The 288,358-nt window shown below is 47.1% G+C and overlaps 2 protein-coding genes and 1 pseudogene across 4 annotated transcripts in view; 1 reads left to right on the top strand and 2 right to left on the bottom strand.

The window, feature by feature from the left end:
* Positions 1-99,288, top strand: part of Ark2c (arkadia (RNF111) C-terminal like ring finger ubiquitin ligase 2C) — a 100,174-nt gene extending 886 nt beyond the window's left edge. Inside the window, exons 2-8 of the mRNA XM_051163697.1 lie at positions 77,636-77,951; positions 82,794-82,904; positions 90,978-91,107; positions 92,626-92,730; positions 92,992-93,087; positions 98,056-98,162; positions 98,546-99,288. Of these exons, the coding sequence (XP_051019654.1) occupies positions 77,636-77,951; positions 82,794-82,904; positions 90,978-91,107; positions 92,626-92,730; positions 92,992-93,087; positions 98,056-98,162; positions 98,546-98,663 (983 nt within the window). The 3' untranslated portion in view covers positions 98,664-99,288. The remainder of the gene's footprint in view (positions 1-77,635; positions 77,952-82,793; positions 82,905-90,977; positions 91,108-92,625; positions 92,731-92,991; positions 93,088-98,055; positions 98,163-98,545) is intronic.
* Positions 99,289-110,610: 11,322 nt separating this feature from the next.
* Positions 110,611-110,716, bottom strand: LOC127204837 (uncharacterized; annotated as a pseudogene).
* Positions 110,717-115,670: 4,954 nt separating this feature from the next.
* On the bottom strand, positions 115,671-270,844 carry Loxhd1 (lipoxygenase homology PLAT domains 1). 3 transcript variants are annotated; one of them, XM_051163240.1, is made up of 41 exons: positions 270,715-270,844; positions 266,100-266,214; positions 259,074-259,154; positions 256,906-257,090; positions 236,715-236,813; positions 228,994-229,142; positions 226,826-226,949; positions 225,131-225,381; positions 220,921-221,056; positions 220,356-220,516; positions 219,278-219,364; positions 218,418-218,553; positions 202,785-202,939; positions 201,431-201,591; positions 197,940-198,016; positions 196,006-196,202; positions 193,147-193,339; positions 190,693-190,853; positions 187,389-187,863; positions 186,781-186,935; positions 184,142-184,275; positions 178,897-179,063; positions 178,052-178,156; positions 176,078-176,206; positions 174,727-174,891; positions 171,129-171,310; positions 168,036-168,152; positions 167,069-167,231; positions 163,522-163,676; positions 159,784-159,993; positions 159,520-159,655; positions 157,494-157,702; positions 156,520-156,705; positions 152,230-152,357; positions 149,183-149,300; positions 147,439-147,613; positions 146,640-146,825; positions 133,047-133,217; positions 128,319-128,451; positions 126,380-126,538; positions 115,671-116,151 (listed from the first exon to the last, which is right to left on the bottom strand). In XM_051163240.1, the coding sequence occupies exons 1-41, from the start codon at positions 270,842-270,844 to the stop codon at positions 115,671-115,673; spliced, it is 6,837 nt and encodes a 2,278-aa protein (XP_051019197.1). The 3 variants fall into 3 exon arrangements, with proteins under 3 accessions (XP_051019197.1, XP_051019198.1, XP_051019201.1); XM_051163241.1 differs by lacking the exon at positions 156,520-156,705; XM_051163244.1 differs by lacking the exons at positions 186,781-186,935; positions 187,389-187,863.
* Between the last annotated feature and the right edge of the window lie 17,514 nt (positions 270,845-288,358).

Here is a 288,358-nt window from a genome sequence, read left to right as displayed (position 1 = left end):
CATGTATACATGTGTGCGTGTGTGCTTACGCGCTTCGGAAATCAGACGTGCGCTGCCTTGCACCCCTGGGCCTATCCGGAGCGGGTTGTCTGTTCCTTGGGTGTTGAGCTGTGTGTGAGGACGAGGTAGGAAGCTGCCCGTTCGCCAGGCCTTTGCCCGGGGCAGGGGTTGACCAAGCAGCAGGCTGGCGTTTTCTTTGTTTTTAACTGTGGTAGATGGGGTGTGTTTGCATGGTCCCACTCTCCCCACACCCCCTTCTCCTTACATTCCCCTACAACAATAGCTTGTTTCCCCCTTTTCTTCCCTCACCACACATTTCTTCCATTTTCTTTTAATCAAAAATTCCCACTTCCCAAAGCAAATCTGAGATACATTTCATTTTTTTTTTTTTTTCTTTTTGTATTCTGCCTCTGGACTCACATTTCTCTTGGAAATGTTTCTGCTCTCCCACTCCACGGCTGCTTAAATCCCTACTGGCTAAGTACCCCGCCCCCACCCCACCCCACCCCCAAGAATGATGTCTTCCCTTTGCCGACCCGCTGGTCCTTCTAGTCAGAGCGGGGGTGGGGTCGCAGGGCCAGCGCTTTAGTGCGCCCCAGGGGCCAGACTGCACCAGGCCAGGAAAGCCCAGCCCTCCTTCAGCCAAACTGTCCCCAATCCCACACCTCTCCCCAGAAACCTAAAGGCAAGGTTGGCCCCTTAGGCCTGTTTGAACTGCAGTTTTTTTTGTGTGTGATGATAGATTGATGGCATTCTGCATTTATCAAATCTTTTTTTTTTCTTCATTGTGTAGCTCAGTGAATGGTCAACTCGCTGCTGTGTGCGCTGTGACCCTTCTGCCTCCGCATTTAGCTGTATTGTGACACCCCTCTTAACCATTTCCTGTCTCCATCCGAGGAAGGCATTGCTATTTAAGCGGCAGTATCCCCTATCTCAGGCCAGCTTTGGGGGGGGGGTTAGAGGGGAGGTCAGACTAGATCGTGAAATGCCACCTCCCTCCGCACTACACAATTATCTCTTATTACTTGGCATTTCCTCTTAAAACGGGTGTGGAACATTATACTAGGCAGAAATTCAAAAATGATTAAGAAGGATGTTGAGCCTGAAAGTATAATTATCCTGATTAAATCATTATCATCCTCATTAATACCACCACTCTCTAAATACCATTGCAGCATGCTGGTTCCACGTTTTGAAATTCAAATTTTTCAGCTGCCCTTAAATTTTATTTTTCATAACTCTCCCCTCCACCAACAAAAATCCAACCAAACCAATTCTGTCTGTCAGAATTGCAATGGCAAACTTTCATGGTAAAACACGCCCACAGGAATTTTTAGGGCCTGAGGGGTGAGTTAGGCTGTGGGTGAAGCGTGGTACAATGTGCTAAGAACTTATGACCTTTTGATAGAGGATACTAATGCTTAACTTAAAGGTCCTAAACCACAATTTTCTTGTAAAACTATTAGCTAGTCTGCTAGCTTAAGCCTGTTCTTTTAGTTTCCATTGTATAGTGTAGGATGTAGGGCCATTTCAGAATAGATATAGAGAAATAACCATTTTTGTATCTTCATCTTGTTTAGCTGAGTACATTGCACTGTAAATCCCTGTTAAGTGGATACCTTTTGCCTTGGCTTGGAGGCTGTAGCAGCCCACTCCCCCACTTGTCTGGGTGACCATCAGCTGGCCTCCTAGCACCACCCAAGAATAACATTGAGTTGGAGGCAAAATTTATTAAATAAATATATATATATATATATATCAGAAAGAAAATCCATAATGAAATGACAGTTGCTGCTGTTTCGGCCTCTGGAAAATTGGTGCGCCAAGGTCCCTGGCCTAAGGGGAGCTACTGAGGCCATAGGGCCCTAATTGCTTAATTCTACACCCTCAAAAGCATCTTTGGACATCTGCCCTGGCCCTCAGCTACCCCTTTAACAGCCGGCTCCCTTCTGCTGCCTGGCCAGCCGGACCTGCTCAAAAGCTGACACAAAACAGCAATAATCACTAAAGACTAAAGCGCCTACTTTGAGGGACCCTCTGACATAGTCCCAAATAGCTGCCTCAGAGTGCCTTTGGCAATCTGAAAAGAAGAAGAAAAACGCAAAAACAAAACAAAACAGAAAAAAAAAAATCCTAAAATCAAACACCTCAGCAAAATGGTTTTCCACTCAACAGGGGTAGCGTGTTCTGCCGTGCTGAATTATTCCCTGTTCTTATTTTGTGGGTAATTTTTTATGTATCAAATATCTTTTTGGTTGTGTATCTTTTCACCTTTTCTTGTACTAAAACTAAAGCATGATCTGTATTTTTTTACATTTCCCCAGTTGACAATGTACAGCGCTCGGTTAGAGATGTTACCCTGCTGATCTGCACTGTGGTCGTGTAGCCCGGGCCATCTGCTCATTGTACGCTGCTTTTGTTCTGTTCCCCTTCCGAAGCATGGTGGGCCCAGCCTTTTCTTTTCTTTATTATTTTTCTTTATTTTTCTCCCCCCTTTTTTTGTATCGTGTGCATGATGACATTGTTACACACAGAATCCACTAATACTAATATACGATCTCAATAAAGAACTAGTTTTCCTATATTAACCTAGTGTGCTTTTTCTCTTGCTGTTTCCCCATTTATTGTCGTATCCTGCTGTTTAGAGCCTTTTTGCTTTTCTGTCCTCAACCTCACCCACCCACCACCCCCACCTCCCATTGTAAGATTTGAGTGAATGCCTTTTCTTTTCTTTTCCTTCTCTCTCTCTCTCTCTCTCTCTCTCTCTCTCTCTCTCTCTCTCTGTCTCTCTTTCTCTCTCTCTCTCTTTCTCTTCCCCTTTTGTGCTATAGATATGGTGACTCAAATCTCATGCAGTCCATATCTTATAACAATAGAAGCCTGGGGCCATGGGAAGGTCAGCTGTCCTGTCACACTGAAACAGCCCAACCGCATAGAGATCCTCTATCTTTGGCCACCTGTGTACTCAGCACCCTCCACGTTTCATTGTTGTATCCCCGCTGCAAGGCACTGAGAAGGAAGGAGAAATCACACTGAGGTTGAGAAAAGGGATACTGTACTTAAGCAGCAACCTTGTAGTGTCGACTCACCTGAAAAACCCATTTTGAGTTGTGTCTTAACTTTTTGTTCACTGTCTCATCGATTTACTGTCCTTATAAATCATGCTGGGGGGCGGGGGGTGACACGTGACAAGTAGCTGAAGCCATGATCCAAAGCGCTAAACCATCCTTTTCGATGTGTATGTTGAGATTCTGGAGGCCTACACTGTAAGTTTGTCATTTGGATCCTGGGTGAGGCAGATGCTTGGGATGGAAACCCCTGAGACCCACATCCCGTCCCCCCACCTCCAATCCCGGGGCTGGCAGCCCCACCTGGGACTGTAGGAATAAGAGTCTGTATTTTCTGTGGGCTGTGAGCCAGTTAAAGCTGATTATAGCCTGCTTGCCTGACAGCTGCTTCATCTGCGGCCCTAGGGCCTCTCTGGGGAGAAAGCAAACCAGATCTGGCCATTGTCTCAGAGTGTGTGTGCTTGGTGGGGGTGGGGGTGGGGAGGTCAGGCGGGAAGTCAGGACCTATGTCCAAATTGAATTGCAAGAACTCTTCCAAGTATCCACCATCCCTCCCCCCCCCCCCCCCCCGCCCCTAAGCCAACAGAGAAGTATGCCCCCCTATGGAACCCAAATTCAGGCATTTGTCAATTACATCTATTCAATTTCTGCCCAGAACAAGGCTTGTTAAATGAGGCGTTTTAGACACCAGAGGAAATCAGTTGATTAAAGAAATTCATGGTTCCTTCAAGGGGTCATCATTTTGAAGCTAATTCCCTCGGCAGCCTTGCTTAGTCCTGGTTCCTCTAGGCTGTCTTCTGGGCGGGGCCTCTGATGGTCCCCTCAGGGAGGATGGCCCTCCCACTTCACTGCTGCCTGACCACTGGGCTTCACTGCCTTCTTTGTGGCCTCAGGAGACACTCCCCACCCCCAAGGGCTGCTCTCTTTGCTCTGGTCCTTTGTTCGCCTCTTCCCAGCCTGGGTGGAAAAGCTGAACTGATTTACTGTGACACATGGACACACATGGATGTTCCTGGCGGAGGCTTGTGCTATGCTGTGTGCAAAGGAGATGTACAGGTCTACGAAGCCAGGCCCTTGAAGGCTTTCTGGCTTTTCTTTAATTTATTTTCCCTTCCGTTTATTTGAGGCCCAAGTTTGGTAAAGCAAAGTAACACTGTCATCTAACATCCACAACAATCAAAGGAAACCGAGTGACAACTCTCATTTCCCCCTGAAGACAGATCAGTGTAACCAACTCTAAGGTTTTATTCTTCTAAGTTTAAAGTCCAGTATTTCAGAATTCTCCAGCAATGCATTTCACGGATCGTTTTCTAACAAGCCAGTAATAGCACAGAATGCGATGGGCTCAGTGGCAACAATGCCTTAGTGACATAGTGAGCCTTGATTGTAGGTGATCTAGGTTATCAGAACTAAACAACGCGTTCAGGAGAATTCTCCCCTAACCTTACAATCCAACAACTCTGAAGCCATTGCACATCGTTTCCACGCTCTCTGCCATCTATCTGCTGTAGGAACCTTTGACTCCAGGATCTGGCAGCCCAGGGTCTCTGATGAGATAGATGGAACGCATCTCTTGTTCGAGTTTACTCTGGATTTCCCTCCTGACCAGCGGCAGATAAGCCCCACTTAATTAATGAGTTTTCTTAAGTAGGAATTTCCCACAAAACAGCAAATACAATTAAACTTTGGAGGTGAGGAGGAAAGGCCACCCAGACTCCTGATGCTCTTGTGTCCAGATGACAGGCCAGCTGCTCTTGCAGTTTTTTTTTTTTTTTTACCTTCTGCTCCACCCTTTCCCTTTGTCCCTTTGTTCTTTAAATAAGCATCCTGAAGTTTCTTTCTGGAAACCTGATGTCTTCCTAGGAAGGTGCAGCTCCAGCTTTGAGCTATATCTAGTGCTAAATGTAGTCTTCCTAGAGCTGGCCAAAGGACAATTGGCTCTTGACTGACCCGTGACAGTGGGTCTCTCAACTATACTAGACCACTGCTGCCCCAATGTACAGGACACTCTCACCTTAGTTTCTCTGTGGATGCAAACAGCTTTCAATTTTCCCTGGTTTAACATAGCGTGAAGCAAACGCGTGCCAGTTTTTGGTATGGCTTAGCCACAGAGCGGCTTTCTTTGGAGAGGCTCAGGTTCAGGGTAATGGATGAACCACTTGCAATGCCTGCCTCACGTGCTCACTCATTCGCTTACTTTCATTCGTTTTAGTTAATGAACTCATCAGATACATACGTGGACCAAACACTGAACTAAGGGGATGTGGAAGGGAGACCTCCTAAAGACGTGTGCTGAGGTGTAGAGTGACACTCAGAAAGCCAGAGGCTGCCTAAGACATCTGAGCAGAGGGCCCAAGTGGGTTGGCAGGGTGATCTAATCTGGAGCAGTCTAGGACTTGAGCCCTGGCTGTCTTGACCTGGGAGGAGGATACAGGAACTATTCTGTGCATCATCTGGATAATGACCATCATGCAACCCACTTCACAGGGTGTGTTTCAGCTATTCAAAGGCACCTGGCACACAGCAGGTGTCAAGGACAGGCTACATAGCTGTTCCTCTCCTTCACAACTGTAGGTATTTACTGATCCAAGGGGATCAGGATCACATAAAGTCAGGGATGGTGATGCCGGGAAGCACTGTTGTGTGTGTCTCAGAGGTGGCATATACGCTGAAGTGGTGTGGAAGACAGGACATGCATATGGTATGTGCACATTGGTAGTTGTGGAGAGGCATGTGTAGAATTGTTGCTTTCTGCAGCTGCAGGGGTAGCAGTAGGGTTATTGGTCCTGTGTTTGAATAAGTCTCCCTAAGTTGTAACTCCAGGGTCACACAGCACGAGGTCGATAGTTTGTGTAGACAAGTCTGGAAGAAATTTCGAGGCCAGCTTCTGAGTCTTTGGGGTAGTTTGGACATGCTTCTTTGGCCACTGATTTTTCCATTAAACAAGGGTGCTGTGTTCTGCTGTGCCCAGATCCCAGGTCTAAGGGGTGAGATGAAGGTTTATGTCACAGGCCTTGCCATGAAGAAGGAATGACCAGGATCAAGTTGATGTGGAGAACTGAGAGACAGTAAGTCTTTGGTGTGCCTTGGACATCTTAAGATCATAAAAACAAATGGAGATGAGGGGGAACAGTCAGCTTTGGGGAGCTTGAGCCCAGGATGTAGATAAACATGGGATTTGATAGAGAGGAGGGGACCTATAGGACTTTTCTGCACTTTTAGTGGGAACAGGACACAGACTTCAGTAGTAGCAATTGCTCTGTCATCATGACGCTTTCTTTCTGTTACCCCTCCTGGGCTGTTCACATGTATCTTCAGCTCCTAGGCTCTCCCTGGGAGCTGCTTGCCTCCAAACCTCAGCTCCTCTGGCAACTGGACCACTCTGTTCAAATGTCACAGTCTGAAGTTTTATTAAATTTCAGCCCTTGAGAAAAGAGACTACAAGGCATTTGAGTGTCAGGGTCCTAGGTGGTGGGGGATGGGGGGGGGAGAGAGAGAGAGAGAGAGAGAGAGAGAGAGAGACACCTATATCCATGGGGACGGAGAAGCTAGAAAGAAGCAATTATTTTGGGGACCAAAGTTGGAGCCCAAAGGCATGGGTGTGGCAATGAGAGCAAGGGAGGTGGTGACAAGTGAGATGTGATCTTAGGGTTGGCGCATTATCATTTCCTCCAGGCATAACCATAGTCTGTGAGGATGTAATGGAGGACCTGGAAGGAAACTGAGGCCCAAAATGGCAAAACCCTTTGCCACCCTCTCCCTGTTAATCCAAGCGGCTGACCCAAGATGACTGGCCACCCAGTCTTGGTCCCTCATGTCTTCTGTAGTTTGCCGACTGTGAGGAACCCCCAACACCAAGCTAAGCACAGGAAAGCAATCTTTGCTTGCCATTTGTGTCTGGTGGGAGCAACTCAGAAGGCCAGGCTCCGTGTCCACATGGGGCTGTGAAGCTATGACGGGTTTATGTTCTCTGCGCTGAGCCTGAGTTCCCACGTGGGACCTGGTAACTTCTTTACCGTTAGATGCTTACCCAGAGGAAGCTGCCAGGTGTCTGGGGGTGCAGTCTGTGCCTCGATTCCCTCAGATAGAAAAGCTGTGCCCTCAGAGAGGCGGTGCCTCTTGTGTCTCTCTTGTTGTGAGTCTGTGTTGTGGTGTTTCTTAGATCACCTCGCTGACGTCACGGGCGACACACACTGCATCAAGGGGGATGACAGAGTCCTAACTTGGAAAGTTTAGAAAGCAAACCGAGGGCATTTGCCCTGGTGTGACCCACTGAACACATGCATGAAATGCCTTCCATGTTTTTGTATATGCATTTGGTGTGTGCTTGTATGTCAAGTTGACAAATGAGCATTTTATGCCTTTTGAGCACTAGAGGTGGGATCAGGGCCTTCTGTGTGCCAGGCAAATGCTCCACCATGGAGCTACATCCCAGGCCTTAATTTTTTATTTTATTATTTTTTTTTTTTGAGAGAGCCTTCCCAAGTTGTCTAGGCTGGCCTCGAACTTGCATCTTCCTGCCTCAGAGTGCTGAGTACCTGAGATTATAGACCTCCGACACCAGTCCCAGCTACATTTTCCACTTTTATTTAATGTTATGAGCAGTTTCATAGTTTGCTGTGATGCTCTCACAGGCAGTCCTTTTAGTAGCCATGAAGCATTTTCACTTGAACTACTCTAGGTGGTATCTGGCTCACTATAAGCGTCATGGGTTGCAGGCCTCTCTGTTGGTTACCCTGGCTAAGGTCTATTGTGATGGTTCCTGCCCTCTACCAGGCCTTTTCACCAACAGGCTCAGTGATGGTGCAGGTGAGGGTCTAGAGGAATGCATTTGAGATGGGTCTGCTCCTTCTGTCAGGAACTTCGACCTTGGTCTTCAGCAAGTATGTTTTACCATCAGTTCTGGTCCCCTGCCCATCAGATGGTGAGCCTGTAGTTTGTGCCTTCTGGGGCTTGTCACATGAAGCAACGTGCATGAACAAAGCCAGCCGAAGACAAGAGGAATAATAAGGGCGCTCTCAGAGCTCAGTGGAAATAGCCCTGGCTTCCATCCCGCTCTGTCACTAACCACCCTGTGAGGCTGGCCAAAGCCGAGGGCTCTCCGACTTCACTTCCTGTCTGCCAAGGGGATAATCGGCCTAATTACCCTGCCTGATCTAAAAAAACCCATGATTTCCTCTTGGTGTGAACTTGTGCTTCCTCTGCCCTTTGCCTTTTCTCTGGTAGGCAGGCACTCATGCCTTGGCACATGGTGGGTGAGTGGCCTTCTGTTGGCAGGTCACATGGTGTTGTCGGCAGGGAAGGAGCAGTGCTGGGCAGGAGGCCCCAATGAGGTATGCTGCCTTGGGATGGGTAGCCCCTCATCTAGAAAGAGATGGTGACATCACCCATACAGTGGCTGGGGTATGACAACACTTGCGTGTGCTCCCTAGCTCTTAGGGCTGGCCTCTCCAGCCCCAGAGAGGAAGTGTCAGAGATGAGGTGGAGGGCCAGGAACCTCAGGCTGGGGAGAGCAGGGCTCAGGTAGCACCTGTCTCAAGGATGGAAGAAACCTCAACAGCTGCTTCTCTCTGCTCCCCTCTAACGTGAGGCCTGAATGGGGGTGCCTTGCTCCCTGTCTCTCCAGACAGCTTAAGTCGCTCTAGCTTTCCTCCTCAGCTGCTAGAATCTCTTTCGCTCCCATCCTGAGAGCCTGAGAGCCCGGGTGTCCCTCTAAGCTGCCTGCTTCTTTGACCCGCCCCCATCTCAGAGCAACAGATCTGCTCCCGAGCTCTGTGGGAACGGATGGATTCATGTGGCCATTCCCTGCTTGTTAACCAAAGGATGCTCTTCCACAAATCCCAGCCTGCTTGCCAGGACTCATTCTCTGGAGTCAAAACCCACAGAGACTCTCACTAACTACCTCTTTATTACTGAGGCCTAGGCCCGCTGACCAGAGCTGAAGCTCCTGCTCTGCAGAAACAGGAAGGGAAGACTTAGGCCCGGGCATCTCTTCTCACAGCTTCCTGCACTACTGTCACCCCATAACCCAAAATGTACGCAACGTCTACAGAGAGTGACCACAGAGGTAGCTGGACAGTGCTCTGTCCTGGTCTGGTCAGTGTTTACCAGAGCCTTTTTGGATGCCAGAGCGAGCAAGCCACCGCCTTGGCCTCACCTCATCGTTAGAGGAGGAAGTCGGGCCAGGTCAGGAGGGAGACATCCCACTGTTCGGTAACTGAGGGGTGCTGCAGTTACCCCAGAGTAGGGTGTTGCCTGCCACGAAGGCTCCGAGGGCTGGCAGTAGGACACGATGCAAAGATGAAGCTATGACGTGGTGAGAAGATAAGCCGCCTGGAGTGAGGTGTCCTCAGAGGAGGTGAGCTGAGTACTAACCTGAGGTGGCATTTCTTCTGAACCGTCCTTGTCCCTTCCCAGAGAGATGTGGGAAAAAGAAAGATCAAGAAGGCAAGAGAGGTATCAGAGGCCAGCTCCATTGTCACTGCCCCCCTGCCCCCCTCAGCAGGGCCATTTGTCAGTCCCGTACATCCCAGGTCTGTGCCCATACCCGAGGGACCCCTGGGAAGTGGGTAACCATCCTCATGTAGCCTCTAGACTTCAGGAAAACTAGATACGTACTTTGAAAGAGTCCAGAACTTCAGGAAAACTAGATACGTACTTGAAAGACTCCAGAACTCTGAGTCTGGGGCCAGAAAAGGACCTGGACTTAAGATGGGGCAAACTGCAGTGTTCAGTTTTTACTTCTGAATTTGTAGGGGGGAAAAGTGAATTGTAGATACATTAAATAAGGGATCTGACTTTACACAAACTCTATGATGCACCCCACTCTAGGTCATGCCCCAAGTGTGGGGCGGCTTTACATCCCCTCCTAAGTGTGAGGACTTCAGGAGTGGGTGGGGGAGCACTTGGTTGGCCCAAGGCCTCCTCTTCCCAGTGCTGGGGACTTGAGCTATCTAGTGGCTGGCTGCAGTTGGGACTCAGTCTCCAAAGCTCCAGAGCCAGGGATTATGCTGAGGGCTAGTGTGGGCTCTTTGGTCTTGACCTAAGGCCAGGAAGAAGTGCCATGAGTCCCCTGCCTGCAGTCAAGGGGGCTTTGTAGAAAGTATGCCTGGGAGAGTGCTGAGGACAACAAGGATGTAACCAGTAAAAGGAGGTCAGGGCTCAGAGATGAATCCATGGCTGGGGCATGAGAGAGGCCTCTGGAAGGGACACTTAGCTGGATATGTCCCTGGTGCACCAAGATACCCCAAGGACTCTTCTTGTTGTGGTACAATACATAACACATAAAATATGCCTTTTAAGTCAGTGGTGTTAAGTATACCCACACACAGTGTTGTGCAGCCGCCACTATTTCCAAACCTTTCGAGTCACTTCAAACTAAGGCTCCCTTAGTTTACTCTGGTTCCCAGGTAGGGCCGGGGCTGCATTCACTGTGTGTCCTTCAGGAAAAGATAGGGGTAGTGGTGGTGGTGGTGGTGGTGGTGTGTGTGTGTAGGGGTAGGGAGAGAGAAGAAGAGAGGGGTACACACACATACAGAGTCACTCAGTCACTCACTCATTCACTCCCTCCCTCCCTCCCTCCCTTACTTCCTCCCTCACTCACAAAGTGATAGCAAAGATTTTGCCCTCTGTCAATCTGTTTTACCACCTACCAGCTGGGCAGCTTATTCTTCCCAGGACCTTAGTCTCCTCTTCTGGAAATATGGTGTAGTGTTGACGTAATACCAGCACCATGAGAAGGTAATAGAAGCCAATCATGATGCATATGGAATGTGAGATACACAAGGCCCTGAAAGTACTTAGCAAGGGACAGATATTTTCTGGACCCCACCCAGGAGCTCCCTGTCCTTCTGCAAGCATCTGCCTGACTGTCCAGGTCGGAAACAGCCTCGAGGGTATAGGGAGTGAGTGCATCAGGGATCTGGGCAGGCAGGAGAAGGCTAGGCATGTTGCATGTAGCCTAATTGTCTAAGCAGCCTCCATTTTGAGTGTGGACAGCAGAGACACAGATGGCCTCTAGCCACAGCCTCCCTGGCGACACCCCTGGACACTCCTGAAATGAATAAGAATGCACACACGGGCTCCAAATCCAGAAGCAAATCAGTAGTCCGTCTGGGCAGCACTGTGGACCATCATCTTGGATGGGGGAGGCCACTAAGACCCACAGAAGTCGGGGGGCCCTCTGGGGAAGGGAAATCTGGGCTCTGCAGCTGTCAGGCCAGTTCTGGCCTTTGTCCTGCCCACATAGGCCCAAAGTCCAATCCAAGAGGTAAATGTTAGAGTCCTGTGGCTGTCACCTTTGTCTGAATTTTCTTTTCTTTTTTTCTGGAGTATTGGGTCCTTTTGTCTCACTGCCATCCCAGCCATTCCATCCACTTTCTTCCTCCTGCCCTTCCCACTGGCCTGGCCATTTCCACTGCAGTTCTGTCCTTCTCCCTCTCACTGGGTCACTGCTGGGTCTGAACCTGCCTGAGCACTCCTGTGGGGGGTCTTCTATGTCCTCAAAAGAGTCACACGAGGGGTGACGGGATGTTTGAGGTCTCCTGCTGAAGTGGTCAACCCTTCTGGGCCATTGCTTCTGGCCTCTGACAATCGGGTTCTCACTCTTACCTGCCACGATGATGTAAGCTGTGGACACACCGCACCTGCCGTGACACCTGGTGCCCAGCAGGCTGTCCTCACTCTCACATGTGGCCGCCCGCTAGGAGTGGCCATGTGCAGAGATGCCCTCTGATGCTTCCTGCCACCTTGACACGATGGTAAGAGGAGGAAGACCTTTGTAAGCCTCAGCATTCTCATCTATGAAATGGGAACGATCATAGTGACCTCCCCACAGGGTTGTAAGGAGGCTCAGACTGAGTGAATGTGAGTTTGTTCAGCCCATTTAGCAGATGTACACTGAGCCTCTGCCTTTGGTCCGGGGTCCCATGCCGGTTCTGGGGGCAGAATGATGACATCAGCACAAGATATCCATGTACTGTGCCAGGCATGGCTCCAGTCCTTACCTGCCCTGAAGAAATTGAGCTCTTTGAGAAATGGATGGGTAGATAGACCCAAGGTATTTACTTGTTCTTAGCCTGGAGACAGATGTGCTCGGGGAGGATCAGTTATGGCTGAGCAAAGGTTAAAGGATGTGCACTGAACAAGATGGGGCATTGCAGGGTGCGGGGACTGTGCTACAGGTAAGAGGCCTTGTTGAGGGTGGGGTGACCTGGGGCACACGATAAGGCCTCACTATCAACCCTAACCATCAACAGAACAGTGCTTCCTGTTGCTCAGGAATCCAACACCCAAGTCTGCTCTGAGCCCAGCACTCATGGCTCGCCGTGAGCTGGGTGCTGTTCTAGAAGACCATGGAAACATGATTGGGTCCCACCATCCCCCAGAAGGCAATGATGGACGGTGCTCTCAGTAATGGGGTTAACATACTCAGTGATGGGACTTGGAGGAGAGGAAGAAGTTGGGGTCTGTCTGAGAGACTTCTAGAAGATGCAAGTGGGATTGATTTTGAACATAGGAGCATGGGGTGGCAATTCTCACACCTTTCAACTGGATGGCAGGGCCCTTTGCTACCAAAAGGATTTTTGTGGGAAAGTTACACGTGTGCACAATCCTGCAGTGTTGCACATAAGCCCGTTTTGAAGAGTTGTGCCCTGTGCTACCACACTCAGAGCTTGGCAAGGGGTGGCCATAAAATAGATCTTTTTGTTTCTTTTCACTAGCATATTTTCCTGAACTATCCAACCACAGACATTCGTGTTTTGTATGTTCACACATAAGTGCATGAGCATGTATGACTTCTGGAAACATCCATGAAACTTGATGCCTGGAACATGACAGGGGAATCGTAAGCCTAGAAACCTAGGCGGGTCAAAGGGAGCTCCCTCCACTCTGGGAAGTGGCATGTTGATGGGTAACTATCTGTCTCAAGGTCTCCTGAACCTTGGTCTTCCTCTTGGGGGTGGTACCACCCTTAGCCGCTGTCTGAGTCCATTCTGGTTGCAGCAAAACAAACAAACAAACACACAAAACAAAACAAACAAAACAATACAAAACAAAACAAAAACCAGAAGTCGATTTCTTATTCTTCTGGCACCTTGGAAGTCCAGGATCTAGGTGTCAACAGATTTCGTATATGGAGAGGGTCCTGTTCACTGACACTTGTCCCTTTGCTGTGAATGCACACGGAGGAAGCAGGAAAAACTCCTTCAAGGTCACTAACCTTGCTCATTTGGGCCCTGCACGTTTACCACTTACTACTTGTATGTGCACGCACACACACACACACACACACACACACACACACACACATCATTCACAGGAATCCAAGCTTCAGTTCTCGTCCCTGGGTCTTCTGCCTTCTTTTTCTCTCCTGTCCATTGTGCCCTGGGACACCTCACCCTGCCATCACCACGTTCCCAGCAGAGAGGCAGAGGCTATCAGCCAGGCACACCACCAGGCCTAGCCATGCTAACATGCCCAAGCCATCCTCAGAACCTGAGCCCACACACGTGTTTATCAATGTCACCATGAGCCCTTGTGAAGAGGTGCACAGGTGGAGAGGTGGGGGTGGGGTGCTACGGATGGTGGCCCAGCTGATCGTTGTGATCTCTCATACTATGGGTAAAGCAGACATCACAAGGCCCCCGAGAGATGGTGAGTGGCTTGGGAGGGCATCCAGGCGAAGGTGAATCTTGAGCTGGGACGGGGGAGGATGTGCTCCATGTCATCAGGGAGTGAGAGAAAGGGGGCACTGAGTATAGAGACCACATAAGGGGCATCAGGAAGAGTTATTGTGTCTAGCAGCCCCAGTCCTGAGGGCTGAACATCGGGTATGGCACAGCCTAAGGAGGTGGAAAGGTTGCTGATGGTCCTCCTGCTGCCGCAGGCAGTGGTCCTCACCCTTGCTGAGGTGGCCACTCACCTCTGCCACCCCAGCTTCGGAGCAGAAGAGACAGAATGATATTAATGTGGCTGCCTTGTTTTATGAAGTACCCTAACAAGCTGGCGAGCCAGACCCACTCAGTCTTTTTTATGGCCGCTATGATTTCTCCAACATCGAGATTAATTTGACGATAGCTGTTTATAAGCTCTTCCATCATCAGATACGCCCATTACCTGGGAGGAGAGGAGGCCTGGCTTTAATTTGTGAACAGCCCTCCAGATCTCTCTGGCCCAGAGCATGTGTGGGAGTCTCAGCCATAAATCATGGCAGACACTGGTACTGCTGAGGAGACCAGAGTATGGGAGCCCCAGCTAGGCAAGCTCCAGCACTCACATGCCAGGAAGTCCTGCGGGTGGAGCGCTCTTCAGATGAACAGGACAGGCAGGGATACGCAGCCATCCATGGTGGGAGAGATCCTGGGGAGGGTGTCATCTGGCTGGGAGATTTCACTTTCTTCAACCTCCACACTGTAGGAATCATCCAGAAGCCTGCTTTAAAAAAAAGTCCTCCCTTCTCTAGCCATGCCCTTGGCTTCAGAGTCAAGATCCTTTTCTAGGTATGCAGGTGCCTATATGTCTGCCTGTGAGGCTTGGCTTTGTTGGGTGACTGTAGAGCTGATTGAAATATAAGGTGGTGATCGGTACATGCCTAGCCCAGGACTGGTATAACCACACCCTTGTCTTGTTACATTTCTATTGCCATGAGAGACACCATGATCAAGACAGTTCATAAAAGAGTTTATTGGGGCTCATGGTGCTGGGGAGCTAGAGTCCATACTTATGGTAGACAGTGTGGCCACAGGTAAGCATGGCCCTGGGGCAGTAGTTTATCCACAGGTACAAGGCAGAGAGGGGGGAGGGCTAACAGGGAATGGTGGTGAGGGCTTTTGAAATGTCAAAACCCACCCCCAGTAACACACACACACACACACACACACACACACACACACACACACACACACACACACACACACACACCAACAAGGCCACACCTCCTAATCCTTCCCAAACAGTTCCACCAAGCGGGGCCCAAACATTCAAATATATGGGCCTGTGGGCCCATACCACCTCCAAATGCCTCAGTTTTCTCATGAGAGGAATGGAATAGTGACATTTCCCTTCGGTTGTTGGAGACATTCCTTGAAAGTCTATAGGAAGTTCCTGGTACAGTGTCTGGCCTCTGGGTCAGGCTCTTAGGTGAGTCAAGGTGTGAAACCTCCAAAATCAACTGTTGAGAGAATTAAATACAATCCACTTTGTTTTTTAGCTAGTTTTAGGGACTCAGTGTTAGCCTGTTCATGGCCCCATGGCTCACTGTCATTGTAATTGCACCCCATTTGTCTGCAGATGGAAGTTGAAGGGGGAACTGTTCTTTGAGCCAAAGAGCAAGAATGACAGGCCCAGGACACAGTGGCTGACTTGTGACCAACCACTATTCTTGCTTCTTAGGGTTGTGTCCACACTCTCCACTCCTGCCCAGGTCTTTTTTTTTTTTTTTTTGAGGGAATGAGACCAGTCTCCAGAAGAGACAAGCAGACAGCAGAGGTCCTTGGTGAGAGTCCCAACACCTGGGCTGGGGGTTAGAATAGCAGGGCCTCTGGGTGGAGTGGTTTTTTGGGGTTCCTGGCTTCCAGTTCCCCAGAACATAGATCTTAGGGTTTATAGACTGGGCAGCTTACCCTTCATTTCATAGGAGGGGAGGGGACTTGGTCAAGGTCACTCAGCAGAGACAGACCCAGGTCTTATGTGTCAGCCTCTGCATTCTAGGCTGAACCAGAAGAGCAGGAATCTCAATCACCTCGAACCCTGCATCTCTTCCTTTCCTTCTGCCCACAGCTATAGATGATTCTGTTTTGTTGTTTTCTCCCATGCTGTGGATCAGAGAGGGGCATGTACACCAGGAGGTGCCATCCTCTGGAGGGGATGGTATGGTGGTGGTGGTGGGGGTGAGATTTTCAGGGGGCCAGGGATTGAGAAACTGGGTTCAAAGGCCAGCTCCAAAGCTTACTGGTGCATGCTGAGTGTGGGCAAAATCAGACAGTTTCCAGGTAGGGTGGAGGAGCTGGTGTGACCTGCAAACTGTCTGGTACAATTCCCTCTTCCAGGTAACGAAGCTGAGGTTCATCACTGCAAGTTAGCTTTTTATCACTTGTGACGAATAGCCGAGAAACAGCCTAAAGGAAGGAAGATTTATGTTGCCTCCGTTTCCTTCCATGCTGAGCTGGCTCCCTTCTTCCAAGGCTACAAGGAAGCTAAACACCCTGGTGGAAGGGCATGGCTCACCTCAGAAGCAGACAGAGGATCAGGAAGGGGCTAAACAGCTTTCCAGCCAGGCCCCACCACCCTCACCAAAGTCAGCACTCTCACCACCCTCACTTCCCAGTAGCACCATCTAGGAGTCAAGTCTGCAACACGTGGGCTCTGTGGAATGGGGGTGGGGCACTTCATAGCCAAACCATAACACAGAACAAGCAGGAAGCATGGCAGGACATGCATAATTGCTCAAACCAATGGTGCTATTGGTAGGATGGTGGTGTGCTAATCTGTCTTATAAGCCCCGTGGGAAAAACCCTCATGAGAGACTTGGTTGATGTCAGTTAGACTACTTCCTGGGTCTCTAACTGATCCTCTTTGAGGCTTTCAAAGAACATTCCAGCCGGGCATGGTGGCACACGCCTTTAATCCCAGCACTCGGGAGGCAGAGGCAGGTGGATCACTGTGAGTTCCAGGCCAGTCTGATCTACAAAGTGAGGTCAGGATAGCCAAGGCTACACAGAGAAACCCTGTCTCGAAAAAAACAAAAAACAAAAGCAAATCAAAGAACTCCTGTTAGCCGCCACATGTGTACGATTCTAAAGTACATCCACTTTCACATTTCACACCTTAGAAACTAGACTGCTTTATAATGACAATGTACCCTGGTTTAATTGCCTCCTGAAAGTCTTTCAGTGGTCTCTAAAGAAATGGTGGAACTGAGGGCCTTGTATGGTCCATGCCATTCCATGTTCTTTTATTATGGACCCATCCATACAGAAAGTTTTGAGGATCACAAATCCATAGACCTCTCAAACAAACTTGGCCAAGTTTGTGAGTTTTAAGACACAGGTTTCTTTCTTACCTTAGTCAGCCTCATCCACCATGTTTGTGACATATGTAATTTGACTCAAGCATCCAGAAAGTGAACACATTAAAGTAGGCTGGAGGTCAGAAGGTTAGAAGGGAAAGTTCTGGAGTCCCCCTGAGGGCCAGCCTGGATCTCCTCTCTCATGGCCTAGAGGTTCTTTCCAGCCCATGGATGTACACTCTCTTCCTTCTTTGCTGTATAGTCCTTAAGGAGGATCCCAGAAGATACCTGCTGTTGAGAAGGCTTGGAGAGGATGCATGTGCCCCGCCCACCCCCCAGAGTTAATATTCCAGGAAAAGCATCAACTTCAATCTTCTTTCTCCCTACAAACTGGCTACCAAGTCCCCTTTCTGTGCCTAGATGAAGTCAGGAGACCAGTCTCCCCAATACAGAAGATCTAAAAAGGATGTTGTTCCTTTCTTTTTCTTGTTCCCCCAGCAACCATGAGCTCTAAGTATTTTGGGATGTCCCTTAGGTCCCTACTATCCCCCGGCTCCCTGTCCCCCTCCTCCATCTCTCTACACTTCAGGTGGTCAGTTTTCTCAGACCTTTCCCCAAACTCAGCTCTGCACACACGACCAAAGCCTTGCACAGCTCACTGTGCCTGCATGACACTTCCACCTTATCCAGATTGCCACCTTGGGTACACGGCCACCATGGATGATGTGTTAACAATGACCATGATGATGATCTAGGAGGGCTCTGCAGTGAGTTGAGTAACAGAGCTGCTGGGCCAGGCACCAGTCTGACTCTTCCTTGGCAGAGTTTCAATGGCCCTTAGCCCTGGGCCAGGATGAGCTTAAATACTGCTGGACCATGGTCCAAGTCTCCACCTCTCTTATTATTGCTTTTATTTATTACCATGGTGTTTGCTAAGGCCTTACTCTGCCAGGAACTGTGCAGAAGCTGAAAAGATATCACCTTGCAAACATTCATTCATTCGTTCATTCACATATCCTGTAATTATTGATTGCAGTCTCTGCCCCATTCTTAGCATGGTTTAATGCTGGGGATGTGGCAGCGAACAGTCCTAACTTTATGGACTTGCTACTAGAGAAGACACATAGCAGTAGACAGGTCAGTAGTGTGTTAGAGGTCACATGTGTCACCATACAAAATGGCACAGGGCAATGGGGATGTGTTACTGGTGAGTAGGTGGAGAGAGGTACTAGCCTTGTTTGACATTCAGGGCAGGTCTTATGCCTTGATGCTGTGTTCACCAGAGCCCTCAAGTTTTAGGCAGTGCAAGAGGGAGCCCTGTGGACATCAGACGTGAGCCTTGGGTCCTGTCAGAGTATGACATGATGTGATTAGACTGGACACTTTGGAGGGCAGTATACTCAGCTTTCCACACCAGGTGGTTCCACGGCCAACGACTCAACCACTCATTTCTGCTGACAGAAAAGAATTGGAAAATATATTGTTTCTGTACTGAACACAAACAGACTTTTATTTCTTGTCACTATTCTCTGAACAATGCAATTTGACAACTGCTTACATAGCAAATTTGGATTTATTGCTATTATGATCAAGAGGTGCATAGGAGGATTTGTCTGGGTTATATGCAAATACTATACCACTTTTTACAGGGACTTGAATATTGCTGGGGATGGGAATCTGAGGGGAATCCTAGAATTCAATGCCCAAGAAACAATGTGAAAAACAGCTGTGCTCACCCCGAGTGTACACACACACACACACACACACACACACACACACACACACACACACACACACGCGCGCGCGCGCGCGCACACACGAAAGAGAAAGAGACAGAGACAGAGAGAGAGAGAGACAGAGAGAGAGAGAGAGAGAGAGAGAGAGAGAGAGAGAGAGAGAGAGAGAGAGAGAGAGAGAGAGAGAGAGAGTTAAACCTCATGAAGCCTTCATGAGTCCAGGCCAAGGTGCTGGCCTCAGATGGCTAAGAGGCTTCTAGGCTTCCACATCCTCTTTGGGCCTCTTCTTCCCCACACCTTTCTCTAAGTCCTTGCCATGGGTTTTTCTCACCATGTGGCCTCTTCTCTATGACTTCCTGCCTTAGGTCTAGACCTGAGGTCTAATTTTGGTGCAGGTGACAGGCTTCACACCGAGGAAAAGCTGGGACTGCAAAGGGTGTAGAGGTGTCCTCCCGAGCAGAAGAGCCCCAGCTGCTTTGCTAGGGTCCAGGTGGGATAGTGGGCTTTTGCTAGCTCCCATGCCCTCCTACCCCCTTGCCCATGGGCCCCTTTCCCAGAGCTGACAATTGCCAGCATCCTTTCATCAAGTACCCAGCCCAGCATGAGGCATGGCACGAAGTTTAGCAGAGCTTAGTCTCATGGAATTGATGGTAAGCGCATGATCCACAGAGACATGCTCATGTGAGCACATTAGGATGACCTAATTTTAGAGGCTATGCTGGAAGACGCAATTTTCTGACCTTTCCAGAATTCCCTTTGATTGTGAAGGAACTTCGGAGGGCTCCTGAGGTACATGTGGGAGCAAGAATCCTCCTGATGATTGTGGGGCATCCCTATCGAACTGGGAAGAAAGGAATCTCTTATCCGTGGTAAAGACTGTCCTGGGTTTTTGTGGCCATTATAACAAAGTGCCACAAACTGTCCTCAAGACAACAGAAATTCTCTCCTGGCACTGAGGGTAGGATCAATGCTCAAGGGACCAGTAGGTCCTGTTGCTTTTTTAAGTTAAGGGGGACTCCTTCAGTGTCCCTCAGTCTGTCAATGCTGGCAGTCCTTGGGTCCCTGGGTTTGTGCACACAGCACTCCAGTGTCTACCTGTGCCACCACATGGAGAGGCACTCCCACTGCCTCTGCTGGTTGTGTAACACACTCCTTATGATCTCACCTGAAACGATTCTGTCTGCAAAGACTTTATTTCCAAAGATGTTGCCACTCGCAAGCTTCAGTGTACCAGTTCGGGACAATCCAGCTTAGCTCGCACAAGGATAAGTGGTGCAGACTCAGGTGTGAGATGGCACATGAGGACAGGGAGGGACAGGGAAAGAAAGGGGCAGTGAAGACTCAGCGGAGGGAGCATGGGCCCCCAGGAGGCTCCAGGAATGGGAACCTCCAGTGACACACAGAGGATGGTGAGGAAGGTGAATATGATGAACAAAACAGTAAAGTTAGGAATGCAGTGGGTTCACCCACCACAGGAGCAGCTCCTGACCCTCTCAGAGCTGCCTTCTAGAACTGTAAGGCAAGGTCGATGAGGCCATAGAACTGAGAAACTGCAGCCCATCCTGTATCCCACACATTTGCCCCTTCCTTGCAGGAGGCATCGTGTGTGTGTGTGTGTGTGTGTGTGTGTGTGTGTGTGTGTGTGTGTGTGTATGTGTGTGTGCATATATCTGTATGCACATGTGTTTGCTTCTGTGGTGTCTGTGGAGAAACTTGGGTGAACCTGACACCTATCATCACGACACTGATGGTCTCTGCTATAAGCATGGGCACAGAGCTCTACTTTTGACTTACAGACCACAACAAATTGAAATATTCTATCAGCCATCACACTCCCTGTCCTTGTCCCTGCGCAGCTCCCGTCTCTACCCGTACATCCATCTCACTGTGGGCTCCAGTCCCGCCACTGATCTTGAGCAAGTCCTATCCTTTTCTGGGTTTCAGTTATCCTCAGTGAAATGGAGGTAGGAAGAGCCACCCAAGGCTTGCATGACAGAAAAGACCAACAGCTATGGATCTTCCCAAAATGCATTGTGTAGTGTCTTTTTTTGTGCTACCATCTGAGTGTTGGCCCAGCAATTGAAATGTGATACCTGGGCCCAGGGACTGACTCAAGGTGGATGAGCCTGGCTGCTCCCTGCTTACTTGGGTTATGTCTAGCCTGCTGGGAAAGGTGAGTCTCTTAGGTAAGGTGTTTACAAAGTGATGGGGGGAAAAAAAAAAAAAAAAAAGGAGGGGAGGGGAGGAGTGTTGGCAGTGCTGGAGGACATAGCAGAGGGACATGTCAAGTCTTCCTGAGGAGAGGCCCCATACGAGGAAGATGAGGCAATATTAGCAGTCTAATGGTGGGAGAACAGTTTTCAGAAGAGGGCGTGTTACCTGGGTGATTGGAGTTTCTGGCCTCTTTGTCCATGGTTGGAAATGAGAGCAGACAAGATGGAAGTCTAGCGCAAGGACAATGTGAGAACTAAGATCAGAAAGCCTAGAAGTATTCCACGCAGAAGAATGTGAGCATCTAATAATTCTATTTGGCTGAAAGCTTAGTTTATTTTACTCATTTATTTAGGGAAAAGTTTGTAGGTGGCAATGTGGGACTGGTGTGGTTTTCCACATGGCCAGACTCTCATGGGTTTCTCCTTCTATGGTCAGCTCTGCTATTTGGAATAACCACTCCCAAAGCCACTCATGACCAAGATGGCTGTTAAGGCTGCAGCAAAGAGAAGAGAATATCTTCAGAAAGGAAGGCATTTCCTAGAAAGTGTAAGCACCATTTCCCCTTAAATCCTAATGGACAGGTCTCAGTCACAGAGAGCTGCAAGGAAAGCTGGGAATGCATCTTTACTTTAGATATTTGTGTGCCCATTATGGTGGAAGGAGAAGAAGAAATAAGTTGGGGGAAACCCAAAGCCTCTACTGCTGTCAGTGACTTAACACTTCAGTTGACAAAGGGTGTTAGGTCCACACTAGCTGGAGATGCCATCAGAAGTCCATCGACTCCTGGTTAGCTCCAGTCAGGATACCCTGCTCATGTGGATGATGCAAGAACAGCTGCCTCTCTGTGTGACTGAGGATGCTAGGACAGGAACAGGGGGACTGATGTGTTTGTGGCTACCTATCATGGAAGAACACAGAGGATAGTCTCTACAGGGGACGAAACTAGAGGTCAGAGAAAGTGGTGTTCTTTTGTCTGTAGACTGCCCCAGGGACTTAGGGATCCAAGGAGAATGCCATTGGAACCTGGAACCTCTCACAAACACACTCTGGAAACCCGAGGGGACTGTGCCTTTTCCGCAAAGACATTTCCACAGCAACCCCAGATTTTTGGCCCATCCCTCCTTTCTTCCTTCCTTGTTTGTTGAGGAGAGGGGTGAAGTGCAAGTCAACACCAGGAAAAGGTCCTTATCTTGCTAGGGAAATTGTCAATGTCACTGGAGGAAGGAGATTCAGCTTCTGTGGAAGACTCCCCTAGCCCAGGCCTACCTCACCATTGCTCCCACAAGCCTGTGTTCTTTGTCTCCCTTGAGCCCACAAACCAGGCATAGGCATCTCTGCAGGACTACCAAGGAAGAGTATGGGGCTCCCTCTGTAGGGGAAGGCCATCTGGCCTTGGACCGTTTCTACAAACACCCTGTACTGTAGAGCTTTGGGGGGAGCAGGGCCTTAGCTCCACAGCAGGCATCTTTGTTGTCATTTTCTAAGATGACTTCTGTGCAACCGTGCATCTGGAGATAGGATTAAGCCTTCAGTTGCCCTTTCAGGGACAGCAGGACAGATGGAACACTGTTGGGAGGAAGGTCAATTCACCCAAGTTCTTGTCATCAGCTGGTGACAAAGGTAGGGTGTGTCTTTTTCTTGATGTGAACTGTGAGGGTTTTTCTAACTCCCACATCCCATGGACTCTGGTCAGCTTGGATCGGGCATTGTATTCTGGGTGCCCTTAGAAGATCTGGATGCTTTGAACTGGACATTTCCCTTTCAGCGCCAGATGTTAAAAAACATCACTTAGCTATGCTCTTTAGGATGAAATTTCAGTCCAATCCCTGTACACTTGCTTTTCTAAAAAAGAACAAGAAATGTTTTATGGTTCTTAAATTTAAAATGGCACAGAAATCATTGTATATGTAAGTACATGTATATGCTCTGTATGTGCATATTAATATTTGACTTGGAATTATAGGCACCTAGCTCAATATTCTAAGGACAGGCACTGTGGACGAGCAACGCTTCTTCCTCCCCAGGGCTAGTTACTCGCCCCCCCCCCCAAGATTTCTTATGGAGTGTCCCAAATATTGTCATGCTTGTTCCAATTCAGCTCTTTTGATCTCTGTTAATGCTATTCTCAGTACTGGCATTAAGCATACACGATCATAGAATGAGGGTGAAAGAGCCAACAAGCTGGCCCTGTGTAGAAAAGCCTTTCTTCTACAGAGCCGGGATCACTTCCTCTTCAAGTACAAGCTAGAGACACCGGAGACCTCACCCTCTCCTCTGCTGTTCATGTGCTCTGGGGTGACACTCCCTGTCCCTCCCCACTCCTTAAACTTCTGCACTAGCAGGAGAGGGGGCTGGGTGATATGCTCTTGAGGTTCCCTTTAAGCTCAAATTTCCATGATCCTATTATCTACTTCATGCCCCGTTTCCCCACTTAAAGAAATTAGAAATAGAGCAGCAGTGAAGATAATAGCTCATTTGTGTCCCTGAAGGATTTCAAAGGCATTTCTAGATTGCAAGCAAAATGGGGCTCAAATTCAACTATGGTTGGTTTGCTAAAGGCAACCCCTCCTGCTCCCAGCTTCACTCATGAGTGGCGTGCCACAGGGATGCCCTGGGTTTGCTTGGGGGCAAGTCCAAGATAGGGAAACAGATCAGGGGCTGACAGTAGCTTCTCTCCAGAGGCTATGGCCTGGGCTCAGCAGACCCACGGGATGAATTCTTGGGAAAGCCAGTTTTTCTCATGAAGTTTTTACATGCAGGGTTTACATGCCAGCTGGATGCTCCTAAGAAACCTCTCTCAAGAGGCTTGACATACAGGAGTGGGTTGCAGAGTGCAAACACCATCCTCGTGGCCCAGGGTTTAGTGTTACTAGGAACCCTGAAGGGCAATATAGAAGTCACTCAAAAAGACAGTGGCTCAGCTGGGCCCTTCTTGTTGAACAAAGGAGAGCCTCAAAATGTTACCATTTGTAGACAGAGTATATAAGTCTTGGCCGATGAAGGTTGGGCAGCTTGTGTCTGGGAAATTCAGTCTCCACACCCAGTTCAACTCTATTCACCTATTCATCTGTTCACCTACCCAGTCACTTGGTTGCTCAGTACATGGCCAAGATGCCCACTCTGACTCCAGCATAGGGCCTCTGTGTCCGGCTGGAAATAAGAGATTTCCTAACACTGGCTTAGGGCCCAGTCCTCCTGTTGGACTTCTGGGATTCACACCAAGAGGGAGTTCACCATATACCTAACTTCCAAGAAAAAGGAAGTGAGTGACGAAGCAGAAGATTCTGAATCTTCTAAAGAAAACAGCAGGAAGACACAGGCTGAGTGGATGAAAGGCTCCTGCCAGGCTGCCTGTCTGCTGAGGGACATGAGTGTCTTTTTTTTACAGTTTATAGGGTTTGCCAAGGGCCTTTTAGGACCTTTTAGCTTCTCATTCATCTAGCTTAATCCTGCTTCTTTTTTACTGACTCCCATATCTGATTCCCAGATGTTGGGTAGACCAGATGACCCCTGATGTTTCTGTCTGTCTTGAAGTCAATCAATTTGGAGATTCCCGCCCCAGAAGACTCTGGGATCTGAGCTCCAGTCACAGGACTACATGCATGGGTTATGGGGACAGTTTGTTCATAGTAGTGACCTGGAGGGCAGCAGGCTTTTAGTTCTGGTCATTTGTCCTAAAGTCTTGACTGACAGTTGGTTACTAAATGGTAGATAAGTTTGTTAGGCCTATGGCCTGGTGTCAGATTGTTCAGTGAAAAAGGGTGCCCCCTATTCTATTAAGCCTTGTGTCATGGAATTTCATTATCCCCTATTCTATAAGCCTTGAGCCCATGCTGCATAAAACTTCTGATATGGAGAAAGTTGTATTTGTATGACCGTTGGCAATATTCTTTATCAAATTGGCTTAGATTACTCTACCTACAACTTATGGCTTTATACTGTAGTGAAGACCTACTCTAACCCCCCTGGATATGAGGTTAGAAGCTAGTTCTCAAACATTCTATTCAATGCTTAAAACAAAAAATCATGTGACTGCAGATGGTTTTGGCTAGGGACAGGTGTATATTTTCTTTTCCTACATATCTCCATCCTCTTCTCATATCCAGTTTCGCACAAGGCCAGTTACTTTTGCAAAATTTTGCCTTTCTATGAACTTGATGCTCTCTCTTTTACAGCCCCCTTCCAACTTTTCTACCAAGCAAATCCTTCATTTTTATTCTATACCCAGCTCAAATGTTAGCTCTTTGTGGAACTTCTTGGGAAAGGTATGTCGACTTGATTCCTACTGGGATAGCTATACCTTTAACCACTTTCTACATGGCTTTGATGCCCAGTTAGGTTTGATAACCACTATCTGAGACCATTGTGTTCCTAGATGTCACCTCCTAGGCAGCATTCCCACTTGTAAAGCTTGTCAAACAGATGGATTTCTGGGCTTTTCCTCTGAGCTACTGAATTAGGATATCTGAGATCACACTTGAGAATCTACATGGACATTCTGAAGTACGCTGATGGTGTCGAAACACTGGTTTAGACCTTGCTTGATTTTTTGAATCTCTACAGCCTGTGTATTTGATGACAGAAATCCTCTCTGTGCTAAGTCTATTAGAATTCACCAAGTGAGATTATCCTGAGAGAGAGAGGGAGAGAGGGAGGGAGGGAGGGAGGGAGGGAGGGAGGGAGAGAGAGAGAGAGAGAGAGAGAGAGAGAGAGAGAGAGAGAGAGAGAGAGAGAGAGAGAGAGAGAGAAGGTTTTGCCTGTATACTTCTGTTGGGTAAGATGGACATGGGTTCCAGAGACTTAAATAGAAAACAAAATATATTTTATGAAACATATAACTCTTTCCCCATGTCTTGATTGCTTTTCTATTGTTCTGATAAAACACCATGGCCAAGGCAACTTTTAAAAGACAACATTATATTTGGCTTATGGTTTCAGAGGGTTAGAGTCCATGATGGTGGAGGGAGAGAAAAGCTGAGAACTCGCATCTTGATCCTCAATTAATGATGAGGTGGGGAGAGACTTTGGGAATCACATGAGTCTTTTGAAACTTCAAAGCCTGCCCTTAGTCATGTACCTCCTCCAACAAGGCCATACCTTCTAATTATTCCAAAGTAGTCACATCAATTGAGGCCCAAGTGTTTAAGTCTATGCACCTATGGAGGCATTCTCATTCCAACCGTCACAGTTTCCTTCCTGGTCCCCATTGGCTTGTGCTATATCATACTGTACAATGCATTATGTCCAGCTTCAAAAGTCCCCATAGCCCTTTACAGGCTAAACACTGTTTAAAAGTCCAAAATCTCTTCTGAGACTCAAGGCAATCTCTTAACTGTAATCCCCTATGAAAAAGAAAGCAAATTATATACTTCCAATATACAATGACACAGAATATATATTACCATTTCAAAAGGGAGGAGTGGAAGCATAGTGGACCAAAGAGAGACTGAAACCCAGCAGGGTACACTCCTAAGCCTGTAGCTCCGTGTCTGATGTCAGAGGGCTTCAGCGGCTTTGCTGACTGTGACATCTCTCTCTTGGGCTGGCTCTACTCTCGGCTTGTAGATCTTCTTGGTAGATATCCCATGGCTCTGGCACCTCTAACATCGCGGGGTCTCTGATACATCCAGGCTTTGCTTCCACAGCTTCATAAAATGGCTTCTATGTGCGGACTGCTCGGCCACATGTTGTCTGGCCTTAGCAGCTCTCCTTAACTGCAGAGGGAGATTTCATGACCCCTTTACTTGTGTATTCATCAAGGCCTGAAAGCCCAAAGCACAAACACAGCACTGCCAAGTTCAGCTGCCCACTCGGGGTGGAGCCTGGTCCCCTTGAATCATATATAAAACAGCTGCCTTCTGTTGTTGCTTTTTAGGAGTAGAAAGTTCTTAGGCCTTTTCCTTTCACAAGTTGGACTCTTAGCTGGGTGGGTGTCTTTCCCTGAGGGCTCCCCTCTCTGTATTCTATTTAGGATTAATTCTGTTTTTATCTATTTCAGCAGAAGTCTTGGCTATTAAATTTCCTGGAGCTCTTTTTGTTTTCTTTTCTTTCTTTCTTTTTTTTTTTTTTTTTTTGGTTCTTCGAGACAGGCTTTCTCTGTGTAGCCTTTGCTGTCCTGGACTTGCTTTGTAGACCAGGCTGGCCTCGAACTCACAGTGATCCTCCTGCCCCTGCCTTCTGAGTGCTAGGATTACAGGTGTGCACCACCACTGCCCGGCTTCTTTTTCTTTTCAAACTGTACATTTTGTATTTATTTTTGCCTCATTTTCTCCCTTTCATTGCTAGCCTGCATAAGAGCGATTGGCAATAACCGTGAGCAAAGTCAATATTAGGTGGCATTGAAACCTACTCCACCAAAGAAACTAGTCCATTACTTTTCAATTCAGCCACGGGCAAGTTCTTAGGACAAGGAGTGAAAGCAGCCATATTCTCTGCGAATGTATCACAGAAATGGTCTCTAGCCCAGTTCTAATATTGCTCTCTTCTGCAACCTCCTGAGCGGGGTCCCATAATCCACGGGGCTCCCAGCACTACTGTCTTCCATGTTCCTAAAAGATGGAGCAAGCCCACTTCCAGCACTCCCTGGTACCTATTACCTCTTAGTTATTTTTCTGTTGCCGTGATAAAGCACAATACCCAGGCAAGTCATAAAGAGAAGGGTTTAATTTGGTTTCAGAGGGTTGGAGTCCATGATGGCAGGGCGACGGAACAGCTGAGCGCTCACATCTGCAGTCAGCCATAAGGGAGAGAGAGAGAGAGAGAGAAACTGGGAATGGCATGAGTCTTTTGAAGCCTCAAGCCTGGCCCCAGTGACACACTTTCTCTAAGAAGGCTATTCTTCCTAATCCTTCCCAATCAGTTCCACCAATTACAGACCAAGTATTCAAACATATGAGCCTTCAAGGGGCCATTGCCATTGAAAGCAGTACATTCCATTCCCCTCCCCTCCCCTCCCCTCCCCTCCCCCTTCCCTTTCCCCTCCCCTCCGCTCCCCCTCTCCCTCCCTCCCTCCTTCCCTTCTCCTTCTGACCATATCACCACCCTAAGTACCTGTGGTCACTGAGTGGGAACCCCAAATTCTCAGGTGAAGACTGGTTATGAGACACAAGAGAATGAAAATGCCCAAGAGTCCCCCCAGCTTTCTTATGAGCCAGGGGCACCCATGTTGCCGTCATGAAAACCTGGCCTGGCTTTGTTCACGTCTCCATTGGCTGTATAGGAGAAGGCCCATGAGCTTTGTTCTAAGGCAGTATAGGTCTGCTTTTATAAGGGAAACGCCACTGGATGAGCCTTGTTCTGTTTCAGGGAGTTTCAGGGATTAGTGTGTGTACTGTAGCTGCTTGTGAGGTCTGTGTGGTGGCTGGGAGGACGGTGTGGAAACAAAATGCACAGATTCAAACCTAAGGCTTCTGTGACTACAGAGGCCAAGTTTTTCCTTCTCTGTGTGTTTCTGGAAAACCAGGAAATGTGTCTTAAAATTGTATGTAGAGGCAGTATGTAGTTAAAGATTCCTGTGAGTCCATTAGAGAGCCACACAAGATGGCGTTCCTGTGGACTAAGTTGAGTGAGGGGCTGCCTGTATTAGCTCTAATGAAGAAGCAGGAGGCTAGGCTGAGAAGAGGGGCTTGTAGAGCCTGGTGTGTGTGTGTGTGTGTGTGTGTGCGTGCGTGCGCATGTGTACACGTGCACGTGCATTTGTATGTGTACACATGAACATGTGTGTGAGCTCCTAACAGGACTAGGATAAGAACAGCACCAGGAGAAAGTGGTGAGCAGAAGTGGGTGAGACAGGGAGGCCTCTGGGAATGCTTGAACACGTGTTGTGAGTGCCAAGGGAGGTGGCAGGTGAGGTCTTGCTTTAAGCGTGCAGGGAAGGATTCTCCTCCCCTAGTAACCAGTGCAAAACTCAGCCTCACTGTGGGTCTGGCAAGAGCTCTGTGTTAAGATGGGGGTGGTTTTCTAGTCAGCCTCACTGGGCCCTGCTTAGCTTCTCCCCAAGCGCTTCAGTTTCCAGTGGACAAAGGCAAGCTTCACCCCTGCATCTCATCAAGAGTCCCGGGAGCCTGTGTCTGCTTTCCTCCTGTTGCTATCAGGGCCCATCTGCTACGAACAACCCAGGTAATCCACCTGGGGGACAGCTGTTGGCAGCCCACATGCGCATGCAAGTGTGAACTCACATTCTGGGTCGGAGAGAGTTTGACAGTGCCTTTGGGGACAGGGTAGCTTCTTGCTGTTGTGCCACCTCTGCCCTCACTTAAGGGGAAGGAACTGGAAAAGGCCTTGCTGCTCCTGTCCCTTCAAAACACCTCCAGCATTGTCTGCCTGGTCCCTCCTTCCCTTCTGAAAAAAAAAATAATAATAATAAAACACAACAGGCTATAATGGCCAGTCTTGACTTATCTAGCGTGCTTCATGTCTATCCTTATAACGTCCTCCACGGAGAAGGCAGGAGACACAATTCATAACATTGTAGAGGAAATACATAATGTTGTAGAGGAGAGGGCTGAGGGATGGCTCATTGTGTTGTCCAAGATAAGGCAGCTAATAAAGAGTGGAGGCAGAATTTGCGTGAAGGAGATCAGTTTCGGAGGCCGTGGCCTGGGCTTATAGCCCAGGTTCTATGAACCGGATGGTGATGGCGACTGGTGGCTGGAAACGGTCACTCCCTTAGCTGGTCTCTTGCTGCTTTTTCTGCCCTTGGGTATGGAGAAAAACTATCCTGTTCACACTCAACATCTGGCCCCAGGTCACAGCCTCCCTAGCTCTACTTTTCCATCTCTGATCGTGGGCATTCCAGATGTGGGAGAAAAGCCTCTCCAGACCACGGTTCTCTGGAGCCACTTTCTAGGTGACAAGGATGGAGGGACAATTGCGATGAGACGGAGGTTACATGTTGCAGAAGGTCAACCTAGAAAACCTTGGAGCTCATGACACACAGTCAGCGGGGGCTCTGGTCAGAATTTGGTACAGGAAAGGGGAAGCCTGTGGGAGGAGGGGAGGCCAGCAAAGGCAGGAGTGGACCTAGCAAGTTCCTAGGCAACAGAAGAGACAGCTGCGGGGGAGGGACAGGTATGGAGTTCAGTGAGTGGGAAGGGTAACACAGCTGGGTTGGTGTGTGTGTGTGTGTGTGTGATAGAGTCTGACCATGAAACAATCTCAAGGATGACACAGCCCTTGCTGGATCCTCAATTACAAATATAAAGTGCAGCAACCCTCCCCCCCCCCAGCACCCTCCCCTGGGTAAGAGAAGTTTGAGGGAATTAGATATTTTGCAAAGATGTGTAAACAAAAAGGCTTGAAAGAAACAGTAGGTTTGGATGATGCTGTGGCCATGCAACCCCATCTGGTATCAGCTATTGCGCAGGCAGCAGAAGTAGTTTACTTATGTGGGAACTGAGAGCTGAAATCATACTTTGGGGACCCCTCCATGAAGTACTGGTGTTCACCTGAAAAGTGCACTCTGTCTTTACATGAAGTTTGTTCCCTGTGGTATAGGACAGATGAACGCAAGGTCCATATATACATATATACGTATATAAAGGTCTGCAGAACATATATATATTTCAGAGGTGGATGGGTCACCCTTTTCTTGATTGCTAACACATATCTACTTGTCCAGCAGCTGTATATTATAAATGGACACACAATGAGCTGGATTTGATCATGGGTCATTTTTGCAAGCTGAGGAAAGAGCCCTGAATGGGCCATGTCAGAAGGTGTTGCAGCCTTAGGGTAGACCAAAGACTGGTGTCTGCTCAGAGGTCTACCTGAGGGCAGGGCTGGTGGCTGGGGTTGCTTTGATAGCCATGGTGTAGCATGCCTCAGTGGTGCCCACTCGTAGGCACCCGGGCCATCACATGGGGCTCCTCAGAGGGCACGGACCAAAGTCACACTCCATCTGGTGCTAAGCTGTGTAATGCCACAGTCCACTCCCTGCATCCTTAGCCATTCATCCCACTCCTTCCTGCCTGGCTTCCATCATTCCTCAGCTGGGACAGACCTGCCACCACACCTCTAGAGCTCCAGGGACCCAAAGGAACAATGGTCATAGTGAAGCCTGAAAACACAGCTATGTGACATGAAGGACATCCTTGCCACTTGTTACTATCATGTGGGGCCACCTTACTAGGCTCATTCCCAGCTTCCTTCAGCTTATCAAAAAGAGGTTCACTGTTTATAGAACAAAGTCCTCATTACCATGGTAACAAGCAGGGGTATGGATGCTAACCTCTAGGGGTTTCATAAAGCATTAGTCTGAGCTGTCTCCTATTAGGCTTTGGGAGTGGGAGAGAGCAAAGACTCCTGCTCAGCTATGGAAACAGGTACCACTGCCCCGAGCCAGGCTCTTTTGTTCATACTGTTCAGGCTTGCACATTTGGAGAGACACAAATCTATTTCCCTTACCTGACCTTATACTGCAATGCTGTTCCATTATGACGGAATGGGGTCCAAAACCACCAGGACACAGGCAAGGGAAGCTTCACCACTGCATCCCCCTCCACTTCTCCTTTCTTTCCCCACAGCCTCCTAATGACACAAGTACAGCTGCAGTGATGGAGGGGACCCTCCTGCTCAGAATCTCAGAGGGGTGTGTGTGTGTGTGTGTGTGAGAGAGAGAACAAGAATGTGTTCACATATGTGTGAGTGTGTGTAGGATGTGCCAAACATCAGTGGTGACATGACAAGTGGACACAGGGCTCTTTCATTCTCCCATTACACACACTAAAATGGGCAGAAGAAATTCTTGTCCTGTTTATGAGGCACCTGGAAGTCTGTGTTCTCTTCTAAGGCCTCCTGGGACCTCCAGGCCTTGAGCTTGGCAGCGTAGCTCTTGCCTTTGCTCTTGTGTGGCTACAGTGCTTGCTAAGGTCTCATTTGTATCCTGGATGCCCAGTGTTCCAAGAAAGGTGACCAGCTCTCCAAGCACACGATGAGGCTCCAAGGGGACTTGGGGGCCTGAGCTAGAGGGGCCATGGACTAATGAGCTCTCTCCAGGCTTCCTGAATCCCAGTGCCCTCATATCCTGGGGAAGAGGGGCTGACTGATTTGGGTGTGTACTGGGGTGTGAGTGGCCTTTGCTATGGTGCCTCTGGCCATGGCTATCACATTGAAAATGACGTGGCAAAAGAGAAAACACAGTGGCAGTATGGCTCACTGTGGCAGTGAGCACTCACTTAACAAACCCTGAGAAGATAAACTCAGCTGAGGGCTGAGCACCCAGATACACGCCCTGGGCTCTGAGGACTGCTCACCACCAAGGTGGGTAGGCGTGGCTTCACAGGGCTCTTCCTGGGACTCAGCCCTCTGAGGATCTCCAAGGCAATAGAAGGAACTATTTTCTGCATCACAGGCAGGGATGCTGAGGGAGCGGAAGCTGGGGGCTTGCTGGGCTCCCAGACCTTGCCTGTGCCCCTGAGCACTCCTGCCAGCTGCCTGCTTTCCCAGAAGCAGATGGACGGAGGCTCCCACAAAGGGGCTGTGGCACCCCGTGCTGCAGTTCCCATGGTAAGTTCAGGCTCCTCGTGTTTCTAATTACTCCTGGTGTTCTTTTCTTCCCATGGTGTGAGCACAAGCTGGGCCAGGGCCATTGTTGTTACTCTTGTCCCCCATGTCCCCTCCTGACCCAAGACAGCCCTTCTCACAAGTGAGAACACCAGCTGCGGGAAGCTTGCGGGGGGTCAATAAGAGACTTGGGTATCAGCCAAATGACTTTTAATCCATTAAACTGGTTATATTTTTATTATGGTAAAATATGTAGGATGCGTATGTAGCTTTAAAAACCATGTTAAGGACCACAATTAGTGGCATTAACTACAGTCACAAGAGTTGTATAACTTTCCCTGATGTCCATCTCCAGAACCAAAGCAGCACCTGTTATTACACTCTTAATTACCCATCTCTCCTCAGGAGGCTTTATTTTATATGTTGCCTATGGATTTACCCACTCGAGGTCCCTCTTAGGCATAGATCCGTTTAAGAGTCTAAATGGTGTTGGCGTTATTTGTTTCATCATAATGCCTTCAAGGTTCATCTGTGTCATAGCAGGTGTTCCCCGGGCAGCTGGCTTAGTGCCTTTTCTTTTGCTCGGAGGCTCTGACATAGGGCCTATGAAAGCAGAGGGCCATTGTTGAACTGTGGTGTGTGAGGACTCCGCACCACAACCTTAGTATTTCTGGAGTCACCTGCTGGGGACGCCTGCATTTCTGTATTTAATAGTCCTGGAGAATGGAAGACAGGCTATTTGATTGACCTCAGGTCACGGAGGAGAATCTTCGATTACTTTACCTCTGTCCTCCCCCAGCGCTTTCCCTCTATGCCCTTTTCCAGTCTCAGGCTCCAGCCACATCCCCAGACCATTTTAACCTGAAAAAAGGTCCAGAGAGAAGTTCATGTCCATTCCCTGGGGGACCTGGGGTATTTCCATGCATATCTTATCCAGGCTGGCTTTCTCTGACCCTCCCACCCATCCACAGTACATCAGTGTCCCATGAATCCCCAAATCCTTGCTTATTCGTGGAGCCTACCATTCCTTTAAGGATGCCCAGATGCCATTCTCCTCAGCTCCCATCATCTCTCACACTTCTGCTCATCAGAAAATGCTTGCCGATGCGGTCTGTGTGCTTCATAACTGGTACCAACTGCACTGATAGGCATCCTGTGTTCATCAGCCAACTCTTGGGATCCCGATGTTTCTTGTGAAGGTCCAGATTACATATGGAATTTCAGACCCCATGATGGCAAGATAGGGGCAATGTTATGGGATAGGAGTAGCACAGAAGGCAGAGGATCTATTGAGACCTAAGTCCATCCCAGCAGCCAGACTGCTTACACTGAACAGTTGGATATTGAGGGCAGCTCCAGCCCTGTGTTCAGGGCACCGAAGAGCAGGCATGATCCTGGCTCCTGACAAGAGTCTGTAATTTCGGGCTACTTACTCCATCTTCATTCGTTTCCACTTGCTCGTCTGTAAAATTGGCTGATAGCACTTCACTGACTGTGTAGTCCGGGAATTACTGAGCTCACATTTTTCAGAGCTCAGAGCGAGGCAGGGGCCAATGCTAGCCACAGAGAGCATTGGCTGCCACAGTGTTTCCTACCTGAGGTTGAGGGCTGTCGGGCTCCCTATGCACCCATTGGTTCCTGACTTTGACCAGCCTAGTGGCAAAGCGGTTACCTGACAATTCAGTTCTCTCTAAACCATCCAATGCCATGGAGCCCACACAGAGCTGGGCACCTTATCTCTGTGCCAACATGCTTACTTTAAAGGCAAGGTGGAGCCTAGGACAACCCAGGCAGACCCAGACAAAGCTTTGCTCTAGGCTGGTGATAATGAGGAGTGTGGAAATAGAGGAACCAGAAAATGCAGCCTCCGGGGAACGTGTTTTCTGTTGCTGTGACACAATACCAAAGAGCAGTTAGCCCAAGGAAGGAAAGGCTTGTCTCCACTCATAGTTTCACTCCATGGTTGAGCCAGTTGCTTTGGGGACTAGATGAGGCAGCATCATGGTGGCAGGAATGTGGTGAAGGACGCTGCTCACTTCACGGTGGCTAGGAGGAGGGAGGGAGAGGGAGGAAGGGAGGGAGGGAGAGACAGAGACAGAGACAGAGACAGAGACAGAGACAGAGACAGAGACAGAGACAGAGAGAGACAGCTGGGGAGTGCTGGGAGCAAGTCAGACTTCTCACGATCTCTTCTCTCCCCTGAGCATCTGCCTCTGAACACAGCTGCACCGGACACCAGTCTTCATTCAATACCCGATCTCTTGCGGGGACACTTCAGATCCTAAGCATAACAGAGATGCAATTTCTAGTTTTTCTGCTCATTTGTTTGCTTTTTGAGGACCTTGATGGGACCATAGAACCAATGTTTGCACTGGATTGTTTGGACGGCCATGGTAGAGCGCTGCTAGACCATGCATGCCCTAATGATGGATAGGAGCATCTTTGGGGGTCTCCGTTCAGTTCAGTTGAGGTTCATTCAGCAAGCACCAGCTAAGGATCACTCACATGCAAAGCATGTGAGAGATTCTGAGTTGAAGCCAGCCCCTCCCCGGGGGGAGCCTACAGTCTACTGGGAGGGGGCAGCTAGCTGTCCTTGTCCTGTAGGCTGTTAGGTCCGAATGGCGCATGGCCTGACCATGGATTTTTTTCTGGAAGTCAACATGCCAGCTTAAGAAGGTAGAAGAAATGTCACATTTAAACTTGTTACATCAAAACTGGGCGTGAAGGTGCCTTGTGATTCCAGTATTCCAGCACTGTGGATATCGAGGCAGGAAATCATGATTTTGAGGCCAGTCTGGGCTATATAACAATCTCCTCTTAAAAAAACAAAACAAAACAAAACAAAAACAAAACAAACAATCGAACACACTGACCAGCCAACCTTGTAATGTCAATAGGTAGACTTTAAGGGACAGAATAGAATGTTTTATAAAACTAAGACTAGAAACTGGAGGCAGTATTAAAATATGCTTGCTTGCTTGCTCCTTCGTGGAACATGTTACGCCTCAGGCATTGTGCTGGACACAATAAATATGTTTTTTTAGTGAAGAGGTTGGTACAGGAAAGACAAAAGGCAAAGCCAACACAGTTCCAAAGTGACTTGACTAGCTAGAGATGTTTGTAAGCACTGTGGGAAAGGTGACAGAAAGAGTGGAGTTTACCAGGCAAGAGAGGGAGGGGGTTGTGGGTACAATGTGGACATGGGACTGGAGAGAGGTGATGTCTGAGAAAAAGGTACATTGTAGACAAGGCCTGGGAGGTCAGACAAGGCTGTAACTAGTTTTTCTCAAGGGCAGAGGCATTGAGGACAGACTTCCCCTAGAATTACCACTGGGACATGGTGGAATGAATAGGAATCCACCAAGCAAAGTTTGAAAAGATTTCAGACAGAGGAAGTGGTGTGAACCGATAAATGCATGATTTATTTAGACAACGAGGCAGATGTTGGTGCAAGTGGTACAAGTGGGTGGGGCTTGACATGAGCAAGCATTAGAGGTGGCTTCTGCAGAAGGAGGGTGCTGAATGGGGGCGGGGGGAGGTGTGAGCGAAAAGGTAGATTCAGGGAGATGAGGTGGGTATGCTGACAACTGAGTTGTTGCTCTAGTTGAGATGATGCCCATGAAAGCTGGCTTGGGGACTCTCATGCCAGCTCCTGGCAGATTTCATTCATGTCCCCAGAGGCCTCTTCCATCATTTGTCAGTTTGTACCTGGAAACAAATTTTGTGAACGTGGTGTTCAGAGCAAGATAAAGATGAGAAAAGCAAGGTAGATAACTGGGTAACTGAGTGGAGAGCAGGTCACACGGGGACAGCAGCTAGGGTCTAAGACTCCTAAGCCTGGAAAACAACTTCTATACCAGTGGTTTTCAGCCTGTGAGTCACGGCCCCTCTGGAGATCAAATGACCTTTTCACAGAGGTCACCTAAGACCATTGGAAAACACAGAGGTTTACATTATGGTTCATTACACTAGAAAAGCTAGTTATGAAGTAGCAATGAAATAATTTTATGGTTGGGGGGTCACCACAGCATGAGGGTTGCAGCATCTAGACCCTTCCTTCCTCTCAACACCATAGGAAGAGAAGACTTTGCCCCACTTTCTGTAATTTCTCATCCTATCTAGAAGGGCTTGGGGATCTTGTGGTCAGACTTAGTGTCTGTTGGGCATCTAGCCTCCCCTCGCTGTGTGGTCAGAGGAACAAGCACCTGAAACAACCTGTGTGTCAAAGGGATGGCCCCAGTGTCCAGGACTCAGGCAGAGAGATGAGGAGACGTCAGAGGCCTCAGCTGGATCTGGTACCAAGTATATGTGAGGATGCCTGATTGTGTCCCACCATAAAAGAGCTACTGGGGTACTGCTGTCCTAGCTGGTGACTCAGGCAAGGAGTCTTAAATACTTTTTGGTGCCTTCTAGCCTAGAGTTTTAAGTTCTTTGGCTTAACTTTGACAGACCCCAGAACCTCTTCTTGCACTCAACTTGAAATTTCAGAAAACAGGTCAATTCTGTAAGATAAAGTTCTGGGCTTGAAACCAATTTTTTTTTCAGCCTGTAGGAAACCCCACGTTTCCATATCTACTGCTCTTCCTCACGCTCTGCAGATGGGGAGGCAATCCTGGAAAGGCAAAGTGAGCTTCCAAACCCCCATTGTGGTTTGTCCAGCAGCACTGTCCTCAGCTCTGTCTGTGACCCTTTCTCTTTCAAAAGCCCTTGGGATTTCCTAGCCCCTTGGGGGAGCTAATGAACTTTCCTAATCTATAGGGATATGTGGCTTCTGAGCCTTTGAAGTGTTTGAAGCCAAGGATCGGGGAGGCACGTGGGGGCTACCCTCCGCATGTTCCTGTCACTAACCTCTTCCTGCAGGAATCCTCCCTGCTGCCCACTCCTGCCTTGGCCCACAGAGAGGGTCCGTCCCCCTCTAGTGGGTCCCCAAGTTGGGTGGAACTGTGTTGAGTCAGTGCCTAAGCCACCAGTCAAGGTTTTCTCTATCTTCACGTTCCTCCGCACCACTAGCCTCAATGTGCTAAACTGTTGCCTTAGCCACCCTCCTTCTCTGGGGCTTTTAAAACGCTGCTGACTCAAGGCACCTTGAAGTCATGCTCTCCTTGTAGACCCTTGCCCCTGCCTCAGTTTTTTCTGATGTGAAGTAGAAGGCCGGGGTTGAAAGGTCTCTGCCTTTCATATTAGCCCTATGTGTTTCTCTTCTGCTGCAGCCAGTCTGTCCCACTCTGGCTGGACCTGAGGCGGGCTTGAGGGGACAGTGCTCAGACTGACTGACATTCTTTGTCCTCTCTGGACAAGGGCAGTGTGTGCAGGGGCATCCCTTGTTCTGAAAGAGGCCCAGTGACGCTTGCTTAAGGTTTCACTGAGAAGTGAGAGTAATTAATGAGACTTCTGTCCTTCTCCTCAAAGGCCATAATTGCTAATGGTGAGGGCGGATGATGCTTGTGGGCTGTGTGAACCAGACCAGGAACTGTCTGCACTGCTTTACCTCTGTGAACTCCAGAGGACAGAGCCACAAGAGCAATTCCAGATCCAGGGGTCAATGATTTGGGCTAAGATCATTTTGTGTTTCTTTACCTTTTCCTCTTTCTTGCCCTGCTATCTCTGCAGTCAAAGAGCCCATATCCCTCCAAACAGATCCATCCCATCCTGGACCACCAGGTGTACCAGCCCAGTGCTCACTGTGTGGCCTGTGTCAGGGTCTCCCAGCAAGAACAATTCTCTAGCTGCAGGTGCCACCTGGAGAAGGTACAGAGATGCTCTGTGGCCCTGGCTCAGGCCAGATACCAGCAGAGTCTTTCCCCTGGCATTCCTTGGTCTTACCACTATGAGTGCCAGCTGTGTGACTGATGCAGAATCTCCTTTGATTGTCAGTCTGGGCATCCTGCCTAGGGGCTGGCTTTGGGGACATAGTTTTTAAATGACAGGTTATAAGGGCTCCCATATGGCAAGTTCTGGCCCTTGGGCAACTTGGCCTCGAGCAGCAGCGATCTTTGTTGCCCGCTTGTCTCCCCTCCCGCTGAGAAAGGCAGACCTGTGTAAGTAAGATGTATTCCGGTCAGCAGCCAGCAGGAATAGGGTGCGGCCCCATGAGGTTATGCTACTGTGAGTTCCTCTGCCTGCAGGGAAAGAGAGGTGGCAGAGCTTTCATGCTGGGGTGGGGGTGGGTGAGGTTGCATTTGTGGTGAAAAGGAGATGCAGCAGGGGAGGAGCCCGCAATCCTGAGATAAGCCAGCCCCGAGCCTGGAACTGTACATACACACCAGCCACTGTTGTCACAGCCAGAACCCACCCAGTGCTTCCTTTCCCCTCGAAGGGCTGAGCTAAGATCAGGCCTGAAGGATGCAGGTTACACAGCCAAACCATGATGCCTTTGAAGAAGATGATTTAGACTTCAACCAGCCAGGAAAGGCAGCGAGCCTGGGGTGGGGTGGGGGTGGGGGATGGGGGAGTGTGCTGAAGCCAGAATGTCAGGCATAACTAGCACCAAAGGAAAAGAAGTATAATTACTATATAATTATCTTACAAATAGGTAGGAGTTTATTAATTAGTAAAGAAAAGAGTCAGCAGGTTAATTGTCTTGGTGGAAAGTAAGATATATGTATAACGTATATATACAAATGCATCCACGCTAGGGAAAAGAATGCTGGAACACCACCATGAGATTGTGTATGAAATGGTTAATGTACAAGTTGATGATGGAACCATCCTCTTCAGTGTCACTGGACAGAAATGGCTGACGCCAGATCTGCTCTTCACTGATGCACTTAACTGTACAGTAATAAGTAAATGAAGTGATGTCGACCCTCAGGCGGGTCTGGGAGACCCTTTTCCAGCATGGCCTCGAAAGGATCCACGATCCTTTCTAAAACTTCCCTGTCTGGAGTTCCACTTTGGTCAGTAAAAAAACAGAGGTCACCTCCTGACGAACCCGAGTCTACCTTCACGTAGAGATGCCAACCGCCTCACTGAGGGGTCTCAGAGATGCCCCGTCTTCCCGAGGACCTGCTGGCTCTGTGTGGCTTTGTGTCTCAGTTGTGTGATTCCTCTTGTTACAGAGACTCTGGTAGCCTACCGGCTCCTGTTCCCTGGGTTTTATCGCTTTTTCCTTGAAATGTTATCATGGACACCCGCTTCAGTCCCAATCACAAAGGTACACTGATGACCCCTGCCATGAGTAACTTAGTTGTTCTGCGGCAGTAGGAGAAGAACACTGCTGGAAAGGTTCTCATTTGCCCCTTCTCCAGGGCCTGTGTCTGGCCTGTCCCTCTACCTTTGCACAAAGGAGGAAATGCCCTTTCCTGTCATAGAGGCGACCCTGAGCCAGGCCTTCATTCCCACCAGCTCCTTGCTGGATACCTCGGTGCACTGAGCGGGCAGCACATCTATAAATGGTGGCTTTGTCCCCTCCTCAGAGGTTCCTGGAGTCATCTCCAGGGACCCTTCAAATTCTCAGTTGGCGAACCTTTCTAATATAGTTTGGAAGATGGCCTAACCAACACTGGTGTGCATCCATCCCCAAGGGTCCTGTTCACTGCACTACTGGCAATAGTATCTTGCGGGCTGCGGAAGATGCTGTCCCAAAGAGAGATGTGTGATGTCAGGGGCCAGAGAAAGGCCATTCTTACTCGGAATTATAAGGTTGCTTTCTAGGCCCGAATCCAAGAGCACAGTAATGTGAGTCACTTTGTCAGTTCCCTCGGGGGAACAGATGTGGATGTTCACCGTCACAAGTGGCTGTAAAGACTGACAACACAGTGTCTTGTCTGGAGGGCTCTGGGCATGAGCCAGACTCTGTGTGTGTGTGTGTGTGTGTGTGTGTGTGTGTGCTCACAAGTGTATGCGTGCATCCATGTGTGTGTGTGTGTGTATGTGTGGGTGCACTCATGCGCCTATGTGTGTGTATGTGTGTGTGGTGTGCCTGTGCAGTGTACATGCAGGTGTGTGTGTGCATGTATGTGTACGTGTGTGAGTGTGTGCATGTGTGCGCAGGCAGGGACACTGAAGAGAGAGGAAGGTGATGTGTGTGTGGTTGAGGATGTCAGTTTTGAGAGGGGAAGATTTTCCATGGTGGCTCTGCTGACTTTCATGGGCATAGGCAGCCTCTCAACACTCCCAGTCTCCCCAGTTCTGATCTTCATTGGCAATGAGTGGCAGCAGGAGCAAGGCTTGCCTTTTCAAATGCACACGGAAGGAAAATCTCAGCAGGGCTGCAGCCCCTGATCTGGAACTGTCAGCTCTCACCTCTGGAGTGTGAGCCAAGTGCCCCACCTCCTCTAACAGCTTCTCCGTGCCCCCCAGCCCCATGCCTGCTCTTCTCCACCTGCGGCTCCGCAGGACCTCCCTGGAGGCAATTAATTAATAAACCAGTGTTTGCCTTCTTCCTGGAAAAGTAGTCGTTTTCCCACTGTAAGTGATAAGTGTTTCAGTGGAGCCTGGTGAGGTGCCTAGGGCTGAAGGAGTTGCTTTTATTAATCCATGCCAAGAAGACTGCAGTGTTGTCTCCATAAAATGAGATAGCAGGGCTTGACTGCCTCATGGTGGCATCTGCCTGTCCTGACACACTAGCTTCATGAGTCCCTTGTCTGTAGGAAAGTTGCTTCCATGGCATCTGAGTGTCTTCGGCGGTTGTTTGGCTAAAAGGGAGCTGCTGGGGTCCACTCACAGCTTCAGCAGCAAACATCTTGGCCCATGGGCTCAGACAGGGTGGTCTTGTGAGGGAGGGGCATGTGGTCAGCTACCCACCCAGGAGGGGCATGTGGTCGGGTAACCCACCTTCTGCAGCTTTCCCTTCTGGTTCCTGTGTTGAGCAGCGACATCTCTGTCCAGTATTGTGAACGCTGACACCCCGGCCACTCTGTTATCAGCACATTACCATCACCCTTGCCCAGACGTACAGTCTGATAGTTTACAGTCTGATAGATACTCTGCCATTCCACTTGAGATGATTTCTTTCTATGAGGGAGTTGGGGGAAATTATAATGGTCATTATTTTCATTAAAAAAAAAAAGCAGGTTCAGAAAGATTAATAACGGTTTTCCCTTTAGAGCAACAAGCTCTGGGGCCAGAGCTTGAATCCGTTTTCTTTCTAGATGCTTTATGTCTTGCTGTTCTTGTTGTTCTTTTGAGACAGAGTCTGACTGTGTAGCCCTGGTCAGCCTGGAACTTGCTGTTAGACCTGGTTGGCCTTGAACTCACAGATATCCCCTTGTTTCTGTCTTCAAAGTGCTGGGGTTAAGGGCATATGGATGGGGAGCCCTGGGATGAGCTTTCCAGCTTCCAGTTTCAAGACCATTCTGCATGGTGGGTGGGATTTGGGTGGAAGAGCACCTATACACCACAGATGGGATGAAGGATGCAGGTGGTTCTGGGTACAAGTGCCATGTCATACCCTTTGCAAACGTATCTTCTCTAGTTTAGTCCTCACAGTGGCTGGAGGGAGGTGACCTGGAAGAGTAGGCCGGTCAGGGGAAACAGCCTTATGGAAGTTTCATGGTAATGAATGCTGACAGGTTTGGCCATCCCAGGAGACAAGTTTCTTGAGGTCCTGTGGTCCTCAAATGTCAGTTTCCCACGGAGACAAAGGTAAAATGGGATGCTAGGCCCTGCCTGGTCCAGTGAGTTTCAATTCAGATCTGGGGGTTGGGATTTGCCTTAAAACAAACCCCTCCTTGTTGGGTACAACTAGTTGGGTACTACTCTGAAATAAGGAGAGCAACTTTTCCTCAGGATAGCGGAAGAGTTTGGGAGAATTCAGCATCAAGATGGAAATCAGCTCTGGGGACAGGGCATAGGGCAGGACATGCAGTAGTCCAGAGTTCCCAAGTGGCTGTGCAGGACATGGACACTCCTGTGCTACAGGTAGACATGGAAGATGGGAAACCAGGCTGGCGCCCTGAATTGGAGGGTTTAGGCTGTGCTAGCAGCTCGATTGAGGCTGCAGGCCAGTCAAGGAGAACACGGACTGACACAAACAGTCGCCAGTGCTGGGGACTTCTGAGATTGCAGGGACAGCTGGCACTGGGCACTTGGGCTGAGAGGCTGACTCTTGGGACTGCCAGAGCCTAACTGTTTATGCCATTTCCTACCCCGCACTGAAGTCAGAACTCTTCAGAACACAGCCACAACTTCCCCAAGTTCAAGGTGGTGTATGAAGCCTAGTTAAATCTCTTCGCCATTTCTTCTCTGGACTTCTACCTCCCTATCTGACATTGGAGGATTATAAACCTGGGAAGAGAGATGCTTCGCCCAAGATCACATGACTTACAAATTATAGCGGAGAGGGGAAAGGATGCAGCTACCCAGCAGGGTGGGATTTACAGGAGGAGCTTGGGGTCCCTTGCTGGGTAAGATGGAGAAACTGTTCGAAACAGCTACTTGGTTTAAAGCCTCATTGGAAAGCTGCCAGTAGGAACCTGGTAAATGCCTTACACTAGAGTAAGGGATAGACAAGGAAGACTGCAGAGATGTAATTGTGTGGGGAGGTGAGTTTGAATGGCACAGTGACACCCACTTACAGGCTACAAACACAGACCCAAGGGCTGGGAGGTCGCTCAGAGATAGAAGTCACAAAAAGCGAACACGTCAGATCAGACCCAAGAATACAGAGGTTAACAAGGAGAAGGCAGGGAATGCTGGCATGAAGGTCAAGCCCCCAGTCTTAGCTCTGGGACAGTTTATTGGATTTCCTTCGTAGTTTACTGATTTCCAGTTTATGGAGAGTTCTACCAGACCTAGAGTTGCCTCTTGCGTCAAAGTCCACAACAAATGGGAAACAACAGACTTAAGGACCCCAGGACTGACAACAAAGGACGACTCATGCCTACTTCCCCTGTGTCATAGCTCAACATTAGGTAATGAAGACTCCACAGAAACAAGTCCACCATGTTTATTTTCTGCCCAAGAAGCCAAGAGCCAGGGAGTGAGCATTTAGGAAGACTTCCTACACTAACTGAGCGTGTTTCTGCTACGAGGGGAAAATCTACTTATATGACTTTCCTAACAATGTTGACAGACACACTGCCACTTCCCATAAGTTCTTGATGCTTTAGGCACGCTCCCACTGGACAGATACGTGCTATAGAAAACAACACATGTCAGTTATTTAAATCAGCTCCTGTGCTCGTAGGCAAAGAAACATTGTGTAGGGCACAAAAGGAGATGTCCAGCCAAAGGTTCACACAGAGTCTCCCACTCATGATCTGGAGTATGCTGTTGTCCATGGTGACTGTGGTGGGGAGCTATGGCTATCACACCTGCCCCTGTCTACCCCTACAAATACGAGCTTCCCAGCTGTGCCAGTGTAGGCCCACCCAGGGGGCTTTCTTGCATTATCCTTACATTCTATTCAAGCCAGAACAGCCATCTCCAAGGGAAAAAAAAAAAAAGGCTATTTCCAACCAGTGACCACTCTCTTTTCTGCTTTGTCCCCATGCCCATCACCCCCGCTTGCACCAACCCTTCTGATGGTTTCTGCTGGACTGGGTCACACTGGTTGAGTCTGGGTAGGATGCGGGATGGCTCCTGCTCCAACCCTCACCCAGGATGCTGGCTTCTGCTTTCCCATCATTGTCTAAATAAGCAGGCCCAACTTTCCTTGCTGAAACAATTGCCCCGCTGCCTTCCTCACCATCTCCAGACCCCGGGGTTCTGCACTTCTTAGTCCCAAGGGGTGGCCCTGGCACAGGGAGAGGGCATCATGGAGACTGGTCTGGAGAACTGTCTTTCAAGGAATGTCAATGACCTCTACCAGCCATCAGTGGCCTCTCAGCCAGTGACAGTGACGGTGGTTTCCTGCTCGGGTGCTGTAGTGCTGGTTTCAACATCTCACAGAAACATAATCATGCATTGTGTTCAGTGGGACTCAAAGTTACACTTTTCTTTTTTTTAAGTTACACTTTTCAAAATCCCAGTGTTCTGTAAAAGGGACCCCTGGACCCCTTCCTGAGTGATGGATATAGTCTAGTTTCCTGTTTTTCCTTCCCTTCCTCCCTCTCCCTTTCTTTTTTCATTTATATTTATTTTGCTTTTTTCTTTTGTAGAGCAGTAAGCCTGTCAGCTCCCATTCACGGTCACGTTTCCTGTGTTAACAAAGTGATTGAGGAGCTATGAAGGAACATGGGGTCATGGTGACTCGCTTCTAGACTGGCCTGGGTTTGGATCTCTTTCCCACCTCTGTCTGGGTGCCCCGATCTTTGTATTTACTTTCTTTCACCCATAAACTGGGGATATGCTGCATAGAGGGGCGAGGAGCAGAGGAAGTGAGGCTCTCTGTCTACCCAGTGTGATGAGCTCATCCAGAGGTCATGCTTATGGGCTGAGCGCGGGAACTGACAGTGTTAGGCAGTTGCTCCACATGGGACGTTAGTTCATCTGTGTAGGAGACTCACTCTTGTGCCATGAGTCCTGAGGAGTCCTGGGCCCCAGGGGCCCCTTCAGGACTCAGCTTTTGAGGCAGGGCCAGTTTGAGCAGTAGGTTCTCTCTTCTTTTCTCAATGTGAGGTACTTTTTTTGGTGCGTGGATATTAGATAATTTTACACAACTGATTAATGGTCACCAGCCATTTTCCTGTTCTGTAACATGTGACCATCTTCCCTTTCTGGGGCTGGCTTCCTCACACAGCACCCCTATTCCACACACAGCTTTTTTTTTTTCACACACAGCTTTTACTTCTACCTCCATACTTGTTTTCACGTCACTGCCCTCTGTCTCAGCCTGCCACCTTCCCTAGCCTCCACCTTGAACCTTCATTTTCCCCCAACGGTAGGCCCCACTGGGTTATCTTCGGCACCATAGGAGGCAGATGAGGGTCTGAATTGGGTCAGCCACCTTCCCCACGAACTTCCTGCTGCCCCGAGAGAGTACATACATTGTTGAAGACCAGGCTACGGTTGATTTCCTGCTAAAGATGGTGAGACAAACAGACCCCATCCCCTGCAGAAGTGAGATGTCAAACATGGTGGACATGGGGTCCTGAAGAGATGGTGTGTTTCCTGATGTCATTGTGGCAGCATGATCTGTCTGCAACAGTAACAAGCACAGCCCTCACCTGGGGATCTGTAGTCCCGCCTAGCCAGTCATGCCTCCTGCCTAAGCCTGGAACATCGTCCTCTGTCTAGCCTGCCAGCTGTCCCTGAATGTCAACGTTACTGGGTTGAGTCCCGCCATGCTTCCCTCCCTCCCTCCCAAATAGTCTGCTTGCCTGATGCCCAAGTCATCCTTGGAGACTCTCCCTACTGTCCCGACTAAAATCAGCCTGGACTCACTGGACTCTGTCTTTCAGGCTCTGGGGTGGGTTGAATTAAGAGATGGAAGGTTTTGTAGCAACATATTTGTGTTAGTCTTCCTTGGGCCTCCCAGGAAGGATGCAAGGGTCCTGAACCCCACATTTCTTTGCTGTGCTCCAGGGACTGGACTTCATTATTTTGGTACCCCGGTGTCTTAGAGTTTTATTGCTGTGGAGAAACACTCCAGCCACTGAAACTCTTACAAAGAAAAACATGTAATTTCAGTCCGCTGACATCATGATGGTGAGCGTGATGGCGAGCATGGTGGCAAGCAGGCAGACACGGTGCTGGAGAAGGAGCTGAGATTTCTACGTCTTGATCTACAGGCAGCAGAAGGGGACTGTGTGCCACACTGGACATAGCTTAAGCTTAGACTTGAAAGCCTGCCCCCACAGTGACACACTTCCTCCACCATGGCCACACCCACCCCAACAAGGCCACACCTCCTATTAGTGCCACTCCCTGTGGGTCAAACATTCAAGCATATCAGTCTGTGGGGGGCCATACCTATATTCAAACCACCAGACCTGGACACTGGGACAGGACAATTCTTTGTTTGGGAGGTGTGTGATGTTCGTCACAGTGTTTTTAGCAGCATCTCTGGCTTCTCCCCACTACACACCAATAGTATATCTGCCTTGGTTTCAACAGCTGTAAATGTCCTTAGATATTCCCAGATGTTCTCTGGGGACTAAGTCCCGCCTACTGGAAATATGTTATCCCATCCTAGTTGAGTGTACAGTGTGGACATTGTCTGTCAGTCCTCATGGCAAGGCTTTGAGGCCTCAGCTCAGCTTCACCCCCCCCCCCCCCCCGCTATACAGATTAGTCAGCCAGGCCTGAGCCCCTTAGCTTGTTTCTCTGCAGTTAGTAAAGGACAGACCTAAGATTCAAACCTGCGTCTGCCCAATGCTGGTCTGTGGTGTGTGTGTGTGTGTGTGTGTGTGTGTGTGTGTAATATTCTTTATTTGCTATTATACACAACCACCCTAAAATGCCTTTCAGTAGTAAAAGGTGATGTCTTTTGATGTAGAGAGTTCAATTTAAACTGGCAGTCATGAAAAGTGGAGACATCTGCCTCCTTATCTTAGCTGTTGCTGTTTAAGGTAAATGATCACATATTGAAGCACAGGCCAGTCCTTTGCTTGGTTCTGACATAGTGAAGAGGTTCCCCCCAGTGTTTAAATACATGCGCATAAGCTCTACCTGAGTGTAAGTATAAAACCAATCTTCAGTAGATTTTGAGGTGGCATCTCCCATCTTTGTGGAAAGTCAAACATTACTAATTAAGTGCACTCCTATCTTTAGCATGGGATTAGAAGTAGTAGTATCTATGGAGCTGGAATTGCTATTTTTAAATGAAGATCATATTAACTTAGTACAGGTCAATTTTACTTAAATCAGGACTATCCAGCAAAATTATTGTTAGCATTCCATTCATGATCCTAACTCTTGTGTATGAGTTAAATTGTGGCACACATTACATTGCACCAAGCATTGTTTTATGATGAACCTGGCAGTATCTACGACTTGCTAGTAGACTTTTACTTAGGCCTGCCCTCTTCTCCTTTTAAATCCTCAGAAAGATCATTTTTGTTCTAGGATGTACTTTTTGGGATCCTCTAACTCTTTCATCAGCATCTCTTCTTCCCAGGTGATGCCTTTGTTCTTGTGGGCATCTGTGTGAGAGAATTCAGTGACCTAGCCCGTCTTCCATCTAAACACAGATTACATCCTGCCTCCTGTTCCACAGAGTGGCACTGGGCACATTGTTGAGCCAAACTCTTACATTTCCCAACATCACCATTTTCAACTTGCTCTCCTCTGGCTCACACCATGAATGTCATGACATAGAGCCCACCTCCTGCCCTCTACCGAAGGCAGATTTTAGCCAGGGTTCCTAGCTCTTTCCACACAATAAGTCTTCAGGGAGCAGAGGATCTTAATCGTGTGCACCAGAACAATGCTTAGGTTGTGGTACCCAGAGCAGGAGGCCCAAGTTCTGAACTCTCTTCTTCAGGGCTTTTCCAGGGCCAGGTGGTGATGGTAAAGCTGTTCTTCTGCAGTGGGTTGTCTGGCTTTGGATTCATATTGGTAACTATTGTCATGATAAAGCTATGCAACAGCCCACAGCTAAGAACGCACAGTATTATTGCGTATCCTCTCTGACTTGTTCAGTGGGCTCACTCGTGCAGGTATGTCTTGCCGGTCTTGGCTCCGCTCTCTCCTGTGTCTGTAGACTTGGGTGGGATGGCATGGCCAGCCTGGCTTTGTTCTATGTGACTTCCTTGGTGTGGTAGGAGAGCTCAGCCTCGCTCACTTGGCAGAAGTAGGAATCTCAAGGAGGAATGGTGGATGCAAGAGGCTGTGAGGCCAAGGCTCAGAAGTAATTTCTGCCCTTCTCTACTGGCCAGTAAGTTACCAAGCTATCCAAATGTCGTGATAAGGAAGAGCCCTTCTTCCTTGATCAGGAAGCTGAGAATCACATTACAGCCAGTGGACTGGGGATGAGATGTCTCATAAGCCGTGTTGTCCTGACCTAGTGCTCATCCGGCCATCTGGTTTAGGCACAGAAAGCTGAAGGTCCAACAGTGAGAGCAGAGGGTAATGTCAGGGGGCACAGGCAAATGTACAGAGTTTCTTGACACCTGGATACAAAACAGATCTCTGTCACCTCTCAGGATGCCAGCCCTGTGAGGGCATGGTCATTGTTCCCCCAACCTCCATCCCAACCATGTACATACTAAGGTCTAACATGTGCCTGGCTCACAGTAGGGTCTTTGTTAACAGTGCCTAAGTGTAAACTTAATCCCATTCGTTCCTCTCAGCTCACTTCAATGTAACTTGATTTCAGAGGTCCTTGTTAGTGCCCGCTGTCTATAGGACTCAGCTCAGTGCCCAGTCTGGCTGTCAAGACCATGTCCAAGTATAATCATGTTTGTTATGGGGCTGTATGGAAAGAATTTGAACAGCCTTGGTAATGCCGGCCTAGCATACTGCACACAGCCGGAAACAGCTTGAGGCATCAGAGGAAGCGTGTGGCAGAGCTTCACGTGTCTGGAGACTCTTCCCAAGGCCTTGGCATAATGTGGCTTGGGTGGACTTTCAGATGTCTTAGTTCCGCCAAACCCAGCAGGTGTCTGAAGCAGCCTGCTGGTTCTCCTTTTCTTTGAAAGCCTGAGAGCTCTGGAGGGGACATCTGAGAGTCACTACAATGCTGTCTGTGTGAAGGTGGCTATGGCTGCAACTGCCTTTCAAAGTCCCAGATTCTTAGAAACAGGAAGCAGCCCCTGCCAGGAGTCAATGAGCTCCACCTCCCCTGGGCCAGGCCTGGGCTCAGGCTTGGTGCTGGCCAGGAGATGTTACTTCTTCCTAATGCAGTGTGGAGGATGAGGGAATGGCAGTAACTAGATGCTGTTCCCATCTCACACCCCTGCCTACAGCTCTTTCTGGGCATAGAAATGGGGACTACCATTAGGAGTGGAGGAAGCTAGGTAAATTTGGGGTCACATTGCAGAGCCTCCCCCCGCCCCCACCCAACAACTAACATGATTACCCTTGGACATGACCTTACCAGCTAAATGATAGCTGCAGCTGAATCCCACAGGTAGTAGGCACTTAACCAAGATCACCGGAGTCAAGTCTGTCAGGTTCCCTGAGACTCTCCAAAAACTACGGATGGTCTAGAAGGGGCGTCTCAGACTCAGCTCCAGGTGCTTAGTGGTGGGAAAATGAGCCTGACTTGGCGAGGCTATTGCCAAGGGTGCTGGACGGTGTTCCTCGAAACATGCAGTGGTATAGTCAACAACGTCTTAGGTTCTGAGGAACTGCATCAAGTTTTATGATTGACAAAGCGCCTTCAACTGTAGGATGTTCCTCAGAACTCACTTGGCACCCTGTGGGATGGCACAGCTGTGCCCACTGTTAGATGAGGACAGGCAAGTGTCTGGCAGAAGGGTCAGCTCAGGGTCACACAGCAGGGATGGAACTGGGATGAGAGAAAACTCTTGACACCAGGGCAGTGGTCATAGGCTGCTGAGAGAGAACAGGCTAGGCAGGTACGGGTGGTGCTGTGCTGGGGCCCCTGGGCACAGGGACCACTACCCCTTTCTTCCATTAAATACCTCCTAGCCGACTATGACAGGACCGCTTGGGAATGTGTGCTCTGGAGCTGGAGGAAGGCATGTGACTTCCTGGGGAGTGCCTGTTTGGTCTGATGTCCTCATGTTGCTATGGTTACAGATGGTCATGAGCTGATCTCCAGGGTTCTGGGGCAAGAACAGGTAGGCTTTAAGAGGAGGGGCATGGGGAGACAATGGAGCAAGGGCCCAAGCTGTCTCCACTAGCCCTGGAGGACTGTATTGGTCTTTTCCCTTGGGAGGACCATCGGAGCTTCAGGGATGACGGGAGCTATTTCATTTAGCGAGTGAAGAAACCAAGGAGCCGAGAGACCTGCTCCAGGCCACAGCCTCCATTGTAGCTAGGGCTCCATTCACAGTTTGTTTCCCACTTTGTGACTTCTAGTCATAAAGCTTTGATTGTCCATGTCCCTCCCTGGCCACGCCTTCCCTTGCTCACGCTGCTTTCTGGGTGTTTTCCCAGGTTTTATTTTATTTTATTTTATTTTATTGTAGAAGTCACTTTCCTCACTTCCACTGGCATTTGCAGAGCACTTTAACACTCTCGCCTGTGGTCATACAACCTGGGAAGAGTTCTTTCTGTAACAGCAGCTTTCAGCAGTCCTATTACTGTGTCCCCCACAGCCAAATATTGATGTATCACCATTTGATTGTCCTCTTGGTCTTTCATTTGAATGGACGCCTGGCCAAGTCCTCATGGTTAGGCCTATACAACTTAGTCTCCTGAGGGTTTCTTAGTTCTTGGTCATGTGGAAGGACAGAGGGTGACTATGAAGCCCAGATGATCCCACTGGTAGACAGCTTCTCCCCAACTGAGCCTCATGCTGAAATGTTGTGGAAGATCTTCCCTGGAGGGAGCAAGGATCAATTCTGTGCTGCGCTGAATTCTCAGGGCCACAGACACATGCTTGGAACCTAAGGATACTATATGGTTGGTCCCCTGGGAACTGCTTGGTCCTATTTAGGTGAAAGGGCATGGCTGCTCCACATAAGCTCTGTCTGAGAACAAAGACCTGGGAGCTATAGACACCTGCCCCACCATCCCTCTAATCTCTGTGTCAGGTCTCACCAACAGTTGTCACAACTGTACTAGCTCCGCTAAGCCATGTCCCATGGCTCCTGCTGAATGCAGCACTCTTAAACCCCAGATTTACCCTTGCTGGGGTTGCGTTCAGGTTGGCCTCCCGAGCCTCTGAGAACCCCACAGGCTTGGCCTCTCCTGTGCCATGATAGCTTATCCTGTTGGTTTGGTCACACTTCCAGGCCACTAGAATGTCACCTAGCAAAATGTCCTGCTCTACCAGGATTGAATGTAGTCAAACTGGATCTAGCTGGCTTGTAGGTCTTCAGTCAATAATGGGTGGAAAACTGATCTGGCACAACAGCCCATGGGTGCTTGTCTCTCTCCCCCATTCTTCTCCCCTTCACCCCTCTTGGGGAACCTTAACCCGTGCCCATAGGGCAGCTGACCCAAGCTGCACCTGTTACCCAGACCACATTGCTCATTTCTATCCATAAACATTTCAGGCCAGTCGTCTTCAATTTTCTGATTCATTCATTTCAATGACTACATTGAAATCTTCCTTATGCAATGTGCCAGCTGTCTGATGAAAGTCAGATTCATTACAATTTAATGTCCCTCATCCACCAACCTAGGTGACCCCATCACAAAGGCACATACTTTAGGGGAGCTCCGCTGGCTGCTGGTAAGCATTGGTCCCTTCCTGCTCCTCTTCTTTTTAAACAATTGCAAACCATTTCAAATCCTATTTGTCAAGGTGCTTTATGTCCCCACAGCAAGCTCTGGATTTCATCATTTTTCCTTGTAAGACATTTTAAATACAGTTTATTATACTCTGCAGCCCCTGCAGGATTCTTGATGCCTCAGAATGGCCTGGTGGACCCAGGCACATCTGCAAGCTGGTTCCGGGCACTGAGCTGCAATGGCCCATGCTGGAAGGTGTGGGTACAGCCTGCTGCTGGATGGCTCCGTTTCTCCATCACTCAGTGAATGAATTCTCACTAGGGAATTGTGGGTAATGTAGGTCAAGGATGGAGGAAGGGTGACAAAAGCGCCCACAGGTGTAAGACACCAGAGACCGTTAGGATACACTACAGCACCTCATGCTCAGAACGCAACAGCCCCGACTGTTGGTCCCATTGTGGATCTGGAGAAAGTGAGGCCTAAAAAGTTCAGAGATGTTAGCTGAGTAGCTCCAGGCCACACAGTTGCATGGCTGTGCGGCAGATAGAGAACTCACCTGCAGCTCTGTTGGGTGCTTTCCCCTGCCCGCCCCCCCCCATGGTACCCACAGTGTAGAGCTTAACTTGAAGCGTGTTGTGTGTCTACCCTGTTCCTTGTTTTTGGATTAAATTCATTGTGTAATTTCTTTTAGGTAGGACTTTGTTCCTAAACCATAGCTTGTTAGGTCTGGACACATCTGTGGTGTGTTCTCTGGGACACGGGAGGCTCAGATGCTTTGTCAAGTGCCAGGAAGTTACTCGTCAGCTCTGAGGCTCTCCAGAATTTGCAGTGTGGGGTGGGGCTGGGGCCAGCGAGACCATCTGTGCAGCTGCTGGAAGCCAGGGAGGGCTGGCAGTTGGAAGGTGGACTGGCTGAGCATGCCAGTGTGATGAAGGGCGGGCGCCACTGAGGAAGCACACACAGCTGAGGCAGGGGGTGGGGAGGGGTGAAGTGCTCGACTGGGATGGTTACAGGAAGTGGAAGAAACCATAAAAGCTGCCGAGGAGTTGGCCAGAAAGAGAGAGAGAGAGGTCAAGACGGCAAAGCTAAAAAGCTAAGAAGGATCCAGGCCCCTGCATCCCAAGAGAGAACTGTGAGTTGGAGGCAAAGATGTTTGCTAATGTGAACAGGGCAGAGCTTCTTAAGATCTGGAGAGGGTGACAGTTTGGGGGTGCTGATGTAAGGGGAGCCCTTCTTGGAGGCGTTGATGTACACACCCTCTGATGTAGCCCTGCCGGTACAACTTCTCTGCGGAACCACCTTTACACACACACACACACACACACACACACACACACACACACTCACACACCACATGCTTCCTCCTTCTCCACATGTACTATTCCCACATACACATGTGCACATTGACAATGTATTGGCCTTTTATATTCCTGTACCCACTCCCAGACTTCCTTGTACACATTCACAGCCACATACACTCACAAGTCATACGCTCACACACATGCATACCACATACTTATGTGCCTTCTCACTTGGCACATACTACAGGCCCTAACCAGCTCTTCTTCCGTATATTCCTCTCTTCTCAGCCTCCTCGAGTGCCAGCCATCATTAGGGGACTGATGCTTTGAAGTGATGATATAGCCAGAGCCAAGTGGTCCACAGTGGCTTAGCTTAGCTCCTCACTGCCATTGACCTGTGAACACTGGCTGGGGATAGGAGCTGCAGAGGAGCATCTGCCATGCGTGAAGCACTCTAGTCTGCAGTTTCAGGCTTTTGGTATCCACTAGGCCAGGTGGCTTTGGAATAGAATTAATCTTAGAAGTGTAAGAATCTGAAGGGCTCTTTACTTGGTGTATTGATGAGGGGACCACAGTTCAGGAAAGGCCTGCCAGGCCGTGACATGCTGGGGCCTGCAACCCCAGATAGAAGTCCTCAGAGTACCAGGCTGATAAACTGGTAGGCTCAGCTTGTGAGGGCGAGGCACACGTCACACTATCCACTACAAGCCAGGCGCTGCTCTGTGGGACCACTTGTCGTTTGTGTCCCCCACCTGCCCTAAATTGAGCTGCCTGGGTATCCGGGGCAGGATGGCTGCTGGCTGATCTATCTGTTTAGCTATCTATCTATGTATTTATCTATTTATTTATTGATCTATCTATCATTGTTTCTAAATAGACAAACACTGTTTTTAGCTATATATTATCTGTTTAACCTTGAAAACAAGAGACTAAATAAAGCTTTTTTTGTAATTAATTAAACTAGACTCCAATTAGGATTTATAGGTGACTAACTATTAATTTGTATCACCAACCATCTTGAACAGTTTGCAATAGTTTTTATAAGATTAGAACTTTATATCATACTTTAAAACGAACTGTGTATGTACAATACATTAAGTAAAAGTTGAACAAATTAATCTTAAATTTTTATCAATATATAATATGTATAATAAGTTAAGCAAAAGTTGAACAAAATAATCTTAAACTTTTTTCAATATACAATACAAATGTAAAATATTTGAAGCAATAGATTTACAGGCTAATGCAAGGAAAGCAAGTGCTGTTCAGCTCTGGGCTCTGGCCTCTTCATCCTAGATTCCCGATCTGATGGAAATACACAAGGATGGAGTAGGTGAAGGATCTTTCCTGTCTTTCCTAACATCAGCTTGTCTTGTTGCCAGAGAGCAAATTTCCCTTTAAAAGTGACTACAGAATCCTTACTTGTGATTTACCTTAACTCCTACGGCCTTGACTTTTGTCCTCACCTCTACCAGTGCCTGGTAGGAGAGAAGTCTTAAAAGTTTTATTAAAAAAAAAAAAAAAGTTTTATTTTACCACAAAAAAACTGCTTGGCTTTCATTCAACGTGAAGTCCTGGGATTAGCGCCATAGGCTCATGCTTGTCTTTTCCAGTGCCACTGCAGTCCTTAACCAACAATGTGGGGGACCAGTCCTGGCCCAGAAGTCCCACTCCAACCTTTTGGAGGTGTTCCGTTTCCTCCTTTAGCAGGCCTCTAACATGGCTGCTGATGGCTGGCCTGGGATTGACTCTTGCTTGACCGTGTGTTTCTGCTCTCTGGAATAGACAGTGTATTGCTACTACTGTAGTTACAGGGCTTTACTTCTCCCCATTACAAAACCATGGATCAAGCTATAGGACAAACATCACTTCTAATCCCATCAACCAGCGGGGTCCACATTAGCTCTCCCATCTAGATTTTTCTCCCCAGGCAGATAAGGGCTTGTTTAGTTTAGCGTGGCTTGTTTTGGTTGGCTTCTTGATGCTGGAGGCTAATCCCCTCTAATGCTGAGGGCATTTTCAGACCTGAGGCTCCTGCAGTGGCTTGCATGGGAAGAAATGAGTCACAGCTGTTATTCATAGCTGGATTTTTAAAATTAAGAGCAAGGGAGCACTTGCTGGGAGCTGGCATAGGACTCCAAATTTTGAGGCATATCAAGTAACTCCTGCATCGAAGGAATTTGCATCCTACAAGATCCACCCATCTAAGAAGGCCAGGCATTACCTCATCACCAGTGTCACAAGGCCTCCTGGAGGCCTGCCTGGGTTTGTTGAGAAGCACTGGGGGAGGACAATGTCTCAGGGGTCCAGGGTGGCAAAGATCTAGTGAGGCAGAGAGGAAAATCTTCCTAGGGGGCGGGGGTCTCGGGACTGAGCTGTGACATCCAGGTGTCAGTTTGGAGAATGAACAGGAAGCATCTGATTCTGTTCCAAGGGACAATGACAGCCTCAAAGAAGGTGAGTGCGGTTTTTCTGGAAGATGCTCTGCCTGCCACTTCTTGTCCCCATAACCTTCTTCTCTGAGATAGAGCTAGCCTTGGACTAACCTGGCCTCCTGCTTATCTGACAGGTATCAGCTTGGCATGCCACCTAAGGTGACTGCCTGGAAGCACGAGAATGGGAAAAAAAAAAAAAAAGGAAAGAAAGAAAGAAAAGAAAAAAGAAACCACCTCTCCACACTTTGACCAGAAATCCATGATTCACATTCGCAGCCTGTTCTGTAGAGGCCATGGGCAAAGCCACTGGGAACACCCCTGCAGTCAGGCATTGTTGGGTACAGCCCTGAAGCACATGTGAGGCCCAGGGGTTTGATCCCTAGCACTGGGGAGAAACAAGAACATGGAAAGATAGCCTGGAGCTTTATCTTACCTTTTAAGGCTTAGGTTATAAAGAGGACATGCTAAGATCTGCCTTAACCAGGTCAGGACACTGATCTAGAGAAGCACCATTATGGAGGATGTTGTAACAAATCCTCATTTGGCTGACAGTGAGAGGAAGGGATGGAAAGGGATCTGAGGATACTGTGAGGATAATTGCCCAACTCAGGGATTCCTGGCATGGGAGAAGAGACTGTGGATCTGGGCTCCCACTCACTGCTGACTAGGACACACCTGTGAAGTGGAGGGCTGCTGGCACTGAGGACCAGGACCACACTGATGCTGGGTAGCAGAGGGTGGCTTTCTGACATTCATCTTTTACTCCTGGTCTGAGGCGCCCCGTAGGCTCAATTTTCTTAACCAATATATTTTATTATAATTTATTAACCGAGTGCACCCCATTTTTAACCTAACTAACCTAAACCATAGGAAATGAGGATTAAGGAACACAACAACAAAACTGTAAAGATGTCAGTTCCGAGGAGCAATTCTCCTGGTATAATCAGCAGGATTTCTTCTGCTGGAACCTGGAGTAACCAGGACCCGGAACCTCAGCAGGATCCAGAGCCCCGAAGCCTTCTCTCGAGTGGTTCTCTCTAGGAGCATCTGTAAGTGCAGTGATGAACAGCCAAAACTATCCCAAGTCTCCAAAAGCCCCGCCTCCAGTTCTGTGCTCATTTATATATTTCCTCCCAGAGTTTGTTCACAGGATCTTTTCAGCTGGCAACAATCAAGCTCCTGCATGAGGTGGTTGGTCTTCTAGTGGATTAACCTCACTTGGAATCCTAAAAAACAGGTTTATCTCTCCTTCAGCTCCCTAATTAGAAAATTGTAGACTCACAGTAAAAGACCCCTTTGGAACCTTGCCACCTTTGCTTTAAGGCATCCTGGAGGTCAGGGACATTGTGTGTCACAGTGGCATTGCAGTCCCTGATTTCTCTCCCTTTGCTGAAGGACCTGCTGGTCACACCTCCCAGCTGCAGTACGTACATGTGCTTAGCTTCATTAAGTTGTGGGCGATTGTGCCAAGTGGAATTGTCAGTTGCTGGGGTCGTGCTGTCCCATGGCTGTTGCCAAACTGCTGTTCTTGAAGTTCACGCCAAATTGCAGTACCACTGGCAAGCTGTGGGCATGGCTGGTTCATTTCTAGGGTGAGAAGTGGGCATCCTGTTGATGTTCTATCTCTGTTCTTCATGTGACATGGGCCTCAGGCCCTGCTCTGGCCCTAAGTGCTCAGCCAGGCTTGGTTTATCCTGCTCTCTGGCACCTCAAGCTCCAATACTTCCTTCTCTTGTGTTCTATAGCTATGGAGAGGGAGCAGAAGAGAGAGTTAGAGAGGGAGGGGTCCAGTCATCCCAGTGTAGAAGTTCCATGCCTGCCACTGTACCCAGCATCCATGCACACACATCTGGCTGCCCATGGTTGGAGGGCACATTTTTAGCCCACGTAGCATGGCAAAGGACAGAATCCCACTGTTCTCACTCTGAGGCAGTGTGTTTGAGGGGCACCCTGGGCTTTCTGTGGCCTTCAGCAGGTGTGTCACAACTTACACAAGGCTCCAGACACCTCATGGTGATTTCATACCAGGAAGCTGCTGGTGGGCCCCAGTTCTTACTGAGTTCTGAAGTCATGCCTTAAAACACCCAAAGCATGCAGCACAAGTCTCTGGGTGTTGATGGTGGAAGGGCATGTGATAATGACCAATGAAGAGATGAGAGAGTCCATGACAGAGGAGGTAGAAACGGAAGCCTGAACAGGCATGCAGCTTCTGCTGTCTTCAGTGTGGTTGGGTCACGGTACACTTGCTCACTATACTAGTTTCTCAGCTGCCCATGATGGTGACAGTGGCCTGCAACTGATCCCTGAATCCTTTATGTACGCCTGCGCTACCCCGACAAGATTCCCTCTACACTCCCACATTTATTTATTTTTAAAAATATTTTATTAATTTATTCATATTACATCTAAATTGTTAGGCCATCCCTTGTATCCTTCCATTCCTCCCTCCCTCCCGCTTTCCCCCTACTCCCCTCCCCTATGTTTGTGACTGAGGAGGACCTCCTCCCCCTGTGTATGTTCGTAGGGTATCAAGTCTCTTCTTGGTAACCTGCTATCCTTCCTCTGAGTGCCACCAGACCTCCCCAACAAGGGCACACGGTAAAAAATGGGGCACCAGAGTTCACATGAAAGTCAGACCCCACTCTCTGCTCAATGGTGGAGAATGTCCTGTCCATTGGCTAGATCTTGGTAGGGGTTCGAAGTTTATTGCCTATATTGTCCTTGGCTGGTGCCATAGTTTGAGCAGGACCCCTAGACCCAGATCCGCGTGTCATAATGGTCTTCTTGTATGTTTCTAGGACCCTCTGGATCCTTCTATTTCCCCATTCTCCCATGCTTCTCTCACCTAAAGTCCCAATAGGCTGCCCTCCCCTCTGACCCACTTTCCTGGTGAGTGAAGACTTTCACGGGATGTACCCCTTGGGCTAGTGTCTCGATATAAATGAGTATATACCATTTGACTCTTTTTGCTTCTGGGTGAACTCACTCATTATGACAATTTCTAGTTCAATCCATTTGTCCACAAATTTCAGGAATTCCTTGTTTTTAATAGCTGAGTAGTATTCCATAGTGTAAATGTACCACAGTTTCTTTATCCATTCTTCTACTGAGGGACACTTAGGCTGTTTCCATGTTCTGGCTATTATGAATAAGGCAGCTATGAACATGGTTGAACATATGTCCTTGTCTACATTTATTTTTTTAAATAAAGATTTATTTATTTATTATTAACGTACACAGTGTTCTGTCTGCATGTACACCCGCAAGGAGAAGAGGGCATCATATCACGTTATAGATTATTGTGAGCCACCATGTGGTTGCTGGGGATTGAATTCAGAACCTCTGGAAGAGCAATCAGTCCCATTAACCTCTGAGCCATCTCTCCAGCGCCCCCCCCCCTTTATTTATTATTCAAATGCTTTCCAGGCCAAGGTTGCAGATAACCAAGACCCTGTCTCCACCCTGGGGAGCTTTCTAAGACAAGGCTCCTTGTGGCAACGTGCAGTATGGAAAGTGACAAGTGTCACACCGAGGCAAGCAAGCACACCTGCTGGACTCTGGCACCTGCCGATGACAGCTCTGAGTGTGACCAAGTGCGAAACACTGGGTCTTAGAGGCATACCTTGAGAGACATGAGGCTCTCCCTGTCAGGGGCCTCCTATTTGGGGATGCTCACCAAATACAAGCCCAAGAAGCAAGGAAAAGAGGTTCTGGTGTACAGAGACTATAGTCTGTGGCTGGACATAAACTCCCTACCTCCCCGATCCCTCAGTCCAGGACCCTTGGAAGCTCAATGGAATACTGGGCACCATGGGAACCAGCACCCTGGTGTGGCACCGATGAGCCAAGCTCTCCAGACTAAAAGCCTCTTGTCAGCAGAGTAATAGGACATGACTTGCAGCAGGCAGGGTGCAGAGGTATTCAAGTCAGTCGGGGCTATTTTTAAAACACCCTCTCTCCCCAAGTGCATGCAGAGCTCTATCTCAGCGGGAGGGAAAGCTCATCTCGAAGCCTAGGGGATCAGAGGCCTTCTCCCATCCCACAGCTCTCCCACCCACCCTTCAGTATCAGATCTCGAATTGGGCAACTGCTCATGAACCCTGAATGACCTCAGGACTTGGTTTGTAGAAGGGTGGACTCTGGTGGGGGTCTTGAGGTCAGGGCTGTGGCACGTCTTGATGTGGCCTTGCTGCCTGGCTGGCTGGAGGCAAGCCATGGTCCTGGTGTCTTGGTTGACTGGCTGCCCAGAGGCTCACCCCGAAGCCTGCGAGCAGATGCTTCCATGCCTGTCTCTTTGTCTACAACTCTCGGTAGCAGCTCACAGCTGCCTGTCAGGCTCAAATGTCAGAGCAGAGAGCAGCCACCTTTCTGTCTGTCATTCCTGCAGGGAGCTAAGCTCTGTCCTGTCTCTGGCCAGGGAGGAGGTGAGGGCTCTGAGAATCAATGTGCTGTCTGGTATAACGAGGCTGCCGGTGGCTTTTTCCTCACTTGTCCTCCCTTTCTTCCAGCTCTACCTCAAGTGCCTTCTGTGAGCTGTTCCCAAGGGCCTGGGGGTAGAGAGGCAGGCAATTTCTGGTGGACCTTACTACCTCACCCCTCACCACTCTTAGATTAGACATGCCACCTCAGAGGGGGCCTTCCCAGAAGTGGAGTTGGGGCTTACAGTTGACACTGAGTGACTGCCTTCCATGCAGACAGAAGGCACACACACCCATAGGCCATATGCTGCAGCAGCAGTCTGTTACCACAGGTCAAAGAGGCCCAAAGGAGAAGCCTTTGGTCAAGGTCATTACAAGTCCTCCCTCTCCCTGAAGACGTACCAGAAGGCATGAGGCCTTTGGGTACAAAGAGTGACTCCAAAACCCATAGCCCATCCCTGAGGGCTTGCAGGTGACCAGGGTTCTTCTTGTTAGGGAACTCTGACTTATTTCAACTTTGTCACTTTGAATGACAGCTCTTAAAATTGAGTTGTTTGGTTAAATCAGGCAAGATCTCTTTTCTCTCAAGGGGATAAAGACCGACTCAAGACACTGAGTTCCATCTTTCTAAACGGTGTCATGACACCACAGCTCTGTCAGGGTGTGGACCATGATGACGGACCATGCACACGTGTCTGAACTCACACTCATGTGTGGTGACCTTTTGTTAGCTTTCTCATCAGCTCTGAAAGAGGCAGGACACTCTCAGTCTTTGGCATCCCCAAGCCCCTAGATCCGTGATCAATCCAGCATTGTGACCTGAGATGTCACAGAATGACATTTTCTCTCTTTGAACTACAGCATACCATATTTTTGTTATTGTTGGGTTTTTTTTTTTTTTTTGAGACAGGGTTTCTCTGTGTAGCCCTGGCTGTCCTGGAACTCACTCTGTAGACCAAGCTGGCCTTGAACTGAGAGATTCTCCTGCCTCTGCCTACTGAGTGCTGGAATTAAAGGTGTGCACCACCCCTGCTTGGCTAGCATATTATCTTTCTGTGTGTGTGTGTGTGTGTGTGTGTGTGTGTGTGTGTGTGTGTGTGTGAGAGAGAGAGAGAGAGAGAGAGAGAGAATGTGTGTGTGTGTGTGAGTTTGAGTGTGTGTAAGTGTGCTCAAGCCATGTGTGCACAGGTAGAAGTCAGAGGACAATTTGTGGGAGTAAAACCTTCTCCTTACATTGTGTGGGTTCCAGGAATCAAATTCAGTCTCTCAGGCTCAGCAGCAAGTGGAGCTGTTGTGGAATCTTAGGCTCACGGTTCGAGCCCTTGGACCTCAGTTTGTTTATCTCTGTTGGTGGGGGTGAGGTGGGAAGCTACAGTCTGGGGAAAGAATCGAGAGCTGTGGGAACCCTGGACACCTGAGGCCAGAGGGTGGGAACTCTGGACACTTGGGGTCAGAGGGTGGGGAACCCTGGACACCTGGGGCCAGAGGGTAGGAAACCCTGGACACCTGGGGTCAGAGGGTGGGGAACCCTGGACACCTGGGCCCAGAGGGTGGGGAACCCTGGACACCTGGGGCCAGAGGGTGGGGAACCCTGGACACCTGGGGCCAGAGGGTGGGAACCCTGGACACCTGGGGCCAGAGGGTGGGGAACCCTGGACACCTGGGGCCAGAGGGTGGGGAACCCTGGACACCTGGGGTCAGAGGGTGGGAACCCTGGACACCTGGGACCAAAGGATGGGGAACCCTGGACACCTGGGGCCAGGGGGTGGGGAACCCTGGACACCTGGGGCCAGGGGGTGGGGAACCCTGGACACCTGGGGCCAGAGGGTGGGGAACCCTGGACACCTGGGGTCAGAGGGTGGGAACCCTGGACACCTGGGACCAAAGGATGGGGAACCCTGGACACCTGGGGCCAGGGGGTGGGGAACCCTGGACACCTGGGGCCAGAGGGTCGGGAACCCGGACACCTGGGTCCAGGGGGTGGGGAGACAGGGAGGGGCAGGTGAGCACACTCTTTTCCATTTCTCTTGCCTGTTTTTTTTTTTTTTAAAGCAGAACTGCTCAGAGCATGTTAAAAACCAAATCATATATGCACACAATACAGAAACTGTAGTAGGAAAGGGCTCACATAAAAGCCCAGAGACACCCACTCTCCCCTCTCCCAGCCACGTGGGTTCTCAGTGCTCAGAGCTTATGGGTCTTTCTCATGTATCTACTCCACTACATACGTGCTTTGATTGGAATCACATAACTTCATCCAACTACTGCCACATTCCTGGGCCTAATTGTCCGCGGCGGCATCTGTAATATCAGGCCTCCTTTGTGTAAGTCACTTCAAATTCCAAAGCATTTTCCTGACTCCATTGTGGCCCTAGAGGTAGAGATGGTGGTCTGCTGTGTGTATTTTATAGGCCGGGAAGCTGAGGTGCAGCTAGGCTAAGGTATTGGCTAAAGTCACATGGTAAGTAAGACTAGACTTGAACATAGTCTAGTCTTCCTGGCTTCCCAGGCAGATGCAGCCCAGTGCTTCCTCAAGGAAGCCTCTATGTTGTGCTGGCACAGAGCAGTTGCTTAGGTAAAAAGTTATTGGAGCTAGGTACTGTTGGCACAGCCTGTCTCCTCAGGACTCAAGAGGCTGAGGCAGGATGATTGTGAGTACCATACCTGTGTGGGCTACACAATGAGATCTTGTCTAAAAACCCAAAAGTTCTTGGCCTATAAAACCCAGATTCTGTAGGCACTGCCAATGGGCAGGCTAACTTTCCTGTGGGATGGGCGGATGCTTGGCCACCCACTCTCTGTGCACACACTCATGCACACACACTTTCACTATTTTCTCTCTCGGTCTCTCTGTCTCTGTCTCTCTCTCTCTCTCTCTGACCTGAGACTCTCTCTAACTCCAGATGGTCAAACACAGCTTCTGGAATTGGGGTCCTCAGGGCTTATCCTGTCTCAGCAGAAGGCTGGGAAGATTGGAAGAAACGCCACTGGGTTGGCTGAGGTTCATTTTATGCTGTCACGTGTTATAATTTGGAAGCCAGGCCTGATGCCCAGGGCTGCCGGAGAAAGTGAGTGATCAGTGTGTCATCTAAGCCACACTTCCTGCTGGACCTTTATTCTAGGCTCACAGACATCCCATAGCTTCAGGTATCATCTGGAGCCTAAGCCCAAAGGATGGGGGCAGGGGATGGGGACAGAGCCGAATCACCCTACTGTGCTGGAGCAGTCTGGGGAGTCTCCCTGCTGGTGCCTGTCTGACCTTGGTCTATTAAGATGTCGACCACAGTCCCCCAGTGACTGACTCCAGGAGCCTCATCAGCAGTGTGCCTTTTGCACAGGACACATGTTTGACAGTGCTGAGTGAAAGGCAGACTTGGGATCAGAACCGCAGGCTTCAGGTCCCTGACCCAGTCACATCTCTGACCCACCTCAGCCCATATCTTGTCTCTGAAGTAGGGATAATCTGCCTCCAATAGTTGCAGGCAGAGCTGAGAAAGCTTTCTACGATGTCAAGTGACCCAGTGCCACCATGAGGCCACAGTAGAGGGACAGACAGACACAGAGTTTACAGGGAAGCTGGAGCACCGAGGTGGGAGGACTGGTGAATACGGAGGCAGGGAACAGCCCTGGAGCCCGGAGACCCAGAGTAACCATGGAAGGAAGTTAGGGAGCCCAGTGCTGTGCTGGCTGGCTACCCAGCCCTAGGGTTTGTCCTCAGCCTTCTTGACTTTGCTGCTGGCGTTTGTGCTGCTAATTAAAATGGCACGTGAATGGAGAGGGAGAAAAATTCAAAGCAATTGATTTGTCTGTTTGCTAGCACATCTGGGAGAGGCTGGGGGTGGGATGTCAAAGCAAGCTAAAAGCCAGTCCTTCATGTTCTAAGGAAAACTCATGGATCTGCAGGCTTTACTTTCTGTTGCTATCTCATGAGTTCCGTCCTAAAAGCTCTAGGAAATCAAGGGTTATCTTCAGATTCAAGAGGGCAGTGGGCAGGGAGAAAGATGCGCTAGCTCGTTCGACTTTGTCAGGAGAAGGGTGATGGGGCTCTAGCTTATGATTAGATATCCAGTTAATAAACCATCCTTCTCTCTACCCATCCATCCTCCCATCCATCCTTCAGCTCACCCACCATCCATCCATCATCCATCAGCTCATCTACCATCCTCCTACCCATCCATCCTCCCATCCATTCATCAACTCACCCACTCATCATCCATCCACACACCTATCCATTCATCAGCTCACCTACCATCCTTCCATCCATCCATTATCTATCCCTCATTTGTCCATCCATCCATCCATCCACCCATCCATCCATCCACCCATCAATCCTGTTCACCCATCTGCCATCTAGCTCCATCCTGAGGATTATCTGGGTGTTTAAGGGAGAGAAAATGAGTCACTTGTTAAGTCTTTAGATTAATGTAATGTTCAGACCAATTAGGACAGAACTCAAAACAGAGTCCTCCCTAACTAAATGGCAACATCATCAGAATGGGTAAGTTTGACCCAGAAACAACCACTATTTGTTCAGCTGATCTAGGAAGTCATTTCAGTCTTATCTGAGCCTACTTATGTCTCTGCACTCAACCGTTAAGCAGCAAGGATAGACTGGCTTAAGGTGGACAGTCCACTTCACCTGATCTCCATGCTGCAGAGGTTAGCCTTTGCTTATGCGCATGGTGGTGGCTGAGTAAGGAGTGTGTGGGGGGTGGGGGAAGACGACCAAGAGATACTGAAAGACAGAGAGAGCTTCACAGTCTTTTGAGGTCTAGGCTAAGAACTGACATGGGGGTCACTTCTGCTATATTTTCTTGGCCAAAGTCAGTCACATTACCAGAACAGCTTCAAGAGGTAGGAACCTGCGTTTGGTAGGAAGAACTGAGGTGGGTGACTATGGAGGAGAAGGAGGCCATGTTTGCAAATTACCAACCATACAATTGTTTTAGTTGCTTAAGAGATCAAGAATTCTCGTCCTCTGTCTCTCATGTTCCAGGTTGAATCCACATGAAAACCTGGCTCCCTCTACTTGGAACAGAAGATTATTTTGGACCTGGCCAGTCCTTGCTCCTTCTGCATCATTATTGCTCTGGCCCAGGAAACCATTATGTCCTGCTCAGCTACTGCTTTTTCATTGGAAACTGTCACATTCTATCGTTCTTGGTTCCTGATCGTGCAGTATGTATAATAACCAATGAGGCCCTGACTGATCCGATACCCCACTGCCAAGACTTGTCTCACCTAAATCCCACCTAGTATGCATCCAGATCCAGGCTTGCTCTCTCCACAGGGATTTTGCATGTACAGTTTATCTGCCTCTGCTTCCTTAGCATCCTGCTTAGTCATCTGCTCACTCTTTCTTTCTTTCTTTCTTTCTTTCTTTCTTTCTTTCTTTCTTTCTTTCTTTCTTTCGTGCAGAAGGTACTTTCCCAGTGAAGGCTTTGCTAGTCTACCTATTTACATTGCGACTTCCCTCACCTCATCCTGCAGGTTTCTGCATCCCTACCATCACCAGCATCATCATTAAGTGACTTATATTCTTCTGTAACCACTTAGTGTCCAGACAACATTCCATGAAGATACAATGCAGGATACTTTTTGTAATTTAAACTTTTCTAGCAACCACATTTTTAAAAAGGTAAAAAGGAAAGGTGAAATTAATTTTAATAATATGCACTACTTAATCCAATATATCTAAGATAGAATTTCAATATATAATTCATTTAAAGGTTTTTTTTAATGTAAGTTCATATTAAGTGTCTGGAGCCTGGCATATGCCTGGTTTATTAGTAGAACTGTCACCTTTCTCATGTGATAACCACCTGAGCACTGCAGAGGGAGCTCATGTTTCTGAGGGCCCAAGAGGTTCTGACTATTCTGCTTATGGCTGGACTCCTTGTACCTAGAAGATCACTTGCACACAGTAGGCAACCATATGCCTCCCTGTTCTTTATAACCTTATTATTCTGACTGAATACATCAAGTTCTGAGTGACATTTAATTTTGTGGCATGACGGTGTGACCTGGAGAGAGCTGCTTTGCACTTGGTTCAATCCCCAGCTGCTGGGGAGGAACTAGATTTGTGCCCTAGCCTTGCTACCTCACTTGGCATTGCCATGATTTCCCGCTCCCCTACCTCGCACAGTAGGGATTTAATGTATTACCCTCTTCCACACATCTCGACTCTGAAAACTGTCATTGGTTAATCCAAAGCAACAATCTCCTTCCTGGGTTTTGGCTCCAGCGGGAATGATTTTAGCCCTCCAAGGCTTCCCACAATGGAGTCCTTGGTTCTCCCTTAAGATGGTGCCCACTTGGGGTGCTGCTATAGGCAGACTGCCCTCTGCTGGACTGAAAGAGTTGGGGTTGACAGAGGGCCACAGGTACTCTCATAACCTGGGGGGGGGGGGCAGGCATCTGTAGTTCCCTGACTGCAGTTAGCTCTGGGCTACCTAGTAGATGCTGAAAACATTTCTACTTGTTGGGACATCCATCACAGCATCACCCTGCCACCTCAGACAACCGGTGTATCAGAGGCTCCTTCTGAAGACCAGAAGCTGGGATTGGAGGTAGAAAGCTATCTGCCACACTATTCTCCTGAGAGCTTTCCTGCACGGGAGCAGGAAGGCTGGACTATTGGAAAAGATGCTGGCTTGAGTTAACTATGTAGGATTCTAAGTGATTAGCAGAGATGGCAAGGTCCAGCTAACCCAGGTCTGCTTGGGGAGAGGTAAGACAGGGCTAGTCACAGGACAAACAAGAGACAGCCAAAGGGCTGATGGAGTTACACAGGAGGACCAGAGATGGGCCTGGCTGCAAGGCTGGCTACCAGGATCTGCCCAACTGCGAGAAACCTTCAGCTCTGTGGTTCCCAGGTGTCCTCTTCCCTCCCTGCCTCCCTCCCCCTCCCCTCTTGATTTTGTTATCTCCTTTCCTGTTCTTTACAGCCTTATCTCTCTCCCACCCTCCTTTTTCTCTTCTCCTTTATTTCTACAAACATTTCTCTGTCTGTCACACACACACACACACACACACACACACACACACACACACACACACACACACACACACACACACACACGCGCGCGAGTACTAGCTAGAGTATCCCAGGAAGGTACCGGTTGAGAATTGAACTGACTCTGGCTCCCTCCAAAGGCAAGTAGATACTTAGCCACCGCCCACCCTGTCCAGCTGCAGAGAGGGGAGCAGTAACCTGCTGTTGGAACTCTCTGGGAGCAAGAGAGGGGAGGCCAAAGGAGGATGCTGGAGCTTGTCCTGTCCTCATGGATCAGTTTGGTCTCTGTGTGTATAGTCCTCTGTGCTCTGCAGCCTTCATAGGGAGGACTGGTGTGTGTGTGTGTGTGTGTGTGTGTGTGTGTGTGTGTGTGTGTGTGTGTATGCTCTGGGAACCCAGTAAAATGATTAGTGTTTTTGTAAGGTGGACACTTTTCGGAAGATGCTGGGATTTGGAAGGGTTTGTTTATTCTCTTGTTTGTTTTTAGACAGAGTCTTACTATGTAGCTCTGGCTGTCTCAGAACTCACTATGTAGACCAGGCTGGCCTTGAACTTACAGAGATCAGCCTGCCTCTGTCTCCAGGGTACTGGGATTAAAGATGTGTGTCACCACATCCAGCCTTAACTTGAGTCTTTTTTACTAAGGGTGTAAGTTAGGAAATTCTCTGAACTCATGACCTGAGAAGACTTCCTGATTTATGTAAGTCACCCATGCTGGCTTCCCTTTGTGACAAATGTCTGAGAAAAACATCTTAAGGCAGGAAAAGCTTATTTTTGGCTCATGGTTTCAGAAGTTCCCATCTACAGTTGGTTGGCTTCATTGCTTTGGGCTTGCATTGAGACAAAACATCATAGACACACGAGCACGCGACAGAGGCTGTTCATCTCCTGTTAGCCAGGAGGCAGAGAGAGGGGGGTCCACAAGATATACCCTTCAAAGACCCCCAGCTTCCACCACCTCCAGATCATCCATCCAGTTATGAACCCACCCGTGGATACAGCCACTGATGAGGTTAGACACTCATGATCCAGTTGCTTCCTTAAAGACCCATCTCTGAACGTTGCCTTGGGAACCAAACCCTTGATGCATGAGGTTTGGGGTGATTCTTCATCTTTAAACCATAACACCAACAATACATTTGTTGCATAGCCTTCCAACCTTGGGCTTAAGTGGCAGCAGGGACTTCCTCTCTGCCCCTGAAGTCCCCTCTTTCTCTGGGCTAGTTAATGGCTACTCACTCTGACTGATGGTTCACGTTGGACTGGCCACATGACTCTATGCTCTTTGTGAAGAATGTGGCCTTTCTTTCTGTATGTCTTTAAGGCTGGTCTCCCTGCCTGTGTCTACTCGAGTTATCTTCATTCCCCTGACATCTGAAAATCTGCACATGGCTCAGATGCTGCGAGGCACTGACTTGAACTCTCCTGAAATTTGTAGCCCAATGCTGCTTTCTACTCACCCCTGTGTCCTTGCTCATCTCTTCATTTAGTGAGGCCTTTGTGTATATCAGTATCTGTTTCCAAGTGCAGGGATGGAGGTGAGCAAGGTAGACACAGTTCTATCCTCATGTCGCACCATCTTTGGACTCCAGCACTTTCCAGAAAAATGTGATCTTGTGTCTGCAGTGGGAATGACAGCTTGCAGACACCCTAATGGCATTAAATGGGCAAAGGGCATTTTCTTTTCTGTGATTACATCCTGGCCCTCACCATCCACCTCTCTAAACTCCTTTCACTGCCTTTTGCTACTAGCTGGAAGCTTGCTGCTTAATTGCCTCAAAACCATAGACAAATCAGCTCCCTCAGACTGCAGTCCTCTCCCTGCAGCGTTTTTCAGAGCAGGAATCCAGCTCCTTGGGAAAAGCTAAGCTTTTCATCAGAGATCAAAGACTGGCCCTGGGGAAGCATCACAAAGCTGCTCTGGGCTGTAAATGACCCCTGTGGGCATATCACTTCCTGTCTAAACCTCTATTGGACAGGGAACCAGAATATGGAGAAGCAGACCTCTGGCTGCGTGAGAGGCCCAGCCTAGAAACAGGCCTCTTAAGGCTGATCAGGGAAGAGCAAGAACTGAACAGAGGTACCTGGAGGAAGCGAGGAAAGCCGTGAGAGTGGCCTGGGCAGCCGGGTCTGGGCAAGTGGCCCACTTTCATTTTCTTCATCTCCGGTTTGCCTGGTTTGTGGTCAAGCACTCGCTTGGAAATGTACCCGTGACCCCCAGGCTGCCATTCGTGACTTTCTCTGCAGGGTATCCTTCCGTCTCTTTCCTGTGGCACTTCCCCAAACATCTACTTCTGAATGGACCACAAGGGATACATTCCCTAGTCCCAAGGAGTCCAAGTCTGAACGTCTCCCGGGATGCAGCGAGAATATAGGAAATAGGATTCCAAGTGATATTGTCCCGGAGAAAGGGGGCTCCTAAAATGCACGTTGAGCAGCTCCACCGAGGAGCTTCCATCTCCTTTGCACTGTGGCTCACGTGCCAGGCCTTCAATCCCCGAGGACCTCAGGCTGTTCTCCCTGCTGCTCAGCTCCTCCTGTACTCCCCCAGTGCTAAGGCCATCAGAGTTGCGGTTGACCAGTTGGCAACTTCACCTACGCTCAACCCACCATACTCAAAAACGGAGCAACGGGCAGATGTTGCATGGAATTTGTGTTATCTCATGGAAACCCCGAAAGGTCCTTCCCTGATGGCACCTACTCTCCTTCTCTGTGGCATCTTCAGTGATCAGGAATTTGGGGGAGGGACCTCAAACCTCCCTGTCAGAAGTGCTTCATCCCTTTGGTGATATCTGAGAGCTTCCCTGCTCACAACTTGATTTCCATTCATCCCTCATTCCAGTCACTTGAGTGGCTTCACAACCCCACTCCATCATCAGGGCCTCGCTCATCAACGTCCACCTCAATACAAGGTGTCTGTATGGTTCCCAGCACTCTAGACTTTTCTACCCTTCTTTCTATCAGTCAATGGCAAAGCCTCAAAGCCTTTTCTATGGGGATTTCTGGAGATGTGCTTCAATTTGTTTTGCTAGAGAGGGTCTCATTTTGGCATGTTCTTGGACTTGTAATTAATCTCAGGCCAGAGAGAATGAGGCTGGAGCTGTTTGCCAGCATTGTGTGAGCCATCTCGCTGCATGCCATCCCTTGGTACCTCTACGTCTTTCCGCATGGAGGTCAGAAGCGGATGATAGGCCAACTCCTAGCTACTTCCTGAGGACAGAAGAGGGGGCATTCCCAGGGAAGCTTGGGAGATGGGTGGAAATTCGAAGGGGAGGTGGGGCCACCAGGGCCAAGGCATGGCTTTCTTGTTCAGCAGCCAAGTCTGCAGGACTCATCTCTGGGATCACCATGTGTGGACATGGATGGGTGTATGTGAATCCTGCAGAGGGAGGAGGGATTCTGTCACAGGCAGGGCAGGGCAGTCACACTAGGACTCAGCGTGTCTGAAGTCTGATTCCAAGTGCCCAAGATATGTAGGGCACACCACCCCAGCTTCCATGGTTCTAAGGCCCTTCTTCATCTTAGGAGGGAAGGCTCACTGTTGTGACCCCATTTACTTAGAATATTTGACCATAAAGAATCAATTTCCTTACCAGCTGGTAACCTAATCTTTACCTTCTCTAAGATAATGCAGGGTTTTATTCTTCCTTCTCTCCTTTTCCTGCCTCCCTTTCTTTCCCCTTCCCTCCTTCTATTATTCTCTGGTCCTTCATGGAATACGTCTAAGGCCCTAAAAAGAAAGTACATGTGCCCAATGGTGTTTGCCCTGAAAATGCTCACTCCATGGCTTTGATTGGAGATAAAGTTCTCGTACAAACAGATGCCAAGTACAACAGGTGAACTCCCCAAGTCAAACACAGGAGTGATTTCATCATTTGAGGAGAGCTTGGGGGGGCTCCAAGGGCTCATTGTCATGTGCTCTGAGCAGTCAAGGGTGGACAGGATATGACAGCCTGTGAGGAAAGGTGGCACCGCTAGGGTTAGAGAGCAGCCATAGAGAGCCCAGGTGCAGGCAAGGACCCTGCGGGGACTGGAAAGGATGAGACAGGAACAGGGGGAGAGCTTGGTGGAGATACAATGCTCAGAACTGGGCTTCAGGAGGATGAACACGGGCTCTTCCTGCCTCTTGCTGTGTGTGACCACTTTGGATGCTCAGAGCCTCATCACAGTATCATATGCTCCTCTCAGCAGGTAGTGGTGGCATGGGCCGACCAGGTCCTGTCTGTCCAGCTATGGGGCCCGAGAGGCCACCATGTGTTTGGTTCATCAGAATCTTCCAGTACCTTCTACTTGGCTTTCCTGTGAATGAATGGAGAGGCCTGCTGAGAAGGGATTCATCTGATAGTAGTTTCTTGTCAGCAGGGTACACAGGCCACAAGCCAAAATGAGGCCCAGTCCACTGTGACTGGGAGGAGAGCTGCCCTGGCCTTTTAGATGCAGCCTTGGCACTGGATAGCTCTGCCTGTCCTTGGAAGTGACATGCCAAGAGGCCTCTGGGACAGACATCAGCTCTGTAGTGGACTTGGTCTCTGGGTGGACAGACATCAGCTCTGTCCCCATCTCTCGGTGGACAGACTTTGGCTCTGTAGAGGGCCTGGTCTCTCAGCTGCCTGTGTAAGCTTTACAAAAAGGAATACACAAAGCTCTATAAGTGAGGCTGGGCCCTTCTCTCCCTGCTGCTGGCCCTGGTCCCTCTCCATCCCAGCCTGGTCCCTCTGGGGAGGGAGGGGTCTCTTTGACCTTCTCATCCACCTGACTTTTCCTTGGGTTCTGCTCCAGTGCCCACTCCCTGTTCTGCCCCAGTGCTGATGGGAAGTGGCCTGGGTCACTGAGCTAGGAACAGCAGGAAACCAGACACCCTGAGAACCGGCCTGGGCAGGAGGGGACAGGCTGCCAGCTTCCCTTGAGGCCCTAGAGGGTCTGGTTCCCATCCTCTCCACTGCCCGCCCCCCCCACTGCCGCCAGGATCTTGCGCTTACTCCTGGGAGGAGTATGGGAAGTTTCATCCAGGACAGTGACAAGGCTTTAGACTGACCTGTGCCCAGTGTTACTTATCACCGGGACAGCTCCATCTTTGAGGACTTGAATGCAATGCGTCTCAGCCCTGAAGTTTTGTGGCGGCAAGTCATTGCCTGTCTGTCTGTCTGTCTGTGCCTTCCCTGGAGAAACATCTGCTGGTCTTAGCTAGGCTCTTCCGCTCCCTCCTAGTCCCAGTGCTGACTCCACTGCCCTCATGTACCGTTCAGGGAAGGCTTCAGTCAAAGCAAGGCATGCTCTAACATCCTGTTCCTGCCTCCGCGTCACCATTGGATTCGGTACACCATCTTGTTACTGCAGCAAAGCACGTGGCCAAGGCAGTGTTGGTTACTTGGGCTCATACTTCAACATGGGGGGAAGGCTGGCCACACGGTGTTCAGTCAGGAAACAGACAAAAGTCTGGCCTAGCTTACTTCTCTCCTTTTTATTCATTCTAGGACCGAAGACCATGGAATGGTAGCACCCACATTTAGGGCGGGTCTTTCCACCTCAATTAAAGCAATCTGATGAGCTTCTCACAGCCACGTCTAGAGAGTTATTGGCTCAGTGACTCTCAGTCGCCAATCAGTTGACAATAAAGATGGGCTGTCACAACTGTCCTCTGTGGGAGGCCCTATCCAGAAGCCCTTGGACAAAACACAGTAAACTGTGTAACTTGTAAAGAACAAACATTCATTGCTCACAGTCTTGGAGTCTGGAAGTCCAAGGTCAAGATACTGGTAGACACAATGTCTGGCCAGGACTCTCTTTTTCATAGATGGTGCCTTCCAGCTGTGTCCTTACTCTGTGAAGGGGCCTGCCTGCTCTCTGGGGTCTCTTTTCTAAAGATATTAATCCCTTTATGAGAGCTAATCACCTCCCAAGGGCCCTACATTCTAATACAACCACATTGGGGGTTGGAATTTGAACATACAAGCCTCTTCATTGCTAGTCTAGGCTCCTAGCTCTTTTGACTCTACCCTGTCTTCTCACCTTGACTTTTAAAAGGAGCTGGCTAGACTTAAATCTCCATCTGTTACTCACTCCGAGGGGGCGTATCTTATGCAAATCAGCAAACCTTTTAGACTTGAGAGTTCTGTTATCTCAGTGGACCTTCCCATGCCCTTGGCCCTGTGTTTTCCACATCTCCCTCCTCTCTCCCCGTGTGAATGGGGCTTTGCGGATTCTTCGGTTCTCAAATCTACCCTCTCTCCAGCTGCCTACTTCTCTGGGCTCCTTGCCTGAGAGGCCCGAGGCAGCCAGTTCCTAGGCATTTGTGGAGCACCTGTCATGTGTACCAGTGAGCAGCAGGTGAGCCACACACCTGTGGGCTTCCCTGGTCCCAGCCTTGCACTTGCACAGCCAGAGCCCAGCCCCTTACTGTCAAGCATTGCTCCTGGCCAAGTCTCAAGAGGTGGTGATTGTCAGCATCAATTTCCAGACTCCTAAGACACACATTTCCCCCTTCTGATAGTAATTTGTGTCTTATAATTGATGTGTTTATTTAATATGGCAGGGTTTATTTTGTTTATGTCCCCACTCACTGAAAATGTTGTTTAGCTTATGATGAATCTTCCAGTTGGTGGCATTTTAACCCTGGGGAAATATGACAAATGCATAGAATAATCAGGGACATCTGGAAATTATTTTTTAATGGGATGGAATGACTCTAATGGGAAAAAATGCGGGTTGTCTACTAAAGGGTGGTGGGGGTAGGGCTTGGGGTAGGGAGGTGGAGACAACTTGGAGATGTTAGGGTTGTTCAGACATAGCTGGCTGTTGGCTTGTCAAAGACTCCGCATTCTCCTGAGTTTCGCTGTTGGTTTTTAGAGACCGAACAGGGCAGCTGCTACATAGCACTGTTGCAAAAACTACCTACAGGACACAGGACTGAGCTGGGCTCTCCCCAGCTTCTGTGCTTCTGTATAGACGGTGAGGTCCAGGAACTCTCTGGAAAAAGAGGTGACTGGAAAAGTCCAGTCCACAGCAGAGGAGTGGTCTGCAGGCAGACCCTGCCTTTGGTGTTAGAAGGCAGGTGCTTTAGGTCACCGTCCTCCACTGCCCATGCTGGAGCCAGGCATTCCTTTCAGGTGCACCAAGTAGAGGCTGCAGGAGTGTGAGCCTTACCCACCCCCTCACCCCCCTCACCCCCACCCCACCCCCCCGCATGGAGCAGGAGGGGCTGTGGGAGGGGAAGGGCAGTGGCTGCTCCTGGCAGCAAGACAGGGTCCAGCAGGGCAGAGGTAGAAGACACTGGCCAGCTGGCCTCATCTGTGCCTGCTCTGCCATGTCAAACCCAGGGCTTATCTGGGACCTCCTCACCTTCTCTGTCTCCGTACATTTTGAGTCAGCTTGACTTTATCAACCTGAGCCCTTCTGTTACCCCTTCACTTCCTCCCATAAGCAGGCAGACACCCAGGCATGTATGGAGCGCCCACACCATCCCAAATTTAAGGAGACCAGGAGCTTTAATACCAAGCTATGGTGCTTGGATTTCACAGGTAGCAGGAGGAGAGCTCCCCATTGCATCTGAGGGAAGACCATGTGGGAAAGGCTGGAAGGCTGTGCTCCATGGGTGGTGTTGGCTTCTCCCTGCTAGCCGCAGGGTCCACAGGAAAGCCACACACCCCAGACTACACCCGGTAGAAAGTATGGGAAAGGCAAAAGCACAGCTGACCATGGACACTTGGATGAAAATAGAACAGAACCTAACTCTAAACATATATATTCTGAATAATTGTGAAAAGACCATTTTAGGTATATTGTTACATATTATTACAATTAAGTTCATCTGTCTCTATTGATGTGGAAATTTAAAATTATCTATGTCTCACATAGTTCTATGGCAGAGCTGGCTTTAGTTTCATTAATGTCCTTTAAACTAACAAACAAATGTCTCAATTTCTTCCTTTCCAGTGTGGCCCCAACCTGCTCCTGTATCTTTTCTGAGCAGGCTTCTCTTTCTTCTTCATGCCTTCTTTCCTTCTGCCTTGCTGATTTGCTCCTCCTCTTCCGTTGTGTGTGATGATGGGCCGTGGCTTGAGAAGGGAGGATCTAGTGTCTGCCCTCTCAGGCTCCAGTTCCTGGATGCCTTGATGCCACTATCCTCAAGGCTAAGGGACCTGACTTATCCAAATACTCGTGGGAACTGACGGTTTACTCAAACCTACTCTGACTGAACTGGAGTCAGGCAGGAATTGTTTTTTATTTGTGCATCACACTTCGGATATGCGTAACCTACACGAGGTGCGCCTTATTCACAAACCTCAACATGAGATAACTTTAGCCAAACAACTACTGCCTGCTTCTAACCCCCACATGCCCAGTCACATTCCTCAGGGCCCTGGCCCTATGCTTCCAAGTCTTTAGGGCTTGGCAATTACTTCCCGAATCATACACAGCATTATGTACATTTCAAACTAAACCATTAGATTGCAACTTGTTGATTTTAAAATTCCTGACCATCGTTTATGTTCCTCACACTATTTTTGTTCCAACAACTTTTTTGTTTTGTGGTTATTATTTGTTTTGTGGTTAGTATATATTGTTTATTGTTTAACCGAGTAGTGTATAGTTATTACACTTACTTGCACAACTTTTTATTTCCCTGGCGATGATCACCATCCCTTTATGGCTGTCTTGCTTCTTATAGTTTTTACATTCTTACCAAGTCTCTGTCAATGGGCAAAATTCCTTCAAATGCTATTTCTCACCCTCCACTTCCCCGGACAACCTTTCAGATACCCAGACCCGTTTGGAGTCCTGAGAAGCCTTGTGCTTGGGAACACCCCACCTCTTTAAGAGTATGGCCTTCTATTTTGTTGCTTTTCTTTCTTGGATTCTGCCCGCCCCCCCTCATATAAAAGTTGGTATGTTCTATCTCTTCACTGTGTAGCCTTCTTCAAAAGACCGGTCATCTCTGGGCTGCCTAACTAAGTCACAGTAGGCCACTAACAACTGTTTAGACGCTCTACACACAGATATGAGATGTAGCTTTCCAACCAGTGGGCTTCAGGATACAGTGGCAGTTGGGAACCTACACATTTTTTACAAATTTATTTATTTTTATTTTATGTGCATTGGTGTTTTGCCTGCATGTGTGCCTGTGTGAGGGTGTCAGAGTCCCCAGGCACTGGAGTTACAGACAGTTGTGAGCTGCTCTGTGGGTGCTGGGAATTGAACCCAGGTCCTTTGGAAGAACAGCTAGTGCTTTTGGCTACTGAGTCATCTCTCCAGCCCCAGGATAGGGGACCTATACATTTTATTGTGGTGTGTGTGTGTGTGTGTGTGTGTGTGTGTGTGTGTGTGTGTGTTGTGAACCATAAGAACCTGTAGTGCACTTCTGGGACCAATGACTTTCTTTGAAGAAGCACCCCCTCCAACTCCACTCCTGTTTCCAGCCCAGCGTACCTGTGTAGAGTGCAGAGCAATGTCACATACCTGGCAGCAGAAGAGAGAGTAGGGCTCCCAAAGTTCCATAGACTTTGGAATAAACTTTCTCCTGGCTCTGGTTGTCTTTATCTGTACCCCTGCATTCTGTGCCTAGTGTCCCTCCTCCACACACTGGGACACTTCTGGGAAGATGGGAAAGGGGAGGAGCTGTGTGTGTGTGTGTGTGTGTGTGTGTGTGTGTGTAGCTCCCAGTGGGCAAACCTAGCACCACTCTCCCTCTGCTTAGCCCCAAACTGTCTCTTGCCTTCCAAAGTAGCTGCTGCCTCCACTCCCGACCTTCCCAGCCTCACACCGTGGGCCTGTCCATTGCTTGTTGGCTGACCCATTGCTTGTTGGCTGACCCATTGCTGGGTGCTGGGTTTCTGATTTCTCAGCTTTACAAAATTCTCCATCTGCTTTCCAAACTCTGTTGACATCTGTTGCTTGCTGGCGTCATCTCTCCTGTTTCCTCTGCCCCTGTCTCTTTCTTATTCTTTTGCTCTTACGTTAGCGGGGATCTTTCTGGAGTGCCAAGTGTGCTGGCTGCTTCATGGGAGGACTCTTCCAAAGCTGACGTTGTGTTGTCCATCCTGGCATCTGCAAAGCTTTGATATTAAGCTCAATTCAATTCTATTCACAAAATACTGGAGCCTAAGCTAAATGTAACTGGAGTCTAGCTTATACCTGGATTTATTCGCTTTAAAGTAAATTCTAATCTTACAATAAATGGATTTGTGTTTTATTTTTTGACTAAGTATGTTTTGTTTTATTCCTCCCACCTGCCCCTCCCCTTTTGAGACACGTTCTCTCTATGTAGCCCTAGCTGTCCTGGAGCTCGATATGTAGGCCAGGCTGGTGTTGAACCCACAGATGTTCACTTGTCTCCTGAGTGCTGGGATTAACGGCCTGAGCCAACAATGCCAGGGTTGACTGGTATTTTAAAAGGTCATTTTTGTGATCCCTTCCTGCTTAAAATTGCAACACAAAATTTCTAGCTGCTTATGCTTGAATAGAACTTCCTCCATAAAGTTCAGGGCTTGGGTTAGATCTTCCTGAATTTTCTGTATGCGCCATAAGAAATTGACGGGATGAGTCTAATTCAAGAAGACCAGGTTGGCTTTAGGGGCCCTGAAACGCCTTTAACACGTGTGTTATTTATAAAAAGGCTGCTTTTCTGTACATTAAAACAAACACTTCTACTAACACACGCAGAAAGATGGTAGCATGCATATTAAAGCTGTAGATCTGCTGTGTTAGGAATGCTTTGACATGTACCAGTTCCAGGTTGTCCAGGGGTGACGCTCAGGTGGGATGGCTCTTTGCAGGTCCTCACTGACACCTCTGTCTTTCGTCTCTACAGGTGCCCCCTTTCAAAGGTCTCAGCATCCTCACGCTACCTCCTGCCGCCACTTCCACCTGGGTCCCCCGCAGCCGCAGCAGCTAGCCCCGGACTTCCCGCTGGCCCACCCCGTGCAGTCGCAGCCGGGCCTCAGCGCCCACATGGCCCCGGCCCACCAGCACAGCGGCGCGCTGCACCAGTCGCTGACCCCGCTGCCCACCCTGCAGTTCCAGGACGTCACAGGTCCCTCCTTCCTACCTCAGGCCCTGCACCAGCAATACCTGCTGCAGCAACAGCTCCTGGAAGCTCAGCACCGAAGGCTCGTCTCCCATCCCAGGTAGGCAGGGGCGGGCCGAGGCAGGCAAGAGGGCGGGACCGAGGAGGAGGCGGGGCGGGGCGGCGGGGGCAAGTGCTGGCTTCTGTCAGCCAGGATTGGCTGCAGTCACAGAGTGTCTCTGCAGGGGGTGGCTTTTGCCTGTTAGTGGCCTCCATTTCAGGTCAGAGCCTAGCAGGACCCCTCACATCACCCAGGTTCAGGCCCAGGGGCTGGGTAATCAGTAGTCAGGGCTACTCATGGTGGGCTTCTGTAGCTTGAGAGATTTGAGACCTCTCAAGTCCCCTCCAGCTCTCACGGTGGCCTAATTCTTATTTTCCCCAAACCAAGCCAGAGTTAATAAGGGAAATGACTGGTTCCAGCTCTAGCCTCCAAAGGACAAAGGTCTAGTTGGAGACTGTGGCTGTACGCCCGCGAAACCGAGTAAAATTAGCAGCCATCAAATATCGTGGCAAGTCATTACCTTTCTCTGAGCATCAGCTGTAAAGAAGAAATGGGTAAGCACAGCTGGGTGCTTCTCAGTCTTCTGGGATTCACCACTTGTTCACACTAAAAAGTTAATGACTACAAAGAATCTCTGCTTATATGGATTTACCACGTTAGAAATGTGAAAGTATCTATTAATTCGTTAAAAATACCAATAGTCTCCTTATGCTAAATTTATAAATTGTTCTTTTTAATTTTTAATTCTTTTCCTTTTAGTGAAAATAGGAATTTTATCACATATATACCTCACATAATAGCTCACATAATTATGGTTTCCCCTCCCTCTACTCCCGCCAACCTCCCGATCTCCCCTCCTATTGGGATCCACCCCCTTTCTGTCTCTCTTTAGAATAAACAAACAGGCTTCTACGGGAAAAATAAATTAGAATAAAATACAATACAACAACACAAAAATTAACAGTTGGAACTATACAAAACAAACCAACAGCAGGAAAAGAGCCCAAGAGAAGGCACAAGAATCTGAGACCCACTGCTTCACACCCTCAGGAGTCCCAAACAAACAGTAAAGTGGGAGCCATAATATTTGCAGAGGTCCTGCTGCAGACCAGTCCCGTGCAGGCCCTGTGCATGCTGCCTCAGTTCGGGAGTTTATATGAGCTTGTTCCTATTGACTTGGGAGGCCTGTTCTCCTGGTGTCCTCCATGTCCTCTGGCTCTTACACTTTCCTCTTCCTTGGAGGTCCCTGAGATCTGAGTGGAGGGATTTGATGAATAATGTCTGGCTGTGGTTCTCCGTATTTGTTCCCATCTGCTGATGCTGTTCCCATCTGTGATGATGGCGGAACAAGGCACCCATCTGTGAGTGTAGCAGAAAGTCATCAGGAGTCATTTTATTGCTCGGGTTTTGTTTTTTGTTTTTGTTTTGTTTGGTTGGTTTTTTGATTGTTGTTACTGCTTTTTAGAACAGCAGTATTTGAGTTTACCCTAGGTCCCAGGGCTATCTAGTCTCAGGTTCTTGGTCACCCAAGCAGTGCTCATGGACTGGGTCTTAAGTCAAACCAGATGTTGGCTGGTTACTCCCACAAGCTTTGTGCCTCCATTACCTTAGCAGATCTTGCAGGCAGGACAGTGTTATAGTTCAGAGGGTTGGTGTTTGCTTTTCACTTTTGATAGCATGTGGAGTACCTTCCTGTACCCAAAACACTAGAATAGAGGGTGAAGGCAGTGAGGCCTTGCTGTCAGTCTGTGGAGAGCAATCTATAGTCTTGGCAACAGCCTGGGTTCTTTGGGGGATTCCCCTGGGACACCCTTGGCCCACAACTCAGTTAAATGTAACCCAGTTCTGATACTGAAAACTTCATTTGGTGGCAAGAGATTTCCAGCTGGGGTCTCTCTTCCCCATTATTTGACAATGTCATTTAATTACCTTCATATATGTATATATTTTAGGAAGCTTCTGCTGCCTTAGGTTTCCATACGACTCCTCAAATGACCCTTAATTTTAGCTGATTCTCCCTGCATCCCCCCTTGTTCCCCCCTCCCCACAACTTGATCCTTCCCTTCTAGCCCCCTCCCCCACCGTACATAACTAACATTTTATTTATCTTTCCTAAGGAGACCTGTTCTACACACACACACACACACACACACACACACACACACACACAGAGAGAGAGAGAGAGAGAGAGAGAGAGAGAGAGAGAGAGAGAGAGAGAGAGAGAGAGTCCCTTACTCTATACCTAACCTTTCTGGTTCTGTGGATTGTAGAGCTTGGTTATCATTGAGTTAACTATTAATATCTACAAATAAGTGAATGCATACAATATTTGTCTTTCTGTTCTGGGATACATCGCCTAGGATGATATTCCTACTTCCATTCATTTACCTGCAAATTTCATGATTTAAAAACCACTTAGTAATACTCCATTGTGTAAATGTACCACATTTTATTTGTTGATTTTTCTCTTGAGGTACAGCTAGGTTGTTTCCAACATCTGGCTATTATAAATACAGCTGGTATGAACGTGGTTGATTGAACATGTGTCCTGTGGTGGGATGAAGCATCCTTTGAGTACACGCCCAAGTGGTATAGCTGGGTCTTGAGGGAGATTGAATCCCAGCTTCCTGAGGAGCTGTCACACTGATCATGGTAGATGATCATGTGGGTTCTTTTTTTTTTTTTTTTGCTTCTATTTTTTTATTTTCATTTTTTAAACATATACAGTTATTTTATTACACATGAGTAAAACAAAATACATATATGAGGGAGACCCATGAGACAATCATGAGTTATATAAATGTTACATTCATAAGGATTTGGCTATTTGTATTTGTCAAACTTGAAGTAAAATCTTTCCTGTCTTGTTGGGTCTAAATTTCTGAATGAAATTCAATATCTATCATATCTCATCTCTATTAGCTTGAATCCTTTATCTTGATCTAAAAAGATCTTATCCCCTAACCAACTAAAACTTGATTTTAAAACTAAATTATCTAGTCTTCAACCCCCCTCAGAGACTTGAGAAGGAATAAAACTTAAATGCCTGAGTGAACTGGTAGTGCAGGTTGGCAGCTTGCAAAATGAAAAATGACTGAGACAGTTTACTGCCTGAATAGTCACTCAATACTCTCTATAACGTTGAAGCCTCATCTTTGGCCTTCTAGCCCAATATCTCTGCCAGATTTATTCATGAGGCAGGAACTATTGAGGACTTACTTACCCTGTGTTGACAGAGTTTGGCTGTTGACTCTGCCTGCATTCAAGCTTGTGCATTTTTAGGCAGAATTCTGTCTGTGGCAGAAACGAGGACATTTTGCCCAGTGGCTGGTTTGCTACATTTGAAGCCAACTCCGTAAGGAGGTTCTTTGATGCTCATCATCTTCTTTGAAGTTGGCTGAGTGTTGTCAGAAGTTAACTTGTCTTGTTGTCAAAGAATCTTTAGAGTAATAAAAACATCTTTAAATGCCATATCCTGTGGGTCTCTGAGGCTTTTGAAGACTTTATTTAATTATTTTACCTGATATATCTATAGAATCATATCCATCTGTTAGACTTAGGATATATATTCTTGTGCTAAATCAGACTAGTATTTGAGATCACGTGGGTTCTTAGATTTAGTTTGCAAGTATTTTATTAAAAATTTGCATGAATGTTCATAAGAGAAACTGGTCTGTTATTGTCTTTCTTAGATCTTTATGCAATTTGGGTATCAGAGTAACTGTGATCTTGTAAAATAAATTTGACAGAACTTCTTCAGCTTCTATTTTGTGGAATAATGTGAGGAGTAGTGACACTAACTTTTCTTTGAAGGTCTGGTAGAATTCTGTCCTAAAACTATCTGACCCTGGGCTTTCTTTGGTTTGGAGACTTTTAATGACTGCTTCTATGTCACTCGGTATTATAGGCCTGCTTAAGTTGCTTATCTGATCTTGATTTGACTTTGGTAAGTGGTACCTATTGAGAAAAGTACCCATTTCTTTTGGATTTTCAAATTTTGGTGGCACACAGGCTTTTAAAGTATGCCTTTATTATTTTTTGGACTTCATTAGTGTCTGTTGTTATGGCTTTTTCTTTCTTTCTGTCTTTCACTTCTAATTTTGTAAATATGGATATTCTCTCTGCCTTTTAGTTAATTTGGATTAGAGTTTATCAATCTTAATGATTTTTATAAAGAACAAACTCTTCATTGTTTCTTTATATTGTGATTTTTGTTTTGCTCGTTTGTTTCTATTTTATTGATTTCAGTCACAAATCTGATTACTTACTTCTCTGTTCCTTTTGGGTATGACTTCTTTTTGTTCTGGAGCTTTCTGGTATGCTGTTGCTACTAGACACTCAGAATGTACTTGCAAGTCTCTGCAGCACACAGCTCGTGTCTGCTTCTGTACTAGACCTTGAAGAGTCTTGTGTCACAGAGTTTCTGGAAAGCTCCACAGTTTGCCTGCAAGAGAGTAAAGGATGAAAAGGAAAATAGTTTTTTTTTTCCTCTCAAGCTTCCTGAAATGGGCTTCAGGGTGCTTGGGAGAACTTAACAACTTCTGGGCTCAATGATAGAACAGGTTCCTTAGGCATTGGTGACTTGAGGGCTCGAGTGGCTGAGACAGGGTTGTGGGAAGTCAAGGGGAGAAGCCTCCATGACTGGGTGTGTTCAGAGAGGCCTTCCTGAAGGAGGCAAACTTTTGACCTGGGCCTTGAAAGTTGGAAAGAGTGTGGTGGCAAAAAGTGAGTGGTGGGAGCAGTTTCTGCTCACCCGGGACATTCCCAGGTATCTGGGAATGCTAGTTTCTGTTGGGACATGGGACATGTTCAATAGGTGGAGGGAGTGTCACTCAGAGCTTCTGGGAGCTTGGCTGGCCCAGGCAGCCCCTAACACAGTGGCCCTTCTCTCTTCCTGTACAGGCGGGGTCAGGATCGGGTGTCTGTCCACTCCCACCGCCTCCACCCCAGCTTTGACTTTGGCCACCAACTGCAGACACCTCAGCCCCGGTATCTGGCTGAGGGCACTGACTGGTAAGTCTCCAGACCCTGGGGAGCACTGGAGAGAGGGAGGGAGGAAGAGAGGGAGAGAGTGAGGGAGGGAGGTCAATCTTACCAGATCCATGGAGTTTTTGATGCAGGTTAGTCCTCAGTCTACTCAGTCTTGGAGTCTACTTCAGTCACCTACAGGGCCTGGCTACAGGAGTTAGCTCAGTGTAACTGGACACTATCCCATACCAAGTCTGAGGCTCAGTGTTCATGGTCCTGCCAGAAAGAGGGCTATGAAGCATGTCTCAAGTTCAGTAGTACTGTAAACCAATGGACTCCAGAGGCCAGTTTGGGGAGCAGGGAGAATTCAAAGTTGCTGTGGTGGTTAGGGAAGGCTTCCCAGAGGGGGTGGAGGGAAGAATCCACAGCGAAATCCATGATAGAGCATCTCAGCGAGGCAGTGTAGGGAGTGTGACTTGGAGCAGAGCTAAAGGTAAGCTTAGGACCGTGGATAGGAGCCAAGGAGAAAGATGCATGATGTTCTTGTGTCTTAGGGATAGGTGGCCCCTGTTATGCCTTTCCATTGCTTGCACTTTGGGGAACTTTGCAGCCCATCCAGGGACTCCTAGGGGTGCTTGGGAGAAGTTGACAACTGCTGAGGTTGGTGATAGACAGGTTCCCAGGCATTGGTGACTACCAGCTGTAGCCGAGGAAGGGTCTGGTCTTAATAGGAAAACACTAGGACCACCCACCAGGTACTTTAAAAATGCACGCAGTTCACTGAGCATTTGTAAGCAGAGGGTATCATTGCCTGCAGTGGATTTCTGAGTACTTGGCAGTGGTGTCTACCCTCTCCTTTCACGCTCCAAATGACAAATCAAAAGTTTGATTTAACCAAAGTTTACTCTTGAGAACCAGTGAGTTTATTGGGGTTCTGTATAGTGTACAGGCAAGGAGATGCTTACAGGGGCACGGGTGACCCCAAAGCAACTGCACTGGGAAATTCAATGACTCTCTCCATCCTTCTGCTGAGGGAATGTCCACGGTCCACAGCCCCTCTCCTGTCTGATGGGCAAGCAGGCACAGTGGGTCCCAGGGAGATGGAGGTAGTTTTGTCCAGAGTATAGTAGAATGTAGCAATAATTCGGTAAAGACATGTCACTCTAAGGAGGGATGCACATATCTACATACATGTGCCCATCTGTACATACACTTGCTATATATGCACATGGACTCATAACGGGGCACACAGAGAGAAACAGATAGGCTCTTGGTAGAATGTAGGTAAGTGGATTCTGGAATTCTTTATGCCTTTCTTGCAACTTTTACATAAAGAATACAAGGTAGCGGGGTGGCGGCGGCGGCGGCAGTATTCCTCAATGGAAAAAGAGGAACAAGATATTTTAAGGGCTGTCATTCTATTGTATCATCTCCAATACATTGGGCCAGGAAAGCTGCTTAGGTCACGGTGGCTTTGGGAACCCTTCCATGACAGCCGAGCACGATACACAGCATAGTTCTTATTGTCTGACCACGTCCTGTGCTCCTCGGTGCCAGAAAGAGTGCTCTGTCCTCTGCCAGCCTCTGTGCATTCTCAGGTTAGACTCAACAGTCTCTTAAAAGATGGGTCACACTACTGCCAACTTCAGCCCAGCCTTTTCCTAATTAGCAGATTCAAATTAGGAAGATTTAATTGCAGTCTGGATTAAATTCTGTCTCTCAAGCAGTCAAGTCGATTCAATTTGACTCAATTCAGCGCACGCGGAGCACTCAGAGCCCTTGTACACAGCTGACTGACTTAGACACAGACACAGGGTCCAAGAAGGTGTGCGGGAGGTGTGTCACACAGGTGACCAGGGAGGGTCATCCTTGTGAGGAGTCAGGAACAGTGCAGCACATCAGTCCCGTCCTTAGCATCCTTACCCATCCAAACCCGGTCTTCCTCATCCCGCCCTTTCTGCATCCCCAGGGCTCCCATTCCTTGTTGCCCTGAGAAACAAAGAATGAGGTCACTGTCCTGTGTGGACCCATCCCTGGGCTCATTCTGCTTGTCCTATCCCCGCTGTGGCAGCAGGTTCTTCTCTTCTGTAATGAGCTCTGTTTTGGCAAGGGTAGGCCCAGTGGTGAGAAGGTTTCCCCCCCTATTTTATTTTATTTTGTTTTATTTTATTTTTGATCATTATGCTAGCTGTATTCCCATTTTCTTCTATGAAGCATGCTTAACTGCCAGTAGACAATAGGAAATGCATTGTAGGAGAGGCTCCTCCAACCCCCTGCAGGGAGCTCCTGGAGGGAAGGGGTTGTCTGCAACAGTCACCCCCACCCCCCACCCAGTACGTTCCTTTCTACCATCAGAAGCCACTGGCTCCTGTTCTGGGTCATTCTAAGGCTTTGGTCTTAGGCCTGGCCCAACCCCAGGTTTAAGGCTATCCTGGTCTTACTTTGGGATGCCACACCCTTCCCAACCAGTTTTCCAGTTGCATGTCCTGGTCTAAGAGTGAGTGGGAGCATTAAGCCTTGGGGGATAAATCTCGGATACCCCTTCTTCACCATGTTTAAACCTTGCCCTGGACATGAGCCACAGGCCAGGTCTCCGTTTTTTCCCACGGGGCCTGCTCTGATTTTAGCTCTAGCATCTCAGATCCAGACTTATCAAGATGCTGACTTTGTAGATGTACCTACTGGGTCTGGCTTGACTATGCATTTTTATTGGTTGTAGTTTTCTGTCTCCATCTGTTGCAAAGAGGAGTTGCCTTGATGGGTGAAGACTACACATATCTGTGGGTATAATAACTGCTTATAGATTGTTGTTATGAGATATGCTGGCTTAGTAAATCAACGCAATAAAAATTTGGTGAAAAAAGAAACTGTGAGTTTAAGGAAAGTTTGGAAGATTTTTGAGGGAAGAAAGGGAAGGGAGAAATGCAATTATATTATAATCTCAAAAACTGAAAAGAAGAAATCTGTGAACTTCATCCTGGCTGAGTGAGCCTGGGCCCAGGGAGGATGTTTCTTATCATCCTCTCCTCTTCTTCTTCCTCTTCCTCTTCCTCTTCCTTTTCCTGTCTAGTAGCTTCTTAAAGTGGACCTTTAGGTCACGGTGGCTCATCCTTCTTTTTATTTCCACATAAGATTATAAAGTTGTGAATTTCTATTTAAGGACAGAATTTTGTTTCTGATTTTCATTATGATTAATTTTGTTAGCTTTTCTATGAGTTATAGAGGGAGGAGATTGAAGTCTATAATTATGCTTCTGTCTTTCTTTTTTACAAGATTGTTTTCTGTGTATGAATATTTTTGCTTGTGTGTAAGGGCACCATATGTGTGCAGGGTCCATGGTGCAGAAGAGGGTGTCAGATCCCCTAGCATTGGCAGGTCATAGGTTAATAGTTGATATGTGGGTGAGGCAGCTGAACGTGGATCCTCTGTAAGAGCACAAAGTACTCTTAGCCACTCTGTCCCTTGTTTGATTTGAGTTCTGCTAGCTTTAGCTTTCACTTGCTTTGATTTATAATATTACAACATATGTCTCTCATAAGACAAAATGAATTGACCACACAGTCTTATTTCTCTTTTTGCTATTTAGTTCAAAATTTGCTTTGTCTGATATTAATTTACATGGCCATTCTCACTTTCTTCCAGTGGTGCTTGCTTCTTTTTTCTTTTCCTTTTTTTTTTTTTTTTTTTTTTTTAAAAAAAAACTAGAATATGTTTTTAAGGTAGAGTTTTGTTGTGTAGCCCTGACTGGCCTAGGACTTTTTAGGTACACTTCAAACTCACAGAGATTGAGCAGGCTCTGCTCCTGAGTACTAGGATTAAAGACATATGTCACCACGCCCAGTTAGTTTTTTTTGTTTTTTACCTTTTTATGCCTTTGTTTTAAAAATAACAAACAGTTGGCTGTTGTTTTCCAGATGAAAATCTGTGTTAATGGAAATGTATAGAAGATTTACATTTATTGTAATTATCCATATAGTTAGAGCTGAACCTACAGTCTTGCCCTTTGTTTCTGTTTGCCTTGTCTTTTTGTCTATTGTGTGCCTTATTTTGGATTGATTGTTAGGAATAAATATTAGGCTCACAGTTGTGTCACTATTTTGTTTATTTATTAGTTTACAACAAGTACAGCGTCTGCCCTAACTATATCATGTTTCTTTGTGTGAAATGGAACCATATACTAATAATTGTATACTTACATTTCTCAGTTTATGTTCTTTGCTATTCATTCTATGGATGTATATATATTCATATGCATATGTATATATATCCTATAATTGACACAATACATTACAATAATTTTTGCTTTAAACCAGTAGCCCTGAAAACTACAGACTATATGTCAAATCTAACATAATCTATCAATTGTTTGTTTACTTTGTTTTTAAATAAATTGTTGTTAGAACACAGCCATACTAATTTGCTTACAAATGGTTTGTGGCTACTTTTGAATAGGATTTGTTGTGGCAGAGAATGGACGACTCTTGAAACCTAAACCATTCACTATGTGACTCTTCATGGAAAAATGTTTGCTAGTGTCTTCTTTTAATCAATAAAACCTCAAGGGAAAAAATTAATAGAGGAAAGAAGCTTGATTATCTTTTTATATAACCTGTTTCTCCAGAATGTTTTATTCCTTGGTGTAGACCTAAGTCTCTACCTGCCCTTTTTGTCTGTCTGCAGCAGGTCTTTTAGTATTTCTTGTCATGCCGGTCAGCTGCACTTTCAGTTTTGATTGTCCTAAAAGGTCTTATTTTACCTCGTTCTGAAAGACATTTTTGCTGGATACAGGCTTCTGTGTTGACAGGATTTTTTTTCTTCTCTAAGAATGTCATTCCACTGTTTCCTTGTTTGCTTTATGCCTGGTGGGAAATCTGAAATTTTTGTCTCCATTCATGGATCTTTTGTTTCCTTGGGCTTGTTTTAGAATTTTATCTTTTATTAGCATTTTTATGGGACTTTTCATATCCTTGGGTGATATTTCCTTTTTGTTTTGGCTCGTAGTATGCTGAGGGTTTTGAATCAGTGGCCTTTTGTTTTGTTTTGTAAACTTTTCTGCAACCTTCCTAACCAGGTTCCTTTCTTTGATCATCTTCCTTTGGCCCTTTGAGAGGCTGATGTGTTTACCTGTTCGGCATTGTCACCGGGGCTTAGTCCCGCTTCCTTTTTATCTACATATTTCATTTAGATTGTCTTTACTGGTGTGTGTCTCAATCTGCAGTTGACCCACTCCAGTGAAGTTTCCATCTCAGACACTGCATATTCCATGCCATTTAGGTTATTTTCTTAAGCCTTTTTCCTATGTTTATGTTTCTAGCCATATACTTGAATGTGGTTATAATAGCTATTTTGGCATTTTTATTTTATTAACTGTGTTGGAGTATTTCTGTTGTCTGATTTTCCCGGGACTGTTGGACATATTGTCCTTTTTTGAAATCATGACCAGTTATTTGCTTTTGAACAGTGAGCTATAGGTTTATGGAGTGTTGGCCTTTGCTTTGGTAAATGCACTCGCGGATCTGCATGACGGTTTGGAGGCTCGTCAAGTCTTATTACAGCTGATCTCAAATACCCCCTAAATCAGCCGGTACTGTGGATCTGCTCTAACAGAACTCAGAGAACAGCTTTAAAAAGGTAGTCCTGGAGTCAGCTGAATGCGCTTAGTGACCAACTACAAGTCTCGTTTCCAAAATTAGATCTGTCTGAACTTGGGGAACCACGCACTATTGCCATGGGTGCTTTTTGTTCAACCTGTGGGGCTGTCACTCTACACCAGTAACTCTCAACCCTCCCAATGCTGAGACCTCATGTGGTGGTGACCTCTAACCGTAAAATTATTGTTGTTGCTACCTCATTACTTACTGTTATGAATCATAATGTAAACGTCTGTGTTTTCTAATGGTCTTGGTGACCCTGTGAAAGGGTCATTTGACTCCCAAAGGGTCATGAGGCACAGATTGAGAAACGCTGCCCTACACACACATAATTTGTGATTCAGCAGAGACTTGAGGGGACACTGCAGAATTTCAGAGCTCTCATTTGATGCAGCTTCCTCCTCTTCAGAACACTGCACCACAAGTGGTCAGAGACCTGGGCTCCCTTGCAGTAAGAGGCCTGCAATATCCGAGTGAGTCCGCAACCCACGAGGAGTCTCTGCTTGAGGACCAGTGTGCGTCTCTTGTTTGGATGCATCTTCTTGGTCAGAGCCAGTGAGTTGTGGCGTCGCCCGGATCACAGCTTTGCACTGGTTCGTGTATGTGCGTGCATGCGTGTGTGTGACTTCGCTGAAGAAACTAGTGTGCTCCTGTAAAGTTCCTCTTATCTAGATTTTGCCGATATACCCTAATGATGCCACTTTAGATGGTCCTCAAAAGTGATACCATGGCAGCTCTTGCCTGCAATCCTAACATTTTGGAGGGTGAGGCAGGAGGATTATGAGTTCTCTTCTGGCTTCGGTGACAGAGTAAGACCCTGTCTTAAGAAACTCCCCACCTCTCCCTCTCTCTCTCCAGCCCCCTTCCACCTCTCTCTGTCTCTGTCTCCAGCTCTCTTTGTCCCCCTCTCTTCCTCCCTCTCTTCCTTTCTGATTTCTTAGCAGAAACACTTTGGAGATATCACTGTGTTTTTCTACCAGAAAGCACACTGTGTGGTTGTCTGTCCTTCTGTGATGTTGGCAGCAATTGATGAACTCTGTCTGGGTCTTTTATTTCTTTGGAGAATGCAAATTGGTGACAGGTAATTTAATAATTCCTTATTCATAAGCTTGATGGAAAACTTCAATATGAGAAATGACCCTCATCAACTATTTGGTTGCCCTGAAGTGCCTTAGTCATGGAAAGGCAAGGCAGCTGCTTGAGGCTTCCTTTTCTTCCCTTTATTTAGTCTTCCTGGTAAGGGGGTGGTCCCCTGGCATCCTCCAAAGAGGATGGTTTTGTTCAGCATCGTCTCAGCCCACATTTAAATGTGTGTCATCTTTTTGTAGTAATAGTTACCGAGGTGCGTTATCCAAGCCTGCTGGTGGAAGCCTCCGCTGGAGGGTCCTTCTGCCATGACCCTGGCACACATTAGTAGTGTTCCTGCTTTTGGTTATGACAGAATGTTCTGGTTTCTCTCTGTGCACTTTCTCCACAGACCTGAAATTATCTCCACTTCTCCTTAGCCACCAATTCCTCTTTGTATTCGTCAAGATTTTTACCTGGCACCATTTTCCTTCTGTCTGCAGACTTTTCTTTATTACTTCTTGCGGTGCTGGACCATTAGCACTACTTCCTCTCAGCCTTTGCTCATCTGAAAAAAAACCCATCACTTTATCTTCATTTGAAAATCATTTTTACTGGGTATAGACTTTGTGCTTGGTTGCTTCTTTTTTCTTCTTTTTCTTATTGGCGTCATCTTTTTCTCTCCTGGCAGCTTCATTTAAACAGCAAGTCTGTGATAGTTCATACCCATCTTCTCTATCTGAGGGTGCTTTCTCTTTAATCTTGGGTTCGTTTTAAGCTTTTGTCTTTATTCGTTTTTTTTTTTAATTTGCTTATTATGTACTTTGTATTCCTCTGTTGAAGTTTTTTGATAATTTTGGGCCAGCGGGTTTATAGTTTCTATCCAATTTGAAAATGTCTTAGTGAAACTTAGGTTTAAATGAAGTGAGTTTCCCCAGACTTTTAGGAAAGCGACTGGGTGGCCTAGCATAGCTTTCTAGCCTGTAGGACGAGCAGCGGAGGGGCCACTACCCTTCCTGTCGCAGTTTTATCTACTGGTGAAACTATGGCCACTTCCCATCCTCAGCTTGGTCCTTGCTTTTTTTTTTTTTTTTTTTTTTTGGCACCGTATCCCTGGCTGCTCCATTTAGACTCTCTCTTGGAGAGAGCTTAGTTGTCTAGGCTTCTCCAGGGGCCTCAGATGGAAAGGTCTTCGATGAGTGTTCAGGACAGACATGGAGACCGCTCGTCGCGTGCAAGCAGCTTGTTAGAAGGGCTATCGGTGCCGTTTTCTCTAGCTTAGAGGGGGGTGGGTTGGCAGTGTGTGCTCTGACATTGCCCTAAGGTGGTGCCTGAGGCCTCTTTCTGAAACCCGTTGGTACGTCCCCTACCCTGTTGCTCATGGGTGGCTGTGTCCCCACAGGGATCTCAGTGTGGACGCTGGCTTGAGTCCTGCCCAGTTCCAGGTGCGGCCCATCCCTCAGCACTATCAGCATTACCTAGCAACTCCTCGAATGCACCACTTCCCCAGAAACTCCTCGTCCACACAGATGGTGAGTGAGGGAGCCCTGAGGGGGTATGAACTTCCTGTCTGCCTGCTGCATCCTGGTGATGAGCTGAGGCCACACTTGGCTCTCCGCAGTGCCCAGGGTGCTGAGTCCGGGCAGCTCTTAGGCAAACCTGCCCTCCACTCTTAGCCCCAATTCTCATTCTATCTTAAGTAGGATGAAATGGAGGGAGTGGCTACTGAAGGGGGTCAAGGCATGGCAGGCTGTAGTCTTTGGGGAAATGCCCAGGGCTGAAAGACTCCATCCTGGGGCTGGGGAGGTGGCTCGGGAGGTAAAATGCTTGCTGTACAAGCATCAAGACCTGGGTTCGGCCCCCAGCACACACGTAAAAGTCCAGGCACGGTGGTGGTGTGTGCTTCTAAGACCAGGGCTGGGTAAGTTGGGGCGAGCAGATCCCCAGGGGCTTGCCAGTTGGCCAGCCTTGCCTGGTCAGTACTTCCTTATTTCCTATCTCGCTTCTGCCGGTAACCCCGTACAGTCAGGCATTTTGCCCACTCTGTGCAGCTGATGCTGAGAGAGGTTAAACAACTGGTCCCAGCGCATGCAGTGAGCAGCTGGACCAAAGCCGTGCTGACTCCTAGCCAGGGTTACAGAGGGCTGAATAAAACAGGCACGGACAAGTTAAGGACTACAGTCTGTGTCTCAGTCAGGGTTTCGTTGTTGTGTAGAGACACCACGACCATGGCAACTCTTATAAAGGAAAATGTTTAATTGGGGCTAGCTTACAGTTCCAGAGGTTTAGCCCATCGTCACCATGGCAGCGTGTGGGCAGACATGGTGCTGCTGGGGAAGGAGCTGAGAGTTCCACATCTTGATCCACAAGGCAGGAGACTATACCTGTTAACAGTTCCCTTCCCCATGGGCCAAGCATCCACACACACGAGTCTACAGGGAGCCGTTCCTATTCAAACCACCACAGTCTGTATATTTAAAATATTAATATTTTGTTCATTGTGAGTTTGTAAAAATTCATTTTTTTTTTACTTAGAGACGCTGCATTAAAATACTATTTACCTCAGTTATTGACTTGTCTTGTCCCAGGCCCTGACGCTGACCCTTAGGCATCCTGTTGCTCTTAGAGTAGGGGAGGCTTGTGCCATGCAGCTCCGGGTCTGAGTCTTAGCTCTGCCACCTGCATGCATGGCATAAGCTGATTAAATTTAATCTGCTTGTGCCTTATCCACCCCATCAGTAAAATGGGATCATAATTGCCCTGCAACTTCCATCAGGTGAGGCTGGGGACGCGCTCTGAACAGCGCTGCTGTGTATGTGGCTTTTCCTCAGTCAGGGTCAGCGTCATTGTGTTGACAGCTACCTCTTCCCGCAGCATCTCTGCACAAGCTTGGGTCTTTGTGAAGAGGGTAGAACGTAAGAACAGACGGGACATGTGACTGCAGTGGGTCACGGCTGTGCTGGCTGGTGGTTACGACAGGAGGAATTGCCCGTCTCGCAGAGGGGAAGCCTAGGATAGTCATGCTGTCCAAACTGCTTTTTCTGTCTCAGGTTGTCCATGAAATCCGAAACTACCCTTACCCGCAGCTTCACTTCCTCGCCCTCCAGGGACTCAATCCTAGCCGGCACACCTCGGCCGTTCGGGAGAGCTACGAGGTAGGTGGCCCTGGGTGGCACTGACCGGCTGGCAAGCCTCTGTCCTGCCACCGTTCTCTCCGCTTTTCCTTGCTGGTGGGTAGATGCAGGTGGTGGGAAGGCCGCAGGCTGAAAGGAAGAGAGAAAGAGAAATGACTGCCTTTGCCTGACGGCAGTGAGTCTGCTTCCTGTGCACGTCTCACTTGCTCTTCCTTATCACCGTGTGTTTATGTACAGTTGAACACGCTGAGCACACGTGAGCCCGTGTCTCCCTCTTCACAGGAGCTGCTGCAGCTTGAGGACAGGTTGGGAAACGTGACCCGAGGAGCTGTGCAGAACACCATCGAGAGGTTCACCTTCCCCCACAAGTACAAGAAGGTAAGGCTGCGGAGACAAGCTGCACCGTCAGCGGGTGGGAACGGAGTTGTCGGTTGTCTGCTTGCACTATCCTGGCTGTCTGTAGGGGACACCCACCCTGCAGGCCCAGAAGCCTTTGCTCGCGTTATACACTCTACAGCTGAGCAGGCACCTCAGGATTTCTCACTGGCCCACATCAGCTGTGGTCAGGAGGGAGCATGGGAGCCTTTTGACAGGGAAGGGACAAAGGCTGAGCGTGCAGATGCTGGCTAGAGCGCTCACGCATGTATCTGTGCACCTGTGGGTGAACATCAGTGTTTGTATCCCTTCTGTGGACAAAGGGGGCTCCTGCACACAAGGCTCACCGTAGAAAACCATTCCAAGTCCAATCGCATAAGAGCCAAAGGCAAGGAGACCTCTAAATTGCGTGCGACTGGGCTCTTCTGAGGACATTTGAAAGTTACAAAACCATGGGCTGTACCCACTGATATGACAAGTAGAACCTGCCTGTAGGACTATTACACAGAAATCTGAGCTTTTAAAACGTTATTTCAATGAAAACAAATGAATGCTTGGAAGAAACCAAATGTTCTTTAGTAGGTGAATAAGTAAACATTCACAGTGCATTACTATTTTACAACAAAAGAAAATAAGCTGTGCAAGGATGTGGAGGAACTGAAATCTGCACTATATAGTAGAAGAAGAGCGGTCCACAGGCTGTAAACTGTACACTGTGGACCATGTGATGCCCTGGAAAACAATACTACAGAAAAAGGTTTTGTTTCATTTTTTAAGTCAGTGATTGCCACTATAGAGGGAAGGAGAGGCAGAGTGTCAGGAATTTTTAGTGCAGAAAATTATTTTGTATGGCATCATAATGTAAACAGGTGACATTATGCATTTACCAAAGACACAAGGAGGGATCTCTGAGTTAGTTAGGTTGCCCATCACTGTGACAATCCCCGAGAAAAGCTACTTTAACGAGGGGAGATTCATTCGGGTTCGGAGTTTCAGAAGTTTGTCCATGGACCCTGTTCTCTGTTTCTGGGCCTGTGGTGAGACCTGGTAGTTAGGAAGCAGAGAGAGCACAGAGATGCTGGGAAGGAAACATCCCTGGTGACCCACTTCCTCCAATGAGGTCCTGCCTCCTGATTCCCTCCGCCTAACAATGCCACCAAATTAGGAATGCATCAGTGGATTAATTAATTAATAATTCCAACACCCCAAGGGTGCAGTCAAACCTTTAGCATTTCAGAGCCAAACCATAACTTGTGAAAACTAAGAGACTTAGGGACTTCAGCTAATATTGGTCAGTATTGGTCCATCATTTGTCACAAGTGTACCAGATAATGTGAGATATTCATATAAGGAGAAGCTGCAGGGTGGTGGTAGGGGGTGCACTCTGCTCATGGCTTGGGTTCCAGATTCCCTGGCTAGGGGCAATGAGGGATTGAAGAAAGGATGCACACAGAGTGAAGCTGGGTTCAGGTAGGGTCTCTAACATTATCACCGTAGCAACTTGGAAGGTCAATGTGTTTGTTATGCATTGGGGGATGGGCTGGCTGGTCTCAGTGGGAAGTCTCTGTGGGTGAGTAGTCTTGAGCTGTAAATGTGCAGGGAAAGGAAGCTGAAGTTGCTAGGCTTTGCACACATGCATGAAGACTGCATAAACATTCAAGCTCAGACTCTCAGAAAAACTTTGCCATTTCTATGGAGTCTTGACCGCATGGACAACAACTTTGCCAATTGTCCCATGGGTCCAGGGTCTTGGACATCCTCAACATGGCTGTGCATATGTCAAAATACACACTGGCCAAGGACTTTACCACTCAGGGCTTCCTCTGATTCCTATAGTGGGGGTTGGAAATACTCTACTGTTGCTTAGTTTTTAATGTAACTCAGAACCACTGTACCAAAAAAGTTTAATACTGAATCAAAATTAAGCAAATTTAGGGAAATTCAGGCCAGTTTAAGACTTATCCTGGTGCACCAAGAGGCCTTCATCAGCTCTCACGAGACCTGAGAGAGCACCAGCAGAAAGCACTTGGCACTGGAGTCAGATGGCCAGTTTTGAAGTTCAGTTCTTCTGAGTATAGCTGAGTGACTGTGGACTTGGCCAGTTCCTTCTGTTTTCACCATAGCTGCTGCAGGAATGTCATGGGGTGATACAGCTCCATACACTGGGTCTGGTACCTACCTAGTGCTTAGGAACGGCAAATGGCAAGCCACTGTTCCTGGAGACTAAATCTTGCCCACATGCCAGGTGTCAGTATCAAAGACCATGAATCATCAAACACACATCTCCACCGCATTGGCTACTTTCCTAGCTACCATAAAACACCACTACTAAGTCAATTTATAAAAGAAAGCATTTAATTGGACTTACTGTTTCAGGAAGCCAGAGTCCACAATGGCAGTGAGAAGGCAGGCACAGCAACAGAAACCCCTGAGAGCTCACATCTTGATCCAACATCAGGAGTCAGAGAGGGCACACTAGGAGGCACAAGTCTTTTTGAAATCTCAAAGCCCACAAGGGCATGTCTCCATCCCAAACAAGTCTACCAAGTGGGGACCATCTAAATATATGAGCTTTGGGTGCTAAATCAGTGAGATAACAGGCATGGGTAAAAACAAGAGAAGGAATAGGAAGAAAACTTTCATAAACTTTAAGACCCGAATAAAACGTCAAAATAATTTAAAAATTTTTAACAGAGACTAAAATAATATAAACCAAAAAATGTATCTTAACTAATAATAAAAATAGATAATATAGACATTAAAATAGAAATATATGAAAAAGAATAAAAATAGGAAGAGAAATAAAACCAAAGTATAAAATTAAAAATTAAGATTATCAAGCTGGGTATGGTAGCACAGGCCTTTAACCCCAGAACTTGGGAGGCAGAGGTAGGTGGATCTCTGAGCTGGAGGCCAGCTTGGTATACAAATGAGTTCCAAGACAGCTAACACTACACGGTGAAAAGCCAAAGAGAAAAAAAAAATCAAGATTATCAAAGTTAAAAAGAAATGTTGATGCCCCTCCGCCAAGGAGACCGTCAAGGCCAGAGGATCTGGACCCAGGAGGGGCCTGCACAAACAGTGGCACCAACCAAGGACAACGCATGCAGTAAAGCTAGATCCTCCTGTTCAGATCTAGCGAATTGATAGCTCATTCTCCATGGCCGTGGGGAGAACAGGGACTGCCTCTAACATGAACTCTGGTGCTCCTGATTTGATTATTGCCCCTTGGTGGGGAGGCCCAGCAGCACACAGAGGAAGGGGAAGCAGGCTATCTGGATGAGACCTGATGGCTGTGGTCATATGGTGAGGGAGAGGTCCCCTTCTGTCAGAGGTCTAAGGGAGAGGAATAGGCAGAAGAGAGAGGGAGGGTGGGAATGGGAAGATACAAGTGAAGGGATAACAATTGGAGTGTAATCTGAATAAATTATAGTATACATTTTTTTTAAAAAGGAAAAAAATAAGAGAAATGTTAAGAAGGTAGATAAGTAGTAAATATTAAATAAATGCTGAAAAAAGTTGAAGTTAAAAATGAAAGTTCTGTAGATATTGGAGAGGAAGACCAAAGAGAACAAAAAAAAATATGATGTGAAAACAGAGAAATACAGATTAGGAACATCTATACAAGATACCATTGAACTGAAATTATGACAGAAAGACGAAAGCATGAGAAGTGGTGGAGAAAAGCAATAGGAACCAGGCATGTGGTTGGGGCTCAACACTGTTTTGTTAGGCATAGCCTTTCTCACAGGGCTAGTCCTCTCACCAACACAGCTGGCTGTGCAGTAGGCAGATGACATTACTTTATTAATACTAAAAATTCACACACGACAAACACATAGGACAATGGATACAGCTTGGTTTTCTGGATAAAATGGACTTTGCAGAAACCTGGCATCACTGCAGCTGGTACACGGGGCACATTAGAGAGGCCGAGGGCAGAGACATCAGGTTTCCTTGTGTGCTCCACCCAGAGAAGAGCACCCCCAGACTAAATCAGAGTAGGGAACTTTTGAGCTTCCGACTGAAGTAGGTGGTCCTGACACCTAGGTCTGGCCCCAAGGTCATTCCCTTGTCTTCACCTTGTGATTCTATGTGTCTCTGCAAAATGACTTTGCAGTTTTCTTGCCTCTGGAGAGAGGACAGACTGGATGGTTTTCTTTCTGTGATTGCTTACTCTCAGACTTATGACTAGATGCCTGCAGCGCGGGGATAAGACCATGGGAAGTGGACTGATTTAATTAAATGGTTAGATGTCTCCTTCCCCAGATGCCTATGAAATAGCAATGGCATGCCTCGTACTTGGCTGCATGTACCACTTGAAAACTTTTGGTACGGTGCTTAACTGCTGTCAAACAATTGGCAATGAATTATGAATAGCAACGTGTAAACCAGGAAGCAGTCTCAGTAGCTACATGATGTTTAACCTCATCCTAGAGCTGCTGCTTATCTTAAGGGCACTTTCTGGCGAGGGAGAGGAAACCCAACTGTAGAAGACAGTTTGGAACTACATGGTGCAAATTACAGGGGCTAATTGTGATGAGAGCAGAGGTGAACGGATGTTCGTGGAAAGAGGGAACGAAGGAACGTGTGAAAAGAGGGAGGGAGGCAGGAAGGAAGCATTCTGGACCTAGAGGCAAGGGTACATGTTGAACAGGTGTGAGAGGAGGTGGACAATGTGAGGGAGACAGGGCAAGTCTCTACCTCACAGGCAATAGCTCTGCAAAGGCAGGTTGACCAGGACCCTGACTCTTTAGCAAACACTGACAAACACCAGCAGTGCTGGCCTCTTCCTCACTTGACTTTAACCTTCTCTCTCAAGAAGCAAGAATGGGGAGTCAGGGATGAGTATTTAAAGAGACTGACTTCAGGAGCAGAGAGGCTAGCTGGGTGGGAGGAGGCTGTGGGTGAAAGCCAGTTGCCGGCAGGAGCCTGTAGCAGGTAACTAAAATGTCCCCCCTCTATTCACAGCGAAGACCCCAGGACAGCAAGGGCAAGAAAGACGAAGGGGAGGAATCAGACACAGATGAGAAATGCACAATTTGTCTCTCTATGTTGGAGGACGGAGAAGATGTGAGGTAAGAGGTTACTTCTTTGAGTTACTCCCCCTTCTCTCGTGGGCATCAGGGACTAGTCACGGCACTTACTTAATGCGCACCTCAGGGTGCCAAGTGTGCTACAGTGGTGCTTCATGGCTGCGCTAGTAAAGTTAGGTATGGAATATTCTAGAGGTGGTAACCACAGGCCTGGAGTCATGGAGGCAAAGTGGGCTTGACTTGGATGGGTCTAAGACAGAACCACGGCCTTCACGGAAGGGAGCTTTGAGACTTGCAGTCAGGATTCCCCATCTCAGCCACAGCCTCCCCCAGGGTCTGGTTTCCAAGAGCCCTCTTTATCAGGTCCCCAGCGGTCCTCTTCTCCTTGCTCCTGCTTTTGGCCACTTGACTCTCTTCTTTTCCAGACGCCTTCCTTGTATGCATCTCTTCCACCAACTGTGTGTGGACCAGTGGCTTGCCATGAGCAAGAAATGCCCCATCTGCCGAGTGGACATTGAGACACAACTGGGAGCCGACAGCTGAGGGAGGAGCTAGCCAGTGGATGCCCCATTTCCTTCACCAGGTCCCCTTCCTGCCCCCCACGGCCATAGCCCTTGCAGCCAAACTTTGCCTTCTGAGCCATTTGACGTAGAGAAGAAGCCTGCAAGCACATTTCTTTTTCTTTTTCTTTTTTTTTCTTTTTTTGTGGGAAGAGGAGTTGATATCAGTGTCTGAGGGAGAGGAGGGGTAGGGAGGACCCACCCATCCGAAATGGTGATGGCCTCATTGCCTTGCTGCAAACCGGGGAGGGAGCTGGCCGTGAGCAGTGCAAGGGGCGGGAAGGGGGGGCGCCCACCTGCTGAGAACAGGATGTGATCTTGAGGGTAGTAGCTGCTGACCGGCCCCTCAATCCTGTCCTTCGAAGGATTGTGTATATACCTCTTGACCACGTAGAAACCATGTAGGGGTCTCTAGCTATTCTGTGGATGGCAGCCAGAGCATGTTAGCTTAAGAAAAATGTTGTGTGTGGTGCTCTAGTCATCTGTGGTGGACATGTCGCTATTACTGAACCTGCACCAAATATTTCTCATTGAGTTTCTTGTTTTGGTGCCTGACGAACCAACAACCAACGACAGCCCCAATCTTCCCGTCTTTATGAGCGAAAAGAAAAAAAAGAAAGAAAGAAAGAAATCAAAGGTGAAAGAAAAAAAAAAAAAAAAAAAGCCAAATCCTGTTTACGGTGAAAAAAAGAAAAAAATTTTTCACCCAAGTTGGGAGGCGGGAGGGGGGTTCTCATTTGTTGTTTTTGTCTTTTTTTCCTTGGGCTTTGTTTTTCTCATGTTTACAGCGCACGGAGTGTAGGAGGGGCATCCGAGAAAGGGGTGGGGCTTAAAAGGAGCTTGTCTCACTGGGTTCCAGAGGCTTTCAGGCAAGGGGAGGAGGGCAGAGCCATAGCTGGGGAAGGTGGTCCATTTCAAAGTGGACTCCCCAGTCCTAGGGTCCATTGCTTGGCCCCAGCTGTTTTCCCAGGTTCCACCCTGAACCAGGGAGGACACTGCCTCTAGCTACAGCTGCCCTCATGTTGCTGGGAGCCTGCAGCCCCCCTGCTCACTCCAGTTCCTGACTCTAGCTTGAGCTCTCATCTTGCCACAAAGAGGCAATGTATCCACTGCCTCCCTATGCAAAAAAAAAAAAAAAAAAAAAAAAAGGTAACCAGATGATACAGATAAAATGGCACCCGCAGTGTACACTTGTCCTTGGCCAAAGTGCTCTCTCAGCTAGTATTTTAGAGCTGAGGTCAACTTGAGCCTGCCCATCAGTCCTTCAGAGATGGCCCTGGCTGCTAGACCACTTGGCTGGGCTGGGAGGCCATGCCCCTAGCCTCGTGGTCTTCTGATTCATCTGTAATCGTGGGAAAGTCCCTTTCTTTCTCTGTGCCTCAGTTTCCTTCTCCTTCCAGTGGGGAGAAATGACAGTGTCCCTGTTTCTCCAATTCCTTTTTCTTCACCTAGGTCTGAGAATTAATACCATCTAGCCCCTTCTATGCTCTCTACTCTCTCATGGGAGCCTCTGAGGGTCTAGTGGCTGGAGTGGAAAAGGAGACAAAAGTTCTAAGTGACACGGTGTATTACAGTATGCTCTTATAATTTTTCAGAGATGGAAGGACAGAATATTGGAGGAGGGAAAAATCTGCCAAATTCTAACCCAAGTGTAGCTCTTAACCATGTGCAGAAAATGCCAGGTCCATCTGACATTCTGCAACCTTCCTTTGCCCCTAGCTCCTCCTCCTCCCTCGTTTGCACTGCTCTTAGAATCTACCCCAACCCCAACCGCTAGCCAGTCTTGGCGCCCTCATAAGAGTAAGACCAGTAAATAGGATGCAGATCAGGTAAACGGAGGAATTCCACGAAGTTAGGCAAGCTGAGGGTGTATAAGGACCAAAAATGACAGAGGCCGATCAGACTTGAAAAAGAGAGAGAGAGAAAGAGATCCTTTTAGCTTGACAGACACCATTATGAAAGAATGGCTGCCTGTCCACTGTCCAGGTGAAGGCAACTCCAAGGACCCATCTTCCGGTCTCTGTTGAGTGCCTACTGGGCAAGTGTTGAGGAAGACGGTCACTAAGGTGATGTCTTGGCTTGGTGGGACTACGAGAGGAACAGAGGAGCAGCATACATTCAACGATGCTTATGGTGACCAGTCCAGCAGTGAAGGTCAGTAGTGTTGTACATGTCTCCAGGGCAAAGACTGGATGCCCTCTAGGTGAGGAAAATGAGTCAGGATGTTAGGGAGCTGCTGCTGACCAAAAGCCACAGGTACTTGTGAATTCTCTCCTGCTGCTCTCCAGTGGATGGCCGTGTCAAAACCAAGATTTCATCAAAAGATGGCTGTGGTTCAGAGGTTGTTGGGGTGGTCTAGGCAGCTCACTCGCTGGTCATTCCTTTGAGACTGTCCGGAAAGGCTGGCAGAGAAAGGGAATTGGTAGGGACACAGGAGGGAAGTGGAACCAGTGCTTGGCTCTCCACTGGCAAACTGAAACCTCTCCCCACACCCCTTAGCTTGCTGGGCCTCAGCTTCCTCAGCTGTGACACAAGAAGGTTGGAATGTACGCTCGATAAATTTCTCCCAATACGCATCCTGTGGCTCCTCCTAACATCCACACGTCTTTCAGATGGTAGAGCTGTGTGCCCGCCATTGGCGCCTGCTGAGAACCGGCATATACCTGCTTCTGAGGCTGAGGTTCACAGGCTGAGTGCCAGAGCGGGAAGGTCTCTCTTTGCTTCCATCTGTGCAGGCTCTTTGAATGCCCCAAGCTAACATTAGGACCCGGATAGAGCTTGATCTTGCCAGTTACCCGGGGTCCCTGTTCCCTGATAGTAGGGACTGGAGCAGCGCTTAGAGCCCGCCCAGCTCCCGTTTTGGGGAAGCTGACTGGGTGGAGAAAAGCCAATGCCTCCACTAAGTCCCTAGACTGGTTAGGGAGCCTGAAAAGAGTGGAGAGGAGGCACAGCCAGGCCTCAGCGTCTCACATCCACCATCTCCAGGAGAGAGACATATATAGTTCTCCTACTCAACTCAAGGGACTCAGACCCTCTTCTGACTGAGAAGCGTGAGTGCCTTTGACAGCGGCCCCAGGTTCAAGTTGGGCCTCCTAACCGCAGCGCAGCCATGGCGCAGCAGGGTCGCCTAGGACACCAATCAACACAACGCCACGAATCCAGCTGGGCACAGGCAACGGTCAGCTGGGGCTGCACATTCCTCCACCTGGCCAGGACCCCCAGGCTCCCCGGTCACCCTCGCCACCACCTGTGACAGGCCTCAAGCTCCTCTTTGCAAAGGCCCCTAGCCTCCGTGCAAGCATTCTTAACTCTTTACGCCTAACGAACAAGCACAGTTTTTTCAATGGTGAAGAAAAAGCACCAGACTTTTTTTCCTGAAGAAATCCCCCAAGCCTCCCTCCCCCCCCGCGGGACAAACATTCCCCATGTGGGGCTGTAGCAACGTCTGTCAGGTCCCCTTGTGTTTCATCTCTTGCGCGCGCGTAGAGCAAATGCTAGAGCGATTTCAGCTGATAGAAAAACAAAAAAGAAAAAAAAAACACAAAAAATAAAAAACATGGCACGTTGCTAGTTTACAGGGTTTTGTGAGTTTAAATGCCTTATATTTAACAATCATAATTTATGACTAACTTGTAGATATCGTGGGTTCTTATTTAATTATTTTTATAGTTGTTTTGCATTTTTAATTATAATTTATTTATTTAGAAAGGATACTAATGTTTTTTATTGCTCCTATTACCTCATTTTGGCGTCGTTTCTGGGAGTGGAATGCTTTGCATGCATTGGTACGATGACAACTGCGAAAACAAACAAACCCATTTTAAATAAAAGTCTGCGAACTTTATTTTGTCCAAACTATCAGGGTGTGTGATTGCAAGCTGTCCTACTGTGGTGCTGGCCTCTTTTGGATACATTCCATACGAAATGCAAACCTTTGATTCTGTATGCTGTGATCTAGTGAAAAGCTCCAATATAGTGACTGTATTTAGCACATATATAAATATAATTTGCACTCGTCAGCAGCCTGGGGTAATCCTTTCACCTGCCACCCTTAGCCCCCTTCCCCCAGCCCTCTTTCCCACCTCAAGCCTGCTTTCTGTCTTCCCTCCCCTTCCTGCATTCCCAAGCCCACTCATCCTCCATCCCGTCCCCCTCCCCCAGGACAGTTTCAGGGCACTGAAGGTTACTGAGCTATATGTGGGCTCCCACTCACTGAGGCCCCAGAATTGGAGTCCTTTGGATGCAGTGAGCATGGCCATCTGAAAGACAGAAAGCCTGTTTCATTAGGTGGGGGGCCCAAGGCTCAAGTTTTCAGAGCAGCCCCACAGCAGGCTCCCTGTGATCAAGGGCAAGTCCCAGGATTCCCTGAGTTAGTCTTCTGTTTTGAGAGAGGGAGGCCAGAGGGTGAGTGCTTGGGCCCTCCTGGTTCAGAAAGCATATGGCAGAGTCCCAGGTGAGACCACAAGGGTGGGTCTCTCATTCTCTTGGCAGAGATGAAAGAGGAAAGGATGGAGGGAAGGCAAGAAGAGAAATAGAGAACAGATGGAGCCAGTTAGGAATTACCTTAGTGATCTGGTCCAAGCAGCCACCAGCAGGGTCCTCTTACATACAGCGTCTTGCAGATGGCACGGAGGCCAGGTAGGTAGGTGTGTCCTTGCATATGCAACATGGACTTACTTCCTCAAGGTTAGGTGGTTATTCTGAGATTGAGCCGAGATCCATGTCTTACTACCCGAGAGAACGAGCTGGTAGAACAGAAAACACAGACTATGGTGTTGCGATCTCTGCTCCCACCCCCATTTTGCCTGGAACTTTGGTGGTTGGGACATCACTCATGGACAAGAACTTGGGATACAGGATTGTACCTCATGCCTTCTCCCCAGCATCCCCAACCCCCTTTGCCTACGGTCCACAGGGGCTGCAGACAGGGCGCTGCTGTGGACTTAGTGGCTCTGACTCCAGCCTCACCAGTCTGTGTGAGAGTGATAGTGAGGAGCCCTTGAGGAAGTTGGCCTTGGATTAAGCCTGAGAGTAGGCTGCAACCCTGGCATGCTGACCCTCCTCCTTCCCTCTTCTCCTAAGTCATCCCTTCCCCTTCTTCGCTCTTGACATCACTGCCTTTGCCTGGTGGGCAGCTCCACCCTCCACAGGGGGGCCCGTGGGTTTGCATAGCTCTGGCACAGAGGAGGGAACAAAGACCTGGTGTTGCCACACCACCTACCTGTGTCGCTAGACCAGGTGTGGGGTTCCTCAGCCCCATCCCTGAGATGAGGCTTCTCGCTTGCTGCTGCCCAGCTTTTCTTCTGCCTCTACCCTGGAGCCTTGCTTTTCTCCGAGATGGCCTATGGAGTCACCCACCATGCTGGTGGAGCACAATCACCACACTGCCAGGCCTGGCAGACACTGCCCCCTGCAGGGCTCCGCATGGGCATGCTATGCTGTTGCATGGGGCCAGAGTAGGACAGGCCCTATGCTCTGGCAAGCAATGCCCGACCCTTGAGCCTCCCCACCCGACGGGATGAGTTTTTCTCCCTTCAACTGTGGAGAGGGCCACACCAGGCTCTCCAAGGGGTCGTTTGTTGCCCCTGGTAAGTGAAAGGATTATCCCCAGTGTTGATTGTCCTTTTTTTGTAATCTTCCTGCTGTTCTGTTTTGTTGTGCTGTGCAACATTTTGCTACATAGACTATTTTATAGCAGAAAGCTAGAAAAATATTTATTATGACTATTAAAGCAATAGTGCATCAATGAACAGGCGGAAACATTAGGAATTGTGTAAATGCTTAGATTCACTTTGGGTGGATTTTTTTGTACTTTATTTATAACTAATAAAAACGAACTGCATTGCTAACTACACCTCATGAGGAAGCGTGTTTTGTTTCTGTGCACATGGGAGAAGCTTCAGAAGAACTTAGATTGATTGGCCAGTGTGCCCCGAAAGGCTCGTGGGTTGCTTGGTCCCGTTAGGTGCTACTGAGAAGTGGGAACCTTTATGAGGTGAGGCTTGTTGGGAGGACGTTACTGGGATCCTAGCCTCCTCCTCTCTGCTTGCTAGCTCTATGTAGCAACCTCCTCAGCTGCTCTCTCCTGTCATGGTGTTCTGCTTCCCTGACAGGCCCCACAGCAGCAGGCTGGCAACAGTGGACTGAGAACACCGAAACCATGAACCCAAATAAACTTTCCCTCTTCTCTGTGGTTTACCTCAGGCGTTTTGACAAGCAAAGGAAAGCTGGCTAACTCAGTTTTCCCTTTTTCTTTGTCTTTCAGTATAGTCTTTCCTGTAGTTAAAGAGTAGTCATTTAACTGGCCTGTTTCCCAAACTTTATAGATTTTTCAAGGGAGAAGATGCCAGTTTTGATCAGCTTTCAGACATAGGCCCTTGTGTGTTTGAACTGAGTTCTAGTTACTTGTTCTGCAGCAAGACGGAGCTTGATTTACATAGCTGCGTATCTTTCTATCAGACCTGACAACAGGAAACTGAGGAAAGATTAGTTACTGTGCACGTCTCTCTAGACACCATTGCTGTTTCCAGGCAACATTGCCTTTGAGATGGTCAATGATGGAGCTCTCTGACACAGTTCACTTGTAGATGACGGCATTTCCACTGTGGCAGTTGCTCACACGTGTTAGAAGCACACAGATTCTTACAACACTGTAAAGTTCTGCGTTGGCACTTACAAGCCCAGCTGTGAAGGTTATACATGGCTTCAAATCTCTTGCCTTCAGTGAGCAGAGGTAAATTATAACAGCAGCCCTGATTCTTGAGAAGAAAGCCCCTCCCCATTTCCGGGAGTGTTGTGCTGCAGGCACGAGCCCTGGCAGTACTGACATAACTCACAGTGAGTGAGGTTTTAGGTTGCACCGGACTGTCTACAGAAACTGCCGAACTGCCGGGGTATCACATACAGCCTTGGAAGGACACAGCTGAGAGGCTGACAACTATTTTGGTGAATTACTTAGGGGGCTACTGTTAGCATCTACAGTCCATGACGGCCCATGCATCTCAAGTTTGTACATATAACTAACTGGCCGTTTTGTGTTATCTGGCAAATGACCCACTGGAGGAGTTATGAAGTTTTCATTCTTTCAGAACCCCGAGTTGTCTTCCTGTCCCCTAGAACCAAGCTCAATGGGTGGGACTTCTATTTCATCAGTGGGTAGGACACTAAGTTTTGGGCAGCTATAGGGGTTTCGATTGGAAGAGTAGAACCTTAAGAATTCGAGTCCCAGGGCGTGTCTTGTAGGTTCTTCATGATAAAGAAGAGTAGACATGTTGTCCCCCAGTGTCCCCTTCTATGGCTATTTTATAAAGCCAGGAAACTGAACTTTGTAAGGAAACTAGTTGGCTATGTTAGATTGGCCAGAGGTTGGTTCAGGACACAGCACTTTCTTGGATTCTTAGACTAAAGATGTCCCATGCCCTTGGAGAGAAAGCTCGCAGACCTCTGCTGCTCTCAGGCACGTTCTCACACTGATGGCAGGCTGCTTCCTGTCACCAGCACCCCAAGCCTTCCGTTTTTGCCTTTTGCTTCATATTTGGCCATCAGCAGAACCGATGGAGCTTTGCCATCAGTGGAAGAAGCACTTGACAGTCTCTCCTAGCTGAGCATGGCTCCATCCTCTTGTTGGGAACCACAGCTGCCCAGTTCAGTACCTGGAGTTGTCTCTAGGACCTTGATGAAACTTTTCTCTGACAGTCGGCCTCACCCATTCAGCTTTTTTCCTGCCCTCCTTTGTCACTTTCCTGCTCTGCAGCCTGACTCTGGCTCGCTGCTCTGAAGGCGGCAAGGATGCTTCTGGGTTTTGTAAGGTGGCCTACTCTCTCTTGTGCTGGGCCTGGCCATGCCTCTCTGCCCATGCCTCTCTGCCCATTGCTCAGGGGATGCTTTCTTGTATCCATGATACCAGAGTCAAAGTCAGATAGGAGCTGCCCTGAAGGCTTCCTTGGAGAATCACCCTTTTCCACATCTTGAGAGGTCTAATTGCACCCACTTCAGTTCTACCCCACAGAAACTTAATAGTGCTCTGTTACAGCACCGTCTCCTAAGAAAACAACTTCTGTGCTAGAGTCTTCTGAGATATCCTACCATTCTCCCAAAACAATCTCATTAGGTGTGTGTGAGCTCCATGTGCGCAACAATGTGTGCGCGTGTGCGTGCACGCGTATGTCCATGTGTGTGTGTGTGTGTGTGTGTGTGTGTGTGTGTGTGTGTGTGTGATTTTAACATTGTGTAAGCCACTGAAGTAAGAATTCACTTTACGTCAGAGATGCAGGTGCCCACATTCTGAGGTTCAGTGTAAAGGATCAAGGAGATGTCTGTGAAAGCATTTCATCATGCGACACTTAGGCAGATTTCTTGAGATCAGTATTTTTTTCCATGATGTTCTTGAAACCAACAGCGAGACAAAAGAGGCCGTGCATGGCATGTTTGGAGACTGAGAAGGTTCTGGCCAGGCTCCAGGTGTCTTCCTCACTAGTGTCCACAAGGAACAGTGATGTCATGTGACTCACGCTCTGACAGAGCTGACTTCCTGTCGCACACAGGACATGTGACAAGAACAGAGATTGTCTGTAGGCCACCAGTGTGGTCCCTTGATATGCAGTTGATATCAAACTCTCTCTGTGGTATAAGGTGAAACAGCCCTGTGCTCTGTGTTCTAATTTTCTAAGATGGGTGTGGCTGCCTTTTTCTCTTCAGGGCTCTCGAGGAAAGCTAGATTTCCTCTTGGGGAAGGAGGGGGATTTCCCTGTAAATTCTTTCACGAGAGTTTTTGGTGTGGCTATGTTTTCCAAACTGTCTAGCATTTTCTGTCATTTGGTAGCTCTTCCCTTTTTAGGTGCTAATCATCTAAGCGCATCTCTCTCCACATGTTAAAGGAAGAGCCAGCTTCTACAGGCTGCCCACTACCCTTCCCTAGGGTTTCCTGGGCCCCCAACACATTTTACCCCTTGAGTCCCTGTAGTCCTTCGCTCTGTGCTGAGGCCACAGGTGGAGAAGGGCAAGAACGTCCTCTGGAATGAAGGAAGAGGCAGGCCCTGTCAAAGAAAGAAGTGAGGGGAACTTCTGAAAGAGGCCCCCAGGGAAAGGCCTGGCTTTGAGTCTCACCCCACCTGTTTTGCTTTTCAATAAACTGCTTCCTCATGCAAGGCAGAAAGCAGAGATACTGGGACAAGGTCAGAGCCAGCAAGTGCAAGCCTGGACACCCGAGAACCGGCTCCCTTTACATTTCCCACCTGGACATATTGCCAACCACAGTTCTGGTCTCAACAGAGAGGCTTTCTTCTATATGAAGGCCCCCACAGAATTCTGTACCCCAATAGTCCTAATCCTGAGCCCAACAGGAAGGGAAACAGCTCCTTCTGGGCAAAAGCTCACTCCTCACTCCGTCTTTTCCTGCTGCCAATAGGTCCTTGGGTCTTTGCTGGTCCTTTTCTGTGATGGACGGACAGGTGGGCGTGTGTCATCTCTTTTCTGACCATGTTCCCTTCTAGAGCTCGAAGTGAAGCAAACAAAAGATTGGGTCTCCTCCCCAACTGTTCATTTCCTCTCCACAGCCTCTGGAGAGTGATGGCTCACACAGGTAGCAAGCTCTTTTTTTTTTTTTCTTTTTTCTTTTTTCTTTTTAATTTAATTTAACGATTTAGAGATAAGTCTGCATTCAAGACTATTTGGAGAGAATTATAGTCGCATTGCTTTTGAGTAACTCCTAACAAAGTATTTCCAAAAAAATATCCCTGGGGGTCTACTTTAAAGACAAGATCAAAACTCTCTGCTATTAGCACATGCTATTTACATATAAATGGTTGCACGAAGTCTAGAAACAACTGTGCTCTTAAGTAGGTTCAACAAAAGCCTTTCAGTTGATTGTGGGCTAAAGAGCTCTTTTCATCCAGCAGTTTGATGAAAGTAAACTCAGCTTAGTTCACATATACTTTTTCTCAGCTCTGATTATGTGCAATCCAAAACAGAATTGTGGGTACCCAAAGCTGGTTTGGCACCAGGCACCTAATGCTCACCACACTGTGGAGGTCTCCACCATACGGGACATGGAACAAGACTTGGACAGCAACAGGAAAGGCAAGAAAGGAGCCTGGTGGTGACAGGGATGCGAGAGGGGCCCCATGTGACCTGCAGTAAGAGCATCCTTGGTCCTGCTTTTCTCCTGGCAACAGAAAGGTCCAGGTGACATGAAAGGGCTGTTGATGCACTCTGTTCCCATCAGCAGAGTGGGGTAACTTCTGGCTTCCAGAGGTTCATCTGGAGGGAGTGGGGAGATGTGTCTCTTGTTTCTCATTCATACTTAAACTATTAGATTTGAATTTCTGTTTAGATACTGGTGTCTTCTGCTTTATTAAAAAATAGACATGTGTTTTTATTTATGTTTGTGTATCAATGGCTTTAAGAGGGGAGTTTTCATTTTATTTTTGCTGTTGCTTTGTTTCTGACACATAGCTAAGATTGAATTCAAACTATTAACCCTCCTGGTTTGGTCTCCTGAGTCCTGAGGTTACAGGAAACACACTGTCATACTTAGTGGTCCTGACTTAGAGTTAGCTAATGACAATAATAAATGAAGTGAAATTTTATTCACACATAGGTTAGTGTGCACATGTGTGTATGTGAGTGTGCATGTGCACATGCGTGTGTGTGTGTGTGTGTGTGTGTGTGTATGTGTGTGTGTGTGTACTTGCATGGTCAGCATCCCTCATGGGAAATGCTGGAGGCCAGAAGTACTTCAGATTTTGTGTTACAGCTGAAATAACATAATGAAATATCTCAGGGATAGGACCCAAGTTTAAATACAAATATTCACTTATGTCTCTCACATACCTTATACACAAAGCCCAAAGGTAAATTTGTGCCAATTTTTTAGTGCGCCTGTGTTTTGACAGCGACCCTTTACATGAAGTTGGCTGTGGAATTTTCCACCTATGGTATCATATCAGCACTCAGAAAGTTTCAGATTTTGGAATATTTTGTGTTTCAAATGTTCTAGTTAGGGTGGTGCTTAATGTGCGTGTATTCATTGTTCATGTACAACAGACTAATGAAAGTAAACGCTGTGAAGGACTCCATTTAAACGTGAAGAATAAAACCCTTTGCTCTCAACACGTTGGTCAAAGTATCACAGAATAAGAAACACGTGGTCTCCTGGCCTAGGAAACAATACATGACTCAAAGTATTACAAGGAGAAAGAGGATGAGTGAGACGAAACCAAGTGGCAGAAGAAACTAACACAGTTTGGTGATCAAGGGGCCAGTGTGAAAGAGCACCTTCAGGATAAGGGGCACTGGGGTTCCCCCAGCAAGGTGAGGGAACGCGGGAGCTTACAAGCAGGTGGACCGACTCAATTTAATTAGACCGCTGGACTTTCCCCACACCACTCTCTGCTGGGCCTTTCTGAGCTTCCCTGCATGCCACCCTTCTCATAAGGTTTCATCTGTTCTCTGAAGAACTTGATGGGTCACCATGGACCAGGGACTGGACCTCAGGGACGATGGGAAAGAGAGTTGCACACCTTCTTCCCTCTTTGTTTTTGTGTTCCATAGACAAGGTCTCACTGTGTAGTTCTGGCTGGCCTGGAATGCCCCAAACTTACAGAAGCCTATCTATCCTCCTCTGCCTCTCCTCAGCCCCTGAATGCTAGGACTAAAGGCATGCGTTACCACACTCAGCTGCACACCTTCAGTTGACACGCAAGTTCTCACTCTATTCCTCCAGATTTTGATGTTCACTCTCTCCTACTCCTGGGGACTTTGTCCTATTTCTTTTTCTTTTCTTTTTATTGGTTTGGTTTCTTTTTTAAAATATATTTTATTAATTTATTCATATTACATCTAAATTGTTACCCCATCCCTTGTATCCTCCCATTCCTCTCTCCCTCCCATTTTCCCTTACTCCCCTCCCTATGACTGTGACTGAGGGGGACCAAGAACAGTGGTTAGATGCCTTAACTGTATGTGTGTTGTTAGGCCCAAGGGTCTTTTCCATTCTTGTCAAGGGGAGTGCTAACCTTCTCTCCTTTCATACAACACTTTGTGTCCTATTTCTTGCATGGGTATAGGGAACACTGATCAGAAGAAAAGACGAGAACCTTAGTAATGCCCACACAAGCCTACGAGGCCACACAGTGCTGGTGTCTTTCGGTGGACTGAAGATATGGCTTTGGGGGACAAAAGGTAGGACAATTGAGAGGTGGCATGGGTCAAAGCACTTAGCTTCTGGATGCTGATTCCATGTGTGAAAACCTAGTTTCTAGCTCATTCCTTCACCCAGGCTTTCAGCATGGGTATTCAGGCATAACCAAAGGCATTTCCAGACTGTTCTATAATGGTAAGGCATGTATAGAGCTTTTTGTCTATGATTTTCCAGAAGGATGGGTGGGGTGGGGTGGGAGGAGGATGCATTTCAGCCTCAGCAGTTGTTAGAAAGAATCAGCTCCCTGGACAGGGGAGTCTCCTTCAAAACATGGGGTGCATAAGCAGGAGCCCAGAGATTGGGGAGGAGTCAGAAGACAAAGCCAGGGTGGGTGTTTACCAGGCAGGAGACTAGCTGGTAATACCAGAGAAGAGGAAGCATGGGCAGTCCTGAAGCCTTTGCTCACCTTTGTGATGTTGCCCCTATGTCATCTGGTTATTCCTGAGGCTGAAGTCACCAGATGACCTCTCCCTCCACAGCGGTGGTGTGGCTTCTGGGCTGTAGCCTCCTTCTGAGGAGAGAAAGGTTTAGCTCTGATTCTTGTTCCCGTAGAGGCCACAGCATGAAAGCAATGGCAGACAAAGCATCTGGTCACTGGCTCGGGGATGGGGTGGTCACACTTCCTAAGCCTTCATGTCTACCCACTGAGCCTGCTACTTAAAACACTGTTTTTTTTTTCTAATTTCTTTTTCTTTTTTTTAAAGATTTATTTATTTTATGTATATGAGTGGTCTATTTGCATGTATAACTGCAGGCCAGAAGAGGGCATCAGATCACATTATAGATGGCTGTGAGCCACCATGTGGTTGCTGGGAATTGAACTCAGGACCTCTGGGAGAGCAGACAGTGCTCTTTAACTTTGAGCCATCTCTCCAGGCCTTTTTTTTTTTCCTAATTTCTAAGGGAAATGGAGGAAGAGGGAACTTCAGTGACTTGCCAGGGTTGTAGAACCAGGACACAAGATTTGACGCAGACTCTTATCCCTTATTCAAGCTTTGGTGTCATATTCCAGGGATGCCCAGGGATGCCCAGGGATGCCCAGGGATGCCCAGGGATGCCCAGGGATGCCCAGGGATGCCCAGGGATGCTCAGGGATGCCCAGGGATGCCCAGAGGACCTAGAAGGTGTGGGAAGAGTTCCTCTATTGGGGTATGTCATTAAAGATGCTTCTCTGCCCTGATGTCTAAGAGACAGTAGCTCCCATTTGCTGCTCACTTCAGAAGCAGATCGGCAACCGTCAAGCCCTTGCTTCCCCATAGTCTTCTCTCTGTCAAGAAATGGTGGCTCAGATGGATGTGGTAACTTCTGCCTAAAATTCCAGCACTGGAGGGGCTGAGGCAGGGGGATCACCACAAGTTCAAAGCCATTCAGACTACATAGTGAGTTTCAGACCATCCTGGCTGCACAGTGAGACTTTATCTCCAACAAACAAACTGACGTTGAGTCCATACTTTCAGATGCACAGCTAAGACTTCTTTGCTTTCATCAGCTTCTCTCTGGATCTCACGTTTCATGTTCAGTTGTTTAGGAAAGCATGTGGCTCTCTCTGCCTTCCAGGGAGATGCACAATCCCACTGTCAAAGTTGCTCACTTCTCTTGCTTAGGTGACTGTCACAGCCTCCCATCAGGTTTCCCTACTGCCGACAATGCAGCAGTCTGGTACTGTCAACATGTGAGTTAAACAGTGCCACCCTCTGCCCACAAGCTCCAGTAGCATGCCGTAGCTGCCCAAGCACATGGCAGAGACCTGCAGGTGCTCAAGAAGGTCTTCTGGAACTTATCACTACTGACCCTGCTAAACATTCGGCTCCTTCAAGCTTACACGCCTCTGTCACGTGTCCATCTTAACGTTCTTCCACATTCACAATTCATGCTCGCTGTTTCCTTTGCCCTGAGGGCCCTTCCTTCTGATGCAGACAGGACTGGTCACCTCTCCGTTAGGGGTTGATTTACTCCATATCATCTCTCCGCCATTTGAATTGAAGTGCCCTACAACCCACTTATATCTTTTCCCTACTTTATTTTTCTTTGCTATAAATTGTTGTCTGACACACAATAAGGTTTATTTATAATTTTTAATTATTAGGCCTTAAGTAGCAGAAGGGAAGAGTTTTATTCATGTTTGAGTGAGAATGACTTCCATAGGCTGGTATATTTGAATGCTTGGTTCTGAGCTGATGGAACTATTTAGGAAGGATTAGGAGCAGTGGCCTTGTTGGAGGAGTTGTGTCACTGGGGGCTGGCTTTGAGGTGTAAAAGCCCACACCATTCCCAGTTAGATTCCTCTCTATTTTGTAGTTGTTGTCTCAGCTTGGAAGCTCTTAGCTATTGTGCCTGTGCCTGCTGCCTGACTTCTGCCATGCTCCCCACCATGATGGTCATGGCTTCATCCTCTGAAACTACAAGCTCAATAAACTCTTCTATACATTGCCTTTGTCATGGTGCCTTAGCAGAGTAGCTAAGACACATAGTATCTTTTAGATGCTCAAGATATGGATAGTTCTAGGCTGAACCAGGAATTCTGGCATTCGTCTTTCCCAGCCCCAGCAGTGCACATGTGTTCCCTGAGACAAGGGCTTAACATGAGATTCCCCTGAACAGTCTTTTCTTTCATATGTTCCAGAAGTAAGTTTACGGAAACTATCAGCTGATACATAATATGTATATTCCAAGTAAGATCTGGTATTAATGAATTTAAGAATTCCATTAATGAAGAGGTATATTGCAAGCAGATTAGACCAATAGGCCTTTGGAGAAATGACCCAGACTGGCTAGGAAGGGTTTATATGGAATAGTTGAAGGATCAAGAATGTTTTTTTTCTTGAAAGAATTCTGGCTAGAAGTAATGAAATTGGGCCTCCTCAAGACCTCAAGGCAGGACAAGTCTCAGCAAAGAGGGTATTCTAAATATGGAAATAAATTTATATGTTTATATCTAACTATTTACCCTCTCAAGAGCACATCCAGCCACCTCTCCATCCACTCATAATGTACGCATCCATCAATGTATCCAACCATTTATCCCTCAATCCACCCACTCGCCATTCCATCCATCCATCCATCCATTCATCCATCCATCCATGCATCTGTCCATCTATCCATCCATCCATGCATCCGTCCATGCATCCATCCATGCATCCATCCATCCATCCATCATCCATCCATCCATCCAGAGAGACATCCTTTCCTCTCCTCCATCTACCACCCACTCACATACACAAACACTTATTTACTCACTTATCCTTCCTTCCTTCTGTCTTTCCTTCCATCCTTCCTTCCTTCCATTCTTCCTTCCATATATCTTTCTTCCAGTACCACATAGGTTTAGCACACACACTATGTCCTGGACCTTATGATAAATAGGATTACAAACATGAATTGGACCTGATCTTTCTTGAAGACTCATAGTCCAGTTAGAGAGGCAAACCTCCCACAACATACCATTCATAGATGTGGGCACAACATGAGGCTTCCCTCCCTCCACAGATCTATCCATGAAGGAGGGATAATGGAAAGATTTCCTGGCAGTGAATAAAGACCCTGAACTGAGACAAAGAATGTAGAACACTGGCCCTGGTGAAATGGAGGGGTGGATGGGCAGCAAGGAAATGCCCAGCAGAGAGGAGAGGAGAGGCACAGGCAGGAGGACAGACTGTGAAGGCCTGCTGGAGATCAGCATGCTGGCCTCAGAGCTGTAACTGACTTCCCCAAGGTAGGAGTGGTCCAGGTCTCAGGAACCTGGGGAATGAGTGGATGGGAGAGGTAGGAGGGGCCCTGTGGGAAAGAGTACACCCAAATCAACAGAAGCATCAACAATTTAATTGAGAGTTTTCAGTAATGGTTTCATCAGATCTCCGATAAGCCCTCTAAGGAATGTAAAGCAAAAGGGCAGGTTGAAGATGGCACAAACCTGGCTACGTGTGGTACACGGTAGGGCCAGGCTTGCTCTGTTCCAAAAGCATAAGACCCCTTCCCACCCTAGAGACAGTGGATGCCACACTCCACAGTGACACCACCATGGGGCGCTTGTCAGAAGGAAGTGGTGTGAACTCTGATCGGCAGAACCTCTCCACGTTGTCATGGGGGAGGAGGAGCTGAAAGAGCAGAGCAGGACAGACAGAAAAACAGACAGATGTGGCATGGGACGGGGATTAATGTGTCAGAACCTGAGAGCTCCTGTTCTCTTGGTCTCTGTAAAGTGATGGGAAAAAATTTATCTACTTTTCACAGGCTCATTGGTCCCCCAACACTTCCTCCTGATTTGGTTCTGCATTTGCCCCTGGATTTGATGGAACTGGGGAAAAAAATCACATTTCTCAGCACACAGATGCCCAGCTGTGTTCTCTGTGGGGTGTGGTTGGTAATAATTTAATTAGCCCAGCTTTTTTTTTTTTTTTTTTTTTTGGGAAAAAAGTGTTAATTAGTTTTTGCTTAAAATACACCATCTTGATAACCTCTCCTTCCCCACTTGTCTCCCCTGAGTGAAGCCCCAATTTTCCAACTACACCTTGCAGCAAGTCCTAGCTTGGGACCATTGCTATTATTACATAGAAAGGAAATAAAAAAAAGGATAGTTTGTAGAGTCATGGATTATGACACGTGATGAATATAACTCTTGTATGTCTGAGAGACGGAGAAGGTAGAGCCCAGGATCCCACAGTGACATTTGCAAGATGCAGCCTCTGACTGGCATGAGACCTCAGGTCTGTCGCCCTAGTCCCCACCCCTGGAGCGCTGCGGAGATGGCTGTTGAACACAACGTGGAGGGTAAAAGATGTGGCCAGGGCATTCTCAGACAGATGGAAAGAGCTCTCGCCAGGTGAGTCCATCACCCCTAGACTTGTCCAGCCACCTGCCACAGGAGAAGATGGTGGCCACTCCAGTGCTCGTGTTGGTGACCTCCACCTTCTCCACCAGCCAGCCTGAGTAGTAGCCGCTGCTGTCGTGCTCCAAGCGGACCTTGCGCAGCTCTCCCAGCTCCAGTGTCTCCAGGAAGAAGCGGTCAGTGCTGCCCCGCTCGAAGAGGTTGCGCATTTTCTGTTTCAGTTCGCGCTTGCCCGTGTCCCCGTTAGCTCCAAAGATGGTCACGAAGACGTTGGCATCAGTGCCCGCCCCTGGTTCGTAGCCTGTCGTCACGATGACCTCGTACTTGACTGGCACCAGGCTCTGGACCTTACTGGCGAAGCTCTCTGTAGTTTTAGTAACCTCAAATACCTTGAAGTACTTCCTCTTCCTCTTGAGGGGGATGAGGCAGTCACAGTTAAAGAAGTACCTGACAGGGATAAAGAGCACATAGACATCAGCTCTGGAGAAACCAGCAGAGGGGCCCACAGCCTTGAGTTCCACCCAAGATACCAAGGCTGGATGTCCCATCCTTCCAATTGCTCCTTGCTTTTTCTAATTCTACCCGTCCCCTGGCCCATTCCTCATACTCTGCTTGAAATCTACAGCCCAAACCTGTTGGTCCTGTCTTTCAAATTTGCCTAGAACGAGTGTTTATAGGCAGTTAACCATCACTGAAGAGTGTATGCGTGTTAATAAGATCTTGTCCCTCCTTGAGAACTTATAGGCCGTGAATGGTTCTGAGGGGGAGGGGTCTCACGAAGCCACGCCCCCTCTGAGACTAGTTTGTCCAGTTGTTCAGCTGCTCATAACTTTCCTAGGCTCTGCTAAGAAACCCCAATTAAACTCACTGGCTCACCAGTCCAGATGTGGATGGAATAATTTCTTTGTTCTGCCACTGTTTTTTCTTCCCCTCATCTCCCCAGAAAAAGTTCCGCTTTTTCTGCAAAGGGGAAATTTAGTTTGAGTAGTCCCCCACTGGACACATAGAAACGAGGCCAGCTCTGGCCTTCCGCCTTGTGGTAGCCTGCAATAAAGGCAGGACCTGTACCTGCTGAGCCTCCAGGAGAACCTCCCACAGGAAGGATTTATGCCAGCACCCCACCAGTGTGAGAACACACGCACGACCAGCCTAGCACCCATGCCAAGCATCTGTCTGAGCAATAGCCAACAGAAGTAACGCCAGCATTCACACCCTAGGCACACCAGCACACACACAGAGGCAAGTCCAACATCTGGGACCCACAACTGAAGTGACTAGCAAGCACCAGTATCCTTCCTCTATGAAAACATCAGTGAGTCCTCACACAGACAGGGGCAGCACCAAGTCCAGCAAAGGATTGGTTTCACAGGTTGACATGGAATTGGGAGCCTCCTTGCCTCAGTTTCCCAAGTGTTGGGATTGTTCTGGTTGCTGATTGCATCTCTCTCTCTCTCTCTCTCTCTCTCTCTCTCTCTCTCTCTCTCTCTGTGCGCGTGTGTGTGTGCTCATGCACATGTTGACACACACATATAGAGGTCATAGGTCAACCTCAGATGCAGCTCTTCAGGTGCTACCTACCTGAGTAGGGTCTCCTTTCTGAGTCAGGGTCTCTCAGTGATTAGCCTATGCTGGCTAGCCAACGAACCTCAGAGATCTGACCGTCTCTGCTTTCCCAGCTTTTCCTGGGACTGAGACTCAGGCCCTCACGCCTGCGTGACAAGCACGTCCTGGCTGGGTCATCTCCTTACCACCTTCTCTTTTCATTCTATATTCGCTTGCATCTACCTTGTCTCCTTCCTTCACCCTCTTGTTCTCTATTCACCTTTCCCTCTTGCATGTTCCCTGTTGCTCGAATACTAATTTCCGATATCACTCTGCTTATTTACTTCCCTCCCTCCCTGAAGCAACTAGTATCTTAGGATATGGCATTCCGTCTGTATTTCTTACTACCTCCAAATTTTTACAACGGAGGGTGATTGCTTTCATCTGAATTCTATTGTATTTTTATAAGTCTATGTATTGTTTGTAGCCACTGATGAAAACAGGATTTTACTGCTGTAGCAAATTTGAGAGCAAGCAGACAAACTGAGGTGGTTAGCCATATACCCAGGTCAGTGAGGATAAATGACATATTGATCTTTCCACAACCTGCTACTACCCAAATATTCCAAATACTAAGACTGAGTAAATATACATGACTAAAAGTAAGATTAAAAGCATCTAACCTACAACTTAATGCATAAAACCCAATGCAGAAACACAAGAAATAAAAAAGAAATCAAGCAATGCAACTCCTTAAAATCACTAATTCCACCATAATGGACTACAGCGAGAGTGGATGAGATGTTATCCTGGATAATAATTTTAAATTATTAAAAGAATGTTGTACAAAATCAAAGAGGGCATGAAGAAATCCTGGAATGATCACAAAGAGAATACAAACTACTGAATAAAATAAAGAAGTTAATACAGGATGCTAACAGAAAATCCAATAGAAAGAAATACTATAATTAAAAAAAAAGAATGGAAAAGAAAAGCTCAATAAAGCAAAAAAACAACTGAGAACTTCACTAAGAAAATGAATTAAGTAGAAGACAGAATATTAGGGCCTGAAGACAAAGTAGACAGAACATCCAGACAATTAAAAAGATAAAACAGTAAGAAAGCACAGCCAAACACTTGAGACCTATGAGACTCCATAAAAGACATAAACATGGATGATGTAGAAGTTCAAACTAAAGGCATGGAAATCATATTCAGAAAAAACAGAGCAGAAAGCTTCTCAAACTTAGAAAAAGTGATGACCAACTAGACACAAGAAACACTGAGAATAGCAGACATACAGGACCAGAGAAGAAATTCCTCACATTATACTTTAACTAAAGCATTAAGATGACAGAGATGAATGTGGAAAGCCGCAGGAGAGAAGGACCTAGGAACACACAAAGGCAACTCCATCAGAGCAACAGCAGGTTTCTCAACAGACACTCTCAACCCCATGGACATGGGTATGGACAGTATATTTGAGCTCTTAAATACAGTAACTACTGACGCTGATTACTATATCCAGCAAAACCATCCTTCATAGTTTAAAGAGAAACACTTTACATGACAAAATAAACTTAAAAATTCATGGCCACTAAACCCTGAAGGAATCTACCTACCGTAGTGAAAGAAATAACCACCATGTCACAGGAAAAAATAAACTACACGAGACTAGCATATAAACAAATAAGAAAAAGGGAAGCCTCAAATATCACAAAACAACAAATGACATGCGAACCTTTCGTAATAACTATGAATACTATGATCTTGGTCCTCTAGTCAAAAGACACAGACTAGTAGATGGGATTTAAAAATAAGACCCATCTATTTCTTGAAACTTACCCCCCCCTGGAAAAAAATGAGCACAGCTTCAATGTGAGAGAATGGAAAATTATATTCCACACAAATGGAATTAGAAAGTAAACAGGTGTAGTAATACTGATGAAATAGGCATCAAAACAAAATTAATTATAAAGATAAGGAAGGTCATTTTATATTGATTGGAGGGGGACAGTCCCCTAAGAGGATACGGTAATTGTGAAGCTCTATGCGCTGAGTATTGACACATCTTTATAGAACAAACACTAATGGATGGAAACGTACAGATATTCGCCAACACAATAGCAGTGCCCCACTCTCACCAACAAACCATCTGAGAAACAAACCAGATTAACAAGGAGCATCACAGCTAAATGGCACCGCAGATCAAATCAACTTAGCAGAGACGTACAGAATGTTTCACCCGAACATTACAGAATATGTGTTTTTCTCAGAAGTCCAGGTAGCTTTCCCTAGAATAGATGACACTTGAGGACACTAAACAAATCTTTAAAAACACAAAAAATTCAGGTAACTTCTTATGTCTTGTCTTGTCTTTTTTTTTTTAAAGGTCTATTTATTTATTATTTATACAATATTCTGTCTGCATGTGTGCCTGCAGGCCAGAAGAGGACAGCAAATCGCATTATAGATGGTTGTGAGCCACCATGTGGTTGCTGGGAATTGAACTCAGGACCTTTGGAAGAGCAGGCGGTGCTCTTAACCTCTGAGCCATCTCTCCAGCCCTTGTCTTTTCTTTTTAAGTTTTGAGATTGCAATTCAATTAAACACTTCTTTCCATTTGTTCACTCCAAACCCTGCCCTATCTACTCTCCTCTGTTATATCCTGTCTTATTGCAACGAAATAAAACAAGCACCAAGAGAAGTGGCAGAACAAAACTCGTGGAGACTGAGCAGCACAATACTGAATGATGAGTGAGTCACCGAGATCAAGAGGGTAATTAAAAAATTTCTAGTATCAAATGAAAATAAAACTACCACGTACTAGAACTTGTGGAACATGAGGAAAGCCATATCGGGATATTTTATCTGCAAATGCTTACATTTAAAAACCAGAGACGTCTCAAACAGAGAGCTTAGTGATGCATCTGAAGGCTTGAGAAAAACCAGAGCGAGTCAAACCCAACTCGGTAGATGGAAAGAAATAATAAAGATCAAGGCAGAAATGGACGGAACAGAAACCAAAAGAATAACACAAAGAATCAATGAAATAAAGAGTTGGTCCTTTGAAAAGATAAGCAAGACAAACAAACTTTTAGCCAAGCTAAACAACCAAAAAAGAAGACCCAAATCAATACAATTAGAGTTCAAGAGGGAGACATCACGACAGATACCAGTGAAATTCAGATGATCTTTAAGGCATACTTTTAATGCCTCTATTCCAGCTTGTAGGATAGCTAGATGCTAAGGGTGTGTGCTAACAAGTCTGATGACGTGTGTTCAATATCTGGAACTTACATGGTGGAAAGAGAGAACCATCTTCTACAAGTTCTCCTTTAACGTGCATGCGTGTGTGCACGTGTGTGTGTGTGTATTTAAAAAAATGAAAATACAGAATAGATACATTTCTAGATATGCAAATCTACAAATATTAAACCTAGATGATATAAACAACTTAAATAGATGTGTAACAGGCAATGAGACTGAAGCATAAATGTGAAGCTTCTCAAGCTTAGATCCAGATGGTAAATTCACTGGTAAATTCCACCAGACATATAAAGAAGAACAAAGAGGGATATTCTCAATGCAGTCCATAAATCAGAAAGAAAAGGAGTGCTACCAAAGTAACTTTAATATGGTAGAATCACCCTGAAATTAAAACCAGATAAGGACACACAGACACACAGACACACAGACACACACACACACACATCTCCCTGATGAACATAGACAAACTACCTTGTAGAATGTGTTCAATCACACATCAAAAATATCATGCACCACTACCAACTGGGCTTTGTTCCAGGGAGGTAAAAATAGTTCAACATCATAAATCAAGAAATGTAATGAATCACATTATAGATTCAAGGACAGAGATCACATCATCATCTCAATGACTGCAGAAAAGATTTTCTGACAAATTCCAATATCCCTTCATGATAAAATCCCAGAAGGACAATGCAATAAGAATTATCTATCACAAACTTATATTTAACATGGCATTAGAGAGGAAGAAATTCAAGGCATTTCCACTAAAACCAGGAAGGAGACAAGAGTTCCCAGTCTCTCCACGTTTATTCAATACAGTCTTTAAAATTCGTTGCTAGAGCACCAAGACAGGAGAAAGAAATACAAGGAACGCAGATGTACATGAAAGAAGGAAGTCAGATGATGTGCAGATGATGTGATGTTATACATACTGCACAGGACACTAAAGACTGGCATATCACTCAGAATCGATGAACACCATCAGCAAAGCATCACAACAGAAGAAAGCGAGCAGAAGACCTCTATACGAAAGCTTTAAAAGACCCAAGTGAAGGCAATGGAAGACAGAAAATCCTCCTGTGCTCTTGGGTCAGAGAATTAATTTAGTAAAAGTGGATAGAGATTTATTGCAAAACCCATCAAATTCCCATGACATTCCTCACAAAAATAGCATAAGAATCCTACAACTAACACAGAAGAGTACAGAAGGCCCTGGCTTGCACAGAGCCATCCTGAGCAACACGAACAACTCTGGAGGTGTGCTCATAACCACTTTAAAGGTATAGTTCAGAGCCATAGGAACAAAAGCACAGCACCCACAGAAAAACAGGGTAGTGGGAAAGATTTAAGGACCTGTATTTAAATTCACAGCTGTAGACACCTAATTTTATTTATTTATTTATTTATTTATTTATTTATTTATTTATTTATTTACTTGCCAAGATACCAAATAACATACATTGAAGACCAGACAGCCATTTTGGAAGATTTTGCTAGGGAAATTGCATATTTATATGTAGAAGGATAACGTTAGATTCTCATGTCTAACTGTACCATAGTCATCTCCAAATGGATGAAAAACCTTAATTATGAGACCTGAAACTCTGATACTATTGGGAGACAGTAGGAGAAGGCTTTGAAGATACAAGCACAGGCTGGGGCTTTCTCAAAAGGAGAAACTCAGGGAAAATTCCAAGAATTGATCACAGGAAATTGAAAGTACAGCAGGTGCTGGAGATTTGGGTCAGAGTCTTAGAGTACTCTCCCAGGGTCCGATCCCAGTGCCTACATGGTGGCTCACAACCATCCATCGCTCCAGTACCAGGTGATCTGACACTCTCTCCTGACCTCTGTGGACACCAGGCGTGTGTGTGTGTGTGTGTGTGTGTGTGTGTGTGTGTGTGTGTGTGTGTGTGTACACATACATACAGCCAAAACACTCCTATATATAAAATAAAATAAATAAATCTTAAAAAAAAAAATAAAAGCACAGGAAAGGGATCAGCAGGTAGAAGTGACAGTCCATAAAATGGGAGAAAATATTTGTTGCTTCTATATCTGCTAGAGGGTTAATATCCATATTATATAAAGAACTTTGGGGAAAAAAACTGAATTCCAAACAAGTAACAGTGTAGTCAATACATGGACTAATAAAATAAGCAGTTCTCAACAGATAAGGTAAAAGTGCCCTAGAAGTATAGGAGATGTTCAACAGTCTTAGCCTTCATGGAAACACAGTCAAAACTACTGAGAGTTCCATATAACTCTGGTCAGAATGTCTATTACAAAGAAAACAAACAGCAACGAATGCTGGTGAGAATGTGGGGAAAGGGGAAACCTTTACACACTGCTGGTGCAATGTAAACTGTCCAGCCACTATGCAAGTCAGTATAGGGCTCCTGAAAAAAAAAACAACTAAAAATAGAGGCATTGCTCCTTAGGTATAAACTTCAAGGACTCTAAGTCAGCACTCCACACCTGTCACTGTGGCCACACTTTGAAACCAGTTTGTCAACACGAAGGAGTGAAAGAATAGGGCATGCATGTGCAGTGGAGTTTTATTCAGCCACAAGGAAAAGTGAAATTGTGTCATTTTCTGGAAACTATACCGTTAAGAAAATAAGCCAAATTACAAACTACAAAAACAACATTTCCCTTCATTTACACATCCTAGTTTTAAAAATATATATATTCATAAAATCAGTTATGTGTGTATATGTTGTGAAAATACAAGGAAGATTCAGAGAAGGCAAGCGGCTGACAGGAAGGGCACAGGGAGAAAGGGAAGAGTAGCTACGGCAAAACTTTATGATATACTTGAAAGAAATTGACTTTACAAAGCTTAATATATGTGAGTAGATGCAAACAAAGATTGAAACATTGCTTATGTCTGTTCATTTATTTTATATGTATATACTTGGACGTGGGTAAGCACGTGCCATGGCATACATGTGGAGGTCAGAGGACAACTTGTGCGAGTCAGCTCTCCCGCCCCCTCTCTGCCATATGTGGCCAAGACATCGAACTAAGGTTAGCGGGCTTGGTGGCAAGCAACTGCTGAGCCAACCCTCTGGCCCTTGATGCCAATAAAGGAATTTTAATTAGAAAGAAAGCAAGAAAGAACATTTGAAGGAACAATCGTAAAGGTGCCTCACAGGAAATGTTTGTTCTGTTTTCAGATCTCTCCTCCTCAGATTTGTTACTTGACGTAGTTGGATTTGTATTTCTTTTTTACTTACCAGAATATCTTCAAAGGTGATGTATATTCATTGTTCAGTTTAAAATTATTCTAAAATTTTTTTTGCATAGATTCAGTAACATTCATAATTGGATGTAAATGCACAAATTGTATGTTCACATGCATGGGTTTCCAAGAATAGTGTCTTTCTTCCTTTCTGTCGGCTGTGCCTTCTCTCTCCCTGGTTCCTACTGCAGCACCATTACTCTTACCTTAGACAACCCTCATAACAGCCGAGGGTGCAGCCTGCCAGACTTCCTTCCACCACTGCTGACAGACCCACGTACACACAGACATATGGGGACATCAGTGTTCTCTTTTCTGCACAGCGTCATCGTGCAAAATGTGTTTCCCTGCATCTTGGTTTCCTCACTTGGTAATACTTCCCGGGAGTTGCTCCAAGTCATCTGGTACACATTTAGATCATTATTTTAAATGGCTGGAAAATTCCCCGGTACAGATACAAGGACACATTTCCTAATAGACGGCTGGGAACGCGGCCCAAACCAAGACCTGGGTCTCAAAGCCGGTAGGGTCAAGGCTGTGGCTGGACGTGGATAGGGTGGGCTGGCCTATAAGACTAAATGTGAAAACAGTGAACAAAAAAGAAGTGAATTGGCTTAAAACCTAGGTACAGCACGGCCACCCTTCTGTGAGCGCTGTGCCCATAAGAGATCAGCAAACTAGAGGGGAGGTCGTCAAAATGCTCACAGTGGCTACACATGATGGGTAGGACCTTTGGGAGATTTTGCTGCCATTTACCCACTTTGGGGTCTTATTTGAATTTTGTAGTGATTATCTATTGGATAAACTATTTGACAGAACAGCATGTATCTTATGTTTTAAAACACAGCCTCTCTGTGTCCTTCCACTGGAACCTTGAGGGTATTAACAATGAACAAGAAGGCCGGGAAGGCTGTGGACGCAGCTCATTAGTAGAATGCTTGTGTAGCACACACATGGTTGTAGGTTCTACACCCATGAGCATCCTACACACACACGTGTGCACATACATACATGCACACACACACACTTGTATACACACATACACACATGTTTGGGGAGAGAGACTTAAGTGATATTACCCTATTCAGAGTGTTAGTGCATTTCTGAGATGCTATAGGTTATGGAAAAAAAAAAAAAAAACCTAGTGCCAGGCGAAGTAAAGTTTTCTTCACACTGTTGGTTAGTGAGGACCCATACACTCCCAAACAGTATGTATTATCGCCATTGCTCTCCTTTACTCACTGAGGCAAGGCGGTAAGACCCTAGCACTGCAGGCACTACTTACTTGAGTCATAGGAGACGCTGATACCTGGCTGCTGCTCCTGTGTGAGCAGTGGCCTCCTCCTCCTAGGAAGGAGGGGCTTCACTGTGTGGAATGAGCAGGGACAGTTCCAGGAAGCAACATGGTGGGAGGAAGGCCAGCAATGGCCCTGGCTGAGATGCCCTATAAGCAGCCAATGGCACGCTGGCCTTGTAGGCTGCATATACCTCTGTCTTATTTCATGAAGTAAGCCTTGGCCTTGGATCCATCCTGCTAGGCTTTCTTGGATTCTTCTCAGCCTCTCTCAGGCTTTCTAGTGCCTTAAGTCAGTGAGTCTCAACCCTTTAATACAGTTTTTCAGGTTGTGGTGACCCCAACCATAAAATTATTCCATTGCTACTTTATAATTGTAATTTTGCTATTATAAATTTCAGGATAAATATTTGTGCTTTCTAATGGTCTTAGGTGACTCCTGTGAAAGGGTCATTCAACTTCCCCCAAAGGGGTCATGACCCACAGGTTGAGAATCATTGCTTTAGGTTCCTTCCTGGTTTGCCCTAATCTTACCAAGTAGTTTAAAATAAGAGTTGATATCTGTACCCGTGTTGCCCAGGTAACTAGAGTTCTTACTCTCCTAGAAATGGCTGAGTCTCCAGAAGACTCTGATGGTAGAAATGCAAAGCCATAGGTATCTGGAAAGTAGGTATGCTATTAAATTGCCTCGCTGGCTTGTTCTTTCCCATAAGACACCTCCTCACCGAGACCTCTTAAGCCAAGGGCATACAAGCATCATTTATATGTCATAGAAGGAAGGAAGGAAGGAAGGAAGGAAGGAAGGAAGGAAGGAGAGCAGGCAAGGAAAGGCCTCAATATTGGCCACTATGTGCCCTCCTTGGTGTTCTTATAAAGACATCTCCCTGGATCGAAAAGCAGGAGACACCCAAGGTCACTCAATCTAATCCCCCATCTCAGGTAGTAGATACACAGTTCAGATAACTCTAGCACAGTGGTTCTCAACCTGTGGGCCCAAACCCCTTTGGGAGAGGTTGGGTGGCCCTTTCATAAGGGTCACCTAAAACCATTGGAAAACACAGTCACTTAAGTAGCAACAAAAATAATTTTATAGTTGAGGGTCGCCACAACATGAGGAGCTGTACTAAAGGGTCGCAGCGTTAGGAAGGTTGAGAACCACTGCTCTAGCAATAACAGCTGTTTTTTTTTTCTCTGTCCTGCTTTATAGGCTTATATTTATGACCAGGGTAACGATGGCCTTGAAGGACACACCTTCCCACACACTGCCCTCTCTCACACATGCGGTTGAAGTTCCCACTGCACCCCAGGCTCAGTTCTGTACATACACGTTGCCATACTCCATCTCGGTGATGGTGATTGTCTTGACATGCCAGACTAGCTCTCTCTTGGGGATGAAACGTTCCTCCCTGGCCAGGTGGCCCACACAAAGAGAGGCGATGTCTCCCAAGAAGATGCTGTCAAATTCAAATGTGTCTGTGGTCCCCCTGCGGGAAACAGAGGTGTGAGCAACGAGCTGCCCATGCATACTGGTGCAGCACACATTTACTGAGAGCCTACTGCATTCCTGGATGGTATGGAAAGAAGGACTTGCTGTCAGCCTAGCATTCCTTGAGGAATTCCAGCTAGTTTTAAAATTTTTTAATATTTTATTAATTTATTCATATTACATCTCAATTGTTAGCCTGTCCCTTGTATCCTCCCATTCCTCCCTCCCTCCCGCGTTCCCCCTACTCCTCTCCCCTATGTCTGTGACTGAGGGGGACTTCTTCCCCTGTATATGTTCATAGGGTATCAAGTCTCTTTTTGGTAGGCTGCTATCCTTCCTCTGAGTGTCACCAGGCCTCCCCATCAAGGGGACATGGTAAAAAATGGGGCACCAGAGTTCATGTGAAAGTCAGCCCCCACTCTCCACTCCACGGTGGAGAATGTCCTATCCATCGGCTAGATCTGGGTAGGGGTTCAAAGTTTACTTCCCGTATTGTCCTTGGCTGGTGTCGTAGTTTGAGCGGGACCCCTGGGCCCAGATCTGCCTGTCATAATGCTCTTCTTGTAGGTTTCTAGGACCATGGAAACAACCTAAGTGTCCCTCAGTAGAAGAATGGATAAAGAAACTGTGGTACATTTACACTATGGAATACTACTCAGCTATTAAAAACAAGGAATTCCTGAAATTTGTGGACAAATGGATTGAACTAGAAATGATTATAGAAGCAGAAAGAGTCAAATGGTATATACTCACTTATATCTGGACACTAGCCCAAGGGGCACGTCCCATGAAAGTCTTCACTTACCAGGAAAGTGGGACAGAGGGGACGACATCCTATTGGGACTTTAGGTGAGAGAAGCATGGGAGAATGGGAAAATAGAAGGATCCAGCTAGTATTAAATTGAGACAATGACAACGAAAAAGCATTGCCCTCAACCTGGTCCCGACACGTAGATGGGAATGCCACTGAGCAGGCTGAAACTTAGCTAGGTTTGGAGCTGCAGTGGGAGCAGGAGAAGGAAGAACCTCCTAATAAGGACATGTTTGTGTTTTTAAATCATACAATGGGAGTAAGGGGCATTGGGGAAACTACTTGGACCGAATTAGGACCCATGGGGGCATAGTAATGGGGACCGTAGGGCATGGGTAGTCTCTGGTGGTCTGCCAGTACTAGTCTATGGGGCTCAGACTCTGTCCTCACAGAAGGAGAATTTCAAAAAAAGGCTTGTGGTAAACAGAACGGGGTATCCTGCCAAGTTCGCGTGTTGAAGCCTAGTCCCAAGTGGTGGAATTTGGAGTGGGGCGTGGAGCCTTCGGGAATGAAAACTTGTAAAACAAGCCCCAGGGAGCCCCTGTACCCTTCTGCTGCATGAGGACACGGTGAGAGGAATACCCCTCTCCCCCAACCTGTGAACTAGGAGACAAGTGTCACCAGACACTGGACCTACCGGCAGCCTCAAGAAGATGGGGAAGATATTTCAGTTGTTTGTAAGTCACTGCTTCATATGGCAGCTTGAATGGGATAAGATAGAGGAAGTTGAGGGCGGTGGGGGGAAACCTTGTAGTTCTGGCCAGAACAGAGATGAAGTGGACACAACCACTGAGGCCTCCCAGAAGAAACACGGGGAGAGCTCTAGGTGGGGGTGTGGGATAACGTTCTCAAGGGAATCACAGGCCTGGCACACAGTAGGCACTCTATGACCCACTTATAGACCACCCAGTGAGGGTCTTTGGCTCACCCTCCCCACCACCATCCCATCGCACACCCTTCTTCTTACTTCCGAAAGGCCCGCTGTCTGCCCGAATTTTCCACAAGGAACTCCTTGGATCTGTTCTTCCTGCCTTCCAGGATGAGCCAGACATTCTCCCTGGTCTCGCCTCCGTTGCCGGTTTCTATGACAATCTCGTAGGCTGCAGGGAGGCCGTGGGAGAGGGTCAGCAGCAGGAAGCACCCACTGGAGCAGCAGGAAGTGGCCGCCTAGGGGACTTTTCTCTGGCCTTGGCCACAGTCTGGATGTAGGAGGCGGGTTAGCCTTGCTGGGACCCGGGCACCATACGCAGAGCTGGAGACTCTGGGACTGCAGTGGGCAACTTTGCTGGTGGATATGGGAATGTAGCAGCCACAGGGAAGGAAGCAGGTGGTATGGGGTGAGTTTTTCAAGAGTCTGGGTCTCACAGCTGAAGGAGCTACTAAACTAAAATGCAACATAAAAACCACATGCCCAGAAGAGGAGGGAAGAGAGTCAGGCTTGGCTGCAGACAGAACAAGGCAAAGACCGAGCAGGGTAAGGACCCCAGAGAGCATTGAACTTACTCTAGCACACAGCTGGGCCCCACTCCCATCAGCCTTACTCTCCGTGCCTTGCTTTCCCCAGCGTGGCTGCACTGGCACCTCTCCACCAACTGGCATATAAGGGGTGCCAAGTGTCAGGGGTACCAGACCGGTGACTAGAACTCACTTTCTAGGCCCAGACATCCAGCCCAACACTGACCATCTGTAAGACGGGGTGCAATAGCATTGTAGCGAAGGGCCCAGATGCCCTTGGGTAGGAGGAGATCTGTTTTCATGCGTTCTCCTGTCTCAGCTCCTAGCACTTACTCTCTTTCTGCCTCCAGCCTCTGACCACCCAGCTCCTGCTTACACTCTGCCATGTTCCCTCTCTTCACCTGACACTCACTCGTCACCTCCTTCTGCTTATGTCTGTATTTAAAGTGGTAGCCTGGTCCCCTGCCACTTCCGTTCTGCCTTGCCTCACTGTTATTTCCTCTTGTTCTCCCCATCTTCGAGCATTCGATATCATTTCATCTATTTATTATTGTTCATTGTGCCCTCTTCCCCTTCCTAAAGGCAGATATGTTCATTACTGAATGCCCAGCTGCCAAGAACTGTGCCTGGCACATGGTGGGCCCTTACTAAATGTATTTTAATTTTTAATTATATTTATTTTATGTATATTTAGTATATGTATGTCTATGCAGTGCATGAGGACGCTGGAAGAGGGTGCTGGGTCCTGTAATTAAAGATGGCTGTGAGTCACCACATAGATGCTGGAAACAGACCTTGGGCCTTCTTCAAGAACAGCAAGTGCTCTTAACCACTGAGCCATCTCTTTAAGCCCTCCCCCACCCCCATGTCAGTAGACAGTTACTGAATGAAGGGATGAATAGCTAAGTGGACCAATCACTAAGAGCCTCATGAGGAAGGAAGCCCTGAGCTTGGTGTTGCAGGATAGCTGTGATGCCGCAAGCAGAGGATGGAGGAAGGTTCCTAGGCAGAGGAAAGAATAAGAGTGAGGACATAGAGGATGCATGTCATGTGATCCAGTCCAGAGATGGAGCCAGCCTATAGGAGCACTCATTAGATGTTTGTCTGAGATGGTCTTTATGCATATAGAATAAACAGATAGGTAGACAAGACCGACAGGAACACATGACAGCCATGGGAAAATGACAGGAGAGGACAGTGTGCTTCTGGTCAAAATCTAAAGTATTACTGCCCTCCTTTGTCAGGACTCTTATAGTCTGGGGAGCTCCCTATCATGTGCTGGGATGGGCTGAAAGTCTCTCCCCAGGGATGTGCTCTTTCCTCTTCTTTGGAGGCTATTCAGCAGTAAGAATCCAGCTTGGTGCTGCCAGCAGCCATCTATCTTCCTGGGATCCAGAGAAAACTCACACTAAACATACTGTGGGAAATTGAGCTGAGAAGAAAGAGTCACACTGACACAATTGGTGCCTCTGGAGACAGCAAAGTTAGAACCAGTGCCACCTCAGGTCTGCAGGTGCTGGGAGCCAACACATTTCTTGCATCCAGCAAAGATACAGCTTCTAGACATGTGCTGCCAAGAGTCCTATCCATTCCTAGAAGCTTCTCTTTGACCCTGCTGAGACCTTCAAAGGATGGAAGCTTCAAGAACATACATGTGAGCCAGGCGTGGTGGTGCATGCCTTTAACCACAGCACTCAGGGAGGCAGAGGCAGGTGGATTGCTGTGAGTTCGAGGCCAACCTGGTCTACAAAGGGAGTCTGGGCCAGCCAAAGCTGTCCTGTTTCAACCCCCACCCCCACCCCGAAAAAGAACATACATGTATGGGTGGATTCTACTGCCTGGTGGAGCCGTGATGTTCTGTCCCCAGGACTGGCCAACAGAGAAATGTATTAGAGCTAGAAACAGTGCAGATAAATGGACAAAGCAAGCCAACCTAAAGGTCAAGAGCAGTGGATAGACAATGAAGGCGTGGCTGGAAAGGAAGGGCACCCATTAGCTGGAGGGCATTCCAGCAGGAGAGATGTGTGTTTGTGTTTGTGTGTGCATGAGCACATGAGCATGTAAACTGCAACCCGATAGATGTCTGACATACGGACACTGCCCGGGGCTCTTGCCATTGGATATGTGTTGGAGTCAGCTGCAGAGGTGAATGCCTTCAAGATGGCTGGAACCACTTCTAGGAGTGCTTGAGAGAACTGGAGATGGAAGCCAGGAAACAGGATGCTGGTTTCTAAGGGCAGCTGATAGGCAGATCTGCTGTGCCAGCCAGGCCAAGTATGGATAAGGCATTCTAGAGCCATGCAGTGGGCCTTGCATAACCTTTCTGAATGTTTGCTTTCCTTACTTTTTGTCACAGAGGTGTAAACTCCACCCTGCCTTCTCCTTAGGATGGATGTGGGGTTTCCAGGGCTTAATGAAAATATGGTGTGGAACGCCTTCCTGCAGATGAGGCTTTTCAAGACTGAGTAGCCCAAAAAGACCCAGGGTCACCAGAAGGAAAACCCCAGGGTGTGGGAATGTCCTCTGAGGTCAGAGTATGATATGACACTTATGACGCTCACTGTGGATTTGTCCTGCCATTAAATGAAGGCAACTGAGAACTGGGATGAAAGAAGATCAGTGCATGCCACCTCTAGGACCAGCTGCCACCTGGGAACAAAGGTATGGCTGCCTCCATGATACTCCCTGAACACTCGTGGGTTTGGGCCCTTTCCTGGCTCCCTGTTCATTCTCCCCTATTTTCCACCGACAGAACTCCCCCACCCTCAGCCCGAGTGCTGCAAGCATCAACAGCTATTTGGCTGTTTGGAAATCTGAGAAAGAGATAAGGTGATGGAGATGGGATTTACAGACTATTTCTCTCCTAAGCTCCAAATGGTCTGAGCAGTCTCCTTTGCTCATCTTGGTTCTGTGTGAGGAGCTCAGGCTCCTCCCTCTGAGAAGCTCTTTCCATCATAAGAGTTTGCATAAAGAGAGTTCAGCATCCTGTCACTGAGCACCAGTTCACTGAGCCCCAAAGTCCATAGTACCGAAGTCACACAAACATGGGTGACACTGTCCTGAACCTGTGTAGGTCACAAAGCAAGGTATATCACTCATAGCATCCAAAATAAACTGGGCACCCAGTAACTCCTTAGTTCAATTACGGAAGCAGAAAGCATGTTCTCTAATCAGGCTATGAGTTCTCGCCCTTACAGAAAACTCAGCAGATAGGTGCTCTGCCTCCATTTGCGTGTGCTCCCAGGTACACAAAGCTCACCACCTCTCAAGGCAGCTCCTTTAACCACTGGGCAGTTTGATGGTAGGTAGCTTTCAAGTCAAGAAGCACACGTCTCTCTCACAGTGTATAGTGGTCGTGCAAAGAGCTTCCCGGTCAGGCCCAGGTACCCTTCCTTCTGGTAGAGCCATGAGACTAGTGATCCTAAATAACATGTAGGTTAATGTTCTGGCATCACACGGGAGGGCCGTCTAGTTTATTTTTGTGGGATTAATGTGGGAGCCACAGCTTAGAGATGGCGGAAACATAGAGGGAAAGGTCTCATCTTGAGCTCCTGAATCCCCGTGGAAGACATCCCACCCCACTCCCACACAGGACTATAGATTTCAGGAGCAAGAAAGAAACCATGTGGTGCTAAGATGCGGGGTGTGTGTGTGGGGGTCGGGCCGGGTGCTGCCTTAATAACTGTGGTTGAAAAATCCCTTTGTCAAATCAGACTCTGCCTTTGGTGTGTTTTCCTCTAATCCACTGGGCCCAGATGCCGCATGGGTACCAAAGAAACATCTTCTGAAGCTTTGATGGCCATTCACCTTGGGAACTGCTCACTCCTTTCTTCTCTGTATCCTTCATGGGAGGGAACAGCACGTGGGGACCTCTGCTGTCCATGATTTGTTTCTAGAAACTCCAGGTTGGCAGCCGTTATCACAGGCAGCAGTTGGAACCGCCCATGACATAAAAATAGCCCAAGGGAGCTAGCGTCACGGGTACCCAGCCTGTCCCCTGGCTCAGGGAAAGCCTGTCCCCAGTGGGCTTTACTTCATTAGCACTCATGACTAAGGGCCAGGAGTGCCTCGGCAGTTCTAAGAATTCAGTGAGCGGGGTTACTGAGGAATCTCCCCCACAGCCACACGGAAGCACTTCTTTCCCACTTTGTTCCCTGCCTCCTCTAGACAGCCCTTCCTCAGCTAGGAAAGCCAACCCTGGTGTCATGGTGGGCTGGGCCCACACAGTCCCACTACATACTGGTTTCTTCCAGCTCATCGTGGATCTCATTGTTGGCACATGCAAAGTCTCGGACTGTTTGTCTGTCACCCTCGCTCTTGGACAGCCAGCAGTCGCACTGGAAGCGGAAGGTCTCGTCACGGGAGTTGTCCTTCACGTCAACATAACTCAGGTGCCAGCCGGGAAATATCCCTGTGGAAGAGAGGACTTGGAATGGAAGGAATGGAAGGTGCCCCCTTCTCCCTGTCAGGACCTCTCTTCTTCCACCCATATCTGTGTGACCCTGGACAAGTTTCTTGTCCTCTCTGTGGTCTGCAGTCCTAATTGATGACGTGACCAGTTGGGTTTGGTGGTTTTAAGGACTCCACCAATCCTAGGAGCATAAGGGTCTTTGTAAAACGCATAGAGGACTCATGAGTGGTATTTCAGCTGTGGGCGCCAAGAAACTGCACTACTTTGCTCCTGCAAAGTTCTCCCACGAGAATCTATCCAACATGAATATTTCACCAAGCAGAAGGCGTATTGCTTCCATCTGATCCATGGTGGGGGGTCTTCTAGACCTTTCTAGAGCTCCTCAGCTAAAGGATGGCTTCTGTTGTTTCCTGACCTGTGTTCACTAAGCTCCTGTCAATGATCATTCAGCATTGGTTTAGGTATCAGCTCTACCAGGAAGCCTTCCCTCATGTCCCCCATCACTCCAGAGGCCAAATCAGGAGTCCTGCCCCATGCTCCATGGTACCCTGCATCAGCCTTCGGTGCACTTTCAGGTTTGTGTTGCCATTATTTATACCTCTCTTCCCTGTGACCAGGCCTGTGTGAGGGCAGACTGTCTTCATGGAGCTTGTTTTTCTAGCACTCAGCCATACAACTGGCAGATCCCTAGTTGCTTAATGAATGCTGAGTGGATAAATATGGTTTACATTGGGGTTCTTGGCTGAACTGTTCAGCAGTCTTGGATGGCCCAGAAGCTGCCATTTCTTGGGATGTGTTCCTGAATTTGACACATCCTGGGCCGATCATGAGCACAGAGCTGCTCTGTTGTAACTGGCAGGGCTTTCCTCAGAAGTGTCCCCACCACAGCAGAGCTGGCAGTGTGGGCTAATGAATGTGGGTTTGCTGTGGCAGCTGTGTGTGCCTTACACTGCTTCCATCACACTTTACTCAAATCCCTTGAGACAGAACGTGGAGCATCACAGGTCCTACAGAGAGAGCAACCTCAGTGCTCTGGTAGGCTAGATGCTAATGTTTGCTACTCACAGGATAGCCATGAGGCAGCCCTACAAGCCGCACACAGTTGGGCCTCTCTCACTGACACCTGTGTTTCTCAGGCCACCTAGGGCTCCAGAGACATTCTACTGTGACCAAAAAAGCCTTTCTGTCAGATCAGACACCATGCAAAGCAACACCTCTGGAGATCCTGCCTCTGCTCCCAAGAGTACATGAAAGTATAGATTCCAGGATGCTGATGCCAAGTTCACATTTGGGATACATATGCTGGCATTATTTCAATTAAAAAATATTGCTTGAGAATCTCATACATAAAGTGTTTTGATCAACTCTGTCCCCACCCCTCCATTACAACCACTCTCATATTCCCTCTTCATACTCCACCCCACGTTTCCCTCCCAACCTCATGTGTCCTTGTTTTTTTTTCTTTTTTATACCCACTTAGTTCTGTCACTATGCAAGTGGGTGTTGGTCCATGCACTGAACCATGGGTATCCTGATCAGGGGCTGAACCTGAAGAAAACAGAGCCTCTCTCCCCTAGCACCCACCAACAGCCCTGGAGATGGTGAGACTCGAAGTCCCTGCCCAGCCACACTGGGATCTCGGCTGTCTGGCTCTTGTACAGGCCTTGTTCTTGAAGTCACAACCACTGTGAGATCATGTGCGCAACAGCCCTGTCATATGCATAAGATACCATGACGGGAAGTCTTCTACTACCCCTGCCTCTGACAATCTTCCTTTCCCACTTTCTATGGCAATCCCTGGACCTTGGATGTAGGGGTCTGGCCTAGCTGTCACACTGAAGGTTGTCACTCTGCATATTCTCTGCACCTTGACTGGTTGTTGGTCTCTGAATTAATCAACATGCACTGTAAAAAGATGCTTCTCGGATGAACTGTGAGAGATACACTGACCTACTAGGAATAAGACAAATATTTCAGAGGCCATTTAATATTATGTCTATTAAGCTAAATTCTCCCCTAGGACCTATAGCTTGCCCAGCCATGGGTTCTTGGCCCAGTATCACAGTTCTGTCCTGTTCAGTAGGTCTTAAATCCAATCATAACGCCATTGGGTATCCTCAAAACACTGTGTCACTATTGTAGCCATGGGCATATCATGCTGGGCAAGTCATTACTGTGTCTCTCAGTGTCCACAGCTGAGTAAGACCATTGTTGACTTTTCTCTCTCAACACAGCACCTTCTGGCACTATGAAAACTAGCCATCAGGGAGGAAGGCTGCAGGTTAGTACCAGCTTGATTCCTCTGAGCCTTACATGGCTCAAAGTGTCTTCAAAGTAGTATCAATTTAGCAATGCCAGTAGTTTGTGTTGTTTTGTGGGTTTATGCCCCCCCCCCACTGACCAACAATTTGAGTGGAAGTAACCCACATCCAGCACTTGTCTTTATGCTTCATTGCCTATGACATCTGGAGAGGCATTATTCCCCTGTACAAGGTAGCTCCATGTAGACCCTTTTTATATACTAAAATACACTATTTTAGAAAGCTTCTACAAGTGTGAGCTTTCATATGGCCTTTTCAAAGATCTTGGAGTTGGTTCTCTCTCACTGTATTTCTTGGGTTTTGTGAGATCAGACCTTTGCTGTGACCTTTGCTGAAGAAGAAAACACTGTGAGCTAACAGAAGTGAGAGCGGAAAACCCTTCTGTTGAGCTGTACAGTAGGGATTTGAGGTGGTTTAGTCACAAACTTGCTGTGTAGTCGACAAATCTTTTTCAGTGTTCTACACATTATGGCCAGTTCCATCTGGAAGTTTACAGATTGGCTGCGTCAGGCATGGTCCTTGGAAGTACCACGAAACTGATCGCAGAACTTAGCAAGCTTTCAGGTATGTGGAACAGAAATGGTGAGACGAGATGGTTGGAAACGTTTTCTCAAGGATTCTCCTTAGAACACAGAAAGGAAGCAGCAGGCAGAGAAGAGAGGACACGTGGTTGATTGTGTTGAAAGAGATCCAAGTGGAAGAGATGCAGGGCTTTCCTTCACCCTATGTGCTGCTGTGAGCAGTGTGTGTGTGTAGGTTGCCTCACCCCCTACCCAGTTCCCTTTTCCAGTTAGAATTGAGCAATGCAACTCTTACCACTAACAACAAATTATCCCCAACTCCCTTTACATAAAAGAAGCCTTACACTCTCTGCTGGTTTTCTTGCCCTGCTTTGGAAATACAGAGTGTAACTGACGGACTCTAACTTAACAGTTTGTGTTACTAAGATTGTATCCAATGTGCAAATGGGAACATGCAGCTTTGTGCAGTCTGATGTCACACAAATTTGCTGCTGAAGGCAATAGGATGGGAGACAGACTCATAGGCACAGCATGCCTAACTGACAGCCAACTCCAGTAGCCTGGTGGATCAATAGCGCATCACCTGAAACTAGTTTTTAAACCCATTTCTTGCAAAGTGCCTCTTTTGGTGTCCCCATGCTTTTGCACACAGAGAGCAAAGACTTCACACAGTTCACCACAGTAGAATGCAGGTATGTGTGTGTGTGTGTGTGTGTGTGTGTGTGTGTGTGTGTGTGTGTGTGTGTGTCCCATTACTTATCAGAGCTGCACAGATCACCAACTGCTTACCTTGTCCTTGCTGCTGAAAACCTACTGAACTCCCCAGACTTTTGCATTGTGCTCTTAGAAACACCCTGTGCATCATAGGGATTTTTAAACTCACAGACTGTATTTTGATAAACTTTCCACTGGGCTTCTCATCAGTACAAGAAAAAAAAAAAACATTGGATGCTCACAGAAAATTGTATAGAGTGCCTGTCCCAGGCAGGAGGTGACAGGTGGAAGGAGAGTGAGGCCGCTGGACTCCCATATGATACTTGCTGACCACGAGTCTGACGGCTTTCTGCATCTGGTGGGATGAAGGGCCCTGGGCTCCCTTTAGCCTGTTTCAACCAGACCTTGTGAAATGGATTCATTGGGCATCCATTTGGTATCTCCTTTCTCCTTGTTATGTCTCCAAGCTATTCCCCTGTGCTTGGCGCCTGCCTGTTTTCTTCACAACATGGCTCTCACTGCCTCTGAGCCTCTCTGCTGTGCCCATGTCAACACTGTTCCATGTTCACAGTATTAGTTACTTTGATCATCACCATGACCCATGTACCTTACTGGAACACCTTCAGGAAGGAAGAATTAATTTGGGCTCACTGTTTAGGGGATACATTCTTCCCAGCAGGGAAGTCATGGCAGGGTTCACACAGTAGGGAAGTGTAGTGAAAAACTCTCACATGACAACAGACTCAGAAAAAAAATGACAGCAGCCCTATTTCCTCCAGCCTGGTCCTGCTTCCTGAAGGCTCCACGGTCTTCAAAATGGTGCTGTTAACTGGAGACTGTTTAAATTTTAACCCCTTGGGGATGTTTCAGATTCAAACCATAACATGTATATTCTCTTGGTCATGGGGCCTGATATCCAGAGAAATCTTTGCTGCTGAGGTCATAACTATACCTTAATTCTTTTAAGACTATTTTTATATTTGGGTCTGACTTCTCCAACATCAGGGAGCGGAAACTGTGTCTTATGACCTCTTAATTATATTACTTAGTATTCAATGATCATAGAAGCGATAAATCATTTTCACTATCAAAAAGTCAACTGTCAGTATTTTTATCCAGTGCAAACCATTGAGATTCTTCTCAGGTAGAAAGATTTGCTTCACCAAGCAACACCTTCCCTAAAAATAACCTGTAAGAAGCTAAAAGCCCATATGGGTGACTCACATTTTCTCATCAAGTTCATGGATGATTTGAAGTGAGCTACAGAGCCATCAGAGAGCCCTAGGTATGACAAAATACAAGGCTAGCTATCACCTTTTCAAACTCTCTCAAGGGCCTTATCTCGGAGGCTGGCCCAGGTAACTCCCTGGGATTTGGCAGATCTGAGTTCAGGCCTCACTGCCTAAGTAAGCACACTATGACATCCCTATGATTATTTTTGAGCTCCTTCCTATTTCTATGGACTTACATTATTTAAAAACTGTCAATCAATTTGTAGTTAATATTTTTTTTTTTTTTTACTAAGCAGAGTTTCCATTTAACTGGAGGAAGCAAGAAGAACAAGACGGATTAGAAAATAAACACCTTATCATAATTTGTTCAGTACTGTAAAAAGCTATCTGGGTAATTAAAATTAAGTAGGAGAATTAATCGTTCATCTTGATTTTCTTCTTCAAACTGTATTTTGTGGCAATCAAATAGCCACAGGGAAAAATTTTAAAAAAGAAAACCCCTAGCTGGTAAGTGGAAAAGAAATGATAGAATTATAACATCACATTTGTAATTCTAATTGACCATCAGCAGATGAAGCCATTAGCTAGACAGTTATGAAGGAAATTCACAATAGAGCAACCAGGCTTGCAAGTGCTGAATCCAGAATTTGACATTTGCACAAGTAAGAGCAAAACATTTTCTTACATACTATCCTATCAGTACACAACATTTCTTTACTGTTCAGTATGCTTTTCTGTGTATGCCACATACACTTATCAGTAAGCTTGTCTGACACATGCACTGGGAAAGTGTGTTATACATATTCATTGTTATACATTAATCATTGTTAAGTGTGATGTTGGTGGTGTGGCTTTACAGAAAAAAAAATTCATTTCTAAAGTAGAAACACACCAAGTGTGACTGTGCTTGGAGTGAAGTGGCACAAAATTTAGGATTTAGCTTCATATTTTCTGGCAAGCAGAGAGGAGTCAAGAATGAAAGACAAAAATCCAACAGTTAGGTTGATGTGATAATGCATGATATTTTTTCAACTAAGCTGATAGACAGGTGGGAGTTGGTGCTGCTGTTTTCTTCACTTTTGGGCACATTAAAAAGCTTTTACTAAATTAAACACACCCCCAGAAGGTTAAAAGTTTTTACTAATTTAACACTTGCTCCCCTTCCCCCAAGCAGATCCAGAGGATGAAACATTAGGATTTAATTTAGCTAAACATTTGTAGCCTCACTTATAGATTTGATTAGAAATATTTACCTTTTGGTGGAATAATTTCAAACAATACACTTGTTCTCACAAATTTTTATGCAAGGAAAGGATGAAGCTGAGAGGGAGATTTTTTTTTGGATGCAGAAAGTCTGGGGAAGAGAAGCGTTAGTGTGTAGGAACATCTAAGCTTCCATCCTTGAAAGAGAAAGCTACCATAGAGAGGAATTGAGTCCAGGTCCTGGCTCTTCTCAGGATTTGAGTCCCAACCACATAGGTTCACCTACACATGGTTTTATCCCACTTTCAGGACCAAAATCTGCCTGGAAAGGACACCTACTTCTCTCTGCCTACAAGGGAAAGAGGATCACATCAATGACTCAAAATTTGTTTGTACCCAAGAGCCATAATAGGACCAAGGCCATCAGATAGTCTTTGATATCCAAAGCAGGACTCAGTATTGGGCTCTGAGGAGCCAGACTCATTTTTTTCTTTTTTTTTTTTTTCAGGTTTTAAAAAATTTATTAATTCATTCATATTATAGCTCAATTGTTATCCCATCCCTTCTATGCTCCCATTCCTCCCTCCCTCCCACTTTCACCCTATTCCCCTCCCCTATGACTGTGACTGAGGGAGACCTCCTCCCCCTGTATATGATCATAGGGTATAAAGTCTCTTCTTGGTAACCTGCTATCCTTCCCCTGAGTGCTACCAGGCCTCCCCATCAAGGGGACATGGTCAAATATGGGGCACCAGAGTTCACGTGAAAGTCAGTCCCCACTCTTCACTAATCTGTGGAGAATGTCCTGTCCATTGGAAAGATCTGGGTAGGGGTTCAATGTTTACTGCATGTATTGTCCTTGGTTGGTGCCATAGTTTGAGCAGAACCCCTGGGCCCAGATCTGCCCATCGTAATGTTCTTCTTGTAGGTTTCTAGGACCCTCTGGATCCTTCTATTTCCTCATTCTCCCATACTTCTCTCACCTAGGGACTCTAGGTGGGAGTCGGACTCTTGAGGACCATGGACAGCATCCAGCACAGCGTGGAGGAGGCTGGCGCTGTCCGCGGTGCTGAATGCCCTCCCTCCTCTTGCAGGGTTTTGACAGTGATGAGAAAAAACTGGATAATTGGGTGTTTGCATAGTAAAAATACATCAAGAAAGCCAAGATACTCTAGATATGTGCACAGCAACCGTCTAAATAATGGGGGTGTAGACATCTAGAGAACTTAATCATGAACTCAGCTGAAGTTTATGGTCTCCCTCCTGCCACTTTTTCCCCCAATAAAGACACAAAGAAATCTTTAGCCCTGGAGGAAATCAAGTCTCCTATGATGAAAGAATGAAATACAAGGAAGGACTTGAGGGCCTTAAAAACATGTAATTTAATTCCACTGAACTATATAAATTCCCTGTTATATCACAGGTAGGTGAGTTGGCATCAGAGAAAGAGCAACGGCCAAGATAGTGGAACTCATGGAGCTACAAGTCAAGTGTGCTGGCCAGTTTTACATCAACTTGGTACAAGCTAGAGCCATTTTGGAAGAGGAAATCTCAGCTGAGAAAAGGCCCCAAACAGACTGGCCTGAGGGCAAGACCATGCTTCATTGATTAATGATTGATGTGGGTGGGTCCAGTTCACTAGGAGTGGCACCATTAATAGGCATGTGGTCCTGGGTGCTATAAGAGATCAGGCTGAGCAAGCCATAATGAGCAAGCCAGCAAGCATCACTTCTCCATGGGCATCAGTTCCTGCCTCCATGTTCCAGCCTTGAGGTGGAACAATGAGCTTTTAGTCCAGAGGTGAGGAAATAAAAGCACTTTCTAACCAAAGGTAGGAAAGTACAGTTGTGACTGGATACACACCTGGGATCCTGACACAAGGCAGTAGTACCTTTGGCTGGAATTAAGTGGAAAGTCCAGAGTGGGCGTCAGAGATAGTTGATGACGCCGACCACACCAGACCGTTTCCTTCTTCAAGCTTAGAGAATGACCAGTTTCTGTCCCCCTAGTTCCTGAAAGACTGATTTCAGGGCTGTGGAGACTCAAGCTATGAAAGTTGATGCCATCTTAAGCATTGTTCCTGGACCATTCAGCCTTGTTGTATTTAATTTCCAGCACTTAGCTTCTCTGACACTGAGCTCACCATGGAACTGTACTCTGGTGTGCTGTGTTTTCCTTGGTCCATGTGGCCTTGACTCTCTTTCCATCAGCTGCAGATCCTGAAGTAGAATCTCTGCAGCATGCACATGACTAAACTGGGACCCCAGGGAAGTCTTTACTTTTCTGTAAAGGTTCTTCCTCAGTTTTATTTTCCTAGAACTACAAAAAAGACACATCACCATAGATTGATGCTTAGAAAAACAACAGAAATGTATTACGTGAATATTCTAGAGACCAGAAGACTGAAGGCTAGCTGTGTCCATGGCCATTTTCTTTAAGTAAGTGCCTCTGGTTTTCCTTAGATTTAGCGGCTCCCAGCAATGCTTGCTGTTTCTTGGCTTGTAACTACTGGCTAGGTCTACCTATGTTCCCACATTGCCTCAAGTGTTACCTTCCTGCATCTTTCCATGGTCTCTCCTCTTCTTGAAGGAACACACATAGTATTTGACTTCAAGAACCACTTTAGATCAATGATGATGCCATTTAAAACCAACTCCATCTGTAAAGACTCCATTTCAAAATATAATACTCTGAGGTTCTGGGTGGGCAAAAATTTGGGAAACAGGAGACACTATTGCGTCTACGACACCTATGCTTAGAAAATTACAAACACTTTACTAAGTTCCAGATGTGGTTGCTACATCTAGAAATTGCCCAAACATCTGGAAAAGAGAAAGATCTCTGCATGGATGTCTATAACAGAGTCTGGAGACATTCATATCAGATCCAGAAGCTGCAACAAGCTGACACAGAACATCAGCCTGTTCACTCCCTCAGATAATTATTAGGGACCTACTAAGTAAAAACTTGGCACTGGGAATGTAAATGTCAATCAAACAAGGTCCCCATCCTTGAGAAAATGGAAGTCTGTCCATTGTAATTGGCAAGACTGCTACGATTTGGCACCACGCTACAACAGAGGTATTTATAGAAAGGAGAGGAACAGAGAACAGAGAGCATTTAACCTCATTCAGGGTATTCAGGTAACTTTACAAAGAACTTGATAACACTAACATGGATTCTGAGGAGTGGATAAGAAAATAGAAGAAGAAGGGGATTGTGGATATACAACTATCTTTTGGGAATTAACTTATGAAAAACTTGATTGGGAAAAATATGTGAGTTCTTGTAAAATAACATTTAAACAAGGTTTGGCCTCCAAATGTAGGGAGATATTAAAGAAAGCAAGGAAAAGAGAAAGCCTTTAGAATGGGAAAAATACTCTTAGGGAAAAGTGCTCTTAAGATTTCTACCACAAACTCAAGTGTACCACTTCATTTTCTGAATGGAGTGGAATTATCAAAAATAAAAAAGGCAATTCCACATTTCAAGGGCCAAAGAGCAGAGAGATTGTGGCTTTCTGAAGGTGGTTCCCTGGCCTTGTGCATGGTGGAGAGGGGCTCCCAGGAGACAGTGAACAGCAGTTTTGTTTGATGAACCCAAGTTCTTAGAGTTCATAAATCACAGAAGCCTCTGTTCTCTCCATTTCAGGGGCTGAAATATCTTTCTGTGTGACAAAGCTTCTCAACAAGAAATTCTGGGAATTTATAGGATGAAACAGAGCTTTTATTGTAGGATTCGTTTATTTTATTTTATGTATATGTGTATTTGTTTGTATGTATGTATGTGTGTATGCATGTGTGTATGTCTGTACATCACATGCAAGTCTGGTGCCCACTGAGGCCAGAAGAGGGCATCCAATCCCCTGGAACCACAGCTATAGACAGTTGTGAGATGCCATGTAGGTGCTGGGAACCGAACCTGAGTCCTGTGTAAAAGCAGAAAGTGATCCTAACCATTGAGCCACCTCTCCAGCCCCAGAGAAACATTTAAAACATTTTAAATTGGTTCATGACTTGAAAGCACATGCTACTTTGTATTTCCTCTATTCAATTTATGGCCAAGAAACTATGGAGTCAGAACCAGCACATCACAGCTTGGGATCTCACGGCCAGTCCTCAGCACTAGAGTTCTCTAGATGAGTCTCTCCAAAACACACTGTGGTTTAGAAGCAAAAATCGTAGAGACAATTTCTCCACCCCTCCTCTTCCGCCGCTTTAGTCATCCAACTCAAACTTGACCTTCTCTTAGCCACCTCTGTCCTGGTTATGCTGCGTTTTATCTCACTCAACCCTGTAAATAGCTTTAATCCTGTCTGCTATAGTGTGGATCTTAACTGGTCCCCAAAAGACCCAAGGCTAACAGCTTGGTCCCCAGGGTGGCGCTACTGGGAGGTTGTAGAGCCTTTAGGAGGTGAAGTTCCTTAGGTATGTGAGGATGTGCCTGTGAAGGGGGATGGTGTACTTCTTCTTTTGTTTCCTGGGCTCTGCCATTAGTGGCTTTGCTCTGCCAAGAACTCCTGCTGTGATGTGCTGTCTTGCCACAGGTGCAAAGCAATGAGGCTGATCAGTCATGGCCGGGAACTGGCAAACCCACACAGCTACTTTGGCTAGCTGACTGTCATGATCTAGTAACTGCTCTTGACATTTGAAGGGCCTGGGCTGCTTTTTGTTTGTTTGTTTGTTTAAAGAGTGGTCATACCAAATAAGAGGGACAACCCACAAGAAATCTGTAAACTTGGAATCACTGCAAATAAACATTGTCCTCAACTTACTAAATGTTCCTGGAAGACCTAAAATTATCAGAGATCTGAGCCTTTTCTCTCTTGGATTGGAAGGAAGGGTACAGAATGAAGTCAGAAACATCCAAGAGGACTCCAGAATGTTCTTCATGAGAAATATACAGGGAAGGAATGTGGAAGCAGACATTGCGAGGGTTGGCAGCCCCAGGAGAAAATAGATGAGAGATAAATAGGTAGACAGGATGCAGATTTGGATAAGATGGAGCTTTTATATATGGAGGGCAGAAGTGTGAGCCATGACCATTGACTCACAGTCCTGTGCCTTTCATGCTGTCAGCTTGGGATAAGATGCAGGAGATATGGACTGCTTTGTCAAGCCTCTGAGCATCCGCAGTAGGGTCAGGATGAAGATAGCCACACCTGGGTGCTATAGCTGACATCTTTAATCATGACACTCATGAAGTTGAGGCCAGAGGAGTGTCAGGCCAGAATGAAGTACATAATGAGTTCCCTGCCAGCCTGGGCTACAGTATGAGAACTCAAAACAAACAAACAAAAACCCAAAAAAAGCGAGCAAGAAACAAAAGAAAATAAGAAAGGAGGGAAGGAAGTACACAAACAAACAAAGTAAGTCAGTGAATCAGTTATAAAGTCACAAACGCTGGTTGTAAAGTCCAGAGTGAACAGAAACTAGGAGTCAGAACCTTGGACAGTCCCCACACCTTCCCAAAGAGAGCTGGTTTCTCCAAAAGCATGGCCTTTCCTAAACAAAGACACCCCCAGTCTTTCTGGTTATGCCCCTAGTCTCATCCTATGAATTAAACACCCACTTTGTAATGGTCCTGGTGTGATTTCTTTCTTTCTTTCTTTTTTTTTTTTTTTTTTTTTTTGAGAAAGGGAGATGGGCTTAGTTGACACAAACTCTTCCCTGCCTACTCTGCTGGCCTGACGGTGGTTACTAAGGAACCTGTCTTGCGGTGTGGCCAATGAGTTGGCTTGCTTGGGATTGCAATCCTTCTTTCTTGGGCACTAGGCTTTGGTTCTGCTGCTTCTGAGGTGGAGGATGCAACAGAACCATCTCAAAGACTGTCTTCTGCCCCCTTCCACACCAGTGCCACTAGTCTAATCTATCAGGTCTTTCTAAAGAGGCCTGTGCAGACATATGCATGTGGCTTTTGGGTTGGCATGTTTTTCCTTGACTGAGCAAGTCACTGTGGTGTGCCCTGCTTGGGGCTGAGCATGATCTTTTGAAATGTCTGGGGTAGAAAACAGTCTTTAAGACCATGATATCATTCATTCATTTAGACTTTGGGCTGCCATCCAGCTTTCTGACAGGGCAATCATGGCAGGTGGCAGTGGGGAGAGAGCTCAGGATCTCTGTGATGGCTCCTCTGTGGAAGAGGAGAGACCTACTATGGATACGTGAGATAGTCTCACCAGTACGGGTCCCTCCACAGACTTGTGGTACTCCTCGAGGTGACTAATCTTGATTTTAAAACTGACTAGACCAGGAGGTCTAGTGACCTAGGACCTAGTGAACGAATTTAAAATGTAAACAGGTGAGTGGGAGGTGCTGGGACTGTGCAAGATGGGGTCTGGTGGAGGAGAGTGGGTTATTGGGGGGTAGTTATTGAAAGGCAAGATCTCAGGCCCCTTCCTGTGTCCCTTTCTGCTTCTCTCGGCTACTGTGAGATGAGCACCTTTCCTTGTAGATGTGCAGCCAGCTGCTGAGTCAGGTTTGTTCAGTGAACAGCTGCAGCTGGATTTGAAGAAGTAAAGCACAGTGGCCTCAGGACAGCTTCGTAGGAGGCGAGGAGACCACAAAGGCAGGAGAGGACCTTGAGCAGACAGCTCGGGGAAGCTAGATTTGACTGAGGACACTATAGAGATGAGTCAGGGGAAGCAGCAAACGTGAGGTGGGTGAGTCCAATAATGAGCCTTCAACTCTGATATCAAACAGAAGCTGCAGGTGCAAAGCCAGAATAAAGAGACGCCTGCAGAGAGCAAAGTGGTGGTCAGAGGGCTGTGAGGCCATGAGCCCCATCACAGCATTGAAAAGAGTACCCTGTGAGTGCCTTGGAGTTAAAAAGTCAAGGTCTCCCTTGGCTTGTATCCTGCTTAAACTTGTGCATATGGCTACCTCCAGACTCAGTGTTGTAGGTGAAAATGTGTAACAGTAATAGAAAATCCATGGGAAGTGGACTTGGTGAACCTTTCTCCTTCCATCCCTCCACCCTTTCCTCCTCCCTCCCTCCCTCCCTCCATCCATCCATCTCTCCCTGTCTCCATCCCTCTATCCATCCCTCCTTGCCTCCCTCCCTCCCTCCCTCACACATACTGTCTTTCAGGCATAGAACACAGGGCCTTATGCATGCTAAGCAATTATGCTACACTTGAGCTACTGACCTAGCTGAATCCTTTTTTCCTTAAGGGTTTTTTTCCTTATGCCCGAACTAAGCAGAAGAAGAATCATTAATCTCCCAGGGAGAAAGCATAAGGAAATAAGTTACAGGTATAACAACTGCCTGGGACCACCAGCCCTCCAGCCGATGGCACATCCAAATGGCACGATGGTGGCTGACTCACCTCCCTGCTGGAGTAGGCAGAGCCTTCTCACCTAGAGAGGCAGGGGCTCAGGGAGCACCATCCCAGGGAGACCTCTTACCACCCTTGTCTCAGGCAGTAGGTACCTTTGTTGTCATGCCAGACCCTCAGTTTGCAGAGGTGGCCCAGGCTCAGCATGTCAGAGAAGTTGAAGGTGTCTGTGTTGTTACGTTCAAACTTGTTCCAGTTGGCTGACTGCTTCAGGGCCAGGGTCCCGCTGTCCCCATTTTCTCCAAAGATGATGATGAATACATTGGCATCTGTGCCCGCCCCTGGAAAATACACAAGGTGAGACTCTGAGAGTTGGCATTTCATCATAAAGCCCTCTGCTTTGGCCTTGTTTCCAGACCCCTGGGGCACAGTGGGACAGAGTCAAGAGTCAATGAGACTAGAGGTGAAATCAGAAAGGCCAGGAGTGGTCTGGGCCTCTTAGGTGTTTCAGGGAATCATGGAGTTGGCTTGGCCTAAGTGCCTTGAGAGGACTCTAAACCTAATGGTGTGTTAGCTCCACGAATGTGAGACTTATGGGCCCCCTGGAGTCATATGTCTGCCCTCAGCCCCCAGGCCAGAGTCACATACTGTGAAGCACAGACATGCCAAGTGTCAGAGCACTAGAGTGAGTGGCATCCAGCAATAGCAGAAGCTGCAGGGCTCTGAGCTATGTTAAGGCCGTGTACCCAAAGCTATCTTCTCCATTTCTATGAGGGGTCGTGGAAGAAACCAGCTTGGTCGCTGGGAGGAACTACTTTGTCCCCACAAACAATGCAGAGATGATTTAGCTTCAGAAGTTTATGTGAAGAAAAATGCCCTGACCAGAAGCTAGTCTCGAGTTGTGACTCAAGAGCAGAAGTCAAGAGGAAGTGGAGGTGGGGGGCCACAACCTACCCAAGATGTCACTGGTCTTCACCGAAACTGTATAGGATGTCCACTCCATCATCTCCTCTTCATCGATGACTGCACACATTTCACACACCAATGTCTTCTTGCCCTTCCTTTGGGACAGCCAGTCTCCATAGTAGAACATTGTCAGGTCTCCTGTGTTCATGTTCTTTAGCAGGATCTAGAGAGGGCCCGTGTAGGAATGTACTCCCCATTCCCTGATAACCCGCCTCCCCGAGCTCCCTGATCCATACTTGTGGGTGTGGGCTGGGCTCTGTTTATGTGATGTGCTGAAAGTCACATGCCACCTGGAAATTGGAAATTTATCTGAAAAGGCTCCCACAGCAATGTCTAGAATGGTGTGTTAAAATTTTTTTTTGCTAAATAAATGATGGAAAATAAAACTAATCAAGCCATTCCCAGCCTGGGAGTAGGGCACTGATACTTACTAGGTTGGCATGGATGCAATATTGTTGGCCCAAAGAAAGTCTGAAATGGCTCTACAGGGAATGGAGGGGGGCTGAGGAGAACCAGAATAGACAGCCTTGGGTGGATGAGGGATGGCAAGACTGTTTCAGACAAGCTTGCACAAGAGTTTGTATTATAAATTAAACCACGTTTCCCAACCCTGAGTATGTACATTGACGTTCTAGTCATCAAACTCTTGGGGTAAGACCTTATTTAAACTAGGGTAACAATTGGTTAAGATGAGGTGACTGGTGGGCCCTACGCAGAGCAGGATGGGGGAGTTTACACACAAAGACATGTGCACATGGGGAAAGTGCTATGTGATACCAGCTAGAGCTTGAGGACAGCTGAGGTCAGATCCAGTGCTGTCTTCAGAGGGCATGAGGCCTGCCTGAACCTCCACAACTGCTCTTCTGATCCCCAAAGTCTGGAGTGTTGTCACACAGCTGCAGGAAACTGTCTCACATTGTACAAGGAGGGCATCTGACACCAGCGCCAGCCCATTTGACACCAGAGCATACCTGTGGAACTGTCATCTTTGTCATTTGTCCTCATGAAAACTTAACAAGCTAAACTGTGCACTGGGAGCCCTGTGCTCCATAACAGTGTCAGTGCCTGTCCCCTGGTCCCCAGCATCAGAGTCTCACAAGGCCAGGGAAGGTTGAGCAAGGGAGGTTAAGCAAAGAGTGACGAGAAGTGCAGACACCTTCTGTCCTTGGGAGAAGCTGAGCCTCTGACTGTGTGTGGTGTGTGATGTGTTCTCTGTGCTGTGTTCTCAGGAGGAGAAGACGGAAGCAAAGCAAGAGACGTCACGCTTCTACTAGTTTTAAGTTTCTCGTTATCTCTGTTCAGGATGCAGCCAGCCTGCCTGAGAGCCCAGGGATGGGCCATAGCCTGGCTGCCTGAGTGGGCTCAGGCTCCTCCAGAAAGAGAAGACAGGGGCAAAGAGCAGCTACCTAGCAGTATAGTTACAGGGGGCATAGGAAACCCACTGCCCACCCAGCTCTCACTGCCTCACTCTGTTCTAATTCCTCCACATCTCTTGTCCCAAGTGACGTACGCTCCAAACCTTCTCCATCCCAGGCTCTGCCCACTGTGCTGTGTTCTCTGGCTGTAATTCAGCTCTTATTAGGCACAAACAAAACCTCTCATCACCCCACCCCACCCCCGATTAATTCACACAGAAGTTCGTGGTCAGGATGCCTGCATTACAAGAAGGTCACTTATAACCCAATGGCATGGAGGACAGGTGAGCAGGGACAGAGGGAGGGCACCACCTTACCCTCTCCAGGAACCACTCCGGCCGGCTACCCATCCCATCGATGCGGATGCGCATCTTGGTAAAAGGAGCAATGTCCAGGATCTCCATGATGAAGGTGTCATTTTGCTCCCGCTCAAACCTGGAGGAGAGGCATGAAGAAGGGAAGTTGGTAAGCTAACCCCGGCCACAGACCAGATGCCTCCTGGCTCCCGGCAATTCTCCAGCTGCCCAGCTCTTGCACCCCAGGTGGGGTCCTGAAAGAGTGAGTTAAGAAGGCATGGCTGACAGACACAGCTCCGAACCAAGAGATAGCAGCTTTGGGTTCTATTCTCATTTGCTGGTTTCTTACCTCCCTTTCTGGGACTGGGGTTCCTTGCTTGTGGTCTGGGGAGAGTGGCACCCTGGGATTTCACAAAGCTATCCTGGAGACCAAATGGGTGTGAAGCAAACTTTAAAGGTCAAAAGAAGTTCATCAGGTGACATTCTATGGGTGACAAGGGCCACCTGAAGGGTGGGGTAGGTTGTACACCTCCAGGTTGGCCTTGCTTCTCTGTGTGCAACTGTGCAATGGAGTGCACAGTGGCTCTGGATTGTTCCATATCCCTGTCAGTTGTGAAGTGTCAGCAAATTGAAGGCAGTGTTGCTTCTGTGGCTGCCATTCTCCTGTCCAATGGCTCCGTCCTTTCAGAGATGCTCTACCTTTTTGTCTTTGCTGCTCTTCCCACAGGGCCGCCTGCACGATGCAACCTTCACTCATGACTGACTGCTTGGGTGATGACTGACTCTATGGTACTGCTGATGGGACCCTGGGGTGGTGCACGTGGCCTGAAGAGGTGACTCCAAGGGTCAATTGTTATAGTTCTTTGGGTGCAAGACACACTTTTAAAAACAGACCACATTCAGTGCGAGTGAGACTATGAAGGCTTCCTTGATTTGGAGACAGTGTCAATTCACAGGTTGTCTCTCCTTTGACAACTCATGGCCATGTGTTTCATGACCATTAGAATTCTCTAGAAGTGAGAAGCTTAGATGAGGAGAGAGAATGACTCGCTCCTGACTGTTGAGCACACAGCATCTGACAATAAGGGCCTACTGCAAGCACCCTACGGGGTCTCTGTACATGTGTGTGCATAGGCACGTGTGTCCTGGCCTCCGTCTTGGCTACACAGCTTTTCTTGGAGATAAGTGTCTCCTTGCACAGCCCCATGCTGTGATTATGACATGTGCCCAGTGCTCTTTCTGTCCTAATCTACCACCCAGATGTCCCTGACAATGCCTCTCAGGCATGGGGGGAACACGTTCTGGGAGTGGAGGCAATAAAGCAAAGCAACGGCTCAGGGAGGGACAGCATGCCAGATCAAGTAGGAAATGTGGCTCCCCTCCCCTCTTAGCATTAAGCTATGCAGAGAAAGTCCTTCCGCCTGACTAGGCCTCACGGTGTTTATAGTGTGGCCACTTATGACAGGACTGCAAGCCACGGCACTAGAATTAGCACCTGGAGACGTCTGGCTTCCCTCCCACCCTCCCTTCCCTCTGCAATTAGGTGTTGGACTCTGCAAATCAGGTAGAACATAAGAACGAGAGAATCGGCCAGAGAAAAACCCCAGAAATCTTAGTTGGGGTTGGGCTTGCATTAGAGGGAAGAGAGTAGCAGGAATCGAGCATGCTATGGAGCATAGCCAGCCCATACCTGGACACCAGGCTCCGACCCACAGCGTTTTTGGCACCTGACTCACAGTGGCCACTTGTCTGGTAACTATCAGCTTTCTTATTTGGTTCCAGTTTCCCAGCTCAGGGAGCAGAGGGAGAAACACAACACTTTTTTTTTTTAATGTGGGTCATATGGGATGCCTAATTTTTAGCGTGCCTCACTGTACCACAGTGATGCTTTACAACACATCTGTCCACCTTACCACACCTGGTAACGTTACCTGACCTGTGTTACAGCAAGCTTTAAATAAATGGTCTCTGCCCCCACCAGTGCTTCATTTAGTCCCAAGATTTCTCAGTTCAAATCCCAGTGACCTTGAACTATCTACTTTATTTCTCTGTGCCTCAGGACTTCATTATAAATGGTGGGTGCTAACTGTGCAAACTAAAGGGAGTGCCCTGAATTGAAACAGGTTGACAAAGCTCTTTCAGCAGAGCCTGGCATGGAGTGGGTACTGAATGTTAGCCACCTCAAGGTTATCACCATAGGAATTGCATAACAGGAAGGTGGGAGTGCTAAGAGAGGCCATGAAAGGATCCTTACCAGACCCCAGAGATGAGCTGCTCTGTCTGTGGGGAGAAATCTCTGCCTGGTCTGCATAGCTTCAGTAGCCTAGTCCCCATTGTCACCTCCATCACCAAAACCATCACCCTCATGGGCCATTTGGTAATGTTTTAAAAAACTGATCATTTTTATTTTTGCAATTATTTTAGATGCAGAAAATCCACATAAGTAGAATTCCATGCAAGCTTCATGCTGTTTCTCCCACTGGGACATCTCACACTGACACAGTGCATGGAACAAAACCATGAAATGAGCAAGATGCAGCAACGGCAACCATATGGGCCTTAAGGTGAACAGTTTTGAAAGATCAAATGAGTGAACAAAAGAAGAGAGAACTGGGTTGCAGAGACGGCGTCTAGGTTAAGAATATTAGCTACTCTTCCAGAATACCAGGGTTCTATCCACAGCACCCACATGGCAGTTCATGACTATCTGTAACTCCACTCTAAGGGTGTCTAACACCCTCTTCTGGCCTTCATGGGTATTATAGGCACCCAAGCGGTATGCAAACATACATGTAGGTAAAGCATTCATACACATAAAATAAAAATAATTAGATTTTTTTTAAGGAAGAAAAATTGCTATGGGCTTTGGTACTCAAGGCAGGCTTCCTAGAGTAGGGATATTTAATCTGGCTCTTGAAAGAGAAAATTGTTGAAAAATAGCAGCAAAGGTAAGACAGCTAGGAGGCCTTATGGTATACAGTGGGTGGGACGGAGCCAGTATGGCTGAAGATAGAGTTGGGTGGGGGTCGGATGAGTCCAGGCTATGGAGTCAGGCTCCCGCTGAGTACCTGGCCTTCTTTTTGTCCAGCTGCACCTCTTCTGTGCTCCCGTTGATGCCATAGAGGGTCATGAAGATGTTGGAGTCGGTGCCTCCACCGACCACGTCACCGGTCCATACAGTCATTTCATAAAGCACCTGCCATGAGAGGGGTAAGTTCCTGACCCTCAGCCCCACCCACCAAACCACCTCACCCACCTCAGTGTCCCCAGAGAGAAAGGACATGATCTCCAAACCCTGAAGGTCTGAGCTGACTCTGGCTAAGCTGACTGCACATGTCCAGGGGGCTAGAGCGAGGCCAGCCACCCATGGCCCTACCATACTCTCACAGCCGGTGGGGCTCTGGCAGAGGCTATAAGTTATGGGAGCCCATCCATGTGTGCCCATGTGAAGGCAGGACAGTGGTCTCCAGAGTATGTAGAGCTCCATCTATCCAGGTGTGCCCCCTGCTAGCTTTTCACCTGTGACAGATGTCCCAGCCCTATCTTTGCTCCCATTATGGAGAGTGGCGGGGACATTCCTTAAAGACTCATGAGATACTCAGGTTGACCAAATACAATTGGTGCTGGCACTGGGACTACCATGTATGTGGTGTAGGTATACAGGTATATGGTATGGTACCACGTGAAGATATCCATATGTGTGTATGGTATATGGAGCATTTGTGTAGTATGTTGCTGTGTGTGTGGTATGACACTTTGTGTATGGTAAGGCCATACATGTGAGGATGTCGCAGTGGTTCTAAGTGTCCTCAACTTCCTGCCATACCCAGCTCACCTCTGATGTCTGTGAGCAAGGAATGCCATGAGGGTGCTTTGAGAATTCTGCCTCAAGCTGCTTATGAAATGGGCAGTTATTTACCTCTTCATCCAAATTCCACTCCCCGTGTGGATTTTGCTCCTAAAGGACCAGATTCGCTTTATCTGTAGGCCCTGAGGGGAGAGCAGAGCTTGCCCTTCCTGAGTGTCTGAGTTGAGCACTTGGAAGGCTCTTCTTGAGAGCTGGCCTTGGGTGCAGGTATCACCTGTGTGTGACATCCTGTGGTCCTGGGTTTTTACTCATCCCTTCTTAACAGGTATCCACAGACCAAATAGTAGGTCTGAAAGTTGGAGAGATGGGGAGAAATTGCAAGTATGCCACATTCTGCCATACATAAGGAACTGCCCAGGCCCCATGCTGTTCAGGAAGATCTGGATCATTAGCTGTGTGGGCTATGTGTGACTGTGGTCATGTCCTGGCCACTGTTCCATGTAGCACCTGGACTCTTCTCCAGAGCAGGACAGGGTCGGGGTAGCATGCGAAGGCTTGACTCACAGTAGGTCACAGGACATCATTGTGGAGAGTTGACACGTAGGACTGGGAGAATTACTGACGACAGGCAGAAACCTTTCCCTTTCTTGCTCTTATCCATACAAGCATAAAAAAAAATAGAAAGGGTATTGATGGCCTGGAGGAGACCAGCTTCTGAGGCCAGGCCCAGCTAGCCTCTGTGTTCTCTGTGTCCCTCATTCCTCCATTTACAGACATGTCTTTTTATGTAATTGGCACGTTTCCAAAGCAGGGCTCCTGGAGAGAGGCTAGCACAAAGGGCCCTGCAGTGTGTACAGTGGCTACCCTGTGTTGTTTGAAGGGCCCTGCAGTGTGTACAGTGACTAGCCTGTGTTGTTTGAAGGGCCCTGCAGTGTGTACAGTGACTAGCCTGTGTTGTTTGAAGGGCCCTGCAGTGTGTACAGTGACTACCCTGTGTTGTTTGAAGGGCCCTGCAGTGTGTACAGTGACTACCCTGTGTTGTTTGAAGGGCCCTGCAGTGTGTACAGTGACTACCCTGTGTTGTTTGAAGGGCCCTGCAGTGTGTACAGTGGCTACCCTGTGTTGTTTGAAGGGCCCTGCAGTGTGTACAGTGGCTACCCTGTGTTGTTTGAAGGGCCCTGCAGTGTGTACAGTGACTACCCTGTGTTGTTTGAAGGGCCCTGCAGTGTGTACAGTGGCTACCCTGTGTTGTTTGAAGGGCCCTGCAGTGTGTACAGTGGCTACCCTGTGTTGTTTGAAGGGCCCTGCAGTGTGTACAGTGACTACCCTGTGTTGTTTGAAGGGCCCTGCAGTGTGTACAGTGGCTACCCTGTGTTGTTTGAAGGGCCCTGCAGTGTGTACAGTGACTAGCCTGTGTTGTTTGAAGGGCCCTGCAGTGTGTACAGTGACTAGCCTGTGTTGTTTGAAGGGCCCTGCAGTGTGTACAGTGACTACCCTGTGTTGTTTGAAGGGCCCTGCAGTGTGTACAGTGACTACCCTGTGTTGTTTGAAGGGCCCTGCAGTGTGTACAGTGACTACCCTGTGTTGTTTGAAGGGCCCTGCAGTGTGTACAGTGGCTACCCTGTGTTGTTTGAAGGGCCCTGCAGTGTGTACAGTGGCTACCCTGTGTTGTTTGAAGGGCCCTGCAGTGTGTACAGTGACTACCCTGTGTTGTTTGAAGGGCCCTGCAGTGTGTACAGTGGCTACCCTGTGTTGTTTGAAGGGCCCTGCAGTGTGTACAGTGGCTACCCTGTGTTGTTTGAAGGGCCCTGCAGTGTGTACAGTGGCTACCCTGTGTTGTTTGAAGGGCCCTGCAGTGTGTACAGTGACTACCCTGTGTTGTTTGAAGGGCCCTGCAGTGTGTACAGTGACTACCCTGTGTTGTTTGAAGGGCCCTGCAGTGTGTACAGTGACTAGCCTGTGTTGTTTGAAGGGCCCTGCAGTGTGTACAGTGACTAGCCTGTGTTGTTTGAAGGGCCCTGCAGTGTGTACAGTGGCAAGCCTGTGTTGTTTGAAGGGCCCTGCAGTGTGTACAGTGGCTACCCTGTGTTGTTTGAAGGGCCCTGCAGTGTGTACAGTGACTAGCCTGTGTTGTTTGAAGGGCCCTGCAGTGTGTACAGTGACTAGCCTGTGTTGTTTGAAGGGCCCTGCAGTGTGTACAGTGACTAGCCTGTGTTGTTTGAAGGGCCCTGCAGTGTGTACAGTGGCTACCCTGTGTTGTTTGAAGGGCCCTGCAGTGTGTACAGTGACTAGCCTGTGTTGTTTGAAGGGCCCTGCAGTGTGTACAGTGACTACCCTGTGTTGTTTGAAGGGCCCTGCAGTGTGTACAGTGACTAGCCTGTGTTGTTTGAAGGGCCCTGCAGTGTGTACAGTGACTAGCCTGTGTTGTTTGAAGGACCCTGCAGTGTGTACAGTGACTAGCCTGTGTTGTTTGAAGGGCCCTGCAGTGTGTACAGTGGCTACCCTGTGTTGTTTGAAGGGCCCTGCAGTGTGTACAGTGACTAGCCTGTGTTGTTTACTCTATGAATAGTGGGATGCGGATGTGAATTTCCTCAGGCTGAGCAGGGAGGAGCACAGGGTGTGCTGTGCATGGGAGGGTGGGTGGGGTGCATCAAAGACACACAGAGGCTGGGAAGTGGGTCAGGGAAGAAGCCCAGGATAAGCAGCAGGTTCACCCACACTATCCATCTGGCCACAGAGGAAGATGTCTGTGCTTCAGAACCCCTCTGCCCCCCACACCCCTGCTGAGGAGGGGCAGGCACATGCACAATTTCCTGTGGAGGATTTGGAGTGCAGAGTACAGTGCCTCTTGCTACTTCCATCACAGGACAGGCAGGCCTGCTTGACCTTGACCTTGGTAGGTGGCCTGACTGAACAGAGCTGGGCTGTTGTTGGCTCCGCAGCTCATGAAGGAGAAAGAGATGCACAGGGCCAGGTGACCAGGAGGCCTCGGGATCACTAACCAGATTCTTGTCTTTGGACTACCTGCCTCCTGCCTCCTGCCTCCTGCCTTCTCTCTGACACTGACCTATGAGGTTTTGCAACTTGTCCCAGCCCATGTAACCCATTAGACAGAAAGTAAAGCTCCTGCCTTCTTGACTTTTCCAGATGTCATGTGACCAACACTGCTATGAGATCTAAAGGTCCTCAGTCTCTGGTGTCCTTCGCCTTGTTGCTATGCTGTGGGTATGGAGAACAAAGTGAGGCACATCTGGGCAGAACTCCTCAGGTACTGTCAGTGATTTCATTTGTTTTGGCCATGACTGAGCACAGAACAGGCAGTGAAGGGAAATGCTATTTGCATGTAGTGTAGGAGAAGACCAAGGCCCAGAGAAACCAGGAGATGTCTCCAATGTCACACAGCAACAGACCAAAAGAGAGCAGTCTCCTGGCCTGAGTCAGTCCGGCCATCTTTCCAGATGACAGTTTTTGCAGTATCCCAGCAATGACCTCCTACTTCCTTCACTTTCATCTTTCCCGCATCTCCCACTTGCAGGGCACACACACATACCTTCACCCCAATGTTCACAACCATGGCATCCAGGAGGTCAAAGACACGGGAGGTGACACCATCGCCTCGGTCCTTAGCAAGCCAACAGTTGCAGCGTAATGTGTACTTGGTACCCTGGGTGGGCACTGCCAGGCACAGCTCCTCTACCAGCCAGCAGCTCTCAGGGGAGGCTCCATCATGGCCCAGCTGTGAGGCACACCATCCCAGTGAGGATCTTGGAAGAGCTGAGGAAAAAGCCTTCCCTGTTCAGGGTTCTTTCCCTGCCTTGTGCTCTTACCCCCTAGTACTTCCTCCCAAAATGCTGGACACTCGTTGACCATGGAGCCTTCCATGGAAGAGAGGATACTTAACTCAGTTAATGAAAACATGACCTTGGTGGGCCTGGCCTCATCAGATGAGCTATTTACAAGAGATGGTGGGTGTTAGGAATGGAAGAAGTCAGAGGCATTTGAAGACAAGGAGAGAGCTTGTTTCTTACTGGCCTGGAAGGACATGGTCAGGTTTTGTTGAGTGCCACAAGGCAAGGACTGACCAGGAACTAAAGGCCTGACTCCTACAACAACAGGAGAATGGATCTGGCCAACAGCTGGTAGGCTTGGAGGGGATGGAGGCCCAAGAAAACATCACAGGCCTGGTCACACTTTGCCTTCATCTTAGGCGGCCTCGAGAAGTCCCAGCCAAACTCTGGACCCAGGACAGTGCACCGACACAAGTTGTTTTTAGTTACTAACTTAATGGTAACTTGTTACGCAGCAACGAGAGAATGGGTACATGGGATATCTCTACTGATCAGGCAGAAATGGGAAACCTGGGTTCATCCCACCCACTGACAGCAGAGGCTGGAGATCTGCCTCTAACTCAGAGGGGCTCTGGGTCATTCTTCTGTCTGTTCACAGTTCCCCACCCCCACATGTTGGCCAGTTTTTTCCCCACTCTCCAGGGGAATCACCATCATGGGGACCCAGGGCCAGCACCTCTACTTTCTTGATGATGCCCACATCCAGGCCACCGAGGTAGAATTCCTCCACGGAGCCACAGCTAAAGCCTTGCTTCCCCTGGGGGTAGTCCAGCCAGATGCGGTTGGTGCGCTCATCATCTTCCCCAATGAGCAAGACAAAGGCCCGGCTGTCAGTGGCTGCATCCTTGTGCTTCCCAGTGGTCACTGACACATAGTAGGGGATCACTGCAAGAGACAGATCGTGGGGAAGGGGGTAGCTTCACAACGGGCCATGGGGGCAAATGTGCTGTCCCTGTGGGCTTTGAGAACTTGATCTTAAAGGGTCCTCTTCTTCCTCCCTTGCTCAAGAGATCAAGTGCAACAAAGCCTTCCAGATGGGCTGTAAGCTCATGGTGTTGTGTGTCTGTCCTGTGGGGATGAGGCAGTCAGTTATGCCCAATGAAGACTCAAGAGAGTGTCAGCATGTCCCTTGGAGTGCCAAGCTTCTGAGAGCCTCATTGACCAATTAACTTATTTGAATCTTTCCCTCCTGGACAAGGAAGATGAAGGACAACTTTCCACAGGTCTGGGGGTCACATGCCTGAAACACTAAGCACTGTTGAGAAAGAAGGTCTCATGGAAAGCAGAAATTGGGGGATGCTAACCAAAGTGTACCAAACCTGTAAACACAGCCAAGGAGGTCCTTGAAGGCAGCCATTCCCAAGCCAGACCACATTGGTTCGGTCAGCAGACAAACTCATTCAGGTCATGTGGCTTAGATTCTAGAGACTCAATCAGGATTCATTTTCCTTCCACTAAGGGTGGTCTGAATGGTAAGCTGGCAGTTGCTGCATGGGATTCTGGGATAATTGTTTTAAGGGTCTGCCTCTCTTGGAAGGAGTATCCTATTCATTCTGCGTGGGATGTGGATGTGAGGGCTCTCAGCTCCCATCTGGGAAGGCTACCTTGAGTAGCCTTTAGGGTGGTGGGAGCCAGGGTTTCCAGGTTGTAGGAACAGTGCTCAGTAGGCACCCTGGAGCTGTTGGGTTAGCTTTAGATGGCTTGCCTTGGAATTTTTATGCACTAGAAAAAAATGCTGAAGTTGTTTAGGCGACGGTTTCCAGGTCCCTGTCATTTGCAGTTAGGAATCAGTAAGTGAAGAAGCCTGCTGGCCTGTCATTCAGTTGACAGGAGTCACTTCCCTGCTGCAGTGGGCTTAGGCTATGTCATCTGTATCTCTCTGGAAGGTATCCAGGACCAGCATCTCCCTGCTCCAGCCCCTGGCACAGCACTCTACAAGCACTTGTTTAGCTCCCCTGGCCTCCCCACAGGTGGTCACAGAGCTGTGTGAAGGACAGCCACCTGTGGGTCTCATAGTTTTTCACACAATGAGAAGGTGGCATGTAGGGAGGATGTCAGTGTCTGACTCCATAGACCTACACCATGCTGTCCTGGAGGGTGGCATCATGCTGATCATGCTCCTAAGTCTAAGAAGGCAGAACCTTTAAATATTCAAGAAACAAACATAACTGTATTATCTCAAAAATATGAATGGTGAAATGAGTTTCTCAAGGACACTGCTTCATGGTGGAAGCAAGTACAAAGGCCAAGAGACTGACTTATCCAAAGCTGGTTTTGGTCAGAACAAGAAATGGACCTTGAGTTCCCAAACAAGCAGCTTGGGACCTCTTTCCTAGACCCAGGAACATACCACATGATACTTTGCGTGGCAGATTCCTGTTGATCCCGCTTTCTGTTGGATTGTCCCAGGTCCCTCGGCCAGAACTCAGGTTCTGAGTGTCCCTGGGTGGGGGCAGAGTTTAAGAGAGCATCCTTCTGGTGGATTAAGGAGGCCATCACCACAACTTGATCCACTGCTTCAACTGTAGGGGGCGTCTCTCCGCCTGCTCACCTTACAGGACTGTTGTATGTGTAAACGCCACAAAGTACAAATCTCTAGACCCACTTCAGCAGTGACAGTACAGTGACAGCCTGTCTAAGAATAGCTTAAGGTCACTTTCCTGCACCCGTTCATCTTCCAAAGGGCTCTCTGCTCTGCTTACCTGGGCCATCCTGAACATAGTCAACCATGGGTCCTGTCACTGTGGCGATGTCCACGTCTGCCATCTTGGAACTCAGGGCAATCTCCCAGAAGTCAGCAGGGCTGCTGCAGTTGCTACTGCGGTCCCCAGTGTACTCCTGCAAGGAAAAGCACAGCCTGGGCCCACGGGGTAATGTGGGCACCTTCTGCTCCAAGGATATTCCCTGAGCATAAAGGTGACCACAGGCTGTGGCAGCATGGAGGTCCCAGGGCCCCCTTGTGCTACCTTCTCATAAAAGAGCCTCTCCAGCCGCCCATCCTCCTTCTTCAGGGATAGCCAGCGTCCGCACAGGAATAGAAACTCGTCCTCGTTGGTGTCATTCCAGATTTCCACCTTCTCCACATACCAGTCTGCACACCATTTGGTGTTGTCATGGCGGAGCTTGATCTTGTAGATGACACCCAGGTCAGCGGCCTCAATGATGAAAGTGTCAGCCTGGAGAGACCAAGTATGGAGACTTGGCGGGGACATCACTTTGATCCCTCCAGCCCCATTCTCCCAAATTACTGGGTTGAGTAGACACTCCCAGCTGGAGATCCCCTCTAGAATGGAACTTCAAAGATCAGTGTTTAGTGTCCATGTTCAAGACTTGCTTCCTCACTGGCCCAATTATGTGTCCCTCTTTGGGGAAGATAATTTTTCCTGGATTTCTTTTGGGATGAACCTTTGTGTGTTTGAAGAAAATGTCTCATGAAGTGGGTCAAATACCCAAAGGCTATGGCAGGTGCAGATGAGAAATGTTGGCCCTTGTCTGTTAGCCAGAAACTGCAGCAACTGAGTTCACTAGAATCCAATTGAGTGCAGCGTCTACTTGGCTGCCTGGGTGTTAATGGAGGATCTTAACATGTGCACTAGAGTGTTTGCAGCAGGACAGCTCTGACAGAGGAAAGTCAGAAGCCATCCGGGGCTTCACCCCTGTGGGAACAGCAGAGTGATTATGGAACAACATTCTCCGTGGAGTGGGTGGTTACAAAGAAGCACCAACCTCTGATCCATTTGAATATCTTGGTGTAGAAAAAGATTTCCACTGCATCCTATTGAATGCTAAAGGCCAGATAAGGAGTAATTGCATTGGCTTTTAGGTAAAAAGGAGAAACCACACCACAGCAGCACTGCGTGTCACTTCTATGGTACAAGAGCATGAAAACAGAGAAAACATGTGGAACGGCATAGAGAAAAAAGTGTGCTGAGTGGTCTGCTGGGGACATGGCAGGTGGGCTGTGTAGGGCAGGTACTGAAAATCTGCAAATAACCATGGCAGATTTAGATGATGTCATGATCTGTGTATCCCCAGAGGACTGGAAAAAGGTAGTGTTCTATTAGCATTGGGTGGGCTGGTGGCATGTGCAGGGGAGATGTGGTTGGGTTCCAGACAGAGGCAGATGGGGAAGGACTGATAGTGATGGAGTTGCCCCAGTTGATCTGAGGATACCTATAAGGAGACTCTCAGGCCAGGCAACGGATTGAAGGGGAGGGTACTGGTAAGAAACTGGGCATTAAGAATGACTCCTGGCAGGCTGGAGCGATGGCTCAGAGATTAAGAGCACTAACTGCTCTTCCAGAGGATCTGAGTTCAAATCCCAGCAACCACATGGTGGCTCACAACCATCTATAATGTGATCTAATGCCCTCTTCTGGCCTGCAGTTGTACATGCAGGCAGAGCACGTATACTTAATAAATAATAATAATAATAATAATAATAATAATAATGATGATGATGATGATGATGATGATGATGATGATGATATGAATGACTCCTGGCTCCCAGAGAAAGTGGATAGAGAAATGGAAGTTTTCAAATCCTAATCAATGAACTTAGGAATTATCAATTAGTAACAAAGCAGATGCAGCTTCAGTTCTTGTGTGGCAACAAAACCAGAAGAGCTGGGAAGTGGAGGCGGGAAGACTGTCATGAGTTCCAAGTCGGTTTGGGTCACATAGTAAGTTCTGGTTCAATCTAGGCCACAGAGTGAGACCCTATCTCAAAAGGACCAACAAACCAAACAAAACCAGCAAAAACTCCAAAAATACCAGAAGAAACAAAGACAATGTGATGGGGGAGACTTCTTATGGTGGTGCATGCGTGTGTGTTTGTGTGTGTGTGTGTGTGTGTGTGTGTATGAAAGTGAGGGGTGGAATATGAACTCAGAGCTTGATTGCTTCATTTTTTTTTGCTTCATTTTTATTTATATTTTTACTCATTTATTCTCTCTGTGTATTTGTTGAGCACTTATTCTTTGGTACGCTCTGGTGTGAACAAAAGTCTCTCCATCACATTACTATTAATTCCAACACATTTACCCGGTGTGAACAGTAGGCATCCATGGCAGGTGGGGGCGGGGAACTCCCCTAAGCCTTAATGAGGCCCAGCATAGCAAGCCAACTGGGCACAGTTGGGCATCTCACGGTCACTCAAAACTATTTTATAAGACACATAGATATTAAATAAGTTGTCCAAGATAATATAACCAATTAGTATTAGAACTATCATCTAATTCAGGAGATCTGAGCCCAGTGTCTGGATACTTGATCAAACATGTACTTGGTCTAGAGCCAGTGATGTCACGGGAATTCACTTTGGCTTCTTCGCTTTCTATTTTTCTAAAGTGGAAAGAGAAAGATAGGACCTCTCCTGTACCTAACTAGTTACATCTCTTGTGCTTTGTGTGTGTGTGTGAGAGAGAGAGAGACAGAGACAGACAGACAGATAGACAGAGAGGAGGAGGGAGAGAGGGAGAGATTTGTAAATTATCTTGCTCAATATGATGTCCATTTCCTCTTTCTCAGTGCAGAGGTCTAATTGGGAATCATGTTATTATTCCTGATTCAGAAGCAGGAAAGTGAAGTTAAAGGCTGATGGGTCTTATCTAGCTGGTGATAAGAGTGCTGGGACATGCCTTCTGAGGGCCCAGCAGCAGGCTGGGCTCCTTCTTTGAGCTTGACATATGGGGTCACCAGGCATTACAGAGCCACTTACAGGGACTCCTGCTGCTTGTCCCACAGCTAATTCCTTCCTCATCAGTGGCAGATGGGTCAACACAAAAAGGCCTGTCTGGGTGGGAGTCAGGCTCTTGGGACATGCATGTGTGCCTGCACGGGCGCGGCTGTTGGCAAGGCAGCAGCTGGACCCATCCCATGACTCTTCGCTTTGGAGATCCCCTGGCCTGTGAGGTTTCAGGTAGGCATAGGCACATGGAGAGGAAGGAAAGGAACTGAGGGTCTAGTGAAGGGTGTGGCGGGGGCACAGGGAAGGGAGAGGAGCTGTGGTGGGAGAGGGAAGCTGAGCTGCACGGAGGGAAAGTTTGAGTGACTTCACCCTTCCTGTGATCACAGATCAGAGCTAAAAGCACTGCAGATCCTGACTGTGTGTCTTTCAAGCCTTTTATAGTTACAGAACCTTAGTAGACAGCATGCATGGCCATGAATAGGTAGGTCAGGGTCAAGGTGAATCTACCTGGGGGGAGCAAGTGGCCCTTTTGTTCCCTAGTATTATTCATATTGTCCCCAAGGGCCCCAGCTCTGTACAACACACTTTAGCAGTTATATATTTGCTTCCTCATCCTTGAGTCAGGGAAACCAAGGCCAGCGAAGTTGAATCAGACAAGGAGATGAAGGCAGAGCCAGGCTTCCAGGCCCCTAATTAAGTCTCTGTCAGGCCAGCTGCTGCCACCGAGCAAGTTCTGAGCTGGCTTTCCAAAGAGGCCATTCCCACATAGAACACAGTTGAGAGCTCAGGCTGAACTTCCGCTCCACCCCACCCCATGGACAGGACCCAGAGAGGTGCATTGGCTGGGAAGGTGGACCATCTCTGCTTACAGAGGGAAAGCACTGTCAAAAGCCCAAAGGAGGATGCAGGGCACCTCACAGAATACCAAGATACCCTCAGGACCAGAAGATCTGGCTCTCAGATGGCTGGACCCAGAGAGGAGACAGGTAAAATGAACCCGGTGTGTCTTTCCTACCGTTCCTTTCTCAAACTTGTTGGTGCGGTTCTCCGACTTGCCAAGGTACCTCTCCCCAGTGTCCCCGAGGTCTCCATAGATGGTGATGTAGACCTTGGCATCTGTCCCTGCCCCAGGAACATTCCCTGTGAAGATCTGCACCGAGTACAGCACAACTGCCCATCAAGTTGGACAGACAGACAGACAGACAGACAGACAGACAGAGGGAAGGAAGAGAAGGGTAGCAGCACATTAGCTCTAGGGAGCATTGTTGGTTGGTACACAAAGGTCTGCCCCAGGCCTGGAAGCGGCAGTAGCTTTCTTTTGCTTCTTGGCTATGCATGGTTAGCCACACACTGCATGGGGTCTTCAGTCAGAAGTCACCCATCATATCTGGCCTCAGGAGGTTCTCAGAGAACCAAAAGATGGGGTTTTTGGAGTGCCCTACAATCCATTCACCCTTTCAAGCCAGTCCAAGCTGACTGGCTGCCTTAAGTATGACATCACTATGGCCACTAAGCCTTTATGCTGTGATACTGACAATGTAAGGCCTTGCGATTTAACCACACCAGTTCCTTCTGAGTGGATTGGAGGTGTGTGTGTGTGTGTGTGTGTGTGTGTGTGTGTGTGTGTATAGTAGTAGCAGTAGCAGTTTTCAAATAATCATCATTGTTCTTATCATGATTTTTTCTTCAGCGCACTGGTACCACTCACCTTGCCACAGCACCCCAGACAAACTCTTCACCCCAAAGCCAGTGACTGATGCCTTCTCCTTTGTCCCCATGGTGCCTAGGAAAGGGCTCAGTGTCCTGGGTGACTGGTGTACAGGGATCTTGAGGGGAGTGGAAATGAGTGTGGCATCTTAGTTTTCTCTGCTGATGCGGCTCAGCAAGGAGAACGAGATGGCTGCCTCCTCAGCCTCCACCCTGTGGACAAGCAAGTCCTCCACGTGCTCCTACAGATGCTGGGAAGGCCGTGCTCCCTATTTGTATCCTTTTGCCCTGGGAAATTCAAGGGACCAGGATGGGAAGAATCTTTTAGAGTAGTTCTTGGAAACTGGGAGGAGGGAAGGTTCCTGCTGTACTGTTTTTGGTCACCCAGAGAATTGACCCAAGTGTTGGTACAAACCCAGAGGGCACTGGTGCTGTATGGCAGGGTAACTAGGGGTGTGTGATACCTACCCTGTACTGAGACCTATTCCTGTGAACACTGGAGACTTAGAAGACCTTAGAAATGGCTTCTCTTTGCTACAGTGACTGAGATGAGCTTTCTTTTCAACCCCCGCAAGCAGACCCACTGCCACGTCTAACTCAATGTGCTATAGGCAGCACAGTTAGGGACACCGTCACACCCCCATATGGCTCCTGATGTTCTCCTCTGCCTTTCTTGGGTTCCTCACCTTCCAGGAAGACCATGGCCTCTAATTTCTTTAGTTTCACCCTCACCCTTCTGCTCTCACTTTGTACAACCTGGTGTTGTCTTCCTTGACATCCTGAGTCTCTATCTTCAATCCGGGTCCCTGGGCTTCAAATGTCCAACTCCTGCCACCTAGTGGGCTACCTCCACTGCGACTAGACACCAGCATCACAAACTCACACATCTACGTGGGAGCTGGTCCCTCCTGTATCCTATACCTTCTCCAGACTCACCCTTACCTTCCCCCTCATCATAGCTCATTCGCCCTCCTTCTCCCAAGCTCCTTGTTGTTTCATGAGATTTGATGGACACAGACATGTCCCCTGATACAGACAAGAGTTGGGGACCAGTTCTCTGTGCTCCAGCTTCACCCTGCTCAGCTTGGCGCAGAAGCAGCCAGCGTGTCATGGGCCTCAGTAACCGATGATGAAATTGTCTCTTTGTTGCTTAAAAGAGGCAGCAATACCCAAGTCTGTCGGGCCAACGCCAACATGAGGTAACATTAGGAATCTTGTCACAGCTTAGACACAACAGTTGATGGCTGTCCTCTCCCTGCCACCCTCCCTCCACTTCTGGCTGCATTCAAGCCTGTTCCGTGTGTGAAATTATCACAGGTGGGTGGACCTGTTAGAAATGCTTTTTCTAGGCGCCCTTGTCCCAGACTGAGATGAATGATCTTCTAACACCCCCACCACACCTCCTGCTGCTTTCTCTGGTCCTTTGGGAATTAAGAAAACCAACTCAGCTTCTGGATGCTGAGCAACACGGGTATACAGGATCCAGCTATTTCTGGATCCTCCTCCCTCCCATCCCACCCAGGCCACACAGCTTGTCAAGGAAGAGGTGTTTCCTTAGAAACCTCAGAGAGGGTTCTGTGAAGTACGGTTTATACGGAACATCCTGAGAGTGATGCTGGGAACAGCAGCCTGGGGTGTCCATCTGTGGTCCAAATAGAAAAAAAAAAAAAAAAAAGATACAGCTCCCTGACTGACTAGCAAGGAAAATTTGAAGAAAGGGGATGTGAGTGGAGAAAGATAAACTCTTGGACAAGATGGCTCAGATTAAAGAAAAGCAGGGCCTGTCACTGCTTTACATAAAAAGGAAAACATGTTTGTCTCTTGTCTGACTCTCATTAGCAGAAAGACCTGTGCCCCACCCCCCACTGGCTTCCTAAGAGAATCTTGAGTTCTACTAGAATCCTGGGTTTTTCCAAAACCATTTGACTTGGTTTGCCAAGTTCTTGGCGCTCCTATGGTCTGTGTAGACTGCCCTGCTGGGGAGAACCATGGGCATCCTTTGTGTATTATCAGGGATAGCTTGCTCAGAGCTGAGTCGGTGGTCAGTGCTACCCATGCTGTAAGGGAAGGACACATGTGCGTGCATGTGCATGCGTGCACCCACAGTGTAGTGAGGGAAGGCTGGGGAGTTAACCTTGAATGCCAGTAGGCACAAGAAAGGACCGACTCTAAGTAGACTATTTAGGGAGATAGGAAGATCACCTGAATATGGTGATGTCACTGAGACCAAAGGAAGAAGCACAAGAAGTGGGTGGTCAGGATGATTCAAGCGCTGCAGAGAAATAACATCCATGGCTGACAGGGAGCAGCTCATGCAGAAAATACAACCTCACGAACCTGGGCAAGCCCATAACCTGGACCTAAAGAAGCCTTGTCAGGAGATTTCTACCTTGTTTTCTTTCTTACAAAATGAGTATTCTATAGTACAGGGTTTTGAACCAGGTGCTCATGTGTTAGGCAAGTACTCTCCCACAGAGCTACACTCCAGCCTAGACTGTCCAGCAAGAGTAGAAAGGGCCACGCCACACCAACTAGTGGCCAAATGAACTGAGCAGCACAAACCCAGGAGCAGTGGGTGACCTGTTGGGATATATCATGCTGTACAAGCAGGAATGGATTTGAGCACAAAGCTTGCTGTGAAGTATGCCAGACTCCGAAGACTGGCTTGCCATCTACCAGCTGTGTGAACTTGGCAAGTTATGTAACCTCTGTGAGCCTCAGTTTCCTGGTGACAACATACTATGTTCCTGTGTGGAAAAGGCTCAACCTGGCAGGGGCAGGTGCTCTAAGAGAAGGAGGGCTATGGTCCTGGCACTACTTGTGTGACAAAAGCCACCTTTCCTGCCTATACTTACTGTCTAGAGGCTCCTCTACTTCCTTGTAGACTTGTCTTAAGGATCCATCTTTCATGTACTTCTCAGTGAAGATGTCATAAGGGACCAGTTCTCGGATGGTCTTCTTGTCATCCTCAGAGGTGGCAAGCCATCGATCACATGGGAAAGTCAGGGTCTCTGTGCCCTGGGGGGGAGGAGGAAGGAGGAAAATTAGTCTGTAACGAGGGACCACCAACTCCAGAGATCTCCAGCAGGACCAAACTCATGATAGACAAAGACAAAGGAGATGCTGCCTCACAGGAAACCTTCCTGGCCCTATTTCAAAAATCAGCCTTAGAGACTTGCACAACCACAGCAGGAAGAGTTAGATTTTGAAGCCTGCACTTCTTGGTTCATTTAAAATCCAATATCTGAACCCTCTCTCAGATACATGGGGTCAATGGGTGAAGAAAGGGCTCCATCTTGTCCCTGGCTGCTCGCTGCCTCCTAACTGTGGAAGTTTACATTTACCTAGTGTTTTCCAAGTTGTTCAGGTTAGGTTTTCTTCTAGAGCTGACAACCTACTAGTCCTGTTGCTTTGGGACTTGGGCAAGAGACATAGACCAGACTAGATTGCCTAGACCAGTGGCTCTCAACTTTCCTAATGCTGCAACCTTTTATTACAATTCTTCATGTTGTGGTGACTCCCGACATAAAATTATTTTTGTTGCTACTTTGTAACTGTAATTTGCTACTGTTACAGATCATAATGTAGATATCTGATTTGCAAGATATCTGATATGCAACCCTTGTGAAACAGTCTTTTTATCCCCAAAGAAGTTGGGACTCATAGGTTGAGAACCACTGGCCAGACTCTTCTCTTTGATTTCTGGAAGATTCTACTGTGGACCTGAGCTAGTTAACATGCCCTGGAGGCGGAAGTAGCCAGCAAGCCAGCATGCTGTGAAAAATCAGATGAGGCAGTGGGACAGACCCATCTCATACTTACATCTTTATCTGGGAGGAGCCTGCGGATGTCCACATGGGAACAGTGCCACCCGGGGTTTATGCCTGTGTTGTCATGACCGATGCGAATTTTTTCAATGATTTCACCCACGTCTTCTAACTTTAGAGAGGAAAAAAGGCGCTACGTGTTAGTAGAAAGACTTCAGTCACATTGCATATCCTTGGGGGCATCCATGCTCAGATCCCTCTGAACTTCTGGGTGTTATTACTCTCCACGTGTCTCTACTGAGCAGCCAGGCCAAGCACATGACACACTGATGCTACTTTCCCTTGGTCTGGAGATGGTTGGCCCTGATTTGGCACTGGGGTCTTTCAGTGGGATCCTCTGTTACCTCTGCCACCTTCCACTACTATGGACATAGTAGCCATAGTAGCACATTCTCTGAGAACTGAGTTGGGCCTCAGAAGAGGAGATCTTGTACAGCCCATGCTCCTGGCTCGCTAGGCAGGCTGTGTTCTAATCTTCCAATTCTTAAGAGCCCCAACAGTGCTGTAATTCTTTTTCTCTGCTGCTACAAATTCTACTCCCTCAAACTTACAGACAATGGTGTCTTAGTCAGCCAAAGCCGGGATCGTGGCTAGGGCAGCCCACTGAGATCCTGACTAGGTCAAAGACCACAGCATGATTCTTTTTGTCACTTGTTCCCTCACTTTAATGGCCTGGTCATGGACCATTCTACTCTATAGAGTGACAAGGATGTCACAGCTGCCACAAAGTTGCTGCCCTCCCAAGATGTTCCACTACCTGCCACCTGCTCTGAATCAGAGAACAGAATCCATGGCCGCAAATGGTCCTTAGAGGCTCTGTAAGCCCAGAGGGCTGAGTCACTAAACAAAGACCAGCACTTCTGGGTGATGTAAGGCCTGTAGAGATTTTTAATGGATCTTATTGTTCTCTGTCAGAGAAGTGCAGATGTCCCAAGTGAAGGCTGTGGTCCACAGCATCTCAACTGACCACCTCACTGCCTGAAGTGGCCAGGAAATGAAGGGTCCTCTGGCTTTTCTTCCACCCAGGGGCTTCTTTTTCCTCCTCTCCCATAGGCTTTAAGGTTTGAGACATGTGGCTTCAATGGCGCTTTTGTAAACTAGGTTGCTTGTATCAGGGGACCATCTTGGCTGTGGTACCATAGACAGCAAAGAGATCTTCAGAGGACTGCTAGTCAGGGATGGTGGGACTCAGAGCTGGGCTCAGAAGACACAGGCCTTAGAAAAGGTGCTGCCACCCTCCCTAGGGAGGGGTGAAGGCATTGTTCAAGAAGAACTCCCTAGCTCGCTGTGTAATGCCACCTTTGTACGTTTCAAACCTTTCTCGTTCTGGGTGCTTAACCACCTCCCTGTAGGAACTGCCACGAGGAGTCAACGACTTAGAACATGGCAGACATTTCAGAAGAGCTCAGGAGTCCTGTCAGTGTTCGTCTCCCAGGCAAGCCCTCGGGGTGGACCATAGAGATGGGCAGCAGTTTCCTAATGGCTGATCCAGAGTCAGGACTGGATGGTGAGTTGGGGACTGAGAGATGGATGGAGCATCCATCAGAGTAGAATAGAGAGGGTGAAAGTGTAGGCAGGGAAGAGAAGCTAGGAGACAAAGCCTTTTCATTTGTTCAGGCTCCCTCATTCCCCTAAGATCCACACAGTTGAGAAAGAAACACCAACAGCAAATTAACTAGTAAATCATAGCTGCCTACTGATGAGGACCTCACTGATGAAAAGTCCCCAGCAGTTCTGCTGAGGTGTAACCTGGGCACTGACGATGTCATGCTCTGTGATGCACCCACACAGTCTTGTGTGGAGAGATGTTAGCCTGTGTACATGGGTGAATCAGTTTTCCATAACAGACCTTCTACCAAAGCTGACTGCTCCCAGAAAGATGGGGGGAAGGGACATAGATTCCCCGGCGCAGCGCTGGATGAGGATAAGACCAAGCTAGACACTTTGTTTCCCATCAGAATATAGGCATGCTACCACTGGTCTCCATAACCCAGCCAAGGTTCCTGGCTCCTCCTCCAAGCTGGCTTCATCCCTGTCCTCTTCCTAAGTCCCACCATGCTCCTCCTGTGCCCACAAGCTCCATGTTCCCACCCATGGACTATTGGGCATGATGTTCACCTCCCAGAAATGCCTTTCTTCCTTGTCCTGAGAATGCCTACTTCCATGCTTGGCTTTGCACCATCTCCTCCAGGACCTTTTTCCTTCTCTGAACACTATCCACTTTGGAGTCTACCATGGGGCATAAGAACACACATGCCAGAGCCAGCTCCACCGGTTTCATTATGGTTCCCCTGCATGCTGGCTGTGTGGTTTGGGGAAAGCCACTAACTTTGCTGTGCCTCAGTCAGTCCCCTCCTCTTTACACAGGGCCAGTATATCACAGAATTGTTACAATGGTCCAGTGAGTGAACATAATTAAATCCCATATGTCTACGCCTCTGACACATAGGATGGTGACCATCACTAGATTTTCCATCTTGTGTGGAGGGCTGGGCTCCTCAAGTATACCACAAGCCCCCTGCAGGCAGAGTCTGGGCTCTTCTGTTGTGTCTCCTGCCCAAGTTGCTCATAGGAGAGGACAGGGAAGGCATAATGAGTTACTCTGCAGGCATAACGAGTTGCTCTGCAGACACATGGAAGTTTCAAAGTGCTGGAACACACATTTTCAGCAAACATAAGAACCCCTTGCCCAGACATGATAGGGTAAACACAGCAGCTCTGTGTCCAACTGGCTTAAGCTTGAAAGCCAAGCAAGAGACACGGCTCTACATGATCCCCTCTGAGAGATTTACACCACCCAGTGTCCCAGGTCCTGCCTGCCTGGAAGCCATGCTGCACTCATGGGAGAAACTGGAAGATGTCCGGTTGGTGTGCCTTTTGTTTCCCCAGGTACTGGTCACTTCTCCTCACCTTTACTCAGGACACTTGTTCTAGAAGACCCGGCTAGCTTTATTACCCTCCAGTCTGGCTGGATATAGAGAGGCTCAGCGAGGCTGGGCAAGCTAGTCATCTCCTGTTGGCTGTGGCCCATCTAGATGAAGGGCTGAGCCAACCCCACCCCTCTGTGGCGGTGCATGGAGCCAGGTACCTCCACAATGAAGCGGGAGGCAGACTTCCTCTCAAAGAACAGCTTCTGCTCCCTCTTGTTAGTGCACAGGAACTTCTGGCGGGTGCACACGGCATCACAGCCGTAGATGACAATGAAGATGTTGGCATCGGTCCCAGCAGCGAAGACATCACTGGTGTAGAGGGTGATCTCATAAGGGACAACTAAGAGGGGTGGCAGAGGGCAAGGCCAGGCATGGCAGGAAGAAAAGAGAAGACACAGTAGGTGAGGTCAAGTTCTTTACAGTATCAGCTTCTTGTTCCTCGTACCCAAAATCAGGCCCCGATCCTTCACACAGCGGACTCACTACAGCAGAATGGCCGAAGATATAGATTCTGAAATTGGAAAAGCTCAAGCTGAGATCTAGGACCTAACTTGATGATCAGTGTAGACAGGACACGTTATTTAGGAGCCTTAAAGTGGCCCCAACACGAGGCTTAGCAGCATTCTGTAACCCAGAGCTTTCGATTTCAGAGGCAGACCATCAGTCAGGGAGCCAGGCTGCAGTGGGACGCCACTCTCTTCTCATCCTGCTCATTGCTCTCAGCCCCTCATTTGCTCCCTTGAACAATCCACATCACACCTGGCCTCTCATTTGGCTTCCCTGGCTTTATAGCTGTTTCTTATAGGGGAGTGGCCAGGAGGAGGAGAGGGATTCGCTGTTTTTTTTCCCCCATAGCTACAGGACTACCAACCCTCAAAGGAGAGTAAGCACATCAGAGCTGCTGACAAGCAACTTCCCAGTGCAGCTGCTCCATGACAAGCGGCCAACGTGTTTCCATGTGGGCTGAGGATCTTCTCCTCAGGAGCTCTTGCAGGGATTGAGATTGGAGGGATTGTCTATGGGGTGGGTCTAATTCACACCTCACACTATAAAGCTATTAATCTAAAACAGCAGTGTCGTCCACGGGTGAGATTCATTAGCAGGTTATGAAAGGTAAGTGAGCAGTCAGCAGTGTTCTGGGCTTTTTGTTTTGTTTTGTTGAGACAGGGTTTCTCTGTGTAGCCTTAGCTGTCCTGGACTCGCTTGTAGACAAGGCTAGCCAGGAACTCACTGAGATCTGCCTGCCTCTGCCTCCCCGAGTGCTGAGATTACAGGTGTGTGCCCAGTGGTCAGCAGTATTCTGAACAAAGAATACAATTGCATATCACAAAGAGTGAAGTTATTTTTGTGACATGTTTGTTTGTCACACATGTACATGAATGAATACACTCATTATAGATTCTTAGAGAGAGAGAGAGAAAGAGAGAGAGGGAGAGAGAGGGGGAGGAGGGAGAGAGAGGGAGGAAGTGAGAGAGAGAGAGAGAGAGAGAGAGAGAGAGAGAGAGAGAGAGAGAGAGAGAGAGAGAGAGAGAGAGAGAGGATGAATACAGACTGGGAAGAAGGTTCAGTGGGTAAAGTATGAGGACCTGAGTTCAGAGCCCCAGAACCCACATCAAAAGCTAGGCACCGCAATCAGGATTTAAAGTGAATAAATTAAAATTTTAAAAAATTGTGTTTAAGCTAGGCATTATGAAGTTGCATGCCTACAACACCACCAGCCCTGTGGGCTAGGTCAGAGATGGGCGGACCCCTAAAGTTCAGTAGCTAGCCAGCCTAGCCAAATCCGGTTCAGTGACAGACCTTAGCTTGAAAAATAAGTGGCACAAAGCAATTGAGGAGATACACACTGATATACACTGATGTCTGACTTCAACATCCAGCTACATACATGTTCACATAATGATCATATACATTACCAAAGAAAGGAAGAATGGAAGGGAGAGAGGAAGAGAGGGAGGGAGGGAGGGAGAAGGGAGAGAGGAGGGGTGAGGAAATTAAAGCCCCAGAAGGGTCCACAGGCAAATACACCTTATTTTGTGCTCTTGGATCTTAAAGGGAGCTGTCCATATTAGGAGCTACCTGCTCTTAGAGGGTCCCAACCTTCTCCAGATGAGGAACCTGCCTCCATTGTACTAAATAGGATTCCCTGAAGAAGGTCAGAAGCAATCATGCCTGGGGCAGTGCTAGTCTCACCCACTGAGAACACATCATGTGCCAGATCTGACACTATACCCTGGACAGTCACTTTAATCCCCCCAGTGCCAATGGAGCAATATCATGCCGATTTTATCAGAGAAGAGAGCAAGGCACAGAGAGGTGAAGTAACTTGTTTCAGGTCGTATGGTGGAGCCTGGGCCCAGACTTGTCTACATAGTCTACTTCTGGGTGAAATGGAGAAAATTACTGCTGCCCACCCACAAGGCACAGGGTGAAGCAGTTTAAGAACACGTCCAGACCCCTGACTGGAACAGCTGGAGGCTGTTTCCCACTGTCCCTAGGCACAAGGCTTCCTCGTGCCCTGGAGCTCCTCGGTTGTGGGTCCCCTCACCCTGACATATTCTTCAGAAGCGTGTCTGATCCAATCCCTTCCTCCTTGCTTCCTCTTTGGTTGTGGTTCAGTTCTTTCCCCAGCCCACACCCCTTTTTAAAAGGCAAATGTGACTCTAAGATCCACCTGTTGTAGGTTGTGATAGAATGCTATGCCAGTTCATATGAAAGGCCTGAGCATCCACAGGTGTCTGCAAGGGTTCTGGACCCAATCCCCCAAAATACAGAGGGATATTGTGTACTCAGTCAGTGCAGAGCATGGTCTGATGGTGCAGGACAGGAGCTGGGTGCCCTGAATACTGCATTCTCTCACTCCTGCTGAGTGCTGAGTGTTAAGTCTGACCAGCACAGGCAGCTCCTGGGGCAGGGGCTAGACTCAAGCCTTGACTAATGTTAAGGTCACTTCAGTTCAGGTTTTGGACCAGAAAATCTGCCAGTGTCCTTGGTTCCTCCTTTGACTGCTTTAGCAAAGCAAAAGCACTTTACTGACCCATGCTGTTTAAGTGTGAGTCGTTTGAGGGAAAAAAAATTTAGTACAGTTCATTATTTAGCCAGAAAAAATTGAACGTTCTATGTGGGTTTCATATTTCACCAAATCCTGACAGATTTTCACAGTTGGGCTGATTTCACTTCAGATGTTAGCACCAAGCGTGGACTTAGGAGCACATGAACATGAGGCGTGAACATTTTCATGACAGGGAGTCACTCATCCACCTTCCCCTTTGATTTGTCCAGTGAAAAGAATTATATTTACCCTCAAGTTCTACCCCCACACCGTCAGCAGAGAATCTCAGAGCAGGAGTTTCTCTGGCTTGGTGGAATGTAATGAGGATTGTGACCGGGTGGGTCATGGCTCCTTATGACCACCCGTTTAATACAGTCACCCTGCATTGCTGTCTACTTTACAGATGAGGAAAGTGAGGACCAGAGAGGCTAGACAATGTATTGTCAGCAGCAACTGCTGGGTAGAGTTTGGAATAAATCCCTTATTATTTGGTGATGGGGAGGAGAGGGGTGGTCCAGGGCTAAGCCCACAGGACTCCCTCAACCCTGGAACTCAGGACATTTAAGGAAAGAACCAGAGAGGTGAACAGAATCTCTGAGGCGGGTTTCACCCCAGGCCAACTATGGAGAAGGACTAGGGGCTGAACTGGAATAACAGGTTATGGGGTCCCCCCGGAGGGCAAGCCTTGCCGTGAGGGGTCCTACATGGTGTGTAAAGCCTTGTCTGAAGTTCTGCATGGAAGAGGTCCCGGACGATGGCTCCGTCATCCTCATTCTTTGCCAGCCAGCGGCCACAGGGAAAGGTCATGCACTTTCCAAGAGATGGGGCGTCCACCTCCACCCAGTCTACAAACCAGCCTGGGGCCTTGCCTGTAGATGGAGAGAGCACAAAGCCCATTAAGAGTAGGTGCAGACTTACATTTTGTAACAGGAATTTCAAAAGAATGAATGAATAAAAAAAACTTGCTGAAAAAAAAAAAAAAAGAGTAGGTGCAGATATGGCTTCCTGGAGGTGAGCTCAGAGACCCCCCCCCCCAGTAGCCTTTCCTTCTTGATGTTGACACCCAGAGCTCCACCAGACCTGTAACACTGTTTTGCTGACATTATTGTCAAGATAATGCTTATGAAGATGTGCACTTGGCTAAAAAAAGCTGCATCACAATCGAGGCTGGACCAGTGAAAGAAGTGACAGTGGCAGAGCATCAGCAGAAGGTAGCTCCTGCTATTGATGGTCTTGGGGAATTACTGAGAGGGGGTAACAGGAGGATGGGCAAATCTGAGCAAGGGATGCAAGGATGCTGCCCAGAGTGGGCAAAGCTTTGACAGGAGCTCAGGGGTGCTGTGTTCATGCAAACTTTCTCATCTCATCATATGTTAGAGATGGTACCCACAGCTCCCTGGTTCTATCTGTGATGGATGAAAGGTGAGGCAGCAAGTGCTCAGCCTAGGGAAGGAAATGAAAGCCAGGTAGACCTTATCCAACAGTCTATAGTCTCTGCTTATAGGATGGGGATCCTCCTCAAGCTAAGAAATGGAGCTTTGGGGAATAGCAGAGTCCTGCTTTACTACTGAAAAATGGACACATCCTTTGTCTGCTTTGTCAATGGGCTTCATGAAGGTTTAGCGGGCTCATTGGTTCCTATACTGGGGTCCTTAGGTAGCAACTGTGTATGAGCAAGGGACTAGAAAGATAAACACAGTCTCAGAACCGCCAAATCAGAGACACAGTGGTGGACCCTGTGTCATGTTCTAATGTCCCCTCCCACTCTGGGTGATGTCAGTGCACTCTCAGCTCAGAGGCCCTTTGAGCCATTTTGGGGGCTTTCTAATCCACTTGCACATTAAAATATCTGAGGTTGGGATCTGGAGAAAGGCTCCCAAAAGCAGCTGTGTCCAGGTCCCAGTGCAGATCAAGCCCGGAACCTGTGGTAGTCAGGGCTCCGCTGGGCGAGTGGGACTCAGAAGCCCCATCGTTATGAAGACGTGCAGCCCACACTGTTGACTTGTCCGTGGGCTCTCTAGTGCTACCAGAGGGCAGAAGAGAGGGAAACCAGACCTGTGTTGTCATGGCCGATCCTAACTTTCCACAGGTCTCCTAGGTCCAGCGTCTCCACAGTGAAGATTTCAATGCTGTCCCTCTCGAATTTGTCACTGTTGGTCTTGGAGGACTTCAGAAGGGTCATTCCTGCCAACGAGATACCCATCGTGACTTTCCCAACTTGATCTCACCCACCGTCCTTTTTTCTTCCTAATGATGACCAACCTTCTGAACTTCCATCAAACCATCAAAGGTGCTGTAATGCCCACTGTGTGTGTGTGTATGTGTGTGTGTGTGTGTGTGTGTGTGTGTCTGTGTACACATGAGTATGTATGTATGTGTGTGTGTGTATGTACACATGTGTGTATGTATGTGTGTATGTGTGTGTGTGTCTGTGTACACTTGTGCGTATGTGTGTGTGTGTGTGTGTGTGTGTCCGTCTGTGTACACACGTGCGTATGTGTGTGTGTCCGTCTGTGTACACATGTGAGTATGTATGTGTGTATGTGTGTGTGTGTCTGTGTACACATGTGCGTATGTATGTGTGTATGTGTGTGTGTCTGTGTACACATGTGCGTATGTATGTGTGTGTGTGTGTCCGTCTGTGTACACATGTGCGTATGTATGTGTGTATGTGTGTGTGTGTCTGTGTACACTTGTGCGTATGTGTGTGTGTGTGTGTGTGTCCGTCTGTGTACACATGTGCGTATGTGTGTGTGTCCGTCTGTGTACACATGTGAGTATGTATGTGTGTATGTGTGTATGTATGTGTGTATGTGTGTGTGTGTATGTGTACACATGTGCGTATGTATGTGTGTATGTGTGTGTGTCTGTGTACACATGTGCGTATGTATGTGTGTGTGTGTGTCCGTCTGTGTACACATGTGCGTATGTGTGTGTGTCCGTCTGTGTACACATGTGAGTATGTATGTGTGTATGTGTGTGTGATCTAGTTCCTCCTTCAGAATGCCTCCTGACACTCTGCTTTCTGGCAGACTGATGTAACTGCTCAGGCAGGCAGGCAGACAGACAGATCCTGTCCTGGTGCCTGGCTTTGCCTCCCACCATCCATTGCTCCTGCTTGGTGTCTCTGACTCACTACCTCAAACATCAGAAGGAGGTGACCTGGTGCTTTCCCTGCAGAGCTCCTGTGAGGCCTGAATAAGACCACAATGATGAGTGTTCAACAATGTGATGACATCAGAAAGCCCCAGGCGAGAAAGGCAGTGGTCAGAGCCCTTCACCTCCTTTGAGCGTCACTCAGGGACCATCACAAGCTCACTGATCATCAGCTATGACCTAATTTGTTCATTATACACCATTTGCTTTCTTCAACCTGCTAAGCAATAGTGACAGTTGATGTTTTTGATTGCCACTTTGACCCCCGAATGTTAAGTGTTCTGAAACACACAGCCCTGTAAGACACATAAAGCTTTATCTCAGTTTTACAAATGGGGAAAATGAAGGCACAGAGTGGTTAAGCAACTTTCCCCTGATCACAAAGCCAATACTAGAATGAGTATTTGAACTAACCAATCATGCTCCACAGCCATGCTTTGAATTAGCACGTCACTGACTAGAATGGAAGCATCTCACAGTCAGGAACTACGTACGTTAGTTCCTCGGTGGTACTTGGCCCAGGGCTTCAAGCTAATGCATGAAGACCGTCTGAAGAATTGCTTCCTCTATAGACTTGGGCAGAGTGGCTGGGAGAGGATTGAGGGGAAGGTGACATCATTAAATTGAAGGTGCCACCTGCCCTGAGTTCCTGTGTAGCTTCTGGAGTGACTCTGGCCTTATAGTGAGGAACCCTGACACACCAAGGGCTATTTATTAAACTTGAATAGTCCTTTCTTCCACATGATTATTGGGGTACAGTTAGGGCAAGAGCAACAGGAGCAGGCTGGCTCCAGGTAGAAGAGATGCCTTTGTGTTGTGGGGCCCAGTGCTGTGTAATGCTGTACCCAGAAAAGCCCTGCATTTCTTTCTTACCATTGTCGTCTTGTGTGCCAAAGAGTGTGATGAAGACATTGGCATCTGTGCCTGCATTCTTCTTGTCCCCAGTCTTTATGGTCACTGAAAACGTGGTTGATTTATCTGTCAGGAGGAGAGGACAGAGATGTGAACCATAGATCACCTGGGGATCCCAAGAAGTGGAGGGGGCACTACTTGATCTGTCCTGTGTGGCTCTGCCACTCCAGTTAGTTCTCCGTATCAGTCCTATACCCGTGAGCCCCTTGGTCAACAAGAAACACATCTGTTCTTATGGTTAGTTCTGTAAATTGCTTTCCTTGCAGTGCTGTTAATTCCAGAAACTCCCCAAACTACATAGAAATGCCTCTGTCCTGGTTCCTATAGGAAGTTGCCATGGTCTACAGAGGTGGCACGTGGTCAAGGAGACATGAGCTGACTGCACTTCAAAAGTCAGAAGTTCTGCTCTGACCTCTCTGGGCCCCGCGGGGCATCAATGAATAGAGATAGGCAGCATGGGCCTCTAGCTACATACTGCTAATATTTTTTTCCTTAGATATATGCCTCAGGAGCCTAAAGATATGCCTGGAGGGAAGACAAAAGATAAGTCAGAGCTAGCGCCATCGTGTTGCTGAGTAACACAACTCACAGCTGTGGACCTCCTTGTTCGGAGCCTTAGGCTAGGCATACGGGAGCACCCCTCCCCCGACCTCTACAATCTCTCCATGGAGGGAGAGAGGGCAGGGTAGCTAGAGTGCCAAGGAGGAGTCCAGAGGAAGAAAAAGGATAGAACGATAGAAGTAGGGAGAAGGAGGAGAAAGGGGAGGAAAGAGAGAAGACGTAATGGGGGAAATCCTCTAAGAAACCTTTTTGTTCCAGAGCCAGGTTGTCAAGGGGGTTATTGTCACCATGTCCCCCTTCCTCCTCATCTTCACTGGGTAGCACGTAGGACTCATCCACTGGCAACAGCTCCCTGGACAGCTGGCCATCATCCTCCTCAACTGCTAGCCAGCGCTGGCATGGAAAGTAGTACCTGTAGGGGTAAGGAAGATTGGGGTGTCTCTTTCAAAAGATCTTAAGAATTATCCGCATGTCTGCCTGGGATAAATAACAAACCCAGAGACAGTCTCAGTCTGTGACACATTGGGTTGGAAAATATGGCATGAGAGGGACTTATGAGACCATTGTCACACCCTTCTTGGGCAATCTGAGTCAAGCTCCTGTGGCACAGAGCTGCACAAGAAAGGTATTCCACAGCTATGAATGGAGCCCGTGGACTTTGACTGCATGAACCAAGTGTGCTTATGGGAGATACAGAGTGTGGCTAAGGAGCAGAACATGACATCACAGCCATTGAGGGAAAGGATGTCCATGAAGGTCCCTCCATGGAAAAGCAGTACCTGGCACAATGGAGGGGCCTGGAGAGGAAAGGGAACCAGGAGGGGATGGCCGGGTTAGTAAGGACTCACTCCTACAATTCAACTCTTTGGTCCTATCTCCTGTAGGCTCCAGCCAATGCCTGTGTGATCTTGAGCAAATCCCTTCTTAAGATTACCAGATTCGGCCAATGGCGGGCCGGGACTCCCAGTTACACTTGAACTTTGAACAAACAATGGGTGATGTTTCTGTGTGTGTCCTACCTGACATCTGGAACATACTTGTGTGGCTAAGGGTGGGGGGAGAAGCTCTCTGTAGGAAATTGCTAGTTCAACCACTGTTGCTCTTGTTCCTTTCCTTCCTTCTCTTTCTTTCTGCTCAGCTCGGGCACTCATGGAGGCTGTAGGCCAGCAGCCAAGCTCCAGAGCAGCTCAAAGGGTCTGAGAGTGCAGCAAACTCGACAAGCTGGGGACCATTGCTCTCCGTCATGATCTGTTCTCCTTGCCCTGATGTGAAAAGACCATTTATGAACTAGTCCAGTTCTGGGGTAGACAGTGGCAAGGCTTTCCTCTTGCTGTCGTGTCCTCAGCACCTCCAAATGTTACAGAAGCAGACCAGAGGGTGTGACGTCAGCCCCACACTCAGAAGGGTAAGGAAGGGTGTTTTATACTGATAGACTGGGAGGACAAGAGTCACTGCGCTGGGGCGACACAGAGTCGGGTAGCCATGAGAGCAGAGTTTCTGTGGGAAGTGGGCACTGCTCTACTTCTTAGCCTTTAAATGTGTGAGTCAACAGGTTAAACTTTAACTCAATCAAATTGCATAAGAATAGTAGGCTGAGGTTCTAAATTATGTGAGAGATGGGGTGGGGGTGGGGGGTTGGGAGGTTTTGTGGCAGAGACAGTGATAGGCAGCAAGGACATGGACTGAGACAAAGACAGAGACACAAAGAAAGAGGTGAAGGGTGTGGGCGCAGAAGGCAGGAAGGAAGGCGCCTGCTGAGCACATGCAGCACCCAGGAGTGACTGACTGGCTTTGTGGAGTGTCATTGTCCCTGAGACACTTGCAGCAGGATTCTGAAGGCCGCCACACTCTCACAGCTGCAGCAGCAGCCAGCCGAGCTCCCCTTGGAACCTGCTTCAAACAGGCACAAGCAGATCTGAGCTGGAGCCAGGCCAGGGTTGGGGGGTTAGCTCTCTTCCCCCAGGGCCAGTGATCACACATGGAAATCCAGGGGGATTGGGCCTAGTGACCCTTCTGTCTCCCACAGGAGTAAGTCCTGCTCAAAGAGGTCCCTGGAGCGAGAAGATGTAGCAGGTAGGAACTTGTAAGGAGTAAAGGAGAGGCAAGCAGGCATTCTGGGCCAGAGGCAAACTATACAGCTCAGAACAGGGTGGGGCAGGAAAGAGCTCCGAGCTGAGTGAGCAAAGGGTTAACATGGCATCAAATCTTGGGACCAGTTTAAAGCGTGCGCGTGCGCGCATGCGCGCGCGCGCACACACACACACACACACACACACACACACACACACACACACACGCACACACACACCCCTTACTTGAAAGTGAAAATTGACTGAGAAGATTGCACACTTGAGCACTGTTAAGTGTAAATAGCCAGCTGGGCCTTGTGGTACTAAATCTGTAATCCCCACTGCCAGAAAGGCTGAGGTAGGAGGATCAGAAGTTCAAGGCCAGCCTAGGTAACTTAGTGAGACTCTGTTTCAAATTAAATGCAAAAAGAAGGCTAAGTATACAGCTTGATGTACAGTGAATGCCCCAGGTAAGTAAATAAATAACTATAGATGGTATCCCCACATTTTTGTATAAGTAACAGATGGTGATTCTAATAGCGATAGCCCTAGTCTGGGGCTCAGGAACTTTGAACTTGGCTATTACTTTACAGCCAAGCTTTCTTCTAGATATGGAGGCACCATGGCATTAGCAGCAGAGAGGAAGTAGTTTCTTACATGTGCCACTGTAAGAACTGATAACAAGTAAATAGGTCAGATAAAAAGGGATCCAGAGAAAAGAGTAAGGACTGCATGCCAGGGGTCCATGAGGCAGTGACAGCTAGGCGGAGACCTGCCTAGATGCAGGGAAAGGGAGGTCTGGGGTGAGAATGCCAAGAAGGGGACAGCCAATGTAAAGGCACCAGGAAGATCCTTTTTTTTTTTTTTTTTTTTGGTTTAAGGAAGAATAACAAGAACTGAGAAAAATGGAGGTGGGGCCAGGGCATGCTGGTATAGAATTAAGAGCTAGGAGAGGAGATTGAGAGATTATACAAGCCACATAGAACATGCTTGAATTCATCCTATAGAAGACAGGAGCCTCTGCAGGTCTTAGAGTAGAGGTCTGAAGATTCTGGTCTGGGTGACACTAGATGGCAAGTCAGGAAGCTGTGCTCGAAAGGGTAAAGTGGTAGGATGCCACCATGGACTCAGACTCATGCTCTTCTGGGCCAAGAGCTACCATATTCTACTAGCAGATTGGGGCAAAGGTATTAGACAGAGAGGGACCCAGGAGAACCAGGTGGAAGGGAGGTTGCTGTCGTGGTCCCCAGGCAGGTGAGGAGTGATGTCAGTGTTCTCAAAACCCCTGACTACTGGGCATTACCCTCTCTGCCCTGTAAAGGCTGAGAGACCTGAGGGGAGGCCCTGGGACCCCTCTCTAGGCTAGCTCTCTAGACCTGCTGCTGGGATTCTGTCCTCTGTACTCCAGTGAATTTCTCTTTTCCCTCCAAGATTAAGCTGTGCTCAGCATCGGCATGAAGGCTGTTGAGGCCGGCTCATTACTGAAGAGGGTTTCTTATTAATGAAGCACAAACCAGTGACATGTGCACAGAAAGGGGTGGGGCAGGATGGAGAGATGAGGCAGGAAGGAAACAAAGGGCAAAGCAAGACCAATGAGAGGACTCCCTGCCCAAGAGCAACAGAAACGCACTCTGCCTGGACATAGCCTTAGCCAGAACCCATAGCCGTTCAGAGTAGAAAATTGTTGCAAATTATTGAGATATACAAAGGAACAGTTGGACAAGAAAGGAAATGTACCCGGGGGGTAGCACTTTAATTTCTAAATATACAGTCCCCCGCATATTCTTTTAGTGGTAGAACAATCAAACACTCAAGTGGAGCTCCCCCCCATCCCAAAATCACTTAATGTCTTGATTTGAAAAAGGCAAGAATAGCTGATATTTTTAAAGGATAGTGAAAGAGGACAGATGCTGACAGATATTCAAATAGATTACAAAGCTACAATAATTTTAAAATTGTTGGGCTGGACCAGAAATGTCAAACCAACAGAAGAGGGTAACTAACCCTGATGGAGCAGGAGGGGAAGTGGGGTGCTGTCTCCCCGAAGCCTGTCTGTCAGCAGCACTCTGTCCCTTCCTAGCTCAAAAGCTTCTGACTTGGCAGGGACATCTTGGGAGGTAAGCAAGGCGGTGTCCCTAAGCTAATTTGTTGGAAGAGGAAATGACAGCCGTATAGAGGTGATCTAGCGTGAGTTTGGCAGAGGATCCACCCAGGTCAGGACTCCATGGTCCCTGGTCACAGGATGCTTTTGGCAACCAGAATGCTGAGCTATCTGTGAGGTGTGCTTCAGGTCCCCTGGGAATGACCACGTAGGGTCTAGAGGAAAGTAGGAAGAATCCTGTAACTCTACGTCCTGTATGGAGCCTACGCAAGAAAAGGACATGGCCCAAAACACAGCAGGATTTGGGCCAAGAAATGTATTCAACAAATATTTATTTATTAAGTGCTCACATGCTATCAGACCCTCAGCAGTCCTGATACCACCCCAAAGCCAGCATGCTTTCCTCTGTGCCTCTGAACTCCACAGGGAGGGACCTTCTTTCAGCTCAATTTCCCTGGACTCTTTCATCCAAGAGGCAGTGCGATCCAGAGGAAGGAAACACACCAGAGCTCACACCAATGGTCTGGATGTCAAGTCTTGCTCTGGCACCAGCTGATTCTGGAGCAAGGGCTCCTTCATCTATGGTGAGGGCAAAACACCCCCTTCCCAGGCTAGGTCAGAGAGTGGCTACGAGACTCCAGCAGGTACCAGTCCAGCCCATCACCTGCTTACATACATCAAGCTAATTGTAAGTTTGCATCTAAAAGTTGTTGGGAAGAAAAAGTTGAAAGAATGATAGCATGTTGGGGCATGAAATTCAAATTTCAGCATCCACAAATGGTTGGCACACAGTCCCATCCCCCATTTCAGTGCCATTTAAAGCTGCTGTTTTTGTTGTTTCTGTTTTGAAGCAGGGTCTCTCTATAGAACAGCTAGGCTGTCCTGGCACTCACAGAAGTCTGCCTGCCTCTGCCTCCCAAGTGCTAGGATTGGATCGTGCATCCGCACACTTAGCTAAGGCTGTGTTTGTGCTTTCTACAGAGACCAAGTGCCGTTCAGAACTGGACATGTGTTTTGTGTGGCAGCTCTTTTAGAAGAGTTTGCTGATCTCTGGTCCCCGGAGCATTAAAACCAGGTGCTCTAAGTTGTGGGATAAATGAGAGGTTGAGGCAGGTGTTCCAGAAGACAGCAATCTGACAAGGCAAGAACCTCTGGGAGCAAGAGAAGAGAAGCAATGCTCCCTCAGATTCCTTTATGGTCAAACTCATCTAGGCCTCAGCCACCCCCACCCCCACCCCGAGAAAGAACACCTGGTCCTCTCTCCAGGACAAGACGATCCCCAAACATGACCTCCTCTTCCTCCCCTCAAGTCTCACTCACGTGACGTCATTATTCATGTCGGTGATGTCCACCCTGTCCAGGAACCAGCCCGGCCTGTTGCCTGTGTTATCATGGCGAATCCGAATCTTGGTCAGAGCCCCCAGGTCAATGGCATAGATGGTGAAGGTGTCTGTCTAGGAATAGAGAAACTGACTCAGAGGGGTAACGCATGTCCTTCCTCCCCTTGCCGTCAGCTCTAGTCTCTCAAGCACCCAAAGGAAGACCATAAAACTCAGAGCTAGAGTGTGGAAAAAAGCAGCTCCTTGGCCTAGTGTTTGCGTTCTTCTGGTTTTTTTTTGTTTTTGTTTTTGTTTTTTTTGTTGTTGTTGTTGTTTTGGTTTTTGGTTTTTTTTTTTTTTTTTGCACTCTGCTTGTTGTTTAGGTTGGTCTTGAACTTGTCACCATCCCGCCTCTGCCTCCCAAGTGCTAAGATTACTGGTGTACTTGACTGTACACAGTTCTTTCCTTATTGCTTTATAATCTGGGCCTGGGAGAGCATCTTCTGTCTATTATTGTATCAAAGAAGGTAGAGAAATGAGAAAAATAGTGACCTTGAGAGAGACAGAGGAGAAGACAAGTGATTTGGCTTTCACTTTTTTTTGTTTTGTTTTGTTTTCAAGATAGGGTTTCTTTTGTGTATCCATTGTTGTCCCTGGAACTAGCTCTGTAGACCAGGCTGGCCCTCAACTCACAGAGCTCCACCTGTCCCTGCCTTCTGAGTGCTGGGATTAAAGGTGTGCGTCACTACCACCCCACTGGATTTCACTTGTGATGAGCATGTATGTGTGAGGAGGACTACACTAAGACCCTATTCTCACTGTACACATGTGTACAGTTTCCTTCTACCCTAGGTTGGTGTTCAATAGCTGCCATGAGCCAGGCCTGAGCAAACCCACAAAGGCTGGCAGAAAAGATATGGGTGTGCTCCTCCCTTTGGTGGAAGACAGATGGAACATGAGCCATGCGCAAGTCAGTAGGTCACCACATGCATCAGAGGAAGAAGATAAAACAGAGACCCATTAAGTGAATGGAGTCTTCTGGATATACGTCTGAGAACTCTATTTTTAAAGAGTTGAAACCTTCAGAAAACTTGCAGGATCAGATATAACCATGGTTGCCTTTCTCTTCAATGTTGCCCACCCCCCCCCCAGCATTATGAATTACTCCATCTCTCTCTCTCTCTCTCCTTTTTTTTTTTTTGCTCTGTTTTTTTTTTTTTTTTTCTGGATCAGTTTAAAGTAGGTGGCAGATACCATGATCCTTTACCTCTAAATACTTCAATGTGAATCCCTAATAACAAGGGCATTCTCATTTCACACCTTGCAATGGTCAGGTTTAACACAATACAGTCATGGGCTCTGAAGAATAGAGACAGTGTTCTGAGAAACACCTTGCTAGGTGAGTTTTGTCACTATGCAAACACCATACTTTGTGTTCATACAGCTGAGGTGGTTCACTGTCACTAGGTGATATTCTCTTAGGGGACCACAGCGCACATGCCTTTCACCGCCAGCTGCATGGCACATGGCTGTGCTATTATCCAACATGCAGTCAGTACTAACACGGACCGCACCAGCTCTACCAGTCTGTTCTCTGGCAATGCCCTGACCCAGGAACACAATGGCTGTAGTTTTCCAAGGTGGCCACTGAGATGCCAAAACAAAACCCAGTACGGAATCATGGGAAGGATGCTGAAAGGAAACACGGGATTGAAAGGGTTGGAAATAGCCCGTGGTGTGAGCTTGAGTATGTTAGTGTATTTGATATGTGGTCCCTTCCTGTGTTGACAAGAGAATCTCATCTGAAGAGAGAGGCAGGATTAGGAGAGAGGAACAGGTACTCTTTGTGGAATCTTGAATGACCAGAAAGCACATTCTTTTTCATATTTCCTTTACACTTGGAAGAGTGAGGTGCACACGTTTTATTCGTGGTTTCCCTTCCTCAGAAGAGGCTGCAGGCTTCACAGCCACTATTTCAAGGTCATGGCAAGAATGCTGTTGTCCCTGTCATACAACTACGCCAAACTTATCTGTCCAGATTAAGTTATTCCTGTCCACCGAGCCTCCCCAAAGTGTCATCTCTCTGTTTTGTGAGATGGAGTCTCACTAGGTAGTCAAAGCTGGCCTCAAACTCAGGGGCTGGAGAATCGGCTCAGCAGAGAGCATTCGTCCCTCTTCTAGAGGACTAAAATTTGATTCCCAGCCCTCACATGGTAGTTTATAGCGTCTGTAACTCCAGTTCCAGGGGCTCTTAAACCCTCTTCTGACCTTTATGGGGACTGCGTGCACATGGTGCATAAACATACACACAAGCCAAACGCCCATACACAAAAATGTAATCAACTATATGTTTAAACCCTCTTATCTCACTTTGTCCTACTAGGCAGTATTCTTAGGCTGCCTCTGAGGACCAATTAGCCTCTGGGATTTCCTTGCAGAAATCTGCCTCTGGTTTCTTCATAGTTCTCTGCAAAACACTGCTGCTTACAGAGAGGTAGCTGTAGCCAGGCCTCTGTGGCCTGAATGCAACCAACACACTCTTAGACACACAGCAGCCATGGTGTTTGATGAGGTTGCCGTGGACAAAATATTCCATATGTGGCTCTCACCCACCCAGGAGCCAGAGAGTTCTCACTCTACCTGGCCCTGCTCAAACTTGTTGGACTTGTCTGATTTCTTCAGGGGCCGCTCCCCTGTGTCCCCGTATTCCTCACCGTAGATGGTCAGGTAGACATTGGCATCAGTGCCAGCCTTGGGCACATTCCCTGTGATCACCTGGACCTCGTAGGTATTGGCTGCAGACACAGAAAGATGCAGCAACTGAGAACACTCAGAACCGCAAGTTAGAGCCACAGCCCATCCCTCGTACCCAGGTGGGTCCTGGAAACAAGAAGGGTCTACAGCTACGTCCATAGCAGCCTACCTGCTATCATCCAAGACTTGAAACCAAGAGCAACCCTCCTACCTTAACCCCAATTGTGACTATCTCAAGGTGTATGAGAGCTCTTCCCTAAGCCAATGTTTCTCCCTTTGAGAGGCACAGGTCAGAGGCTGTGCTTGGCATCAAACAGTTGGGGTCAACGGTCACCTTCCAGGTGCAGGTCAGGAGAGCTTTTTATGAACCACAGTGGGGTCCCACCTACTCAGATTCTATCTAAGGGACATTGAATCACCCCGGCCCCTCCCTGGTTCCTTTAGGGGAGATATGCATCCCACCCCACACCCCAGCTTTTTTTTTCCAGGCTTACGCTCAGGACCAGGCCGACCAGCTGGGACCAATTCCACGACAAGTTCATTGTCTTCTTTGCCCCGGGCCAGCCAGCGGTTGACTTCGAACTTGTACTGTTCAATCACCTCTTCCATCCCTGGCCCATACTCCTCCTCTTCCTCCTCTTCCTCTGTCTCCTCCTCTTCTTCTTCCTCGGATGAGGACTCTTCCGATGACGACTCTTGCTCCTCGTCACCCTCATCCTCCTCGTCACTGCCTTTCTTCTTTTTCTTCTTCTTTCTCTGCAGCTTGGCCTTCAGCCTCTCCTTCTTCAGCAGCTGCCGCAGCTTGTCTTTCTCCTTCTTCTTCCGGGCCTCCTCCTCCGGCGTCAGGTTCGCCTCCTGCACCACCAGGTGCCGCAGCCACACTGCATCCACAAACCAGCTGGGCCCAAAGCCCTCGCCTGTGTGTCCCAGCCGGATCTTGTAGATCTCACCCACGTCTGCGGCTTCCAGCTGTGCAAAGTGCAGGGCAGTAGCTGACATGGCTCCTGCCATCCTTCCAGCCTCCCCCGCCCCCGCCCCCCCCGCCCCGCCCATGAAGCCAGTGCTGAGCTGCAGTGTAGAGCAGTCCGCGACTCCGCTCAGAAGTATGGGAGTTCCCCCTCTCCCGCTATGCCTGCCTCTTCACCAGGCTTAAAGGAAAAACATTTCTTTCTAACTCCCGCAGAGTCAATCTCCCTGTTCTTTTGGTTTTTTTTTGTTGTTTGTTTGTTTGTTTGTTTGTTTGTTTTGTTTTGTTTTTCATCCTTTCGCCTTTCTCTTGCTCACACACCTCCCTCGCAGTGCCAGGCCTGCTGTTATTCCCTTCCTACCCCCACTCCAACTTGTTCACAGTCCTGGGCCTCAACATCACCTTAAAAACACACAGACAGAGCCTGGTGGTGGCTGCGGCGCATGCCTTCAATCCCAGCACCCAGGAGGCAGAGGCAGGCGATCTCTGTGAGCTCGAGGCCAGCCTGCTTTATAGATTGAGTTCTACAACATCTAGCACTACATAAAGAAAACCTGTCTCGAAAAACAAACAAACAACAAACCCCCTCCCCAAACCCAGCCAGTATCTTCCTGGTTTTTCTTTAGAAATGTGTGCACTATCACAAAGATGCTATTTTGGCAGTAAGCAAAGAAACAGGCTTCTTTCTTTCGTTCTTTCTTTTAACAAATAACATTGTCACCCATTTCCTCAGAGGTTCCCATCCCTCATAGTTACCCATCCTTGGTTTACCAGACCCTTGAGCTCAAAAGGGGCTGGCCCAGGACTTAGCTGGCTCTGGTCCTATCCTGCCACCTTGGGCCTCTAGAACCTGTGTTTGATTTGAATATGAAATGCTCCCCATAGACCTCTGTGTTTGAACACCCAGTCTTCAGCTGGTGGCACTGTCTTGAAGGCTGTGAAACCTTTAAGAGGTGAGGCCTTTTTGAAGGGACTGAGTCATTAGAAGTGGGCCTCAACTTTTTAATAGCCTGGCCTCACTCCCTGCTGCTTTCTATGTCATCACTGTAGATGCAACATGGCTTCATATTTCTGCCACTTTGCCCCCCATGCCAAAAAGGACCTTATCATTCTTAAACCATAAACAGAAATAAATCCATTTGTCCTTAAGTTGATTTTTTCAAGTATTTTGTAACAATAATGTGAAAATAAACTAATACATGCCGTGAGTTCCTTTTAAGGACCAAGACCATCATTTCCAGGCTCTTTCCATGGGCCTAGCGCACAGCGGCTCATCTCAGCCTCAGACTGCATTGTCACTGTGCCATGTCTCACAGTCTCGGGAAGAGGGGAGGGCCTGAGGCTCAGACTTTGTGGGTAGCCTAACCTTAGGTCCTTTCTGGATGTCTCTCCTGAGTCCCTTGATATTGAGCCCATCTTTTCAAAGTCCTGCCAGTTATGGCACCTGAGTGCCAAGCATCGGAGACTCGAGGCTGCTGTCCTGAGTTACTCAATGTCCTACACTCTCACTCCAGACCTAGGTGAGAACCGACTCCCCCAACTCCATAGCGAGGAAACCACAGCAGAGCTAACCCACCTCTGGAAGGGAATCATCAAGCAAGATGGTCCTTAGGGCCCAAGTAAAGCAGAATTTCTCTTTCTTTGTTGCTTAGGGAACAGGAACTGTGCTCTGTTCAATTATGTTTCTATGACTGCTCACAGTTTCCCAGGTGCACATCTGACACTGGCTCTTTTATTGCAAAGGGGACTGTGACGCAAGCCGGGCAGTAATTACAAGGCTGGATTATACCAACAAAGAAGCTGAGGAGATCTGGAAAGGTCAGATACATAGGCTCAGGCCTGTCAGTAGTGTTGTGAGGACATATGACCCAACGAAGGCCCTGTACCTGGAATATTCCAGACATTTGTGATCATGGCCTGTCCCCAACTCAGCTAGGACCCTTCCTAGGCATTGGAGAAGTCTCTTCCCTGAAGACCAAAGTGTTTATGGCATAAAACCACACATGGAGCACCCAGCATGATCATGTTTCCTTTACACACATCTGCAGACGCATACATATGTGCCTGTACACATATAGACATGCAAACATGTTTTCATGTCCAGCATAAATTACCCAATGGCCTCTGCATCCTCCTCCCATACCAACAATGTGCTCACATTTACACCTTTTTTTTTTCCTTCTAGCCAAAGACTTGAAATGTGAAGGAAGGAAGCCCAAAGACATTAAAAACTCATTAGCAAACTCTGCCACCTCTCAGGGGCCTGCTTGAGAAATATGGATTTGTCACCAGCCTGGGAGAAGTTCAGAGTTATAGCCATAGGCGAGGAGTAAGCAAAGGGACCCAGCACTGGCGCTATTACTGGTGAGATAAGAACAAGTCCAAGTCACAATAGAGCTTCTGAGAGAAACCTATCTCAGAGAGCACACCCCACTTCCATAGGCTGATGTGCCTGGTTTGGGGTGTGGCTGAAGCAGCACTTTTCCTGAAGGATCGATCACCAGATAATTCAAGCATGGAGCCAGCGTGGGACCAGGAAGGACTCAGTCATTTTAGGCCCCAAACTTAGGTCCAAGAAAGAAGTTACCACTCAAGGTAGAACATGGGAAAGTGTCCATGTTTTCTCCTTCCCAGGCCAAAACTCTACACTTCGCTCCTTGCTTCCAGGGTCCCCACCTGTCCTCCAGGTAGCACCTCCTATTCGGCTGGAGGGAGGCAGCACACTCTCCTCCAATGGATGTTGGCTGAGGAAATAAGATTACCCAGCACATAGCCTTAGCGACTAACTGCCAGGCGTCTGTTGGCACCCCCTTTGCCTCGTACTCACCCACCTGGAATATGTCCTTGGATGCTCGATCAAAAACTTTGGAGCGGCTAGAAAGGAAGAGCACTTCAGTCTTGCCTTCTTCCCCATAGATCTGCATGAAGACCCGGGAAGTGGTACCTGCACCACCCACATCTCCTGTCCAGATCTCAACCTCATAGTGGACCACTGGTGGACACGAAGGAGACATGAAGTGGTTAGTTATAACAACAACGGTAGCAACAAGCATCCCTCTTCTACCCTTCCCCCATGCGCTTGCCAAGCCCATCCCCCATGCCTGACCCTGCACAGGCATCATCTTAGCTAACCCCCCCCCCCCAACACTATGAGCCAACATTTCACAGATGGACAAGCTTAGGCTTAGAGGAATTGAGTAGGTTGTGGAAATGGCAAACCTATGCAATCAGACTGTTATGTCTAGTCATCCATTACAACGCTTGTGTCCTTGGAGACCAGGGATGAGGGAGCCTTCATGCACCAGCTGGCACTCTCTATTGTCTGCCTGCCTGCTACAGTTGGCATGTTTGTTCCCTCCAAGACTCTATTGAAATCCAATTGCTATTATAAGATGTACAGGCTTTAAGAGGTGATCATGCCATGAGGGTTCAACCCTTCTGGCTGAGATTGAGTCTGTCCCCTTCTTTCTCAATCCCTACCTACCATGTTAGAGTGCATCAAGAAGGTTCTCACCAGATGCCAGCACATTGGCACTGAACGTCTCAGGGCAGGGAACTGTAAGCCAAGTGGTTTGTGTTCATTTCACATTAAATAGTCTATAATACTATACACTACTATAGTATACTAATGCTACATTGTAGCAACAAAATAAATTAATTGTAACGCTAAAGATACTGGGAAGATACCACAGGGCAAGAAGAAGCAAAAGCTACATTTATTTTCCTTAATTTTAGTAAAGGACAAGAGGCTGGAATGACAGTGTTATTCAAATCTAAGCACCTATCAGACTATATCAACACATGCTCTGTACATAAAAGGCTGTCCATATTTTGAAATGATATTTATCAAGGTGTTAGAAGGTGGTGGAAACATGTTATTGGTAGGTGACAGTTGAGGAACTGAAATGGACTTGATGTGTCCCTCAAGGACTATGCATAGCACCATGTTGTCTATCCGTGTGACTGCTCTAGGAATGGTTAGAAGACAGTATCAGAATTCTTTTTCAGGTAAAAGAAATCCTCTATGTGTGTTTGTGTATGTGTGTGTGTGTGTATATGTGATTGTTGTGGTACGTGTGTGTATATGTATGTATGAGCATGTGTGTGTATCTGTGAGCATATATGTATATGTAAGTGTGTGTGTATGTGTGTGAGCATGTGTGTGTGGTGTATATGTGTGAGTGAATGTGTAGGAATATGTGTATGTGTGTGTGTGTGTGTGTGTGTGTGTGTGTAAATGGAATGCCATCTTCTATCACTTTTTATGTTAATTTTTTGAGACTGGTTCTTTCTCTAAACCTTTAGCTTATCAACTTAGCTAGTTGACTACCTGGCCAGTGAGATCCGGGGACCCACTTGCCACACCATCACACATAACTGTTTAGTAAGTGCTGGGGATCCTAACTTAGGTGACCCTGTTTGTTCAGCAAGCCCTGCACTGGAAGTTTGGCTGTGGGAGAGTGGCCTGAGCTTCACATTGCTTCTGAAGAGAATTCCTGTAAGACGCTGTGGGACGCAAGAGCTGCTCTCAGGAGAGGTGTGGATATACAGTAGCCATGGAAAAACGATCTGCTCCACTGTCTTCTCCAGCCTCCAGCACCCTTGGAGCCTCTGGCCTACTATGAGTGAGGACTCACATGGACATTAGAAGACAGAAAAGGACCATCCTGACCTTCAGCTCCTCAGGAAAAACCTGTTCACAAAGCTTGTCCACTGGGCCCACCAGTACCTTCTCGCCCTGTTCTATTCTCCCTAGAGTTCTCACTTCCCTATTGGACAAAAAGAGAGCGAGCACTCGCTCACGAGGACAAGGCTTTGGCCTGTTTTGTTAACAGCTGCCTTTACAGAGTCCAGGGCAGGCCTGCCTGGAGAAACCTCACAGACACTTACTGAGTGAAAAGTCTGACTTCCTTTCCTAAGGAAAGATGGAGACTATGCCCCAAATTTCAACACAGGGTTGAGAATATACATTTCCTAGTTTTCTCTTCTGTATTTCTCCAGGATGAAAGTTTCATCTATCAGGTCCTCGTTTTTCCCATCTGTGAGATAAGCCCTTGTTGGCTCCCAGAACCACAGGACTAGGACAACCGGAAACCCTCGCCCCACCACCATGTCTCCTCTCCCCATCACAGGAGGTAAGACTCAGGCATCACATGGCACCTCTTCCTTCCTCTGGCCCCTCCTTCCTCTGAGTCCCTCATTCCCCGTCTCCCATTGAACAAGAGGCCCCAACTAGCTAGCCCCACCCAACCCTCAACCCCCGCCCCACCCACCCCAGTGCATACATTTCTGGATCTCCACCACCTCGCTGGGGTAAAGCTCCACCTCCAGACGCCCGTCAGCCTGGTTCTTATCCAGCCAGCGATTGGCAGGGAAGGTGTACTGCTTGCCTTGGCGGGGCACGCGGATCTGGACGCTCCCCAGGAACCAGCCGGCGTGCATGCCAGTGCTGTCATGCCCGATCACCAGCCTGTTGATCTGGAAGGAAACTCCAGAAAGAGTGTGTGAACAGCAGTGTGCAGAAATAGTCAAGCCTTCACCTCCCTGAGCACTGGGGCAAAAATAATCTCCCCTCACATGGGGCCTCCAGATCCATGAGAGAAAGCTCTATCCTGGCAATCAGGAACCTAGGGGTCAGCCTACCCAGGTGGTCTTTTCCTGCCCAGAGCCTCCATGCCCTCCTCCCTAATCAAACTCGCTTCCAAGGTCAGTGGCAGAAGCATGTAAAGGGGCAGAGTCGGCGAGGACTTTGAAACCTGTTAGGTTTACAAATGAGACTGTGGCCACAGGAGCAGTGAAGTACTCTGCGTGTCTGGCGATTGTCAATGCTTCACATTGGTTTGATGTGAAGTAATAACAGCATTGTGCACATTTCCACACTGTTTCTTCGTCATCTGCATCCTGTAGGGTGATAGAATTTGCAGGCAAGGTCTCTGGATGTGGTGGTTCTCTGTCTAGTCTGCTCTTAACTCTTGGACCCAAGGAACATTGTTCTCCAGCCATTAACAGCCTATAATCTCTTGCTTTGCTATTTGACACGGCAACATCTTTGCCTGTAGACAACAGAGATGTGCCCTCAGATGGTCCCATCAGCATCCTTACATGTAGTTGGTTTCTCAGGGTGTGAACTGCTTTCATTTTTATGGAGCTGCTGTACACAGGGTAACTTTAACATTAGAAGGGATCAGCAGATAGCCTCTGGGAACCCTTCCAGCCCTGAGCTCTTCTCTGTAATGGTTTAGAGGGTGACACTAACGTTGACTGTTGCTCACAGTCCACATTTAGACACTTGTCCACTCAAGCCCTGGTTTTTGCTTTCCCACATCCTAAGTGCCTCTCTGCAGCTGTTGATGAAACCCTGCCACAGCTGAGTGTGTACAGCGCAAGCCCCTGCAATGGCTAGGAGAAAACCAGCTAAGATTATAATGCCCAAGAGCCCTCAAATGCAAAGAGGAAGAGTAAGGACAAGGGCACGTGTCTGTTAGTGAGAGGCCTTTAGGCTCCCTAAGGACAGGGACTGTCACTCAAGCATACATCACCTTGGACTGGAGGTCATCATTACTTAGCAGCATATGCTTGGCCTGACTATAATCATGTGGGTGTTTTTAACATACGCAGGACTAATAGCAATCCCCAGGCACCTCCATTAGTCAGAATGAGAAAACTGATGAAAAGGTTCAGTAACTTGCACTTAGCAACTCAGTGGAAATGCTAGGCTCCCAAGCTCTTGGCCGCACTATTCACTGAGGAGGGTTTCACCAACCTGAGGACAAGTCTCCATGGCTTTCTACTGTCAACCCCTCCCCTCAGGCACCCAGACATCCTTCAGCAAAGGGAACACACTATTTCATTTCACAATTATTGATTTGGCTTAAAATGTAAATGTACTTGAAGTTCACTGACCTCAATGGGTAAGTGACTGTCACAAGATCTTTCCTTAGACTGTGGATTGATGAGAGAGGAGAGTTCCAGAACACCTCAAAGAGGGGGAAGTACCCGCAGGAGAGGAGGGGTGGGCATGATGAGATCCCGAAGGGAATGTCCTACCCAAGTGCTCATCAGGTGACACTTGGAGATTGGCAGGTGTGACACAAATCCCAGTGCAGACAACTTGGACTGGGTCCCCAATGCTAGCGTCATCATTTAAGCCTGTCTCTTCCAGGTGAAGTCAGGAAAGAGTGTCACCTGGACCAAACCCTGATCAGGCTACTTCTTGACTTAGTGTTAACCTTGACCTATAAAAACTTAAGCAAATCACTAGTAGAGTTTAAGTGGCTCACAGGCACATTTCTAGGATGACCCTTGGCGCCTTACCTGAGAAAACTCAAGTGCTGTCAATACAACTGACTATTGGTCTAGCTGAGCTTTCAGCCCAGCTCCTGGCTCTGGAGTCTTGGAGTGTAAACTCAGTTGTGTTCCCCATTGTCTGCTCTTCCCCTCACCCCCTTCTCTCTACCCTAATGCTGTCCAGTTCCTACTGACCATCCTCTTATCTTTTCTCCCCACTTTAAGTCCCCTGTAAACCTCTGTTCAACTCAGTTGAATTCAGTTCACTCTGGCTCTTTTTTTTTTTTTTTCTGTTGCAGTCATCTGCCTTCCCAGTCAGTGGCCAGCTTGCTCAGATGGCCCACAGCAAGGCCACATGAAACCTTGAGACACAGACTCTAGGGTCCAATTTCTCAAGGCAGAATTTCTCAGGAGTGCCCATGAAGTATGCACTTTTGAACACAAGTCAGAAGCACACTCAAGTCTGGGATTGGGAAATATTTTTAGCCCTTCCATTTGGTTCTTTCTTCTCTCTTTTCCCTCCCTGAACCCAGTGTCCTCTCCTCCAGAATCCCTGCTCCATCTATACTAATCCTGGCAATATAGGCAAAATCATTGGGGGTAAAGTTACTAAAAATGTGTATTATGGCCCCAAAGAGGTTCTAGAACCGTAACTACTCCTCATGTATCTGCAGCTGCTCTGGCCATGGGGGAAACGAAATACCTCACTAACAGCCCTGAAATATGCAGTTCTTTCCCCTCAGAATGGGCTCACCCATAGGCACAGCAGCACAGATGTGAATGTTTATGTGGACACATGCAGGTCAGTGTAGGAACACAGTGGGTCGATATCACCTAATTCTAGGATGGACACTTACAGTTCCAATGTTCAGGGTCTCCAGTGTAAACTCATCAACGCGGCCACGTTCAAAGTAGTCTTTGAGATTGTTGTCAGAGACGAGAAGAACCTGCTTGATGGTGTCAGACTTTTCTCCATAGAGTTTGATGTACACCCTAGAATCGGTGCTGGCTCCAGAGACATCCCCGGTCTTTACACTGATGTGGTAGCGGAAGTCTGAACAAGCAAAGGCAGAGAGAGACGGGGAAGTTGGTGCAGGCTGTACACGGAGCGAGGTGTTGAAAAGGAGGGGACGATCTTCAGCCAGGGAAGACCCAGGCTAGGGGTCAGAACCCTGGAGTCTGGAACCTGTATCCTGTAACTGGGAGTAAGGGCTCCCTCCATCTCTGTGGAGGCCCCTCATCTATTAAACCAGGGCCTCACCTCCTCCCATTCTGTAGGAGAAGAATGTGCTGAGAGTAGGAGAGTAAATTTTAGACAAGAGCAACCACATTTCAGAGACAAAGCATCTCCAGAAACCCCCTGATCCAGCTTCTGATGGGGGAGGAACTGGTGCTAAAGGCAATAGTGCTTTCTAGTATTTATCACTTTGGGAACACATTCTATGCCATTACTACAAGTGCTATCATCCCAGCCTTGTGCAAAGCTCAGGTCAAGTGCTTGACACAAGGTGGCAACAGTGAAGTCATCCAGGAGTAAACCCTTGATGTATATTTAAAGATACCCCTAATGGGACATCGTGTAATGTCTCATTTTATCTCCCAGAAATCTTTGCGCCAGCCTGTGTGCAAGGATAAAGAGCACCAGAGGAAACGATAAGTTACGGAACAGCACGAGCCACACTCTAGTTGTCCAGGTAGGTCCCAGGGTTGTCTCTTAGACAAAGGAGAAAGATTTCAAGGCCCGTTGCTTCTTTGGGGGTCTTTCCAATGGAATTAGGGGTCTGGAGAAAGCAAGCTGAGATGCCATGCCTGGTGCTATCTGCAGCCTAGCTCTTGTCAGATCAGCTCCACCAGCGACATCCATGGGCACTGGAAGAAACACTGATGAAAGATGCAGCAGGAACAAATGTCTTCCTTATGCCCCTTTCCGTTCAAACCTTGCCCAAGGGTATGACGAGGAGAGAAGAAGGAGAGGGGCCCTGTCTAATGGTGAGATGAGAGGCTGCTGAAGTGGGAAGAACAGCCAACTAAGGTAGAGATGCTCTGGGAACTGGTCCCAGTGATAAGTCTGAGTGTTCTTGTCATGGTGTGTCCTCTTGTCGGAAGCACGGGTGACCTTTCCTCTTGAGCACTTTCTCCCCTGGTTTTAGGCTCTGTGATGCTGAGCCCAACACTGGGTATTCTACTTCCAACTGTGCGATCTGACCTTAGTAAAGGTAAATGTCGGTATCTATGTCTTCCAGACCTTGGTTTCCCCATCTGACAAATAGACAGCCTCATCTCTACCTCCCCTTGGGGGGTTATTGCAGGGCTCAGACGAGCTACACTCTGAAAACATGAAATGTTGCATTTTGGGATTCTGGGCATATTTTTCTTTTAAATTTCATCTAAAGCTCATGATCAAAACATGGGCATCTAAACACATATTACTAGGAAGGAGACCCCCAGGGCTCCAGGACAAGGCTCAGCATTTAAAAGTCCTTATTCAACAGTCCCTTTGGAATGCACCTCTGCTCACAGAGCATTGGTTCCTGTGCTTGGAGCCACAGCTGGTGTTATTGTTTTTATTACTCTGTTGACACATATGCATTCAGAGCCTAACACCACACTGCACTTGGGCTGTGCATTCAAGCACAGACAATCAAGAGTGTTCCGGACCACAAGCACCTCTTTTCTCTACCACCCTGAACTACTTTCTTGAGCTAAAGTGAAGATGTATCTTCTCTGAGCTGAGGAACGGCTACTGTCACACCCAGTGGACACCCATCACCTGGCCATCAGGACAACTCACTCTTGAGCGTAGCATTGCTGTCACTGGGTAGCAACTCTCGGACCAGCTGTCCATCATCCTTGTCTTTGTCCAGCCACCTGGAGAGAAAGGGGATAGGGGAGTGTTAGGTTTTTTTTTTTTTTTCACGGGATGGGCAGACACTCCAATCATCACATGCCTGGTGCAGAGTCACCAGGGAGGCCCAGAGCTTTGAGTTCAGCAAAAGAGAGTGGGCCCCTGAGATCTCCTAGCCAAGTATGCAAGCCAACCCAAGAGAGGGGGACTCTGGAGAAGGCTGGCTTCTGGCCGAGTTTGAAAAGATGACAAGATAATAGCCAGAAAACAAGAGATGAGCAGCCCAGGGGAAAAAATATCCTGGGATGGAAAGTCTAGAAGTTACTAAAAGGCCCAATAGACAGAACTCAGCAAGTGAGAAACAGAGTTGCTGGGCAAGGTCAGGCCACAGGATCATGATAAAAGGCCACTGTTGTTGTCAAACACACTTTTTCAGGGTCAACTGTGAGTTTGTGACCCTGTGACAAGGGCTCTAAATTGGAGCAGAAAGGGGGCCCATTAGGATGGCCCAGCTCAGGCTGCTCAAAGCCTACAATAGGACAGAGAAGATAGGATAGACTGACTATACGAGGCACTGAGGGCAGGGTTGGGCAAAGTAAGTGCCATAAGGAGTTAGAGAAAGAAGAAGGGCTTGCAGTAAGGGGGTTGGACTGGAATCTTCAAAAACAGGTGAGGTTTGACTTCACAAAAAGATAAGTCTGTGGCCTTCTGGGCTCAGGTCCGCTATCTATGCCTTGTCAATATGTCATAGTAAGCAGGGGTATCTTTTGGCGGTACCCCAGAGGAAGAAATGGGGGACATCTACCAAGACACTGTCCCCTTAGAACACAGTGGCCATGCCTGAGAAACAAACCCTGTGCAAGCATGAGTTGTTTATAGGCCGTAGGCAGGCTAGTTTGTAACCTAGTGCCAATCACATTCTCTAGGGTGAGGCATGACCCCACAGAGAACTGGGATGAGTGTCCTGGAATTGAGGCAGCAGCAGAGAGGTTCTGACAAACAACAATCCAAACTGAGTTAAAGAAAATAATAATAATAATAATAATAATAATAATAATAATAATAATAGTAAACCCAAGGTGGCAGTGCTTGCCTGTGCTGTGTGGGTGACTTCACATCAGCCTTAGCTCCGAGCACACAACATGCATAATTTTCCTGCATATGTTATCACATGTAATGACACCAGTGCAACTTGAAGCTCTTTGGACCCAATTTGAGACCACTGTATGTTGTGAATTACAGTGTTTTTTTATTGTACATACAATTCCTTTCTGCTCTCATAGAAGCATAATGGTTTCATCATGAAACACAAAGACTTTTAATATTTTCCTACCATCATTTCTCAGTAAAATGCCAAATTAGAATTTATTTGGATTTTATTGTGTTAGAACATCTAAGTTTTATACTTGATGTTTGAGTTTCTGACTTGAGTTTGACTTAAAGGTTATCAGATGAATGTTGGCTTGGTTTTAAAACAGAATTTCCAACAACTTCTGAAACAATCCTAAATATCCTTCTGCCCTTTTGCACTATCTATTTGTGCAAAGCAGAGTTATAGACATTGACAGTTAGAAAGCCAAGATGTCAGACAGTGAAGACTTTCATGGGACATGCCCCTTGGGCTAGTGTCCAGATATAAGTGAGTATATACCATTTGACTCTTTCTGCTTCTGGGTTAACTCACTCATTATGATCATTTCTAGTTCAACCCATTTGTCAGTCACAGTCATAGGAGAGGGGAGTAAGGGGAAAATGGGAGGGAGGGAGGAATGGGAGGATACAAGGGATGGGATAACAACTGAGATGTACTATGAATAAATTAATAAAATGTATTTTTAAAAAAAGATATCAGTCAGTTCTAAAAAGTACTGAAGGTACTCTACAGACAATATTTAAGTTTTTTTGTAAAAATAAACAAACATATATTCCTTATTAGCAAATTAAATAACCAATTTTAAAAATAATTTTAAAATGAATTGTACCTAATAAATGGTAAAAATGTATGTATTCCAAAAATTGTATGTAAATCAAAAAGTTATTTTACTACAGATTTCTTTATGATTTAGTATCCATAATATTGGCTTTGTATAGCTATTTTACTGACCTAGACACCCAGGATAACATATAAATTTCTTGGGCAAAAGGGGACCATGAATCTTGTCTTAGAGACTCACAGAGACCAAGCCCATTTTGTCTCGGCAGAGTATCTCCCCATTTCCTGCCTTAATGCTTGTCTTCAAAGCCCTTCCCTTCACACTCCTGAGCAGGCACAGCTCTCCGAGCCTGTGATGATGGAATATTCAATATTATAATAAAAATATCTCTTGCATTCTAAAAGACTGGAACTTTAGTTGGCCCTCACAGGCAAGGTTGGTAGTACATCAGTAGGGCACCTAAGACTTAAGTCTGCGATCCTACTGTGTACAACACACCCGTTTAACTTGCCTTTAAGAAAATAATGTAACACCAATCTCACGTGCTTTAGACTTCCCATTAGCTTTTACAACTTAAGCAAGCATAGTTGTCAGCTTAGTTATCAACTCTTCATGCCACTGACCCAAGAGTAATACATGTGCATTTATATGTGTGAGTATTATGATAACTATTTGCTGAAAACAGAAAATAGGATGAAGGCTGCCTTAGAAAATGAATATCCACTGTAAATGCTGGAAGTGGCATTTGAACATATGGCTTCACGGTGTCTGCTTGCTATCTGGGTCAGCCGGGGTCAATGGTGGTCTCTTGTAAAACTCTGTGTCCCTCATTCCTTACCCACGGACAGTCTGTGCTGCCCAACAAAAGAGAGAGCAAAGCCCTCTGCTAAGGACATGAAGACTCAGAGCCAGGGACAGACAAGTTCCTTGTTCTAAAATGTCTCTGTTGACAACTTCAGGAATCACCGGGAACTGCTGGCTGTGCTCGGGTCATGCAGAAAGTCCTCTCTCTTCAGTTGGATGAAGGGAATGCAAACAAAGTCAGGTTGGTAGCATCCTATCTGTCTTGCCAAGGTCACTGAGCCCCCATTGTCACAGAGCCTGCAGGAGAGATGGCCTGAAATGATGTGACCAGGGAAGAGATGTGGTTGGACTAGTCAAACTATAATCCAACTTGTATCTACATTCATTCTGTATCTAACTAGCTCTCCAATAACCCACTTAATTTCAGAAATGGCATGGGTTTTTTTTTTTTCATGATAAAAACCATCATGTTGGCACTAGGTGTGTACCGGAGTGCCTCTGTCTATCAGGGGTGAAAGAGAAATGTGAAACTCAGCTCTACACATCTCCTACAAGGTCAACTCCTTCTTGCAGCAACTGCCACTTTGTGCCACTGTTTTTTTTTTTGTTTGTTTGTTTGTTTTTTTACAGTTCCAAGTAAGGGGCATGAGGCTTTCTCCAGTACAAGCTGGAAGAAAGGGTGGCAAAGGGCATATGTACCTGAGGCATGGGAACTCCACATTGTCGCTTTCAGGCTGCCCTTCCTCTCTCACCAAAACCCTGTCCAGGTACCAGCCGCTGCCCGAGCCTTTGCCATCGTGTCTGATCCTCACTCTCTTCACCTTCCTCATCGTGACAGACTCAATGGTAAACTCATCAGCCTTCAGGAAGAAAAAAAAAAGTAAGCAAAGTCATGTAGAGGGTGGTTCCCTTGAGACCCAACACCAAGTGGGGACACACTCTGGAAGGCAGAAAGCAGAGCTGAAAGGATGAGGCACAGCTCTTTACAGATGTGCACAAGCTACTGCAGGGAACAGAAATATAAAATACATGCAGCGATCAAGTCATTGGCCCTCTCAAGATGGACAGAGTCTACCTACAACCCCCTGGTCAGAAGGGCTTTATCAGCACAGCCTGCAGGTGCCCAACCTTGGGTTGGCTCAGACAGAGTCCTCCATTTGCATCCCAAGGCTCACCCCTCCCTCATCAAGTAAAGGGTAAATGGAGGCAGGAAGAGCAAAGACATCTACCAATCCATTTCACCTGTAACTTCTCACCAACTTCACCTCACTGATGCACTGACTTTTGACTGGGCATCTACTTTATGCTGTGAGCCACATCTGACCCTCACGCAGTCTATCGGCCCTTCATAATCGTCATAATAGCAGGCCACGGGTAGGCATCCTTTTCCTCCTTTTAGATACAAAGAAAGTGTGGCACAGGAGGGTGGAGTGAGTGGTCCAAGGCTGACTTTCCCTGGACCTATTTGGTTCCTTCTGCACTGCTTTACAGCCCTTGGGCTGACAGTAAATACACTTGACAGTTAGTGTAACACAGGGTCATACCTAACACATTATAGTGTGCCTAGCAATGCACCTTAGTTCTCTCACATCCACGTTCAGTGTTTTTCTTGGTTTCTCTTTTTAAAAAAACTATATGAACAAGCTGCCCCCAGTGACCATGCCTAATAGAGAACGTTTATTTTCTTCCGTTTTTTTCTAGCCTGGGTCCTCTAGGACACGCTTGAGATGCCCAGTGTCTTTCCCAACCTGAGGGGTGCATAGAAGACCACATTTTCCCTATGGTGGCTCTCCGGCCTCTAGCTGCACAGCACAGGGAGCCTTGCAGCTGCCATCTAGGTTAGCAAATGGCAGTGAGCCAAGTGCTCAGGTAGCCAATCAACCAGGCATTTCTGTGCCCTGAAGTGACTCCTACCTGGATTCCTTAGACTCTACTGCCCTCATTCAGTTATTATCTCATTGCTGAGGTCCCATAACTAGCTATCAGCTCTACTTTGAAAGTGCAGGGAAGACAGGACAAAGCCGGGGTGCGTTGGCACATCACTGCAACTTACATTGCCTTTCTCAAACAGGTCCGTGTTGTTCCTGCAGTTGTAAAGCAGTCGCTCTCCCGTGTCCCCCACATCACCAAAAAGGCAGAGGTAGACGTTGGCATCAGTCCCTGCACCTTCGAGCTCTCCTGTGCACACAGTCACACGGTAGCGGGCCACTGACAGACAGAAACGGGACACCATTGGCTGGCTGCTTCTGTTCCCATGCCTAAGTTCTGCATCCACCTCTTCTGTCACCTAGGAAGTCATCCATTACCTCCCAAACCTCCCAAACCCACTGCAGTGAGCCACTTGGGAGCTGACTCATGCCAGGCCTTGGCTTAGACAGACCAGAGGCTCTTAATGACCATCAGTCATCAGAAACCCATGGAAACTGTTTACAAGAATTCACATTCCTGAGGCCCACTTTAGACTTCTCAGACCTTAATTTCCAGAGGTAAGACTCTTAAATCTGCAGGGAACAGAAATATGAAATATATGTAACGATTGCCTCACTGTCCCTCCCCAGATGGGCCAAGTCTAACTACAGGCTCCTGATCAGAGTTATTAATGAGCTCCCTCTGTGGAGTCTGATGGAAAGAAGAGAGTGACACCTCAAGCTGAGGTTCAGTGGGAATGGAGAGAAGGCAACTGTTACACTGATGATATAATTTAGAGACAATTGTTGGTAATGAGTCAGAAAGAGAGAAGTCAGCTTTTGGTTTGAGCAAATAGTAGAAGAGTTGCTCACAGGGAATAGGAGGTTTGGGGTAGGGAAATAGGTGGGATCTTGGTGTCATGTCACATAATCCTAGCACTTAGCAAGGCAGGGGCAGGTGGATCACTGAGAGTTCAAGGCCAATCTGATATACAAACTGAGACCAGGACAGCCAAGGTACACAAAGAAATCTTGTCTCAGAGAGAAAAAAAGGAAGACAGGAAAGAAGGAAGGAAGGAAGAAAGGAAGGAAAGAAGGAAGGAAGAAGGAAGGAAGGAAGGAAGGAAGAAGGATGTGGTGGGAATGGAAATCAAGGCTCTATTCTGATCACTGTACATTTGTGATGCCAATTAGATACTTAAAGAAGCAGAAGTAAGATGGCAGTTAGATATATCCGAAGGGTGCTATGACTTTGGTCATCATAGGCAGATGCATTCCATTGAAAGCCATGAAACCTGGTGAGAGCTCTATGAAGAAGATATAGACAAAGACTAAAAGGATGTTTGAATATAAAATGGTCCCAAAATCCCCAAATTTGTGTTTAAAATATTAACCTGCGTATTTGAGATTTTATACAAAATGGAACCTGCATATGAGAAATCCAAAGAGATCTACTTCTAAACACATCATAATAAAACTTCTAAGAGTCCAAAATAAAAGGAGATCTCTAAAAGGAATAACAGAAAATTGAGCACAAGGGATATTCACTAAAAATTAACAGACGACTTTTCATTTAAAACTATGGAAACCAGAAAGCACTGGAATGCTATATTCAATAAGCTGAAAGAAAAGGTCCATTGTTCATGGACTCTATATTCACTAAATCTACCCTTTGGATGAAAGATAAATTAAAGCATTCCAAAATAAACAAATACTTCAAGAATCTTCTATCACTAAAAGACCATCTCTGTAACAAATATTAATGGGTATCTTCTCAGTAGACAGTAGACAGTAACTTGAGTTTCCCTGGAGTATTATGAGTCATCAGAAAAGATAAAGTGTTAATGGCAAAGACACTGTACTTGTGCTTTGTTAACACCCCCTTTTCAGACTTTATACAAAACACAACAGAGAACACTGACTATAAAATTGCACCGGTAAGTCTGTAATATGTAAGGATCCAAATTCCCAATATTGGGAATCATATATGCTAGACAAAGATACAGTTTATTTTTTCCCTTTTTATTAATTCATTCATAGTACATCTTAATAGCTATCCCATCCCTTGTATCCTCCCATTCCTCCCTCCCTCCTGCTTTCCCCCTACTCCCCTCCCCTATGACTGTGACCGAGGGTCACCTCCTCCCCCTGTATATGCGCATAGGGTATCAAGTCTCTCCTTGGTAGCCTGCTATCCTTCCTCTGGGTGCCACCAGGCTTTCCCATCAAGGGGACGTGGTCAAATATGGGACACCAGAGTTCATGTGAAAGTCAATCCCCACTCTCCATTCAACTGTGGAGAATGTCCTGTCCATTGGCTAGATCCAGGTCAGGTTTGATGTTTACTGCACGTATTGTCCTTGGCCAAAGATACAATTTAAATGACAACAGTTGTAGTTGTGCAGGGGAGTGAAGTTTTATATACCACTAAAATTAAGTTGACATTACTTTGAACTAGATTCTTCTAAGTTAAGCTATGGATTGTAATTTGGGGGAGACTACTTAGAAAGTAAATGAAATAAAATGTAGTAAAAAGGCTGGCCCCACCCTTCGCCTGAGCAAAACCAGAGAGCTGGCCAGGTACAGGAGAACTGCCAGGATGGCCAACTCAGCTACCACCCAGGCCCAGACTCAGGACTTTGAGCTGACCCACCCCCACAGCTACCCCATCCATGAACTGCTGGAGTGCCTGAAGGGGCTGGGTCTGCAGATCCAAAGATGCAAAATCTCCATGCATAGGGTGACAACAGAATATCAGAGACGAGTTGTGACACAACGCAGCTTCCACAGCAAGATGTTTGTTGTTGTTGTTTGCCTTGTTGCTATTGTTGTTTTCTTTTGGGGTGGGGGAAGGTTACAAAGGAGGTGGGAAGACATGGAGGGGCAGGGAAATGAATGACATTGGGGTGCATGAGGTGAAATTCACAAAGAATCAGTAAAAAGTTTTTTAAAAATCATATGACAGATGTAAGTCCTAAACATGATACATTACTCATAAATGGAATTAATGTTTCAGTCAAAAAGCAGAGCATGATGGGCACCCTGCAGAGAAGAAGGCCCATGATGCTCCTACACACAACCGGCCAATGTAAGATGTATCGTTGACATGGTGAGGTGTTCTAGGGAAAGCTTGCCAGAAGAAGGTCCACACAGATCTTGAGGTAGCAAAGAACTTGAGAATTTATGGTAGGTGAGAGAATTTATGAGATTAAGGTGAAAAGATCCTGTAAGGGGCCAGGTAGAACAAAATGTCCATCAGTGCCAAGGAACAGAGGGCCCATATATTCCCACCAGCTTGCCTAGGTGTGGGGCAGAAAGAACAAGAAAAGTAATAGAGTTGAAAATTGTCATCAGTTGAACAACACAAGGAAGTCTATTATACAAAGACTGTGAAAATGGACGTGGATCTAAGTATCTTATCACAAACAAATACATTTTAGCTCCTGCAACATGAATAGGGTGAAACTAAAGAATTACTATCAAAACTGACTTGAGATGAAACAGACTCATAGAAATTTTAAAAATGAATAATTTTTAAAACTACCCACAAAGAAAGGCCCATGCCCAGATGTCTTACCGTGGATATCTACTATACATTTAAAGAAAAGAGATCCCATTTCTTCTGAAGATTATGTAACAAGAGCAGGTTTATTGATTTACTTTTATTCCCATTGTGACCAAATACCTGACAAGGAGGAACTTAAGGGAGAAGATGCTTTCTCTGGTTCAGGGATTAAAGAGACAAAGAGCATTCTGTAGGAAGACTGAGCAAGAATGCCGCTCAGCTGTGGTAGCAAGTGCAAGAAGCTGCCTGCTCACAACTAGATGGCCAAGAAGTAGAGAGACGTGACGGCTCGTGTTCAGTTCACTGTCTCCTTTTCTCTCTTTTTCTCTGTGCACCCCTCAGCCCATGGGATGGCTCCACACCCATTCTGGATGGGTCTTTCTCAATCTGGGTAGGTCTTTCCCCCTTAGTTAATCTCCTCTGAAATAGCCTCAAAACATATCCAGGAGTGTGCGTCACTCTCGTTGGTGATTCTAAGTCCAGTCAGTTGGCGAGGAAATCAGCCATCACAGATCCACCCTGTGTCAACTTGACTTTTTAACACATCACTGCAATCCATTATGCTCCACTGTTGACCAAAATGAATATGCCAATCTCATAACCCCAAATGTATTCAGTCAAACTTCAAAAGCTACCACAAGCCTTACTGTTCCCTGGGTAGGATCTTGCACTTGAGGCACATTTTTGTCCTGGTGCCAAGTCCCTGAGTTGCTTTAATGTCACTAATGTCATTTAACAGTTATAGCCACTTTGTCCACATATGCCTTGTCTGTGATATTGCCTGAGTTCACACTCTTTTTCTTTCTTATGTATGTTTTTACTTCTGTCTGGTCCACCTTTTGCTTTGAATTCTCCCTGTAGACCTTGCCATGCCAGGGTCTGTACACTATACTGAAGTAAGTAGTTTCTTCTCATCAAGTAACTCATCCCATTAGTTTTTTCTTAAATTCAGCCCCACTTGAGTTTTCAGGACACAGGTAGAATGGATCCAGTTTCTTTGTCAGAATCTAACATTCATGGCCTCTACCCCCCTTCTCTACACGGTCATCGCTTTCTTCTGAATCTTTGTGAGCTTAGCCTTGTCTGTCAGTGTTTCTACTGGCACACTGGTCTTCCTCAGTCCTGCTGGAATAGCTTGCAGAGTCCAGGGCTTCCCTAGCCTTTACCTCCAAACCCAGCTGTAGTCCTACAAACCAGTCTCAAAGGTTTAAGAACCACATGCTCAGGTTTCTAACTACACTAGAAGCAGCCTTGCTCCTAGGTACCGGGTTTCTGCATTTGTTGTTTTTCTCATTGCTGTGGCCAAATACAAAAGCAAATTAAGAAGAGGCTTGTGTGGCCTCACGGTACAAGAAAATATAGCCCATCACAACAGAGATATCACCACAGGAAAGCAGCCATGGCACTGCAGGAATGTAGTCTCACTGGTTCAGGAACAGGCAGCAGCAAGAAACTAGTGTTTAGATAACTATTTCCTTTTCCACTTTTGGTGCAATTTAACCCTCAGCTACGGGATGGGACCGTGACAGTCAGGGTGGGTCTTTCTAAGCTAGTCCTCTCGGAAATGACCTAGGAGATGCACTCAGGGTGTCTCTCATCTTCTAGGTGACTCACTCAAGGTTGTAAGAAAGGATAATGATCACCTAAGGGAGCTCATTCTATGATGCTCACACATTCTTGGTACTAAAGCTGATAATGGCATCATAAGAAAATAAATGTATACGGGGCTGGTGGGATGGCTCAGAGGTTAAGAACGCTTCTGCTGGCAGCTCTTCCAGAGGTCTGGAGTTCAATTCCCAGCAACCACATGATGGCTCATAACCATCTATAATGAGATCTGATGCCCTTTTCTGGCACACAGGCAGAACACTGTATGTTTAATAAGTAATAAATAAATCTTTTTTTTAAAAGAAAATAAATGTAAAGATCAATACCTTTTATGAATATAAATGCAAAAATCCTCAACACAATAGCTGCAAAACAAATAATGCAACATAGATAAATAATTATACACCATGAATTAGTGTGATGGTTTCTCAGGAAGCTGGGAGTAGATCTACCTCAAGATCCAGCTACACCACTCTTGGACACATACCCAAAGGACACTCTGTCCTACTCTAGAGACGTTTGCTCATCTATGTTGACTGCTGCTCTAGTCATAATAGTCAGAAATTGAACACAGTTTAGATGCTAACAGATAAATGAATAAAGAAAGTGTGATACTTTACACAATAAAATATTGTTCATTTGTTAAAAATAAAATAACAAAATTCACAGGTAAATGGATGGAGCTAGAAAGAGAGCCAGACCCCAAAAGACAAATGTAGTACGTAACCCCTTATACATGGACATTAGCCTTTAAGCCTTTGATAGGCATGCTACCATCAGTATAACCAAAGAGATTGTGTATAGAGCAACAGGCTAGGGATGGGAAGGATTTCCCAAGGAAGGGGACATAGAAAGCACAGTTATGGAGAGACAGAGGAGTGAGTGGGACAGGAAGATTGAATGGAGAGCAGGAGGAAAGAACTAGGTAAGGGAGGGAGTATTAGGAAGAGCAACTAACACCATTTGAGTGGTTACATGAAAAACTACTACAAGAAAACATCATACGTGTAGATATGTAATCTAAATGGGCCACTAGATAACGAGGAGACAAAGCCTCAACTAGCCATCTTTTACCACCATGTGAAAAACTCCAGTCCCAGAAATGAGTTACACATAACTGAATTGTTGGCCAAGAGGGCCCCATGAGAACCCCCAAACAACTTAGACTATTCCGAGGGTATTGGTTTCTCTACACAAATTGATGGCAGGACCCTAGCACTGAAGACGACACTTACCTATCTCACTGAACGTTAAGAAGTGGCACTACTGCCTCAGTAGAACCTTCACCCCTAACCGACCAATGTTTATGGTACTGGAAGGTAGTCTGCATGCTACCGGAGGAGAAAGGCAGACACCAACCCAACTAAAATCTTGCAGTCTGCAATGGTGACCTGCCTGAATGATACTATGGTGCAGTCATGGCACAAATAATATAGGAGCAACTAACCACTGTCTTTTAAGATTTAATGCTTATTCCATGAGATAGGGCCCATGCCTAAAATGTTCAGAATCTGAGACTAGATAAGCCACAGACCTAGGGTAAAATCCAAACATTATTATTTTGATAAAAAAAAAAATAACAAAAATTACTCCTGATAATATTCTGCTTTATCCATAGATGAGTGTTTTGCTCAACCATTATCAGAGAAGCTTCCTCTTTCCATAGATGGGAACTAATACAGAGACACAGTGTGCACAAAGTGAGAGACCTTGGAACACTTGGTCCTAAATGGGATGTCTTCATCAAACCCCTCCCCTCAGGTATTAGGGGACTATGCAGAAGAGGAGGCAGAAAGACTATAGGGGCCAGAGGGGTGGGTCACATCAGGACTGATGCACATGTGAACCTAAGAGCCAGTGCACGTAGCAGCATGCACAGGGCCTACATAGTTTCAGGCCAGATGAGGTCCCAGCACCGAGAGGGGAAGTGCACATGAGCTCTCACTCCTGCTTTGTTGACTCGCCTGGCCTCGAACTCACAGAGATGCACATGCCTCTGTCTCCCTAGTGCTGGAATTAAAAGTGTGTGCCATCATGCCCGGCTGAGTTCTCATTCCTAACTAGAAAGCTACTAACAATTGACAAATGCATGCAAGGAAAAAAATCAGTTTTCTCCAATGGAGGCCTACAGGATACATAAACTGTACTTTAGGGTAGGCCCCATGCCTAGCAAGGATAGCCACACACACAAAAAAATTCAATGGTGATTTAGGTCTTTGTGTGTGTGTGTGTGTGTGTGTGTGTGTGTGTGTGTGTGTGTGTGTGTCATTATTGCTTTGTTTTAGTGCATTTAAAAAATATATTAGTGGTCTTTTACTTGTATATTAGCTTGCAATTTTATGTGTTATGGGTTTGGGTTCTCTCTCTATCTCTCTCTCTCATATGTGTATGTGTTTCTCTTGTTTTTTCTTTTTTAAAATTCTGCTTTGTTTCACATGCCTGTTTATTTCTAAAGAGAGAGAAAGAAGGAGTTGCATGGGTGGAGAGGTGGGGAGGATTTGGGAGGAGTTAAGAGAAAGGAAACCATGATCAAAACATATTGTATAAAATTATTTTAAATAAAAATCAAATGTATACCTCAAATAAAAAATTTTGATAAATGAAAAGTTAAATAAAATAAAACGCCAAATTGGAGTTCACACATTCACAAAGAATGAAGCACTATGACAAGATAGGATTTGTCCTAGGAATACAATTTGGTTTAACTTCTAAAGCCCAATTAATGTAATATGTCATACTAATAAAATAAAAACCAAAAATCACATGATCATCTCAATAGACACACAAAAAGAATTTGACATACCTTTTCATGATAAGAACCCATTTTTTAAAAGGAACAAAAGAGAATTTCAGCTCATAAAGGTCATCTGCGAAACACCTACACTTAAAAGTTCAACATGATTCTAGAACTTTTTGAGCAAGGCAATAGGCAAGTAAAGTTATACTGGTATCCAGATTAGAAGGGCCACAGCAAAGCTGTGTCTGCTCATGGATGGCATGACTGTGTATTTAGAGAATCATAAGGGACCAGCTAAAGAATGTTATTGTAGTTTATAAGTTCAGCAAAATTATAGAATATAAAATCAACATCTGAAAAATCTACTGTATTTCTATTCTTTCATAATAAGTAACTTGAAGATGAAATTAAGAAATGATTTCTGGGCTGAGAATGCAGGTCCTGTAGAAGAGTGCTTGCCTAAGATGCACACAGCCCAGGACTCAATCTCCAGCACTGCATAAACTGGGTGTGGTAGCACATGCCTATGACCCTCTCACTTGGGAAGTGGAGGCAGGAGACTCAAGAGACTAAGGTGGTTCTCAGCAATATAGTGAGTTTGAGGCCAGTGTACAATACATGAATCCCAGTCTCAAAAGAAAACGTATCTAAGAAGAAAAGAGAAAAGGAAAGGAGAAGGGGGAGGGGAGGAAAGGAGAAGAGAGATGAGAGGGGTTTTTTTTTTTTTTTTCACTCACAACAGCAGAAAGAATGGAATGACCTGGAGAGATGGCTCAATAATGAAGCTAAGGGTGCCTTCTGCTCTTCAACAGAATCCAAGCTTGGTTCCCAGTACCCACAACATGGGGCACACAATTGCCTGTGATGCCTTCTGCTGGCTTCTGCAGGCACTCAGGCATATGATGTACATGTGTGCATACACACATAAAATAAAAGTGTAAATAAAAGTTTTTAAATGAAATATCTGGGAATGAATTTAACAAAACAAGTAAGAATTTTGTACTTTGAATATTGCAAAATATTACTGATATTAAGGAGTCAATAAATGTCCCACATCCACAGACTGTGTGACTTAGCATCGTTAATACAGCGGTAGGCCCCAAATGGAATCCCTATTAGAATTGCAGTTGAGGTCTTTGTAGAATTTGATAAGCTTTTCCTTAAAATCAGGTAACATTGCAAAATAAACTTCAAGGAGAAAAACAGCAAGTGCCATGAGATATAGACAAGCAGGGATCTCCCATGATACTGACAAAAGTGTGCCCATCTTTTGAAAAATAGCGCAAATTGAACCACCAATCAGAAAGCATGCTTGGAATGGACCTACACATGTGTAACAGATGTGCAGCTTGGTCCTCATGTGGGACCCCTAAAGGCAAGAGTCCCTGTCTCTGACTCCGTAGCCTGCCTTTGGATCCCTCTCCCCTAACTGGGCTGCCTTGTCTAGCCTCCATAGAAGACGCACCTAGTCCTACTGCAACGTGGTATGCCAAGGCGGGATAATATCCATGGGAGGCCTCCCCTTTTCTGACAAGAAGAAGGATAGGGTGGGAAGGGGGAAGGAAGATGGGAGAGGGAGAGACCGGGAGGAGTAGAGGGAGGGGAAATGCAATCAAGATGCAAAGTAAATTAATTAATTAACAAAAAAATCTAGAAACATAAAAAAATAGCTCAATGGTTGCATTAAAAGTTAGGAGGAGAGTTGCTGTCTGATTCAGGTTACATATACAAAGACCTGAAAACATGTTTATATGAACACACGTCCATGAAGGTCAGAGCAGTGATGCTCATGGTAACCAGGAAGCAGAAGCAACCTAAGTGCTCAACAGTTGAGCATGTTATACCCATATAATGGAGTTTCAGTCATCAACTAAAAAGAAATTATGGACCAGAAAGATGGTTCAGCAGGTAGAGGCACTTGTACACAATGATGGTGACTTGACTTGGATCCCTAGCTTTCACAAAGAGGCAAGATAGAACCAACTCTCAAGAATTATTCTCTAACTGCCAAACATGAACCGTGGCATATGCACACCTGTGTCCCTGCATGCGCATGTGTGCACATACACACACACACACACACACACACACATACACACACACACACACACTACAACATGGGGGAACCTTCAGCACATATCAATGAAAGAAAAAGTTGTGTGATTCCATTTGTATGAAATGTCTGGAAGAGACAAAGCTGCTGAGATAGAAGCCAGGTTAGTAGTTGTCAGAGTCAACAGTTAGGTGGGGAAAAGGTATGGGTGCTAATGTGTATGGGGGTTCTTTAGGGGTATGACAATGTTCTGGAATTTGACAGTGGTAATGGATGGATAGATCTGCCAAATATAGATCGAAGGCCATTGGCTTGTGAAGTTCTACTGGGTGAAATGAATGACAGGTGAACTTATCTCAATACAGGGGTCATTTTTAAAAAGAAACATTATTCAGTGAAACTTCACCTAAAGGGAAGATGAAATATAACAGAAATGAAACAAATCTCTAGGAAGTTTGGTGCACAAAATCAATGTTAATCATGGGCTCATTTTCACATAGAGACATCCGAAAACTCAGTCTGGCCAGGAATCACGTAGGTAGATGAATTTGAAGTTGTGGTATCTGTGCCGAAACATTTGTCAGAAGGCGAAGAAGCCCAGCACATGGTGTCCTCCCTTGAGTCGAATGGGTGCAGGCAGACATGTAGAGCTTGGGTTGAAGTCCATGAAAACATCTCTTGTCCCCCAACATTACCTCCCCACAGAACCACATTTCCTGCCTTCCCCAGGAAACATTCAAGATTCAAATGCTACATGCCTTTATACAAGCAGCACTGTGAATGCTATGCTGGGCTCTGGATCTTATGTGTCCCCCAAAATCTCATGCGGTGAAAGCTCTGTCCCCAGTGCCATTCAGAGGTGGGGCTTCGAAAATGACAGGACCACAAGGACTCCAACCTCATGATTCCATCATGGCTTCCTACCTTGGGCTGCTCCTGGGAGGTGGGAGGAAGTTTGTGAGGTAGGGCCTATTAGAAGTAGGTTTTAGGAGCCATGCATGTTTTGTACCTGGCCCTTTCTCCTCCGTCTCTGCCTCTCTTCCTGTTTCCTAGCTCTTGTGAAGTCAGCAGCTTTGGTTTGCCACATGCTCCGTGCCATGACGATCTGCTTCCTACATGCCCAGGAACTCCCATGGACTACACCCTCTGAAACTGGGAGCCAAAAGAAACACTTCCTCCCTTTAACTTGTTTACTTGTTTAACTAGCTTTTCTGTCCCATTGACAGGAAGTGGACAGGAGCATGCTATCTGTGATATGATGGGGTAACAAAAGGAATGGGCAGCATTGGCTGGTGTGTGTCAATACAAGGAACCATAGGGAAATCAAAGCCCCAGCCCCCAGCTGTGTCCCAGCCTGATTCAATGGTAAGAGTTGCTTTCTTAATAGTCTTGCTAGGAAATTCTCCAAAGCAAAATGGGAACAAACATGGGAATTCCTTTCCCGGGGATCTCGTTCCCTTTGTCCCAGAATTTTTAGGTCTGTTCCATTGGAGGCCCTGATAAATCTTTACTCTCTAAAGGTCCCTCTGAGACCCCCAGCCACTGAGGTCTCAAATTCTGCCTGGAAAGACATCTGTGGACAGTTGAAAATAATTACATTGTTAGTCATCAGCAGTGAGAGACGTTAAACAGATGGGCGACTACCAGAGCCTCTCGGGCTTTAATTTTAAAATTATGGCTCAATCAGATTAACAAGCAGCAACAACATTCAGCAGTCGTGTCCAGTGGACTCTTGCCCACTCATGAAGAGTGTATAATCACAGTGAAGAAAGTGGATCTCATTTATTCTGCCATCTCACATACCTCTTGAGGGAAAGGCAAGGTGGAAATAAATTGTGAGTTGGTATGCACTTTATCTGCACCTCCAACCATTGCAATCACCCCAGAAAGGCCTGAGCAACTAGACATGACATTAATTGCTTATTTGGCTGGCCACTATTTTGTAAGAAAACTGGGAACATACAACTTCAGACTCTAAGAATTACTTTTAAATTGGTATTTAACTCGTACATGATTGCAAGACTCTCCATCAGAGGTTCTTTGGGAAACCATGCATACTATTTGTTACCTACCAGAGGAGTGTGACTTTGCCTTTGGCTCTGTTTAGTGGGGCAAGGAACAACACAGACCACCAGAGACCTGGGAGAAGACAGAAGTGTGTTCTAAGCACAAGAGAAAAAGTTCATGCGCCAGAAAAGAACAAGTGAACTCAAGGAATTTGAGTTAGTAGAGGCACCAGAGAACCACCAAAAACTTGCAGAAGGCATCAAACTGTCTTTATAGCCAAGACAGAAGTACAGCCATTCTACTTATATTGATCACTAGCGTTTTTCTCATTGCCTTGGCTCTTTAACAGTACAGGCATGTATAGCCATGAAAAAAAAAAAAAGCCTGTGTTCTATGCAGAGTGAACACAGAGTCTGGGGAAACGCCCTTCCTCCCAGGGCCTCGACCATCAGAGCCCTTGCTTTCCCTCACTTGGATGGAATTTGTCTGCAGCTTGGGACAACAAATGCCCAGACAGGAAGTTTATCACAGCTGGGGTACTTTAGCAGTCTCAACCAAGCCCTACCAGTTCCGCCTTCAAGTGATGGCTTAAATGTATCATCAGTCCCCTAGATGCCTCAGCCTCTGACTGATTTTACAGCTTTTTCTTCTCTAGAAAATCATCTGTGGGTTTGCTTCTCAAACTCATGCCCTCATACCGAGAATGGAATGACCCTGGTATACCAGAAGGAATGTGGAGGCGAAGGCGCTAGAGGGATCCGAGGATGGGCTGAAGCGAGTCATGTGACGACAAGGCTGGGAAAGAAAGGGGCGTGCTTGCTGATGTTCACACTACTTCTGTCTTGGTTCCATTTCTGTTGCTGTGACAAGCGCCCTAACAAGCTTTGGGTAGAAAGGGTTTATTTGGCTTATAATTCCGGGTTACGGTCCATTATTTCACGGAAGGCAAGGCAGGAGCTTGAGGTGCTAGTCACATTCATAGCCACAGTCAAGAGGAATGAGAGAATAAACGCATCCTTGCTTGCTAGCTTGCTTGCTTGCTACTTATTCCCACACAGTTTAGGACCCACCCACTGGCTGGGTATAGCAACTACCAACCAAGACAAATCCCAAAAGACATGCCTACAGGCCAAGCTGATTGAAACAATGCCTCCTTAGGACTCTCTTTCTAACTAGCTGGCACATCAGGCGTAGCCCTGAGAGTCCAATCGCCATACCTGGGGTCTGGCCCAAGAACACTCATTTCAATAAACACTGTGGGAAATTAGATACAAGTTGACCCTGGACCACGCGCTAAGAGATATTGCCTATTTTGGGCTGCATTGAAATCCGCACCTCAAATTCATTTGCTAAGATTCTAATTCCCAGTATCTCTAAGACCATTTGGAGATAGTATCTTTAAGAGATAATTATGGCAAAATGAGGCTATAGCGATGGGGCCTGATCCATTATTCTAATATCCTTGTAAGAGGAAGAGCCTAGAACACAGATGAGCAGGCACCCAGAAGACCATCTGAGGGCACACGTACTTCTTCTAAGGGGATGATAAAGATGGCAGTAGAGAGGAACCTTGCAGATATCTTGATCTTGGGCCGTAGGTTCCAGAACTACTTGAAAATAAATTACTGTTGTGTAATCTACCTAGTCCCATAGTACAGCATTTTCTTACACGGCTGCTCCAGTAAGCCAACGTAATATCCCAGGATCATGGAACACCAAAAGTTGATGTCACCACTTTCAGGTGGGTCCCCAAAACCTGCAGCAAGGGTCTGGAGATGCAAGAGTGAGTCAGGTTAATGTGTCCCACCCTGTGCCCTGGGATTTCTGGGGACAGAAAAGAGGATTCTTGAGAGAAAACCATGCTTCAGTCAAGGCAAAGAGCAGATAATGTTCTGGGCATTCTAGGTAAAACTGGCAGATGTTTCCTTAGGATGTCCTCACTAAAATGAGAATCTATAAGTGACTTCACAGATGTAACCAAATAAAAGGTTCCACCAACATGTCTTGTGGAGAAGACAAGTACAGAAACAGCAAGAAAATTCTGGAAGCTTTTACAGCAGAAGAGTGGCACATCCTTATAATGGTGGCTCTTAGTGTGCTTCCTTGGGGCAGGGCTAGACAAGTATGTTCTGGGTCCTACTGCAGACCCACTGAACTGGAATTTCTGTTTCAGGGCCCAGAAATGTGTGGTTCAACTAATCCTCTATGCAATAGGGCACCCTGAGAAAGCTGGTCAGAGCTGTGAGTTGAGAAGCATTGAAAAGCAGCCCATTTCCCAAAATGCTCAAAGATGAAAGTACTAGGTAACTTCAGAAGAAGAGACGGAGGAGCTAAAAGTCTAAGAACCATTAGAAGATTCAGATAGCAGCCAAGTCCCAAGACCCTCTTCCTGAGACCTCCAGGTACAATGCTGGCATAACCACAGACATATGCATAAGAACCGATGCATTTCTGCCTCAATGAACTATGCATTATGTAAAGTCTCCACTGGATGGAGGTCCTTTGATGTTAACTTGTGCAAAGAAAAGTGATAGCTTTGTTTTCGAAGCAAATATCAAATATACAAAAGTTCTAACAGATGGAATGACCTAATTTTAGATGTTTGCTATCTGGAATATATTCAGCATGTGTGTGTGTGTGTGTGTGTGTGTGTGTGTGTGTGTGTGTGTGTGTGTGTGAGTATTTAATTCCAATCAAGTTTTTTCAACAAATACACCCAAAGCTTCTACTAAGGATACAACTACAGAGTATTCAGAAGTATCACATGATCACTTGTGAACTGAGTTTATTGAAATACTTAGAAGGGCTCCAGGAAGCATATCTGGTTATAATTTTCCATGTGTCTTCCACTTCTTATGACTTTTCAATCAATATCACTTTGAAATATTCCTATTGAAAAACTAGGAACATGGGATGTGACAACAGGTGGACTAAATGGTAAGGAGCTGACACTCTTTATTGGTCCTGTGGGTCATTGTTATATGTACTACTGCAAGATTCCATTGCGTACAGGCTCTAAGTTAGAAAGCAAAATAAAATCTTCTTCGTGAGTCATGGAAAAGAAAAAGAAAAAAGAAAAAAAGAAAAAGAAAAACTAAGAACAGCCACAAAGATAACAACTAAGTTAACTTTCCTCCATGCCAACTCTGATTGATTGGTGATGTCTGCTGCAGAGCGGCAATGGCTACCAAGCTCAGGTCCGACTGAATGAGAATGTTATGATCATTTAGTAAGTAGTATTTCCCTAAGAAAGTGATGGAGCACACTCTTTGCATTTGCCACTATGCTGCTGTTATATCCCAGAGGCAAAATTGCCTCCCTTTGGTCTTTTGAAAGTAAATGCTGGACTCCAGCTTAAAAGTTTAACCCTTCTCGTACTGGCTTCAAACAGAGATAAATGGTTCATTGGGTACCAGCTTAGTGTGTCATAAAAAAAAATCCCAGGTAAAACATTTCTGTGTGGAGAGGACTCACCCAATTTCATAATGGGAAAAGTCAAGAAGTCCTTTTTTTTTTTTTTTAATTTCTAGGAGGTTCTGGGTAACTTTTATTTCCTCAAGGCTCCTCATGTCCTCTTGTGGTCAACTTGATGACCTACCCCTCTCCTTTTCCTCCATATCATACCATCAGAGAAGAGTTCTAGCACCATGCCCTGGAGTGGATCCTTCCAGCCAGTCTTGAGGCTGGAACCTAATTAATACACTGTAGCACTCAGAGTAGATGGTGCACCGTAGACAAGACTGCCAGCCCCCAGCAGCACACCACGCAAAGCCCCAGCGCCTCCCCACTACAGCAAAGAGCTCACTTACTTCCCATTATTCTCCGCACGGTTGGGCCCTCTGCAGTCATTTCCCTCACAATTTCGTTGTCATCCTCGTTGGCATCCAGCCAGCGATTGCAATTGAAGTTATACTTGTCCTTATTCAGAGTATTCATCAGGGTCATCTGCAATGAGGCAATCTTGAGGTGAGCAGGCAGGGCCATCAGAGACTTTCAGCGTAATCGTCATTCTGCTGTCTTGTCTTGTGTGCATCTCTCTCTCTCTCTCTCTCTCTCTCTCTCTCTCTCTCTCTCTCTCTCTCCTCTTTCTCCCTCTCTCTCTCCTCTCTCTCTCTCCTCTCTCTCTCCTCTCTCTCTCCTCTCTCTCTTTCTCTCTCTCTCTCTCTGTGCTCTCTTTTTATTTTTATTTTATCTATTTCATTCTTTCAAGACTGAGTTTCTCTGTGTAGTCCTGGAACTCACTTTGTAGACTAAATTAGCCTCAAACTCGGATATCAGCCTGCCTCTGCCTCCCATAGTGCTGAGATTAAAGGTGTGTGCACCCTCATGCCAGGCCTGCTATCTTAAGGAGACTAAGCCGTCTCCTGACTCTTTTTTCCCCCCATCTCTTGATTCTTGAAGTAGGCAGGTGACTAGATTTCTGTTTCTTTCCCTGGTTACCTAGAAGCCTATGCTCACCCAATGTCTGGGAGATAGGACAGGATGTAAACCCCATGGACACCTGAGCATTTTCTCTGTCTGCTTTGGAGGGACTGTCCCTATCAGAACATATAGCCCATGTCCACCCTTCTCACCCCCAATACTAAAAAATACAGAGGCAAATATATGTGACATGATCGTGAAAGGAGACATGACCAGCCCCTCCTCACACCTCAAGGGCACACCTTACCTTTTCTAAATGCCATCCAGAGCCAGGGCTCTGCCTATCATGCCATGCCCGAATCTTATAAAACCTGCCAAGATCTGGAAGCTCCATCTGCACGGAGAAATAAAAAGGTCTGTATTGACACAGTCATGGACACGTATCTGTCCTCATAGCTGACCACAGGCAAGTGGGTACTCATTTGGGCTGCTCCCCCCCCCCCATAAGGATGGGTTTGCTTCTTGCCCGACTCAAACATCCCGTTCTCTCATGTTCCTGGTAACCAGTGGCTCAAGGGGCCAAGACAGCTACATGAAACTAATGTTCAGTCTGGGCTGCTGAAACCGAACAAAAATAACTGGCCCACAGTGGGGTTCAGCTGAGCGATCTTCCAGGAACAAACTTCCTATGGAAGCCCTGCAAATTAGCACAGGCTACAGCCCCAGGAGTCTAGCGGGCTCTGAGACAGACAGAAAGATCAGTCCAGCGTTCCTGCCCTTTCCCCAGGGGCCTGAGTCCGGCACAGAAGGCAAATACATAAAGAGCAATGAACTTGCTGGTGGAATAGAGGTATCAGTCAGGTGCTCAGGAAGGTCCGCAGCAGATTACAGATTCTTCCCCTCAAAGGTCGAGCAGCACTTCTGTCTCTCTCTCTCTCTCTCTCTCTCTCTCTCTCTCTCTCTCTGCCTACTGCAAAGTTCAAAGCTGGATTTTTCTCTCAAATGCTCCCAAATTCATGTTTTCCCTTAAAATTGGTCTTTGTGCCCAAATGCAGCCAGGTTAAGCAATCTAAATGTGCTCTGGGCCTTTGAGGCCACAATTCCCCAGTTCACCCCACTTCTGAATGCTCCAAGAATTCCATAGTGCCTCTTTCCCCTAGACTTCACCCTAGACTATTTCAGATGGAAGACCAGATATAAACTGTATTTCTTTCAGTAAATAGCCCATAAGTCATCACATTTGTCACTGCTGTGGGAGCCCAAAGTCTCCAATGTACCTTTTGTCTTTAAACCTGGTCTAAAAGCTCGTGTAGAGAATAAGAATGACATGGCCTCCTCCATCTCCTTTCCCCATCTCCCTCCCACCTGTCCCGTTTCCTTCCTACCTTGAACTTCTCAATGACACCTGGTTTGAACCACTTGTTGTTGGGGTTCAGGAGAATCTCATCTGTCCGCCCCTTCTGCCCATAAATCTGGATGAAGATGGGTGAGTTGGTGCCGGCTTTCTTCAGATCAGTCGTCCAGACCCAAAGTGACCAAGGGAATTCTACAACACAGGTCAAGGTGCATCGGGGTGGGAAGAAAGAGGGGGGAAATCAAGTGATCAGGATTGGAGTTTATACACAATCATGCCCACTCTTAGAACTCATCAAACAAGTGCCAGGTGTGGAGCCAAGAATGCCCTGCCGCTAAAAGCCAGGCCCCTTAGCATCTTATTTAATGGCTAGAGACTCACTGTGTTTTAGCAGTGGGGACGGGTTGGCCCCACCATCCTATGACCGGTATATTCAGGGTTCTCTGAGCGGCTCACTCAGTTCAGCCTGTGCACACCACAGCAGCTCCTTTAGTTTGATGACACTGGAGTCATCTCTGCAACAGTGTATGGCCGGCACTTTGCAGAACTGAGCTCCTATCTGGGAGACCCCCAGATTCCAAGCCTCTCAAACTTACTTTTCAGCCGCTTCTTCCTCAGAGACACCATCTCATAGAGCTGCCGCTCAATCAGCCCATCTGCTTTCTTCTCATCCAGCCAGTTGCTGCAGGGGAAAGTCTGCTGGATGCCAGTGAAGGGGCACAGGATCACCACCTGGGAAGGCAGATGGCAGGCATCTCCTGTATTAGGTCCACTGGTGGGCCCACCCATAGTGCTTAGCAGCCTCCACAGCCCCAAGTCCACAGGCATCTGTTATAGGACCTTCAAGGAATGCCATTTTCCATGCTTCCTTTCTCGTTAAATCTTAATAAAAAGTACCTCTTTCAAGAAATATTTTGCAAATTAAAATTAAACGCTTTTTAAAAATTATTATCTTAAGAAGAAGTCATTCATGATAGCTGCCATCCATCCTCCAATTCATTAGCTCAAATCCCAAATCTTGTCTTCTATACACTGCATCCTCTTTGGAAAGCACATTTTTTTATGTCCATCATAAAATCTGTTAATCTGAACCAAATGGCCTATTCAACCCAATTAATTTTTGTAGGAAAAAGGTGAAGCACATAAAAGCCAATCAGTTCATATCTAGAGTGTAATGTGGAGCCAAATGCCTTCCCCATAGACTTCATTTCTATTAACTCCTGTCTCCTAACCTTTACCTCCCACACTCAGGGTTTGTGGGTTTAGGACAGGGAGCCCTGCCCTCTTTGGCCACTCATATTGTGGCTGTCAGAAAAAAACATGGCCCTGGCACAATACTGAGTCTTTCTAGGCAAAGAAGTTGTGAAGTTTTATCTTCTTTTTAACCTGGAAACCAACCTAACCCTGCACTGCTCGAGGATCTTTACTAATGATCATTTTAGTGGATCTTTGTTGTCCGTTCTTTAAAGCGATCGCAGTTGACTGCACCTTCCTCAACTTGACCCTTAGTGCATGTTAGACAATGGCAAAGTCTCAGTTCACTAGGAAGGACGTCTGTGCCTAAAACATGCCTCAAACCACACCCAGCAAGCAAGAACTATCACCAAGGAAATAGAAGATTTAAACCTCAAAGGTAGTACAGTTGAATAAACAAAACCAAAATCTTGAATTCAACTGTTAGTACACACACATATGTGAATGTTCTCCACAGCCTGTAAAAAGCATGTCATAAGGGGTGTGTTTAGTGAGCAAAATCATATTAGAGTATGCTTTGGAAAGATGATTTTAATAACCATTAAAGCCAGTGATAAGAAAGGAAACAAGTGTCAATGTCATTTGCATAGAACAATGTCATATTAAATGTTGGCAAGTCATTTATAAGAACATATAAAATCACAACCCAGCATCACTAAGTTTGGCCTAAAGAAGCAATGCAATGTTGGCTAAGCATTGGAAAGTGCAGTCAATCAGTGTACAGCGTATCAACTTAATAAAAGAGAAAGATCATAGGGTGAACTTACTGTGGACAAAAACCAGCTTAAACACAACTCAATACCAGCTCAGAAAGCAACCCTTAACATTGAAGAAATAGAGAATAATATATTTAATCAGTTTAATAACATACACCAAACCCCTCAATCATAATTAACTAAATAAAACAATATAAGCAGTTACTTTTCAATACATAATAAAAAGCTAGAGTGCAGTTCACTGGTATAATTACCATGTATGATGCCCTAGGCTTGATGAACATACACACACACACACACACACACACACACACACACACACACACACACACACACACACACACACACACACTCACACACACACACACTCACACACACACACACACACTCACACACACACACACTCACACACACACTCACACACACAACATCACACACACACACACACACACACTCACATACACACACACACGTACTATCTCACACACAATTAGAAACAGACTAAAAGTATACACATGCTACTGGAGATCTTAGGCTATGAGCTCATCATTTAAAAAGAAATAGTAAAGGTAGTGTGTGGGTATGGAGACTGAATACCAACCAAGCTGTGGTAATTCTTGCTGACAGACAGAGAAAACCTTCAAAGACTGTATGGAGAAATCAATAAAACTAATGCAGAGTTTAAGAGATGGTTATATGTGAAGTCAATACATGGGAAGTGCCTAATCAGGAACAAACAGAAAAGATAATGTATAAGAGCATTTGTGACAACATAAACCATAAGGCCTATATGATTATACCAACAAAGACATACACACTCTTGAAGAAGAAAAAAATATATAACTACACTGAAAAAAACAGTTTAAATACCTAAATTTCAAGAAGTATGCTATGCTCATAGATAAGGTGAGTTTGTACGTTAAAAAATATATATATTAGTTTTTCCAAGGGACTCTGTAGATCAGACATCCTGTATATCAGATGTTTACATTACAATTCATAACAGAAGCAAAGTTACAGTTATGAAGTAGCAACAAAAATAATGTTATGGTTGGGAAAGTCACCACAGCATCCAGAACTGTGTTAAACGGTCGCAGCGTTCAGAAGGTTGAGGACCACGCCTTGGCACTGCATCAAGTTGGGGAGTTTCTAAACTCTTATGGGACAGTAAATGATGACAATGCCAATCTACCCTTTAAAAGGGGTCAGCTGGATTTACTTTGTGGTAGCAGAATAGCACAAATTTGTAAAATGAAGACTGTAAATGCTGTATTGGTGAAGAAATTAACTAAATCAATTCATGGAACAGAGTTAGAAAGCACAAAGGAGTTGGGGTTTTGTTTATTTGTTTGTTTGTTTGCTTGTTTTGGAAAGCACTGGTTTTACTCTCAATGTAAAACAAATCTTCATTTCCCACTGAAAGTTAATCCTTGCCTCCAAAACTTCCTTAATGACAAGAATTATCAAGTAAACCCTGGTGGTTCTGGCCTGTGATGCTGCTTATTAGGGAGTCTCCCTAGGCTGCAAAGCAAGTTCAAGGCCAACCTGAGAGACAGTGAGATTTAGCCTCAAAACTTATAAGAGAGAGGGGGGGATGGGAGGGGGTGGGGAGAGGGAGGGAGGGAAAGAGGGAAGGAGGGAGAGGGAGGGAGGGAGGGAGGGAGAGAGAGAGAGAGAGAGAGAGAGAGAGAGAGAGAGAGAGAGAGAGAGATTGAAAAGAGGAGGGAAAAGAGGGCTGAGGGGACAGAACACTGGAGAGTTTGTATAAGGTCCTGGTTTGGGACCCTGTATCCTCTATCCTCCCATCTAAATCTAAAAAACTTGTTAAATTGCCATAGTCTCTGGAAATCTGACTCAGCCAGTGGGTCTGGATTGAAGTTCAGAAATATATTATTATCAAGAACTTCAAATGATTCTTAAGATCTACTCATTTATGTGTTGGTGTTTTGCTGGCATGTGTTTATATACCATGTGTATGCGGTGCCTGTGGAGGCCAGATGAGGGCAGCAGAGTGCCTGGGGCTGGAGTTACAGTTGTAAGCCACTATGTGAGTTCTGAGAACCAAACCCAGGCCCACTGGAAAAGAAGTTAATGTTCTTAACTGCTGAGCCATTTCTCTAGCCCTGTAGTTTTTAAATCCTTTAATAAATATATATATATGTGTGTGTGTATATATATATATATATATATATATATATATATATATATATGGAAAAATCTACCTCACAAAAATAATTCCTAGCTGATTTAAGAAAACGGAGAGGAAAACCAAAAACTTACCAATCTTAGAAGGGATGCAGAAACTTGTTTGTTTATTTAATGTGTATGAGTATTGGTTTGCATGCATGTTTGTGAGCACCCTGAAGATCAGAAGAGGATAACAGATTCCCTGAAATGGAGTTACAGATGGTTGTGAGACACCATGTGGTGCTGGGAATGAATCTCAGGCTCTCTGGTAGAGCAGCCAGTGTTCTTAACTGCTGAGCCATCTCTCCAGCCCCCGACGCAGTGTTTTCATAGCTTTAAGATAAATAAACTTCTTCCAACAGTACATGTGGAGGAATGCTGAGTGGATGTATCAACTGTCAATAAAGTGCTGTTTAGCCAATCAGCTGGGCAGAAGGACAGGAAGTGGAAGGCGGGGCTTGCTGGGGAGGGGAAGAGCAAGTTTGACAGTTGAGGGGAGAGATGGTTGACTATGTAGGAAGAGGAAGGGGAGAATGGCCTGACAAGCATCTTAATGGCAAATGTTTTGGGTATATGTATTATATATCAGTTTAGAGTAGGTTAAAAAATAAGTGGTTGAAGATAGAATGCTCACATGCTGGCACCTTACCTTCTCGCAGTACCAGCCTCGGTTGACGCCCACATTGCCATGCCCAATGGAGACCCTGCTCAGGGGGCTAAGAAGGACAGCCAGATCGATGTGGAAGATGTCTGTGCGGCCCCTGTCGAACACGCCACCCTCCAGGAAGATTTTCCCACTGTTCTTGTTCCCTCTGGCTCCATACATGACCAAGTAGATTTTAGACTTGGTTCCAGCTCCACGGACATCCCCAGTGAAAACAGTGACGATATAGGTTATGGCTGGCATGGGAAGAGAGGCAGGGAGAGTTCAAAGTGGCTCCATTGGACTATCCCTCTGTTCCCATCTTGGCTACGACACTACTTTACTACACACCTCCTTGTCCCCTCATGTTTCACTCATGCAGACCAGTGTTCCTCACAACCTCATTTTGTTTTTCAACATTGTGCTAATATATGTGAGGTTGGGGATGAACTGTACCTATTATTTCAGGAAACTGTCAGCACTCATTATGGGAAACAAAGAAAAGAAGGAAGCTGAGCTGCCTAAAAATAGTACTGATTATTAATGTTAATTACCGTGTGTACATTATTAATAGCTGCTAGATAAATTTTGTTATGTCTAATTTAATTATAATAGTCAAGTCCATTGATGGTGATTTATTTCTGGCCTATCTGGTTCATTTAGCTCACTCTTTTGCTGAAAAAAAATACATAACTTGGAGAGGAGGGCACTAACATCTTTCTCATTACCCCTAGGCTGAGGAAGAGGGAGAGGCACAGTAAGTTGAGTCATCTTGCGTTTTGATCACTCAGAAGGCTTCGCAAGCCCTTGGAATTCTGCAGAAGAACCACTAGGGCTATGTAAACCCCTAAATAGGGCAAAAAGAACAAGGAGAGAGCACCAGTATTTGAACCAAAAACTCTGTTAAGGGCTTGTCGGCATCCTTTCATTCTGTCCCAGGGTTTAAGAACAAAGAAAACAGCAAATATGGCAGGGAGAGGAGAGAGGGGCAGGCACAGAGATGAAGATGTGCAGAAAAGCAGAAGGCATGGGTGTTAGCAAGAGTGAATCATGGGCGGAGGTAGTAGGGGAGACTCAGGGGCTGGGATGTGGTGGGGGAAAGCTGGGGAAACCGGAGCCAATTTGTAGTGCGAGCTGCATGTTGCACTACTGAACTCTAGCTGTATCGCCCATCAGTCAGGGGAAAGGGCCTTTGGGGGAGGGGCACATTCTCAGATGGATACAGCATGCATGAGTTACCACCTTTGACAGGATGAGTGGGGAACATTTCCTGTGGAATTTACAGTAATAAGAGGATGTCAGGAGGCAGACGAAACACCAAGTCTGTCTCCAACAAGCTGTGTGACCCTGGACAGCATCCCAAATTTCTGTATGTCTCAGCTTTCTCATCCAAGAGTTAGCAAGAAGACAATGCCTATGTCTTAAGGGTTGAAAGGATTAAAACACAAGAGGGGCACAAATTCTCCTCTTTTAATTCCTCTACCCATAGCTAGTAATGTGTAGGGCCATTACCCTGTCTCCTCAGGCACAGCAGCCTTGGCTGCAACCCAGAGAACCAGACCATCTTCTGGGGAAGCAAAGATGCTGTCTTCAAACCCAGCTGACTCTTTCTTTCTTGAGCACAGTTGTAAGGCTACAAACACGGGCTCTGACTCTCAAGAAGAAAGAATGATTCAGGGGGCCACACTCTCCCCAGCCTACCTGTGGTCTCGGCTCCGCCCACTAAGATGTCTCTTTGGATTTTACCATCATCTTCATCCAGGGCCAGCCAGCGGTTAAGGGGGAAGTCATATTTCCTTTTGTTCCCAATATCTTCAATGATAATCTGAGAAGGAGAAGAGAGGAGGGACTGTGTCTAAGTGACATTGAGGGCACACCTGCTAATCTGCCACCCATTCCAGTCATGAAGTATATGCTAAGAATGCACTTGAAACTCCTCACACCTCAAGGAGAGCTGGCCATGGGACACAGCTGCTCTAGGATGCTCATAAAGCCATCCAGGGGTGAATAGCAATCACCCCCACTTGAATCTCCGGCCACCAGTCCTTCACTGCCTGAAGGCATTTTAGGGAATTGAAGCAATAAGTGTATCAGGATACACTCAGTGAGTTGGGATGAACAGACAAGGGTGGAGGGAGTCTGGAGTTGGAAACTGGCATATGATCATGTCTCTCTGTTGAAGGTTGGACTTCTGACTTTGCTGGTGAGAAATGGAGTCTCTGTAAGGAGGACTGTGGGCTGAAATTTGGACAGGGAATCCTGGGACATGGTGGTCATGTCTGAAAACATCAGGAGCTGCCTGCGAGGTGAAGGTAAGTGACCATAGATGAAGCCTCTCCACCAAAGCAAGCATAGGCTTGCTATGTCATCAGGAACATACTATAGAGCTGACATTACCTTCCAAGTACCCTCTTGGACCCAGATATAAGACAGGAAAGACAGACATACTCTATGATGAACAGCGAAAGCATATATCATAGGGCATTTGGTGTGCAGGTGTGTGTGTGTGTGTGTGTGTGTGTGTGTGTGTGTGTGTGTGTGTGTGTGTGTGTGTTTTGAAAAGCAAAAGCCATTGTCTGGAAGGAATATTCTCGACCTATCAACAAGCCCACAAGAAAAGAAAATCTTCTAAGAGGCATGAGGGAAATAGAGTAATGAGTCCTTTTGGGGAGATTAAGTCTAAGTCCAGAGAAGGGACCTGTCCATAGTGGAGCCCACTGTATTCTGTGGCTGCAGGGACACAGCACACCACAAGGCAAGACTTCCCAATGAGAAGGCCAAGAAGGATAAGACATCCCTTAAAGTGGACAGAGAAGGGTGAAGCTGCCAAGCAGAGGCGATTCCTTTTCTTTTCTTTTTCTTTTTTTAATCTTATATATGAGTGTTCTATCTGCATGTACAACTGCATGCCAGATCTCGGTTTAGATGGTTGTGAGCCACCATGTGGTTGCCAGAAATTGAACTCAGGACCTCTGGGAGAGCAATCGGTGCTCTTAACCACTGAGCCACCTCTCCAGCCCCCAGAGGTGACTTCTATTTATCCTTTCTAAAATGAGCCACAGATATATTCAGTGACCCTGGACTACACAGCCCTCACCTCCTCTTACACAGCCTCAGGACACTTGAGTGAAAATATGGAGTGGCCTTCGAGTCAATATGTTTAGGGCACTATGGAGTGTCAGCTGTGACTAAATATCTCCCCACTCAGAGCTTGAGTAATTTCATATAGCCTGGGTGAGTAGCATTCTAGACTTCACAGATGACAGAGCCACACCCATGCAGAGCAATCAGGAGCTTCGTGGTAGAGCCTGGAAGGATAGTTGGGCCCTGGCTGAGTCAGATTAGAGAACCAGGATTCTAGAAGTTCGAACAAGGTCAATCTTGAAGTCAGGCCACCAGGAGGTCAGCAGGGGTGGTCAGGATGTAACGAGATGCCAGACAACAGATATGATATGGAGAAGTTTATTGTAGGAGCGTGGGAGAGCAGGAAAGAGGAAAGGCACCCCAGAGAGAAAGAGACAGAGACAGCAAGGAAGAGGAAAAGGAGAGAGAGAGAGAGAGAGAGAGAGAGAGAGAGAGAGAGAGAGAGAGAGAGAGAGAGAGAGAGAGAGAAGCAAGAGAGGGGCAAGAGAGAGATGAGGTGGGCTTGTCCTTTTTATACCTTGGGCAGCCGACCCACCTAATGGCCGGCAGGTAGTGACGTCATAGGTTGCTAGGCAGACTGGGGGCAGTGTTCTAACACAGTGGACTTAAACAACAGAGTGGAGGGAGGCAAGTCTAGAATGTGAAATTAGGCTCCGCTTCAGGCCTCTGTGGAGCCAGACACCCGCCTTCCGTGCCTCAGGCTGTAGGCAAGCCCCTGGACCTACCTTGGACAGGAACCAACCTGCCGAGCCCCCCTTGTTGTTGTGACCCACATTGATCTTCATCAGCTGCCCCAAATCCGGGGCATCCAGCATGAACTTGTCTTCAGCTCCCTTTTCAAAGTTGTCCTTTTCATTTTCCAGCCTACGCTCCCCTGAATGCACAGAAGCAAGCAAGGGGAAGAGAAAAAAAAAAAAAAAAAAAAAAAAAAAAACAGGAGAAGAGAAGAAAGAAGAACCGGAAGCCTTAATGGTCCACCCACTGAAAGAGCTCTTACAAAGTCAAGGGCGGCTCCCTGATGGGTTCTAACAGCTCCTTACATCCCTCCAGCCTCCGGAAAATCTGTTTGCCTCCTGTATGCCTGGTGCCTGGCTCTCATAACTGGCTTTCTCATTTCAGCCTTATTCTGCAGTCTTTGCCTCTCTGAGCCAAACTGTACCCCTGTCCTAAGATTAAGGTCCCATCTTGCTTTTGCCCATTGCTTGTTCTAAAGCAGTGAACAGTGACCATGGCACTTGGTATAGTGGCTGCTCCTGGGATCCTGGCCCCTTTGCTCACCCCCCCCACATACACCCCCTACACCCCCCGACCCCCACACACACCCAACCCCCCCCCAACAACCCCCCCCCCCCCCGTCCTAGACACAATGCCAGTAATTAGCAGCAGACACTGTGTCTGTCATGGGTCTTTTTCTCTTACTCCTTGCTACAATCCAACAGGGATGCACTATTAACTATCTCCTGCAAATGAAAAAACTGAGACTTAAAAGTAAACAATTTGTCCCTTCCTAACCTGTTTCTCTGCTTTGCGATTCTCTGTTGTCACATTCCCGTGACCGAAAGTACACAAGTCAGTCTTTCTCATCCCTTCAAAGCACCAACTTTTTGCTCAAATCTTTCCATGGTTTCTCTTTTTGAAACTTACATTTTTTGACATCCAGAAATATATAAAATAATTACCAGCATTCATACTACCCACCACCCAGGTGTGGCAGTTGCCAACATGTTGTCCAGTTGGTTTCTGCTCTTTCATGTTTTTGCAAAAGATTTATTTGCTTCTATTTCATGTGCATGAGTGTTTGGCCCACGTGTGTGTAAGTTCACTTTGTGTGTGGCTGGTGCCCAAGGGAGCTGGAAGAGCGTGCTAGAGCCCATGGAGGGGGGGAGCCCTGAGCCATCTCTCCAGCCCTGAGACCTTTCACCCCCTTTTTTTGGCGGGGGGGGGGGAGGGAACAAACCTGGTAGACACTTCTAGGCTTCCCTGTTCGTTACTCCCTCCTACTCACTGCCTCTCCTTGGTGTGTACCATGCAGAATCATTAGCACATATATGCATCTCTACGAGACAAAGGCCACTTCATTTGCCATCTCTGATTTCTACATAAATGATGGCATAGTGTATATCTCACTACCTCCAGTCCTTCATTGTCAACAGTAACTGTGTCACGGAGTGTCTGTGAGTGAGCTCTCCTGCATCCCCACATGAGGCAGCCCCAAAGCACAGCAGGAACCAGCAGTGCCACTGCGGCACACTGGTAAAACTGTGCTCTGCACACATATGCATGGACAGTTGTTAACTCGGTATGGTCATCTTTAGTTTGTCAGGCAACACTGCTCTCTAAAATGCTTACATAGTGCTAATTTCCACCAGCAATATATGGGCATTTCCACTGACCATAATCACTATTAAAATCTGTATTTTAAATAGATTCTGTGTAGAATGGTGTCTCATTGAGGTTTTAGTCTGTATTTCCCTACTTTTTTGAGACACTGACCATGTGACATATATTACATATATATTCTGTGTCGTTTAGGCAATGTGCCTCAGACATTCTTATTCTAATGTCTTTTGCTCCATCTTTTATTAATTCACTATTTTATATATTATATTCCAACCTCAGTTTCCCCTCCGTCCTCTCCTCCCAGCCCTCTTCCTCGCCTCCCCTCTCCCCTGTCAATCCTTCTCTGTTTCCCTTCAGAAAAGGGCAGGAGGCTTGCTGTCATTCTTTAAACATTTCTTAGACTATTCTGTTGCTTGTTTTCTTTGGTATGAGTGTGTGTGCACACATGTGTGCACATGAGTACATGTGTAAACGTTTGTGTGTGCTGTTGTAAATTGCCTAAATTAAAATTAAAAGACACTATGTTAAATTTCCTTTCAAAAAAATCTGATAATTTTTTTTTTCACATTTAAGTCTTTAGCCCACTGGGAAGTTATTTTTGTGCAGTGTGGAGAATAAGAATCTAATTTCATCTTTTCTCAGATGGCTAGACGATTCTTTATTCTGCTCCATTGGGCAGTTTTATTTGTCCTTCTTCTTGTACCACACTGTTCTAGTTCTGAAAAGAACGCTGATTGGCTGGTGATACGGCTCCATTCATAAGGTCATTTCCTACTGGGCTGGACAACCCTGAGTTTGATTCCTGGGATGCACACAATGGAAAAGAAAAGCCAACTCACAAAAGTTGTCCTCCCACCTCACCTCCACATGTGTCTCACCTCCACACGTGTCTCACCTCCACACGTGTGCCATGGCTAATGTGCTTCTTACACACGCTAAACAAATTGAATAAATGTTTACATTTTTAAAATATCGACACTGTCTTAACTTCTGACGGGCAAATATCTAACTCTGTTGTTGCTTCTGATAATTTCTATTTATTTTTATTTCTTAATCCTACTTGATTTGTGGGGGGGGGGGAAGCATGCACACAGTGGAACACAGTGTCCATCAGAGGATAACTTGCAGGAGTCAGGTCTTCTTTTCCACCATGTGGTCCCAGAGATAGAACTCAGGTTGTCCAGTTTGGGACAAGTACCTTAACCTGCTGAGTCACACTGTTTCCATTTTTTCAAAATTATCTTGGCAGTATTTAGCTCTTTATGTTCAACATTTTAGTAGCAGCCTAAGCTGTGGGTGTTGGCTTTTAGGAATTTGACCACAGTAGCATTACTCTTATAAGAAGAACCAGTAAGTAGATCATGACATCTTAGTAAATTTGAGTCTTTTCTCATCAATGGGCACACCTCTTCATTTATTTGTATATTCTTATACTGTTTTTTAAAAACTCTATTTCCCAGAAAGCTCTTTCTTTACAGTCATTCTTACATACTAATTTCTAATGTAAATACTATGTTTTACACTAAATATTTAAATTGTTTGTTGTTTTAATAATTCTTCTTATTTATCTTTAATCTAGCATCTTTAGTAAACTTTTGTTTTTTGTTGGTTCTGAGGATTTTTAACCTACATAAATCTTCCTGGATTTGGTGGGTGATATTATTTATGAAAATGAAATCTTGTTAATGATTCGTTGTACCTCATACTTATAATCCCAGCACTCAGAAGGCTGAGGCAGAAGCATCAGTATTATATCACAAGACTTAGAGAAAGGGAGAAAGAGAAAAAAATGAGACAATAGAAGGAAGAACAAAGGAAATGGAGGAGAGCGGAGGGAAGGACAGGGGAGGGGAATGGAGGGGAGGGGTGAGGAGGGGAGGGGAGAGGTAGGGAGGGGAGGGGAGGGGAGGGAAGAGAAAATAAAAAAGAAACAACTTCTTTTATCATCAATTGTTATAGCTTTTATTTTTTACTGCCTTTTTCTGGCTTTAGGCATTCTAGCATTGTGATGAATAGAAATCATAATTTGCCCAGATAAATATAAGATAATTCTGTATTTTCTTTTATAATGTGACAGTGTAAGAAAAACAAATGAATAGTGTGATTAATGTTAAATTGCTGTTGACTTACTGGAATAAACCTTGCAAAACGACATTCTTATCATTTATCTATATGTCTATTTACAAATTTCATGTGCTAATATTTTATTTAGGCTTTAAGATTTTTCTTTCATAAATGAATATACCATATAGACGATCACCAACTTTAACTTTTCCAGTTAAAATATAGTTTGGAATATACTCACCTTACAGCAGAATCATGCTGAAAACTCTATATTTTATTTGGAAAAGTTAAAGTCGGGGGTCATCTTATACACAGGAAAATATGGTATATACTTCTATCCTAATTTTACCTGCCTGGTATTTTCATCAACTTCATAAAATGAACTAGATGCGTTAGCTCTTTTTCTTTCTTTTGAAATAATTTATAGATGATAGACATTAACTATTCTTAAATATTTGGTAGATTTTTTTACATAAATGATTTGTGGGCCTGAAGTCTTGGGTAAGTTTTAGTGGATGTTCTCAATTGCTTTAGTGCTGGAAACCGGCTTCTACAAGCCCTTGAGAAAATCAAATCTTATAAGATGCTAAGACGAAGGGCCAGGCTATGACATCCAGTGGCATCCACAGGGTATGGACCCCAGCTTCTCTTCATGCCACAGGAGAACCCTGTGCTTTTCCACGTACGAATGCTAACACAGAGAATTTGGATTGGTGGCCAAGGTTCTTCTAGGTCAGTTCTTGTGAGACTCCAACTCCAGGACAGAGAGGAGTGCTCCTCCAATGATGCAGCTGGAAGATTCCCAGCCACGAAGCTAACACCCTCTCCAAAGTCGGCCATCTTGCCTGGCTGCATCTTTTCTAGATACTTAAACGGGACAGCTAAGGAAAGGCTTCCACACTTGCATCAGCACTGTCAGCATCCTGCAATATATGTCAGATGATGATGGTGATGAAACGGTGATGGTGGTGGCCGTGGTGGCGGTGGTGGCCGTGGTGGCGGTGGTGGCCGTGGTGGTGGTGGTGGTGGTGGCGGTGGTGGCGGTGGTGGCGGTGGTGGTGATGTTGATGTCAGTAACATGCCTTTCTTTTAACAGTGTAGTTTGCATACATGTTGACATTGATGGATACGGATAGTGTTACTCCAGCTTCTTGGTGAGATTCCCCCAGAACACTTCACGCTGCTTGATTCATTTCCAGATTTCTTCTTTCATATATTTAAGCTGGATGTTTTATTCATTTTTATATACCTTGAGAATATCTTTTATGAAAGAAAATCATGTTACTAGCTCAGGTTGGCCTCAAACTCAGGTTCTCCTGTGCCTCCTTTGAAGTCCTGGGACTCTAAGTGTGTCTGGGGACACTGCCTGTACTTCACTAACAGGTTTCCTGCCCTGTGGTAACTGCATTTACTTTCGCTGTCAGCCATGTTTTCTCACTGCTTCTTTTGGATTGACTGGGTGTTTGGATCTTTATTCTCTTTTATTCATTCTCTTCACTTATGGGTTATATATTTATTATTTGCATGTTTGCTTTTATAATTTTAATGTTCATGCTTAGAAGTATCAGTTCCTAGTCCTAACTCCTTTGGATGTGGGGAGACAGGTAATGGACAAAACTTTTCACAGTGCTTTATCAAAATTTCTCCTCAAATGTTGACCTTAAACATTTTGGATAAACATTTCCTCTTGTCCCTTGTCTTATGTTTTATGGTTGATACACACTTAAATGTGTTCCACGGCTCTCAATGTTTTGTTCACTTTTGTGTGTGTGAAGACAGGCTGGGCTAACCTCAAACTTCGGTTTCTATTGCTTCAGTCTCCCAAGTGCTGGGATTTGCAGCCTTCTGCCACCAGAACACCCAGCAGTACATCCTGGTGGCTGTTTAACCACAAGCATAGGACACATATCCACTTCTCTTTGCTAGAATAAAAAAAAAATGTTAAATTTCCCCCACACCTGAAATTAGTTAACCTGGCATGGAATGGATAGTTGACATACACTCTTACTGAGAATATTAATGGTGTGATCACATGAATTTATAACCTCTGTTATAAATCTTGATGACAGGAGTTTTCCATATGTCTGGAAAACCACCATCTGACCTACATAACTGCATCCTCTCACATCTTTCTCTTTGGTTATAGAGTCTTTCATAGGTTCTAGTCCATGAGTCATTTAACTGCTTTAAACTGATGATTCAGATTTGTTGAATATTTAAAAATAAATAAATAAATAAAAATAAAAACTTTTGGCCATTATCCATTTGAATATTTCTTCTTGTCTGTGCCCAACGTCCTCTGTTTCTGGAACTCCTACCCGACTTCAACCAGATCCCACTGGCTCCCCTGCTCTCATGGCTTCTTGTGTCTCCTTCTCAACACTTTCTCTTTGGGCTCCACCTGAGGGTTTTGCTTATATACTTCAGCTCAGTCAACTGCAAGGTGCTTGTCTTCAGTAGGTGTATTTTCACTCTCTGTGGTTTTGTTTGGTTAGTTTTCCTAATGTACCTGTTTTTAATGGTGTCAAACCTTTTCAATTCCTTCTTTCATGCTGTTAAACCATTTTAAAATTTTTAAGCGATAGGCTATCCCACATCACGCCATTGTCTGAAACCCCTGGGGATTTCATTCTGGTTGTGTGTGGATTGCAGCTTTGTCACGGTGGACTATGTCCTTAAGTGTTTTACACTTTTGGAAAATAAACTTACTCTAAAACTTCATTTGTGGAAATCTTATGCAGTCTTAGAAAGGTTTTTCCAGAATGCTAAAGGAGATTTACTTGCTATGAACCAAGCATTCTACTTTGGTTTTATAGTGTGTGTATGTTTTGAGACAGGATCTATTATATAGCCCTGACTGAGCAGGAGCTCACTGTGTAGACCAAGCTGGTCTAGAACTCACAGAGATAAGCCTGCCTCTACCTCCTGAGTGCTGGGATTAAAGGCATATGCCACCATATTCAGCTTAAAGCAAATATTCTGTGTGAGGGGAGAGGGGTTCTGAAATCACACATCTAGTGTGTCAGACCTCAAGTCCAAGCATAGCATAGATTTTCAGGTGTTTGTTTTTATTTCAAGTTTTTGCAGGGATACAATTGACTGTACCCAGGAGCCATTGGTCTGCATTTTCTCTGAAGCTGTCTCGGTGATCCTAACTTCATCTATGCTTCTAATTTCTATCTCTTGCCTCATTCAGGACCTACATCTCATTTTCTGACTCCCCAGTGAGCATAAAAGCCTGTCTTCTAGATTGATGAGAATGAAAACCCCTTCCTTGTAAAAGCCATAGGATCGATTCATAGCTAATACTTTGGGTTTGAGTTTCTCCTTCGTGTCTGGTACTTGAAGAGTTCTTTTCCATTCAGCAACACATGTTGAATGCTTTAGTGCACTCTACCCCAAATTTACACATCTCTGTAACTTTTCTGGCTCCTGTGTTATCCCGCTAGATTGGCAGAAGCAAGAGAAAACCACCTGCTGTTTAGGGCCTAAGATGTTTTTAGGTCTAGATAGATGTTTTAATTTGACAGAGGTGGGATATGATAGATAGGAAATACCATGAATGGAACCTTCATATAATCCCTGATTGTTTCATGGTTCTTGTTATATGTAATTTTTATTTATGTGTAATTATATAAATGTATATGCCATTAAAATAAAATGAAATCTTTTGAAAAAAAAGAAAAGAAAAGAAAGGAAAACCACCTGTGTCAGTCTGTGACCAGAACTTCCTCCCAGTACCTGCAGCTGAATCTATGTGCGGCTTCTGCTTCGCCTGGGAGCACGTCTACCCCTTAGACCTACTCTGGTTTACCCCACTTTACTACATTAGATCAGACTACAGCCCACTACAGCCCACATGAGCAGAGAGCTCATGGCAATGAAGGCAATAAAGAAATTAAGTGAGAATGAGTTCTTGGGGATGTGGAATTTGGTATTATTCATTGTTTAGAATGCAATCTTAATCAATCCAACCCCAGGCATATCTTGGCAGGAAGCGGTACTGGGTATGGGGGTGGAGGAAAAGTTTCCCATCCATCACCTGTGTCTCCGTACTCTCCAAAGATATTGATAAAGACATCAGCATCTGTCCCTGCACCAATCACGTCACCAGTGTACACCTTGACTTCATACTTGTTTCCTGGGAACAAGGACAGAGAAAATCTTGCCTCATTAGGGTCCTGAGAAAACCATAGATACATACATAGCTACCAAAGCATCCATCCTCCCCACAAATCTCCAGAAGACAATGAATCATCAGCACTGCTGTCAATAACAGCGCAAGAAAGAAGTCGCTTAAGGTTGGCTCCAAATGGTCATCAATAAACTCTGTGTCATACTGAGATCATAGATAAAGGAGACTTTCTGTTTTTATCCAACATATTCCCAAAGGGTCACCCGAACCAACACCCACCATCCTATCTTCTCTGAACTAGTGAAATGACTAACTGGACCCCCTACCCACCTATCATCTTTTTCTGTCCATTTTCCACACTGTATAGCAATATCAAAGTTCACTGGGTGGGATTGGTTTCTGCAGATGAAAATAAAATCTACACATATCAAGCCCATAGTCAACACAAAGACCAAACGAAAATCATGAACAGTGGCCAGTAAAATACATGTTAAAAGACCCACATCTGCTTCCTGTGTTGTTGCTGCATTCACTAGACCAAAAAAAAAAAAAAAAAAAAAAAATCAATCCATTGTAATCCAAAACACAGCCCCAGTCATGGCCTCAAATAGGGTAGGGTCAACACACACTTGACAGCGTTCTGAACTCTGACGAGGTCTCACCATCATGAGCCTGCCTTAGGGTAGAGAATAAAGGTCAGAAGATAGTGTGTATGGTTAGGGTAAGGAGACTCTTCCAGGTTTTCTTGGATGGCTGAGACAGTTCACCCCTCCCTTTACCCTTCCTATGTGGCTTTCTAGGTTTCATGTAGTAAAGGAAACCCTACCAGATATGTTATGACCAACTTACCAAGCTGTTTAAAAACTAGTTATTCTAGCCAAAGCTCAGAATGATGGCCCATCCGCCTACTTCCTCCCTAGACCCTGCCCTGCCCTCCATCTCCAGCCTCCAAAGGTATTTGTCCTCTGTCTTATCCAACTATGCCAACAGCTGTGTGGTGACGCTGAGTTTTGCCACCAACTGCCTTGTCCTGTCTATTGCCTGAAAGTCATTTCCTCTGTAACTTAAAAAAGGGGGATGCATTCAGGACATCCTCCCTCCATCCCTCCCTTCTTCTCTCCCTTTCACATCCCCTAGTGCACTACTGAACCTACAGGCAGTGTGTTGGAATGCAAACTGAATCCAATTTCCTAAAACATAAAGTCCCAGGGAGGTTGCTGAGAGCAAAGGACTAAGTGTAAGCCTGCCCATTTCCCAGTATTCTTTGTAGCACAGGATCATCCCGGAGAGGTGACATGACAGAGCACCTGAAAGGGGTGCACAGAGGACACCCCTATCCCTACAGTGCATGACTGGCAAGAACATCAAGCCTGTAACAGGATGTCACCTCGCCACAATTCTCACTCAGAGAAGCCCCCAGAGGAAGAGGTAATGGTCCTCTGACCTCTGATCCTTGTCCCCAAATAGAAGGTTCCAGGAGGAACAGTTGCTGTCAGAATCTACCTCCTCTTTATTAACCATGAACACTCCTTGGCGTAGCAACCAGAACCACAGCCCTCTGGAAGACACCAGGCCTGGGGAGCCTATGGGACCTGGCTTGACACTTGGACCTCAAGGTTCCTGGAGAGTAGGTTAAAAGACAGAGACCATTCCATGACGGTTTCTAGGTTATGTGGCTTATAAGGAAGGCCTTAGCCAGAGCCAATTGCTTCTCATCACCTCCAAGCTCCAAAGGCTCCAAATAGCTGTGGTTGCCTTCTCCTTGTCAGGAATACCCTCTGGGACACCAATTCAATTCACAACCTGCCTTAGTTACTTCTTTATTGCTGTGCTAAGGCACCATGACTAAGGCAACTCACAGAAGAAAGAATTTGCATGGGGCCTATGGTTCTAGAAGGATCAGAATCCATCATGTCGAGGAATCATAGCAGGAAGTGGCAGAAATGGCTGAGACTTCACAGCAGGATGCACAGAGCACTAACTCGGAATGACGGAATGACACAAATCTCTGCACTCTCAAAGCCTCCCTTCAGTGACCTCATTCCTCAGGAGTCCACACCGCCTATGTCTCCCCAAACAGCTGCACCCACTGAGGACCAGGTACTCCAATGCCTGAGTCAATAGAGGACATCTCATTCAAACCAACCTTTGCCAGTGCCAATCTAGGGCTCCCAGCTCAAAAGGCAAGAGAGACCCTGCTTAGTGGTAGCGAGATGGAGGTTACTGAAGCTGATGGTGCCAAGATGGCAGCGCCTCTAAAGGCTGTTTCCAAGCACCTTGCAGTAAGAAGAGGCGGTGGGACTTCACAGGGACCCAGGCATTGTGGAGCAGGGGTAGGAAAAGAGTGGCAAAGAAGCATTTGTAGAAAGTGTGTTCTGAGTCATTCCACAAGACAGACTTGACACCCCTGGGCCAGGTTATAAGGAGGGAAATTTTAACTCTTAATGATTTTTGAAAAAAAAATTGCAGCAAAGAAATGGGATGACCTTTGGGGTGTCCCCCATCCCTCAAGAATCCTAAACAGTTACTATGTGCCACGCAGTGGGGTGGAGAGACATCACTCAAAGACAATACAGCAGAAATGCCATTGGAAAGACTGTGGGGACACCAATCTCCTGGACATTGGCTGAGGAGAGAAACCAAGGCAACAGGGGAACTATCATTTTTTTAAAATTGTAAAGTGCCCAGTAGGATATGTTTTAGGAGTTGCAGCCATTTGATCTCCATTCGATGACTTGGTCAGCACAAGGCAAGCCTGGCGTGATGCAGGAGCCAACAGAGGGCTTTGAGAATACTGTACCCATGCTCTGGGAGAGTCTGAGGAGGCAGGAGATGCAGCCAGAATAAAGCAAGCAGAGATAGGCCAAGGCCAGGGCTCAAGAGGCCAGAACCAGGGAAGCTTCAGGGTCTTTCCTGCTGTAGTGACAATGGCTCTGAGACGACGGATCAGGAAATGAGGTGGGCACTGTGGCATGGAAGGGGTGGGCTGTCTTCTGGCCTCTCTGGAGCCTTTTATGTTACGATAGGGTTATGAGTCTCTAGGTGGTTTCAAGGGTGAGCAGAAGAATTTTGAAATTAAGTGACTGCTAGTCACAGCAAGGAAAGAATGAGAGTGGTTGCAGGGATAGAGAGGCTTGCCTCACAGTGCCACTGTTTCAAAGTAAGTGGGCAGTGACGATTACTCAGTGCTTTCTGCCTCCTCCTTCTCTCAAACCCCTCTTTAGCAGAGCTCCATGCTGTCTAAGCTGCTAGTTTCCAAAACAAGGCCCAAGGGCACAGCACCCCCAGTGCAACCCTAACTGGTGACTCAGTGTAAAACTGACAGAAGAGCAGGTCTGAGCAAAAGCAAACAGTGCAGCATGTGGAACCTCTCTCACAGGCAGATGTGCCTGCACATGATGTTACATGTGGGCATGAAATGTCCCCTGCAGCCTCACATCTTGAGCACTTGGTCCCTAGATGCTAGTGGTTTGTTTGTTTGTTTGTTTTTAAAGAAGATTATGTATGAAACTCAAGAACATGTGGCCACTAGGTTGCCTCCAGAGCAACAGTTATCTGCTTGTGGTTCAAACCCAAGCTCCCTGCTTTCCAGTCAGCTGCTGCATGAGGAGTTCCCACCAGCATCCAGCCTCTCCGTGATGCCTTCCTCACTGGAATGGGTAGAAATCCCCTGATACTGGGAGACAGTAAGCCCCTTCTTCCACAAATGAGTTCTGTCGGGTATTTTGTCACAGAGAAGTAAAAAATAACTAACACACGTGGGCTTGTTTATGTAGAATTCACCCCGAGATCTGCTCATCCCTAAGATGGCAAAACGTTCCCAGCCTTGGATGGAGGGTCCCATACTGGGGCTGGCAACCGGACAACTTGAAACTGTCCAGAACGAAGGGGAGGGACATAGAAGGCCTGAAGAAACCCTGCCCAAGGCCAGGAGGCAGCGGCAAAGCAGGGAGAAAGATGTTATAGAGGAAAGGCTGAAAGGGGATGCTCAGCAGTAAGGTCACATCCATGGCGGTTGTCATGGGGACCCACTTTCTTGGGTGGGTGGTACTCAGTATACAAGCCTTTGCACACCTTTGAAGCCATCTGCTCCAGACCATATGATACATGTAGGACATGTATAGTCGTCATTGTCATTTATAGACAAGGAAACCAGAGCTTCAGAGTGTGGGGTGGTCTGCCCAGGATGCACAGCTCTGGACCATGACAGTCTCTTGCCTTTGGACTCAAGGTTTTTCCAAGATGCACCGTGGCTTCCCCTGCCCTGCGCAGAATTCAGTACACATTTCCTGAAGAGTGCCGGTTTTAGGTGTTTGTAAGCCTTTCAGTCTCTGTTACAACAACTCAACCCTGCTGCTATGGCACAAGTGCAACAGTGTGCTTCTGACTAGGGGTGGGTGAGGAAGGCTGACCTTAATGGAGCATGAAGAACTTTCTGGATGACAGAAGCTGCCGGTGAACTTGTGGTAATGTTTATATGGGTGTATACCTACCTTTCCCCAAGTCATTAAACTCCACTAAATGGACAGGTGTACATTGTATCTCAAGAAAGCTCTTCAACAGCTTTTTAAAAAACAAAATGGGTGTAACAATGTCCCAGTAAAGTGTTCCTTGTTGATGCTTTATTGGAATCTCAGAATTTTATGTACCATAAGTAGCATTCTTCCTTTGGCTTCAAATGTGTGTGTGTGTGTGTGTGTGTGTGTGTGTGTGTGTACACATATATGTGTATATATATATACTCATATATGTGTGTAATAAATTTTATATAATATGTATAATATATAATTATATATAATAAAATATATTATATAATTATAATATATAATTTATATATAATTCTTTACCCACACAAATACAGGTGGCAGCTGGGTTTGGCTCATGAGCTATAGTTTGTTCCCAGGTCTCTATGTGTATGTCAGGCACTCAATCTTCACATGAGAGCAGAGCTACTAGGTCACAAAGTGAGCTGTCCCTACCAGATAACAGGCATTTTAATCAGTGACTGAGCTGAGCTGCCTAGGACTCTGCAGACTAGGGACTAGGCCCTTTCTCTGGAGCATGTCTCTGGGGTGATGACTGTTTGGGACCAGCTCTCTCCGCCCACTATGCAGCAAGAGTGGGGACAGACTCTGACATGAGCTCTGGTGCCCCATATTTGACGACCTCCCCTTGGTGGGGAGGTCTAATGGCACTCAAAGAAAGAATAAGCAGGCTACCAAGATGAGACTTGATAGCCTATGACCACATAGTGGGGGAGGAGGTCCCCCTTGGTCTTAGACCTAGGGGAGGGGAATAGGGTGAAAGCAGCAGGGAGGGAGGAACAGGAGGATACAAGTGATGGGATAATAATTTAGTTGTAATCTGATAAATTAATAAAATTTAAAAAAAGAAAAACAACAACAACAAAAACAAAAAACTAAGTCTGGAAACTCAATATGACACATAATGACAGCACCAGTGCACCCCACTCCACACACACCCTGTCTTTCATCCCTGTCCTGGCTCAGAGCTAGCTGGGAGCAAAGACAGAAAGGGGTGGGAGGACGTTAAATTGGAGGAGAGAGAGCCCACGTGGGACAGGCTGTGGGAACTGCTGCTTGAGCCAGCTCTAGAATTGGCTTGTGGTTTGCCCATTTGGTGTGCTACATGTTGTAAAAGGCAAAACTGACTCTGCCCTTTCAACAGGGTTACCATAAGGCCATCCAGGAGCTTTGTGCAAATAAGAATCCTTTCCTCAAGACACTCTGGTGCCATCTGTTGGACAAGTGTATCGAGCACACAAACATATAGCTGATGTGAATTGTCTCCTTCAAAGTTGTGTATTGTTAGTGGAATACATCTTAAGCCAGCAACCCTACCATGAGGCCAGCAGCCTCCCTTCGCTAAAGGTCAGTGCAAGTTCAGAGAGGCTAAATTAATCCCAGTGTTACTCTGAACAACACACAAGGAGGGATGCGGAGCCCGCCTTAAAACAGTGCATAGTGCCTTCCAAAGCAAGCGCGGCCCAAGCTGTGATGTGGAGTTAGAGTCTGTTTGTACCTCACAGGCCTCTTGTCCTGCTTAGTGGATGCACACACATGCCTGGCCTTGCCCTGTTTCCTCTCTACAGGCTGGAGGCAGAGTTGTACAAGAGCTGCCACCCTTCCAACAGGAAATCTGTCCCCGAAGGCCAGCGGAAGCACCTGCGTGGGCTTCCCGAAAAGGCAGAAGCTGGCAGGCCCTGGCTGCCTAAGCCTGGTATGCCAGCCACCCCCGCAGCCTCCCCTGCGCTGTCTGGAACAGTCAGCACACAGCAGTGACACAACACGTCTCCAGAGAGCACCCTGGCGGTGGGGGGGGGGGGGTGGCTCAGAGATGAGGAGCTGGCTCCCCAGTTCTTGGTGTACAAGTACAAGTGAGCTTAGAGAAGCTGGGGGCATTCTCCCACCCCATGTTGAGTACATGCTTGTGTCTGAACCTTGTGGACCCCGAAAAAGATGTCTCACACCAACACCAGCTAAGCCTAGGCAGGAGCCCTGTACATGGTCAGCTTTTTAAAATTTTTCCTAATAGTCACAAGGAAACCCTGTCCTTCTCTTCCTTCCAACTGTCCCCGAACATGTGTACGGACCAGAGCCACAGCCTTTGGGACTGCTGCGGCAGAGCTGAGGAAGCTGGTGGTGTCGCTCACCCCACAGCCTGTAGCTCACACCAGCTGAGGCGCTGCAAGGGAGAAATCACAGGCTGTGCGGGGGAGGAGGCGAAAAACGCAGAGGGAGAGATGGGGGGAGTGGGGGGGGGGGCGGGGAAGGCTGCCTGGAAAGTGGGGGTTTCTCTCCCAGCCAGACAAAACTACGTGGGCCAGCAGCAGTGTGGCAGCTGGCCACAGACCCTAGGATTCAGCCCAGAGACCCTTCTCCCTGGCCCTGCCCCAGTGTCTCCCTTCATCTCCAAGTCAGTCTCCTCTATACTACCCACAGCTTCTGGTGTGCGTTGGCAACTCCTGGGTTCAGCAACCCCAGTGCCTCTTCCTTTGCTTTTCCCCCACAATGCCCTTCTTTGCTTTCTCACTCTCTCAGTCTGGCAGATAGGAGTAGTGTTTCTGTTTTCCTTAAAGTGGTCTCTACTTCACTGCTATTGCAGACATACCCAACCAAGGGCCTCTTCGTACTGAGGACCTTCGAAGGGCCAGTCACACCTGTCACCTACCATGCCACATCTGACTGGAAGAAAGGAGGTGAAGGAACTTGACCAAGATCATACTTTGAGAAAGTATGGTCTAAAACGGAACTCCAGAGATCCGAACAAGCAGGCTCCCACATGCCCTATCAGCTCACACAACACGCTCTTTCAGAAGCACCGGCTCCTGAGCTCATGGCGCACCATCCTGAACTCCCAGTGTCTGTGGTACCCTTTGGCACTTCCATGCTCAAACACGGGCTCTGGGGCTCTGGGCTTAATCACACCACAGCCTGGTTGACGATGCATTGAAACATTACGTGGGAGAGGGCGAGATGGCTCAGTCAATAAAATGCTTGTCTTACATGCATAGGGACCTGAGTTTGACCCCCCCAAACCCATGTAAAAGAACTAGGCAGGGTGATATATGCTTGTAATCCAGCGCTTGAGAGGCAAAGATGGGTCGATCTATGGGGCTTACCAGCTAGCTGGCCTAGCCTAGTTGGCAAGCACCAGGCCAGTAAGAGACCCTTTGGTGTCCACATACACATGTACCAGTGTGCACACACACACACACACACACACACACACACACACACACACGTTAAATGAATGAATAAAATGTCACGTGGTCTATAAACACACAGTATATCTTCCCAATAAGCTTTTAACATATACTCCATCATTAACAATATAGCACTCTGAGACAGGTGTAATCCCAGCACTCTGGGAGGCAGAGGCAGGCAGATCACTGTGAGTTTGAGGCTAGCCTGGTCTACAGAGTGAGTCCAGGACAGCCAAGGCTGCATAGAGAAACCGTATCTCAAAAAACCAAATCAAACCAACCAAACAAACAAAAACAGTACAGTACTCCATTAGAACACAGTGTAGAAGCTTCCATTCCTTGAGGATCCCCTTGCTCCTCCCCCATCCCCCTTACCCCTCCCCCACTGGTGCACAAGCTCTGCAGAGCTCTCTTTACACGCCCCTCCCCTCGGTGGCCACAAACCCTTGTTCCCACTCCCGCTGCTCCGAGAAAACTTCCCTAAGCACCTTTACTCCTTCCTCCCTTAGGAACTATGCTCTTTCGTCCCAAATTTCTCTGCATTGCTGCAGTTTATCTTCCCAGACACTTCTCACATGTGGCATGAGGAACAAACTTTTCTCAGCCTTTCTGGGAGTCAAGTGATTGACATATCAGATACGCAGAAGTGTGAACATGTGCAAACTGTGGGGCTAACTGTGTGATGTCTGCACATACCAGTTTACAAGAAAGGAATGGTTCTGTTCAGCGTGCCTACAACAAGCTTTTTGTTTTGTTTTTGTTTTTGAGACAGGGTTTCTCTGTGTAGTCTTGGCTGTCCTGGACTTGCTTTGTAGACCAGGCTGGCCTCAAACTTACAGAGATTTGCCTGCCTCTGCTTCCCCAAGTGCTGGGGTTACAGGCGTGTGCCTCCATGCCCAGCAAGCACAGCATTCTTATCAATACTAAAATATCCAAAATAAGAGACTGATGGGTGAGCTGTGATGTTATTATGCTCATGGGCTACTATGCAGTAATTTAAAATAATGGTTAGGTTAGGCAATGCTGTACTATGGCTATGTGTTATGGTAAAAATACCTCTTATATTCTAAGAGACTGGAACTTTTGCTGGACTTACAGCCAAGTTAATAGTCTACCTTGAGGTCTCTTAAGACTTTAGGACTGCTATTCTACAGTGTGCTCAGCCCATTTAGTCAATCTCCCTTTAAAGAAACAAGGTAACAACCAACCTTACTTGCCTTGGATTTCCCATGTAATCAGCCTTTACAACCTAAGCAAAGGCATACCTGTAATCTTAAGCTATACACTCTTCCATGCCCTTGGCCCAAGTATAATGTACATGTATGCATGTGTGTTATGATAATTCTTTGCTGAAAATAGCAAATATAGGTTGAAAATGTCCTTATAAAATGAACATTATCATTCAGTATTGAACACAATATATGGGCATCAGCTGATAGCGTTGTTCTGTTTGTTACCTGGGTCGGTTGTGGTCAGTTAGTGTCAACAATTAAATCCCTTGTGAAACTTTGTTAAAGATTTCAGTAACGTTTCCCCTAGTCCTTCCCCATGTGCTGCTTCTGTGCTGTTCAGTGGAGAGAAAGATCCTTTGTTAGGGACAGACACACAGACACAGACAGAGAGGGACAGATAAGACAATGCTTGGGCAAAGCATCTGACAGGTTCAGCCCTATACAAGGGACAGGCAGGGACAGTGGAAGCCACAGGGAGATCCAAGTAGAGAATTGAAATTTGAGCTTGTTCTTGGTCAAACGCTATCAATGTGAAGTGCTTTACTGATTTCTGTCCAAAATGTGACACCAATGCATTTTCGGTGACTGCGTTTATTATTAATGTGCTCAAAATGACTGTAGTATACAGCAGCATTGAGTGAAAATATGGCTACGAAACTGAGTCTAAATCAATATAATATGTTTAACACATCCATGAATTCAAATTTGGGGTGTGGAGAGGGCAGGAAGGAAATTCACAAAGGCATGACTCCATAGCAGTCTTGCACAGGGTCTGGTTTCCAGCAATGGGCTTACTCCTGGCTCTGTGTTTACACAGTGGTAACTGTGGAAACATCACCTGTAGAGGGGGATAGCAATAACACCTTCCTCATAGGCCATTGTGAATATTAAATGTGCTTTATGATAGATAGATAGATAGATAGATAGATAGATAGATAGATAATAGGGTAAAAATAGATGATAGATAGATGGGATAAAAGATAGATGATATTTAGATAAATAGATAGATAAATAGATGTCAGACAGACAGATGATAGATAATTTTTTTTAAAAGACTTATACCTGTCATGAGTAAGTGTCAAACAAAAATTGCCTAGTAGCATCTTTGGATGATAAGATTATGAGAATGTTTATTATTTTTTGCATATTTTTCAGTAGCTTGAGTTTGTAGGCCGTGCTTTTTCCTGTCATTGGAACTAAAGACTAAAGCCACCTACTGTCAATGCTATAGCCCTAGCCTCTGGTTGAAAAGAAACCCCTGGGAACCTCTGCCAGTTTCCTGTGCTTTTGTGTTGGCTTTGAACCAGAGATCTTCAGGAGGCTGGAGGGAGGACCGAGGACTGGGTGGTGGGAGAAGGGGAGACTCAAGAGCCGAGGGGTGGATTTCCAGCCCCCAAGAAGTAGGCACCCTTCTGAGACGCTCACCGGGCTCACTCCGACCCTCACCTAGGATCCAGAGGAGGGCTACCAGAAGCCACTGGTGCTGGACTGAGCACCCAGGTGGGGTTAGGGCCAAGGCAGACTCTGACCACAAGTTCCTATTTCCTTGGCTACAAAATGTAGAACAGAAAACATTCTATTTCCATAAATGAAGGGGTTGTTTTCAAAATACCCATTTAAGAATCAAAATAACCATTGGGCAGTGACGGTGCACACCTGTGATTCCAGCACTCAGGAGGCAAAAGCAGGCAGATCTCTGAGTTCAAGGCCAGCCTGGTCTACAGAGCAAGTTCCGGGAAATCCAAGGTTACACAGTGAAACCCTGTTAAAAACAGCAACAACAAAAATCAATATAACCAAGTTTGGAGAAATCTATAGTTTCATGCCTTCTCCAACGGTTCTGGTTGCTCTAAACGAACCTGTGATGGGGTGTGGTCCTTGTATAAGCAGAAGCCTTGGTGATGCTGGGGCTGGAGAGACATAGGAAAGAGAAGCCCTTGATTTCCCAAGGGCTCTCACTCTGCTGAAGGCCTAGCCTTCCCATGCAAATCAGCCTAAGCTCCGCCTCCTCCATGAAGCCCTCCTGATTCCCTTTCCACCTTGCTCCTATTAGCCTAAGCCACGCCCACTTAGAGCGTATCAACTCTGTCCTCTGAAGCCTCTAAGCTCGGAGGGAGAAAGAGAGATTTGCACACATCCACCGTGAGCACGGGATTTGATGCACAGAAATAGCAAAGCAGTTCATTCATGGAGTCACTGAATGAATATGCTTAAGAGCGATATGAGCCAGCATCATGAGCCCAGAGCTCCCGTTCTGCCCCACAGTCAGGCTGTGTGACCAACAGCAGGTTGCTTGGCTCCCCTGGGTTTCCATTTTCTCTTCTGTAAAGTGGAGGAGGAGTAGATAAAATCCTTTTTAGTCCTAAAATTCTCTTTTATGCTTCACCAGAGCCTCGTTGTGAGCGGTTCTCTCTTCCCACTCTTTCCGGAGATGATCTTCTGCAACGCTAGGTGGGAGCAGATGGGGTGGGCGGGAAGACACTGTAAGGTCAGGGGAGGTGACTGCTTCGGGCCTGGCCCTGCTCTCCCTGCCCAAAGCCCTTTCCCTGTCCCTGTGGGAGTGGAGCCCCTTCCACGGGGTTACAAGGAATGAATGACGATACACTCTCGAGCATCACCCACTGCCAACAGAGCCCTGGCAAGGTTTGAAGCGGGGTGATGAGGAAATGTCAACGAGAAGGAGGAAAGCTGGGAAGAGAGGCTCTCCCTACAGGCGCCAGATGTTGTGGGGGCTGAGAGCCCGTTCACAGTTGTCTTTAGTCTGCCCGGATCCAAGAGGGGATGATGGCGCTGATAGTCCTTTCCTGAGGGGCCAGAGGCTGCAGACTGTGTCTCCATCACAACCTGTTCCGAATGCCCACTGGGCTGCTTCAGGCCTCCCTACTACCTCCAAGCTTCATGCTCTGATCCCCAGCTGACCTTAGAAGAGAAAAATTGATACTGCTTCTGTATTAGTGACTTCTGAATCCTGTGATCACAAGGCCTAACAGAAACAGAGCCAAGGAAGAAAGACTTACCCAGGGCTCACTGTTTCAGAAGGTTCTTAGAGCCTACTGTGGCAGGGAAGCCACAGCAGCACGCGCGGTACACGGAGGTGGGACCACGTGATGAAGACTGTTCCAAAGCCCTGCTCTAGCGATCCACCTCTGCCCGCCTGGCCCCACCTCCCAAAGGTTCCATGGCCTCCCCAAACAGCGACATCTACTGGGGAACAAGTGCTAAAAAATATGAGCCTGTGGGGAACATTTCAGGTTCCAAGAACAGCACCAAATGCTCAAGTGAGAGCAGTACAGTCCTCAAGTGTCTGCTAGTGTTAGTGGGAATGGTAGACTGGTACAGCTAGGCTCTGACCACAGAGAATAGGGGTCCATGGGGGTAAGAGGATAAAAAGAAATGAGAGAGAAGTGTTTACAGCAGGAGAAAAGCACCAAAGGCAATCTCTTCCTGCCCTACACCCACACAGACTCTGTACATACTAAACTCCAGAACACCAGCTCCAGCCATTCCACAGAGGAGACATGTACGGGAGAGGAGCTGGAAAGGGGCCCCAGGCCTCATTGCTACTGCCTTTGGAAAGCCAGAGCCAGAACTTGGGGTGAGCATTCATTTTGTGTACATTTTGCCTTAGACCTTAAAAGTTACAATTCAATTACTCTATGGTATTATTCCCTGGTACCTAATACGATTATTTAATTATTCAACAGTGTCTAGAAGAACTTGAGAAAGGCCATAACTACTGGTTTCCTTGGCAGAGCCTCATGGCTGTTTCTTTGCATCAGTCACCTAGCAACTATCATTTGGCATAGGTATAAGTGCCACACAGTCCTCTGGAAAGTCATGATCCACTGCGGATCAGTACAGTTTGCAGGTGCCCTTCCAAAGCTAACCACATCCCCTACTTAGTCTGGCCTCTCCTCAGATACACCCCGGGCACTCATGTGGTCTTCATGAGACTTCCTGCATATCTATCTCCATGTGTCAATCATAGTGTAGTGCAACCCTGGCCAAAATGAAGTTATAACCTAGTTACTTGACGAAATGCCACAAAGAAATAGTGGTGGTGAGAACAGACACAATCCATTCCTACCTGACCTGAAGGTCTGGGCCACTTTTAGCCTCCAGACTGACAGTCCTGTTGGCCATAACAGAAGATGTGGAGGGGGCAATTAGACTGACAGCTCAGATGAAATTGCTGCCCACCCTTCCATCTTTGAGAATGTGCTTGTGCTTCTTGAGAAAACCATTCCCAAGGAAGCATCCCTTGGGCTCTATGAAGCACGTGATGAGAATCCATGCACATATAGCACAAAAGCAGCTGTCCTTACTATTAATTCAACAATGACAGCGAACTGTGTCTCAGAAGGCTTGTTCCCAACAAAGCCTAAGAAACAGATACCAGCTGGGAGTCAGGGAAGAGGAAGCCTGGGTCCTCCAGACACAAGGACCTTCTCCTTCTACTCATGACAGGGTCCAAGTATCATAGGTTCATGAGCTGTTAAGCATGGATTCCCACAGCCTGCACAGTGAATATCTTCCCAACCCGTGTTGAATGTGACTCTGCATCTCAGAGGCCTGTCACATGCTCGGATGGTAGAGCTTCCACAAAGGGATATGATGTGGGATTGGTACTAGTTTAAGCAACACAATCACCTCTGCTTTTCAGAGTGGAAGCCTCTGTAGGTTGGACCTAGACTGTGTTCAGAAACTAGAAATAACAATATGATGGCAGTGAGGAAGGCAGGCAAGGGCTGCCCTATGCTGGTCTTGTTTATAATGCCAAGACTATACAGACTCCTAAGGCAGACTCTTTAGGACCCAATTCTAGGGCACCCCAAATCTACCCAGAGAGGTAATACTGTTTTGCCAAACCTTGTTAACCTCAGACATCTCTATGTTGTCTCCATCAGTACTGCCCCACACCCTACCTCAGCCTCAAGAATGTGTCCTGAGTACCCGCGGATCAGTGAGGGCCTGAAGTTCCAGCCTGTATAACTCTGCATCAGGCTTACCAACTGCTGGTAGGTCCTGTAACCAGGAATGTCACAACAGAAGTGATAAATCATAGTAGAAGTAGGTGAAATCAGGGAGCGAGAAGCCTGGGACAGGCCAGAAAGACAGCATGAGAGAAAACCAACACAGTATGGGACCTCAAGGGACATCTAGTATGGTCTCCTGGTAAGACAAGGAAGCAGAAATACAGAGAGCATAAGTGACTTGCCCAAAGTCACATAGTGGCTGATATGTGATAGCAGACCCCAGAGCTCTGCCTCCCAGGAGAGAGCTCTTGGTACCTGTCTGTTGCTGCCTTTATGGGCAAAACATCACACATAACCCTCCCCCCATATACACAAGCCTATTGCCAACTGATGCTCATACAAGCCCTTAAGCATCTATTGAGGTGGCAGATGGTGGGGCGTGGGCAGGAAGACACCCCAGTGTTAGTTGGGAGTGGCCTGAGCTTAGAGAGAGACATAGACACATATTTGGTCATTAGAGTCAAAGAGGCAAGCAGCCATCCCTGCAGTGTGGTGTCTCCTAGCTATTTATCCATCTCAAAACACCTGGGAGTTACATCCCACACTGTCAGCCCGAGAGGCTTGCTTTGGCAGCTGCTAAGGAGGATGCTGTGTCTCGGTGTGTGGGAGCCTGAACTTGGCTTCAGGCCCAGGGCTTCCATCGGTATGGAGATGGTACCATAGCTGTTCTGCCCCCCTGAGTCTAGGTTGTAAGAGGGTGAGCCACTCCAGGCAAGATACTAGGACCCTTCCAGGAAGAGAGTCTGGCATTCCTGATGATGGAAGGGATGCTGAGAGGCAGATGGAAAGACGGGAAATTCACAGCACTTCTGAAGCAGTTGAATGGCTAAGCCTGAGTTCCTAGGGATAATAAATGCAAATATGCTGGAGAGGTGGCTGCCAGCCTTCCATAAGTGCCAGAAGATGCCAGGTTCCCTGGCCCCCCTCTCTAAGTGGAAGACAATCCTGGAGATGGCTGCCAACTCCCTGTGCAAGCTCCACGTGTGCCTGAATTGCTTAATTACATGTGATGCCTGCCTGGAACATATTATTGCAATGCTGGGGAAGCCAGCCAGTATGGGGCCCCCACTGCTGCTGGTTCATATGTGGGTGAGTTAGGAGAATTCAGCATGTTTCTCCAGTGGCCTGGAGTCCTGGGCAGGGATTGAAAACTTGGAGTGTAGCAGATGCTCTCTTCTCTCCAGGTGAACAGAAACCTTTGACTGCAAAGTCAACACGATGTAGTTCGTTGTTAAGAACATTTAATGACCATGCAGAATGATTCAAAAGAAGTGGGCCACCAAGAGATGCTGAGTAGACAAAACAACGTTAAAAAGAAGAACGAAAGTGCAGGTCTCACACTTTCTGATTTCAAAGCTTACTATAAAGCAACAGGGGTGTACTGACTTAAGAATGAATATACTGACCAATAGAACAGAACAGAAATAAACTTCAAATATACAGTCAGTTATCAAGAGTGAAAGGCAACTGGGTGGGTGGGAGAAATGTTTACAAATCTTATATCTGATTAAAGGCTAATACTTAGAAAAGTAAAGAACTCCTCCAACTCAACAAGAACAAAATCAAACCACTTGATATCTAAGACATGAGCAAAGGATTTGAATGGCTAGTTCTAAAATAAAATGTGAAAATGTGCAATGGAAATGAAGATGAAAACCACAAAGAGGCACAAATTTGTGCCTACTGCATACTATTATCAAAACGATAAGCACTGGTCACGATGTAGGAAACTGGGAGTCCCCGCACTGTAGCAGGGGATGCAAAAGTGTTGCAACTATCATCCAAAATGGTATGGGGATTCCTCAAACTTCATTATAGAATCACAACATGATATGACTCCAACTCTAACCGACCTCTAGGTGTGCAGCCAGTGGAGCTGAAAGCAGTAACTTGATCCATACTCCCGTCTTCTCAGAAATTTTATCAACAATGGCAAAAAGTACTAACAACCTGAATGTGAGAGACTGTCTCTCTGTCTCTCTGTCCCTGTCTCTCTGTCTCTGTCTCTCTCATAGATAGATAGATAGATAGATAGATAGATAGATAGATAGATAGATGAGAGATGGAGTATGTGTGCATGTATGTCAGAGTCAGAGAGATAGAGATAAAATAAATTAATAAAGATGCAGTAAATATTCAATTAAATACAATTTTCCTTAAAAAGAAATCAAGTTGTGACATACGCTACTGGGTAGATAAAGCTTGAAGGCATTGTGCTAAGTGAAATAAGCCAGGTATGAAAGGAAATTTATTACATAATTCTACTTACATGAGGTTCTTAGAGTCTTCAATTTCAGAGAAACAGAAAATAGAACTGAGGTGACTGGGGCCTGGGAGGAGAGGAGATGTGTGGAGTTAAATAACGACAGAGTCAACCCAGACGCAGGAAGATGCATGTGGTATATACTCACTTATAATTGGATACTAGCCCAACATGGACGTCCTCTGAGAGTCTTCACTCAGCGGGGGATTGGGACAGATGCTGGGACTTGCTACTGGGACTCTAGGTGAGAAAGGTATAGGAGAATAGGGAAATAGAAGGATCCAGTGGGTCCTGAAACCCTACAATAAGACCATCAAGGCTGGCGGATCTGGACCCAGGGGCATACACAAACTACTGTATCAACCATGGACAATGCATGCAGTAAACCTAGACCCCCCTATTCAGATCTAGCCAATGGACAGCACATTCTCCACACATGTGTGGAGAGTGGGGACTGACTCTGACATGAGCTCTGGTGCCCCCTGTTTGGCCACTTCCCCTTGGTGGGGAGGCCTGGTGGCACTCAGAGGAAGGGTAAGCAAACTACCCAGAAGAGTCCTGATAGGCTGCAATCATATGATGGGGGAGGAGGTCTCCATCTGTCATAGGCCTAAAGGAGGGGAAAGGGTGAAAGAGGGAGGGAGGGAGGATGGGAAGATGCAAGTGAGGGGACAACAACCGAGACATAATCGGAACAAATTGTTTCAGTAAAAAATAAAAATAAATAATGACAGCATCTCAGTTTGGGAAGATAAAAGGTTCTGGAGATGGGTGGTAGGGTTGCTTATAAAAACAATAACAACAACTTGACTGTGTTTACTGCCACTGAACTATACCGTGAAAATGGCTGAAATGGTCATTCTTTAAATGCATGCTGCACTACAACTAAAAAAATGAAGGCAGGATGATGGAGTCAGAGACTTTCTCAGTCTGACCTGGAGAGCCCCCTCGCATTCTCCAAACCTGAGCTCTGTCCGGGAGAGCCCGTCACTGAAGAGTGGCATGGGCCAGATGCTGTTTGTCAAGCGAGGCCTGGAGCAAGGCAAGCAGAAGACTCTGCGAGAGTATGTCAGCTTCAATGTCCAAAATAGCTTTCCAATCACCAGTGATGCTGCTTTAGAGTGGTGAGGGCCACTCTGGGAGGCTGATAACCGCCAGCCTCTCAAGAAGGGCTGGAGCGAAGGTGAGAGAGGGACACCCAGGACAGCAGGAGGTGTTGCAGCTGACTTCAGTGACTCCATATAGCTCTCATAAAGCCAGGCCAGTTTGCCCTTGATCTTGCTTATGTCTTCCCAAGACATAAGCAGGAGGCAACAGGGCATAGGAAGACCCAGCCCCTTCAGCCATATCCATTTGTCCTTGGATGAAGCTCAGTGTAGTTGACACCTGCTAGGACCTTCCTTGCTTCACCCTCATCCTTGGAGATGTGGGACCAGTTAATCAAGACTCTTAAGAACGGAGGCAATTACGGTTGACACCCCATGCCCCCCTTTTTCTGCTTTCAGAAGAGAGTCAGTGGTATTTCCCCAGATGGATTCTGTATACTAGGTCATCTGGAAGATTCCAGTATTAGTAGACTAGGGTTATCTAATATATTTATGCTACTGTGTACTGGTGTGTACCTCATATTTGTAGCTATAAAGCACAATGTTTCTTTATGGAAGTGCTACCCTTTGTGTTCCAGATGAGCTTACAACGCTATTCCAGGGTGAGTAAGGAAGAATGGTGACTAACGCACACCGTGACTGAAGAAGGTAAGGCCCTTGAAGGCGGAATGTGCATGACTAAGGTTGGCGTCAGCAGGGTCTGCAAATTGGCTCTCATAGCAAGCCTCATGGCAAGGCTCTCATGGAGTTGCCTCATTCTTTCTTAGTGGGGAGTTTCCAGAAGGTTCTCTCCCAACAGTGCTACCATAGACTGTTGTGTGGCCAACGCAGGAGTTAAGATAAGGAGCTGAAAGTGGGAAAATGCCAAGAACGGGAGGAAAGGGAGAAAGGAAGAGATGGCATTTGATGGGGATTAACCCTGACGGACTCTGTCAGTGGCTCAGGATGTGTATATTTTGAGGAGAATCTGTGAAATTCACCCCAGAGGAAAAGACAGCCAAAGAGCAATGAGCAGGCAATCCCCATATGCATGCATGCACGTGCACGTGTGCACTCAAGAACACAGAGAGAGAGAGAGACAGAGACAGAGACAGAGACAGAGAGAGCATTTTACTATCCATAACATATCTCATAACATTACATACACCTGAAATATATATAATAGAATCTATCAGAACAAATAAAGTTTAAAGTGAACAATTGTCAATAAAGGTGAAATATTTGATCATACTAGTAAGGAAAGAAAGAGCACTGAAAAGTCCTTCTTTATGATACAACTGAAAAATCACACTATACTAACCAAGTGTGGGCAGGATCACATCTGAGGGGCTGTGCCCCATCTGATATCTATTTCCTGTGGCCATTTAGAAATTCCCACCAAAAGCTTGAGCCAGACTAGTGAGAGGGTTCAATGGGCAAAGCCACTTGCTGCCAAGCATGAGAACCTGAGCTCGGTTCTCAGAACCTACATGGTGGGAAGATAGACTAAACTTCGACAAGTTGTCCTCTGACCTCCACATTTGCACTGTGGCAAATTTGCATTTGTACATACATGCACAACACACACACATACACACACACACACACACACACACACACACACACACACACACACACACACACACCAGATAAAATTTTAAAAGCTTTAACCATGGACATACTGTCTGACTTAGAAATTCCACTTTGCAATGTTGAAATCTGAGTGTTGAAATCTGAATTATATATTTAGGTATACTGTTTAGGAGAGAGACACATCATAGATGTCCAGTGATGAGGTATTCAGTGAGTGAATGACACATTTTAGAACAATGGTTGTCAACCTTCCCAATGATGTGACCCTGTAATACAGTTCCTCATGTTGTGGGAACCCCCCAATCATAAAATTATTTTCATTACTACTTCATAACTGTAATTTCGCTACTGTTACAAATCATAATATAAATATCTATGTTTTCCAATGGTCTTTGTGAAGTCACAATCCACATGTTGAGACCCCTGTTCTAGAGCATACACTGCCATTGGGCATAAGAACGTTAAGTAATATTTAATGGCATAGAAATAACCATCCTATGGAACAGAGAATATACTAGCCCATTATTTCATAGTACATATGCATGGAAAGGGCTAGAAAATAATGCATCTGTCACTGGTGGGTGGTATTTTTCCAAGTGACATGATTAAAGCATTCTTTTTTATTTTCCATCTGTCTATTTTCTAAACTTTGTGAAATGATGGAAGTTGGCTTGGAAAGAAAATAACATCTTTTTTTAAAGAATCAATGAAGTCCGGGTGTGGTGGCACACACCTTTACTCCCAGCACTCAGGAGGCAGAGACAGGTGAATCTCTGTAAGAGGCCAGCCTGGTCTACAAAGCCAGTCGAGGGCAGCCAAGGCTACACAGAGAAACCCTTCTCGAAAAAAAAAACAAAACTCAATGAAGTTGCAAGTTTAGTGTGATCAGGATTACAGACAGAAATGGCTGCCAGAGGGCGGGGCTGGTGAGATGAGCTTGCTAATGTTCTGCTGAGTGACTGACCATGGGGAAGCCGCCTTTCTCCTCCTGCCCCAAAGTCCCTTTCCCCTTCAGCACACAAATACTGGTCAGCACAGATGGGATTGCACTTGGTCCAAGTCAAGAGGAAAACATGGTGAGGGGGAACGGTGGGCTTCCAGAGCACAGCAGGAAGCCAGGCCCAGGGAGGGAGGAGGATGGGCAGACAAAGCCAGCGACTGACCTCTGGGCATGTCCATGGGGTCGAAGCTGGCCAAGAGGTCACGGCACCACTGACGGTCCCCTTCCACCTTGCTCAGCCAGCTGTTGCAGTTGAAGTAGTAACGGAGATGGGGTCTCTTCATGTCGGTCACTATCACTCGGTCCAGGTACCAGCTGGCGTTCAAGCCTGTGTTGTCATGCTCAATCCTAAGGCGGAAGCCAACACCTCTACGTCACTGGCAGAACTGAGATGCCACCCCTTTCCACACAAGGGCACCCAATGATCACTCCAGAGAGAGGCCGGGTCGTTTGCTTGCTTTGGTTTTAAGTTTCCTCATCTATTAATGGGGATATTTTGCAAGGCAGATGTGCATAGCAACTCTCGCATTGTCACCTTTCAACAGGGAAATAGTTTCTTTCTGAGAAAGTCAAGTCCTCAGAGCTCTCTGCAGAAGCATCTTGATCTGGGCCTTGGTAGGTCCCGTGCTGTTTCCTAACCTTGGTCCCTGCCAGCACCGCACCCTGTCTGCTCTGACCTGAGTTGTATGTACACATCATCACTTCTTGAAGCCTATCAGAGTCAAGAAGGGAAAGGCAGCTGAGGCAGATCTTACAAAGAGAGAGCGTGAAGTAGAGATCAGAAACCCCTAGCCTTAGACTTGGCCCCTGGGGTAAATCCCAGCTCCCATTACTCAGAGTTGACCCCTCTCTTAGTGACTCTCACCCTAGGTGCTGTTCTTAGTCTCATCATCCAAGAATCCCCATCTAGACCAAGCTTGTCCCATGGAAACATCACGTGAGCCACACACGCAATTTTAGATTTTTCTAGTAGCCTTGATTTTTTTTGAAGCTACAAAGAAGCTGGTAGCATGGATTTTGATAATATATTTTATCTCCCACATAACCATGTAAAACTTCACCAACATGTTGTACATTCTTTTTCCTGTGTTAAGTCTTTTAAAAGCCTGGTGTCTATTTTATCCACACAAAGCACTTGGTGCGAGTCAGCCGCATTTTAAATGCACAATAGCTGCATGTCTTCTGCACTGTGGGGGACATGGACACGGACTCCCCCATATCTGTCTTCTAAATCTTCTTTCACTTCCTACAGCTCTCACAGATCTTCCCAGAACGTGGCCACTGGACGACCTCATGGAACATGGGACATCTCATCCCAGGCCAGCACACTTGAGCTTTATGCCAGAAGCTCATTGCTCATGACCCCAACAAACAGGTGACCAGCCTGATACACTGAGCCTGTCCTCTACAGGGTCAAATGCCTCAGCCTGGCACAGAGTTTGGCACCCAACAAGACTTTAGTCAGAGACCATTTCCCACATCCTAACTTCCCTTCCTCACCTCCCTACAGGAGCCTCTTCTGTGTTTACACCCCCTCCCCTGCACACAGCCAGTGCCTGTGGCCCTTATGTCCTCTTACTCTTCCTGTGAAGTGATACCATGGTCCCAAATTTTCTAGTGGAAGAAAAATTTTAAAATGTTAGGGCTGAACTGAGGCTGCGTTTGAGCCCTGTCCAGGCCCCAGTTAGAGGCAATCAGAGCACAGATGTTAGCAGAGACAGGACAAAGGAGTGACTGAACACTCTTCCTCTGTAGCCAGACTGGAAGTCACCCCTTTCCATACAGTTCACAGAGACTCCCCCAGCGAGAACAACATGGTGTGGTGAAGTTGGGGGAGGGGTTGGGGGAGGGGTGGGGTAGGGGAAGGGGGGGTGGGGGAGGGGAGGGTGGGGGAGGAGCGGGAATTCTCCATCCAAGGCGTCTTGCAGCACAGCCCTCACCAAGTGCTTAGTGTGTGGCCAGTGCTCGCTCTGCGCACTGACTCAGCGAGTCCTAGCATTATATAGATGGAATGCCTTTTTTATAGAAGAGGAATCAGGCGTGAAAATATGAACTATCTAAAATCGTAAAGCCAAAAACCAGTGCAGCAGACCTTAGACTTCGGCCTAGAGATTTGCTCCCAATTACCATGCTTAGCGTCTCTAAGAGCTTATATATCACGCGTGTGGAAAATTGTGTCAAATTGTCCTAGCCTGTGAAAGCACATCACTAATGGGGCAGCTTCGCGCTCAGTGACTGGGGCCGAAAGGAGTTTGGGCAGCCAGTGAGTATTAAATATCGAGAAAATGTCGATCTTGATCACCACTGCTGTAGTCAGGGGCAAACTCTCACCTGATTTTATAGATGAGGCCTACATTATTGGTTCGCACCCGGAACACATCAACGTTGGCTTTCTCGAAAGCAGACTCGCTCCTGCAGTAAACACGTGCAGTTAGTCCCAGGAATGTGTCTCATGGGCCCAGGAAAGGAGCCAAAGACTGGCATCCGCTTCTTGCTTTTTATCCCACTCACTGGAAGAGCTACACACAACTAACTACCATTCTGAGGTTTCTTTCTGACGTGGTCAGAAAGGAAGAAGAGAAGGACGAGCAGGGTCGTGCCTAGGCTCACATCCAGGCGTTCGTTTAATCATTGCTGTGAGTCACTAAGACAAGCAGAGTGGGTGACACCAGTGCCATTGTGTGGGCATGCAAACCACCAGCTGGTAGAAGAACTGGGGCCTTTTCAGGGACGGAGAGGAAAGAGGGTGTGACGGGTAGATACCTGGAGCCTCTTGTCTGCAGGTCCCCTTGCGGCTTACCCTCACCTGCCCTGTTCTGTGAGAAGAATTGCAGCGGCAGCCCCAAGTAGATTCAGACCTTGGGTAGCAGTGTGTGCTCTTGTCACCCCAAGGAGAAAGGGAAACCTCTTCCTCCCTCAGCAACCAGGAAGGAGAGAGCAGTAAGGAGAATGATGACCAGCACCTGTCAATCCGTGCACTCAGAGGAAATACACCTGAGGTATGAGGCAGTGCAAGGCCCAGGCCAGTCCCAGCTTCTACACACCCCAAGTTCAAGTGCTTCACACAGGAGGCTGGAGGTGCTAGGCCCTGGGATCTTCTGGAGCGCACACCTGAGTCTCTGGTTGAAATCAGTTTCATCCTTTGTGAGGGCCAGGAACCCAGCCCTGATAGCCCAGGCCTGCCAGTAGCTCTTTCTGCTTCTTAGCTGAGCCTCTGGTTTGAGAGTGTGTGCTCTCAGCCAGAGTCAGTGGCCCAGCACATGGCCATGAGAAAAGGAAAGCACAGAAGGCATTTGCCTGTGCTCCGGTTTACACCGTAAATGTACTCCCAAAGCCTGTGTAGCCTGACACGTCCCCCACTTACTGTTTGGAAGCCTTTAAGAGGTTGGACCTAGGGGTGTAGCTCAGTGATAGAGCACTTTCATGGCATGCATAAAGCCCTGGGTTCAATTCCCATCACTGCACAATAAAGAAGGTAGTGCCTACTGGAGGGAAATCGAGTCACTGAGACTGGGCCCCAAGGGATATTGGGACTCCATGGGGACACCTCTTCTTTCCTCACTTCCTGCTTGCTGTGAGTTGAACAGCTTCCTTTGCAGCCAGTGCTGACTTGCCATGTCGTCCCCAGAAGCAATGCAGCCAACTGATCACGGACCGAAACCTCCACAACTCTGGAGTAAAATAAACCTTTTCTCTTTTTAGTTGGTTTACTTTAGGTATTTGTTACAGGCACAGAAAATTAAATAACCCAGCTTATGATTGTTGTTAACATTTCCTGGCTGTCTGTACTCTTCAAAATAAAGGGGGTGAAGGACCTTCTCCCCCGGCCGTGGGCTGAAGGTCAGGCACAGGGGGGCTTCGATGTTCTTCAGGGCCTGGAAGCTGGGGTTCTTCAAATGGACCCACGCAAGCAAACAATCCACCTTGGGGAGAAGTTTCCTTAAGAGAAGAGCACAAGCTGGTTGGTGGTGGCATACACCTTTAGTCTCAGCACTGAAGAGGCAGAGGCAGGCGGGTATCTGTGAGTTCGAGGCCAGCTTGGTCTATAAAGTGAGTCCTGGACAATCAGGACTACAAGAGAAACCCTGTCTCAAAAAAACCAAAAAGAAAAAGAAAAAAGAAAAGAGAGGATTACAATGGGCCGAGAGGAGGGGGGGGCGAGCCTCCTAAGAAGCAGCAGAGCCTGGGAGATGTGTACTAAGGCAGCCTTGTCAGGGAAAAGAAGATCCAACCAGAAAAGTGGAGACAGAGAGGGCAGGGACAGTGTGGGAAGCTTCTCTATTTGCTGTAAGGAAGTGGAGACTCACAGGCTAGTCGCCTGTGCCTGAGCTCAGGTGGCAGTTTGTCCAGGGAGGAAAGGAGGAAAGCCAAGCAATGCCACTTTAAGTGTGCAGACAAAATGTTTCCGCCAAAGGGCTTGGTCTCCTTCCTGAGAAAATAAAGTTTTTGGATCCAGTGTTGAAAATGGAGCCAAATCAAACCAGTACCCATGGAGGTATGCTGACGTGGGGGTTTGCATCTGTGGGAGAGTGACGGGGCATCCAAGATCCTGGTTCCATCATAGCAGCTGTGAAATAACTTGGACAACACAGGGACATTGATTCTGCATGTTAGGAATTTGTGAATGAGAAACAAGGAAGGTGAATAAATGGCATTTTCTTTTTCAATACATGACACAAGGCAACAGACTTTTAGACTAAATCAACCAGAGTTTCTGCATTAACACTAAGGAATAGATGTCCTGGGAAAAGCTATATGTTTGAATGCTGTGGCACCAGTAGGAACCCTACTATGAAAGAACGTGTGAAGAAATTTATAATACAAGCTTTAAAATCACGTTAAGATGAAATCTATGAACAGATCTATCAATACAAACAGGACACCACATTCATTTTTTAAAAACTGAGTGGAGCCTGGCGTGCCAGTGTGCACATCTGTAATCCCAGAGCTCTGGGAGGCAGAAGCACGCAGATCTTTGTGAGTTCGAGGCCAGCCAGGTCTACAAAGTGAGTCCAGGACAGCCAAGGCTACACAGAGAAATCCTGTCTCTTATTTGTTCCTGTCTATATAAATTTACACATTTTTTCAAAAGTAGCACGTACTGCTTTTGTGATTGCCTATACTTCAGGACTTGTTACCCCCGTCCGACCCCTACTCCCCCGCCCCCCACACCTCCTGACACCCAACTCAGCCCAGTCTCTGAAGGTCTAGGGATGGTAATTGTCATCTTCTAAAGGTGCAGGGGACCTGGGAAACAGGCTACATGGAGCAGGCACGAGGAGGGAAGTGTTCGCAGCCCATTTCAGGCAGTGATGAGGGTGAAGGGAGGCAGCTGCGTGTCTGAGGTGCCTGTGGTGATGATTCTGGAAGAGAAGCTTCGAGAGCAAGCTTCAACAAAGGGGAACCCTAAACAGATGCTGCTGCTTTGCAGCCTGTAGTGGGGAGCATAGAAGCAGGAAAGCAAACTGCTTGGCCTTCAGGGGCACTCTAGGCCAGCTCAAGGCCACATTGTTGGGGCTGGGATGGTTCCTGCCAGAGTGATGTGAACTTCAGAAGTATTCGTCCCACGGAGACCAGCCTGCTCTTGCATACAGGAAAGCTGTGTCTTCAGAGAAGAAAGGGCTGCAGACAGACTCCACTGACTGTCCAGTCTCAGGGAGAGGCTGGGACCATCCCAAACAAACCTCCAGCCCCACCCACTCTGGGATCAGATCTGAAAAGCCTATTTCTATTAAGTAAGAATGCAAATGCTTTAGAGTGGTGACCGAGACTGGGTTAGGAATCCCAAAGGAAAGAGAAATGTAGGCGTCCCACGTTTCCCAGTGGGCCCCACCACACTCCTATACCACCCTCAGATAAAGTCTAGCTCCATGCACTACCCATGTCACCACCCAGCAGGGGCTTTCTTCAGAGAGAGCCTCCAAAGTCTGTACCTGGCATTTTAGCCACTAACTAGGCAGAGCCTCTAAACTCAAATGCCAGGCACGCTCCAACACATTGGGGTGTGAACTCTCAGCAGGAAAACAGCAACTGTAAAATACATGAAATCCTATCTTTTTGCCATGTCTTAATCATGTGGCCGCCTGGGCAAGGGGGGGGCAGGAAATCCAGAAGATGGGGACTTCCTCTGAAATCATTTTGTAGAGACCTCACTGGGGTGGAGATTGGGTGAGGGTTCACATGAGGGAAACCAGGTGATCATCTTATCTTAACCGCCTAGAAGTCAGATAGCAAAGATCTTCTTAAAACGGGAGTCATTTTACTACTAAGCTATGTGAGATTCTTTGCTCTGGGACACAGGAAAAGGCACAGGAATGTGCTCAAACCGGGGTAAGACATAAAAATGGAGAACAGGATGCAGGAGATGAGAGATGCGACCGAAGGCTGTAGAAAGGGATCAGACATACCAGGAAACAGCAAGGTTGAGTTTTAATACTGAGGGAGCTAGTGCTGACTGGTTGCATTGGGCAGTGTGAATCTCAGAGCTATCGGAGGCTGTTACACACAAAGGGGTGTGTGTGGGGGTGGGGTGGGTGGGTGGGTGGGTGTGTGCAAGTATGTTTTTGTGTGTGTGAAAGTTTGTGTGTGCAACTAGGTGTGTGTGCAAGTTTGTGTGTACAAGTATGGATGTACGTACGCGCGCGCGCGCGCGCGCGCGCGTGTGTGTGTGTGTGTGTGTGTGTGTGTGTGTGTGTGTGTGTGTGCAATAATCTCTGCTCCAGGTAACTCAGTGGGTTTGTCTTGAAGTTGGTTGGGTCTGCAGAAGAGGAACCAGCAGACAGTGAAGTGTGGGAAGACAGAGGCAGCACATCTGCATTAACTACATGGGACCCAGAGGTGACCTCAGCTGCCACCCATGTGTGACGCATCCCAAACCCTCAATGTCACATTCCCCTCCTGGACTCAGTCTTCGGCTTGAATTGCAAGGATGTGATGGACAGAATTTTACACAGTTTTCTATGTATCTTTCCCCTTGGTTTCTCAATGTGGCCAGGATCTGGGCTCCTGCTTCGCCTTCATCATTCTCACTAGAGAGATGGCATCAGCTGTCACTGTCCACTGCTTGGCTTTCTGGCAAAGCTGTCCAGTTTGGCCTCTGGCCTTTCCCTTATGCCTCAACATAGCAGCATGGCTCCCACTGGCAGTTCCAGCTGGGTCCACCACAGAGATCTCTGCTGTCCAGACTCTCCCAAACTGTCTTCCTGGGTCTGACCACTCCTTTTTATCTGAGTCTACCTCAGTACTGAAGGCCTTGGTTATGTCCTTCCTGGTGAAGCGGCCACTCTGCCCACACGATACCTCAGGTATCTACTGAGCTTCTAGTCCTTATGAGCCAGGACAAATCCAGAGGCCCAGGAAGCCCATCCCTGCCCTCCACTGCAGGTGCGTCACCTCCCGCACAGCCCTCTCTAGTCTCAGCAGCACCCAGCTGCTGTCCCCACTCCTGGCCACCCTCTTCCCAAGTTCAAGCATGACACAGGTCCTCTCCAGGAGCCTCCCCAGCAGACCTCCATGCTCCCTGGCATTGCAGTTGCCTATCCCTAGGCTGGTCTAGAGAAGCTGGTTCCCATGCCCTCCTGGCCCTGTCAACCCTTCCATAATTCCCCCTCCCTCTGCACCACAAGGCAGCCTTTCTTATGCTGTTGAGAGGTAAGTTTAAAAGCCAGGCTCCCAGGCTACGGGGACTCAGTGACAACCCTCCTCAGTGTGCACCATCAGTGACCTGGGCCTCCCTGAGAGAAAGCTTGGCAAATAAACAAGCAGAGGGGAAGGAAACTTAGAATTGTGTGTACATAAAAGGGGATGGACTGTGAGAGCCCACTACACAAAGATTAAAGGACGGTTTTGCTTTTAAAAGGCAGGCTGGGGACTGTGAAAAACAGCCAGCCACCTTCCCAGGGCTAGTGGCATCTCCTTCCTCCAGGAAAATGCATGGCAAAAAGGATGGGCATTTCATGTATTCCCTTTACCGTGCCCACATCACAGGAGGGAAAGACTTCCACGAGAGTCACGTGCAGTGTGAGCAGCACAAGAAGGCAGGTACCCTGTTCTGCAGAAATGGACAAAATATGGTGTTATGCCCATCTCAACATTGCTGCACAGGGGTCATGGCTCTTACTCAGTACTCACACGTAACACCCTGCAAAGCACAGAGCTTCAAGTCTCCTGGCATGATCACTCCACACTTCCCGCCTTACCCCCCAGGAGGTATCAGGCCATAAACCTCAGAGACCACAACCTGTGGCACAGGTAGGTTGAAAAAGGAGTTTCTTGCATACTCCAGGGCCACAGAGTCATGTAGTCAATTAAAATGTCTATACCACAAATGTGAATGAAAGACCAAACTTCCCCACAAAAAATAAAAATAACAAATATAGCAAAACAAAACAAAACAAAAAACCTTCAAGGCTGTGAGCCACTGAGTGCTTCTCTCTGAGCCTCGGTTTCCTATGAATGGAGTAGAACAGATCAGCAGGTTTAAATGGCTGTGGAACTTTTCCTCAATCAGAATCCTGCCCAGATAACAGAAGAGGAGCTGCTCTGAACCAGCTAATCAATTTTTCCCAGACAGCACAAGCTGAGTGAAAGCCAGCAAGCTAAGACCCCTTGCCAACTCCGAAATCCTGTCATTCTGCAGTGCGCTCTTGGGTTTGCTTGTGTGTGCATGTACACAGTAAGGAAGTGGACTCAAGAAAAGACCGCAGTCTCTGCCCTCAGGAGTTGCAGAAAAGTGAAGGGCTCAGGTATGTGCAGAGCACACACAGATGCACGCGCGCGCGCGCGCGCACATACACACACACACACACACACACACACACACACACACACCACATCACATCACATCACATGTGGCTGAGCGTGTGTGCCTCTCACATAGCTTTAACATGGTGCTGGCCATCATGAGACCTCAGTACAGAGCATCTCAAGGCCAAGGCTCCCTCACACGGGTTCTCCATTATCTCAACTAGGATAGCAGATAAGGGAATCAAGGTCTTGAAGACCATGGGATTTTGGCAAAGTTAAACAGAGCAGAGCAATAAAGCTGGTCCTAGACCTGGGGTTCTTGGTCCTGGCAGCTCATTCTCCATTATCAAGGGCTCACACATGAGTTCTTGCGAGGCCCAGACTAGATGTTACTGTTTACGAAATTTAGAGTAGAACAAAAAAGGGTTGTCAGGAAAGCACTGGGCAATCCCAGGATGACCCTTGAGTTGTTGACAGAGAGTCCTTGTCATTTAATGTGCCTGTGGTCCAACTGTCCATCTCTACAGAGTAGAAGGCCACCATGGGAGGTCTAGAACTTGGCCAGCCAGACTAACATCCCGGGACCCCAACAAGCCAAAAAATGGTACTCACTTGCTGGTGAGATGGAGCTTGGGAGAAAGCCCATTCTCTCCAAAAAGCGTGATGAACACATTGGCATCTGTCCCTGCACCACGAACATCCCCTGTGGCTGTGACCACCTCATACACTGGAGGAGGAAAGAGACAGATTGTAGGCTCAGAAGGGAACCCAGAATTCCATGCTCACAACCCTGAACCAAGGTCAAACCCACAGTCACTCCTACTGCAAGACCAAAACTCACTGCCAATACCTCACACTGCTCTTGCAGAGGGCTCTGAAAGCTTAGAGACAAGGCCAGCTCCATTATGCATAGGTAAGCCCTCTAAAGGCTGAATATGCAGTTTCCCACAAGAGGTACACCTTTGGCTGGGGCACTGAGTTCCCTCTCATGATCCTCTTGAAGCTTGCACGGCTTGTTGTCAACACCATCCCTGGTCAGGGTGTCGGTGCCTGCATACTTGCTGAGGGGAAAATCCGTCAAGATTCTTAGAAATGGCAGTGTGGCAGTTTGAATAAAAACTGCCCCCATAGGTTCATATGGAGTGGAATTATTTGAAAGGATTAGGATGTGTGGCCTTATTGGAATAGGTGTGGCCTTGTTGGGGGAAGTGTGTCACTGGGGGTGGGGTGGGCTTTGAGGTTTTGGAAGCTCAAGCCACCCCCACTGTTCCTCTTCCTGCTGCCTGCCAATCCGTATGTAGAACCCTCAGCTCCTTCTCCAGCCCCATTGTCTGCCTGTGCGCTGCCATGCTTCCCACCATGACGATAATAAACTAAACCTCTGAACTGCAAGCCAACCCCAAGTACATGCTTTCCTTTATAAGAGTTACCATGGTCATAGATAGAAACCCTAACTAACACAAGTAGGATCTCTTACAATTCAGGGGGGCAGAACAGGATGAACAGAGGGCACCCGATGGCCGGGAGGACTGTTAGCAGAGTTGTAGGAATGTATCTTAGATCTGTTTTTAGAATCAACTCCCAGAAAGCCTACACAGACCCGGCTTGATTGCTACAGCCAAGCACCCTCAGAGCCCACGTCACCTCTGCTAAGAAGTGGGCGCAGCCACACACCAAGCCATTCAGCTGCCATTCCTATCTCCAAATGAAATGTGTGTCCCCGTCCTCCGCTTTACGAGGAGACTCACTTCGGAATCAGTCGTGGGCTGGAAACACTGACTCAGGGAACCGACCACACATGTGTGCGGCGAGGGAGGCTGACCAAACGGAAATGACTGTGCCGGGAGAGGGGAGGAGTTTGCAGCACGAAGAGCCGGTCAAATGTGCAAAGGGTGTTTGGAATCCGCAGGGTGTGTGCCAGCTGTTCACCACAGTGTGGAATTGTACAAATACCGATGCTTGGAGACTGTGTCATAACCGACAACGACAGATGACTTACTGCATGCCCAGCCCCGAGTTAGGGGCTTTTATGCATATGATTTCACTTGATTGTTGCTATAAACCTACTTCTCATTTTTACTTCTAGCCTTTTCAGAACAAGTCCCCGCTTGCAGAATTTACTTGAGCTCTCTTGAGGATGTCTTGTGGATTGGGCTGATATTTGGGGGCTAAGCAGCATTCAGTATCCAAAACTATCCAGTGGCAGTTCGTTCTACCAGAGGGGTTTGAAATCCCCTGTACAAAGTTGAGTGAGGGTGGAGGGTGGAAGGTACATATGCCTCTGAGCACCCATAGCATTCTGGGGCTCTGGAAGATCATTCCAAGTATTATTCTTCCTACTGCAAGCCCATGAGCCTCTCTGTCCTGATGCAAAGGGTTGGGCATCAGTTCCACAGAGATCTAGTAACCACCAACTCTCCACTTAGGAGCAGGACATCTCTTTAAAAGCACCCAGCTGCCTGTAGCACTGGATAGTAATGTCCTCTTTGCAGAGCTGTTCTGGGAATTGGTAACATAGAGGCCCTGCCACATAGAAAATAATAAATAACTTCTCCCTTTTTCTAAGCTATTGTTTATGCAGAAAAGCCCATTTCATCCGAGAGCCAGCACCTGTTCCTTTGGCAGACAGCATGTTAGCTCAAGCACCATGGACATGGTGTGCAGATAACTTTGAAACCCTTTAAGAGCACTTGAGATTCTAACATGGTCCTTTTGTGCCTGTGAAGAACAGCATCTGCAGTGTCTGGGGATGAGATGAACACTAGATGTACCTGTTTCTAACAAAACTCATCAGAGGAGCCATGGATAGGGAAAGAAAGTAGCCGTGTGTGTGGACTCTGTTGTTCATGATACTCATGGCAAGGCTTGAGTCATCATAGCCTGCACCCCCAAGGGAACCGGAGTACTACCTACACCACCTATGGGCACACAGGACATTTCTGAGTCAACTAGCCACAGGAGAATGGCCAGCCTGGTGAAAATGTCAGGTGCATCACTTACTTGAAGATTATAGAAAGAGGCCCAGAGATGCTTAGCTTAGAGGAAAGAAAGCTCTGGGGTTCAGGACAGGGAAGGCTGATTCACCAGCTCACTCAGGAGTGCACAGCTACTCCCTAAGTCAGACACTCGCCACATAGAAGATGCTCGTGTGAACTTAATTACAGTTAAGGCCATCAAGAAAATGACAGTGATTCACCGATGAGGATATGGCATTTGGAATGCATCCAGAAAAGGACTCATACCTAGAAAATATGAATAATTCACATCAATAAATAAGAAAAGCAGAGACTAGGTTCTTTTAAATACCAGTAGGCAATCACTTATCACAAGATCTAAAACTGCCGTTTTGGGGGGAGTTTGACCCAAGAGAGGCAAAAACAGATGCACCCAAAGCCCATGAACACAATGCCCATAATAACTTATTCCTAGTAGATCCAAATGAGAAACTACCTAAATGCCGCAGGTGAATGGGCAAACAAACCGTGGTGTTCCCACACTGGAGCCTACCTCTCAGTGGTGAAATGCAGTGAGCTACCAGCACACAACACACTTATTCTTTATGATGCTCTTTATGTGATGCCATCAAGAGCAAATGTGCTCGCCGTAACAGGAAGCGGAAGAATGGCTGCTTGGAATTGGGAGAGAGACTGGCTGGGAACAGCACAGGGAACTCCTGGTCTCCTTCATGTAAATACTCTCTGCATTGACCTTGTCTCATGGGTACAACAGTAATCAAACAGGACATTTAAAATAGCTGTACTTTACTGTAGTAAACCCTATGCTTCAGTAACACTGAAAAGTGCAGGAAGGACTTAATTCCTCACCAAAGACACTCAAATGGCTACCGAATACAGGAAATGCACAAACAAACATGTCTGGCGCCGTTACTCACCAGGGAAATGAAAACTAAGCTCCCAGGAAGATGTCACCATGTGCCCACCAGAATGGCTGAAATAAAGGGAACTGACAATATCGAGCGCTGGCAGGACGTGAGGCCACTGTCCCTCTCTCACACAATGGGGGTGCACGAGTGCCTACAAGCACAGGCAGGCGAACAGATGCTCACCCTGTTACCTAGCACTTCAACCTCAATTATAAATCCTGGAGAAATGAACGTGGGTGCCAAGACCCGTAGCAGCTTTGTTCACAACAGTACAAAAATAAAGACGAAAGCAACTCAAGTTTTCATCAACAGGAGCATGGCTGAGTCGCCCGTGACGTGCTTATAAAATGCGATCGTATTTGTGAATAAAAAAAAAAAAAAAAAAAACTATGTTATCACAGGGCAGCGTGCACAAACCTCCCAGGTGAGATGGTAAAGTAAGAAAGAAGATGGACACAAGAGTACGCAACAGCAAAACTTGGAGTTCACTCCTGTAACCCCAGCACCAGGCAGCTGGGCCATGAGGACTTGCTGAGAGTTTAAGACTAGCCTAGGCTACATAATAAGTAAAAACGAACGTGAGCTACAGAGTGAGACCCTGTCTCCCCGAAAGCACACGCCGTGTGACTCCTTTTATATTAAGTTAAAGAACAGGGGGAAACAGTCTGTGGAGATAGACTGGGGAACCACGTTAGGTCCAGTAGAGATACAAAGGACCCTCTGGGGGCCTGAAAACGCTCCCATCCTGAATTAGTGGCTCCACACACACGTGCGCACATTAAGTTCTTCCTTAAGTACTTCTGTGTCCTGTATCATGTGCATATGGGTCCTCAGTCTAATTTACTTTTTTTTTTTTTTTTTTTTTTTTTTTTTTTAGTTCAAATAGATGAGTGCAGCTAGGTGTGAGTGCGAGACAATTCCAGCCCTGCAGTAGTCTGTTCTGTTCCAGGGGAGCCCTGCCAATCAGCAAGTGGCCTCATCTCTAGCTCCATGTGCACTTCTGGACCCCCAGACACACAGGACATGCGAGATAGGCAATGGGCCAGAGCTGCAAAGCAGAGGGAGGACCAGATCCCGCAGCATCCCCACCCCGGCAAGCAGCCCGTACCCTAGGGAGGGCCAGGTCCCGCAGCCCCGACAGGCAGCCTATACCCTAGGGAGGACCAGATCCCGCAGCATCCCCACCCCGGCAGGCAGCCCGTACCCTAGGGAGGACCAGATCCCGCAGCATCCCCACCCCGGCAAGCAGCCCGTACCCTAGGGAGGACCAGATCCCGCAGCCCCGACAGGCAGCCCGTACCCTAGGGAGGACCAGATCCCGCAGCCCCGACAGGCAGCCCGTACCCTTAGCCTTGTAGTACTCGTGCTCAAGCTCATCTTCGTCGTCCTCCGAGTTGTAGTTCAGCAGCTCCTCCTCATATAGGCCCAGGAAGTCGATGTCTTTCTTCCTCCGCTTCTTCTTCTGGGCCATCATTTTGCCACCTGCCTCTTCTGGGACCCTGTAGGCTCACTGGTCCGACTCCACAGCCTCCTTAGACCTGCCTCTTGCTCGCTGAGCTGTGGAGCCCTCGGTCCCTCCTAGGGCCTCGGGTCTACGTGTGACACACTGGCTTGGTTCCTGGGGTCTCTTGGGTCCCCATCCCAAGTTTTGTCCCACTTTCCTCCTCTCTGGTCCCTCAGCCCAACAGAGAGCTCTTTTCTTTTCTTTCTTTTCCTTTCCTTTCCTTTCCTTTTCTTTTTCCCCCTTTCTGTCCCCACCCTCTCTCCCTCTGCACCTGCCCTGGGGCTTCTCCTTGAGCCCTGTCACTTATTCATGAAAATGAGAAGGTTGCCTTCTTTCCTCCCACACGCACCCCTTAGCAGAGACTCAAGTGACATAATGTCACCTGGCCTCACAACAGGGAGGGTGACACTCAGGACCCCTCCAGGCCACTCCAAGGGCAGGTAGGGACCTCTCAAGGAGACACCTGAGCCGCACTGCCTAGACTAGGGTGGGTTCTGAGGAGGGCAGAGCTGGGGAACAAACGGAGCTGCTGGGCCCAGATCAGTTTCTCTGCATTATGCACGAGTCGATCACCTTACCCAGAAGGCGGGCCCTCACAAGATGGCTCTCTGTTTCCATTTCCCAGAAGAATGCCTACTTCTGGAAGTGAGCCTCCTCTGGGGAAGTCCTGCTGCCCCTCAAAGCATGCAGCTGCCCCACAAAGCAGTTTAACTTATTATGAGTTACTGCCACTGCCAGCCTGGAGCCTGGGACCTTGGAGGAAATCCACCTATCCTCAGGTGGCCCCAGAAGGGCACAGATAAGCCAAGCAGGATGCACCTGCCCAGAACAAGGGTCAGATGTCATTTCCAAACCTTAGTCAGCAGGGAGAGCTTCCCATGGCCATTAGAGTCCCCTCCTTGCTAATTTTCTTATTATTTTCAGGAAGACTCCTTACAAGCCAGTTTGTAAGATTTCTATATAGGTTTTTAAATGCTACAAAATTTCAGTTCACTTAAAACTCTTGCTCCTCTGCCCTTGCAGGTGAGTGTGAGGACAGAAATAACCCCACCTGTGTTATCTCGTGGCTATGTAGCCTGGAGCGCAGCCCAGTTTCCCATCCGTAAAGAGGAAACAATGACCCAGTACTGGGGGAAAGTCTTCACTAGTCAGAAGTTTCTAGAGAACATTAGAGGTTAATGAATGTCTGTAGCTCCTGCAACAGACTAGACCTCTGTCTCTCTCCCATATTTGTATGTTGGATATTGACATGAAAAACAATCTCTGTATCAGGGAGACGCTCAGAGGTGAGGCCATGCAGGGAGAATACATCATGGAGGTGGGGCCCCTATGAATGTGATCAGTGCCTTAGAAAAGAGACGCCAGGAGCTGGGAAGATGTGTACGGCAGTAAAGTGATCACTGTGCAAGTATTAGGGCCTGTGTTCCGTCTCCCCAAATCTACATACAAAACCAGGTACAAAGGTGCACACCGGCAATCCCAGCATGGGGAAGGTGGGGGCAGAAGGGTCCCCGAGCCTTGCTGACAAGCCAGTCTGTCACACCAGCGAGCTGAAAGATCAGCGGCAACTCAAAAAAGTAAGATAGAACCAGGTAGTGGTGGCATACGCCTTTAATCCCAGCACTCAGGAGGCAGAGACAGGTGGATCTCCGAGTTCAAGGCTAGCCTGGTCTACTGAGTGAGTTCCAGGACGGACAGTGCTGTTACACAGAGAAGCCCTGTCTCAAAAACAAAAGCAAACAAGTAAGATGGATATTGTTTTTAAAAATTGAATGTCTACGTTGCATATGTAAGCGTGGGTGGGGCCTGGAGCACACATGACTTCTAAGGACCTGCATCCCGGAAGTCACTCTCTGTCTCCGCACCATCCGCTCTCCACGCCCACAAAAACCCGGCAGAGGCTGTGGGTTTGTGGTGGAGCGTCTGTCTCCTCCAAGTTTCTGGTCCGTGGAGGGACCCATTACTCGTGTCCATCGCAGCCCAGCTCTTAGCTCTTTGAGAGTAGGCGAGCGTCCCTCGTGTTTGGGACCTTTGCTGTGCCCGGCATACATTGGGTCCAGCGAACCGACACATGTGGGCACACTGAAGATTTCAAGGAAGTCACTACAATAATAGGTTCAAGACTCAGAACCTAGAAGGAAGGCAGTATGGGCTGGACAGAATTCACCTTAAGGTAGAACGCACTAGGGTGGATGCCATTCTTACCACACACAATTCAGAGGGAACGGAAGAGAGGGCCAAGGGACATGGATGGGAGCAACCAGCACTGAAACCATGGCCCCAGAATGCTTCTTTACCACGTTATCCTTGTGAGGTACCCAGCTCTCTACCAAGGGAAGGCATCTCTGACCCCAAACATCTTCGCCAGGGAGAGACAAAGCTTATCTCCTCCTTTACTCTGCAGAGGTGGTCTGGAATCAGTGGAAAGGCTGCATGAATAAGAACGGTTTAATAGTGGGTGACATACACCCCCTGCTGGCGCCGTGTGGTTTGACTTCTGGAAGCTTGAAGACTGGAAATAACCAGGAAAAATCCTTTTATAGGGACGGAGAGGACTCACACACATACACACGTGTTCACGCACACAAGTGAGCACACATACGCTCAAAATTATTTTTGCTTGATGATCTACTCAGAGACAATAACGAAGCTTGTTTTCAATGAGATACCCTTCAGATGAAATGTTTATTGGAATTTTTTTTATTGTAAGACTTTGAAATTAAAATATTTCTAGAGAAGCCAATGCAGTAGAAAACATAAATTTAGAAAAGAATAATGATCTGAATCAAACACTGGCCTTGACATAGAGCAAAGCAAAACCCGTCATTCTGGAGCCAGGGAATGTAAAGTGTTCCCCACCCTTGGGGAAGGAGCGTGGTTCAGCAAACACATTCCACACAACCCAGAGCCCCACTCCTGGACATCTGCCTAACTATATGTCCATTTTCTGGCATGATGGAGAGGCTGTACTCACAGACTCAGGGCCGCCAAAGCTGCCTACACACGAACAAGTCAGTCACCAGTCTAGCATGCAGGGGTGAGGCACTCACAAGTTCCCAGCCCCAGCTGTGATGCGGTTAACAACTTCCTGGGGAAGTAGAGCCAGTTTTCCTTAGGGCGTGGCCCCTTGCTAGTTGATGGCCCCACATCCAGTATCATATGGCCATCACAAAGTGGACTTGGTGGGTTATGAGAGGTAGCGTGGAGGAAGTTGGGAGTTAGAAGTGGGAGTGTAATATGATCAAAACACATCGTATGTGTGGATAAAACTCTCAAAGAGTCAATAAAATACATTTTAATGAAAAATAATATCTACCCAAGATCTGTACACATGTATTCAGAGACGCTCCATTCATAATAGCACTAGGAACATCTCAGTGCCCATCAGCTGGCCAGTGGGCAAGCAAATTGAGATTCATCAATACAGAGGAATGCAGCTCAGAACCGAAAGGGGAGTAAGCAGGACTGGGAAACAACAAGAAAGTAGATTGGACTAGGGGTGTAACTCCATGTCCGAATGCTGCGCAGATCTGGATTTGCTCCTACAGAGAAAATAAAAGGGGGGGATGGGGACCCATGCTACGCATGAATCTCAAAGAATCTATGTTAAGTGAGAACCCCAGGAGAAGACTTTTATTGTAAGGTTGTGTTTATGTAACACTGTCGGAAAGATAATGATTTGGGCTTAGAAAACAGGCCAGTGATGACCAGAGGCAGGCGTGGATGTGGGGGTGGGGGCAGAGGTGGGGGCAGGAGTAGGTGGGGGTGGGACTAGACCATCAGAAAGCATAGGAAGATGCTGCAGGACCTCCCCAACAGGACATAGAATCTGCTGTGTCCCTCATTCTCTCAAGTGTCCTGTTTTGTCTGCCTTTCAAGGCCACAATTCGATCTACTTGGCCTCAGCCTATGATTCAGTCCTGGCCATTGGCTGAATCCACATGCCAGCCTGCCTGGCTTCAGCATACGACACAAGCCTGGCCATTGGCCAGGGCTCTTAAGTGTGGGGACCCTGCCCACAGTTGGCAGGAGAGAAGACTTGGGACGTTCTTTGCAGACCTACCTCTCATCTCAGGCAGAGCCGAGAGCTAGACTTGAGGAAGCAAGAATAGGTCTTGGTGCCAAATGTACCCTCTTATCTAGATTTCTCACGAGCCCCCCCCAACTCCACCATCACCAACATCACAGCTCCTTCCAACAAAACTTAAGGCTCTCTAGAACTAGCAGAGAAAGAACACAACTCTCAAGAAAGGACGACAGGGTGAGCAGACCGCAGTGTGGAGTAGGAGCGATGAGCGTTCAGAAATGTCAAGAACCTAATCCTCACAGCTGTCTCCCACCTGTGGGCCCTGACTTAACCGTGTGCTCCTGATTTCTCACTCACAGTGCCAGCTGGTCTTATATCTCAGGATGCATCCTTCCTTATGCTAGTGCAGTGTTCTGTGGTGGTGGTCTTCCCTTCCCCAAGAGATGTGGGATTCCACACCCACTTTGGGCAAAACTCTCACTGGCTCCAGCTGCCTGAGGTAGCAGGGGAGCAAAGTTTCTACTTCTCCTGTCAGGCTCCCAGGCTAAGTGTAGGCTTCTACTTTAAAAATCTATCAGGTCAAGTCACTCCCTGGTTTATGTACTCCCGTGATTTCTCACCCCCTTAGAATTAAATCTTGACTTCTCCCAAAAGCCCTCTGGTTCTTTCCTCTCTCTCCACCCGACCCCACTCCCAGCACACAGGCACCTCCCAAGATACCCCAGGTATGCTATACTCCTCTTTCTGAGTGTCCTGATGGGACACCTATACTGTTGCCTATCCTCAAAGGCAAACAGACTCACTTCTTCCTCCAGTGCTGCTCTGGTCCCAACCTCACACCTCTCTCTGTGGGACTGCACCCCCTGGTGGCCATCCACCTCCTCACACTCCTGACAGAATCAACGTTCCCAGGAAATGACAAGGACTCTCCTCTTCTTGGTCCATTTCCTAGAAAACAAATTGCCAGTCCCATGGCTCTTGTTTATGGCCTCCAAGACCCGGTGCTATGTACCACCCCAGTGCTGCCTCAGTCCTCTGCACCCAGCCTACATGAGGGCACTCGGGAGAACTCTCACACCCCTATCCCATACACCTGCCAGTGCCCTGCTCTTCTCGGACAGATCCAATAAAGAATTTAAGACTCAGTTACTATTATACCTGTGAAACTTTTATTATCTGTCTGAAAGTTCTTGTTTGTTCCCACCTCTGTGATAGTACACAGCTTGCTGCTTTGAAATCACTACTGGACCCACTCACCAAGCAAGCAAGACTCATGTTGAGCAAGCAAGACCCAATGAATGTGACAGGGTAGTTCCTGCCCCTGGTGGTAGCTGAAATCCGAGGCCGACTTGTGGCTGTGCAGCTCACTATCTGTTAATTTTGAAGTGCTGCATACACTACAAATGACACTGTTTCCACCACAGGAGCCCACAGTGCACAGGCTCCTCGGGAGACTCCAGCTGTTTGCCCATCTTCCTTTGTCACTGGAGAGGTGGCATCCTTCTACCTTCCTGCTCTCCCTCTCTTGCAGGCTGCAGGTTGGGACACACACTAGCCTGTCTCCTGCAAAGCTGAGCCATTTAATAGGAGGGTTTGCCCATATGTGCCCTACAGATAATTCAAGTTGGCTCTTCACATGACTGTAACTTTCTTCCCACAAGACTCCCTAGAGTCTGTCCAGATATGCCATCACTCTGGATAGACAGCTCTAGTCCCACCTCTGGCCTGCAGTGCACCTCCATTCCCATGCCTTCTTTGTTCTGATGGGCCACTCTCTTCGTCAAAATCCCACTTAAAATGACTCCTGAAACCAAACCTCAGAACCATGGCCCTCCATCAATCAGGCCAACTCTGTGACCTGGGCTGCCTCAGTGTCCCAAGCAAGAATCGGGTCCCAGTACCCCAGAAATCCATACTCACTCTGGCTGGTCCTGTGAAAACCCCTATAGCTAGGCTTGGCATTGAGAGGCAGCATAGCAGCCACTGCCACTCTTGCCACAGACAGGGTGGGGCTCACTGCATAGTTCCTTCCATTAAAGATTCTTTAAAACAATCACCCTGGGCATGATGGTCCTCCATTTTTTTTTTAAAGATTTATTTCTTTATTTTGTATATAGTGCTCTGCCTGTGTGTACACCTACAGGCCAGAAAAGGGCATCAGGTCATGTTATAGATGGCTGTGAGCTGCCATGTGGTTGCTGGGAATTGAACTCAGGACCTCTGGAATGGCAAACAGTGCTCTTAACCTCTGAGCCATCCCTCCAGCCCCGATGGTCCTCCATTTTAATCCCAGTACCCAGAGGCAGAAGCAGGCAGATCTCTGCAAATTAGAGCGAGGCCAGCCTGGTCATCATAGAAAGTGACTAGATAGTGATACTTTGCCTCACAAAAGAATAGTTCCACATGCTCTGCTGTCCCTATTATGTCTTTGCTTTGATAAGGGCCCAAGAGGAGTCTCCCTGACCTTCTGCCCATCCATCTGGAAATGCTGCACATGGTCCAGTGCTTCTTTTGGGAAGAAGCACCCTCTGCAGCCAGGACTAGACTCCCCAACTTGCTTTCTTGCTACACAGATCTCTTGCTCCTTCAGCAAGTAATATCACCCTCAGGGAGGACCAAGGACTTAGACTTCTGTGCCTCCCCTCAGAAACCATTGCTCTCATCAAAATGGCCCTCCCTACTCACCCAGAACACCCCTGTTTATTTGTCTTCTTATTTCACTAATCTCTTGAGGTGTCTCATTTATGTCCCTCTGTGCCATCCTTACTTTGCTCATCACTTCCAACCCCACAGGAGCCTCGTGGATGGCTTTGGCCAAGCCACAGCACTCTGCTCCTCAGCAATCCAGCACTCCTCATTGCAACCGGGGAGAGCTTTTTTCAGGTGTGGATGGCATTCTCTTTGTCTTCCAAGGCCCAGCTGACTCTGAACCCAGACCACCTCTTGGCCCCAGAGTCATTCTTTGTCCAGCTCTCCAGTTTTAGCTCCAGCCTATTGCGTTCTCTCCCTTTTCTTGTGGGAGCCGCACAGACCTTCCTCAGGCTCCAAAGTGTTCGCTCTCCACAGCCAGGCACAAAACGGATGCTCTTAGCTTATTTGGCACAGGTAGCTCTCCATGGTGCTGCATTCCCAAAGCATTAAGGAGTCTGGATCATTGCTCAGAAAAGAGTTGTTGAGTGAGTGACATAGCAAGCAGCAGGCACTTTATAAATGATGTTGAATAAATAAATGTAAAATATGATCATTTCCATCCACCCCTAGATAGTTCACATATTCATTAACTCAAAACTTCTATGGAAATCGCCACGTTATTCTTCTTCTACTTGTGGGGTTATTTTGGTAGACTGTGGGCTCCTTAGGAAGTGGGGTCTAGCTGGCAGAAGTAGGTCCTTAAAAGTAGACCTTTAAAACTTATACCCAGCACTTGGTTCCTCCACAGGTGCCTATTGCTACGACCTGGGCTACTCTTCAGAGTGCTCTCTGCCAGCACGGGCTGGAATCTTCCCATTTTTAGAAACATTCCTGTTGGCTATTGTGGTAACTAATACATCCCTCTTCCCACAGAAGAGCAACAGTTCTTTGCTCTCCTCAGGTATATGATAAGATATTGCCCAGGTCTCAGGCTTTCTCAGAGGCCCTGATGAAAGGACAACGGGAGTGTTAATTCTGTGTCCATGTCCAGGAACAGACTCAGCAAGGTCCAGCCTGAGGCTAGGGCAAGGACCTCAAAGGAGTTAAGACTTTGATTTCTGGGAGCCCAGCTTTCACTGCAGAATGCTGTGTGGTTATCAATCCTAAGGCAGCTGTGTCTGAGGTATCCTGTGTTTTCTTTGCCAACAATGTCTGAGTTAGCTCTCTGCTGACCTTGACCTATTCTCTTTCTGCAAATAGTATATAAAATCTTGTGCTTCTTAATAAACTTGCTTGGCATAAGACATCAGCTTATGCAGGACCTCCTGGTCCCAGCTTTCTCTTCTTTATTTCTCATCCCCAGTCCTCACCCTCAACACCTTTCCATTTGAGACCCATATTTCTGTGGGTTTGGGAAAGACCCTCAGAGAGCATCCTTTGGTTCTATAATGCTTTGAGTGTTTAACATCGTGTAAGTGTCAAAATAAACACTTAAGCATCTGTTGCCAACAGCTGTCACCAAGTTCATCTTAGAGAGAAAATGGTCCCCTTCTTTGGATGATGGAGACTGGCAGGTGATCTGTGATTTGGGCTCAGCAGGAGGCGAGGCTTAAAGAGTTGTGAAAAAGAAATGGTAGAAATGTTTTCTACACCATTGGTCGTGAGGTAGGGAGATGAGGAAAGACAGAGGAGGCACAGGTTAGAGAGATGGGCGAGAAAGGTGAGGTGTGTCCGTGTTGGAAGGTCAGCCAATGGCTGGACAGTCTGCATAGGAGGCTGCTCACCTGGAAGTGAATTCCATCCCTCCCCCATCACCTCTCACTCTGGAGTCCCTGATGTGATGTGACCATTAGACACCACAGAAAGGACCATGTCCAACACCTGGATGATCAACATACATCAAACGGAAACAGCCCCACAGTGGGAATCTGGAGAGAGAAAAACATGAAAAATGTGAGCCATTAGGAGTTTTCACGGGGAATGCATCCTTCCCCAGGGCCATTCTGGGGAATGGAGGTTATCCTACCTACATCTCACCAGGTCAAGTGACTTGCATGAGTCCAAGATACATCTTTATGTAATTTTATTAGAGGTGCACTCTAAGAAATTGGCATTGAAAAAAGTTTTGGTTTCATTATTCTATGAGGGTAACTATTGTCCAGAGACCTCTGATACAGCTTCCAACTATGACAGTACAACATTGCTTAAAGCGGTGGTTCTCAATCAGTGGGTCGCAGCCCTTAGAGGGTCGCGTATCATGTCCTGCATATCAGATATTTGCATCACAACTCACAACAGTAGCAGAATTAGTTATGAGTTGGTGACAAAAAAATAATTTTGTGGCTAGAGGGGTCACCACAACATGAGGAATGGTGTTAAAGTGTTGCAGCATTAGGAAGGTTGAGAACCACTGGCTTAAGGATCATCAGCGCTGTGAGGTTTAGTCCTATGACAGGGACTTAGAGGTTGCCCTTGCTAAGGCACCATCTCTTTACTAGGACCTGCAGGTGCCCCGTCTGTAAGTGAAATCTTAGCATCTCTGCCTTCAGGTTATGTCTGTCTCCTTTGGATCGGATCCCTGCTCAGGTCTAGGTAGCCCTGTCCATCACTTAAGGAGTAGTACCTGTCTATACTGATATAGGTTAGCCCTACCTAACCCAGCTCACCCCCATCTAAGAGTGAATGCATCAATGCAAAGAATGATAAGGAAGTTTTATGCCAACTTTTAAAACATCTTATTCCAGATCCCGGGATGACACCTGAAAGTTCCTATTAACTGTCCTAAGTCTGTAGTCCCCTTGGATTTCAGAGACAGTGACCTTGCAGGCAATAACCCATTATGAGACCTCCCCATAAATGGGAACAGTCACCCCGACAGGGAACATTATCCCCCTATCTCCATCCTTAGACAGGATCAGCTCAAAATGAGAACAGGATTCCCCCTTATGCAATGACTGTGACCACAACTTCCCTGAGCCAGAGCAGCAATAATGAGCAAGCTGACCATAATTTACCCAAGGCTGTCTGCCGTTGCATGCTTCTTTCCCCTCCCATCAAGCCTGCGGTCTCTTGTGATTTAAACATAAAATGTTTGGACACTTAGTTCCCAACTGAATGTGTCTGTAGAAGTTGTAGAGACCTTAGGAGATGGACCTGGCTAGCAGAGGTGGATTACTGGGGATGTACCTTTGACGGCTCCATCTCTGGTTCTGCTTTCCGTGTTTTGTCCATCAAAATGTAAAGACCCACTGCCATGCACTCTAGCCGACCAGGAACAAAGCCACTCTAACCACCATGCCTTCCTTGTCACTGTGGATGGTATCCCCTTAGACAGCGAGCCTCTGTTTAAATTGCTTCTCTTGGGTATTTGGTCAAAAAAAGGAGGGGAGTTGTATTCATTACAACACTCGTGTTAGTATCCCCAAACACAGGTTTCTGTCTTTTTAAAAGAGCTTTTATTTTACTTTATGCATATGAATGTTTTGCCAGCATGCCTGTATGTACACCAATTGAATGCCTGCTGGGTGCCCTGGAACTAGGGTTACAGATGGTTATAAGTCACCATGTGGGTTCTGAGAATTGAACCCTAGGCATCTACAAGAGCAACAAGTGCTCTTAACCACTAAGCCATGTCTCCAGCCTAAGGGCGCTATTTTAAAGATGCTCACCCCTCCTTTTTCTTCCCATATGGCTATGCTAAATTGAAAACTTCTTGCCTTTTATCATTATATGTCCATGAGATCCATAGGACAAGTGGCCAGACTTGATTTGTTGAGACACCCAAATTTAGCAATCCATTTAATTTTTGTCCTGTTTTGATCTTCAAGCCTGTCCTGTAAGCCTGTGTCCTACTCTGGCTAGATGCTAGCTAAATCTGCGAGATGTCAACAGGTGTCCTGAGCATCATGTACCTCTGACAAGCCTAAAGAAGTGTTCATGTGTGCATAGGCTCCTTAAAACAACCAGCAGCCTCCAACACTGACCACCTAGCCAGCCCAACCTACATGTGAGCACAAAGGTGCAGCCACAGCTAGTCTTTGCCAAACCATTTGACTGGTTTTATTGAGTAGAAATTGAAGGTCCTTCAAACACAGTGACAGACACAAAGTATGCTGATGATGTTATTAGGTCTGGTCCCAGCCATCACTTCAGAATCAGTGCTCAGGGACAGCCACATGCAGCTATAATTATGCTGTCAGAGTTTATGGGAACCCAGTTTCCTACAACAACAACAAATAGGCTAGAGCAAGTCTCTAAATGGCAGAGCATTTCTCTCCAGGGCCAGGAGCAAATGACCCATGACCCAGCAAATGCTGCCTCCTCCAATGGAGAAGCTGTACCACACAGTGTGGTTTAAAAAAAAAAAGGCAAAGATGGAAAGAAGAATAGCTCAGGGAACTGGTGCCAGCCACTCAAGGATCAATCAGTGTTACCAACTTATTAGGAACAGACTCCTGCAGATTCCTTGGGGAAATGGTCATCACCCCAGGGGAAGACATACCAGGCATGGATGACAAGTACCTAAGGGCAAGTGGCTGGCCTACATAGTTCCTCTAATGTCTCCAGCATCTGTTCTAGTTTTATTTGGAGCGGGGGCAGTGATAACACCAGATGAACTGCCAACCAATCCACAGGAAGCACTCATTTAAAAAAAAAAAAAGCTATTCTGCAGTTCAGGAAATATACCAATAAATATATGGCTTTTCCATAGGAAGGTCACTCAGATCCAGAAGGGAATCTGCAGATCTCCAAGCCCCTATTGCATCCTTAAATCATGTGAGCACAATGTAGCAGCCTCCGAGAAGGCTGGCTGTATCACAGTGACCTTGTTCAGAAAGCAGCAGAAATGTGAGTTGGCTGGCTTTGGGGGGGGCTGGCAGGAGCTGCCACTGGGAGCCCTAGCCTCCTCTGCATGACCGCAGCTGGACAGATGGCATTCCTTCCTCGCTTTTGCTTTGTTCATGCCTGTGCCCTTGAGGACTCTCACCATGTTCAGCTGCTTCCCCTCTTCCCACTGGGTACAGTCACTTGGGCTGCTGGTTCTAGTGTGCTGGGCTTAGTCTCCAGACTGGACTGAATAACAAAGCAGATCCCATGCAGATGCTGGGCAAGGGTAAAGGCCAAGCCTGCATCACCTGGATCACCAGATCATCAGGATTTCCCCAGCAAATAGGACGCCATAGGGGCTAAGGAGGACACTAGCCACCTCTTCCTGTCCCAGCTCCTCATGCCTTGGGAAAGAGCAGGTGTCCAATAGGGATCTTCCATCACCAGTGACCTGGGGCTTGACCTAGACTCCTCCCACTGTCCAGCCTCAGCCAATGAGAAAATGGATGGCAGATGTAGTCAGAAAGCAGAAAGGCTCAGCTGTGGAGAAGGACACTCTTATGTTTAAATCCAGAAACAAGCCCAGTGTCAGGGGTATAGCTTAGTGGGAGGATGCTGACCCACATGCATGAGGTCCTGAGTTCAGCCTCTTGCACAAGACAGAGAAGGAGGGAAAGCAAGAGAAATCAACAAGGGCCTGAGTCACCAGGCTGGGTTCCAGTTGATGCTGTCACCTGGATAACAAGGAAGCCATGAGCAGAGCAGACATAGCAGTAAGAGAATGTGTGAGCCCTACTCATGGCCATGGGTGAGAGCTCTTTGGGATTAATACGGACAGGATCTGTTATCTCTGTGTGTGTCTCTGTCTGTCTCTCTGTCTCTGTCACTCTTTCTCTCCCTGTCTCTCTGTCTCTGTCTCTCTCTCTCTGTCTCTCTCTCCTCTCTCTTCTCTCTTCTCCTATTCTTTTTGCCTGAAAAGGAGGAGAATAGCAGGAAGGAATTATCAAGTCAGAGGAAAGTATAAAAGAAGGAGTTTGCTCATCTCAGATAATGAAGATTTCACTTACAGGAACTTCAATAAACTGAGGAGCAACGATGTCCTAAGCACCAAGAGTCACATAGAACTTTTTAATATGGTGTCTCTGAGGATGGAAATAACCCTAAAATATGATGCTCCTTTGCCTTTCTAAAGACAGTAGACTGGCACTGTTTGGAGGTTTTCATGTCTCTGTGTCTCTGTGGATGTCAAGGAGGGAGGGATCCCAGCTGTCTTGCCCCTGGGATTATTATAACACAAGGTCTTACTCCTTCACCAAAAGGCCCCATGCCAGTTGATGACCTCTGTTGCTGGTAGACTGTTAGCTGCCGTGTCTTACTTCAGCTAGCACCTGTTACCTTCCTTGTTCTATTAGAAGCCAGATCCATTCTCACTAGAACTGAATACAAGATTAAAGCAAATGTCATGAGTGACTTGCTCTTGGCAAAATGGCCATTGAGAAGGGGTTTACAGCATGTGTTTATGAGACTCAAAACTCATTCTCAATCACCCCAGTCCCTGGCTACTTGGGCCTGAGGGACCATTCCAGTAAGTGGTCGGGGTAAGAGAGTAGAGTTACAATGACATAGCAACCATTTTTCTTTCTTAGTGAGAATTCAGGTATTTGTGAACTTTGTGGCCCAGTGTGGATTTTCTAAGTTGCCGTCGGAACATCTTCAGAGGGAACAGTAGGACCCTTGCATCTGATCAGAGTGAGAAGTTGAGGCAAATCTTAGTTCTAACTAGCTGGTTCCAATGTAGCCTTTTCCAACTGCAGAGAGAAAGGGATTAGTATAAGAAGGTGGGGTACTGTGGCCTTCATTGCTGGGGCACAACCTCTTAGTACCACCTTCCATGTTGGGGGGATCATGGGAGGTGGTCCCTGTGCTAGAGGATGTAGTGTGATGCCTGGGTTCAACAAAGCACCAACCATAAAGTGACTTTTACATGGGTCCCAAGCTCAAGAATTACTAGTCCCTTAGTTCTAATTACAAAATACACCCAATTCTAAATGTAGATGAATTTGTAGCTCAGATGTACTGAGTCTGAATCCAAGAAGAAATCTGTTACTTTGTCTTAAAAAATATTTCATGGTGGTTTTTTTCCAATGTTCAAAATGTGCAGACATAGAAAAACTGATGGCACTTTTAAAAAGTCGCATGCCCAACTCAGATGTTTCTAGAGCAATCTACCTACCACAGGCAAAAAGAATGCAACAGAACAGGGCCACGAATCAAAGGACTTTCCAGGACAGTGGTCCCCAAGTGGAATCCTGGGACTGTGAAGCTACCCAGAAGAGCCTGAGGCCCTAGTAGCTCAGATCCCACCCCACAAGGAAGTGACATGGGCTGGAGTCCAGGAACATCAGAAATCTCTTTGTTGTTCCCATGAGCAGACAGAGACAAGGCCACTGCCTAATCTAGCACGATGACTCTCAACCATGCTGGTAACCACTCAGGGAAATCTGAGGGCTCCTGGGAGCTCTCCTCAAGCCTACTGCACTTGCCTGTGGGAAGTCAGGAGTATGACAACAGGATCACTTTATAAGAAATCCTAATGTGCACAGGATTGAGAACCGCAGTTCGGGAGGAGACAGAATGCCTACTCCAAAGCTGGTGAATGACCTCAAAGCTAGAGGAGGGCTGCCATGGCTCTCTGGCTGTTGTAGCCATGTTAGGTGATGGCAGTGAATATTTTCCCCTTCTGTCTTTGAAATGGAAAAAGTATTTACAGGAGATTATGCAGGGAAAAACAGAAACCACCAACAGACTAGCAAGCCACTGTCACCAAGCTCATGTGTCAGCCAGGACAGCTAAGCTCACTGGCAAAGCTAGTTCAAATTTGCACTTGCTATCAGCAAAGGGGCCCAAGTCTCGAGACAAATATTGTATGACACAAAGGCCTTAGTGCAGCCAAATGCTGGGTAAAAAATATAGATTATGATGGGAGAGATGTGGGGTACACTCTCATTTCAAAGAGTTTGGGGTTCTTATTTTGTGAGATGAAGATGCTCTAGAGGTTAGTGGCACTGTGAAAATGAGTTTTCATTTTAAGTTCATTCTTCAGATTTAAGGCAGGGCCTCTACGTCCCAGGCTGGCCTTGAGCTTGCTATGTGGCCCAGACTAAACTCAAACTCATGGTCATCCTGCCTCTGATTCCTGAGTGCTGTGATTATAGGTCCCAGTCATGGATGCTCTGAACACTACTGTGTGGCTCTGTGTTAGTGCCAGGGGCACAAAGAGGAGCTTGGTTCTAAGCGTTCCCTCAGAGAAAAGACAAAGCATCCACAGAGGGTCTGGGGACACTTAGCTATGAGCTCTGAGGACATCCTAATGGAAGTCAGTGCTGGTTGCCACAGAAGCAGAGGAGAGAGTGTGTGACCCACTCTATAGAGGGGACGTAGCAGAAGGCGTGGCCTAACATCATTTGCAAAGCTGCCCAGATAAGAAGAGGCAGAAGCGGGGGCAGAAGGGTGGGACCACTCCAGGCACGAGGACCTCTTCCACAAAAGCACAGGACTAACAAAAGAAGGGGGGCCCACAAAGGCAAGAGGGCCTCTAAAAAGAGAGAGAAAGACTGCTTGTGGCACGGCCTATATGGCTTGATTAAAAAAAAAAAAAAAAAGCTAAACAAAACAAAACAAAAAATCCCTGAGCTTTGCAGTTCAGGAAGCAATGGGCCCCCACAAAAGGTTTTTTGAGGTCCTAATTCTCAGAATACAAGATGCTCCCTCAAAAGAGCCTGAGTTCTGGCAGTGGTAGAGGCAAGTACAAGGAAGCAATGAACTCGTGGGATATTTATGTTGGAAGTGGATTAAGTAAACAGAGTGTGAAGAAGAAAGATGTCTGGACAGAGACCTGGGCTCACCCACCATCTGTCTGCACTGGACTGTGGCAAGCATTGCGTAACACTGCATCCCTGGGGCCTAGAAACACCCAAGGCCCGAGGGCCTACTCTATTCTAGATGATGAATCAGAGCCTCCAGGGACTTTGGGGACTCCCTAAGGTCATATGTCTACTAAACTATGGGGGAAACTCTGAGGCCAGACTCTTCTACCTATGTCAGTGGAGGACAGACAGACTGAGGTCTGAGATGCTGAGCAAGGCCAAACTCAGAAGGACCCAGTGAGCATGCTCCTGGTGCTCCTGGGGAGGGCTGGCCTGCAAGTGAGGACAGCAGGGATTGGTGGCTCCCAGGAGACAGGGTTTCAGCAGGAACTCTGCTGCTAAGAATGCCCTGAGGGAAGTGTCACAGAGGATGAGGCATTCAGAGGCTGGGCCGCATCAGAAAGAAACAGAGCTGGAAAGAATGTGAGGACCTGGGGCTCATCTTGTCAAGTGTTACATGGCTGTCAAGGATCAGACCCAAGGCGTAGTGCCTTCTTTGGCAATGGCTTTGCTGTTCAGGATTCAGATTTCACTTGTGTACGGCTCCTCCTTCTCCTCTCCCTAAATAAACAGGAACGTGGTCTTGAGAGCCCTCCACACATCATGTTTTCTGTGAGTGTTTGAGAGAGGCTCTTTTTAGCATCAGTGCCAGAAGGGCAGCTTCAGTCATCACATATCCTGACAAAATGAACATAAATCTCATACAATAATACACAGTAATGCGTGGCTGATGTCAACAGGAGGCTTTGCAGCCTCTGCTTCCTTCTCAGACTCGGCAACATCTAAGGTTGTTCATGCCTCTCAGAGCCTGCGCAGAGAGGCAGGAACAGCATCATCAGAAGGTTCCAGAAGGCAGCTTGGCCTTGAGCCTCCTTCCTTCCTGCCTGCCTAAGCATTGAGTCACCTACTTGTTGCTGTGGCTGGCACCTTTCAAGCCTGGAAATGCATTTAGTACACAGGAAGACACAGTAGCTGCTTAGTTTGTGGGAAACTGATGTCCTTAAATTAGAATTTAACTGGTAATCTGCACTGTGTGAAGGAACAGAGGCAGGGGCTCCCAGCATCAGTACCCATGTCTTGTTGGACCTTTGATAAATGTTAAACATACTGACCGCTTTAGAAAGCATGTAGTCTAAAAATCAGGAGACTGAGTGAGTCTCATGTGAGCCGCCAGCTTGTCATGTGCCCTGGGGCAAGTCACTCATGTTGTCACTTAACATGGACCCTTTTTCAAATATCTCCTCTTTTTCCCCCAAATGCAGATATGGCCTTAGTTCTTCACCAGGGCACCAGGGCACCAGGCATCAAATCTATTTTTAGAGGTCAGGCCTGAGAGAAGTACCAGAGAGCAGAGGCTGCCTCCTGGACCCCAGGTTTGGAGTTCAGTCTGTGAAGTTCTTCAGAGCCCCCCACTGGAGGCGTGGCCATGAGCAAGTCTCTCACCTGTACCATAATAGCCTCTTTACCTAAAGGGGTCTTGTCGTGATGATGGGATACTGTGATGATGGGTAAAATGGTCAAAGCAGGACCTGCCGAGCAGAGAGTGCAATGAAACAGCACCTTTAATTGCTAATACTGCTTATAGCTGAGGTCCACACACCAGTTTTCCCTTGGCAGTCACCCTGCAAAACCTTTCTAAGCCTCTAACTGAAGAGATGAGGAAACTGAAATCCTAAGGGACAGGAGAGAGCTGCCTTGAAGCACATAGGCAGGAGTGCCACCATAAGCCAGGAAGGTGTCCTAACCCCCTCACACATGGTCATGGATGCATCTGGATGTGCCGTCTCCAGCTCCTGTGAGGTCCAGCTAGGGCCAGTTCTAAGCATCTTCAGCTGGAGAGACCCTGATGTCTGACCAGGCTCTTGCCCACCTATTCCCCAGGTAGAGAGATTTGTTCCTAGCAGACACTCAGCAGACACTGATGTCACTTCTTTACTCTGGGCCTGTCTCCTTAAGTGGGACAGGTCTGTCCTTATGAAGCCTTCTAGTTCTGATGTCCCATGGTTCAGTTAGCTGTATAAATCTTAGTTAATGTGGGTCATTCTCAGAACTCCCTCCTTGGCAGAAATAGCC

Source organism: Acomys russatus, chromosome 20, assembly GCF_903995435.1.
Source record: "Acomys russatus chromosome 20, mAcoRus1.1, whole genome shotgun sequence".
NCBI lineage: Eukaryota > Metazoa > Chordata > Mammalia > Rodentia > Muridae > Acomys > Acomys russatus.
The sequence above is the reverse complement of the archived record's forward strand: the minus strand, read 5'-3'. Positions and strand labels throughout refer to the sequence as shown.

What these genes read in the sequence shown, in the direction of transcription:
- Loxhd1 (XM_051163240.1), bottom strand. Translation starts at nt 270,844, where the DNA reads ATGATGGCCCAGAAGAAGAAGCGGAGGAAGAAAGACATCGACTTCCTG. An exon ending in GGTGGTGGAGATCCAGAAAT is followed by an intron (nt 190,854 to 193,146) that starts GTATGCACTGGG and finishes CGTGTCCACCAG; the next exon opens with TGGTCCACTATGAGGTTGAG. An exon ending in CCTGGCTCTGGAACAAAAAG is followed by an intron (nt 178,157 to 178,896) that starts GTTTCTTAGAGG and finishes TCCTCCTGACAG; the next exon opens with ATAAATCAACCACGTTTTCA.